Genomic DNA, 288,358 nt, shown 5'->3' with positions numbered 1-288,358 from the left:
GCTGTGCACAGTGCACTGAACACACCCAATCAATTGCCTGCTGTTTGGCGCAGCTGTCTTTTTAGGCTGTGCTCTCTGGAACAACACCCAGCCCCCTGCAGGGCTATTTGATGTCACAAAAACCCAGCCTTCAAACTCTCCTTGTCTGCTTCTATCAGAAGTTCCTTCTCTTACAGCTCCCCTGGGAGCCTCAGCTACACCCCCCAGGAGAAAAAAAAAGAAATGCAAGAGATAGAAGATCAACATCTTTATGCCTAAGTGTAGAGTTAATCCATATTGCATTCCTAAAGTCTGGAGTTTGTGAGACTGGATGGGATTTGTTACATAACTAATTGCAGTTTGTTCTGAAGTTAAGGCAATCCTGAGTCAGTGCCCAGGCTGGAATGTCCGCCTCACAGAGTTGCCCGGCTATTGTTCGGGGCTTGCTTTTGACTTCATGTACTGGAGTAAAAGGTCGTTGCAGCCTCAACACGTGAGCAGGAAGTGGGCAGGGCTTGCTGCCCTGCCTGGTGGTTCAGGAAAGAAGAAACAGAGAAGTCATAACCTCTGCGGTTTGGAGTGCGTTGCAACATGAAAACCCGGAAGCTTATCTTAGAGGAGGTTAATGGGTCGAAGTTGGCAGCGAAGTGGAGCCTTTGCTGTCAGCACCTTAGGAGGGGAGCCAGCCTTTATCCTCCCGAGAAGCACCCAGGTCCTGGCAGCTGGTAAAATCTTAAACCTTTGGAAAGAGTCACCGAAATGTAACCCTGTCCTTAGAACAGCACAGTCAGAAGAGTGTTTACAAGAATGCCATTTGATTTTTTTTTTTTTAATAATTTGCTTTTCTGTAAAAACTAAGTCCTCCCTATGGTTTGACTTGAATGAAAAGCACATGGGGCAGTGGTGATCGGAATGGAGGAAACATGGGTACCCAGCCCCTCCCAAGTGCATTTCAGGATGCAACCTGCCTGTTTAAGCCTGTGGATCAGATTGATCTTGAAAACCTGTCATGTAGTCTCACAGATGGTCGAAAATTGCCACCTGGATCCGCAACCCAAATACTTAAAAAGTACTGCTTACGGGCTAGCCAGGAAAACTCTGTTGCTGGAAAATTGCTTAAGAAGAGACCACAGAGTTTCAGTGAGGACATGCCAATTAAGGATAAAAACACTGAGGTTTGATGGAATGGGACATCGTGATGGAGACACAAGAGATATACCCTATGACAGTCATGTCGAAGGCATTCTGAGGACACGGACAGGGTGAACCTCACTGGCTTCCAAAAGCTCAGGGACCATCAAGAGGGTGAGAGAACAGCCTTCCTAGAGCCCTCTGCCTGCCACCCGCAGCACCTGGCTCAGGAGGTACAAGACTAGACAATGGAGGGTGGGAGGGTTTTACCATGCTTGTTCGAGGAAACGTCTGAGTATCATCTGTCAACCGAGTTCCTCCCAAGTTTCCCATCATGCACCTTTAACTAGTTTCCAAGCACACCCCCAAGGCAGGCTATGATGCTGGTGGTTCCCAGTGAGACGCTCTCACAGGCTGGTGTCCGTGGAGGACTGGCAGAGGCTGTGTCACCTGTCCAGACTTCTGTCCCCTAGGTGAACGGCAGAGTCACTTTGATCTTAATTAGCATTTGGGATATTAATATAAACACCCAACTCCCAGGACAAGGAGTCAGCCAGCCCACGGAAAACCCCGGGAAGTGGAGTTCTCAGGGGTTGGGAGTGGGTTGGCCTCTGAAGGCCACACAGAGCTCTTCAGTGAGCCAGGGTCACAGCTCACGTCTGCCCAGCCGCCCCAGATGTTTCCCGGAAGCCCCCTCCTGGTTTTGGCCTGCCTGGCTCTGTTTGGTTTCTGAGAACAAAGAGAAGAGGGGGTGGGGGGCAGGCCTGAGACACGCAGGAAAGCCATTGCTGGCTAGGTTAGCACATGTCAAAACACACCAGCCCCAGAGCTCCAGGAAGACAGTGCCATTTTTCATGGAGTGGAGAGAACATTCTGATACACGGGGAGGGCACTATGTCTGCAGAGACCCTAGTTCCCAAACTTCAGTTCCCATGAGTTTCCCAACTCATGTCTTAGCATGAGTGCTAAGACACTTCAGTCATACCTGACTCTGTGCGACCCTATGGACTGTAGCCTGCCAGGCTCCTCTGTCCCTGGGATTCTCCAGGCATGAACTGGAGTGGGTTGCCATGCCTTCCTCCAAAGGGTCTTTCCAACCCAGGGATTGAAACTGTGTCTCTTAGGTCTCCTGCATTGGCAGGCAGGTTCTTTACCACTAGCACCACCTGGGAAGCCCTCCCCACCTTTGGATTATGGCCAAAGGGACTTCCTTGTGGAGCGGGGAGGTTTGGGTGCAAGGGAACTGGTGAGCAAGGGGGTGTTTGCCTCAGGGGCCCTTGCTTTTCCCCTAGGAGCCCCTCTTTGGGCCTAGGCTCATGTCTGGACAGACACCAGGTCTGTCACAGCCACAGGCCCTGGTTGTTCTGTGCTTCCCTTGGAAGTGCCTCCTGCCAAGTTGTTCCCACTTGGGAAACGCCCCTTCCCATGGGCAGCATTCATCCTGTAATTAAAAGGTTGCTTTTCAAAGACACTTGTAATGATCCAAAATGTTGCCAGAAAGAAAATGATATAGTTGGCACCCCTGAGGCACTGCGTAGGGGCCCATCCACGCAGTGCCTGTCATGGTGGTCAGCTCACAACAAAGGGTACACCTGCCCCAGGACATGGAGAAGGGGCTTGGGGGTCTTGCAGAGACTCATTAAGGACAACACCCTATGCAAGGGCTGGCCGCAGGGCAGTGGGAGAGGCAGTGTGGCCCAGAGGAGGACGTCTGAGTCTGACTCAGTAAGTAGTGGGAGGACATCCTGCAAGCAGCCCCCTGAACGGAGGGGCCGGAACAGAACTTGGAAGGAGTCCTACTGGGCTTGGTGTTTAGAACAGGGAGAGGCCCCTTTCCTCTCTCCGCCCTCTCTGCTTTTCCTTCATTCCTCATCACCCCATTTCCATACCACCTCCACTGAGTCTGCCTCCGTGTTTGCATGCTAAGTTGCTTCAGTCGTGTCCAACTCCTTGCGACCCCATGGACTCCTCTGTCCATGGGATTCTCCAGGCAAGAATACTGGAGTGGGTTGCCATTTCCTCCAGGGGGACCCTCATCCCTTCCCTCCCAGGACCCAGGGTCTCCCTTGAGCTGTGGGTCATCTCCACTGACCCTCCCTTGTCTGCTGCCCTCTGGTCTGGCTCTGACCTCCCTCCTCAGATTAGGGGCTGGTCTGGACCTGAGCACACACCAGGGTGAAGCAGTAGGCAGTCACAACTGGCCAATCTGTCCTTTCCTTTCTTATCCAAGGATTCAAAACAGTACCCACAATAATGGGGCTTTGACCCAGCATTCGAAACATCAGCAGGACCTCCTCAGTGGTCTAGTGGCTAAGACTCCATACTCCCAATGCACTTCCATCTACTTCTCCATCTTCCACCTTATTGCTTTTTATTTTTTGATAGGGAGGGAAAACCCTCCACTTTTCAATACAATTAAAGAGCCACCTGTAGACCACCTCCCAGGCTGGGCTTACCAGTTGAGCTCACAGGATGAGGAAGAATCCACCCTTGTCCTTTTCGGAATCTGCCCTCTTGAGTGAGGTAAGGTGGGATGCAAGTGCCCGACTGCAGAGCATGTCCAGCTCAGGGCACAGCATACCCTTCTCACCTGGACCTGTCTCCATCCTGCCCTCGGCCCACAGGGGACTCTAGGGGAGGAGGAGCCTGCAAGAGTCCCTGCACAGCTGCTTCCCAAGCTAGAGCACCAGGCTCTGTAAGCAGGTGACTTGGGACTCTCTACCTGCCCCCTGCCTTTCCAGGAATCTCGTTACCCTTCTGGGGCCTTGCATCCGGGTTCTTCGTTGTCTATATTCTCAAGGTAGAGTATGCTTCACAATTTACAGATGAGGACAGTCAGATTCAAAGAGGTGGAGTGGCGTGCCCAAGATCACACAGTTGGAAGGCTGCAGAGCCAGGACTCAGCCCTCCTGCCTCCAGCGAACCTGGCCTTCCGGTTACACAGTACTGTCCCCGCCACTGGGAGAGGGCTCATGGGCTGGGGACATGCCAGCGGGGTGACAGGGGCAGGCGGTATTCGAGGTGGGCCTTGAGGGATTGGCAGGATTTCAGGAGGGGTAGAAAAGGTGGGAAGAGGGCAGAGGGCAGAGAGAGAGTGAGTTAGGGAGGCAGGGAGTGCAAGGCAGGCCCCAGGGAAGGCTGATGGTCCAGGAGGAGCCCAGGCATCCTAGGAGGCAGCCCTGCCTCTGACCCGCCAGCCCCCGCTTAGGCAGGACGAGCTCCTGATCCTTATTTTCATTCCTCACCATTATCCAGTGCAACTCCAGCTTTACCAGTGGCATCACCCAAGCCCTGGGCTTTACATCAGGTGAAGGTCGCAGTGGATTATATAACCTCACTCTGCAACGTCACTATGGGCAGAGGCCCTCTCTGAACTGTCTATACAATAAGAACTTTTGCAGCAAATTCCAAAAAGTAAAAAGGTGGCTTACCTACACACACACACACAAAAGGAAATTACTTTATTGGCCCCTACCAGGGAAGGGTGGAGCTTTCCCAGTAGCTCAGACTGTTGAAGAATCTGCCTGCACTGCAGGAGACCAGGGTTCAATCCCTGGGTCAGGAAAATCTGCTGGAGAAGGAAATGGCTACCCACTCCAGTACTCTTGCCTGGAAAATCCCATGGATGGAGGAGCCTGCTAGACTACAGTGCATGGGGGTCTCGAAGAGTCGGACACAACTGAGTGACTTCACTTTCTTTCAGGTAGCCTGGTCCTGTCTTATGCAGGACTTCCCAGGTGTTGCTAGTGGTAAAGAAGCTGCCTGCCAATGCAGGAAAACTAAAAGATGAGGGTTCAATCCCTGATCGTGAAGATCCCCTGGAGGAGGGCAATCCACTCCAGTAATCTTGCCTAAAGATTCCCATGGATAGAGGAGCCTGGGACATGGAGGGTTGCAAAGAGTCGAACACAACTGAAGCAACTTAAAAGCAGCAGCCGCTGTCCTGTGCAAATTCAAGAAAAAAATTAAACAAAATGAAGAACATTCCCGGAAGATGCAGCCCCCCATCGGAGTACAAGGTCTGAAGCAGGACCCACTGTGTCTGGATGTCTGTACCCACATCTCACTCCAGAGCCCTCAGACAGGCCACAACCTACCTACAGAGTTGTCCGTGGTACCTCTAGCAGGTTATAGGGAGGAGACAGTCCCCAACCTCAGCATGCCAGGACCCAGAAGGGAGGCAGAGAGAGGGGGCTGATCCCTCTGGGACCCCTCCCCCAGGTAAGAAACTCCAGTGATGGAGAGAAATGCAACTGTCGTGAAAACTAATCATCAGGGTTGGTTTTGTTTGTTTATTTGTTGCAGAAACTCAACAGCAGGTGAATAAATGACCTCTCTATTTTCATGGCACTCTAACTTACAGTCAGAGGTCACCCACGTTTCTCCTTTGATCTTCTCAAAAAAAAGACCTGCCCCACCAGTAAAGTGGCAGATATTTCTCACTTCCTTTTTACAAATAAGGAAGCTGGGATCTAAGGGGCTGGTTTGCTTATCCTGTCTCACAGCTAGCAAGAGGCAGAGCCAGAACTAGGGCCAGGCTTGTTGAAATCTAATCCCAGGCTCTTTCATACTTTTATACTCTGTGTTCAAAGAGAAACATCTCACCTGTAAGGAAATCCTGGAAGCTTTACCTCCGAAATGCTGCACACCAGAATCTGACCACCGATACCCTCCCTGCCACCATCTCTTGCCTGAATTATTGTAACAGCCTCCTAACTGGGGCCCTGCATCTGCCTTTGCCCACGGGCTGCTTTCCACACAGCCACCAACTGATTTTCTCTTCTTGAAACTTGAGGTCATGTCAATGATCTGTTTTAAACCTTCCGGTGGCTTCCCTTCTTTCACAGTGGCACACAAAGCCACCCCCACACCCTCCACTGGCCTCATCCCCTGCCACACCCGCCACGCCCACTTGGCTCCAGCCACCCTGGCCTCCTTGTTGTTGGCTTCCACCTCAGGGCCTTTGCACATGCTGCCTTTTCTGCTAGAACATTCTCCAGCACAGCCGGGCCCCTCCTTCTCTTCTTCGGGTCTTACCCCAATGTCCTCTTCCCAGTGAGGTCTCTTTGGACCACTCTGTAGAAAATGACAGTTCCCCAGCACCACACATTTCCTTTCCTTTTCTCCAGGGCCCTTTCCCCTGGTGTCACTCCTTTTACATTCATCAGCTTTTCTGGGCTGGAACTGCTCCTGCAAGGCAGGGAGTTTGTCTGTTTCCTAACCCTAGAGCAAGGATATGGCACATAACAGGTGCCCTCCAAATGCTGAATAGACTGCCCTGGGGTGGCAGGGGGGTGCAAATTGCTGCCTTTTCTTCACAAGAACAGACACGGTGGTGGTGTAACAAGATGCCCTTTGAACAGCAGGTGCGGAGAGAGTAAAGTCTCCCTCCTGGAGTAGTGTCCCTTTTGCAACCAGTCCCCTGCCACTTAGCCACCCCAACGTTGGGGAAGTTAACCTGGTGAATTTCTGGAGATCCATATCTGCAGACTCCTTTGTTAAGGCAGAACAGTATTTTGGGGGAACTTTTGTTTAAATTTTTTTTTAAAAGTTTCTAAGGACTGTGCCTGTCAGAAATCTTCAAACTCCCTTCACTTGGTCCCCACCTATCGGAGATGTTCTGGAGAGAAGAGAAGACCAAAAAAAAAAAAAATGAGACCAGGAAAGGAAACTAGAGCAGCTTAGATGGAGGGTAAACATTCTTAGTCTTCTTTGAATGGCACCTCTTGGGGATGGGGGCACCTCTTGGGAATGGGGGCACCTCTTGGGGATGGGGGCACCTCTTGGGGATGGGGCCAATGCTGGGCCTAGCGCTAGAATTGCAGCCGCCACTAGGAAGCCCTAGAGCCGGTACCTCTCGGCACCAAGAGCCCAGATCCTGTGCTGACGCTCTTACAGCATCTGCGCACTGCCTGGGCTCCCCTCTGCCTGGACTTTAGGAGAACAGGGGCTTTCAGGTGCCAGAAGGTGGAAAGTAGAGCAGTGGAATAAGACAATAAAGTCCAGTATTTGTCCTCAGGGACGAACCGGATTCAACTCCCTCACCTGAAGTTCATGATCTAGGAGTGGGGGAGGTGTGCACCTCCAGAGGGTAACTAGGGTCCTCCTTCCAGGGGAAGGATGCAGGGAAGGATGGAACAAACCAAACGCTGGTGGAGAGCCAGATGCCTGACAGGATGATCAAGGGCGGTGGTGGAGGCCAGAGGAGCCAGGGGTGACAGGGCCGCCTCCCCATCAGCTCAGCCCCTGGGATCCCCACTGGCTGGAACCCCACGAGACCTCTTTTTTCTCAGTCAGTTCAACAGAAACACACTTCTTACACCCCTGTACACAGAAGCATTATTCCCAGCAGCCAAAAGGTGGAGACAACCAGTGTCCCTGGAAGGATGGGTGGAAGTACCAAAACGGTCTATATGTACAATGGAATAGGATTCAGCCTTAAAAAGGAAGGAACTTCTGACACATGCTTCGGCATGCATGGACCTTGAGGACATCAGGCCAGGCAAAATAAGCCAGACACAAAAGGACAATTCCTGTGTGATTCCACTTACACGAGGTACCTAGTCAAGTTCATAGAGTCAGAAGGCAGAATACTGGTTGCCAGAGGCCTGGGGAGGGGAAGGGGGAGTTGTTTAGAGAGGATACAGTTTCAGTTTGAGATGAAATGTTCTGGAGATGGGTGATGATGGTTACACAACAATGTCAATAGGCTTAATGCCATTGAACTGTACACTTAAAATGGTAAATTTTATTTGTTTTACCACAATTAAAAAATGGAAAACAATTTCACAAAATATACGTTTGGCTGCATTTCCCCTGCAGAATCTATTGGCCCAAACATCGTTAGTTATTTATTTCAGGGAGTACTATAGCACAGTGGGCAAGAACATCGGTTTCAGAGACATGTTTCCTGTATTGAGACTCCCAGATCCTCACCTGGCAGGCATGTGGCCTTGGAAAAGTCCATGCCTCATTTCCTCATCTCTGAAATGGGGATAATGATAGTGCTTACCTCATATGGATTGTTATAAAGATTAAAATGGGTGATGCACTAAGCTCTTGACACAGCTCCTGACATATAGCAAATCCTCCAAACAAATGTTCACTCTCATTAACCATTATATATTGTGCACGAAAGAACACAGGACTTCATAGGAAAAGAAGTTACCCCAACCTGCCCCACATTGAGAAATGTGCCACACAGTCTAAAGTTTGGACCAAACAAAACACCCACCAGAAGTCAGCAGCGCTTCATCACACACAGGGGTGTTTCTTTATTTTAACAGTTGTTGGGAATCAGAGTCAATAATTAGATTTGGTAGCAGTTGATGGAGCACTGTCAGTTGAATCAGTATGTATTTACTTAAGATACTTCCCTGGCAGTCCAGGGGCTAAGACTCTGTGCTTCCAATGCAGGGTGCATGGGTTCACTCCTTAGTCAGGGAACAATGATCCCACATGCCATCCAGTGTGATCATAAATTATATATTTATATATCAGAGAAGGCAATGGCAAGCCACTCCAGTACTCTTGCCTAGAAAATCCCATGGATGGAGGAGCCTGGTAGGCTGCAGTCCGTGGGGTCGCTAAGGGTCGGACACGACTGAGCGACTTCACTTTCACTTTTCACTTTCACATTGGAGAGGGAAATGGCAACCCACTCCAGTGTTCTTGCCTGGAGAATCCCAGGGATGGGGGAACCTGGTAGGCTTCCATCTATGGGGTCACACAGAGTCGGACACGACTGAAGTGACTTAGCAGCAGCAGCAGCATATATCTATACACACACATATATACTGAGAACTTGTTTGGGAGATTGGAAACACAGATGGGAACAAACAGAGCACCTCTACCCTCAGGGAATGTGTGTTCTAGTGAAAGAGTGAATGACTGCCCTTCCTCTTGGTGAGTCCTAATAAAACAAAGTTGCATCATGAAAACATCTAAAGCAGGAGACCATAAAAGTACCACTGCTGCTGCTGCTAAGTCACTTCAGTCGTGTCCAACTCTGTGTGACCCCATAGACGGAAGCCCACCAGGCTCCCCCGTCCCTGGGATTCTCCAGGCAAGAACACTGGAGTGGGTTGCCATTTCCTTCTCCAATGTGTGAAAGTGAAAAGTGAAAGTGAAATCGCTCAGTCGTGTCCGACCCATAGTGACCCCACGGACTGCAGCCTACCAGGCTCCTCCATCCATGGGATTTTTTAGGCAAGAGTACTGGAGTGGCTTGCCATTGCCTTCTCCGTAAAAGGACCACAACTAAAATAAAAGTAGTCATTCTTGGCAGAGGAAGTGACAAGTCAGCTTAGGACACCCTTCTGTGCTGACCATGCCCACGGTTGGCTGGGGAGGGGTCACACTAGCAGAGCTTCCTAAGGGAGACCCCATCTGGTCATTCAGATCTTAACTGGAGTGTCATTTCCTTATCTCAGCACCTGACCTTCCAGCTGCTCTTCCAGTGCTCTCTGGGCCATTCCTGTTATTTAAACAGGATCTCACATTATGCTGCTCATTCCTGGCCTTTCCCTTCCCCGGAGTGAGAACTCCATGAGAGCAAGGACTGTTTGTCTGGCCAGCACCTGACACGGTGCTCACGTGCATGCCTGTAAGATGAGGCCCAGGCGCAAGTTCCCACAGTGCTCCAGGAGTGCGCTTGCATTAAGGACCCGGGGCCCACCAAGACCAGACTGTCGACCTCCTGACACTTCCCAAATGCGATTCAAATACTTGAGACTTGGGACTTGCCTGGCGCTCCAGTGGTTGAGAATCTGCCTGCCATTGCAGTGGACATGGGTTCCATCCCTGGTCTGGGAAGATCCCACCTGACGTGGAGAAGCAAAGCCCGTGAGCCACAACTCCTGACGCCTGTGGTCCACAACAAGAGAAACCGCCGCAAGGAGCAGCCCACACACCACAGCGAAGACTCAGTGCAGTCAAAAATAAAAGTGATCAAATAACAGAAAGGAGAAAAGCTTAGAAAAAATACAAAAAACAAATACTCATCACTCAGCCACCCTTTTGGCAGGAGTGATGGAGACACAAAGAGAGGAGCACAGCCGTGGTCCAGCACAGACCAGCTCCTCCTTTTGGTTCCCCCACACAGCCCACTCCTCCGAGGGAGGCTCGGGAAACCAGAAACACGGTGACAATTGCCGCATGGTCTTAGAGGGAACTAGGAAAGATCTTTAAGCAAAAGAGTAACCCAGTTTATTACTGTCTTTACTCAAAGGACTCAGAGTAGCCCAAATTATCTTGAAAAAGTACAAATGGGGGGGACTCATACTTTTTTATTTTAACTTACTCTTTGTAGGGACTCACAGACTTAGAGAATGAACTTATGGTTGTTGGGAGGAAAGATGGGGGAAAGGGATAGTTAGGGAGTTGGGAAAGGTCATGTATACACCACTATATTTAAAACGGATAATTCATAAGGACCTACTGTATAGCACATGGAACTCTGCTCAATATTATGTGGCAGCAGGATGGAAGTGGAGTTTTGGGGAGAATGGATACATTTATTTGGCTGAATCCCTTCCCTGTTCACTGGAAACTATCACAACATTGTTAATCAACTATACCCCAATACAAAATGAAAAGAAAAAAAAAAAAAACTTAGTCTTTGTAAGTCATCAAAACTGTGTGATAAAGAAGATAACCATGGCTGATTCATGTCGATGTATGGCAAAAACTAATACAATATTGTAAAGTAATTATCCTCCAGTTAGAATAAATTAATTAATTTTTAAAAATAAGATAGCACAAGGATAGAAATTTAGATCAGGGGAAGAAAATTAAGTCCAGAAATACACAACCACATTTACAGTCAGTTGACTTTTGACAAGAATGCCAAGACAATTCAGCAGAGAAAGAACACTCTGCAATAAATGATGCTGGGACAATTATATCTCCACATGCAGGATAATGAAGTTGAACCTCTACTTCATACTAAAAAATCAGCTCAACGTGGACTTGAAAACCCAAATGTAAGAGCTAAAACTATAAATCTTTTAGCAGAAAATAGCAGCATAAATTTTGTGACATTGGATTAGGTGATGGTTTCTTAGATATGAGACCAAAAGCACATGCAACCAAAGGGAAAACATAGCTAAATTGACATAATTCATCAAAATGAAAAACTTTTGTGTCGTTTAAAGGACATTAAAGGACACTATCAAGAAAGTGAGGGGACTTCCCTGGCTACCCAGTGGTTAAGACTTCTCGTTCCAATTTAGAGGGTGTGGGTTCAATGCCTGTTTGGGTAGCTAAGATCCCACATACCTCCTAACCAAAAAGCCAAAACATAGAACAAAAGCAATATTGTAACAAATTAAATAAAAACTTTTAAAAAATGGTCCACATCAAAAAAAAAAAAAAAGTGCAAAAACAAGCCATGGAACAGAAGAGAGTTTTGCAAATCAAATATCTGATACTGGACTCATTTTTAGAATACATAAAGACCTCTTATAATTCAATAATAAATAATCCAAATTAAAAATGGGTGAGAGATCTGAAGAGATATTTCTTACAAGAAGATATACAAATGGTCTACAAGTACATGAAAAAGGTTCTCAACGTCAGTAGACACCAGGGAAATGCAAATCAAAGCCACAATTAAATACCACTTCACAAGCACTAAGATGGATAGAGTTTAAAAAAGAGCGGGGAGGGGGGAGGGAATAACAAATGTTGGCAATCATGTGGAGAAAGTGCAATCCTCATGTCCTACTGAGAGCACTGCAGAATGGTGTAGCCACTTCGGAAAATAGTTAGGCAGTTTCAAAACTTTAAACATAGAATATGACCCCTAGGTATGCAGAGAAATGAAAACATATGTCCACACAAATTTGAATGAATTTCATAGAGGCGTTATTGGTCACAGTCAGAAGGTGGAAATAATTCTTTGCTGTTCAGTTCATCATCCAGGGAGGGACGAGCACAGAGTGCCACACCCATACCATGGAATGTTATTTGGCCATTGTATTGTATTGTACGTGTGGTCACTCAGGCGTGTCTTGAGTCTTGGCAACCCCATGAATTGTAGCCTGCCAGGCTCCTCTGTCCATGGAATTCTCCAGGCAAGAATATTGGAGTTGATTGCCATGCCCTTCTCCAGGGGATCTTCCCAACCCAGGGATCGAACCCAGGTCTCCTGAATAGCAGGTGGATTCTTTACCATCTGAGCCACCAGGGGATTTGGCTATAAAAGGGAATAGAAACCTGTTACAACATGGATGAACCTGGAAAACATCACACTAAGTGAAAGAAGCCATTCACAGAAGATCACGTATTGTATGATTCCATTCATATGTAAGGTCTGGAATAGGGAAATCTACAGGAACAGAAAACAGATTGCCTAGGGCTGGGAGTGGAAGCAGGAATTGGGAGTACTGTTAATTAGCCCAGGGTTGTTTCTTTCGGGGGTCATGAAAATGGTCTAAAATTGGTTGTGGAGATAGTTACACAACTCTGCAAATGTACTGAAAACCATTCAGATACATTTTAAATGAATGAATTATGTGGTATGTGAGATATATCTCAATAAGCCTGCTCTATATATATAACTTAAAAAAAAAAAAAAAGGATATTTCCCAACTGGACAGGAGTGGAGAGACTATGAAGCGTGAGAGAGTCTATTGCAGCAGCTCAGAGTGGAAATAATGAAGGTCTGAGTCAAGGTTGTGGCCGTGACGGTGGAACACTGGGGGGCAGGCCTGAATGTGGAGACAAGGTAGAGCCCACAGCTGCGTCGCTGGTCGTGTGTGCGTGTGTTGTTGTCGTTGAGGTAATAACAGCTGGTGTTTATTGAGTAGCATCTATGTGGCTGGCTCCCCTGGAACATTTCCTTTATTCCTCTCAGTCTGTAAGAAGGAGACTGTTTTCGTTCTGTGAAACTGAAGCACAGAAGGACTAAAGAACTTCTGTGCCAGGATAATACGGGATGTGGTGGAACTGGAATTTGCACCAAGGGCCTCAGCTGGAAGCCTTTAACTATGTCACCCCCGCACCGCGGGGCTTCTGGGTGAGTGAGCTGAAGGAGGGGGCGTCTCTGTCTGAGATAAAGAATGCCAACAGAGGGGCAAGGATTTGGCGGGAACGGGACAAGTTCAGTCTGGGATATGATGAATCTGAGATGCTTCTGGGATACCATAGATAATCCGTGGGACAATGGGTTAATGAAGCAGGAGCATGAGAGGCCAGGAAATGACAGATTTCCGCACCTTCGACGGCATCTCCACAGCAGTGGATGACAGCACATGGAAGAGTCTGTTCCTGAGAGAAGAGAACCGAGAGCAGAGATCTGAGGTCCTGGGGGCTGCGTCCTGGGAGCAGGAGAAGGGGAGGGCGGAGGTGTGAGCCCTCAGGTGCGGTGAGGTTGAGCAGCCACTGGGAGTGGGAAGAGGGACAGGTCTGATCACAGTGTGGGGGGGAGGGAGGCGGGGAGCACAGATCTCTGCGAGAACCACTGGAGACAGTCCTTCTGCAGGCACCCGGTGGTGAGAGAAGGCGAGTGTCTTACACAGAACCTCCAGTCCCAGATGCCTCCAGGCACCAGCCCAGCCTCAGTCTGTGTCCTGGTGTGGAGACTCCCGGGGGCCAAGCCCCCATGCTGGGAAGAATGCAGATGCCCGTGGAAGCCAAGAGCAGGAACCGCGGCGAGGGTTTCTGTTTCACTGCTTTGGGAGCATATTAAGGATTTCAGCAGTAAAGAACAATAAACTGAAGTTTGAGGATTTTTTGAAACTATAGAGTATATTTATTGTGATGCAAAATTAGTTGCAACAGGGTTTGACCAAAGTTTGGATTCTGCTCAGAAAGCCAGTGTCATACCTTTTTGCCTTTTGCCTGATGCTGGGAAAAAGATTGAGGGCAGAAGAAGGGGAGCGATAGAGAATGAGATGGTTGGGTGGCATCATCAACTCAGTGGACATGAGTCTGAGCAAACTCCGGGAGTTGGTGAAGGACAGGGAAGCCTGGCATGCTGAAGTCCATGGGATCACAAAGAGTCCAACATGACTGAGCGGCTGATCAACAGCACCAGAAAGCCAGCCGGTTCCACTATGCTTTCTTGTTTGTCACGCTTGAGGAAATCTGATCAAACGTAAAAGCAGCAACCACAGCCACACAGCTGGCCAGCTGCCACAAATCGTCCGCCACCGGCTCTTAACCTCTTCAAGCTCCTTTGCTATGCTGCTACCTCCAAACACCCCACATAGAACGCCTCCTCGAAGACCCTCTCACATCACCACCTCTAATTACCTGCTTGCTGAATGGCTGAATGACCCACCCACCTGGGAGCAGCTGCCCCCACTACTGCTTTCACATAGAAATGAGGGTCACCTCTTCCCTGGTGGCTCAGCTGGTAAAGAATTTGCCTGCAATGTGGGAAACCTGGGTGTGTTCCCTGCGTTGGGAAGATCCCCCTGGAGAAGGGAACAGCTCCCCACTCCAGTATTCCAGCCTGAAGAATTCCATGGACTGTGTAGTCCACGGGTTCACAAAGAGTCAGACACCACTGAGTGACTTTCACTTTCACTTTTCTCACTTCTCTTTATGACCCCAATGAGGACTCCACCCACGTTTTTTGTTTGTTTGTTTGTTTAGTTAAAGATGCAGAACCTCTCAGAGTTGAATTGCTAATCAGCATCTACAGGGTAAAAGTGACAGAAAGTATGAGTGCCCTCCCGCCAGCTGGGGTCTTTCACAGCCCTGCTGTGAACCACGGCCTCTGCAATGGCCCAGCTGGGGAGATAATTCTGCTCTTTGAGCCACTTCTCTTGAGTCCGGCTGTCTTTGAGTGTTTCTGTGGGGACAGCAAGTGGGGGCTTCCCCCACTGCCCTGAACTCACCCAGAGGGATGGACTGCCTTTGAAGGACCTGGAGGGCCGATCCCCTTCTCACATCCACTGTTCATTCCTTGTCCTTTTATGCCTGAGGGTGTTCACTGGAGTCCGGAAGGCAGGGGTGCAGCAGACATAGGCCTAGAGGGCTGCATGCAAACACATTCAACCCGAATGGACCAAAGAGAGATAAAACAAACCTTTAAAAAAATGAACTCCCTTATGAGAGTCCCCAGTGGCTCTGTAGCCCTGGCTGCTTCTCTCAAGACTGCACACTCTGCTCTGTGTGAGCAGATGGCCTGCTGGAGACTTAAGGCAAACTTCCTGCTACTCTGCTGGGACCATGTGGCCCTCCCCAGTCTCTGCCCGCTGTGCCAGTCTGGGTTGCGGAGTCTTGGGCCCACTGGGCTCTCAGTCCAGGCTAGAAGAGACCCCAAGAGCCAGAGCCAGCAGGAGGAGTCTGGGTCCCCTCCCCACTCATACCCCCACCAGGGCCCCTGCTGCCAGAAAAAGAGCACCACCTTGTTCTGCGAAGACCAGATTCGAGAAAGGCCTGGCCCCAAACCAGCCCAGACCCAGCAGGTCAGTCCAGCCCTCTGGCTCTCAACCCTTTGTCGGGAGTGCATGGGGAGGGGAAGGCGCAGCAGAGGGGCACAGCTGCAGAAATGCAGGGGGTGTCCAGCCACCCAGAGCATGAAGGGGCTTCAGATGCAGGGGACCCTCCTGCTGGCAGAGAGTGGAGGCTAAGGGGGCACAGGACCCAGTTGAGGGAAGGAAGGTCAGGGCGGCAGAGCCTGGATTACTGACCTGTGAAGTGAAGTGAAAGTCGCTCAGTCGTGTCCGACTCTTTGCAACCCCTTGGACTATACAGTCCATGGAATTCTCCAGGCCAGAATACTGGAGTGGGTAGCCTTTCCCTTCTCCAGGGGATCTTCCCAACCCAGGGATTGAACCCAGGTCTCCCGCATTGCAGGCAGATTCTTTACCAGCTGAGCCACAAGGGAAGCCCTTACTGACCTGGGACCACCTCAATCTTCCCTTGGCATCTCCTTCAGCATCCGTACAGTGGGCACATGACCCCTGCCCTGCCACCTCACGCTCCAGCCTTGACCTCAGCCTTCTCACCTCTGATCCTGCCTACCCAGCCCTCCTTCTTTCTCAGACCAGCTCCCGCTGTTCCCCCAGGCCCTGGGGTGGTGGAAAATGCTTTTCCCCCAGCTCCCACCCATGCAGAATAGGTCAATTCACCCAAAGAAACACCAGCACTGCCCAGTTCCAAATGCCCTGGGGAGAGACTGGACGGCCAGCCGGGCTCATGGGCACCTGGGCAGAGGTATCTTGTTGAACCACAGGCAGTGACCCAGGACCAATGTGGCGGAGTGGGTAAAACGGGTGGAGGCAGACAGATGGCTGTGGCTAAGGGGCTTTGGAGGATGTTCCAAAAACACGTCCAACCTGAGATGCCATCTTACATCGAGGGATGTGGGAACAGAGCCGATGAGCTGAGGTGTGGACACACCGAGTGGGAACAGCTGATGCGACTTTGAGTGTGGCGTCTGCTGAAGTCCAGAGTCTCATGCTCTGGAGAGGTCCAGCTGGAGGTGTGATTCTGGGAGCATCAGCCTCCAGGAGGTAAGTGAACCATGGGGAGGAGATGGCTCACAGTGAGAGGGTGGGGAGCAGGGGCTGGAAACGGGCAGCAAGGAATGCCAGGGATGAGACTGGCAGGAGACGGAGGAGGGGAGGCAGGAGAGGCAGGAAAAGCGAAAAATCCAAGGCAAGATGGAATCCAAAGGAAGAGAAGAAAAGGGCTGGTGTTGTTGGAGGTCAGGCAAATGAAGCGGGAAGGGTGAACAGCTGGGAGTGGGTGTGAACAGAAATGCCCAGGGAGGGGTGATGCTGAATCTGGAGGGAGAGGTGGACGATTCCCAGGTGGAGAAGGGGTGAAGCCTGGGATGAAGAATCATCTCATGCAAAGACACAGCAGGAACGCAATGCATTGGGGGTACCTGAAGCAATATGGAAATGGCAGTGAGTGGGGTGGGGGTGGCAGAGGGGTGTGGGAAGTGGAAGTGAAGAGAAAACAACCACACCTGGAGAGGTGTCTTAGGGCAGGTTGAGCTGTCTACATCTTCTGTAGATCAGGGTTGGCAAACTGCAGTCCTCGGGCCGAATCTAGCCTTCTGCCTGCTTTCGTAAATAATGTTTTATTGGAACACAGTCCCACCTAGGCTAGAATGGCGGAGTCTATCATATGGCCTTAAACTGTGTGCATTTGACCCTCTACAGAGAAAGTTTGCCGCCCTCTGCTGTAGACAATGTTTCACCACTGAGCAAGAAGAACAAGAGGATCAGAAACCTGGCCAGCACAGGGTAGGCAGAGGTGGGGTGAGTGAGACTAGAGACAGGTGGAGGGTAAGGGGCTGTGGCTTCCATCCTGCTGAGAACTAGTGCTGACCTGAGCTAAAGTGGTCAAGGTGAGGGGGCTTAGCTTTACAGGAAAGGCAAATAAAATCCTTTGAGGTAGTCTAAAGCACTGGGTTGAAAAAGATGTTGTTTAGATGCTATGTCCAACTCTTTGTGACCCCATGGACTGCAGCACACCAGGCTTCCCCATCCTGCACCATCTCCTGGAGCTTGCTCAAACTCATGTCCATTGAGTCAGTGATGCCATCCAACCATCTCATCCTCTGCCACCCACTTCTCCTGCTCTCAATCTTTCATCAGGGTTTTTTCCAGTAAGTCAGCTCTTCACATCAAGTGGCCAAAGTATTGGAGCTTCAACTTCAACATCAGTCCTTCCAATGAATATTCAGGGTTGATTTCCTTTAGACTTGACTGGCTTGATCTCCTTGCTGTCCAAGAGACTCTCAAGAGTCTTCTCCAGCACCATAATTCGAAAGCATCAATTCTTTGGTGCTCAGCCTTCTTTATGGTCCAACCCTCACATCCATATATGACCACTGGAAAAACGATAGCTTTGACTGTAAGGACCTTAACTGACAAAGTGATGTCTGTGTTTTTAACACCCTGTTTAGGTTTGTCATAGTTTTCCTTCCAAGGAGCAAGTATCTTTTGATTTCATGGCTGCATGAGAAAGATGCAAACATCCACAAGAAAGATGTCACCAAGTCACAAATATCGTGCGGAGAAGGGCAAGGAAGAAGGGAGAGGCACAAGAACCACGATATTTTGCTCCCAGATTTAAATATCTGTTTCTGTTTCATTGAAAAAAATGCTAAACTTTGGCCCCTGGAATTTCTTCTTCGCTGAAAGATGCTTTATAATAAAGAAATACTCTTGGGATCTGCTCACATCTGAAGATTCTGAACAACTGCCTTTTTTTCTCCTTCTTAATGACAGGAAGTAGGAGATTTGATGGGGTGTTTAATCAGACTTGCAAGCGCAGTCTGCATCTTGAAAGAGGAAATGACTAGAGGTGGGGTTAGGGGTGGGGAAGGGGGAAGAGTGAGGCCTGAGATGCCGGTGTTGCAGATCCCAGGAGTCAGCTCTGGGCTTTGATCGGCAGGGTCCAGAGGAGGAAACTCATGAGCCAAAGGAGAGGCACAGCCTGGGTGAGTTGGCAGAAAGCCTGGGCTACGAACAACAGGGAAAAAGGCTTGGGAGTCATCCCTGTCGCCTGCAAAAACAGTTCTGTCCCAGGGGGCAATCTGGATGTTTAATAACCTGAGAACAGACAGAAGAAGCTGTGAAGAAATGATGTGGGTTACTGGGGGTGGTTAGCCTGTGGACCTCAGTGGGACAGGAAGTGGGACCTGAGAAAGTAATGTGACAATGCCTGCTCAGCCCAAGCTGGGGAAAGGAAATATAAAGCCTCATCTTCTTCTGGGTGAGCGAAGTGGGCATAGTGGGGTCCTGCTGTCCAGTGTCAAGGCAGAGGTGCAGGCAGGGCCTCAGTGGGCTGTGGGCTGCACTGACCAAGACTCGGGCATCATCTCCCCTGAAACCTGGGGCCTCCTCTGAGACATCTGTTGACTTAAAGAAAGACACACGGTAAGAGTTGTAAATTTAAGTTTTATTCAGGGTCTTGCTGAAGACAATAACCTGGGAGACAGCCACTCAGCAGCTCAGAGGAAACTACTCAAAAGAAATTGGGGAGAAATCAGTTTCTGTATGATTTTTGGCTAGGAAATACATCTGGGCCAGCATACATCTTGGTAAAAGATCACTGCTAATCACAAAGAACAGATATCTCAAGTTCATGATTTTGGTGCTTTCCTATGAATAGGAAGATGCAAAAATACTCCTCTAAGATATGCATCTAACTATCCAGGGGCCGTTTCATCAAAGCACAGGGAGCCTAATCCTGTTTTCCATCCTGAATCTTCTGGGGGCACACTGTTGGTGGGAATGCAGTGGGTTAAGACGTTGGCCCTTGTAGAACGCAGTGGCGAGCCACACTCTGTTCTCTGTTCACATGTCTTTGGCTGCAGGTATGCAGGGTGGCTATGAAATAAACTGTCGGCACACAAGGAAGAAAATGAGAGGACCGTTCCCTTCCTCCACCCAGAGAGACAGGCAGGCTTCATGTTCCTCCGCCAGGCTCTCAGAGAGACAGAAAAGGCTGGGGAGGCAGACCGATTCTTGGTGCTTCAGGGGCGGCCCAGGCCCAAGAAATATCCACTTGGGTTGCCTAAGGCCTGGCAGGGACGGAGCCCAGGCCTTGGTCTCCTCCAGTGGGAAGGCCAGACTGCCCAGGAGACATGCCATGTGCCCTGGACGAGTCCGCAGAGCCCCCCAGGCTCAAGAGCAGGGTAGGGGGATCCCAGCGTGTGCCTGTGACCACCCAGGAAGAGCCTGTGGGGACATCTGGGAGCCCCTGGAGGCGGGTGCAGTGCTCAGGGAACTGTGGCCGAAGCCCTTTCTCCTGTTCCTGTTCCTCCCCTGAAAGCCTTTTGATTCCTGATGAGCCCATGGAGTTGGTGGGGGAGGAGGGGTCCTCAGAAATAAAAAATGAACAATCCCCCTCAGGGAGATACAAACTCAAGGTCAGACTAGTTTAGGGGAATGATGTTGGTTGTTTCTTTTTCATCCCAGTGTTAAGGATACAAGAGTAACAGATCCTTTTACCCCAAAAGGCAATTTATTGGAAAGAGGATCAGGACACAGAAGGAAACTAAAGGTGGAGGTACAACACAGTGTCTGGGCACCGGGATGCCAACAAAAATCAGCAGTGCCCCTTGGCTGGCTTCTGCTTCTTTGCCCCCAGGTGTGTAGCATGACCAGAACTAACTCCTGGTGGGCAGTTACTGTGTGCCAGGCACTTAGGGAATGGAGAACTCAATATGTGCTGTTAAATCCTCCTGACAACCCCCTAAAGGAGGTATTGATAGTATCAACCTCATTTAGCCAGTTTCACGTGGAAGCACAGAGAAGCTGAGCCACTTGCTGAAAGTCACGCAGCCAGGACGTGGAAAGCCATATCCTCTCCACAGCGCTACTGTGCCGCCGTCAAAGAAGCAAGGGTCACCAAGGACTGCAGGAACCCCCAGATGCGTCTTCTACCCTGAGCTACCCCTCTCACAGTAACCTGACAAGCCACCAGGGAAGACAGGCAGGAGGACGGCAGATGGGCTGCTGTTATGCACCGGTGTGTATCACAGTTTACACACTTTGCATGTCTTCATCTCAACCTCACAATTCCCGGAGGAAACAGAAACCCACAATGAAGTGACAGGCCTGGAGCCACAGCAGCTGATGAGGGCTGGGGCCGTCTGGGTGTGTTTCTGGCTCTCCCCATCCTTGGCAGCCGCAGGGGGCGCTCCTGGCCCGCGCGGGTGCAGCGAAGACTGTCCCTGTTTGTATCTTCCCCGGGGGCATCGGGCGCCAGATAAGCACCAACGATATGCAAGGCCTTTGGGATGCATCCATCCGAGCGCTGTGTTCAGGGTCTTTGGGTCCCGACGCTATGGGTCTGGGGCAGGAGTGAGGTCGGCCTCAGAAACGCGCAGGCACCTGCAGCGCCGGCCTGCGGGAGCCGCCCTCTCTGCGGCTAGAGCGCTTGAGCTCATTTCCTGCCTCAAGTCCTCCTCCGGGCCGGGGAGCCGGGGCAGGCGGGGGAGCGGGGCGGCCCTTGCGCGTGCTTCCGCAGAGGATGGGTGTGCCCGGGGCGGGGCGGGGCGGGATTGCGGGGGCAGGAGGTGCTGGAGGGGAGGGGGCATGGCCTGGGCAGTTCTGGCCCTTTCGCTTCCCTTCGCGGAGGCGGAGGGTGGATGCAGGTCTGGGCAGACGGGCTCGTGGGACTCTCAGAGGCGCTGGGGGCTGAAGTCCAGGTTGCCCGGGAAGAGTCAGAGGCCTGCGATTGACCGCTCAGCTTGGAGAAGTGTAAGGAGCTCTCTGGGGCCCTTGCTCTGGGGAAGGGACATTGTTCTTTCTCTGGCATGTTCTTTCAAACCAGAAAAAAGGAAGTTGAGCCCTAGCCAGAGACTCCAGTTAGACCTGCAAGCATGTCCCAAGGGGTCAGGGAACAGAACTGCTAGGTAGAGACCACCTCCCGCCTGACATGGTCAAGCTGGTGTAATGGGAAGGAAAAAAGAGGAATGAGTTTTTCTTTTCTGAGAACAAAGAAGATAAAGAGAACAATGAGCAGGCCTGATCACGCCTATGTTTTACTTTCACTGTTGCTAATCTGTTGTCTGTAACTGAGTTTGCTTTTCTGCCTCCTAGCGCAAGCCACTGCAGTACTCTTGCCTGGAAAATCCCATGGACGGAGGAGCCTGGTAGGCTGCAGTCCGTGGGGTCGCTAAGGGTCGGACACGACTGAGTGACTTCACGTTCACTTTTCACTTTCACACATTGGAGAAGGAAATGGCAACCCACTCCAGTGTTCTTGCCTGGAGAATCCCAGGGACAGGGGAGCCGGGTGGGCTTCTGTATAAGGGGTCACACAGAGTCGGACACGACTGAAGTGACTTAGCAGCAGCAGCAGCTCTGCATAAGCTTCATTCTGCATCTATTTGCCTTTGACTCTATGCTAATTACATCCTGTATCTGTTCTCACCTTTACAGCACTCTCTTCCTCTATGTTTTGTGTTTTTTTCTCTTTTTTCATTATACAAAGAAAGCCCAGTACAATTCACAAAAGACAACGGACCCAACTACCGGCTACCTGATGCCAGCCTCCGACTGTTTTTGAAACAATACAAGAATTACACAAGATCCTTATACCTTTGTTCCTCCTCACCAACCCAGACCTTTGTATCCTCATCTATATAATCCCCTAGACTCCCCCTGGAAGAGGGGCACAATTCTTGAGGCACGGGCCTGCTGCGTCTTCCCTCTGCCGGCAGAAGATTAAAACCACCTTTCGAATTCCTCCAAACTCTGTCTCCGTGTTTTTTATCTGGCTTCGGTGGGTAGAGAATGCCAAGATTTTGGTGGCATTAAAGCCAGATGTCCCATCGAGGGGGCCCAGCTGAAAAGCGATGGTCACAGCGTGAGAGTGTATGTGTGTCTGTCTGTCATGGAGGGGGTGTGTCTCCAAAATTACACACCTGCTCCCCGTACTCCTTCCAGAAACACACAGAAACGGAAGACCAGGCACTGAAGAGCCAGTTGCTCTCCTTCATCCCAGCAGGCAAGGTCTTCAGAGACCCCGGTACCCATCTCCCTCCAGAAGCAGGAGGGTTTTGCATGAGATGATCCCTGAAGGGCTCCCACTTCTGATCCCCAAGACCATGAGTTGAACTGCCTGGACTGTGTGCAGAAGGTGCAAGGAGAAGGAGGAGGAGGGAGCAAGCCAGACTCCAGGAGGGCTTGTTTAGGAGTGAGCCCTGTGTCTGCCCACAGCTTCTGATTAGAGGCAGGGTACCGGATCCGCATTTGCATCAGCTCACACTAAATTCCGAAACATACCACACTGACCTTTATGAGATTCTTAAGCCTCACCTTCCCACCCTCTGCTTCCCCTGGTCCCCCAGGTCTGTCCTGCTCTCTCTTGATTTCATTCGGGTCTCTGCCCAGATGTCCCTCAGAGAGGTCTTTCCTGACCTCTTGACCTAACAGGTAAGTAATTTTGTAGTGTAGGTATGTTCCATGCAATGTGTGGGAAATACTTGTACTTAAAAAAAAAAACTGTCATGAACCTAAGACTGAAATTGAACTGGGCATCCTGTATTTTTTATTGCTAAATCTGCAGCCCTAAGGCACGGGGACTCTGTATCCCCAACCCCCTGACAGAGGGGCCATTCGATAGCTGGAGTTGCCAGGAGCAGCAGACAGGGCTGCAGTCACCACCCCTTCCCCTTCCCTGAAAAGAAAGCACATCCTTTTCCGGGGCATCCTGCTTGGGAATTTCTGTGCTAGGAACGAAACCTAAGGGCTTTCTTCTCCTGAATTCTTTTCCTTTAGGCTTCCCAGGTGGTGTAGTGGTAAAGAATCTGCCTCCCAATGCAGGAGACGCGGGTTCAATCCCTGGGTAGGAAAGATCCCCTGGAGGAGGAAATGGCAACCCACTCCAGTATTCTTGCCTGGAGAATCCTGTGGACAGAGAAGCCTGGCGGGCTACAGACTACGGGGTTACAAAGAGTTGGACACAACTGAGTAACTGAACACACATTCTCTTCCTTTGCCCTGCTTGCTGCCCCAAATGCTCAGGTAGAGCATTCCACACTGCAATGGACAGGTATGGGTATACTGTCCTCAGGTAAATGCTCAATGCATCAGTCAGGAAGAGGGAAATTTCCCCCCTACCCCTCCTGGGTTCTTTTGGTTGCTCTAATAATTCAATTGATGTAAGACAATCATATTCATGGAGGGCTCAGTGGTAAAGAATCTGCCTGCCAATCAGGAGAGCAGGAGACGCTGGTTCAGTCCCGGGGTTGGGAAGATCCCTTGGAGGAGGAAATGGCAACCCACTCCAGTATTCTTGCCAAAGGGCCTAGTGAGCAGAGTCTAACAAGACTGAGCACCTGAGCATGCACACTCATAGAAATGGGATTCCCGAAATAACCAAAACAGAATGTTTACATATCATTTTTAAACAAATAATTATTTGGGAAGATTTAACAAAGGAGCTTGTACTTGGGGTCACAGACTAATGAAGTAACACAGTCTGTGTATGCATCTTTCTTAGCCTTGGATTCCGTAATTCTGGTGATAAGAATGCTTTTTATCCTTCCTGTACAGGAAAGAGATTTGTATGGGAGATTTATTTCCCACTTTCAGGGGGAAATAGGGGAGTCAGAGAGGGTTTTTAAATTATTTATCTGTGTACTTACTTGACTGTGTTGGGTCTTATTTCTGGCACGTGGAATCTGCGCTGAGTCGCGTGGGATCTTTTGATGCTATGCCCAGACAGACTCTCTAGTTATGGCCACGGGCTCAGTAGTTGCTCCAAGGCATGTGGGTTCCCTGACCAGGGATCCAACCCGACTTCCCTGAATTGAGGAGACTTCACTGGTAGCCCAGTGGTAAAGAATCCGCCTGGCAATTCAGGGGAGTCGTGTTCGATCCCTGGTCAGGGAACCCACATGCCTTGGAGCAACTACTGAGCCCTTGGCCAGAACTAGAGCGGAGGGAACTTTGGACCCGGATGTGTACGGAAGGAAGACTACAAGAACACACAGGGAGCAGCCAGCAGTCTAGAAGCCAAGGAGACAGATTCTCCTTCCCAGCCTGCTGACAACTTGATCTTGGACTTCGAAGCCTCCCAAAGTGTGAAATGACACTTTCAGCTGGCTAAGCGCCCCCCAGTCTGCAGCCCTTTGTTACAGCAGCCTGACAACCAATGCAGGTTGCTGGTCTCAGAGCCCACGGGCTGGCTCTGCCCTCTCTGGCTGGTGCCACCCACCCCTCAATCCACCCAGTCTGGGGGGGGGGTGGTCTCCACAAGGACAAGTTTGTGGTGAAGCCCCAGGTCACCCTGGGCTTCTTGGCTCCCTTAACTCTTGTCCAAGCAACAGGAAATTCAGACCAGCTAGAGCTGGAAAAGCCTTGTGGGCACATAAATAAAGCGGCATGGAGATGGACTTTCCGGTGTCCAGAGTTGGTCTGTGCTTGCGTGACAAACCTCAGTGAGGCAACATACTCACTCACACACAGTGGCCGAGACTGTGTTTTATTTCTCTTCGTGTTCTCAGCACCTGGTACACAGTAGGTGCTCAATAAGTGTCAGCACTTCCGACAGTAAAACACAAACACCTGCACCTGGTACACAGTAGGTGCTCAATAAGTGTCAGCACTTCCAACAGTAAAACACAAACATCCTACTTCAGGCTGCAGAGAAGGATAATTAAGCAAGCTGGAGGTAGGCAGTGTGATCTGGGGTTTTAAGTACCCGGACTGGGTGTCAGGAACGCCCCACTCTGGAGCCGGTATCTGCTGCTGGGTGACCTCAGACAACTCCCACCTCCGCACTCTGGGATTCCGTGTTTTTATAAAACGGGGAGTCTCAGTACCAGATGAGAGCCCCATGGTCTGGAGCTCTGCGCCTGTGGGAGGAGCTGGACATCGGCGGAGAGGTCCCAGGGCTCCAAGCCCAAGACTTGCCATCAGTGCTGGCATATAATAGCAAAGAGCAAACAAACACAAACTACTGGGGGCGGAGAGACCCTGAGGCAGAAGGTGAGCAGCACACTGGGCCCAGGCTCGGGGGACCTTGGGGCTGAGGTGAGTGAGGAGCTGCGGTCAGGCAATGTCTCCCTGTCCGGCCACTTTCACTCCCAGCTTGGCCTGCTGGTCACACTGAACACACGTTGTGCTTTGGCCCCTATTCGAGCCACCTTTGTCACAGGTGAGTCATGAGGAACAGGATTGCCTTAAGAAGTCAACTCCAGTCTTCTTGGGGGTCTGGGGGTCCAGACAGTTGGGGGACCGCCCCTTTTCATGGATGACTGGGAGGGCCGTGCAGCAAACCGCCCCTTCTCTGGATGAGGCTGCCCCATGGAGGACCACCCAGTGCTTGTGTGGCCTCTTGCGGGGGGCTGTGGGTTGTGGGGCACAGGCCTGGCTTCGGCCCCCACCCCTCCACTCACCCTCCATCACGGGCTGGAGTTAGGTGACGCCCAGATGGACCCCTCAGAAGGAGCTGCAAGGAGCGTGGTCAGCTGGTGGCTAACCTGAGTGATGGGATCAGCTTCAGCTTTTGAGTCACGGTCAAGGTCACCTTCCTCTCGGCCGCTTCAGCCAGTGACTAAGCCAGGTGAGGGCACCGTGGCGAGTGCCCACCCCACAGCCTCCTCTCATGGGCACTGAGACTCTGAGCATCCACGGGGCTGCTGAGACCAGAGGCAGTTTGCCAGCTCCTCCTTCCAGCCCCGCTCGCTCCCCTTTTCTCTGCGGGTGTTGCTCCCCCATAAGTCTTTTGCACCCCAACTGTGGCTCAGAGCTGGCTTCCTGGAGGCCCTCCCCTGATGCACCTCGTCCACACCCTCTGTCTGCTTCCACCTCACAGGGTAGTGTCTGAGCCTCGGGTTCACCGCTGGAGAGGGGCTGGATGGCCTGATCCTCGTTGCCCCTCGTGGCCCCCAGCACCCAGATGGCCTTAGCGTCCGCCCAACCAAGAGGCTGCCACTAGGAAACAAAATACAAACTCTAAAGAGACCCAGAGAGACTGGGCAGCCCATAAACGACTGGCAACAAAGTCTGTCTGTTCTCCCAGGAACACACCCTCCCTTCTCCCCTGCTGTGGGGCAAAAGAGGCTGCACGGGGTTCAGGGCACCCCCTTCTGATGTTTAGAATACCCTTCCTCAGTCACTGCCTGCGGTTTGGGGAGCACATCTCTAGTCCCCAGGTATAGAAGGCTCAGCCCCTCAGAGGCTGGATGTATCCTGTGCCCTAAAGGAGCCAGGCCCTGAGCAGCGTCCACCACCACCCCCTGAAACCCCCAAACCTAAAATCTGTCATGCCACAACGAGAGAAGCCCGCATACCCACAATTTCAGAAGCTGGCAGGCCACAGTGAGGACCCTGTGCAGCCAAAATTAACCTCCCACCTCGCCCCACAGAGGACAGCAGACAGCCTGGAGAGGCTGCAAGTGCCTTGAGGGTCTCTCACATTTATCCACATCCCTCCATCCCCGCTGGCAAGGGCCAGTGAGCGGTCATGTCCACCTTGTGGGCGCTTCCTTGAAAGGCTCTGGACCACAGAGATCGCCCTGCCCACCGTCCCCCCGTGGGATCCCAGGACACTCCAGTCCCTCTTCCTTTCGGGTGTGTGGCACCCTCCCCTGTTTCCTAAGCCCCTTCTCCAGGAAAAACTCCCCATGCTTTCCATTTTTCCTCATATGACTGGACTTTGAATCCTCTCATCATTTTGGCCATTCATCCTGAATGTGTTGTGATTTGCTGCTGATGGCTTTCCAAAAGTGGGGTACACAGGGCTCATCACAGCCCCCCAGGAGTGGTCAGATCTGCTGGGTCCCCAAGGAAGACCCTGTGCACACATTTTTGTGGACACACCTTAAGGTCATATTAGCTACCTTGGTCTTAACGCAGAGCCTGCAGTCAGAATGTGTGGATTCACATCCCCTCTCAGTCAGTTTCACCTTGGATAAATTACTAATTTCTCTGTATCTCAGTTTTATTACCTGTGAACGAAGTACTTCCACAGTACTTCCCAATCCCCAGGCGAAATTCAAGGGAAAGAAATAACAGCTGTCGACCGGCAGAGGGCGCTGCACACCCGCTCTCGACTGGCTGCACTGTGGCACGCGACCGCCAGGGGTAGCCCGAGCGCCGCCGCCCAGTTCCGCGGGCCTGGGAGACCCGCTGGCCCTCACCAGCAGCAGCGAACTGGCCGCCCTGGGGGCGAAGGGAAGCTGGCTAAACCTACCCAAGAGACTGGCTGCTCCGTCCCTGTGCCTCGCCTCGCCCTCCTGCAAGACTCAGTAGTTTGCTGCAACCCCCTCTCACCCTGGTGCGGACCCGAACCCCGGCCGCTATGTCCAATGAGCCGGTGTGAAGGGGAGCGCTGGGCTGATGGGAACTGTGGGGATGGGACCTGGAGTGCTGCAAAGTCTTTGAAAGAATGGAAATGCCATTGCAGAGCTGCAGCACACAGACACACTCACACAGACACACACACACAGACACACACACACAGACACACAGACACACAGACACACACAGACACACACAGACACACAGACACAGACACACACAGACACACACACCCTTCAGTTCAGTTCAGTTCAGTCGCTCAGTCGTGTCCGACTCTCCGCGACCCCATGAATCACAGCACGCCAGGCCTCCCTGTCCATCACCAACTCCCGGAGTTCACTCAAACTCATGTCCACAGAGTCGGTGATGCCATCCAGCCATCTCATTCTCTGTCGTCCCCATCTCCTCCCGCCCCCAACCTTTCCCAGCATCAGAGACTTTTCCAGTGAGTCAACTCGTCGCATGAGGTGGCCAAAGTATTGCAGTTTCAGCTTTAGCATCAGTCCTTCCAATGAACACTCAGGATCTATCTCCCTTAGAATGGACTGGTTGGATCTCCTTGCAGTACAAGGGACTCTCAAGAGTCTTCTCCAACACCACAGTTCAAAAGCATCAATTCTTCGGCGATCAGCTTTCTTCACAGTCCAACTCTCACATCCATACATGACCACGGGAAAACCATAGCCTTGACTAGATGGACCTTGGTTGGCAAAGTAATGTCTCTGCTTTTTAATATATTATCAAGGTTGGTCATAACTTTCCTTCCAAGGAGTAGGTGTCTTTTAATTTCATGGCTGCAATCAGCATCTGCAGTGATTTTGGAGCCCAAAAAAATAAAGTCTGACACTGTTTCCACTGTTTTTCCATCTATTTCCCATGAAGTGATGGGACCAGGTGCCATGATCTTTGTTTTCTGAATGTTGAGCTTCAAGCCAACCTTTTCACTCTTCTCTTTCACTTTCATCAAGAGGCTTTTGAGTTCCTCTTCACTTTCTGCCATAAGGGTGGTGTCATCTGCATATCTGAGGTTATTGATATTTCTCCCAGCAATCTTGATTCCAGCTTGTGCTTCTTCCAGCCCAGCATTCCTCATGATGTACTCTGCATAGGCCTCATCCAAAAATAGGATAAGGCTGAGGCTAGCCCAGCTTTTCAACCTACTTCCAAGGCCTGAGTGGCTTTGGGTGGTCGTCCGCTGCTCCCGACCCCCTGCCTTGTCTCCCTCTGCACTGCACGGGGTGCACTCACAATGTTTAGGTGTTGTCTCACTTTTCCCAAGAGCGCCTGTCCCTCCCACACACTCAGGAGCCTGCAAACTCCCAGAACAGGGTCTCCTTGGTGGAGAACCCCCAGGGGTCACCAAGACAGGCTGTCCCAGGAAGGTAAATTAGAAGGGTTTAGGGAATAGAATACAGAAAAAAATATTTGAATTTGACTTCTTCCTCTTGGCAATGAAATGGGGACAAAAACCCCTTTCTGGTCACAGTGGGGAAGGGTATCTCAGCTCCATTTCCTCTTAGTGGGGGAGGAAGCATTTTGATCAGGCCTAAAGTAAGACTCTACACATGGACATCACCAGATGGTCAACACTGAAATCAGATTGATTATATTCTTTGCAGCCAAAGATGGAGAAGCTCTATACAGTTAGCAAAAACAAGACCAGGAGCTGACTGTGGCTCAGATCATGAACTCCTTATTGCCAAATTCAGACTTAAATGGAAGAAAGTATGGAAAACCACTAGACCATTCAGATATGACCTAAATAAAATCCCTTATGATTATACAGTGGAAGTGAGAAATGGATTTAAGGGACTAGATCTGATAGATAGAGTGCCTGATGAACTATGGATGGAGGTTCGTGACATTGTACAAGAGACAGGGATCAAGACCATCCTCATGGAAAAGAAATGCCAAAAAGCAAAATGGCTGTCTGAGAAAGCCTTACAAACAGCTGTGAAAAGAAGAGAAGCAAAAAGCAAAGGAGAAAAGGAAAGATATTAACATCTGAATGCAGAGTTCCAAAGAATAGCAAGGAGAGATAAGAAAGCCTTCCTCAGCAATCAGTGCAAAGAAATAGAGGAAAACAACAGAACAGGAAAGACAAGAGATCTCTTCAAGAAAATTAGAGATACCAAGGGAACATTTCAGGCAAAGATGGGCTCGATAAAGGACAGAAATGGTATGGACCTAACAGAAGCAGAAGATATTAAGAAGAGGTGGCAAGAATACACAGAAGAACTGTACAAAAAAGATCTTCACGACCAAGATAATCACGATGGTGTGATCACTCACCTAGAGCCAGACATCTTGGAATGTGAAGTCAAGTGGGCCTTAGAAAGCATCACTACGAACAAAGCTAGTGGAGGTAATGGAATTCCAGTTGAGCTATTTCAAATCCTGAAAGATGATGCTGTGAAAGTGCTGCACTCAAATATGCCAGCAAATTTGGAAAACTCAGCAGTGGCCACAGGACTGGAAAAAGTCAGTCTTCATCCCAATCCCAAAGAAAGGCAATGCCAAAGAATGTTCAAACTACCGCACAATTGCACTCATCTCACATGCTAGTAAAGTCATGCTCAAAATTCTCCAAGCCAGACTTCAGCAATACATGAACCGTGAACTTCCAGATGTTCAAGCTGGTTTTAGAAAAGGCAGAGGCACCAGAGATCAAATTGCCAACATCCGCTGGATCATGGAAAAAGCAAGAGAGTTCCAGAAAAACATCTATTTCTGCTTCATTGACTATGCCAAAACCTTTGACTGTGTGGATCACAATAAACTGTGGAAAGTTCTGAAAGAGATGGGAATACCAGACCACCTGACCTACCTCTTGAGAAACCTGTATGCAGGCCAGGAAGCAACGGTTAGAACTGGACATGGAAAAACAGACTGGTTCTAAATAGGAAAAGGAGTATGTCAAGGTTGTATACTGTCACCCTGCTTATTTAACTTATATGCAGAGTACATCATGAGGAACGTTGGGCTTGAAGAAGCACAAGGTGGAATCAAGATTGCTGGGAGAAATATCAATAACCTCAGATATGCAGATGACACTACCCTTATGGCAGAAAGTGAAGAGGAACTCAAAAGCCTCTTGATGAAAGTGAAAGAGGAGAGTGAAAAAGTTGGCTTGACGCTCAACATTCAGAAAACTAAGATCATGGCACCTGGTCCCATCACTTCATGGGAAATAGATGGGAAAACAGTGGAAACAGTGTCAGACTTTATTTTCTTGGGCTCCAAAATCACTGTGGATGCTGATTGCAGCCATGAAATTAAAGATGCTTACTCCTTGGAAGGAAAGTTATGACCAACCTTGATAGCATATTAAAAAGCAGAGACATTACTTTGCCAACCAAGGTCCATCTAGTCAAGGCTATGGTTTTCCCGTGGTCATGAATGGATGTGAGAGTTGGACTGTGAAGAAAGCTGATCGCCGAAGAATTGATGCTTTTGAACTGTGGTGTTGAAGACCAGAGTCCCTTGGACTGCAAGGAATCCAACCAGTCCATTCTAAAGGAGACCAGTCCTGGGTGTTCATTGGAAGGACTGATGCTAAAGCTGAAACTGCAATACTTGGTCCACCTCATGTGAAGAGTTGACTCACTGGAAAAGACCCTGATGCTCGGAGGGATTGGGGGCAGGTAGAGAAGGGGACGACAGAGGATGAGATGGATGGATGGCATCACTGACTCCATAGACATGAGTTTGAGTGAACTCCAGGAGTTGGTGATGGACAGGGAGGCCTGGCGTGCTGTGATTCATGGGGTCGCAAAGAGTCGGACACGACAGAGCAACTGAACTGAACTGAACTGAAAAGTAGAGAGAAAGTCCTGTTTCACAAATGTCTGCTAGGCCTTTGGCAGCCAAGGGAAGATCAGGAGTACGTAGCTATGATGGTTAATTTTACATGTGGAGTAGACTGGGTCGTGGGGTGCCGAGACGTGCTCAGATAGTCTGGGTGTGTCTGTATGATGTTTTTGAATGAGATTAGCATTTGAATCAGTAGACTGAGTAAAGCAGATTGCTCTCTCCAATCTGGGTGGTCCTTACTTGATCAGCTGATGGCCTTAATAGAACAAAAATATCCTCCAGCCTGACTGCTTTCAAGCTTGGACACCAGCTTTAATTTTGTTTTTTTAATCTTTTGGGCACACCAAACAATATGTGGGATCGTGGTTCCCTGATCAGGGATTGAACCCACATCGCCTGTATTGGAAGCCCAGAGACAACCACTGTACCACCAGGGAAGTCCCTGGGATATCAGCATTTTCCTATCTTCAGACTTGACCTGAAGCATCAGCTCTTCCTGGGTCTGGAGCCTGACTGCCTTCAGACCTGAACGGTTGTATCCAGCCTTGTCCCCTTGAGCTATATTCTAAAATATCCACTGGACGCCTGAAACTGCAGGTAGTACTGAAGGGGCCCTGTGTGTGACTATGTTTTTTCCTATACATAATACCTATAATAAAGCTTAGTTAATAAATTAGGCACAGTAAGAGATTAACAACTATAATAATAAAATAGAACAATCATAGGAACTTCTCTGGCGGTCTTGTGGTTAGGACTCCGTGCTTTCACCTCTGAGGATACGGGTTCAACCTCTGGCCAGCGAACTAAGATCCCTGCAAACCACACAGCATAGGCCCTCAGAATTTACAATTGTAGAAATATATTCTGGACTTCCCTGGCAGCACAGTGGATAAGAATCCACCTGCCAGTGCAGGGGACAGGAGTTCAATCCCTGATCTGGGAAGATCCCACACGCTGGGGAGCAACTGAGCCTGTGTGCCACAATTCCTGAAGACTGCACACTCTAGAGGCAGCAAGTTGCAACTACTGAGCCCACAAGAAGCCACAGCAATGAGAAGCCCAGGCACCACGACTAGAGACTAGCCGCCGCTCTCCACAACTAGACAAAGTCTATGTGTGGCAGCGAAGATTCAGTGCAGCCGAAAACAAATAAATACAATAAAGCAGTATGTACTAGTAGTGTTGGTCGCTCAGCTGTGTCCGACTTTGCGATCCCACGGACTGTAGTCCGCCAGGCTCCTCTGTCCATGGGATTCTCCAGGCAAGAATACTGGAGTGAATTGCCATTCCCTTCTCCAGAGGATCTTCCCAACCCAGGGATCAAACCCAGGTCTCCTGCATTGCAGGCAGATTCTTTACCGTTTGAGCTACAGGGAAGACCTTAAGCAGTATGTACATGTCAAAAAACATGCATTATAACGAAAGTTAAGTAAATCTCTATCTCAAAATATTGTAGTGTATTCAGCCTTCTTGTTATGATGTGAGAAGATAAAAAGCCTACGTGATGAGCTAGAGTGAGGTGAATGGCGTGGCATTAGGCTACCATTGACCTGATACATCAGAAGAGAACCATCTGCTTCGGGTGATCTTGGATCACTGAGCCATGATGATGTCAGTGGCTGAGTAACGGGCAGACGAAGCTGATGGTTGGGGATCCCAGGAGGGACAGAGCAAGAGTCCAGAGATTTCATCATACCACTCAGAGTGCTGCACAGCTTGTGAATTGTTTCTGGAACTTCCATTTAATATTTTTGGATCCCACTTGACCATAGGTAACTGAAATCGTGGAAATTGAGACTGCCAATTGGGGGGACTACTGTACCGCATGCCTGGGTCTCCAGCCTGTTAACTGCAGACTTGGAGACTGGCCAGCTTCTGTAATCACATAGGCAATTCCACATGAATATGTGGATACGATATCTGATATTCCTTGCGATCTATACGTGCATATACACAGACCCCACTGGCAATGTTTCTCCGAGGAACTCTAATGCAGAATCCTAATCAGAAGAGCAGCACAGTATTCCCCTCCCTCCTACACTGGCAAAGACAAGTCCTTTGAGCATATGGAGGAATATCGTACACGAGCAAATCTGTTGCATCAACGTTTCCTCTTTGGAGCCCGTCCTTGGGAACCGAACCAACTGTGTGGTGAGGGTGTCTAGTGCACATAAGGGTGTTCGGGAGGACATCTCAGTTCCCCCTGCCCGGCATCCTGCTGGGCCCTGAGTGGCAGGTGTCCCTTCCCTGCCGGTCGCGTCCTTCTATGGGCAGTGGGGCTCCTCCCATTCTTAGTATCCCCAGCCCCTGCTCCCCACCTCTGCTGTTCACGCTGCTCCAGACTGCAGCCCTGTGGTGTGCAATCCTGGGCAGTGAGTACGGGCGACCCATACCTGCTCCCAGCCTTCTCTGTCCAGTGTCGCATGTGTATATTTTGGCAGTTTCCACAACCCTGGGTGTGAATCCTGCCATGCCCAGCAGGGCAAATAGGTGGTGGGTAGTTTAGCCACTAAGTCACATCTGACTCTTGTGAACCCATGGACTGTAGCCCACCAAGTTCCTCTTTCCATGGGATTTTCCAGGAAAGAATACTGGAGTGCATTGCCATTTCCTCCTCCAGGGAATCTTCCCAACCCAGGGATTGAACCCATGTCTCCTGCATTGCAGGCAGATTCTTTACCAACTGAGCCAGAATAGGAGGCAAGTACAAAACTCCTGTTAAGTTGCTTTTAAGTTAGGTGTTCTGTTACTTAAGGCTGGAAGCATTTTGTCAGATTAGCCTGGGTATCTCCAAGACACCCCATGATCCCTGGCTTGAATGTCTCACCCTTCCTCTAACAGACTCAGGAAAGTGCTGGGCTGGTGGACTCACTCTTTCCTGCATCCCAGGTCACCTCACCCGATGTCCTGGAAGCATACCCAGGAATCCAGGCAACAACATCCACATAACTGCTCCCATGCATGGTCTTCAGCAGCAGTCCCCAACCTTTTTGGAACCAGGGACCAGTTTCGTGAAAGGTGGTTTTTCCACAGACCAGGCGTTGTTGGATGGTTTCGGGATGATTCAAGTGCATGACATTTATTGTGTGCTTGATTCCTACTATTATTACATCAGCTCCACCTTAGATGGAAATGAGAAGCAGTCCACAATCTTGTCTCCTAAAAGGATCAATACTCTTTACTTTTTCTCTGAACACCTAAAGCAATTTAGGTAGAAAGCATCTCATTTTATCTTAGTTTTTGATATTTAAAAAAATTAAAGTATAGTTGATTTATAATGTTGTAATGTTTTAATTTCTGCTGTAAAACTATTCAGTTATACATTTTCATATGTTCTTTTTTTCATTCTTTTCCATTATGGTTTATTACAGGATATTGAATATAGTTCTCTGTGTGATACAGTAAGACTTTGTTGTTTATCCATTCTATATACAAAAACTTATATCTGCTAACCCCAACCACCTACTCCATCCCTCCCCTAGCCCCTTCCCTGTTGGCAACCACCAGTCTATTCAGATAGAAGGCATTTTAAATGGTTGTATTTTCCACAGAGGATCTAAACGTGTAGAAGAATGTTAACCCAAGTACCACTGTGGGCTCCATGGACAAGGACCATGTCCCCCAGTTTTACATCTTCTGCAAACACAGTCCTAGAACCTTAATGCCTTTTTATTCTTTTACACAATCAGTATCAATCCCTCTTTCTCTCGTGAGGACCTCTGAACCTCTCTGGAAACTTTGGAATCTGGTGTGGCACGGGCTGGGATCTCAGACGAAAAGTGCACAGTATCTCCAGTTCTCTCCCACTCCCTTAGACTCCACCTCTCACCACGTGCATTTCACATCCCCAGCCTCGGGGCTGGTAGAGAGTAGCGCTGCACACCCCCAAGCCCTGCTGGTTGCTCTGCTAGGAGCCCCTTCCCCACTGTCATATAACAACTGCGCCTTCTTAAAGCCCAGCTCCTCTGGATGCCAGGCGAATGGACTTCCCCACCAACCTCAAGCAACATGTATTATTTCTTCATCTGTTTCTGCATTACACATGACTTATTACTTACGCATTGTGCTTTTGGTTTCATAAACTAACTAAACCCACATAGTTCACATATCTCTCCCCACTTCCCCCCAACACAGGGCAGGGGCCTTATTTTGCTACATGCTGTGTGCTCAGTCATGCCCAACTCTTTGGGGCCCCATAGACTGTAGTCTGCCAGGCTCCTCTATCCATAGAATCTTCCAGGCAAGAATACTGGAGTGGGTTTCCATTTCCTATTCTAGGGGATCTTCCCAACCCACGGATTGAACCTGTATCTCTTACATCTCCGACATTGCAGGCACATTCTTTACCACTAGCGCCACCTGGGAAGCCCGGGGCCATACTTCAGAGGCAAAATATACTTCCTCTCCTTCTTCCCCACTTTACAGTTCTAGAGAAGAAAGGGTCAAAAGCATCCAGTCAGCCACCTCCTGAAATTGTCCCTGTGACTTGAATTACTCCCTTTCTGGGTGTTGAGGCACCTGTGTATTTGTGATGGAGTTTATTGTGAAAAGAGAACTTTAAACTGAGCCACGGTCTTGGGAAAAAATGATCTTTTCAAGCTTATTCACATTATTTACAAGGTAATTGTATCTGAGTCTTGGCTAAATTCCAATTATTAATATATCCCATCTCTCCGCACTTACAGCTGCCCTTGTCTAGACCTGAGATGCAGCTTGCAGAGGGTGGGAGTGAGGGAGACCCTGGCCCCACTGATAACAACTGCCTCGTGGAGGCAGGGCTTCAGTAGATAATGCCCCTGGTTATCCCCAGCTTTAAACTCTACCAGACAATTTTCTTGAATCTTAAGTTCTTTGGCAGCCTCCTCTTGATAGTCATGCTTTTCAAGTTTATAGACCTAATGCCACCCCTGTTGTTCAACAGCCATTCTTGTCACTTAATCCACGAGGATTTCAGAAAATAAATACCCTAAAATCCAGAAGGTCCATCCTTCTCGGTCTTTTGTTAACTTGGAGGTGGTCTGAACAGCTCTCTGAATCCTGGTGCATCACCAGGTTACAAGCAGCATCTGAGATCTCCTGCCATGAAGTGGTTGGTAAAACAAGGGACCTGCAAGGAAAAGCATCCCACTTCCGGTTCCATCCGCCACCCAAACCTTCTGGCCTTTGTTGACTAACATGTCTCAATACTAATGAGAGAATCTGATAGTTTCTCAGATGATAATAAGTGGAAAGTCTTTCCCTTATTTCTGAAAATGTAGGAAAGGAAAGGAGTTTGGAATTTTGAATAGCCCCCAGTTAAAAAAAATATTAACTCCTCATACAGGCAAAAGTATTGGCATTTACCCCTAGAGACTTGTATCTTAACATCCGCTTCATGCCCTAAATCTTTGGGCACAGAGGGTGGGATTACTTCCTCAAATCAAGCAAATTCCCCTGCCATGTGAGGAGTACAAAAGCAAAAAGAGAACAAGGGGCTTCCCCGGTGGCTCAGTGGTGAAGAACCTGCCTGCCAATGCAGGAGGCACAGGTTTGACCCCTGGTCTGGGAGGACCCCACATGCCGTGGAAAGACCAAGCCTGTGTGCCACAACTACGGGCCCGTGTTCTGGAGCCTGCGAGCTGCAACTTCTGAGCCCACGCACGGCAGCTTCTGAAGTCCGCATGCTCTGGAGCCCGTGCTCCGCAAGAAAAGCCACTGCAATGAGAAGCGCCCGCACTGCAACTAGAGAAAAGCGCTTGCAGCAACCAAGACCCAGCAAAACCAGAAATAAACAAATAAATAAATTTAAATAAAAAATAAAATTTCATATATATAAAAACACAACAAAAGGCAGCGACTTTCGAGGTTGCTGGGCGTGGACCTCTCACTTCTTTGCCTTGAGAGACCTTTTCGTAATCTGACAGTCAAGAAGAAACAATTACTCCATCCTTGGTTGGGTGGAAATTTTAAATGAAATAAAACTTAAAAACAATTCCCTCAGGTACAAACAGACTTATCAGAGGGGGGAAAAATCTTCAGAGCAAATTCCGCACAGTCAGTGTAGACATGAATAGTGTTCTTGGTAAGAGGGCACGGAAGGTGTGTGAGAAAAGTCCTTAACCCCGTGTTTCCAGGACAGCAAATCAGACTCCTGAGGAATCTCGGAGAGGCGATCTTGCTGCTTCCACTTGACGTTCCCTGTGGACGGTGGGCGGCACGATGGACATATGCACAAGTGTAACGGTGACCCATCGCTGTCAGGAGTGTCTTGAAAAGCGAGTCAGTATCTGAAATTTGCCACAGACGTGGGCTATAGCCAGCAGTTCTGTTCCCAGCTACATGCCCACGAGAAGCGGACCCCTGTGGTCACCAAAGACACACGCTGGCTGGACGTTTACAGCACCGCTAGCCCTGGGGGTCCTGAGCTGGGGGCTGCTCAAGCACGGTGAGAACCATCAGCACCACACAGGTTATAAGGGAAATTCACAATATTAAGACACAAAAAAGTGCAAATCCCTTTAAATAAAGCACAAAAACAGCCAAAATTCATCCATGGGTTAGAAGTCAGAAATATTTTCCTGGGTGTGGATGGAAGGGAATACAAGGGGGTGCTGGGGTCATGGCCATGTCTTTTCTTGAGCTGGGTGCTGGCCCCGTGGGTGTATTTACTGTGTCAAGTCAGTGCGTTATACGTGTAAGTGGACTTTCCATGTTCTTTGCCAGTGCTGAGTCACTTCAGTTGTGTCCAACTCTGTGCGCCCCCTTGGACTGTGGTTCGCCAGGCTCCTCTGTCCATGGGCTTCTCCAGGCAAGAATACTGGAGTGGGTTGCCGTTTTCTCCTCCAGAGGATCTTCCTGACCCAGGGATTGAACCTGCATCTCTTATGTCTCTTGCATCGGCAGGCAGGTTCCTTACCACTAGCGCCACCTAGGAAGCCCCTATGTGTTTTACTTCGTTTAAAAAAAAAAAAAGGAGCCAAAATGTGGTGGGGAATGACAGCAGCCTTGGTGTGGGCTTGGGTGGCCCCCAGGGCAGGAGCCCGTCTGGCCTGGGAGGCATCATCTGCTCTCACTTCAGGCATCAGGCCCCACTGCAGGGAGGCAATGCTCTTTCCGGGTTGACAGGACCAGTCTGCAGGGTCCCAGAGCTCTGCTCAATTTCATTAGCAGAAACAGGAAAGACAAAACTCCGTACTATGCATCGTTTCCGGCGTCCAGGCTGTCCATATACATTTTTGTTCTGAGTGCCTGGGACTGATGATAAACATAATCATGAAAAAAATAGAAATCACTGCCACATCCCAGGTGACTCCCATCAAAGAGCTTTGAAGACTAGATCTGCAATGTCTCCTCCCCACAGACGGCATCACAGACATTAGCAACATCAGTTCAGCATTACAATAACCCCCTCAGCCTTTGCTAGGACAGGCCCTGCGGCCCAAGAAAAATGGCAGGACAGTGGCTCTTTACACCCGGTCCACAGAGGGGCTGTGAACTTGACCTACATGACCTCCACTGGTCTGGCACAGTCAGAGGGGTTTGTTCAGTTCTTGCTACTGAATGTCACTGGCCCATCTGTGGTAGGGACCCTTGGCCATCTGCAGCCAGGCCACGAAGCTTGAGCTGGAATGGCATGGCAAAGACCCAGACACTGAACTTTCCGGCTAAGAGAGCAGAAGCATCAAGCGAAGGTTGAGGCCACTGTGAGGATGACTGCCTTCCCCTTGGCACATCTTGCTGCCACGTAACTGCTGATGCAGCATCTCAGGGTATCATCGCTCACGATAAAAAACTCCAAGAGAACATCTTACTTGCAACTAAGTTCAGTTGTCGCTCAGTCATGTCCGACTCTTTGCAACCCCATGAATCACAACACGCCAGGCCTCCCTGTCCATCACCAACTCCCAGAGTTCAAACTCATGTCCATCGAGCTGGTGATGCCATGCAGCCATCTCATTCTCTGTCGTCCCCGTCTCCTCCCGCCCCCAATCACTTCCAGCATCAGTCTTTTCCAGTGAGTCAGCTCGTCGCATGAGGTGGCCAAAGTATTGGAGTTTCAGGTTTAGCATCAGTACTTGCAACTAAGGAGGCTGGCAAATCTTTTTATCATATAGTCTCTTAGGATAACCTCTTTGCTATGTATCACGGGATTGAACCTAGAATGAACAACATCATGGTCTCCAGGAGCAAGAAAAACCAGGGATCACAGTGCACCCAACCTCCACCCCACCCCACCCCCGCTCCCCGCTCCCCTGTGAGCCTCGATGAAAAGGGGAGGAGAGGTGAAGAAATTCAGCCAGAAATGAGGCTGGTGAAAAACGAAACCACTCAAGCTGTTCCACTTCAGGCTATGAAAAGCCTTCTTTCAAGTTTCCCTGACTCCATAGTTTGGAAAAAAAATGCAGAGGTTTTAAAACGAGGCCTTTTAAATGGTCACATCATTTGCACGAATGTACCATCAAGCTCCTTACAAACCACAGGCTTGTGGATATTCTTGGCTGAAAGGTAATTGGCCTCTAGGAAATCCAGGAAGACTGGGAGGAACTTACAGCCTCAGGTGCCCTCTGCTTTCTAAACTCCAGGCACTGTGGTAGGCTACAGACGAAATACAGTTGGGCTTCCCAGGTGGCGCTAGTGGTAAAGAAACCACGTGCTAATGCAAGAGACGTTAAGAGAGGTGGGTTCAATCCCTGGGTTGGGAAGATCCCCTGGAGGGGGGCGTGGCAACCCACTCCAGTGTTCTTGCCTGGAGAATCCCATGGACAGAGGAACCTGGTGAGCTACAGTCCATGGGGTCCCAAAGGGTCAGGCACAACTAAAGTGACTTAACACACACTCACTGAAAAGTACAGGGTATTCAGTAGCCCAGAGAAAATCAGGGGGCATTTATCTGCAGCCCTGCATTTATCTGACAGGCTGCCCCACGAGTCTAGCTGGTGCTTGCGTGTCTGATCAGTCGCTTCAGTCGTGTCTCTTTGTGACCCTATGGACTGTAACCCGCCAGGTTCCTCTGTCTGTGGGATTCTCCAGGCAAGAATACTGGAGTGGGTTGCCATGCCCTCCTCCAGGGGATCTTCCTGACCCAGGGATAGAACCCACGTCTCTTCAGCCTCCTGCATAAGCAGGAGGGTACTTTACCACTAGTGTCACCTGGGAAACTCAGGTGGTGCTCAGGTGGCTCCATCAAGAACAGCGCTCTCTTCCGCAGACACGGTTAGACAGAAGTGCAGAGCAGCATTTAAGGTGAACGCAGTGCCTGACACCTTCCTTAGTGATGGGGAGACATGCAGAAGGAGGCCCAGAGAAAGCTTTTACAGCTGAGCATATTTTAAGGTCAGAATCACAGTCAAGAGAGCTGAACAAACTCTTTTTCACATATCTTTGATAAGCGCAACTGGTAAAATAAAAACAACACTCCTTTGTCTTAAGTATTTCATCTTTTTATTTCAAAACAAGAGAGGATACCAAGAAGCAGAAGAGTGAAGCAGTTAAAACCAGCAAAGCTGCAAAGTAGGAAAGGAAGTAGAAAGGGAGGAGTGGATCTGATTTCAATGACATGGTTGCTAAAAGCAAACACAGGGCTCTGATGCGGCAGACCCAAGTCACATTGCGTCCAAGGACTCCAGCAGGCTTGCTGACCCACCACTGACAGGGCTGGCCATACCCCTTTTACTGCACTTTACACATTCTAGACACATACAGGTTACATTTTATGGTTACATGAAGTTGCATGCAGTTCACACAGAGAGTCATTGTGAAGGCACTAGTGTGCAGCAGGAGCTGCGACTTTCTGGCAAGTCCTTCCTAAGTTGTCTTGCAAATGGTCCTCCTCTATTTATTTGTATTTAAAACTTTGGTGCAAAACCTAGGTGCCATATAATCCTACCAACCCTGCTCACTCTTTTGGTTTCATGTCTCACCCTCTCTTCTACTTTCCCTTCTTAAAGACAGACGCCAAGCTTGGAAGGTAATGTTTTCCTGATAATAAGATCTCCTTTTATTTGGATTTACAAATAATTGGAGTCAAGCGGCTATTGACAACCCGTTGCTTGAAAACAAAGCTGCTACCAGTTTTATTCCTGACATTCAGTGAGGCCAATAACTCAGAAATTCCTTAAGATACATGAGGTTCTGTATAACATTAATTTCTAATACCAGCTAAAATATGGCCTTAAGTATGACTTCCCTGGTGGCTCAGATGGTAAACTGTCTGCCTGCAATGCGGGAGACCTGGGTTTGATTCCTGGGTCGGGAAGATCCTCTGGAGAAGGCAATGGCAACCCACTCCAGTACTCTTGCCTGGAAAATCCCATGGATAGAAGAGCCTGGTAGGCTACAGTCCATGGGGTTGCAAAAGTCGGACAAGACTGAGCGACTTCACCTCACCTCATGTTTAAGTCAATCTTAACTTTTTTAAAGAGTTGTTTCAGTCCATACTGCCCTAAGAGGTTCAATCCCAGATTATAAAGCCCCAGATCCATGGGCTGCAAACATTCACATCCTTAGCAAATAAAACAGCTGTGTATACTCTTCAAGGACATAAATGTACATTTCTAGTTTTAAAATTGTGTAGCGAAGCAAGATAACATGGCAGACTAACCTAGTTGGACCATAATTCACTCACCTTCAAATCCTACCAACTGGGGCTCTTCTACAAGATGCTGATAGACTAACAACTGAGAAGGAATGAAAATGAAAACGTATTTAACATACTAAATCTTGTAACGGAAACGGTGTAGGTTGCAGTCCAACTGGAAAGGTTTCTTCCTGACTCCCCCACTTCTCAAAAGATAAAAAGCACCATAAAAATACTTCCTGTCACTCACGCCTATGCTCATTTCAACTCCCCAGAGGTCAGCAGAGGGCACAATGGAACTGATTTTTGTTCAGGTGAAGTAAATGGTTTTGAAAACGCCTCCCATAGGCAGTGCTGGAACTTACCTGGGGTGACCTCTGCCTGCAGTCCCGCTCCAGGGCTGCACAGATGCGGCTAGCCCCAACTCACCCACTCTCTCTACCCCAGCCACAGAGCGGAGACTGGCAATGTTGCTATAATTACAGACTGCTTCCTCACTCAGTCTTATCAAGCAAACCAAAAAAAGACGAAAATGTGTAAATACTGTAATTGAGTTTCGAATATTTTGCATCAACTGCAGATGTCTCAAGAATCTTCTTTCTAGCTCAATCACTTTTCTTAGAAACACTTTATTCCCCACCCGCAAACACATACATTATGTAAAAGCGTACCTCACTGGTAACAAAAGGTGAATTACAGAACACTCAGATGCCCAACAAGAATAGAAGTAGAAGATTGTCTGCAGAACAGGACTCATCTTTTCTAATCCCAAACCTTCCCATTCATTCAACCTCTGACTTTAAGCAACTGTCTTCTCAAGATCAAGCAAGGACTAAGAACCACCTCTACCCAAATGGCACAGGAGTCACCTGGTTGGCCAAGGAATTGCTATCAGTCTTTTGGATTCAAAACAAGCTTCTCCGCTTGTATATAATGAAAAGGGCAGAGAAGGGAGGGGAACCATTCCTCCCAAGATGACAGTGACAGAAGGAACCACAGCACAGCAGGCTCAGGGCATAGGAGAGCTGCTGGAGTACGTTCCTGCCCTAGAAACAAAGAAGCGCTGCTTCACTCCATCCAGCTCTGCAGTGTTTCCTTAACAATAGCTACTAGGTCAGAAAAAGTGAAAAGGAACTTGTCACTAATGTATGTAACTGGAGCACAGTCTCACGTCTCACATGATCCCTCCCTGGTCTGTGGGAATGACTGGATGTGTGTGCTTCCAGGCTGAGGCCAAGGCCGGGAGAATAAAGACACCCGTAACCCGGTCTGTGAAAGCTGACAAGTGAGCAGTGGACCCTGGAGTAGCAGCTACCCCAGCAATAACACTGCACTGCTGACCTTGAAATGGTCATTTCATTGACTTTCCCTTACTGTCCACACCTAGTATGCATGGATTCCAGTGAACAGGATCAAGATTTTGAAACAATGAGAAGCGGATCTTAAGACCAGACAGTAAAACTCAGGCCCCTCTTCTCTTGGATCAAAAAGGAAGCAAGCAAGCAAACCAGTGGCTGTAGTACATGCTGGATGATCACACACAGAGCTAAGTGTTAAAGGCAGGCAGAGACATGGCCCCCGGGAGGAAATGGACCACCCTGCAGTCTGACAGCTGGTCAAGTCTACTGGAGCCCAGGCTGATGGCTGGTCCACTTCCCACATACAAAGGAAGGAGCGAGACAGCAGAGCAGGAGGAAAACACACTGTCTAAGAAAGCGGCTAAGGAGTGGATTAAAGAATCTTCCAACGATGTTTACTTTCAGAAATAAGGCTGTTTTATGTGAGGACCAAACACTACCCTCTATAGCTAAATTTCCGCAACTGAAACCTACAAAGACAAGTTGTCAATCGTAAGGAAACCAAATTGTGAATTACCCTTTGGCTCAGGCCTGAAACTCCCATCTCCTTGGAAATAAATAGAACAGAAAATTAAGCCATATTTTAATACTAACAACACTCTCTTTTCTGAATATCTAAACCTTCCCAACACTTTTCTCATGGGTTATGTTTCTCCCTGGATATTTTAGTGACAAAGTCAGTGCCTACCACTGATGCTTCAAGGCACAGCACTCACTCAGGTCTACTAAGTTCATCACGTCCAGCTTCCACTTGTCTGGCCACTAGAACTGGGCACGGCCTGGCAGCACCCATTGTCACACGGGTCTTGGATGACAGTACTAAGCTGGTCCACCACTGATAACTGACAAAACTCAGGCTTGAGGATATGAGTGAGCATCTGTGAGAACTCTGAAACATTTAAAACGCCTGCTGTAGGCAGGACAAATCAAGTTTACACCTGAGTTTAACTTGTTAACGACAATAAAGATTCCAAATTGGGACTTTTTACCTAAAATGAAACAAGCTAAAAAATGTCTTTTAAAATGCCTTTCATTTTTAAAGAAGGGACTCAGACTAAGGTTCCATGGATGTGACTAACGGCATGAAACATTAGTAGAAACTGCTAAGAATCACATCTTTAAAAGCCTCTGGGGCAGATTTCTTTTGTTTGGTTAAAAGAGCTTTCATTTTAAGTGTAGGCCAAGAATCAATCTTCTCAATTTCTACAGATTTGACTGGAAACTCTGGGACCTGATAATTAAAGACCCTTCAATATAAACATCTACCAATGTGTATCTCCTCAGTATCATCAATATTTTAAGTGCCATTTCCTGTGCAATCCAAAGGACCAACTAACTACATGCTTTTTAATATGTACTATGTCTTCTTGGAAGAACCATCATCAACTAAAAACCAAATATACCCAAATAACATTATTCATTGCCTATGAGTGATTTCTTTATATATTTTTAAAATCATTATTTATTGCTAAAGAAATCATTCTTGGAGCCAAAGGGGAAAAAAGTTAAATCTAAACATGATAAACTGAGACTGTGACTTGTATACAGATTTTTAAGTTTATGGAATAAATGCAAACTTAGTCCTCTTGTGAAATATATAAGAATTTCTAATAATTTTTATCAAAATGAAAGCTGTCTTCTCTTGGAACACAGCTGAGAAAAGATCGTATCTGAGTTTTCTGCTAGATATATGCCTTTAAAAAGAGATATAGAAGAACGCGAGACGTTGCAGCTCCTCGCTCTTACTAGGAATCCGCTGACCCAATACCAGAAGTTTCCAGGGGCCCTGCTCTCTGCTCAGCATCTGAGGTACAGCTCACTGTGATTTTTTGGCTTCAACACTTAATTGAGGTTTCTGCTTTATTTATTCTATATGCTACATTCATCAGCAAGTATTTGAAGCTTACTCCATGCCTTAATTGATCCTAACATTTTAGGCTTAGGGAGTATGTGCAACAGACAAATCTATAATAACTGAAAAAAAGGTCCTTTTTAAATTTCTTGACCTTCACATATATTGATTTCATCAGATTTAACAGAAAACCAATAAATATGGCAGTAATTCTTTTAATGTCCTAAGTCATCATGACTGTCATTTAACTACTCTCTCACAGGGACTCTCAAAAAAAAAAAAAAACTATTTAGAAAGACATAAATTTACATAGTTTACACATTAGGAACTTTCAATTGTATCTCCTTACTGATTCAACTTGCCTCTTTTGTGAGTTCAGCATTGGTATCAACAAGGGAGATATCGTAGACCTCCATTTACGCTGATGCTGCATAACCCTAACCACCTTAAATTTACTGCAGTAATATTTTCTTTTCTAATCAATTTTAGACTTTTTGAAAATTTGAAGGTTTCACTTTTCCAGTATTATGAACAGATATGAAAACCTCCTGAGCCTCAAAAAGGAACTAGAGACAACATAAAGGGAACAAACCTAACCCACAGCCTACCTGGATGTTTGGAATAGAGTCTGCATTCTAGGCCCTCAGCAGTCCTTGGCTCATATAAATGTTCTTTCTTGAGAGGTTACCAAGTTTAGCTTCTTAAGCAAATGTGTTTAAGAGAAAGCTACCCTTAAGAATAAATGTTCTCCACTGTGTCTTTCTGTAGCCAAAGGTACCTGGGACAATTTTAATTGCCCAGATTGACAAAGATTCCTTACACCTACTTCAGAAGTGTCTAAGTCAAAATATGAAATGGCTTCTTAGCAAAAAGTCAGAGGTATTAAGCATCAGTAATTTCAATATACTCTTGGGATCCCTTTCTCATCCCATTGAGCTTTTAGAAAATGAACAGATATGAATTCATCTTTCTATTAAAAACAGAAACAGTACTACCAAAAACACGTTTGGAGCTTTAATGCGAATGCTGTAGTAAATGTCCTTAGGAAAGTGGATTACGTTAATAGCTTCATAAAGGAATTAAGAGCTCCTACAGAGTTCCTTCACACAGTATGTTTTATGTGATGTCATTTTTATGCTTACAATCAATAGAATTTAAAGGGTAATGGTGTTAGATATAAACTTATGATGACTACAAAAAGGAATCACAGAGAAGCTGCAGCATACCTCTGTAAACTGTGCTTCACAGGATAACGCTACTCTGTAGAACATAAAAGGGCAATTCTTTACAAGGGCACTAAAAGTATATACAAATTTAAGAGACAAAGTTGTATCTAGGCAAATTTTAAAGGTTACCACCTGGTACGTCATTCATTTTTAAATGGGAAGTGATTCTTAAGTTTGTAGACATACATTCTAATTTTTACACAAAGGGAAGCAAGAACCTGAGACGGGATACAGAGCAAAAAGCCGGTTAATATGTGTACACCTGTAGTCTGGGTAATAACTGCAAATGTCAGTGAGTGGCATGGACATGGGGGCCGTGAGAAGTGGGGAAGATGAGATAGTTACAGTCTGGTGGCAGAAAAAAGACAAAGGCTGTGGTGTTTCTAACGAAGACAGAATTTTAAAGCGAAACTCAAAATTAATACTGCATAAGAGTCAGATAAAACATACCGCTGTGTATATGCAGGTATCAAGAACTCAGTATTCTGTATAAACAAACACTACAGATACAAATTTCACTACATTTAAAATTCAGGACTCAATAAGGCCCTTGACTATACAATGTCCTTTATGCTGCAAACTATATTAGGAAAAAATTTAACTGCATCAATGAGCTTAACGTATGTCTGCTGTAGAACAAAATGGAGTTAAACCTAAACACTTATCATGCTCTTGACTGTAAGACATTGTACCAAGCTGGGCCGAGAGAAAATAAGAACAAACAGGGAACACCCAACAGTTATTTCAAGCAAAAAGTAGATACATGATCACATATTCCCTTTGTATACATTACTTAGTATTTATGACTTATGAAATTTTTAAAGAATAGTGTCGTGATATGTAAACTTTAAGTAGTGAAGTCATGGATTTTAAACAGTTGTTTACATTCAAAACAACTTACTTAGAACCAACAGATTATGTCAGATTATCTAAGTGTCACAAACAAGCAACATGTATATACTGCAATTTTATTTCAATCGCACAAACGAAGTTAGCGTGTAGGAAATTTAAATGTAACAGTATGGTAAAAATAGCAGAGAAACAAAAACTCTATAAAGGAAGTACACCTAAAGCATGAGAATTCAACATTCATTAGTGTTTCATCTTCAGTTTTGATTGACACTTGATGCTTGCAAATTCTGAAACAAACTTTGAGATCATGGTGACTATTCTGAAGAGATTTCAGCACCAACACTAAGGTTTGTACATTCAGTTGGTTTGCAATTGACTTGTTAGCCATTTACATAGTGTGTAGTACAGATTTGTCACAGGTCAGATCACAGTGTTAAAGGAAAGAAGTACCTTCCTGTATTTAGAAAGGATCCCCTAAACTGCACTCAGCTTAAGACATCCAATGTACAAGAGCACGAAAACCATCATAATAACGTGGCTCCAAGGAACATAGTTTTGATAAGGAAAATAACCTAAGCTTCTGTTTCCCATTTTAATTACTGAAATCTCTAACAATGACAAAACTGTCACACAGGACAGTAAATGTATACAGTAATTCAATCAGACTTCTTGGAAAGAACACATTTAGCAGTCTGGGATAAAGCAGAATGACAGGAAATAAAACGTGATTCAACACTGGTTCTTTTTGTCATTTTACACAGACATGTTAATATTTAGACCAAGGCACAAAACGTTTAGTGCATAAACCAGTTTCTTCTTCAAGATCTAGTATTTTTAGCGTAGTCTTTTATCTTACTTTGGACCACTTGTACCCAGTACTCTATCCTACTGTTCAACTTAATCAACAAAGTCAAAAATGATTTCTGACCAGATTTATGGGGGACATAAACATTTATATCACCAAAGTGTTTGCAAAACCAAAAGTACGGTAATAAAGATGGAAATGCCTCCTATTTCTTTAAGAAAGTAGTACTTTATAAGCTTGCTGCATCTTTAATGTCTTTACTGGTGGATAACAATGAATAGCTGATAGAAAAAGAACCGCATATTTGAATTATGATAGCTCATCCATCACAGATTAATCTAAAAATGAAGTTTCTACAGAAACAAGAACTGTTTTAATAAGGGGAAAAAATTTCCTCATTCAAACCTCTTTGAAGTGGTGATGGCTGCAAACCTGCATTTAGAAAATTATGCTATCAACAAGCTCTGTTTTATGAAGGTAGATTAAGAAATCCAGAAAGCAGACAACAGTGGATTATTTCTTCAAAATTTTAGTAAAACTACAGATAATCAAAGATTTCAAAGCAAATATGGCACATAACAACTCAAGCATAAACCAAGATGGAGAGCCTGGAGAATTTCTGATTTCCTAGATTTTCCAAAAATGCTATCATTGTAACATACAGGATTTCTCCCCTATTTTAATCTTAGAAGTTTCGAAGAAAAGGGAGTGCATTACACACACACACACACGTGAGTGCCCACACAAACACACACACGCACATGGTGGTAAGTAGAACATCTAGTTCCTTCTTCCCACCACCTAAGTCTCACTTTATTTATTCAAAGAAAATTATGCAGGACCCCTCGTCGTTTTTCCCTTTATCCGATGATTTCTGTGACCTCAATTGCTGCCATCGTTGTTACTTTTCTAGTATTTCCACATAAAAGTTCGAAAGCAGCTCTGAAGTCAGGAATGTGTACCTGAACACCTGGATAACTACAGGGCACCGGGTGGTAATAACTGCCAGATTCAGGGATCGAAAGTTTGAATTCCACAGGAAGACAGAATTCATGTGAAGCTCAGAATCATGTTTCAGACCACTGAAGTTACTGAATTAAAATACAAATAGCTGAAGACATGATGTAAAAGATTAAGTACTTGGTTCTGTTAACATTTACCAATTAAAGTCACAAAATATTCATCATTATTCATGCAGATAACTGAGAAAAAAAGATAGTGCAGAAATTAACTTTAAATAAAAAATTATTCCTTCCCCTCCTCCCACTCCCTATACTCTACAAAATGTTTTCCCTGGGACTAGGCCTTGAAAAGGCCACTACATATTAGTTTAACATGCATTACTGTCTGCAATTAAAAAAGCTAATTTTTGTGGTGGTTGTAATTACGTTATAAAAATGTCCACATGCATAAATCTAAAAAAGGTTGAAAACCTACAGTAAATCTACAATATATTGTTTTACATTTGACCACTGGTTTGTGTTATGTAGGAGTCATAGATTTGGTAAAGCATTGTAACAATTTAGGAAGGCATCTAAATCTTTAGATTCTGGATGAATTTTATGTTTGAATCTACAAAATTGCATGAAGGCTAAACTTGAGAGACCTCCTATCATTGTAAAATTCCTCACTCTGGACAAATCATTTTTAGGACACTTTCTTATAAATGTCACCTTTTGAAAGCACATACAATTCCATTTGTTCCACATTTTATGATCTTAACCTACACAGGCTGACCTCAATTATCCACGGAATATCAAATATGATAGGAAGACAAACCTGAGAGAAACATTTACAATACAATAGCATCACTTGCTAAATTCTTCATCCGCATTCTCTGGAAAAAAAAAAAAAAACTTCTCAAGCCTTTCTCCTCTTTATTTTAGCAATGGACTGTGGAAAATGTGCAATCTTCTCTCGACATGAAAATATTTTCAATGCATGGTGATCTTGCCTGACGGGTTTAGTTAATTTCTGCATAACTGATATAGGAACTCCTATACGACTCTCTTCCATCCTGTTGTAAAGGTCAGAAAAAAGCAGCAAACTGGGAGGGAAACAGCTTATCCGCTGGAGCAGTAACGTTTGAAGGCTTGCAAAGTATGTTGGTTTTTCCCTCCTTCCAACCGTGTATCTCCATTTTCTTCTTACAGCTCACAAAACGTAAGGGTTTGTTGTTGCTAACAGTTGTTCTTTGCAGGTTTTTATTTTCTTCTTTTTCCAGATTAAAGTCCTGTCTCTCCTTAGGTTGTTTCTCTACGCAGTATTTGACTTGCTCAGTTCCTGCCTGATCGCTGGTAGGAAAAGGAAAAATATTAAAAGTAAATATAATGGTAAGGTAACATAAATGGGTGATTCATTCTTAAGAAATCTTAATGACTGCATTCAAACTCACAAGTAATGCAAAGATACACTAACTGTGCATCTTTTATTGAAGAAATCTATTTCCTTACTTTTACAGTAACAACATCAATTTATATATATTTATATATTCTCTCCATTTTGTACACAAAATGAAAACACGGATTCTTTGGGCTCAAAACAAGAGTTCAGTGGGATGGGATGGATGAAAAGAGTGGTTTACTTATTTTTCCATCTAATACTACTCAATACTGGAAACTTAAGAGGAATTTTGTTTACCCTGTTTTCACAAGTAATTTCCATTATATGAGGGAGAGAGATCCTCTCTTTGGCATCCAAAGCCAAGTAAAGGGCAGGATAATATGGAAAAGTAATTGCTTTATGCCCTCAAGTAATAAACTAGGTATTTTTTTATCTTCATTTTCTTTAAAATGGGTATTATTAAACATTATAAGAGTAGCAAATTTGTTTAGACACTCACCATCAATGAGCTCTTCTTTTAGCTTAGTTAATTCTTTTCTCATTTCATCTAAAATGTCCTAAAATATTAGAGAAAAACATCAGAAATACAGAAAATAAAGATTCTTGCTCATATAAAATTTTACGAATGTATGTTAGCCCTGTCTTTTGTTTCCAGATTCATAATTTATGACTTAGAAGATCAATTTTGGTAAATTGTGTTTTAATAAGTTTTCTCTTCCCAATCTTTGCCTATTCTAGCTTAGCAAAATATGAAGCAGAATGTTTTCTAAACCTAAAATAATTACCCGGTCATGCCGTGAAAGGTATGATTCAGATAATCCCTATAAAACATAAGAGCTCTGCTTTTAATCTAGTCTTCTGGGAGCTAAGAGGCAGTCCATAAACAAGTTTCAAGGAAGAAGACACAAACTGGACAATCAGCTCTTGGGAAATTTGTCATCTGGTCTGAAGTATGGGGACTGCTTAGGAATCACCAGAGCTGTCAAACTAAGCTTCACGAATCTAGGATTCCTCTAGAAGGCACTCGGGGGTTGCTCTATTAGGTGGGGAAGTAGGAGGATGGGACCCTGCTGGACATACACAGTCTTAAGACAGAAGACCAGCCACACATAGCTACTGAGCACTTGAAACATGGCAAGTCTGAGGTGAAATACATTGTAAACGTTAGACACCAGATTTCATAGATTTACTATGAAGAAAGTAAAGTAACTAATCGTAATTTAAACATACTGATTACATACTGAAATATTACTTTGGCTACATCAGGTTAAATAAAAATATATTAAAGTGAATGTCACCTATATTTCTCTACATTTAATGCACCTCCTAAAAATTTAATGTATGTGACCCATGTTACATAGAGTTGGCCGAAAAGTTCATTTGGAAAAACCCTAGCAAACTAATCAATCTGATCATATGGACCATGGCCTTGTCTAACTCTAGAAACTATATGAGCCATGCCACGTAGGACCACCCAAGACAGACGGGTCATGGTCAAGAGTTCTGACAAAACAAGGTCCACTGGAGAAAGGAATGGCAAACCACTTCAGTATTCTAGCCTTGAGAACCCCATGAACAGTATGAAAAGGCAAAAAGGACACTGAAAGATGAACTCCCCAGGTCAGTAGGTGCCCAATATGCTAATGGAGATCAGTGGAGAAATAACTCCAGGAAGAATGAAGGGACAGAGCCGTGCAAAAACAACACCCAGTTGTGGATGTGACTGGTGATAGAAGCAAGGTCCAATGCTGTAAAGAGCAATATTGCACACGAACCTGGAGTGTTAGCTCCATGAATCAAGGCAAATTGGAAGAGGTCAAACAGGAGATGGCAAGAGTGAATATCGACATTTTAGGAATCAGTGAACTAAAATGGACTGGAACAGCTGAATTTAACTCAGATGACCATTATATTTGCTACCGTGGGCAAGAATCTCTTAGAAGAAATGGAGTAGCCATCAGTCAACAAAAAGTCCGAAATGCAGTACTTGGATGCAATCTCAAAAATGACAGAATGATGTCTGTTGGTTTCCAAGGCAAACCATTCAATATCACAGTAATCCAAGACTATGCACCAACCAGTAATGCTGAAGAAGCTGAAGTTGAACAGTTCTATAAAGACCTACAAGACCTTCTAGAACTAACACCCAAAAGAGATATCTTTTTCATTAGAGGGGACTGGAATGCAAAAGTAGGAAGTCAAGAAATACCTGGAGTAAGAAGCAAATTTGGCCTTGGAGTACAAAATGAAGAAGGTCAAAGGCTAACAGCGTTTTGCCAAGAGAACACACTGGTCATAGCAAACACCCTCTTCCAGCAACACAAGAGAAGACTCTACACATGGACATCACCAGATGATCAATACCGAAATCAGACTGACTATGTTCTTTGCAGCCAAAGATGGAGAAGCTCTATACAGTCAGCAAAAACAAGACTGGGAGCTGACTGTGGCTCAGATCATGAACTCCTTATTGCCAAATTCAGACTTTACTGGAACAAAGTAGGGAAAACCACTAGACCATTCAGGTATGACCTAAATCAAATCCCTTACGATTATACAGTGGAAATGACAAACAGATTCAAGGGATTAGACCTGATAGACAGAGTGCCTGAAGAACTATGGACATTGTACAGGAGACAATGATCAAGACCATCTCCAAGAAAAAAAAATGCAAAAAGGCAAAATGGCTGTCTGAGGAGTCCTTACAAATGGATGAGAAAAGAAGAGAAATGAAAGGCAAAGGAGAAAAGAAAAGAAATACCCATTTGAATGCAGAGCTGCAAAGAATAGCAAGGAGAGATAAGAAAGCCTTCCTCAGTGATCAATGCAAAGAAATAGAGGAAAACAACAGAACAGGAAAGACTAGAGATCTCTTCAAGAAAATCAGAGATACCAAGGGAACATTTCATGCAAAGATGGGCTCAATAAAGGACAGAAATGGTAGGGACCTAACAGAAGCAGAAGATTAAGAAGAGGTGGCAAGAATACACAGAAGAACAATACAAAAAAGATATTCATGACCCAGATAACCACAATGGTGTGATCACTCACCCAGAACCAGACATCCTTGAATGAGAAGTCAAGTGGGCCTTAGGAAGCATGACTACAAACAAAACCAGAGGAGGTGATGGAATTCCAGTTGAGCTATTTCAAACCCTAAAATATGATGCTGTGAAAGTGCTGCATTCAATATGCCAGCAAATTTGGAAAACTCAGCAGTGGCCACAGGGCTGGAAAAGGTCAGTTTTCATTCCAATCCCAAAGAGAGGCAATGCCAAAGAATGCTCAAACTACCGCACAATTGCATTCATCTCACATGCTAGCAAAGTAATGCTCAAAATTCTCCAAGCCAGGCTTCAACAGTACATGAACCATGAACTTCCAGATGTTCAAGCTGGATTCAGAAAAGGCAGAGGAACCAGAGATCAAACTGCTAACATCCGTTGGATCATCAAAAATGCAAGAGAGTTCCAGAAAAGCATCTACCTCTGCTTTATTGACTATGCCAAAGCCTTTGACTTGTGGATCACCACAAACTGTGGAAAATTCTGAAAGAGATGGGAATACCAGACCACCTGACCTGTCTCCTGAGAAATCTGTATGCATGTCAGGAAGCAACAGTTAGAACTGGACATGGAACAACAGACTGGTTCCAAATTAGGGAAGGGAGTATGTCAAGGCTGTATATTGTCACCCTGCTTATTTAACTTCTATGCAGAGTACATCATGAGAAATCCTAGGCTGGACGAAACATAAGCTGGAATCAAGATTGCTGGCAGAAATATAAATAACCTCAGATATGCAGATGACACCACCCTTATGGCATAAAGTGAAGAGGAACTAAAGAGCCTATGGATGAAGGTGAAAGAGGAGAGTGAAAAAGCTGGCTTAAAACTCAGCATTCAGAAAACTAATAAGATGATGGCATCCAGTCCCATCACTTCATGGGAAACAGATGGGGAAACAGTAGAAACAGTGTCAGATTTTATTTTGGGGGGCTCCAAAATCACTGCAGATGGTGACTGCAGCCATGAAATTAAAAGATGCTTGCTCCTTGGAAGAAAAGTTATGACCAACATAGACAGCATATTAAAAAGGAGAGGTGTTTACTTTGCCAATAAAGGTCCGTCTAGTCAAGGTTATGGTTTTTCCAGTAGTCATGTATGGATGTGAGAGTTGGACTGTAAAGGAAGCTGAGCGCCGAAGAATTGATGCTTTTGAACTGTGGTATTGGGGAAGATGCTTGAGAGTCCCATGGACTGCAAGGAGATCCATCCAGTCCATCCTAAAGAAAATCAGTCCTGAATTTTCATTGGAAGGACTGATGGTGAAGCTGATACTCCAATACTTTGGCCACCTGATGTGAAGAACTAACTCACTGGAAAAGACTGTGATGCTGGGAAAGACTGAAGGCAGAAGGGAAGGGGATGGCAGAGGGTGAGATGGTTGGATGGCATCACCAACTCAATGGACATGAGTTTGAGAAAGCACTGGGAGTTGGTGCTGGACAGGGAAGCCTGGCGTTCTGTAGTCCATACGGTCGCAAAGAGTTGGACATGTCTGAGCGACTGAACTGAACAAACTTTTTAGCCAGCCTAATATTTCTATTTAATAGTGATGCTCTAGACCCTCTTTCCTCTAAGATAACCACCGTCTTTACTTATTTTGCAAAATTTCTATTTATAAAGTTCAACTTGAAATAATGGATATACCCCACTAGTTAAAAAATAAAGATTGTGTAACATGAATGCTAAAAGGGCTAATAAGGTGATAATTTTAATGGGTGAAAAACAACTATCCTTTGGAAGGATTAATTTCAAATTCTGTGACGTTCTGTAGCACTGCGCACACCTTAGGTAAAATTAAACAGCTCTATGTTTAAGGCTCATCTTTAAAAAAAGCTTTTCATGTTTAAAATAAGGTTGGAAATTATCAATTAGTTTATTTCCTCCATTTTCCAGTGAGGAAACTGAGGCACAAAACTAATAAGATATTCTTTTTCAAATTAACTTAAAATCAGTCCTAAAATCAAATCTATTCCTCTCAAGTCCCCTACTTCAGAGAGTCGAGAACTGACCATATTTTAATTGTGTACAAGTGCTCCATTTCAAGATATTTTTCAAGAAAAGAAAGCCATGTTTAACACACAGAAAACAAGCGCTTGATTATCAATTACCACATACTTTTCAAATTGCATTACTCAACTGTTCTAACAGCGTTGTAGTATAAAAGTTAGGCTGATCTGAAACTGTTACTATTTGTTGCTTTAATTCTTATTTAACTTTTACTTTGAACTCATTATACTGCAACATTATTGGTACTCTTTTAAGCCCCACTCAAACTGCTGATATTTTAAAAAATGAGTGATGGAATGGGGAAAGTGAGCTCTGAAGATAAAGACAGGATTCTGATCCCGACTATGGGACTGAGTAAATTCAAATTCTCTGAACCTCTGATGTGCACCATTTAAGTACAGACACTATGTTATCTGAATACTACCAGGATTAGGAGACAATGTCATGCTAATAACCTAGAAAATGCATAACACTGAGGTCTGCCAGACAGTCGGTAAATGCCTATTATAGTGATCAGTACCACTGTTATCTTCACAGGCTATTCTGAAGTGCAGGATAAGAAGACAAAGATTACATTGTTCATTACAGGAGTAACTATCAGGTCTACAAAACTGATAGCTATTTCACTAAGACTTTTCCAATCTTTTAAAACACTATCATTTTAAATTATTTTACCTCTTTTAGAAGTAAAACAGCTCAAGGTTCCAAAATTACCTATTACTCCTTCCATTTTTTTCTGTGTATATAGGTATTAAACACAATGCATGCTGTATCTAAAATACGAACAATATCTTTTTCTTATTGATTTTTTCCCCAAACTGCTTCCTTTCACAGAAATATGTGAGAGTACTCATCTTCCTTACATTCTTGCTAAAACCAGACTCGGTGGGTCTGTTTTGGCCAATGCTGAGTGCAAGCCTATTTTTTTCTCTTGAACAACTGTATACCATGCACATACGTTTAACGTTTATCCTATTACATTAAACCACTGTCCCTACCCTCCACCACTGCTGGCACTTTATGCAAACTGATGAACCAAAACCTGAGCATCTGAATGAAGTAATACAGCATGAATGCTACTGTTTAATTTCTACAAAAATATCATCTATATTCTTTTCAAATACATTCACAACCTGTCAAATATACATACATGGAATTATTTTTAAAAAGAACAAGTACAAATAAAGGGAAGCTCCTGCTGGGCACCCACCTGCTTCAGCCTGTCATAGTCCAGTCCCTCCGTCTGGACTCCGTTGGCACTGGGCTGTGACGAAGGTGCAGATTTGGGTCTGGACAAATGAAATTTTCAGGACAGGTAAGTAACACTTAGCATATTTAACAAGTTCATTAGTAATTGCAAACTTACCAGCCCAACACCAGATTTCAGTACATTTCTTGAAACACATGTTAAAGAGTTAATTATCTTAATAGTTGCAGAACTGATTAGGATGTACAAAAATATTTTTCGCTTTTTACAGCATTATCAGTATTTATAGAGAAATCAAAAAAGTTGATAACGTGACAAGACTTTTCCAGTAAAGACTAGAGGACAACGCTCTTCAGGCATGAGGATGGTGACAGGGTAACAGGTGGCATCGTGGCCAGGACAGATGGGAGGCCAGCTGCAACGACCCAGCCCAAGTAACACAATCATGTTCTCTCCTTTTGAAACTGTACGCTATCTACGAAATAGCTGGCAAACCAATGAGAGCGAAATGATAAAGACCAGACTGTTTCACTCTGTATAAATCACTTTTCAAATTCTATGCCTTGGTTTCTGGGGGTGGGAACTGCTTAATGAGTATGATTTCTTTGTATGTGTTCCATTCCATATCAAGCATCAAAATAAATAAGCATCTTGGAAATATGATTATTAAGTTAAAAATAAGTTATTAAGTTTAAAAAAGTATGTTCATATCCAATTGGCTTTGTGGATGTTTCCCAATGAAGTTTTTATAAAGATGGTATCTGAATGGTCATATAACTACTTCCACAAACTTACTTTGTTTAAAAAACGGGGAGGGTAAGGAGACAGAAGCAGACTATCAATTACAATTACATTTTTAAAAGTTGAGCTTCTGTTAAAAAATTTTACATGAAGAAATAAGTCTTAAGGATTAGCCATATTTTAAGCAAAAAGTTTCAAAATCAAGTCAGTCAGTCATGACTCCCTCTCCAATTCTGGCAATAAGAGAAAATACTAAGTGGAAAAATTTAGAATTTTAACTGAATGATACTTCATTTTCAGCTTTTAGAATATATTAAGTGGCCACTTTTTAAGGGTCACAAATCAACGCAAATGAAAACTGTTAGGCCATATATTTCCACCTTTGCAGAATACCAATGTGAGAAATCTGAACCAAGACTTGACAGGCATAACTTTTTCAAACTTACAATTCTTATAAGGCATTATTATACTTCAAACCCATAGGCACCATGTGTGAAGAGGAAATCTTGAGTCATTTAGGTTCACATGAAACATATGACAGCTTAAAAGATTGTTGTGAAGCAAATCAACCAATTTTACTACATATCTGCTGCTATGTTTATATGAACAAGAAAAATAATAACTCATAAAATTTCATTCAAGAGGCACTGAGCTAGGCCCTGTGCTGGATAAGATTTATATGACATACTTCCTTTCCTCTTGAGACAATATACCTTTTCACCTTGTTGAGGAGGTGACTTAATGCTACAGTCATTTAAGATGTACTGAGATCCACAGTATGCAAGTCAAACTGCACTGCAGAATCTGGTCTATACAGTAAGTATCATAAATGTTGACTTTTATGCATTTCATTTACCCATACTGCCTGTTCCTGCTTTCCAGAAGTAAATTATTATTTATTCTGCTTTTCTTTTACATTTCACATTTAATTGGTACAAACACTGTTTTGATTAAACTTACATAATGAATATCCTTGAAATTCATGTGAATAACAATAGTCTGTTACTTAACCGGGGAGTATGTTATAAATACATCCATATTTACTAAACAATCCAGAAAATTATTGTTATATAATTAAAAAAATCGTGGAAACATGCAATTTTTAAAAAATTTAATTCATGCTAACATGCAATCCACCACCACCGCCGCCGCCACCACCGCCATCACCGTGATAATTAACTAAAGGGGGGAACTTTTCATACTTAAGGAAAGACGTAATCACCACTTTTTAAAAAAGGTTTATCAACAGTATCTCAGGGGGGTACTATGTATGAAAGCGGCAAACTGTAAAGATTTACAACAGAAAATCTCATTGTTAAATGCTATTTTTCTATGTGTTAGCAAATTTTCTAAGTAAGTCTTTGGTCAAAACAATTAAACCACCTCAAAAAAAGCAGGAAAAACTATTTCACTACTGTATTATAAACACTTTATGCAAATTTAATTGGCTAACAATGAACTTGCCAAATATTTTAATCATCAATGGCATGAAAATAACTGTAGCTAATAACAATGTGGTCGAATAGAGTCTGATTACAGAACTCCTTACTCACTACCAAAGACAACCTCCCGTATACTATTTATGCTCCCAGTAGACTTGATGTACATTCTAAAAAACAGATGCATATAGTAACATGAGTATAATATCTCAGTTATTTCTAACATTAAGGTTTTCGCCATAACTGATAACAAAAAAAGGGAGATTTTTATTACTTTATAATGAGAGTGTTGCCTCTAGATACTGCCTTTAAAATAACAATACTGCAACTATTTAAGTCCCTGTTCTGCCAAATAAATTCTAAATATAGCTTAAGCACTGAGGATCTTAAGAAACTGTCAATTTTTTTAATTAAGAAAGAAACACATGGTTCATATCTTAAGTTTTAATTAAAAAATGGTATAACAGGATTCATCCTAGAAAATAATCTGCTCAAGGATATTAGATGTTAGGTTGTTAAAGATACTCAATTTACTGCAAAGTATGTAGGAAACAGAGATTTTCCTCAAATAATAAATTATTCACAATGGCTATTCACTGTGGCTGTAATACTGTCCTGTCTTCCAGTGACAAAGAGTACAGGATCTTCTGTTCAAATTTTTAAAGCCTTGTCTTATAAAAAGAATGCCTTTTAAAATAAAATGCAAAAGCTAGAAACTCTCGATACACGTGGACTTCGATTCTCATTCTCATATTTCAGGTATGTTGACCATTTATATTTATCATAATCCAAATATAAACTGATGGCAGGGAAATAAATACTATTAATTTTTCTCACTAAAATCACTCAGAATTTTTTCTAAAGGAGTGTTTTAGATACAGCTAAGTATGAAAGATTTATGTTATCGCCATTTCTCCTTTGTGGTGATTACCAATCCATGTAGAAAAAGCTCAGCCCTATCCTGAAAATGTTATTTAAAAGTCTCAAATCACAAAGTCACATCAGGATGATACCTGTGTAATGAATCATAGGACCTGTTGTCAAAAACAATCTGATTTTTCCTTGGAGAATCCCGTCTATGAAGGGGAAAAACCATTTAAAGGGATACACAATAGAACTCTTAAAAATAATTCTCGTTTTGTTACTGTTTTACAGGTTTTAGTTATAGCAAACAGAAGAACTAAAGGAGTCCATTAACTTTAAAATAATTGTAAAAAAAAAAAAAAGATTATTTGGAGACTAAGTCAAGTTATGTGAGGACACCGTTCACGTGATAATTACAGAGAATTCTTTTAAAAAATCATTATGTAGTGGCTACTTTTACATAGTGTAAAACCTACTTATATAAAAATTCAACAAGTATCAAAACACACAACATTTCTATTAGAGTGAATATAAATAAAACTACAGACTCAAATAAAAAGCACAGTAAAAATCACTGTAGCTTGAAGTATACAAAATTAGCTCTTCTAAGGAGGTATGTAAAGAACTTTTTTTCATCTTGAATACAAGATCTGTAAGCTCCCATTTAATGCTATGGGAAGAATTCACAAACTTTCCAACGTTACTTTCCAGTCGTGATTTAGAGTTTTTTAAAAAATTTTTTTTTTAATTGAAGGATAATTGCTTTACAGAATTTTGTTGTTTCCATCAAACCTCACATGAATCAGCCATAGGTCAACATTCTTGCTTTTATTCCACTGTCTGACATCTTCACTTAATACAGCATATATATCACAGGATATTAATCCATCTTATCACTAACATAATATTGACACTGAATATTTACTTTCAGTACCGTGCAAGGATAAAGTGTGCTAAATAAAAGTAAAAAAAAAAAGGGCCAATATTCTTGTTTTCAGAAGGAATGAGGGGAGTAATTTAGGAAGAAAAGCAATAGTTCTTTAATTGGGCATTTTAGAATGTTCACTCTGGGAAAAGAGAAGAAAACCATCTACCACAGCTAGAACACGATTACAATACACTCCTGGATAATAAGAACCCACATGTGATTAATCTATACAAAACATTTTTTAAACAGGGATGCTTATAACGTTTATTAAACTTTCTTTAGAAGTCTGAAAAGTCTCTGAAAGAATATTCTTTCCGTTATTAAATGAACCCAACCATATGAAGGAACACATACATTCCACCTGGAGAAGTTTTTCCATGTCCCATCTACGATAGAACTCTTGCCATGAATTTAAGTTTAGCTTTAGGCAAGCTCACTATGGAATCCCTATCAATAAGGCAGGGATGAAAGTAGTGACAAAGAGAAGGCATTCCTCCCCGTTACAATTTGCAACTTCAAAGGACACTGCACGTCACAGGTCTGTTCTGATATGCACGGTGCTTGATAAACTGGGTGTTGTACCATGCTACTGAAGGAAATCTGTAACTACCACTGGAGATACATTAGAAGGCCACATCAATTAGGTATCTGGCAACAGAAATGCAGTTTTTCCACTCTGTTGAAGAAACATGTTCACCAAAAGCAATTCTAGTTGAATATATTCATCTTTCAGTCACGGAGAAACTCAAAGCTTCTATACATTCAAAAAGGCCCAGTTTCTTTGTGAAATTTAATTGTGTCATCACCAAATCTTTCCCACCAACAGAAAGAACCACACAAAAAACCAATCCAAATTTAGAGTGAAGTTCATGTACAGCAGACCTGTGACAATATAAGGCCTATTCTTGTATTTTTTTTAATTAGGCTTCTATAATTAGACGTTAAGTCTGCTTTTTTATGAGGCAAAAAATAAGGCAAACAGCTCAGAAACAAAAGGCAAAAAAAATTTTTCAGTCTCAAGACGCAAACTTTTTTCTAGGAAAAATATGAGTCCTTTAAACTGTCTCATAAACGAAGAAAATGTTTCATCTATGTTTAAGACCTACAATATAAAGTTAGTTATGACAGTAAAGTATGCCTGACTAAGGAATACTGAATTTGCTTGACTATGCAACACATAGCCACTTGTAGAAACATGAATTAACTAGTGTTCCTGGGTATTATCTTTCTTAACTCAACTATAATTAGAAGTTTCAACTGAAAAACAAATCTTTCTACTTTATAAATTCAAACTTTTAGGTTTTATTCTGCACTCTCTTAAACACTACAGCCTTTTCTCTCTAGCCGTTTTTCAGTTTAAAGCATTATGTTTCTTTCAAAAGTTCAATGTTATTTATTGACAGTAATAATGATATTGAGGTTATACAGGAGAATGTCCTATTTCTTAAGAAAAATGCTCAAGTATTAGGGGTGAAGCAGCACATATTTGCAAACTGCCTTTCAACTATTCAGAGAGAAAAAAGTGTGGATGTGTAGACAAGAGTTCAAGCCAATGTTGGCAAAATGTTAATAACTGGTGAATCTAGGTGATGGGTACATGGATGTTTGCTATACTATTCTTTCAATTTTTCTGTAGTTGTTTTGAATTTTTTCAAAATATAAGTACTGGGAGGAATAAAAGCTATCTAGAAATTTCAGACAACCTGGGTGATAATAATAAGCATATGATAGAATTCAGACCGATAAAAATGCAGATGTTAATTTCTTCTTAGATACAACTGTAATATAAAACTTAGAAAAAAATCGATTACCTGGAAATAACAGGTGACTTGCTGCCATTCATTGTATTTGTTCTTTCCCAAGGTTTTCTTGTCGGTTCTTTAAAAATTAAAGAACTTAAGTTAAACATCCTATATGCTCCCAGAATTAGGATTCTAATTTGTATAATTTCAGATCCCCAAATGAAAAGAAATTACTAAGCAACTAAGTGTGACAATTTTCTCTACGAAGAACTTAGACTGTTAAATTTACAATACTGTAATTCTATACACCAGATGGTAAAAAGTTTCTCTAATAAAGATAGGATAATAAGGGTAGGATAATTTTGATTAATTACAATGAAATTGTAGAAATTATTTTAAATTAATATGGATAGCTTAAATTTATTAGAATGGGAGAGTATGAACTATATACTCTTTTAAACTATTTTTAGTGCCAATGGTAAAACAAATAAAAAGAATCTTTAATGTGTTCATGTACTTCAACATTTAATCTAAATTCAAACAGCCCTCTTGGCAAAAAATTCAAGCAACTCAAAACATATTTCAGAATCATCTCATTCTACTGTTACTTCCTTGATTCTCAAACAACCAATTGTTAGGACTTAGCAGACAATTCCAGTTAAATAAAATTAGGTTTCTCTGAGCTTTCAGTTGATTGTGTTTTGAAAAATGAAGTTCTAAACTTTTTTGCTAAGCTGGGCTGTCTCGCTGATGCTGTCACTGGCCTCACTAGATGACTAGGTGAAATCCGGAGTGGAAGCCTCTCATGGAAGAACAAATTTGGGCCACAGGAGAATCAAGTCTAAGTTGTGCAGAATTTTAGCTTGAAAAACTGCTGAGTTCTACTGTGGCCCCTCAACTGGCCTATGGACATGCTTGTATGCAAAACTAAACTCTCAACTCAAGTCTGAAGCACTGCTTATGTTCCGGATTTCTGCTGCCTTTAGTCATCTAGCGAAACAAAGTCATCATTCATTTTGCTTTTCTCCTTGTCCATCAACCAGTCAATCATTACTCCTTCTGTATTCTCACAGCTAACACACTCTCTCACTGGCCACCACAGACTAAGCCAGTGGACGTCAGATAATCAGATGAGGATGTCCACGACAGACAGAATCAGAAACACATCCAAGAGATATCTCCAGTGTAGGGGGAAAGAGGGGAATCCTGAAGGACAACGGGACAGGCAGGGGACGGTCACAAGAACACTGTCCCTAAAGAAGAGACAGGCGAAGTAGTGTCTCCTAGTCTCTTCCAGCTCCAACTACCCATCTCTGCCCATGCCATACCCACTTCCTTCTGAAAAAGCACTCCTTTCTCTACTTCCAGCTAAGTGAAATACTCTTCAAGGCAAAATGTCATTTTTTCCTACAAAGATGATCCGGGTGACTCCAAACTATACAATCTCCTTCTCCTTGATACATTTTTTAATATTCAGCACGTGGTTACGAAACATTAACTTTTCACTTGTGTGTGTGTCTCAGCATCCAAGGTGAATCATGAATTTCTTGTGCTTAGGGTGACTTCATCTTTCGCTTCTTTTTGACCTGGCAGGTATCTGACATGTGGCAATTAGGGGAAAAAAACTTACTGCAACAAGTGAAGTAAAAAAAGCCTCTAGACCTTTTGAATGAATCCTTAATTTTATAAAAATGGTACACATGTGCAAACACACACAAAAAAACACATGCAAAATCCATGCTTCAGTTTTCCATGTTTTAAATAAGGGGGTATATATTAGATAAGGAGTCTGTAACCTTCAGGGAATCAGTGAATACTTTGAAATGATGATCAGTTTTGTATAAAAATATGACTTTTTCTCCCCTGGGAGAGGGCTCATAGCTCTTTTCAAATTCCCAAAACTTCTGTGACTCTAAATTATAGCTGAGTCCTAAAATATCTATGGTTTAATAATAGCATGTATACCGATTTGGGGAAGATAAAGGTAAAAATAAGTAAATCACAAACATGAGAATTTTTAATGAAGGTAACATAAACTGATTTGAGTCCTATTCAGAGGAAAAATTATTCACAGTTACAACATTAATTATAATACAGCAATCAGGCCACTACAGAGTCACTATTCAGTGAGAATGAGTGGTTGTTACAGGCATTTCCCTATAGCCGATTCCTATGGCTAACTCTAAATATTAATTCATCAAAATGATCAAACTTCATTCCAAATTAGGTAGGGAGAGAAACAGGCAGTTCAACGTTTAGTCATTTAGTCAAATATGAAGAAATGACATGTAAAATCCTTGCCTTTAAGAATCAATTACTAAAAGTATTTCTCTTTCATCTAGGTAACATATTTTTCCTTGTTTAAATGAGTACCTTCAAGTGATTAACAATACTATACATAGAATGTGTAAAAATTATGATTTTCAGAAAAAGTCGCAGAAAAAACACTTTGGATTTTAATATACCTCCCAAGAAATGAACAGCTGCTTCAGGGTCACAAAAGGTAGAGGAGAAAGTCAGTGCTTTTGTGAACCAAGAATGTTAATGTTTTAGTAGCTAAGCAGTCACTTGATCTAAACATGGGGAAAGGGAGAATTTTTAATTGAGAAGTACCAATATTTAGATAAAGTTCATAAAGATTTAAATGTATCTCCTGAACTTACCAGGTGTAGTTGTTGAAGAGGCCTTAGAAGTTACAGGCTCTGAGTCTTCCTAAATATACAGAAATACATATTGATAGCATCGTATCTTCTAGAAACCTGCTGTATACATTTGGTGCTTTATACCTTCTGCCATTTCCCATCTGCTTTCATCAGTCTTTTCTCTCTTCTACACCAAGTTTAGACTGTTATCCTATCCTAGCAGCCCCACCTCCAAACTCCTCCCTCCCCCACTGCAGCTCCTCAGGGCTTCCTTCCTCATGTCTTCTCACTGAGAACTACACACTCAATGAGAACCACACTTGCCAATGTGCTGCTGAATAGGAGAGAGGGCACAGCTAATAACCACCTGTTTTTGGTCAAATTCCTTCATTTTTAAATGCAAGGAAACTGAAACTCTCAGATATTTTAAAAACCTAGGAAAAAGTCCTTCACTCCTTTAATGGCAAGCTTAGGTACATAATTAAATATAAGGAAGAATTCCAGTACTTTTCCTCTAACTATACACATTCAACCCATTTTACTAAGAATGTCATTAAAATTATATAAAAAGTGATGCTATTTTTAATATCTGAAGAATTAAAAATAAATATTGTTAGTTGAAATTAATTAAGTTCAAACTAATCTCTGACATGAGCTATACTTGAACTTCACATTTTCAGGTGCAGCAGACTATTTTAATTTTTATTTATTTTTTGCTCACAAGACTCGGCATGTGGGATCTTTGTTCTCAGACCAGGGATCAACCCATATCCCCTGCAGTGGAAGCATGGAGTCTTAGCCATTGGACTGCCAGGGAAGTCCTCATGAAGTAGACTCTTTTTTATTAACTTACATTTTTGTCCTCTTTTTGTTCTGTTTCTATCGTTGATCCCTTTTCAGCAATTCTTCTCCTAGGAAAAAGGTACATCAGATTAAAAAAATTAAAACAAATCATGTAACAGTTTAAAACTATACCAAAAAGGAAGGCCTGCATCTAGTTAAATTATACTTAGAATAAAATTAACACAATTCTTTCAGTTCTCGACACATCCACGTAATTTCTCACTCACCTCCTGGCCAGAAGGGCACTCATTTCTTCCATTAAACCACTACCCCCTAAAGGAAGGGGTCCATTTCCACGACCTGTATCTGTTTTAGATGAGGCCGAATTCACACCAGTGGTGTTCCCTCCACTTGGGAAAGAGGCATCTTCCATCTTAATGAGAATATAAACACATAATAAACTCCTATGTGGGGTAATCCTAATATATCAATCCTTTATTAATATATTATATTCAAAACAGAAGGATATATCCACATTAATTTCAATAAAAGCATCTAGGTATTATTTTTAAACCTTAAGAACCAATGGAGTAATTTTATGTATCAGTGAAGTTTTATCAAAGCTAACATCACCAATAATGGCATAAAATGCTATCACACATCTCCTTGTATAAGGCATTGAAAAGGACGTATTACGTTGGTGGTAAAAATTGCAAAACCTGTCCCCAAAAATGCATAACCTCAATCAAATCTTAGGGAAATATCAGATCTACAAAATACTTATATTATTGTCTTCAAAAATGTCAGTATCATGAAAGAGGAAAATGAGGAATCATTACATTTTAAAGTAAATTAGAGAGATAGCCCAACAAAATGTAACAGGAATGACCCTGGAGAAGAAAAAAAAAATTGCCATAAAAGACATCATTGGACAACAGGTGAAATTTTAATAGATATGTAGATTATGTAGTACTGTATCAATTAAATTTCCTGATTTTGATAATTATACTGTGGTTATGTGGGTGAATGTTCTTCTTCTTACAAAATACACACTTCAGTATTTAGGGAAATAGGAGCATGGTGTCTCTGATTTATTCTCAATTCAGACAGAAAAAGTGTTTGAGTTTATGCAGAAGGAAACATATACAAAGAATAATTATGGTAAAACGTTTAGTGGTCAATCCGAGTAATGAATTTACAGAAACTCTCACACTACTCTTGCAACTTTTCTTAAATTATTTCAAAATTTTTTAGTCAATGAAGTTAGTAACACAGGGTTCATAGAATGAGAATACAATAAATTCAATATTTTAGATGCTGAGACAGAATGAAACACACATAAGAAATATAATGAATTAGGAAATCCATTTACCCGTGACACTTTCCTAAGTTTTGCTCCAGCAATTGCAGCTGCAAGTCCAGTTAAAGGGCGATTGTCTTCAGACATGGATCCCGAAAAAAATCCAGATGCAGGGAGGGGAGGAGCAGGAGGTGGAGGAGGAGGAGGGGGTACTTGATTGGGAAGAGGTGGTGGAGGCGGTGGGGGCGGAGGCCCTGAGGAAGGGAGTGGAGGGGGTGGAGGGGGTCCTGGGGGAGGAGGGAGTATGGCTGGTGCCTGGGCAGGACCTGGCGGGAGTGGAGGAGGGGGTGGAGGTGCAGGTGGTCCCAAGACAATGCCTGAGAGAAAGAAATGTTAAGACCGTCAATGATAAGAGCCCCGTTACACTATCTCAGGAGGAAAGGCATGTAGAGTGACATGCTAAATCAAACATTTATGACAAATTTATGAGCTCAATTTACATAACAGTTAAAATCCAAGTCAGTATTAAAAAGATACTACTACAAAAAAAAGATAGTAAAATTTAAAGCCAAATCTTAAGCTAACTACTTAAACGTAGAATGTTAGTAATAGAACTTTGAAACAGATCGTCTAATTAGGTTTGTTTTTTTTTCCCATTCATGGGGATTTGGTAAATAAAATAAATGCTTATAAAATTTGGGATGGAGGTAGCATCACTGAAAAGAGAAATATATGTATAGGTTGGCTGTTAGCGTTATTTGAAATAACGGACCCAAAATAACCTGGATAAACCTTAAGAGTTGAGATAATAAATTCTACACTAATGAAACATATAGTGTACTTGCTTTCCAAAACTGCTGAACTGCAAACATGAAAGAAGGGAGGGTCCCAGGCTTCAGTATCTCAAAAATATTCCATACTTAAATACAGTGCATAAAGAGAACTGAGAATAACCGAAGCGAAGGAACCTTTACTGCATTACAATAAAAGGAAAACCTCAAAACAACTAACAGAAATAACCAGGAGACACAGAACTTGTACAGAGTTTTAGCCTAGAAGACGGGGGTGGGAGAAGGTCCAGGTCTTGTAAAATCACAAAGTAGTAGACAAGAACAAGAATCAGGAGACTGACCCTGGAGGTCCTTCCCCCTTCCTTAAAGGCTTAAAGGGGTGTTTTAGGACAAATAAAATGCTATTTGTGTATTGGGTGGTTAAGTTTTTCAAAACTGCTAACTTTGAACAGTGACACAAGCTGAAATGACAAACTCCTGGAAGAAAAACAGTGCTGGGCTGTCAATCTTCCAACAGAACTCTGAGGATACAGGAGGTGGGCTCTCTGACCTTGTCAAACTGTGCCTCTTTTGTCCAGCACTTCTTTCACAGGGATATTGAACTGCATCTATTAGAATTGTGATGCAATGTTTAACTAAAATTCAGCAAGTCAACATGAAAAATATATATACGGAGATAACAAGCCCCCTAGAACTACGATTTTTTTTTTTAAGGAGATGTGCTTAAATCCAGACTATAAAACTGCTTCTCTGTAAGTACAAATTTGTCATATTCCTTCCTGAATTTCTCACTAATTCCTATTTTAAAAAGGGAGGTGGTTTCTAGGAATTTTTTTTTATTTACTTACAGAACCAGGTCCTTCTCTACTTAGGAATAATCCATATCCCGAAGATTACAACCCCATTCCCTGTCACCGAGACAGCAAAATTCGAGCATGGGGAGTAGGGGGATGACTGCAGAGGATGCTACCGTCTCCCAACTATCCCTACAGGCTGCTATGTCTTAAAATCCGGACCATGGAATCCTTTGGGGCACACATCACGACTGCCCTCTCCCCACTCTGTGCAAAGTTGGGATGCTCTCCATGGTTTAGGGTGGCAGCCACCCCTGGAAGTCTGACAGGAGAAGCCCAATGCATACAGAAGGGGCCAAAAAGAAACAGGGTCCAAGATAACAACTATCCCAGAGGACACTCCTGGATGACACAGATCTAATGACTACAGTTGGGCACTAAACATAATCTCTATATTTCCCAAAAATTAAAGGAAGACACATCTGATTATATATTTATTGTGTGGACTAATGTGTCTAGTAATGTTTTCCCAGTGATTATTCAGAGCAATGTACAGAGACCCTGAAACACAGAAAAACACCTCCAACACTGCAGAAGAACCCAAATCTAGCTCAGTAGGGAAATTCCTCCTACTGATCCTCCAAATGCAATCAATCCAACAGAAAGAAACCCACCTTTAACTTTTTCAAAACCATCCTCCCCATTCTTCTAGTAAGTGAAGCTGCCTGGGGTGGAACATTTTCAAGGGGTTAGCGGTTAGTCGCGATAAGGGAAGCCTTACCCTGCTGGGCTGGAGTCTCGGCCGGCTGAGAGGCTGCCTGCAAGCCTGGCTCAGGAGCAGAGGAGTCTCCCAGCACAGAGTTTAGAGGAGTCTCCACAGAGGCAGGGGCAGCTGCAGAGGGAGAAGGGAGAACACTAGGCTTGGATGAGGGAGTTGAGGCAAGAGGGGTGCTCGGAGGCGGAGGAGGAGAAGCTTGAGATCCACAGTGTGAGAGTGGTGCGAGGGAAGGCAGTGGAGGCGGCGGTGGCGGCGGCGCTGCTGGCCCTGAGGTAGGCGGCGGAGACACGGGGTGCGGGACAGTGTCAAGCAGCCCGTTGGCTGCTGTTGGTGAGGGGGGCATCGGGGGCACAGGAGAAGAAACACAAACGGGGAGGACAGGCCTTGGACCAGTGGCTTTGCCTGGGGGGCTGCTAATCATTACTGGAGGAGATGGAGGGAGGGGTGAAAAGTTGGAAGTAGGCCAGGCACAGGGCTTCGCAGCTGGAGGCTGAGGAGAGGGTGTGTTCACAGGAGAAGAAGGTCGAGAGTTTTTGTTCGGAGGACGAGGAACTGTAGCATAGTGGGGAAGAACGGGGTGGAAGGCTGAACCGAGAGATGTCGCAAAACGCGTCGCGGGGTGTCGGAGTGGTGGTGTAGGGGGTGTGGAGGAAGGTGGCAAAGCGGTCACTACAGCGTATTCAGGAGTGGCCTCTGACACTGGAGCTGAGATGACTTTAGCGTATGATGGAGGAGGTGCTGAAGGAGGCTGGCAACTGGCATACTCAGCAAGTGGAGCACTATACAGGGAGCTGTCGGAGGATGGAGCTGGACAGAGGTAGAAAGCAGCGGCGAAAGACAGGGTAAAAAAGGAGAGAGAAAAAGGGAGCTAGTAAAGCCACAAAACCAGCATTCAGACAAAATGTACAAATGTAGACTACAGTTAGTTCCAGAGAATTAAAGCACATGTGCAAATACCTGACTTCACTCAAGAACGTTTTAACTTACAAATAAATTTTGAGATCCAAAAGACGGTGTGTTTTCTTTAAATCAAGTAACAGATCAGTAAATTAAACTGATTAGCTTATTCTTACAGCAAAAAAATACAATCGTCTTAACCTTCATTATTTTATCCACTAAAAGGACATTAGCATTACATGAATAAGATCACAGAGAAGAGTAAGTTGTTTTTTAAAAATAATAGAGAAACTAGCAAAAAGTTCATCCGAGTAAGGGCTAGAAACCCCCAAATTCAATGACCATTTGTGGAAAAGTTATGTTGACTATAATCCCAGAAAATAACTAGGCAATCAAAACAAATGAATTAACTCAACAAACCAATCAATATTTAATCAATCCACACTGAGACTTTAGATATAGATCATATGGAATAGAAAAATTCTTAAATCCTATAATAAATGTTAATTTTAATGAATGTCAAAATACTTCGAATTTTTAGTCATATCTTTACCCTTACGTCCTTCAATAAAATTCCATCATATTTAGTAATTTTCACTAATTTTTCACAGTATTAAAATATGTTTACATTACTAGTCAGCTTTAGAGATGGTATTTTTTAACTTGCTGTTTAAAACTTGAGAACACAATCAAGCAAATTTCTGGAAAGCTACAGTATTCAAGAAAATTGAAGCAACCTCAAAAGGGAAATATTCCAAATTCATCTAACACAAAAAATTTCCCATGAAAATAATTTACACTTTATAGCCAATTTATAGGCAGTTAGAAGAATTAGAATGCCAGAATATAATTTTCCAAGAGCTTTAAGTCTCCAAGCAATAAAAGCAACACAGAGAGAAATTAAAAAAAAAAAAAGATAAAGTAGCAATCGCCACATATTTCTGATTTTGAATCGTACTGCTTAATCCCAAGAATCTCAAATGCTAACATTCTTCCTAATTTATGACCCACCAAACACCATCGAGCTCAGACATCAGGAACACAGAACAGTCTGTAAACTTCTTACCAGTATTTGATATTCTCCGCTCTCGCTCCCACTCCAGCTGCTCCCTCTCTAGTTGCTCCTGCCGCTCTCGTTCCTGCCTTTCCCGGTCCAGTCTCTCCAGCCGCTCCCGGTCCAGTCTCTCCCGCTCCAGGCGATCCTGACGTTCCCGCTCTTGTCTCTCTCTCTCCAGCTGCTCCTGTTCCAGCCGCTCCCTCTCCAGCCTCTCCCTTTCTAGCCTCTCCCTCTCCATCCTCTCCCTCTCCATTCTTTCTCTCTCCAGCCGTTCCCGCTCCAGCTCCTTTTGTCGTTGCTGTTCTTGTAGTTGCCTGAAATTAAGAAAGTAAAGAGTAGGCAATTATGGCTACTCACAATGAAAAACCCATTCTTTTCACAATGAACCTACAAGAACCTTATTTCTGATTTAAATACAAAGCAGTGTAGACCATGCAATCAACATCTCTCCTTCCACGTGAAGAAGGACTATGTTCAGTAGAGACAGCTTATGTTACATACAAATGAAAAAAAAGGTATCTTATTAGGATCATTTTTGCTACTTCAGCACATTAAACTAATATCACATTTTATCCCACACTTTTCCTGAATAAAGTGGTCCAAAGAAATAAATAACTGAACACACCACTTTAATGACCAAGACATTATTTCATTTAATGAAAATATTACTAATTTGTAATTACCCTCCTAAAATGACATCAAATTTTCATTGTACAAATTATACTTTATCATATCAGAAAATACAATGGCTAGTAACAGCAATAGCTCAATAAAAGTTTGGTGAGTGGGGAAAAAACAGTTAAGAGAAGAAATAAACTTTAAATCATATTAAGTCTCATATCCAGAGGTCAGTATAATTAATATTTTGGCATTCATGCTTCCAGCCTTTTCCTCATGTAAAAACACATGAGGAATATGAGGAATAAACCAAAAACAAAATAAAAGAGTATTTCTCTACCACTCTGAAATCTGTTTTCCTTTCTCCCACCTGATATATTGTAAAAGGTATTTAATGCACTGAGTAAAGTTTTGCATCTTTACTTTTCATGCCTGTGTAGTATTCCACTGTTCAGTTGTTCACAGTTTGAGCAGTCTCCTATGGTACAACATGTTAGCCTAATACTATTACTAATATGGCCATAAACATTTATCCTCACATATCTTTGAACACTTTTCTAACTGCTTCTTAAGCATCACCATCCACACAAATTTGCTAGATGAAAATATATAAACATCAAGATTTTTGATACACAGTTCCAAATTGTCTTCAGCAATAGTGGTGCCAATTAACACTTGCCAGCAGTCCAACAGTATATGAAAATACCCACTTTTCTTTCCTTTTACTAACACTGAACACTATCATTGTTTTTATTTTTTTATCATTGTTTTTAATCTTTGCTAATGATTGATATCATGCAACAGTTTTCATTTAATTACTTCTGATGTTAAATATTTTACAATTCGTTTACTGATTTTTGTATTAGTAATGACTGCATATGTTCTTTGATCAGCTTTCTCTTGGGAGAGTTACTACTCCATATTTCTTTTCTATATTAAAGGTAACAATGCTTTGTCACACGTTGGTCATAGGCATTAACTTTTATTATGGCTTTGTTCCTTTGATTTTAAAAGTGTTGTTTTGTAATATGGCTTTTAATTTTATATAGAAAATCAAATAATATTATTCCTTTATGTAACCTGTTTTCAATATCCTTCTTAGGCAGCCTTGTTCCACAAAAAGATTATATAGTTGCTAACACTTTCTTTTCATACTTTTATTTTTTACAATAAAAGCCTTAGCTCATATGAAATTTGTCTTGGGCTTAACATGTGAAGAAGTGACCTATATCACAACACCTATTATTGAATATAGCCCTGATTTAAGATGTCACCTTTACACGTGCTGACTATTACTGAACTTCCAGAACATTCTGGAGCATGGATCTGCTTGTCTGGCAAGGCACTAATATCTTTATGCTTTGATACCCAAAGTATACTTTAATATTTACTAGGATGCAGCCATTCTTATTACTCTTTGAGTTTTTCTAGATGATTCTCAGATATTTAACTCTTTCTAGGTAAATTTTAAAATCACTTTGTTAAATTTACCCTGCCAACATCTATGCTTTCAATCCTATTAATGTTTCATTAAATTAGAAAAACGGTCATGTTTTTATCTCCTTATCTAAGGAAGTATAGAATGTCTCAGTATTTATATTCAATTCGACTAAAAATCTCAACTCTAGAACTTCAAATGATGACTATAAAAATATCTGCAATTATACTAAAACCTGCAGAAGCTTCCTGCATGTGGCTCTAAAATAGCTTTTACCTTCCATACATAATATGATAGAGCAAGAAGATGTACCCAAGTATCCAGCTCAACTTAAACGATTGAACTGCTATAAAAATTAACCGGCCCTAAGATTTAAAATAAAAGGTTACATTCATCTTACACATGAAATATTTCAAAGCATTGGCAGGAAGATGAAATGAGATAGTATCACGAAAGCTCTTTAATAAGTACCTGGAGCATAAGAACACTCAATAAATGTGAGCTATAGTAATAAATGTTTGGAAATTTCAAATTGAGACTTTCCCTGGACTGACTGATAAGCTGACTGGGTTCTGACTAGAGGGAGGACTACATGATAGAAATGTGTATGCTGTCTTTTGTTCCTCCCAGCAGTATCAATAAACCAATAAAATCTTTCCATAAATCTCTACCTTTCATGTTTCCTTAACTGATTATTAAACAAAAAGAAAAGTCCAAGCACTCTCCTATTAGCACAAAAACACGAAGCTTCTTTCTGGACAGATCATCATACTCAGTAAATACAAGAGAAAAACAGAAGACACCTATGGTAGTCCTGCTTATGAGAAATAGCTGCTTAAAAATACTGAAAAATAATAAAATCTAATTTTTAGGGTACATTACTGACTTCATTCTACTATTTGATAAAATACTAGCTGCCAAAGTTTCTGAGGGATAATGTTATCACTGTAGGGATGAGGGCAAGAAATAAGGTGTATTCAGAAGAATGTTTTTAATAATAAGACAAAATTATTATTTTTGAATAACTGGCATCTAACGAATAAACTCAGCTAGGGTTTACATTGCATTTGAAATATACAACACTCATCAAAAAATAAGAGCATATTAAATGTAACACTCTAAACAACCTACTGGGTCCTGAAGACAAAAGATATACCCATATTACTCTAATCAGAATATATGTGAAAACAGAAGCTAGGGGGAAGTATTTAACTTTTAATGTAGCTGTACTAAGATCTATGATTAAAATATTCAATTTATTAGGCTCTGTTACAATCCTGTGCTACCTCTTTCATTTTATTCTATCAAAATAATACAAGCACACAGCTTTTAAAGTCTGTAAGAAAAAAATAGCAGTTCACTGCTCCAACCCTCCCATCTCAGTTTCCAACATATCAGAGATAATCACTGTCAACTCTTTTGGCTGTTTCTTTAGATATGTCAGTTCTTTTCATTATTTTAATTTTATAAAATATGTCTACTGACACAAGATGTCTCTTTCAACTCCCTCACCACACACAGGCTTTTCTCAATATAGTCATGGGAAAATACTGATTTTTGGTTATATCAATATTCATTCAGAGTTTACATTATTAATATGATAATGTAAATGCTGTTCACAGCTGAATCACATAGTACTCTAAGAGTACATTTCATTTCTCATCCAAATTCTTGGTGTTTTTTTTTTTAACCTCCCTGTTAATGGCTGCTTTTCTAGACCACTTTTAACACAAAAAATAAGCTTAAAGCACAGGTAGAAGGCCAGGTATGAGTAAAGTGAATCTGAAAGAATTATTAAATAATGGCATTAACAACCAATGTATCCTGACTTCAAAGAACAGTTCCACATGTCATAATACCTGGGTTTTCAGGCTATGAAAGAAAAGGAATATACTGACGTAAGAAAAGAGCAGAATGCCAGAAAGATCATCCAAGTTCACTGACAGAAGACCGAAGTGGGCGAGTCCTACAGCAGCGGGAGATTCTGTTATTTATTTTTTTGATTTGAAAGGAATAAAGATGCAAGAAAGAAAAGAAGTGTTTGAAGTCTCTAATTTTTAGCCTGCTCACTGAAAAGAAACACATCTAAACATATTTTCCCAAGTTGTGTGTCAAAATCTCAGGCTTACAAATCCATAGTGCAATGAATAATTCCCACCTAAATTGGATGGTATATATAAATCTACTGACTTACATGTTTTGACTCCTAAAGCAAGACATTTGTATATCTTTTTAGGGGGACCGTTTCCAAATTTATAAACTCTGCTTTTCTTAGAAATATCACTGCCAACTCACACACTAGAAATGCACAGGATTCTTCTTCCCGGAGTTCTGACTACAAATGACTGTTTCCAAGTTAAAATTTTTTCAAAGTACACAGGCCCTAATTCTGAACGATGGAAACATTCTAGAGACTGATTTTTCTTTTGGATATGCATTTTACAGCAATTTAAAAGTTTCTGAGAAAATATATTTTTTCATAAAAAAAAAAAACCAAAAAACAGTGCAAATGACTAATATTATAGCCATAGAGCATTTAAAACTATCAGGAAAAATTCTTCCCACCCGCAAATTTCTTCCTGAGAAGAGTTATCCCCAAATGTAAAGAAAAGGCACAAAGCACCAGGCAACAATAAGATCAACAGCTTTTTTATATACTTGAACACATATTTAGTTCATGTTAACTCAAAGACTTATTTTTCTTATAGCAAGCAAAATCTATATAAAAATTTGAAAATACATTTCATTCAGCCTTATGTATAACAAAAAAATAGCACTAGGTAAATGAAAAGTAATTTAAATTCCAACATAATGAAGTAGGAGGGTGGATCAGGAAAAATGTTCCAGGTTGCTAACATTCAGTAACACTAATGCTACCAACATTTGACAGAAAATAAAACCGCATAAAGAAAATGTGGGCATTTCAATTCTCTATTAGGAAACAAACAAACAATGGATATAACTAAAATATTACAAAATTCCTGAGACAGGAGACAATACTCACAGGAGAAGGCGGTCAACCCTTGGTCCATCCTGCCTCTGAAGGCTAACCGGAGGACAGTATACTCTCATCGCTGCAACTCCTACTTCTGTGCTAGAGTTATTACTCCCCTCTTATAATTTTCAGGTAGTAGTGGTGATTTGCAAACTATTTATAGGTACTAACTAAATTAAGTTCTATGCTGAGACTGACACAGGACTGACTCATGTTTCTTAGAATATGTTTTTTCATCAGTCAGCCAAAGAAGTCAAATTAATACTATGAGTAGGAATCAGAAATTGGTATTAACAAATGACACACAATATATGAATAGAAAGCTATACTATCATCATCTTACTACAGCAAAAGTATTGGACTAATAAGATTTTAACATCTAAGGTAAACATTCATTTTATCAACTCAATTTTACCCTCATGAAAAATTTTAAAAGTAAACTTGCAAAATAGTTTAAAAGGTCAAAGTGTTACAGAGTTTATAATAAAACACTAATCCAACACTCACAGAAAACTAACCAAATTGATGGCATGGATCACAGCCTTGTCTAACTCAATGACACTATGAGCCATGCTCTGTAGGGCCACCCAAGATGGACAGGTCATGGAGAGTTCTGACAAAACGTGGTCCATGGAAAAGAGAATGGCAAACCACTTCAGTATTCCTGCCTTGAGAACCGCATGAACAGTACGGAAAGGCAAAAAGATAGGACACTGAAAGATGAACTCCCCAGGTCAGTAAGTGTCCAATACGCTACTGGAGAAGAGTGGAGAAATAACTCCAGAAAGAAAGAAGAGACGGAGCCAAAACGAAAACAACTTCTAGCTGTGGATGTGACTGGTGATGGAAGTAAAGTCTGACACTGTAAAGAACAGTATTGTGTATCACAGTAATTCAAGTCTATGCTCCAACCACTAATGCCAAATAAGCTGAAGTTGAACAGTTCCATGATGATCTACAAGACCTTCTAGAACTAACACCCCAAAAAAGATGTCCTTTTCATCATAGGGGACTGGAATGCAAAAGTAGGAAGTCATGAGATACCTGGAATAACAGGCAAGTTCAGCCTTGGAGTACAAAATGAAACAGGGCAAAGGCTAACAGCGTTCTGCCAAGAGAATGCACTGGTCATAGCAAATACCCTCTTCCAACAACACAAAAGATGACTCTACACATGGACATCACCAGAAGATCAATACTGAAATCAGACTGATTATACCCTTTGCAGCCGAAGATGGAAAAGCTCTATACAGTCAGCAAAAACAAGACTGGGAACTGACTGTGACTCAGATAATAAGCTCCTTATTGCCAAATTCAGACTTAAGTTGAAGAAAGTAGGGAAAACCACTAGACCATTATAATTATACAAATCCCTTATAATTATACAGTGGAAGAGACACAAAGTCAAGGGATTAGATTTAATAGAGTGCCTGAAGAACTAAGGATGGAGGTAAGAGACATTGTACAGGAGGTGGTGATCAAGATCATCCCCAACATCCCCAAGAAAAAGAAATGCAAAAAAGGCAAAACGGTTGCCTGAGGAGGCCGTACAAATGGCTGGGAAAAGAAGAGAAGCAAAAGGCAAAGGAGAAAAGGAAAGATATAAGCATCTGAATGCAGAGTTCCAAAGAATAGCAAGGAGAGATAAGAAAGCCTTCTGCTCAGTGATCAATGCAAAGAAATAGAAGAAAACAATAGAATGGGAAAAACTAGAGATCTCTTCAAGAAAATTAGATACCAAAGGGAACATTTCATGCAAAGATGGGCTCAATAAAGGACAGAAATGGTACAGACCTAACAGAAGCAGAAGATATGAAGAAGAGGTGGCAAGAATACACAGAAGAACTGTACAAAAAAGATATTCATGACCCAGATAACCATGATGGTGTGATCACTCACCTATAGCTAGACATCCTTGAATGAGAAGTCAAGTGAGCCTTAGGAAGCATTACTACGAACAAAACTAGAGGAGGTGATGGAAATCCCATTGAGCTATTTAAAATCCAAAAAGATGATGCTGTGAAAGTGCTGCATTCAATATGCCAGCAAATTTGGAAAACTCTGCAGCGGCCACAGGACTGGAAAAGGTCAGTTTTCATTCCAACCCCAAAGAGAGGCAATGCCAAAGAATGCTCAAACAATTGCACAACTGCACTCATCTCATACAATAGCAAAGTAATGCTCAAAATTCTCCAAGCCAGGCTTCAACAGTACGTGAACCGTGAACTTCCAGATGTTCAAGCTGGATTTTAAAAAGGCAGAGGAACCAGGGATCAAATTGCTAACATCCATTGGATCATAGAAAAAGGAAGCAAGTTCCACAAAAACATTTACTTCTGCTTTCTTGACTACGCCAAACCGTTTGACTGTATGGATCACAACAAACTGGAAAATTCTTCAAGAGATGGGAATACCAGACCACCTGACCTGCCTCCTGAGAAATCTGTATGCAGGTCAAGAAGCAACAGTTAGAACCAGACATGGAGCAACAGACTGGTTCCAAACTGGGAAAGGAGTACGTTAAAGCTGTATTTTGTCACCCTGCTTATTCAACTTCTATGCCGAGTACATCATGCAAAATGCTGGACTGGATGAAGCACAAGCTGAAATCAAGATTCCCAGGAGAAATATCAATAAACTCAGATATGCAGATGACACCACCCTATGGCAGAAAGCAAAGAGGAATTAAAGAACTTCTTGATGAAAGTGAAAGAGGAGAGTGAAAAAGCGGGCTTAAAACTCAACATTCAAAAAAGGAAGATCATGGCATCCAGTTCCACCACTTTATGGCAAATAGATGGGGAAACAGTGCAAACAGTGACAGATTTTATTTTTTGGGCTCCAAAATCACTGCAGAAGGTAACTGCAGTCATGAAATTAAAAGACGCTTGGAAGGAAAGCTATGACCAAACTAGACAGCATATTAAAAAGCAGAAACGTTACTTTGTCAACAAAGGTCCGTCTAGTCAAAGCTATGGTTTTTCCAGTAGTCATGTATGGATGTGAGAGTTGGACTATAAAGAAAGCTGAGCACCGAAGAATTGATGCTTTTGAACTGTGGTGTTGGAGAAGACTCTTAATAAGAGTCCCTTGGACTGCAAGGGGGTCAAACCAGTCAATCATAAAGGAAATCAGTCCTGAATATTCACTGGAAGGACTGATGCTGAAGCTCTAATACTTTGGCCACCTGATACAAAGAGCTGATTCATTGGATAAGACCCTGATGCTGGGAAAGATTGAAGGCAGGAGGAGAAGGGGGTAACAGAGAATGAGATGGTTGGATGGCATCACCAACTTGATGGACCCGAGTTTGAGCAAGCTCTGGAAGTTGGTGATGGACAGAGAAGCCTGACATGCTGCAGTCCATGGGGCTGCAAAGAGTCAGACATGACTGAGTGACTGAACTGAATCCAATACACTAATCCTCTTCTCAACTCTTCATCACTTCTGATTTCTCTCCCCAGAAACAACTACATTCAACACTTTTGATATTTATGTTTCTAACTAATTTATTTGTTTAGAACAAATACTTCTTAGTCTTTCAGATTTAGAAGTTATCTACTGACTTAGTATTACATAAATGATTTAATTCCCAGACCCTCTAACCCTCCTAAAAATCTTATCTTCCTTATTCTCCCAATAAAGTCATGACAGCACTTTGGATACATCAGCAGCCACTTAACTTACTCATACTGACCATATTTACTTTCCAGAACAATTCCTTTTTTTTAACAGTGGTGTTAAAAAGGGCTATTTTCAGAATTTGATTCTTTTCTTCTATACCTACTCCAAACTCTCCATCAGAACTCTAGACCCTCTCGATGGGGTCAAATATATCAGGTGATCTATTTTTGTTTGTTTGCTTACTCTTTTTCTTTCCCCCAGAAAATTTTGGCCCATCCTACAAAGCTACAGGGGTAGAGATGAACTAATGCCACAGAGAACTTGTGGCCCACAAAGTCTAAGACCTTTACTGTCTGGCCCTTTTCAGAAAAAGTCAGCACCCCTGACCATGATCAAGTCACTGAATTCCAGGAAATTTCCTTATATTATTTGTTTGCAGATCCCATTTCCTCACATTTTTGTTCTTTGGTCTCCTAAAATTCCTATTATTTGGTTGGTGTGCCACCTAATCTGATCTTCTTTTATTTTTATCCCCTCATATACTATCTCATATACTATATATTCATATACTGTTTTACAGCTATTTTCAGGACAATTTTCTCAATCTTATTTCTCAAATCTCCTATTATTAAAATAAATGCTGTTTCAAAAAATTTTTCTAAGTACATTTCCTTACACTCTGATTCTTTTTAAAATATATATGTGTGAATCTATATTGCATATAGATATAAATATCTATATATGTGTGTGTATACAGATACACACATAAAGATATATACACATATAGATATATAGTATATATTTTCCTGTATCAGGTCTTGGTTTCAAATATATGGGATCTTTAAGCTCAGTCATGCAGGACCCAGTTCCCTGACCAGGGATCAAACCCGTTTCCCACCTCCTGCCACATTAGGAGAGCAATATCTCTGGAACATCAGGGAAGTCTAAAATAGCTACAGATGTTTGCTTTATGAATAAAATATATTCTTAGTTCTCTGAAGCTATTATAGCATACTATTAGGTTTTCTTCTGTTCCCTGTTATTACTTCTATTTCCTCCAATATCAATTTTCTGTTTGTTTTGATCTGTCTTCATGTTGTAGAAGTTATCCTTAGAGACATGAGGATCCCTGGCTGTCCACTCACATTTATAAGCAGTACTAAAGCTGATTCAGAACACCTTAAAAAAATGAGCTTCACTGGGAAGGACCCTGGATGTCAACATCTTTTTCTCTTGGCTGAGGAAGTTTCTCGAGGAGGACTCTTCTGAGGACTCTTCTTCCTCACCTGATTCTACAGGTCTGGCTGCCAATGACGGCAACTGAGCAAGGGAGAGAGAGAAAGTTGGCGGCTTTCACTCATCCCCCCTCCAGTATGGCCTCTCACCCACATTTTCTCTTCTCTGTCCTGGGTCAGTTTAGCTTTTGCTGGTCTACTAAGTTAGTGCCCACCTATATAGGTTTTTATGGTTACCATAATAAAGAACCACACACTAGGTGGCTTAAAACAACAGATATTCACTCCCTCAGTATGAGTTAAAGTCTGAGATCAAGGTGTTGGCAGGGCTAGTTCCTTCTAAGGGCCCCAGGGGAAGAGTCTTGTCCATGCCTTCCTCTTTCTTCTCAGAAGGCCGGTAACTGTTGGCATTCCTTGCCTTGCAGAAGCATCACTATAGTCTCTGCCTCCATCTTTACATGGTGTTTTCTGTGTCTTCACATGGTTATCTTGCTTCTGTAACTTTCTCATCTTCTTATAAGAACACCAATCACGTTGGACAAAGGGGGTCCATCTCACTTGAGTATGACCTCATCATAACTAACAACTCTATTTCCAAAAAGTTGTATTTTGAGGTAGTGGATTTCTTGGGAGACACTATTCAATTTGTAACATCACTCACCAACAAAACTGCAGAAACCAGAAAACAGATGGCCATTACTTGTCTTCATATCATACAACTGATGTCCCTAAAGAGCAACTGAAGTTCCTCAATGTCCAATGGACTGTCCCAAACAAAAGCAGATTCTTCAGAAATCAGATTCCTACTTCACTCCCTCTTCAAGGTACAGCTCAGAGAGCATCTCATCAGGAATGCCTTCCACTGGCTCTCAGAGCACAGACAGAAGAGCCCAGGCAGCATGAAAAGAGTGCATATTATCTTATTTAATGGCTATTTTCTGCCTGTTATATTCCAACACCTACATATAAATGAATTCAGTACCACTAGCTTTTTGGCTTTTTATTAAAAACTTTATTCAGGTCCCTACTCTCAAACAGCCAACAATATTCACTGTAGAGTTAAGACTCATATGTAAAATAAAAAACAAACAATAAAATATAAAAAGCATGTGGTTAAATTGTAGGAGTTCAGAAAAGGAAATCATTAAAATACCTGGAGAAGAGTCTACGGAAAAATTATAAGACAAAAAGAACAAGAAGGACAGACAGAAGAGGTAACATGCTACTCAGGGGAAGTGCAGAGGGAAAAACAGGGTATGGTGAATAGACAGTCATACAGAGGAAAGAGACACATGAAGGGGCTCTCCAGGCCAAAGAACTGAACTGGATTTAAGGAGAGCTGGCCGCCAAGAATGCAGGCAGCGAGTGACAGGAGTGCCTGGACTCTTATTCAAGTTGGTAGATTTGACCAGTCAGACTATCTTTCCCCACTTCAAAATTCTAATGGAATTAAAAATATACATAAACAAACTCATTACAAAGTAGGAAATTACACTGAGTGGTCTTTTGTAGACCAAATTTATCATTAAATTTTTGGAAGACAGAAAGGGTAGGGAGGAGTTACATGTCTAGAATTCTTTCCCAGTTTCTACAGACTAGCACATTCAACAACCTAGTCAACATCGCTACTTGAAGTGCAGCATTGTCAAAATTCATCTGCTCTCCCCCCAAAAAATCTACTCAGTCTCGCCCATTTCAGTTCATAGAAAATTCATCCTTCCCACTAGCTTACATTAAAAGCCACAACTCCTCCTCTTCTCTCACACCCACGGACAGTCTGTACACCAGATCACTGCTCCCACTACCTGGGGAAGCCACCACTATCTCCAACCTAGTTAAGGTCTCAACAGAGCGGCCAGACTAAAAGGTGAAACCGCTCAGTCCAACTCTTTGCGACCCCATGGACTGTAGTTCACCAGGCACCTCGGTCCATGGGATTTTCCAGGCAAGAATACTGGAGTGGGTTGTCATTTCCTTCTCCAGGGGATCTGCCTAACCCAGGGATCGAACACTGGTCCCCCGCATCACAGGCAGACTCTTTACCATCTGAGCCACCAGGTAATCCCATAATCAACAGACTAATTCTGTTAAAAATTTTAAGCCAGATCATTCCCATCAAAATCATCCTATGGGTCCTTCATTTCTCTCAGAATAAAAGATAAATTCTTTATAATCGCCTGCAAGGTCCTGCATGATACGACTCTCCTTTTTTGCTCCTGTTCTCTCGGCTAAAGCTGCAATATCTCCTTGTTCCTCCCTACACACGTGAGCACAGTCCTGCCTTAAGGCTCTGCAGAACCATTCCCTCTGCTGCAACGCGCTTACCCAGACATCTACTCCGTTAATTTCTTCTGTTCATTTCTAGAAGATGTACTCCAACCAGCCTCTTTAAAGTTATAACCACTTCCCCTGCCTTCCGGCAACATATACTCCCTTTATTCAGCTCTATTTCTCCCCACAGCACTGACCACCTTCTACTACACCATGCCACATTCCCTCTATTCTCTGACTAGGGTGAGACTTTTTATCCACCGCTCCTCACCTTCATGTACTGTAAGCCCTTAGAACAAAACACATAGCCTTGAACACAACTGGACTGAAGAGTGGAGGCATCCAGAGTCCAGAACACACACGGAGGATGGCTGAAGCAGACATGAGAAGAAGCTGGGGAAGACCTAACTTGAGATGAGCAGATAAGAGAGAATGGGAGTGTGAAATGCAACCATAATCAAGCTGATGAAGAAACACACACATTATCTGAAGAATGCACCAGTCATCCCTCTGCTCCCTAATCATTAAAAATAATTTTATGTTTCTTTTTACTTTTGCTAGTATGGCTACTAGAAAAATTTTAATTGAATGTGTAGCTTATATTTCTACTGAACAGTTCTGGTCTAGAACGTACAGTTAAAAATAGCACCAAGAAGGGACTTCCCTGGGGGTCCAGTGATTTAAGAATCCGCCTGCCAATGCAAGGGACAAAGGTTCGATCCCTGGTCAGGGAACTAAGATCTCATATGCCTAACAGCAACTAAGCCTGTGCACCACAAATTACAGAGCCATGCACTCCTAAGCCTGTGCACCACAGCTAAGACCTGATGTAGCCATAAATAAATAAATATCTTTAAAAATATCACTAAGAATACAGAACAAAGAAACAGAGTAAGGAAATGAGAAAACACAAGTATCATAAGGAAATAACTCAGGAGGCCCAGCATTTGATCAGCAGGAGCTCCCCAAAAAGAGAACAGAAGAAACAGAAGGAAATGGTTAAAGAAATTAAAATTTCTTTAAAATTTAGGAGTTGTGGCTAAGTCTTAAACAGAAACAGTCCACTAAGTATTGAGCTTAATAAATAGGGGAGGACCCCAAAACCTAATCTAATCACATCTTGGTGAAAACTCAGACTACTGTGGTTACTGAGAAGGTTAAATGGATTCTCGGAAGGGGGAAAAAGATCACCTACAACATAAAGACAAATTTAGTAACAGTAACAGAAAGACTGCAAATGTATAAACCTTGAAAATAATAAAAAAGATGACGTGTCTGCCAAAGCTAGGTTGAAGAATAGAAGAAAGGGGGCAGCGGGATGTGCAGAATCACTGCACCCCTCGTACAGAGTAGGAGTTAAGACATATTGTCTAAGGCTGTTGTTGTTTAGTGACTCAGTTGTATGTGACTCTTTGAGACCCCATGGACTGTAACCTGCCAGGCTCCTCTGTCCATTAAATTCTCCAGGCAAGAATACTGGAGTCAGTTGACATTTCCTTCTCCAGGGATCGAACCTGTGTCTTCTGCATAGGCAGGCAGATTCTTTACTGCTGAGCTACCAGCAAAGCCCTAGAGGAACTAAAAAGAGTAACTACTCATAATTGGCAGGGGAAGTAAAGAAATCTTCATTTTTCATAGCAAAGACTTAATAGCTACTCTCTGTAATGTGACTAATCAAAAAATAGAAACAAATTATTATGGAAGAACTCATCAAAAGTACTTAAGGTAGAAATGGTTAAAAATGTTTAACTCTGGTGATTAATATGAGGGGAAGACACAATTGTGCAGCAGATTACCCTCCCTAACTTGAGACCCTCCTGTACTGTTTGAGCAAAAAAGGTTTAATAAAAAAAAATTAATCTGGCAGTAATAAAGTAGGAATAACTGAAAGGGATCTAGGTTAAAGATAGAAAAACTAGAAAGTCAAATCTATAGTAGTATATAAGAGAATAAATACTGGAGAAAGCTACTACCAATGAGAATATTAGAACAGTAAAACCAACAGGCTTTCAGAGAAAGAAAGAACAAACTGTACTTGAATAGATATCGTGAATGAAGATAATTATAGACTTTCCAAGCAGCAATTCTGGGAGAAATATTAGAGAGAAGGAATGTAAACTACGAATGACATCATAAGGGTTTAAACTGAGGCATCAGTGGGATACTCAGGTGGATGAGCTCTACAACAGAATTCTCACTGAGGATCCATTGTTGGAATTAAAGGGGTCTGTGAGCCATGCAATTAAAAGATGCTTACTCCTTGGAAGGAAAGTTATGACCAATCTAGATAGCATATTAAAAAGAAGAGACATTACTTTGCCAACAAAGGTCCGTCTAGTCAAGGCTATGGTTTTTCCAGTGGTCATGTATGGATGTGAGAGTTGGACTGTGAAGAAAGCTGATCGCCGAAGAATTGATGCTTTTGAACTGTGGTGTTGGAGAAGGCTCTTGAGAGTCCCTTGGACTGCAAGGAGATCCAACCAGTCCATTCTAAAGGAGATCAGTCCTGGGTGTTCACTGGAAGGACTGATGCTAAAGCTGAAACTCCAATACTTTGGCCACCTCATGTGAAAAGTTGACTCATTGGAAAAGACTGATGCTGGGAGGGATTGGGGGCAGGAGGAGAAAGGGATGAGAGAGAATGAGATGGCTGGAAGGCATCACCGACTCGGTGGACATGAGTTTGAGTGAACTCTGGGAGTTGGTGATGAACAGGGAGGCCTGGCGTGCTGTGATTCATGGGGTTGCAAAGAGTATCGGACACTAAACTCTAAAGCAACTGAACTGAACTGTGATCTTCTGGACCATGTAAGGGCAGAAGTATGCACAACCACACACACACACACACATCTGAAGTGGGGGGGACAGGATAGAAGGAGGCAGTAGTTCACCACTTGCTCCTAGTTCTTAATAAGGACCCATGACACTACTCCATTTCACTGGAAATATGGGTCTAGATCTCTACTGGATAATTAGGAGCTGTAGATTTTGAAGCCATCAGCATAAAACTACAAGACCCAACCAAACCATCAATTTTTCAAAGGTTATACCGTGGTGCAGAAAGAAAAAACAAAGATAGTTTAGTGTAAAACCTTACACAAGAAAACAAAGAGGTACAAAAAGCAGAGAAAAGGAAAAGGTGCTTACCAAAAAGAAGAGATTCTAAAGTATCAAAAGGAAGAAAGAGAAGTGGTACATGTGTTCTAAGAGAAGACTAGTCTAAGTAAATGATGGAAGCAGCATGCCCAGTAGATCTGTGGAGACACAGGCAGATTTCATAAGAATAAAAAAGAAGTGTGTGGAGAATAGAGAAAAAGAATGAAGATGAAATTAATATTGAAGAGAGAAGGAAACTGGTTGGTGTCAATGTGGAAGGAGAAAGCAGTCTATGCGTGACTGTGGACAGAACATATAAAATTTATATGAACTTTTCAGAAGTTTGGATTTCATGCTTCAAAATGACTGAGTTCAAGTCTTCAACTAAACAAGGAAGTAATGTAAACATCTTCAATTTTCAAACTCTAAAGCATCTACTTATATACAAACAGAAAAACTTCAAGTTCAGATGAACACTTTGAAAAGAGAAAAAATATACATGAGGCACTGTGTTCTAGTAACAATTACTAAAAATTCACTTAAAATACTCATTTCCAACTACAACTGTATGCTGCAAGTTCTTGACAGCCCTGTGCAAAGCGGATGTCCCACCTGTGACCCTGAATGAGTCAGCAGTACTAGCAGATGGTTTCTGTCTCTATTCTCTACTGTCCTGGTCTCCAGCAACTGTATCTGGGATTGCTTGCTTGCCAACTTTGTATCACCAAAAGATTACGTACTACGTTCAGGGTTTTCTCCTGGTTCTTCCTCAGTTCAGTTCAGTTCAGTTCAGTCGCTCAGTCGTGTCCGACTCTCCGCGACCCCATGAATCACAGCACGCCAGGCCTCCCTGTCCATCACCAACTCCCGGAGTTCACTCAAACTCATGTCCACAGAGTCGGTGATGCCATCTAGCCATCTCATTCTCCGTCGTCCCCTTCTCCTCCCGCCCCCAACCTTTCCCAGCATCAGAGTCTTTTCCAGTGAGTCAACTCGTCGCATGAGGTGGCCAAAGTATTGCAGTTCCTAGCCTTCTATAAATGTACTACTCTTAATATTTAGGATGATAGTTCCCTGGCCAGGGATCAAACATGTGCCCCTGGCAGTGCAAAGACAGAGTCTTAACCACTGGACTACTAGGAAAGTCCCCTATGATCATTTTTTATTAACTACTTTTCTTTTTTTGTGTGCGAGACAGATCATTACAATTTCCGTTAGAATTATCCTAGTGTGTTTAAAACTTTCAACATAGAACTGAAATGATTATGTCCTTCTAATTTTCTTTATTTCTACAGAAACTCATTTTATTCATATCTGTCACAGCATCACTCTAAAGGGCAGACAGAGTTTCACCAAATGTGGAGGCTATTTCTGGAACTATCTGAAGATACAGACTGTCAAAAACAAAACTCATTTTGGGAGATCCTGGAGGGCATCCTTCAAGGACTAAGTGGTTACACAGCAAAGCAACCAACACAGAACCACAGCAAGAGATCCCTTGACCATCCATCATGGAAACATGGCACATATATTAAGATAACATAAAGACTATAAAGAATGTTTCAAATGTGAGGTCCAAATCAAAGACAACAATAAAAAATACTGGCTTGCCATGAAGCAAATGCCTTTCAATTGGAAAATTCCATCTACATGATGGCTATCAATTCTCCAGAACAAAACAGGGGTAATCTACTAGTAACGAAAAGAAACACCAACATCTCCAAAAAGTTTTCATCTGTTTAAGCAGGACACCTGGTTTGACTAGATCAATTTTAGTTACTGATTGTACCTGAATTTTATAAAACTGTTTTGTTATAAAGTAGCTTATAATTTAGAGGCTAGTTTGCTAATTCAGAAAAAAACAATCCCTAGATGAAGCTGTATTATAATTTCAAATGTATTTCTACACTGTACTGAAAATAATGAATATTATTGATTTCATTAAACCAGAAGTTTAATCAAAATCAGAATGACTATACACTTCATTACAAAGTCCTATCTAATGTCCAATGCCTTATACAGTTAACACTATTTCAACCTTCTAAATTAGTCACTTGACAGCCATAACGATCACAGATTAATTTATAACAGCTATAAAAATAAGATGTCTTGAAGACTTCTTAACAGTACACATTTCGTGATGAGACACAATCTACTTTCAATATCAGATGTTCACAGACTGGTCTTCTGCAGTAGACAGGGGCAAATAATGACTTGGGAATTTACCTTCTTTGAATTTCCAATTCTTCTTGTGATGGGCCATTCTGAACTTGGGCAGGTAGTTGTGAATTTTGTCTAGGCAATGTTGGCCCTAAAAAGGGAGGGAAACATTATAAATGAACATTATCTTTATACTGTGCCGGACAGAGGAGATAAAATCATGAGAATAACATAAAACCATCACATATTTACAAATGTATCTTCTTTTTGTTTAGCAAAATAAAATATAAGCTTCATATAACACACAGCAAATGAAAGACTGCAACAAAATAGTCATTATTTCCAGAAGGCTTACTTGAAACAAATGGAAAACATCAACAATAAAGGAAAAATAAACATTTATATATGAAGAGCTTGAGTAAAACAAGTGTTCAATGAGCATCTGAATAGGCACCTAAGCTTGACATTTTCTAAGACAATGAGACATTCTCTTTGGGGTACTTATTCATGAAGTGGAGAGGGAGAACTTAAATGAAAAATCAGAATTCAAAAACTCACCTAAATAGAACACTGGAAATGAAAAACAGGAGAGAGAAAGCATGAGAACCTTATTACTAGACTGATGCACGCTAATGCATTTATCAAACTTGCCCACTTTAAGTTGCCATTCTTATTTAATGGCCTGGCATTTCCAGCACTGGTGAAAACAAACATTTGCTAAACTTTCACATGTAATTAATCTACTTATCTGAACTTTTAATGTAACAGAGATAACTGCAATACTTTTTCATTTGGGGCAAAACAAAACAAAAAACCTGCATTCAAACCAACACGATTCTGTCATGAGAAACTAATGACCATTCATTCCCATGTCATATAAAATGCAGACCCATTTTTAGCATCTCATAAAGAAGGCCACTAAACAATGGGATATTCTAATGTCACTGGATATAAAAATTGTGTCACAAAATGAGATAAATAAAATACTGGACCTAATATACAATGCTTACAGTTATAATAGAACAATCTTGAATTTAATCCAGTAAAGAAGAGAATAAAGAAATAGTAGTTATCTTCCACTCTTTGGAGAGAAATATATGCATAATGATAATGCTGTACATATTTGTGAATCTCTAGTGTGCTAGCAAAGGCCCCTGGTAGATATTTTGAAAGTGTTTTTATAGACCACTAGTATAAAAGATAGTTAATAAATAAATGCTTCTAAGTGCTAGGGCAAATTCTTGTAAATCTGAGTTAACAGCACAAAGTATCTATTTTATACTAGTGGAGATTTCACAAAGAGAAGGATAAGGTTCATTAAAATATAATACAGTACTTGCTATATCCCAAGTGTAAAAAAATAATTTGATCTGAACTTACCTACTAATTTTTCCCTCATCTCTTTACATGTTTTTAATCATTTAATTTGTCCTCTGAAGACAAATTAGATGACAACTGCAATGATACTTCACTAGATTTCCTAAAAGTCTCTGCTATTTTAAGAGCCACATAAAGGAAATATAAAAATATATTAATTCCATGTAATCAGTAACAGCAAAAACAAAAAATCAAAAAGCTTCTAAAATTAAGAATGCATTTAAATGTTTGCATAAATGAAAATATATAATGTCTAGTAAACAGATTGGAATTCTCTCCTTTCTGATATCAAAATGATGATACAAAAATAGACTGCCATATTCAGCCATACACTAATGTTTAGTGTACATTACTTGTCTCTCTGGCAGAAGGAGGGAGACAAACAAGGTGGGAAGGTACTTTAGAAATATACAAACTAGTCGGGGGCAGTATTTCCAAAGTTATATCTATCAAAAAAAATTAAATATGAGTATTTAGCATGGGCAACTCATAAGACCATCATAGTTTAACTATTTTCAAAAATAATGTTTGGATATTGAAGTTAAAACCTCACGCGGCTCAAATAATTAATCAGGTGAATGTCAGATTTGTTTGGCATCAATCTCAAATTTGATCCTAACACATCTATACCAGGCACTGTAACATTAATAGATTAAATTCACCAATTAAAATCTCTCTATGTTAAGTTTCAACACAAATACATAAATTCAAGAGAAAGATGTCAACATCTCAACTCAATCCTACTGACTTCATTTAAAAGTTTTTTAAATTTAAAGAAAGTTTGACATAACTCACAAAAAAATCTGAATGTGAGAAAGGTCTCTTTTAGCAATTCATAAAAACTAATTTGGATTTTTAAGTTTAAGTTTTGAGTTTTAAGTTTCTTCAGCAAACTTGTTTTAAAAGGAGCTTTTAAAAAATGTGGGTAATATTTTCTGGCTAATATTGTTAGTTATAAAAATAGTTTACAATAAGGAAGATCCTTTTTAAATGGGAGGAACCCAAGAACAACTGAAAAACACTCTAAAATTCTTTTCTACATGGTTCTTGGTGATAATGGGTTATCTTTCCAAAAACTTTCTTTAAAAGGGGTGGGGGGTGGGAACAGAAAAGGAGAAGCCTCCTCCCCCAGCATTTTCTCACATCCATATTTAATCTGATTATTTTGTTTACTCTTTATCAATACTGTCAACTCACAATTAACAAGCACATTGAAATTTATGTGCATTTAAAAATAATATAAATGTACCGTGAGATTAAAATAAGAGTTCTAGATAAGTTATGAACTTTAGGTACACAATTACATTCTTTCTTCTTATTCAACACTCTATTGGGTTACACAGTTGGTAAATTATACCAAAGGCACCACACAACATGAAGCAGCAGTTAAGAGTACAAGCTGTCAGCTGCCACTGTACTTTCTATAATACAACTACTGGTTACTCCACACAGGTCATATGTCTACATGAGTATCTGTGTTCTCATAGAATACAAAAAAAAAAAAAGGTAGTTTTCTAACAAGTGGGTTAAGTAACAACATTTTAGGAGCATCACAGGATGGTCAACAGTTCTTTTGGAGGGAAAAGGGAGAAGAGGCAAGTGAACCTGCTTTGTCCCTACTCTAATGTCATACAGAACAGTATATGAGTTAGGTTTTTCTGTTTTATTACCAGAGCCAGAGACAATAGTTGGTCTTAATGTGTCCTGGCTAGGATTCATGTAGCAAAGTATGTAAATCATTGATTCTAATAAAGAAAATGTGTCCACGTTGCTGATACGCTAACTTACAAATGATGGAAATCAGAACAGAACATCTCTCTAAACCAGGAATGAATGGCATTTCAGTCTTGACTTCAGGACTGAGTTTTGGCTAAAGCACATTTCACTTATTGTCACGTTTTAATTTTCACATATCTTGCTTCACATTTAGCCACAGACTATTTTAAAACACAGGACTAAAAGACAAATAAGTGTTATTATACACAATACAATCAGGTTTAAACTTAGTAATGTGGTAATTATATTGTTTGCACACAGTTAAATCAATCAAAGGTAATAATGGGGGAAATTTGCTTTTTAAACACATTATTTTACAGCTTAAAAAAATTCACCTTTATGAAGGCCAAATCTTTTCTCTGCAATTGGGTAAACTCTATTATTCTGCAACTGGGTAAACTCTTATCTATTATTCTGCATGTGAAACCCCATATATTAAGTAGCAAAGTACAGAACATCAAATAGGCTTTCAAAAAGAGCTACAGAGTCCTAATAACACAAACCAGAACAATCATACTCGCAGCTAGTTCAAAAGATGGCCTGGAAGAACCCCCAGGAGGAGGCAGAAAAATCAAAAGTTATTAATTAAACACTTAATCTGCAACGATTAACTGAGGAATCTGAGACAGAGTGAAGTGTTTATACAGGGCCACATGACAGGCCCACTCGTATATTGTCACCTGGAGCAATTATAAAACCTCAGGTGATTGAGGAATGCATCAGAATTCTCATTTTGGGGGGCAATTAATAACATATTTCCTTGCCTAAACCAGCAAGTATATCAACCTTAAAACAATTATCTTTATAGGTAAAGCAACAATATTAGTAGTACTGAAGGAGCATATCAAAAACTCTGAGTCACGTGGATAAAATAAACATACACAGCTGAACTGTTCATATAAAATTTTAGTAGTATTTATCATTTTATCTCTCATAAAATAATCCGGCCAGTTAAGGTATACAGTAGTCAAAAAGGCATATCTGAGTCAAAGGTGGTGGGGTGCTGCGCCTGTAAGATTTAAAAGTCATTTTTTGAACTAGGGTTTTCAAAACCAAAATTTTAAAATCAAATTAGACTAAAAGGAATTCAGATGTCTGTCTGTGTGTGTGTGTAAATGGGAAAGAAGGATATGCACATACTGGATTAACTGCAATGTGGAAAAAAGGCTAAGTGACATAACTGATTTGCCCATGCAAACAACACATACATGTGCAAACATGTGTGTATGAGCGTGAGAGTGAAAGAAAACACAATATAAGCCTAAAGTTACTAAGCCACAGATATCTAACCTACTGAATAAAGGAGGCTGTCGAACAGAAATCAACCTATCAAAGCATGAAAGAGCTCACAGCTGCCTCACAACATGTACATTTGAAAATTAATTCAAGCTAAGCAAAAGCTCTCTTCCAGTAAATCACAATTACATTCCTGACATCACAGTAAGATGGATAAAACTTTCCCCCTAAAACTCTTAATTTAAAAGACTGCTCTCAAACAAAATAGTTAAAAACGAACAAACAAAAACCCCTCTCATTCATGTTGGAAGAAGTAAACAAGAATTAGTTCTGAGATCCTAATTAACTAAATCCTCGCTAGGAAGCCAACTCAATAGCTGACTGACCAAATCACCTACATGAACCACAACAAATATCACAACATAAAACAGTAGCTTGCTGTATATCCCAAATACCACAAACCAGACCATGGCCTAAGGAAACAAAAGTTATGGAAATGCGCAAGTAGTATGTACCACAGCTTGAAAAAGTAATGTAAACATAATGTTGCTTACCACAGAAAATACATCGCAAATTAGTGCTGTCCTGGGTAGCAGTAACCTTGCTCTGGGCTGCAACAGACACCTTGGTGTTAGAAGCTTCAAAAGACAATGGGGCCATCTGAAGAACTTCACATAAACTAAAAGGTGCTTTGAAAGGTTCAAAACGTATTATACATACGTCCTAGCTAGATCCTCATTCTGGAAACTCTGTAATTTAATACAAACGTATCCTCTGTAACATAATTTTTTCAAAAAATTTTATGTGTATTTTTTTTGTGTGGAAAAACCCTATAATAAGCCACAGATCAAATGATGCACTTACAGCTTAATTATTTCCTGAGTTACACAATCAGAAAATGCATCAATTTGCATTTTATAATTTATCTTAAAACGTAAATGGATCTGAGATACAGGGAGTCCAATCTCTGGCCATTAGTTAATTTCATGATAGTTACCCTCTTTCAGTATTGCTCATTTAAAAGAATTAGCAGCTGAAAAAAATTTAAGGGAAATGCTTATAATTAGCTTAACATGAGCTGAACTCATTTCTCCTAGTTGAAAAAGACCAAAGCCATTTTAAAACAGTCCCCAGCAATTAAACTGTTACATATTCATTGATGTAAAGTAAGAATATCTTCATTTTTCACTTTGAAAAACATCAAAACTATTGTTTTATCAAGCCACATTTTATTTTTCCTTTTTTATTCCACATGTGTATATGCATACACATGTTGAAGAAAAATCTTACTAAAAATGTGTGGCCACATCAAAAGGCCATTTAGTATTTAGGCTATCTACGCTAAAATTTACTTTGAGTATTAACGAGATAAATTCTCTTTAAGTGAAAAAATTCAATGAGGAGGAGGTGATAATTTATGAAAAGGGGAAAAGCTTTTATAAAAGCAAGATGACACTCAAAATTGGGGTGACAAAAACAAAACTAAATTTCTTTTAGTTTTACATTAATAACACTCAAAACTTTACATCAATACTTTTCTATAAAATACTAAAGAAATTATTTTCAGCTTGGGAAAGATTTTCTCTTCCAATCAGTATTAATCAAGAAACAGTGAACAAGTTAAAAATATACTGACTTAAGAAAGACTACAGAAAGGCAAAAACAGTATTTTAGATTTCCCTTAAAACTGTATTCTTTAATAATAAAATATATGCTAACTAAAAAAAGTCTGCATAGAATCAGAACCAAACCAATTTATATTTTAAGAATATACACCTGAAAACGGTAATAAATCTTAAACAATCAAGAAAATCTTTATCATTTATAGAAATTAGATTTAATACAATCCAATTAAGTTTAAACCTTGCTTTAAAGATATTAAATACAGCAGATTTTTTAAACACAAACAAATAAGACTGATGAATGTCACCTTTGCTAAGTACTTCCACCCACCCAATCAATTATTATTAAAGTAGCATGCACAATTATTTACAGTAATGACATAAAAAAAGACCACAGGCACACATATAAAATGTCTACTAGCCTAATCAGATCATGCCAAAGATGATAAACCATTTAGAAAATTTTCAGTAATTATATTTTAAGTTTAAACTTAAAAAAAAAATGTCTTACCGATGTCTGTAAATGACTACTTCTATAAAGCCTTTATTAAATAAACATGCCTAGTCTTCAGGTTTTACCTTTCAGTTCCTTTCATTTATATTTAAAAGATTAAAAAATAAAAAAAATATTAAAAACTTACAGGAAAAACCTGAGAAATTATCTCGTCTCTGACAGCAAAGAAACTGCCACATTCCGTTACCAATCATTTTGGCAAAAAGTCATCTGACAATTGTCAGAATGCAGGTAAAACATTATTACCACATAAGACACAAAACTCTCAATCTCGTGACAATTTAAACAATTATGCAATATTCTATGCAACCTGGTATCTTTAAATATCTTCTTCCTACTGACTTTTACTTCATACCATCCTGTAAAGTACTGATCTAAATTCTGATAAGCTAGATTGAGTTCTACTGCAGTGTGCATTTCCCGAAGATACTAAATTATTCATTCCATCATATGCATAAGGCTAACAGCACTTCCTGCTTAATACTGATGCTGTTGACTCTTTGCTCAACTGAGGGAGGAGCATAGAATATAGGAAAAGAAGGTTCAGTGTTCGGATTGAAGAAATTCAGTTAGAAAAAGAAAAAAAGGGACATTTCTCTTTAAATCAGCGTATTAGAATAGGCTTAGGGCTTAGAGAAATAAGGATGGACCCTAAAGGAAAACACAAACTGAGGAGGTTAAGCTGTATCAAAAAAGCAAAACTTAACCTCTATGTTAGACTTCAAGATAAGAAAAATGACCCATCTCGATTAGCTACACCGACCTTGAAACAGTCTTGTCATGGTTGTTCACACAGTTCTAATAGTTTGTAAAACAGCTATCCCTCAGGCTTTCTCCACCCTTTAACATACTTTATTGTTAGGTGTTTTGTACAAGCAGGTAAGTACAGAAACCTTGGGTGCGATACTAGGAGAAAATGACAAGATGTCACTGTTACTGCTATATAGAATTAGTGCAGCAGATTCTTAGTGTTCACATATTTAACCTGAGAGGTTTCCACTGTCAGCAATTAATCTCAAAGCAATTTGTAATGAAGATACTACCCATTCTCAGCATTTTTTCTGAGGATTAAATGAGAAAATGTTTGCTTAGAGCTGGTTTTAATTTGGTTTGTGTTCTCTGGAAAGCTGGTCTGTTGAGTGAGCACAGAACCAGCATCCAAATTAACAGTGACTCCCATGAGGGCCCCAGGTTATTATCCTCATGATTGCAAAGTGCTACTGTCACCAGTTGTGAGAGGGTATGAAAGCAGGTTAAAAAGCAAAGACATCACTTTGCCAACAAAGGTCCCTCTAGTCAAGGCTATGGTTTTTCCAGTGGCCACATATGGATATGAGAGTTGGACTATAAAGAAAGATGAGCACCAAAGAACTGATGGTTCTGAACTGTGGTGCTGGAGAAGACTCCTTAGAGTCCCTTGGACTGCAAGGATATCCAGCCAGTCCACCCTAAAGGAGATCAGTCCTGGGTGTTCATTGGAAGGACTGATGCTAAAGCTGAAACTCCAATACTTTGGCCACCTCATGTGAAGAGTTGACTCACTGGAAAAGAGTCTGATGCTGGGAGAGATTGGGGGCAGGAGGAGAAGGGGATGACAGAAGATGAGATGGCTGGATGGCATCACTGACTCGATGCATATAAGTTTGAGTAAGCTCCGGGGGTTGGTGATGGACAGGGAAGCCTGGCATGCTGCAGTCCATGGAGTCACAAAGAGTCAGACACGACTAAGCACTGAACTGAACTGACTGAAAGCAAATGTGTTTGTGTTTGTTCGAATACATCTAGAATAGAATGGAGGAAGACACTGCAGTGTGGTATGGTTGCCTTTCCTCATAAAGGAGGTACTGTGAAATATAAACTGGGGCAGCCACTATGGAAAACAATATTGAAATTTCCCCCAGAATTAACAACAGAACTACCATATAATCCAGAAATCCCACTTCTTGGTATATTCCCAAAGGAATGAAAACAGGTAACTGAAGAAATAATCTGCATTCCCATGGACAGTGCAGCAACAGTCACAAAACTTGAGATACAAAACAACCTAAGTGTTCATTAACAGATGAATGGATAAAGATGCACTATATATATTAATATATATACATTAATATACACACACTGCAATATTATTCAGCCATAGGAAAAAGGAAATCCTACTATCAGCAGCAATATGGATATATCCTGAAGGTATTATGCTAACTGTGATAAGCTGGACAAAGAGACTGCATGGAATCACCTGGATGTGGAATCTAAAAAAGCTAAATTCACAGAAACAGACAATAGAAGACTGACTGCCAGGGGCTGGGGAGTGGGGTGGATAGATAATAGGCTGGTAAAAGAGTACACATTCTTAGCTATAAAATGAATAAAGACTGAAGATCTAACGTAAAACATAGTTGATAACAGTTGTTAACGCTGTACTGTATAACTGAAATTTTCTGAGAAAAGAACAGGAATGTTCTTACCAAAACAAAACCACCCATCAACCAAACAGAAAAGATAAATATGCAATAGCTGCATTAACAAGATGGAAGAAATCCTTTCACAACTTATACATATATCAAATCATCATGATGTACACTGTAAACATCTTACAATTTTGTCAATTATACCTCAATAAAAATGGCAGGAAAAAAGTACTCTCATCTGCAGGGCACTGGTAAATGACATGAGACTTACAAATAGTAAATTTTACTCAAAGTGTGGTATTTTTAAAGTGGTATTTTAAAACATTTTCAAAAGAATTTCAAATTGTTTTAAAAAATACATGTAGTTTTTAACAAAGGAAAATCTTACATACCTCAGGAAATGAAACATCACATGTCCACAGTCACAAGTGAAAAAAATACCACCGCTCTCTTTTTCTAAATTACTGAGTCTTAGGAAAAACTGTTTGTATGACTGGGTTCCCCCATCCGTCTTCATTTCTTTAGTTCTCCCCTAAATTAGGGCCTCAAACGCATTTTATTTCTTTCTAATCAAATATGAAGATGACTGCTCACAGTTGATAAATTGCTGATAACTGATTAGGCTTTGGCAACAGCATCATTCCAACACCTGTTTTGTAAGCCCTTTTAGATGTGGAATGAGGGACTGCCTCCAGCTAAAGAAACTGAAGAGTCAAGCTGCAGGGTCTATATGACACTTACAAAGGCAAGAGTAACTCATGTCCAACCTTCATTTCTCTGCTTCTTCCTCCTGAGCATATATCAAGGCCTGTCCATCAATCACCTTACCACCTCCATCCCCCCAACTCCCACCCCTGTCCTTCTTACTAAGAAATGAGTAAGAATATGCTCAGAGAAAGCAGCACGTTCAGGTAGGATGCTTTAACAAAGATGATGAGCTCATCACCACAGCATCTGGTTAACTCTCTAATCCATCCAGGTACGCAAACCAGACATCTAGGGCTCTCTTCATCTCTTTTTTCTGTTGTGTGCTCAGTGGTGTCCTGCTCTTTGTGACCCCATGGAAGAAGCCCTCCAGGCTCCTCTGTCCATGGGATTACTCCAGCAAGAATACTGGAGTGGGTTGTCATTTCCTCCTCCAGGGGAACCTTCCCAACCCAGGGAGTGAACCCAAGTCTCCTGCGGCTCTTGCACTGGCAGGTGGATTCTTTACTACTGAGCCACCTGGGAATTCCTTTCCCTCTATTACGACTATTTAACCTATTTCCAAGTCCTACGAATACAGTCTCTCCAAACCATCTCCACTGTTACTGTTCATGTTCCATGATCTCGTCTTGATTCAGGATCTATTGGTTTGCAAAGTGGGGTTCATATCCCAGAATACTAATCATACCCTGGGATGGAAAAGACAATAGTAGTACTTCTACTTCTGCTCATTTTTTTTTCTCATTCTTTTTATATTTCTATAATTTCACATTTTATAATGTATTCAATACGTCAATACTAAACATAAACTATAAATACACATGCACTTAGGGGCATAAAATACACCAGCCTAGACTATTTTACATGGGGCTTCCCTTGTGGCTTAAAAGGTAAAGACTCCGCCTGCAATGCGGGAGACTCAGGTTCGATCCTTGGGTTGGGAAGACCCCCCTGGAGAAGGGAATGGCAACCCAATTCAGTATTTTTGCCTTGAGAATTCCATGGACAGAGGAGCCTGGTGGGCTACAGTTCATGGGGACGCAAAGAGTCGGCTAACACCATCACTATCACTAGACTATACATGGCATCACCTAATTAATCTGTTCATCCTGATTGTCATACCTCTCCCCTCCCTCACAGAAACCAGTAATACTTCCACTTAACAACTAAACCAGATCAAATCATCTCCCTTAGTAAAATCTCTTCAATAGCTTTCCACTGATCTAAAGATAAATACCAAAATCCAGTGCTTTCTCCCCATGATGTAACTGCACCCTAACGCATCCAACTCATGTTTCTCTCTACACTCTGGGTACACTGGTCTTTTAAATTCTCAAATGAGCTGTATGCTCCTCCTACGTGTACATGTCTTCTGTCTGTGATCTTCTTGGTCAACTAGTATGCTCCCTTTTTGAAAATTAGAACTTTCTGGTAGTCAACACTAGGAGTTACTATTAGTCCCCAGACAACTAAGATAATTATTTCTCCCTCCTTTACTAGACATTCTTATTTCCTATTTCAAGTTTTATTAATTACCTATGTTTTTAAAGATTATCCACTTCAAATATTTGAAAGGAGATAATAAGTATAAATATAAAATTGGGTAATACTAAATTTTCTAAGAAATGTGAAGAATCTGCCTAGACTTAAAAGTTTTAGGCAACATTAATATTAGGCAAAGTGGGCAGGAGAAGAGGGAAGGGATATATGTACAAAGGGACCCAATTCCATGGGCCAGGCTCATCTGGGGATGAGAAGGCAGCACACCTCAAATCATTCTTAAAGAAATTCATACAATTTTGTTCCCTCATCCTTAAGTAAAGAGGTGAAATTCTTTTAAGAAAACTGTTTTCACTCTAAAAGTATAATACAGAAGTTTTTCAAAGACCGTGCCTGTTCTTCCCTACTTTTGTAAGAGAAGAGAATCAAAAAAGTATGAAGTTCAAAAAAAAAAAAAAGTATGAAGTTTCTAAACTAACACTCTTGGATATGGGGGTAAAAATGAAGGCAGGACAATGCTGGGCAAGAAAAATGTGCCTGGGAGCCAAGACAATAAACCTAAGAGATTTCACAAATGGTCCAGCATTCTTCCCTACAATCAATTTGACACAGAAAACCACTACACGATTCTACTTTACACAATTTACCACATTTTTAAATGTTGGCTTTTATAAAGAATATGAGGAAGCCTTTCTGCTTTGGTTATAACCTATTTATTTTTAAAATGTTCAGAATTAATCATTACTTTCACTGTATACAACTTTAACACATGAAAATAAACTGTTAAAAATTTTGAGAAACTCAGCTGTTAAAACTTAGAAAGTATGCCTAGATACATGTATATGTGCTAATGATTTACTTTTCAAACTGCCATGCATGACACATGCTACAAAACAGATGAACTGTGAAAAAACTGCGCTAAGAAGCCAGTCACAAAAGATCACATGCTGTATGATTCCATTTATATGAAATGTACAGAACAGGCAAATATATAGAGACAGAAAATAGATTAGGGGTTGCCAGGAGCTGGGAGGGATGAAGCAATGGGGTGAGGTAAGGGTGTGTGCAAGTTCAGTTGCTTAGGCATGTCTGACTCTTTGTGACCCTATGCGCTATACCTGCCAGGCTGTTCTGTCCATGGGATTTTCCAGGCAAGAATATGGCAATGGGCTGGCAGGTGGATTCTTTACCACTGAGCCACCTGGGGAGCAGGGGGTAAGGATGGTGATAATGCTTAATGGTGGGGTGAAACTGCTCTAAAACTGATTATGGCGATAGTTGTACACTTCTATGAGGATACTAAGAATCACTGAATCGTACACTTTAAATGGGTAAACTGTATGGTATATGAAGTAAAGCTCAATAAAGCTGTTAATGGGGGAGGAAGGAAAGTGCCACGTCATGCTCGTGTTCTTCCTGGAATTGAAAGATAAAGTTGAAAAGTATCTCAATGCCTATTACTTTTCTATTGCGGATAATATTAAAAAAGTGATTACCTCTGGGTGGTAAGAGTTTAGATATTAGATATTTTTACTTTCTTCTTTATGACCTTCCATACTGCTTATACTTTATAATAAGCACGTAACTTCTTGATTAGAAAAAAAATCAGAGCAAAATGCTGTGCTGGAAATTTGAGCTCTTTGCCAAGAGCAGTTGCCATCGGTGAAACTCTAACTGGCTCTAGATTCTGACGTGAGAACTGGATGTACACAATGAGAGAAGTGACTTGATTAACAATACCAGCGTGACCCCAGGTGTCTGGAAGGACTGCAGAGCCAGCACTTGGGTATCCTTCCCAAACACTTGAGCTGGCCTGGGAAGATTCCTCTGCCATCCATCGGCTTGTCCTTCAGGAGGAATAAACAGTCAAAGGCATTTGTTAGGCCATGGCTCTGAATATATACCCATTCAGGATGGTTCATACAAAACCAGGCCTGTCCTAGTTAAGCCAGAACAGTTACCTCCTTCTCTCTGGGAATCCTACTGCCCTTCCCTTCTCATTTTCTCTGCACAATAATTCATGATACTTCATCGGTGAAACCAAGAAGCAATTTCTATCTAAAACAACTCAGGAAAGCTGACGCTTAAATGACAAAGATGTCCACATTTACTTTTTGAAACTCAAAATCAAGTAAAATTTTATTGAAAGAGTAATTTTGGTTCAATATATAATAAAATAAACTGGGTTTGTTAACCTGACAGGGGGTTTATGAAATAGAATTAAATATAAAAGTTATTGGTGTGGGCTGTCAGTAAGGACATAAAAACTTATTCTATAAACTAAACATCATTAACTTCAGTCTCTGAAATGTAAGTATATCCACAACAATATGTATCTTTATTTCACTATTCTTCAAAAAAGATAATATCTCATAATTAGTAGGCCTAAATTAGATACGACAATTCAAGCATGAGGGTATGTTATTTAGACAAAACATCAGTGTACTGAGACAAAGAAAATGAAAAAAGCCAACACTTACACTGTCAAACTTATGAAAAAATTAAGGAAACTTTAAATTAGGAGTGCCATATTCCCAGTCTTAAGAATCCATAGATGTTACTCAATAAAGAACTTCTTTTTCTGGAAAACTGTACACAAAATACTTATTATTATACTTTAAATGATATTCTTAGTTATCTTAGTTCAACCTGTAGGCCTACAGTTTGTATTTTCTTCGTCAGACATTTTTCACATTAAATCTAAGTCTTTTACTACTATTCATTCTCGAAAAATGAACTATTATACAAAAGCAGCAGCAATACATTGTTATTTAAAAATAAAACAGGGGGAAGGGAAAAAGAAAACTTCCATACCAGCCACAGCCCAGAAGGAAACACACTATGAAACATCAAAACTAGCCCAGCTTAAGGTCTTTGCAATTCACTGTGTGACTGATGTATTATCCCTTTATATCATGTACTAGAGCCAGCTGTGTGCCTCACTAGACCTCAAGATGCTCAAAGGTAATACTCATCTTCCCAATTACCAGCAACCAGCAAGGTGTTCAGCACATTGTAGGTGATCAATAAAGGATTTCCAGGTGGTGTAATGGTAAAGAATCCACCTGACAATGCAGGAGACGCAAGAGACAGAGGTTCAATCCTTGGGTAGGGAAGATCCCCTCAAGGAGGAAATGGCAAACCACTACACTATTTTTGCCTGAAAAATTCCATGGACAGAGGGGCCTGGCAGGCTACAGATCATGGGGTCACAAAGAGCTGGACATGACTGAGTGCCTAAGCACACACACATAGGTGATTGATAAACCTGTTTAACAGGAGTTTTACCAAATCAATGCAGTTTAACCAAAACTCGCTGAAGGCCTACTATGTGAGAGGTACCTTTACATACAGGAATCCATCTAAACAATGTAAATGGGAGAGAGTAAGTATGAGAATGAATGAATCTGTATAAAATTTTATAATAAAGAAGCAGGAGATTTACACAACACCAGAAATATTTAAACAAAAGTCAGAGAAAGAAAACTGTCTTCAACTGAAAAACAACCTTTATGTGTTGGGGATTTACGGAGATTCCTTTAAAGCCTTGTGCAGTATAATATAAAGAAATCCCTGAATACCCAGGAAATATATATCTGAAGTTTTTAATGAATTATAAGGTTGGGACCCCTCAAGTTTCCGGGAAAAAGAAAATCAACTCTTTAAAAAGCAAGGAAAAACCCAGTGTGAAGACATTCAGGTGAAGGCAAGTTATTTCTACAAGTTTCACGACCAAGAACCATCAGAAGGCAGGGCACAGGAGAACTATTAAAGGGAGGGCGACTCTAGGAAACAGGGAGGTAGCTTTAGATAGACAATCTGGCTGAATCTCCTCTGGCAACAACTTCATGCTGAATTTGTTTTTCAGCAAGTCAAGACTCCACAAGATGGCTGCAGGGACCACACCATCACTATTCACAGGAAGATGAAATACACAAGAAATACTCGTGGGAAGTTTTAAAAATGATACATGTTCTAATTTATACTTTAATGAATAAAATAAAAGAGTAAATACTGCCAGAGAAATAACTGCTGGACTAACTGACAATGTGGAAATACCAGAGTCCTGAAAACCTAGCTCTTGCCTGGGTTATGATAACTTGAAAATAAAACTGTACTACCCAAACTGAGGCATAAATACCTACTTTAGAAGGAAAAGATATAAATTCAAGCTGATTTCCCCAAAAGAATAGCATCCCTTTGAAGCAGAAAACTAGTTCTAGCTTTCTAAGAACAAAACTCTATAGAGACTCAAACATCTACTCATGTAAAAATACTGTTAATTACTACTACTGTATTAAATACACTTAAGATATGTTTATATATCACATCTTAGTCCAGATTTATAAGACTGTAGACTACACTTAAAAACGTATGAATGCATGTATCTTTTGGCCTTCAGCAGAAGACACTTAGAATAATTTTATCTTTATATGCAAATAAAATCCGCCAGTAAGTGTCACTGTATTAGGACTGTCTCCAAATTTATTTATATAATCCAGAAATTATCGACTTCCCTGGTGGTCCAGTGGTTAAGACTTCACCTTCCAATGCAGGGGGTGCAGGTTTGATCCCTAGTCGGGGAGTTAGCATCCTACATGCCTCTTGGCAGAAAAAAACCAAAACATAGGACAGAAGCAGAAATTATCATTTTAAAATGTTTTTGACAAAAAAATCCTTTCCCCTACGCAATTTTCAGCCCACTTGGAAAGACTGGTTTAAGTAATAAACATAAATCACCCAAAAAAAAGAAAAGTTATTGAAAACACTCACCATGGTGAAAGAAGGAAAAGAAGGTGCAAGGATCTGAACCAGGGAGCATGTTTAGTTAATGCAGAGTCAAGAGGGGCCAGTTCATGAAGGAATCCAGATTCCTGGTAAGAAGCCTATACTCTGTTCTAAGAGCAACGAAAAGCCACTGCAAGGGCATTTGGTATACACAACAGAGGTACACAAAAATCCAATCTACCTCCTATGAACATACAGTCATTCCCTAGTATATCTGCAGAAGATACTAGAGACCTGTTTCCAGGAACTGACATCAGTCATCCAGTCAGTACCTTCAAACTGGGGGTGTATGGTTCCATGACTTTAGAAAAATGTTAAATCCATGGAAACCAGTGCTGAGTTTAAGTCTGAACAAGGTAAAGTAATTCTTTGTGTTTAGTACAGTATTATCACAGTAAAGATCAGGGCAGTATTTGCATAGGAAATTCCTTAATAAAGATGCATTTCTTCTTAAATGAATGGCACTTTCACAGCCAAATTATCACTGAAAATTTCCAGAAAACAGAAGCCACTTGTTCCCTCAGGTGAATCATCTCAGAAACTGCAAAAGCTTACAGAAATAGCAGGTCTACTTCACAGGAGTTATTTCTGGTATCCTTACATGAGTAGCATGCTGTATTTGCCTATTCCACTTCCTAATTACCACTCTGCACCATTCCTGGTACTCACGCTGTCTTGCAGGTATTTATGACCATGGCTTATCTTCTCTACAGAATAGGCTCTTAAGGTCAACAATTTTGAATCATTCATTTTTGTTTCTCTAGTATCACGTAATGTAGTACCTTATCTGGAGTACAAGTAATTCAGTTTACTGTGGTTTTTCCTCTTTTATATTATGAGACCATCTACCTCTTAGGAATTTTTAATGGGTTAATGAAATAATATCACATATTATATATATTATTATATATCTATATATGTTGTCTATATATATATAAAATATTGTGACACTGTTTATATATGTATAGCAGATGTTAAGGAGATCACCATTTAATACCATCTTCAGAAGATTAGCTAGAATTAATTAAAATTTTGCTATCTCGTCTAGACCATACAAACAGGAATGCCCAATGTTAATTCAGAGGCACTGCACCAACGTGTACATGCTCTTTGCTGAGTACAAACATGGGCAACCTAACAGTATACACTATCACTTACACACTGATGAAAGTATGTCCAAAATTAAGCTGTGGTCCTAAAACTAGTACAATATTGTAAATCAATTATACTTCAAATGGAAAAACACTAAACTGTAAAGTTGTGAACAGGTTTGGCTGTGACTGTGTGTTGTAACTGGTCTCCCAAGAACAGAAGTGGTTCCTGCAATTTGAGCCTTCGCATCAGTGGACAACAAGACAGAGTCTATTCTAGCAAAGCTTCTCCCTATCTCTTATATCCATAGTTAAATATGAAAAAATCTGACAAAAAGGTATCAGAACTTTCAACTGTCTAACATCCAGCAAATGATTCTCCACCTTATGGGCAACAAATAATGATTACAATCCAGGAAGACAAGTAAAGTAACTGTATACAAATAACTATTCTCATGCAGGAAGATAATCACAAAAATAACTGTGTAAACAATCATGGATGACATCCTCAGTCTGTGCAGCCCCATTAATTAAACTTCATGTTTATTGTAAAGTAAGCCTAAAGAACTGAAGTCACCAGTTAGACCTGCATCAGACACATTAATAAGAGGTCCAAGTGACAAAGCAGCAGAGAAATAAGAATGAGAGAGAATATAGTGTCTGTTTGACAACAAACTTCAGGCTAAAATAACCTTCTATAATTATGAAACACAGATTCATCAGAAAAATCTTGTCTGTTTTAGTTATTTAATCAATTCTACAACACAAGACTGAAGCTGTGCTTAAGAAAAACGCAATATTAGACTCGAGTTACAGTCAAGCCAAAGCAGCTTTCCCAAAAAGCTAATGATCAGGAACTTAAAAGTCACAGAAATATTTTAAAATTCTTTTATTATAAATAAAAGATAATAATTCATATGTTATAATAGTCACCAAGTCATTTTGCATAAGCGCTTAACCCTCTCAGGCAACCCTTGCTAAGAAAGGTTGGGCATACGAACTAGACGCCTAACTCAGTAGTTCTCAACATTTTCAACAGCTGCTGCTGCTGCTAAGTCACTTCAGTCGTGTCCGACTCTGTGTGACCCCATAGACGGAAGCCCACCAGGCTCCCCCATCCCTGGGATTCTCCAGGCAAGAACACTGGAGTGGGTTGCCATTTCCTTCTCCAATGTGTGAAAGTGAAAAGGGAAAGTGAAGTCGCTCAGTCGTGTCCAACCCTTAGCGACCCCACGGACTGCAGCCTACCAGGCTCCTCCATCCATGGGATTTTCTAGGCAATAGTACTAGAAACCCTTTTATTTTAACTAACCCCCTTGGACTCGATACTTACAGTTAGCTTGTCCAAAGGAACTGTATTTATCATTAGTATTTGTTCTTTCTTAAGTAAGCAAAGATACATAATTGGTTGACCTCAATTCAGGTACTGGGACTATTTAATGTTGCTTATCAGCATCGTGGCACAATCACAAGATCCAGAAATTCTCCAAAGTGTCAACAATAGCTAATTAGAACTTCTGATCGGTTTCAGATAAGCATTCCTACAAAGAGCTGGCAAATTTTAGTCCCCAACAAAGAAGTTTAATATCTGACTTAGGAGGTATAACCCTATCACTGGAATGTATGATGTACATTGTTTATTTAGCTTTTCAAAATACCAAAAATTATCTCAAAAGTGTATCAGTTGTTTTGTATTAGTTCTCTAACAAGTTGAAAACCATTGTTCTAACTCAAACAGAATTATCTCCCAAAGAAAAGGACATTCATATATAACATGGATGCAAACTCTGTTAATAAATTACTAAACTGTGGGCTTAACATATTTGCTCTCTAAAAGCTATTTAAAGACAAATCTGTGTCCATGTACCATTCCTTCTAAAATTTGGACTCCGGTTCACAGTAAAAATTCAAACTCATGCTGAACAGCATTTTCATTTTTCACCTCTTTCTCCCAAACTATTGACTTTTTTCATAAGTAGAAATTGTTTTAGGTACCACACTATCAGCCAACAGATATGATACTCTCCCAGAGATTTCTATTGCTTTCATGTGAAAATCTGCGGCCAGAATTCTTTTTTAAAAGGAAAAGTTGTGTAAGGGGAGTAAGTACTCATACAGTACTGATTTCCTGTTTAAACTCACCTGATTCCACCACCATGATCCCTCTCCTACTCGAATTTTCTCCTCCACTCCTAGTATTGCTGCCTTTACTCAGCAACTTAAGGCTTCTCTCAGTTTCCAGAAGCTCCCTTTTCAAACCATTGCTGGCCTTCTGAAGTACAGCTTTGTTCACCTCATTCCATTTGCTCAAAAATGTACACTCAATCTCCACCACCCACAGCTCTCAAAAGCCCTTCTTGGTCAGACCTATCTTTCTAACTTTATTCCCTATCAGGCCAATCAAATAACTTCTGTTCTACAAACAAGCTCATTTTTCCACTTTTGTACTCCTACACTACTTCCTGGGCCGGCTGGATGTGCCTTTCCCCCTTATGTCCCTCTTTTATCTATCTTTCAAAATCAGTTTAAAAATCCATCTCATTGTTAACACTTTCCTCAATCGTTCCAGTGGAACAATTCCCCTCCTCATACTCAAAGGATTTTATCTGTACCTCACAGACAACTCTCTCTTTTGGATTAAGATTGTGTCTTATCTCTCCTGCAAGAGTAGAAGAATCCTTGAGGGCAATATTTGAGTCTAATTTCCCCCTGCCATGTATGTATCAAATGATGGATAAATTAAGTGATTTTCTATGGAGAAACATAACATGGTATATTCTTTACCAGGCAGTAAAGACAAAGAGGTTGGAGAAAACTTCAGAGTCTGTCTACTACTTTTATTCCTCTAAGAAAATTAATCCACACAGAATTTTCTGTGTATTTTTTTAAATTAGCGTTAAAAAACAACATCCTATAGTTTAAAAATACTAATCTCTTTACCTCAATTAATCCCTAGGATACACTAACACAGGTATTCTCATGATCGTTTTATAAGGATCCTTTTATATGTTTCCTCATTGAAGGGAACAGCTTTAGAGAAAGCAACCTGCCACCAGGGGAGGAGTCAAAATTGGAGTCCTTCACCTCCAACCGTAAGTTCTTTCCACTAAATAAAAAATGAAAGACCATAAAATTTTACCCCCCCAAAACAAACATAAAACAAAAGGTAAACGAAAGTTTTTCTCTTTCCGATTTTCTCACCTTAAACAGACATCCCTCAAAAGCCTTTTAAAACATGCTTTGAGGATCCTGAGCTGAAAAGCAGAGAATCATAATAAAAACAAATCTCCTGAAGGTCAGTAAAATCCAATCCCAGTTGAGCCTCCCTTTCTAGGTACATATGACCTCAGGAAAATCCCGCCTCGCTGCATCAGTCTCTTAATTAGAAACTGGGGGTGACAGTACTGACAGACTAACCTCGTGTTTTTATAGAGATTGTGAATGCATAAACGTGGAAGGGTGTGAAGAGGTACCTTAGAGAAGGAAGCACCCAGAAAAAGGCTGTCCCACCCACGCAACCTCCCAACCTCTTACTCATTCAATCCTGACGAGCAGCTACAGTTCTATTTCACAATGTTACTTCTCTGATAAGACTGTTGATTAAGGAAAGTTAGAAGCGGAATGTACTATATCCAAGATCACCTTTAGAATCCATTTTCCCTGACTGCCCAAAACGACACAATCTGGTAATTGACTTAAAACAGCATCCTTTTCTTCCTGACCTATCCATTACATCTCACAGACACAGCGGAAAAAAGGTGAATACTAAAACTAAATCAGGGTACAAATGGCCATTTATGTCACTGTCTTGTTGTGGGCTCTTGGGCCAGTCCAGAGAGCTTTTGTAAGCCCCAACCTTATGTCTAAAACAAGCTTAATACCAGCAACTCTGTAGTATTGTTATACAGATTATTGGTAATAAACATGCCCAATTAGGACTGGCCACAAAGCTGGTGCCTAAAAACAGGTTATTATTCCTGCCTCAGAACTGCTTTAAGGACTAAATGAGAACATAAGTAGAAGGCCTAAAACAAAGCCCTCACAGGCAAGGTTGGTACTAAAAGTTTGTCACCTCCTCTTCACTCTGCTCCTTTCTTTCACTTTTGATATTGTGTCATTTCAGGCCTCATCAATCTCACTGGTATTATCACAACGGCATCTGAAACTCATCTCCATGCCTACAAACACATGCTTACCAATCCATCACTTTTGTCCTAAAGTATTTATTCAGCACCCTTCAGAGACCGCATTACCGACCAGTATCCTGAACTGCACACCACCCAGCAGGGACACAAGGCCCTTCCCAGTCTCATCTCTTGCGACTTCCCTCCCAGATAGACAAAAACCCTCTGGCCCAAGCCCACCACATTGTTTGTTTGTTTCCCAACTGTGCCAGGCTCTCATGCCTCCAAGCCTGTCCAGAATGTTCTTCTATCATCTACTTATTTTTCAGAAGACAGCTCAAACATCATCATCTCTTCAAAACTTCCCTTTACCCTAGTATTTTCTTCTGCATACTTCATTCACATGTCACAAACCGTACTCTAACTTTGCTGTGAAATCCTAGAAGGCAGGGGATAGGCCTTATCATGTTAGCATCACTTCCAGTATCCAGCACAGAACCTATACTCAAAATGTGTTTGATGGTTTTTGTGACATAACCTTAATATTGGTTCCCATGAATACTGGCGTTCAGGATGTCTGAAAAATAAAAGTGCCACTATAAACATAAAAAATATTTCCAGAAACTTTTTGAGATATTTTAAATCCAGTTAATTCTGAAACATATGTCAAAAAGACTTTTAAAATGCTGAGATAAAACTCATACAAATGCACATATGAAAGATTTATCAGACCAAATTACCAATTAAAAAAGTGAATGGAATCTCAGTCTTCATAAATACTTAACTATAAGCTCTAAGGAAAATTTCCAACAGGAGGTTATCTTTGACTATATTCTTGCTTTCAATAGATATAAAATAAAATCCAGCAAAAGCAGTCTTAGACAATGGTAAAATATTTTAAGGTTTTCCTCTTAGAAAGGTATGCTTAATTTTGGTTCAGTAGAACAAAAGGAGTAGAATAATCTTACTTAAAACCAATATGATTTCCCATTTTTACAAATGGATTTTAAGAATTATATCTTTTCAAATGACTTAAACCTTTCTCAAAACGAAATAGATTGTGGAAGTTTACATCTACCTATCATGAAAAAGACTGACTTATATTTTATATAATCCATGACTATTATCTGCAAAACTGCTACAAATGTACTTGATAAATAATAAAGAAATAAAAAATACCAGGCTGGATAATACATTTTGAATGTACTTAACTGAGTCCATTTCTATTAGGCAAAGGAAACTGATAAACTAGCTTTTGGTATAAAAGAAAGCACTAAATTCAACTCTTTTTCAAAACTGTTAGAACATGTGACTTGTTTCTTAAATTCCAAATATAACTCACTGTATTTAGCACCTTCTGTACTTTCCAATATATTAGATAATTGCACACTAAGTTAAAAACAAAATAAAGGAAAACATTCCTGCCACCCACCCCTTTCATAAAAGAAATGGAAGTATTAAACATGCACACAGAGCACCTTGTAAAGGTCAGCATGACTAGCTATAGAAAAGGCTGTTTTTTCCCCTTAATTTGAACATTTTGTTTGAGGATTTAGAGACATGGAGGGGCAAAGAAAAGAGGAAGGCAGAATTGTGTGATTTTTTTTTTATTTTAGCAGAAAAGATGAGTTAGTAATTTCCAAATTCTGCTCAAGGGAACCACATGGGTGTCCCCATGGTCAGAGGTTCCCAACTCCCACGTTAATCAGAGAATCTCTGAAGGTTTCTTTTTTTTCGGGGGGGCGGGGAGAAGAGGATGGAGGGGCTTGGTCTGTTTATGCACTAAGCATCTGAAAAAGATTTTTTTTGTACAACGGTGACCATAACTTTAAAAAGCCTGAACAACACTAAAAAGGACTAGCGAATATTCAATGAATAATACATTAAACCTAATAAACAGAAAATCCAGAAGCATTCAATACGGAAAACTGGTTTTAAAAAGTAGAAAGACACTAAGTAAAAACAGACTAATAGCTACAGGTACTTTACCTTTATGAATAAGTTTGTTTCTTTTAATTCTGATCAGAGATTTACAGGGTATATTATTTACTTAGGGAGGCGACATGCAAGCTACCTGTTCCCAACTTGGTTTTGGCAGGCAGAGAATAGATGGTTTTAGCAGGCAACTGGCTATGAATCCAAAGCAAACAGCTGTGGAAGGGGCCGACGTGTTCAAGATGAGAGGTGACATTATTGGGTATGTTTGTTTATGTGGATAGCAGGGACTTACAAAATTAACACTGGGGGTGGAGTTCTTACCAATTCTACTGAGATCTACAGAAAAGTTTATATCCTTTCCTGAGGACACTTCGGATTCACAGCATCTAAATCCTCTGATGTCTCCAGTGAAACTCACTCAGTCGTGTCTGACTCTCTGCAACCCCATGACTATACATACAGTCCATGGAATTTTCCAGGCCAGAATACTGGAGTGGGTAGCCTTTTCCTTCTCCAGGGGATCTTCCCAACCCAGGGATCGAACTTAGGTCTCCCGCATTGCAGGCAGTTTCTTTACCAGCTGAGCCACCAGGGAAGTGCCTTATGCCTCCAATGCCAAGCCAATTATTGCTATCAAAAATTGGAGACAGTGTTTAACTATACTAATGTACGAAAACAGTCATTTTCTAAGTAAGTCAGACTATAAAGAACATTTCATGTGCTTTGCCTTCTCTCATGAAAAAGTCACAGAACCAAAAGCTTCTATGCCAATGACTGGGGCCATGATGCAAGGAGATGACTAGAATGGACCAACTTCTTCCACCACTCCTGCCTAAGCCCATGATATTCTAAGTTGATATTGTGACAGAGAAGAGAATAAGCTTCAAACTTATCTAAGAGGAATCTATTCAATTTTTCTGCCTTACCAAAATGCTTGCATAGCTAATAAGATGATGGGCGATCTTCCCATTTACTAAACTTTCTATAATGTGGAAATTACTTTACAGTAGACAATGTAATTGAGTCTCTCCACATTAAGACTCATTAATTTCAAAAGATCAAGATCAAAAGAAAAAATCATTAATTAGCATCTGCATTTTGAAGACAAACTATATGACTATACACTGATAAAAATCTTTTCCAATTGGTTAAAAAAACTGACGATAAGATGAATAATAATGTTAACCACTTTAAATTAGTAACATTCAATTCTTAGTATCAGTGAACAGCATGTTCAGAAATAAAAATAATGCTAGACTGTTCCAAACACGGAGAAGCTAAACATTATTGTCACATATGCTCTCTAAAAGTTTGGTTCTTCAATTATTTATTATGTAGTTGATCTATTCAATAAAATATTAAGAACAGCAATTAGAGTTGCTTCCTTATGGTAAAACTAAGTAACAGAAAAGCAATTCTATACCTACAAGAGAATGCTGATAAAATACTGATGCCTGAAAGCAAAGTACAGTGACTTAGACAATGTATATACAAGTCTGTACACACGGGCAGACTTTTCTGTGCTATTTTCTAGACTGAGTGACAGACTAGAAGAAGTTCTAGTGATTTATTTTCTCAAAATAGATAAGAGAGTTATGTACAAATTATTTATAGAAACATTAATTTCCTCAAAAGAAAATCTAATATAAACCACCTATAGGTATAGTAAGGTAGTTTTAGTAAGATTCCAAAGTGTCTTCTTGCCTTGAAATTCACATCTGAAACAGACTAACACATATGCTAGATGTTTCAATCACTTTTAGATAATTTAAATTATCTATAACAGGTTTTGAAATTCTGTACTTTCAACAAAATATTGAATTGAATTTTAATGTAACTATGGAAGTCCTTCCTCATAAAATACATAAATAAACTTTATTTATGGCATGCTTATATCAATAAGATTGCTACTAAATACACAAAGGCAAGCAAGAGTAATCATACGTGTTTGCTTTATTATAACCTTAATTTTCTGATTATTAAATCTATCTCCCCAAAGAGATAAGCACAAATTGGCATATTTTTTCCTATTTTTTAAGTCAAAATAAAAACAGCTCATCTCTGACATATACACACTTTCAAATCCTGTGTGTTTTTAAGTGAATTATTTCTACACACCTCTCTGACCACCATGCAGTGTCAGAGGACATGCAATTCACAGCTTATACCACCGGAGGGCACTCTGAAAATCTTTAAACAAGTTTTAGAATGGAATTTTTATCTAGCAGGAAGACGACCTAGTCCTAGACCTTGAAATTCACGGACTCAGTAGTGGCTTAAAAAACATGTTTCAGAAAACATGTGTTTCATCATAAAAAATAAGATGATGACAAACATGCATATTCAGTCCACAGTTTATCTCTTGAGTCTCATGTTCTTGCAATGAAAGTTGAGGTTCTAGATCAGAATAAACAAATTAAATAACTTCAAATGAGAACACCAAAAAATTACTTAACTACTAACCAGTCTCCTAAGATTATCCTCCTAGAGTAAACGTTCATCATCAACAAACAAAAGTTCACATTTTTTTTAGAAAACAAAAGAAATTCAAGAATCACTTCAAATATTAATAACATATATATACATATGATTTAAAAGTTGGTCAGAAAAGACTTTGTTTAATATATACACAGCACTTCAGTTCAAGAACACAGGTAACCAGTGGACACCCTACCTGTTTCCTGTGAATTCAACACTTCTAAGGCATGCATCATGGCACTTGCGAAGACATTGGCATCTTCTTTACTGCCAAAGTTGAGACCATACACCTGTCTAGCATCCCGCCATTGGTGGAAGGTCTGTGTAGCTTGATTGTACTTCAATCCTTTAGGAATGGCACAATTTATCACAACCTAAAAGACAGTAATTCTTTATAAAGTTAAGCTAATAATTGGCAAAACCAGAAAGTCAACATCCTGACTGGATATGCTCATTCAAACCTGCTCCTGACCAACCTTGGCAAAAAAAGGAAAAATGGTTAAAACCAGTATTTGGAGTAAAATCATTCTGCAGAAGTTAACAGCCTGATAGATGTAAGGCTGTCTGATAGTTACAAGTCTCTGGCCTTAACAGAGTAAATCAGCAAAACAAAAGAAAATCTATATCCTTCATTAAATATATTTGAACATGTTTACTGAAGTTTTATAAATTCAGAAAGCATATAAAACATAAGCATGTATCTTAGTGACTGCTTCTGTGTAGCTAAACCCTGGTCAAAAAATAGGACATTCACATCAGAACCGCAAGGAGATCCAACCAGTCCATTCTAAGGGAGATCGATCCTGGGCGTTCACTGGAGAGACTGATGCTGAAGCTGAAACTGCAATACTTTGGCCATCTCACGTGACGAGTTGACTCACTGGAAAAGACTCTGATGCTGGGAAAGGTTGGGAGCAGGAGGAGAAGGGGACGACAGAGAATGAGATGGCTGGATGGCATCACCGACTCTGTGGACATGAGTTTGAGTGAGCTCCGGGAGTTGGTGATGGACAGGGAGGCCTGGCGTGCTGTGATTCATGGGGTCACGGAGAGTCGGACACGACTGAGCGACGGAACTGAACTGAACATCAGAACCCCCCCTACCAATGGTATTAGCCATGCTTCTAACATCAACAAATAGTTTTGTACGTTTTGAGGTTTTATGTAAAAGGAGTTACACAATATATACTGTAATTTGCCCTCCTCTCAAAATTATTTATGAGAAGCATCTGTTCATTGTATGTAATTGTGGTTTACTGCACACATTTCTGTTGGGCATACACCTAGAAGTGGAATTGTCACAAGCCATACATATGCTCAATTTCAGCAGAAAATTCCAGGTAGCTTTCCAAATTGGTCCCATTAATTTTCACTTCCACAGCAGTATACAATGGCCTGCACAACCACACATACAGGGCATCGTTATAACTGGCATCATCAGTCTCAAGTTCATCAGTTCTGCTGGGTATAAACAGTACATCATTGAGGTTACAGGTAGCATTTCCCTTATTACTATTGAGGTGTAGCACTTTTTTGATTTTAATGGCTATCTGAGAGATCATCTATGAATACATGCTTAAATTAAATCCCTTGCTCGTTTTTTAACAGAGTTGCCCATCTTTTTTTTAACTGATCTATTAAGAGTCCTTCATATATTCTGGATGATCCCACTGTTGGTTGTATGTTAGAAATATCTACTCCCATTCTGTGACTTGCCTTTTCACTCTCTTAATGGTGTCTTTTGATGAACAGAAGTTCTTAACTTTTATTCAGTCCAAATACAATCTTTTCCTTTATACAGTCAATGCTTTTGAAATCCATTTAACAAATGCTTCTCATGTGTGATAAAAGTGATAAAAATATTATTCCATGTTAATTTATAGAAACTTTACTGTATTAACTTTCATATTTACATCTCCAATTCAACTGCAAATTGATTTATGCCTATGATGTGAAATAAGGTTCAGCTTTCTTTTTTGTTCCAATATGGCTGTCCAATTGATCCAGCAGTACATATCAGCCTGCTACAGGTTTACCTTTTTCATAAACTGTCTAAATGGCTCTATTTTGTTCTACTGGTCAGTATGCCTATCTTTGAGCCAACATCACAGTGACTTAATTATTATAACTTTATAAGAGGTCTGGATAGCCACGTGTGTCCTCCTACTTTGCAGCTGCTCAATATTGCTTTGGCTGTTCTCAGTCTTGAGTGTGCAGCTATAACTTTATACTTATTATCAATTTCATATTATTTATCCAATTCACCAGACTCTGTTTTTAATTGTAGTGTTTAATCCATTTACACTTAATGTAAGTTATATATAAATTTGGGTCTAAATCTATCATACCTTCTCTCAGAGTTCTTTACTATTGTCCTATTAGCTTGCGAGTTACACAATGTTTTCACTGTTGTTTCAGTGGTTGCTCCAGAGATTGAAACAGACATCTTAAACTTATCAAAGACACACAAGAACCAATACTTTTGTCTTCACCGCAACAATACACAAACTTACAATACTCTATCTCCAATAAAACTCCCTTTTTCCCAATGCCCATCCTAAGAATTCTACACTGTTTTTATCAGGTATTTTTAATTCCATTTATATTTTAAATCCCATAAAACATTATTAGTAGTATTATACAGTTGATGGTCATTTAAGATTTACCCAATATTTACACTTATTTTGTTGCTTTTTATTCCTGTCCCCTCCAAGCTTCTGTTGGGACCATTTCTGATCTTGAAGAGCACCCTTTAGAATTCCATTCAAAGCAAATCTCCTGATAATGAATTCTCCATTTTGGTTTCTCAAGATAATATATTTCACCTTCATTATTGAAGACAATTAGGTATGGGACTTAAGTGGTCATTTATTTTCTTTTATCCTTTGCCTTCTAACTTTTACTGTTTCTACCGAGAAGTCAGCTGACAGTTTATTACTGCTTTTTAAAGCTGTATTTTTCTCATAGATCAAACTAAAGAACTTCAACTTGAATTTAGTATATAGTGATTTTAATATGGTATATTTATACGTGGTTTTCTTTGTTCTTATCCACTTAGAGTTTACAGCATTTCTAAGGGGATATCCTTTCACCATTTCTGAAAATTTGTGTTCACTATTCTGTCTTCGATTACTGCTCCTGCCGCATTCCCTCCTGTCTTCTGAGACACCAATAAGGTAAGGGCTTACCTAACACTTTTTTACTGTATTTCCTGTCTCTTAAGCACTTTTTCATATGTCCATAATTTTCTCTCTCCAAACATCACAGCTTCAGAATGAATATTTCCTTCTGATCTATACTCCAGTTCACTAATTTTTTTCAGGAGCTTCTAATTTGTTATAAACTCATCACTGAGTTACTAATACCAGCTATTTTATTTTTCAATTCCAACATTTCCATTTAGCTCTTTTTCTACTGAAATTCTCAATTTAGTCTTTTATTTCCTTGAATACATTAAGCACAGTTATTTTAAAGTCAGTTTCTGATAATCCCATTAACTGGATTCCCAGTAGGTCTGTCCTCTTACTGTTCCTCTTGTCTCCTCGTATGTTGTTTATTTTGACTGAATGCCAGACAGACACTGACTATGTAACTCTATGGAAATTTTGAGGCCTAAAATGATGCTATATTTTTCCAGAGAAGATTTACATTTGTTTCTGGCAAGCAGCTAGGGAAACTAACAATTTCAAATTACCTCAATCCAAAAGTGATTAACGTGATTAGAGGCTGGGTATCAGTTATTTTAAAAGCCAGTCTACTTAGAGTCAAACTTCTTCCCCAGGGTATGGGGCTTCTGGGTCCCAAATAACAACCTGGGTGATTACCAAGACAACCTCCCCTCATTAGCAGATCTGACTTACAATTTTTGTTCTACTAGTCCCAGGAGTCTGCCAAAAGTTCTCTTCAGCTACTCAGGCTCCTCTTTCAAAACTAATATGCGCTTCTGGGTAAAAAAAACTGGTTCCAAGCTAGGCTCACTTCTCTGATTCCTTCTTCTTTTAAGTCATGGACCTATACTTCTTCACTGTCACGTAAGCTCTCCAAATAGACTTTTTTCTTTTAAATATTTCATCCAATTATTTTGGTTCACAGAGAGAGGCTTTATCTAAATTACTTCATCCACCAATATCCAAACATGACATTATTTTTAAAATATGATGACAACTTAAAGATAAGTGAAATAAGCTAGATATAAAGGAAAAATACTGTATGATTCCAATTATTTGAAATATCTAGAATAACAAAATTTGCAAAAACAACGTAGAATGCAGGTTGCCAGGGGCTATGGTGGAGGGAAATGGAAAATTATTGTTTAAAGGGTTCAGAGTTTCAGTCTGGATGAAAAAGTCCAGAGATGAATAGTAGTGATGATTGCAGCACAGCAGTGTGAATGTATTTAATGTCCCTGAATCGTACACTTAAAATGGTAAACTTTATGTTATTTTTACTACAACTTAAAAAATATGGTCATGTCTTACCATTTAATTTCTATACATATTTAGAGTGGGAAAGGGTTACAAATCCTTAGCTACTAGAAACCCAAAGCTACTAGAATTTAATACCACAAGAAAACTATAAACCAGACTTTAAGGCAATCTATATCCTGCTTGACAAATAGGTTATAAGGGCAGACAAAAAGGATAGTTATGTTTATTTTTTCAACTCTTCAGTGACAGACTATTAGAAAAAGTTGAAGAAAATATTATTAGAATCAAAATTATATTACCTAAATCATTAGCTCAGTTTTTTCAATATTGACATTTTAAACTGTGAACAAATTATTTCATTAAATTCCACCTTTCAAGGATAGACAATGCTATATAATCTTCAGTTCAGTTCAGTCGCTCAGTCATGTCCGACTCTTTGTGACCCCATGAATCATAGCACGCCAGGCCTCCCTGTCCATCACCAACTCCCGGAGTTCACTCAAACTCATGTCCATTGAGTCGGTGATGCCATCCAGCCAACTCATTCTCTGTCGTCCCCTTCTCTTCCCGCCCCCAATCCTTCCCAGCATCAGAGTCTTTTCCAGTGAGTCAACTCGTCACATGAGGTGGCCAAAGTATTGGAGTTTCAGCTTTAGCAGCAGTCCTTCCAATGAACACCCAGGATTGATCTCCTTTAGAATGGACTGGTTGGATCTCCTTGCAGTCCAAGGGATTCTCAAGAGTCTTCTCCAGCACCACAGTTCAAAAGCATCAATTCTTTGGCGATCAGCTTTCTTCACAGTCCAACTCTCAAGAGGGACACATACACCTTCATTTAACAATAACTGTTCACTAAGGATGCTATTGGGTACGAACTTCTTCAAAATCCTAGTACAGCAGACCAAAGGAGCTTGAATCTAGATTAGTGATTTCCACCCTGCATACACCCATCCATTTTTAGCCTGATCATAACAGATTAAACTGTGCAATAAACATCTATGCTTCTTTCTGACATAGCTCATCAGCTTATCTTGCCTATGAAGTCATCACAACCTTTTCCCCCATCTTCTGAACAAACTGATCATTCTTTTATGCCCCAACTACACAATGATTTATTTATCATAACTCAAACAATGAACTGTGCGTTCTTTACATGTGTGACATCCCCCATTCTTTACTGCATTGTTCTTAAACATCAGGAATTTATTACCTATATAAAACCTAAGCACAGCCCCTGGAACACAGTAAGTACTGAAGTATGAAGGAGAAAAGTGGCAGCTTTTCATATATATGTATATGATTTGTACATATTCAATTTTACAAATAAACTGTGGTTAATTTTTTAATGGCTCTTAGACATCCCAAGGACGGAGGAGCCTGGCAGGCTGCAGTCCATGGGGTCGCTAAGAGTCGGACATAACTGAGCGACTTCCCTTTCACTTTTCACTTTCATGCATTGGAGAGGGAAATGGCAACCCACTCCAGTGTTCTTGCCTGGAGAATCCCAGGGACGGGGGAGCCTGGTGGGCTGCCGTCTGTGGGGTCGCACAGAGTCAGACACGATTGAAGCGACTTTGCAGCAACAGCAGCAGACATTATTTAATAAATTATAATAATATGTTCCCACTTAAAATAGACTGATAACCATTAAGCAATGAAAAAAGGTACTCTGGAATAAAACCAATTATTTATGAGATTTATTCTTAGGTATTTTATCACTGCTGTTACTTTAAGTAGTATCTGTATAAAATTATATTTTCAATTTGTTTATTGCTGCTGCTGCTAAATCACTTCAGTCGTGTCCGACTCTGCGACCCCACAGACGGCAGCTCACCAGGCTCCCCCGTCCCTGGGATTCTCCAGGCAAGAACACTGGAGTCGGTTGCCATTTCCTTCTCCAATGCATGAAAGTGAAAAGTGAAAGTGAAGTCACTCAGCCGTGTCCGACTCTTAGCGACCCCATGGACTGCAGCCCACCAGGCCCCTCCATCCATGGGATTTTCCAGGCAAGAGTACTGGAGTGGGGTGCCACTGCCTTCTCCGGTTGTTTATTGCTAGTTATACAAAAATGCTACTTATTTTTATATATTAATCTTATATCCAACGACCGTGCTGAACAATTTTATTAGTTCTAATATTTTATCTGCAGATATTGGGATTTTTTTTTACATAGACAATTATATCATCAGTGAATAAGGTCAAGCTCTGTTTCTTCCTTTTCAATCCTTATAGTTTCTATTTACCTTTATATTACTAGATTACCACCTCTGCAATAGAAAATGAAAATGACTAAAGCTGAAATCCTCAAACTTATTCCTGAGTTTAACGGAAATCCTTCCAACACTGAACTGTCTTATAGATGTCTGCTGTATGTTTATATTATTCATCCTTATCAGCTTAAGAAAACTCATTTTTATGCCAAACATGCTGAGCATTATTCTGTATGGATTTTATCAGTGTTTTTCCTGAAAACACTGTTTTTCTTCTAGGTTTTCTCCTACCAAATTAATAGGCTACTAATGTTAAACTATCTTTAACATTACTGAGATAAAGAGAAAGAAATCCTCTTTGGTTAAGAGGTGATCTTCCCCCCACTCCCTCCTCCAATATACATTGTTACATTTGGCCTGCTAATATCTTATTGAGGACTTTCATCTCTTTATCAGTTAATAACTGAAATGTGTTTATAATTTTCCTCTCTGAAATGGTCCTGTGTCTTAGATATCAAAATTACACTAGCCTCATAAAGTACTCCTCTTCTAAGATTTCTTTTTTGACATGGATCGTTTTACAGTCTTTATTAAATGTGTTACAATATTTCTTCTGCTTTATGTTTTGGTTTTTCGACCACAAGGCATATGGTAACTTGACTCCTGGACCAAGGATTGAACCTGCACCCCTGAACTGGAAGGTGGAGTCTTAACCACTGACTGCCAGGGAAGTCCAAAATACCCTGTTAGAACAGTTTACATAGAACAGGTAATAGTTTGAAGATTTTTAATTTCGTTTATAAATGCTCTGGACGCTGTCCTTTTTAAAAAATATTTGGGGTAGATTGTTAACTACTGATATATTTTATGACTGATAAAAACATATTACTGATAAAATATAGTCTATTATGTTTCTATAATTTTTGCCACTTATGATAAATTATATTTTTCTACAAAATGGCCCACTTATTGGTGTAAAGTTGTTCATAAATATTATGATTTATTTCCTTACTATAACTACAGTGATATCTCTTTCCAACCCTAATGCTGTTTTATTTGTAACTTTTGGGGGGTTTGATTCTGTCAATTTATTCAGGGAAGCAGTTTCTGTGTTATTAATTTCTATTTATTATTTATTTTTAGTATTTCCTTCTGCTTTCTTTGGGTTTGCTTATTATATGCCATTAAGATTTGTCCATCTGCCTAGAGGGTATTATGCTAAATGAAGTAATATGCTATGGTTTCACCTTATGTGGTATGTGAAACAAAACAAATGAACAAACGTAACAAGAGAAACAGATTCACACATATAGAGAACAGACAGACAGCGGGAGAGGGACTGTCTATCTGAGGACAGCTTAGCTATCCCACAGGTTTCTATGTGTCTTATCTTGTCACTTAGATCCAGGGTTTTGCTTCTTTTTTTTGACTTTTGAATATTTTCTAATCTTCATAATGATTTCATCTTAGTGTCACAAATTATTTAGAAGTGTTTTTAAATTTCTAACATTTTAAGAAACACTCCATTTGTCAAAAACTGGAAGCCATACGATAGTTAAGTTCTCTTATGAATAAAAATGTCAGTATTTCACCTTTACATAGATTTCTTTCTAATCATCTATTTTCAACTGAGGTGTAACTGATATACAACATATTCAAGTGTACAAAATAATGATTTGATCCCATTATTTTTAAACACTCATCATCTTTTTCACCAACATTTAGATATGTTTAGGTTTGTTCATCTGGAGAAAGCAATGGCACCCCACTCCAGTACTCTTGCCTGGAAAATACCATGGACGGAGGAGCCTGGTGGGCTGCAGTCCATGGGGTCGCTAAGAGTCGGACACGACTGAGTGCCTTCACTTTCACTTTTCACTTTCATGCATTGGAGAAGGAAATGGCAACTGACTCCAGTGTTCTTGCCTGGAGAATCCCAGGGATGGGGGAGCCTCGTGGGCTGCCGTCTATGGGGTCGCACAGAGTCGGACACGACTGAAGTGACTTAGCAGCAGCAACAACAGATTTGTTCATCAGGATATCAAATGACCAATTAACTGAATTTACCAAAAATTTATTTTTACAGCTACTAGTTTGTAATGTGTTTAAAATGTTCAATAACTTTTATAAAGTTCTAGTTGTCCAGTTCCCATTTTTACTTTGCAACAGCATCTTAGGGAGTATTCAGTCAGTCTCTGGCCCAACTCACTCCTGAGACAGTCTGCTGGTGGAGAGACAGAGAGGGTTCTTGGTACAGAGACTGGGGAAACCAGAGAAAGGCTGAGCCAGCAGGTGCACAGAGCGACAGGAGAGAGGGGAGGGAGAGGAAGGAAGCAGAGCGTGGAGGTGGAGGCACAGGGGAGAGAAGGGAGCCTGAGAGGGCACAGAGCAGCAGGCTAGGGCAGTCAGCGCTAACAGGTAAGCGTGCTGCATTCAGTGAACTGCTCTTTCTGCCAACTGATTCAGGTCTTGGAAAGTTCCTCTCCTGGGGAGCAATAGATATGTTTTTGCCAGGTGCCGTAGGAGTTTCACTGGCCCACAGCCAGGACTGGTTAATTTCTCCGCTGGAGACGTGTAAATGAAGCTGGAGGCTTCCATTTTTCAGAGGATCTCCTAAACTAGCTCAGACAAACTCCTCTGCCTACCTGTGCTGGTTAGGAAGATTGTTCTTAGTCTTCTTTTTATGGTGTGCGGCCCCTTGAAAAGGTTCAGCCTTAGGCAGTTTTGAAACTTTGATACTAGTTTCAAGGCCCAGCATCTCAAAGGGCACAACCTGTACCATACAAATCCCGAATCTAAGTCCCCAGCTATTACCAGTTCATAATTTCCATCAACAAATACAGGGCTGTCACAGCATCTCACCACACACTACACCAGCCTGTCTCCCAGTGGAAATTCGGGGAACTATCTTTCTCTAATAAGAACTCAGCTGGAAATCTGTTACATTTTTTCCCCCAAATATGTTTAACACTGGCTGATTTTACCATCTTACCAGAGTCAAAAGTATTTCATAAATTTCTTCTTTATAAAAGTCCTCATTGCTATTAGTATATACTTAATGCTAGTAAAACCCTATCTCCATTTTACACTGTCTACTGGCTCCTGATCTGGAAAGGCCCCAGAAATCAAGTAATCAGATAATCCAGTCATCTTTCTAGGAAATCCAGAGCAGGGAATTAGCAAAAGCTTAGTTGTCATGCCAGACAAGAATTACAAAAGCCTAACTATTCCAGCAACCTTAATACAATTTTTCTATCATATGTGAACTTTAGAATACTTTATGAAACTATTTAAATTTTGAACTCCTTCCTATAGTCCAATACCCCGTACCTTTGGTGGGAAATGAATTCCTTAAGCACAATCTGCTAAGTAAGTGATATTTCACATTTTAGTTGTTTTAAGTTTACTTTAGATTCCCAAACCTAGCTAGTTTGAAGGCTGGAGGATTTAGTGAAGAAAAACTCAGATTTATATTCCTGAACAACTAGTTCTAAATTGTCATCTAAATTCAAGCTTTATAAAGATGGAGAGGGTGGAATGGCAAAGCTATACCCAGTTTTTCCCACAGAGACTCTTTTGGCTACAAAATATGACATTATTTTACTGAATATATATCAAGTCCTTTGGTAATACTAGGTAATTTTAAGAATTAACAAATCCTTACCTGATGGTCCTGAATCTTCCTGCCCACCACTCTGAATGTGTTGTTGCCTGTATGGTGATATATATGAACTCTGCTGAACCCAGTTGAACCACCAGCTGGCACCCACTTTTTATTGGCATCATCGTAAACCATCACAGCAGCTCTTGCCTGACAGATACTCTGTTCACTGGGAAAGGGGGAAAAAAAAAAAAAGCAAACTTTTAAGATACTTAAATATGCTAAGTTTCCCATAAGGCCATATAAAATAGTTATCTAACAAAGCGATCAGTCAACCATCAGTGCTTTACTGGGTGCCAGAAATGACGACAGTGAATAAGGCAGAGGCTTTCCTGCTCTTATAAGTAGACTCTAATGGGGAAGACAGACCAAAAAATGAAGTGTAATGAAGAAGCAGAAAGAGATCAGGATCCACAAAGGAGACTGTATATTATATAAACAATATAAAAAACATTTTCTTCTATCAATAAACCTAATATATTCATTAAACTGAATAGAAGTACAAATATGAATCAATCATCATTTCACTGTGTGTGTATATATACGTTTATACTATTGGTGAGCTGTCTGTGATTACCCATCTTTACTGGAAAAATTAGTTTTATCATCAGGCTTGCTTCAAGGTCTATATAATGGATTCTGCTAGGCTCCATCTGTTCCGGGAGATATGAAGGGGCCCGAGTGATCCTTGGATGGCGCTGTGACTGAGCCCTCCCGACTCCACTCAGATAAGATAACATCCTATGTCTCAAATTTCTGCACTTAAAAATGAAACAGTAAAATGAGATGATTTCTAAGCATTCTTCTAGATTTTCAATTCTAACCTTCACAAATAAATATTAAGGAAAAAAAGACCAACTCCATGATAGAATTTTTAAACCTCAGCTTCATTTCAATTATTCTGTTACCAAGTGAGAGTGAGATTTTGTTGCTGTTGTTGTAGAGATGATCTTCGTTACATATTAAGCAATAATTTCATATTTCAAATATTCCAAAATACTACTGGGCAAAAAAGCCTAGTTGGAATTTTACTTTATACCATATATTACTTCTTAAAAATCAAATATAAAAATTGAACAGAAGAAAACAGGTATGTTAACTCCATGATGACTATTAACCTAATTAAAATGACTCAATCGTCACAATTTTCATAGATTTATCTGACGCTTAAGTAGTTGTAAATGGAGATGGCTAAGTAGCTTATCCAACCCTATCTTTAAAGAAAGTATTGTTCATTCCCCAAATTTCAGCCTCAAAGTAAATCATGTGGGTTCTTCCCCAATATCCTGGGAAACAAAAAGTAACTTTCATCCCTCCCTTCTGGCCCATCTCTCAACAGTATATGTTTGTGCTTTGCTAGACATCTGTGATTTGATGACAGAAGGATCACAGGAGACCTAAAGAGGTCACAGCACTGAGCAATAAAATCACTCACAACAGTAGTGTTAAAACTGTTCATAATTTTCCATTAACGAAATCTCACCAAAACTAACTGGCAATATTGGTGCAGTGCAAACACTGAAATAAACCCAGTGGTACTGTCTAAATTTTTATGCTCTACTGAATTTTTTTTTTTTTTTTGGTAAAATAGTTCTGGGAGTAAAAATGAGGCAATGACTAAAGCTTGAATTATTTTTAAAAGCTTGATTAAAGAGTCTTTGTCAGCACAGCAGTTGAAATCTCTTCATCACTCACAATAAAAATACTTGTTAAGTGACAAAATTTACATAACCCTTTAGAAAGAAACAAGCTAAAGCAAAGTGCCTTTTATGGCATACAATCCAAGAAATAAATTTACTAACAGTGAACAACAATTCAATAAACCCATCTGTAAATTAATATAGAACAGTATTTTCCAGTTTTCACAAAACAGTATTTTTGGACACACAATTGCCATGCCTCAAAAAAAAAAAAAAGGTAAGAAAGATATATCAGAAATGTAGAACCAGGAAAGTTAAATATAACGTCCTAACTTTCTCCTCCACTTTTCTCTTCCCCGTTGCTCTACAATGGAATGCTGGAGACATTCCAAATATTGACGTTCATCAGTCAGTCAGTCAGTTCAGTCGCTCAGTCATGTCTGACTCTTTGCAACCCCATAGACTGCAGCACGCCAGGCCTCCCTGTCCATCACCAACTCCTGGAGCTTGCTCAAACTCAATCCATCAAGTCAATGATGCCATCCAACCATCTCATCCTCTGTCGTCCCCTTCTCCTCCCACCTTCAATCTTTCCCAGCATCAGGGTCTTTTCTAATGAGTCAGTTCTTCGCATCAGGTGGCCCAAGTATTGGAGTTTCAGCATCAGTGCTTCCAAAGAATATTCAGGATTGATTTCCTTTAGGGTGGACTGGTTGGATCTCCTTGCAGTCCAAGGGACTCTCAAGAGTCTTCTCAACACCACAGTTCTAAAGCATCAATTCTTCGGCGCTCAGCTTTCTTTATAATCCAACTCTCACATCCATACATGACTACAGGAAAAACCATAGCTTTAACTAGACGGACCTTTGTTGGCAAAGGAACATCTCTGCTTTTTAATATGCTGTCTAGGTTGCTCATAGCTTTTCTTCCAAGGAAAAACCATCTTTTGATTTCATGGCTGCAGGTTTTTGGTGCCCAAGAAAATCAAGTCTGTCACTGTTTCCATTATTTCCCCACCTATTTGCCATGAAGTGATGGGACTGGATGCCGTGATCTTAGTTTTTGGAATGTTGCGTTTTAAGCCACCTTCTTCATTCTCCTCTTTCACTTTCATCAAGAGGCTCTTTAGTTCTTCTTCACTTTCTGGCACAAGGGTGGTGGTGTAATCATACCCTCATAGTTAATTGAATAGCTATTCATCTCTAAACGAACATATCAAAGTAGCCAAGAAAAGCCCCAAAATGCAAACACTAGTTGATGTTTTATAACGAAGATGAAAAGCCATCTTCAAAATGAGATTAAGGATACAAATCTGACATTCAACAAAACAAGAAGCACAAAGAGAAATCAAGATTAAAGGGAAGAAGATAAGACATGGGTAAGAGCTGAGATGTTATTGGAGATGTAGTCAGAGCCATTCAGGTTATGTATCAAGCTGTAAAGACACAAGTTAGCCCCAGACAACCCTGGAGTTCTAGCAGGCATCCAGTCCTCAGAGAAGCCACATCAAGGCCCAGCCAGCCTGTCCAGTGGGGCCGTACTGACCACGTCAAATCTTTCCATTCCTTCCACACACCTGAAGACCTCTCCTCACTAGAGACATACATCCTACGGTATAATAAAAAATACTTGGTCTTTGGTTCCTGGAACAGAACTCCTAAACCCTTGACATCTCCCAAGCAGTATCTTTGGTATGCTAATAAGATGACTGACTCTTGGCTTCCGGATGGGGGCTGGGTACCAGAAATAGCAAGCCATGGTCAGAGGGTAGAAATTTTCAGTCCTGGTCCTTACCCACCTCTGGGGAGGGGAGAAGTGCCAAAGACTGGTCTCACTCACCAACGGCCAATGAAATAGTCATCACGCCTCCACGATGAAATCTCCATAAAAACACCCAAAGAAGCTCACATGGAGGTGCGGGTTGGATGGCATGCCTGGAGAGAGCATGGAAGAAGCCCTCTATACCTCTATACCATCTCTTTCATCAGGTCGAGTTGTGTCCTTTATGATAAATCAGGAATGGTAAGTAAAGCACTTTTCTGAGCTCTGGGAGTCATTCTAACGAATTACTGAGCCTGAAGGGGAGTCGTGGGAACCCCTGAACTTGTAGGCAGCTGGGCATAAGTAGGGGGGTAACCCAAGTACCTGACTAGCAGTGCCCACTAAAAACTGTTACCTGCCATCTGGTTCTACAAGAATGAAGCTACTAGCCACTGCAGTCGCGGACCTTCAATACACCCTGAAAGGAGTTCAGGGCGGAGATCGGGAATCAGGCACTCTGTGCTCCGGGAAAAACTGGCAGAACAGGCCTGCAGATGAGCCCGATTTCTTGCATCTTCACATATCCAGAAAAGCACTAAAATCATTAACGGAGACATCTGCTCCTCGTGACTAGCAGCAACCTTCTCGTGACTAGCAGCAAGCCTCTGAGAAAACCTGTGCTTGATCGATCCTCCTTCACCAAAATCTCGTATATACTGACCTCCCCCTTATCTCTTCACAACAGTTCCTCAGAGCTTTCTGAGAGGCTGTTTTCTGGGCTACAGTTCTCATCTGGCCCCAGTAAAACTTAACTCACTACTGTCACACTGCATTTTCTTCCCTCCAGTCAACAGCAGTTAGGTCTAAAGTAGGGCAGTCTCATGGGAATGAGCCCTTAACCTACTAATTTCAGAGAGTCAGTGTTTGTATTCAGCTGAATTGCTGGACACCCAGCTAGTATCAAAAAATAAGAGAACTCATTGTTGACCTGAGAAGAAAAGTACCCAATATATCAACTCCAATTACAGGTGTGCACAAAATAAGCTGCTGCTGCTGCTAAGTCACTTCAGTTGTGTCTGACTCTGTGCGACCCCATAGAAGGCAGCTGACCAGGCTCCCCCATCCCTGGGATTCTCCAGGCAAGAACACTGGAGTGGGTTGCCATTTCCTTCTCCAATGCATGAAAGTGAAAAGTGAAAGTGAAGTCGCTCAGTCGTGTCCGACTCTTTGCGACCCCATGAACTGCAGCCTACCCGGCTCCTCTGTCCATGGATTTTCCAGGCAAGAGTACTGGAGTGGGTTGCCATTGCCTTCTCCCAAAATAAGCTGGTGGTACCCAATTTTGGATTTCAAAGACTCAAACTTCAAAAACCAACAAGCTGAATCAATAAAGAATAGGTCGACAATATTTTGGCCTACTTGACAGGCAGGAGATTTCAGAAGACGGGAGGGAACCACCATAACTTACTAAAATGAAGATATTTTGGAACTTAAAAATCTCAAAATGAATACAATGTAATATACTGTAAGTATAATAACTAGCTTTCTATACACTTTTCTACATTGTCCACTTTTTTTTTTTCATTTCTCCCCAGCCCAGTGAAATACTTATATTATAAGCCTGCTTTACAAGTAGATTCTATGACTGGCCTAAGTGACAACAGAACGGTCTATATATACATTGGTGTATATATGTGTGTGTGTGTGTATATATATATATATATAAGCACTAGAGCAAGGACTGGTCTGCTTAGAGGTTCTTCGGGTAGGAATTTCCAAGTTTAGCTAGGAGGATTTTTAGATGAGAAAGTCAACGAGTGAATTTCTGAAATGATAAAACTTTGCAATTTCAGTATGTGCAGTTTTTCAGGGAAAAGTAATTTGGAAGGAAAAGATTTAAGAATCACAGCTACTGAAGAGTCAAAAAGGCAGGAAAAAAAATTAAAGAAAATGAAGACCTAAACAAGCACAGCAAAAAAGACAAAATGAACACCTAGTCAAAGTCTTCAACATTCTGAATCAGTAAAGGAAGTACACAAAAGATTAAATTAGTTAATTACTAAGCTGTACTTCCGTGGGGATCAGGCACTAAAATTAGTTATCAATAAAAGTTTCATTTTATGACCATATGTAATTGCCATATGTAATTGGTTATACTTCATCCTCCTGATGTTAATTCTGGCTTTAAAAAAAATTGATATATGGCCTTAGAAGGCTAGAAACAGCTCGCTTTTTTAAAGTATAAAAACCATGACACTACAATCAAATTTTGTGGCTTTGTCAAAATTTGTTTCTAAATGTACTCAAATTTCCTGAACAGGTATATATGAGGATAGGAAAAGGTTGGCCTGATTCTATGTTTATAGGTACCCATGAATGAAATGGTTCCTGGTATTTAAGCAGACTAAGGACCCCTTGGCTCTTGTGTATGCTACGTATTGAAGTTACAATAAATACAGCCAACTCTTTGAAAATAGTGACTTACTTTCAAAGTAATCATTACCTGTCAAGGCATGAATCTGCAGTGCCTAGGCACATAGAGCCTCTATTTATTTAAATTCTTATTCAGTACATAATTTCATTTAACAAAAGTCTACTCAAGACCTGGACCAAATACCATTCCTTCTGTTAAGTCTTTCTGGAACCCTCAAAGTCAGAATCAACTGCTCCCTCCTCTGAGTTCCCAGAGCATTCATTCATTTTTCCATAAGGAGGACTCTCTGAAGAGGTAATATCTGAGATGGGATCTTACTCCAAGTGCACTGGAAAGCCAGTATACGGCTTTAAGCAGAACATGACTTATAGTTTTAAAAGTTTTATAAAGAGAAGGGATTCGGGAAGGTGGCATGGAAGTCAAGAACGCAAGCATGAAGACTAGTGTGAGAAGTGTATTTATGATGAGATTTGGTCTAGATTAAAGGAGAGGGAAGGGTGTGGGATATATATGTCAGAAGCACAGGAGATAAGGTTTGCTAATAGGAAAGATGAAAGAGAGCTGACTCACTGGAAAAGACCCTCATGCTGGGAAAGACTGAAGGCAGGAGGAGAAGGGGACAACAGAGAGGATGAGATGGTTGGATGGCATCACCAACTCGACCGACGTGAGTCTGAGCAAGTTCCAAGAGCTGGTGATGGACAGGGAAGCCTGGGGTGCTGCAGTCCATGGGGGCGCGAACAGTCAGACACGACTGAGCAACTGAACTGAACTGAAGATGAAAGAGAAGGCAAAGGAAGAAGAGAAAGACAAGAGAACGATGATGTCACCCAGCATTTTACTGATATTTCCAAAGTAATGACATGCTACAAAGGATGTAGCATAGAAGTCATGACCCCAATTTATCTTTACATACATATAAAAATGTCTTCATCATCTTTGAAAAAGGAGAATGTCATTCAAATGACAGAGCCTAATCTGCAGGAAGTTATCAAGGTCTGTATCATAACCTCTATTATACTACCAACCACTTAGAGAATCTATCCTAAGAGAATTGGCATCTTGTCTGTTAAGATACTGAGTCATTCTGTGAATCAAGATGTCAGTTATTCAGAAGGTAAAACATCAAGAAAGAAACTACACAAAAAACTTGGAAATTTTTAAAGACAGTATTTCCATCTTATTCTCTGATGTCAATTTTTACTCAAGCTTGCAATTTTGTAACATTACAAGCATTAAAGAGGGTTAAACACAATGTTAAGATTTCAATTCAACTCCACAATTATTTTTCATATCTACATTCCATGGCCTCCTAGAGTTTCAAAACACTATGCACTGAAATCAGGAATAAAAAACATGTATTTTCTTCAAATAGGAAAGTAAACAATAAATATCAGGCCCTGTATTGTGTTAAGCACTAGAGGAGTCATATACAGAAAGACTTTTCCTCAGTTCACCAATCTGGACTCTAGCTTTCCTGCAAACCTAGAGGTCACGCCAGAACTGTCCCTGCCCTTGACCTCTCCAGGTGTGCTGTCACTGAGGCCTGTCAGTTCTACTTACTGAATTCAGTACTTCCCTTTGCTCACAGTGCTCACAAGCTTTAATCTGGACCCTCCCTAGCTTCTCATCTGGATTATTTCAGATACCTCCTAACTGGTATCCTTGACTGCAATTTTACTCCTTCCTCCCTCCCAATGCTTCCAGTGGGAAAATTTTTCTAAATCAGACCTCAAGACATCACTCTTCTGCTTAAGACACTCCAAAGACTCATTTCAGGATAAACTGTGGCTTCAGGGATCTAGTGTGATTTGGCTTCTTTCTCAACATTTATACTTTCTTTCAAACACTGACAGCATGAAATGTGTATAATGTAAATGTTCTAGCATCCTGCTGCTGGGGGCACACAGTATTCGTTACAGCAATAACAATGATACCGTACCAGTCCAAACGTCCACACTTTTGCACACGCCCTGTACCTAAACTACCTGCTACATAACATTTTCTCCTCCCAAACACCTCCTGCCTAATACTGACTGTTCTCCAAGATTTAGACACAAGTTAGACACAAGTGTCATATGCTCCTGAAAGTTTTTCCTCTCCTGCTCAATACAGGGCCTCCCTTTCTGTGCTCTCACAATACACTATGCACAGTATCTCTACAACATCATATTAAACTCCTGAAGGGTTGGCATTCTATCTTTTTATCTCTCCAGATGAATATTTGTTGAAGCAATGACTTGGAAAGTAGTGAGCAATAAGGTAAACATCTATAAGCTTTGAGTAAAAGCCCCAAAACATGCCAGTGAAAGCTCTTTTCTGACTTCGAGTGCCCAAATGGCCAATCTCAGACCCTCTCCTTTCCATCTGTAATACATACCATAAGCCCTCAAGACACTGAGCTCTGAGCTCAGTGTTAGACTACTCCAATACCCCTGCACTCTTCTGCTCCCAGCAGTTAGGCTGTGTACTTAGCAAGAGTCAGCTGTGTTTGTGACCAAATGTACTCATACCAATTATACTGTAATTATGCAATTTAAATACTCTATAAGTGGATACAATGTGAATATATAGAAATTCTATGAAAATTAACTTTCTATCAAGATGAGTCACTGAAAAATTGTGAGATATACATAAAAGACAAGGCAGAATGCTATATTCAGAACACTCTGCATATATCTTAAGTTCTCTCTCCACTTTAAAGAAACCGAAGCTGAAAATTTGAAGATGAAACAGAGGCATGCTTTAGCAAAGAAAAATAATGTAGACTTCTCATCACCAGGCTAAAAATTTCACAAAAACAAAGGTCATCGGTGGCCCTGATCCCTACAGGTCCTCGGGAACTATCAGCCAGGGACTGCTACACCTCTAAGCTAGGCTAAGGTCTGCAGCCCCAGGAAGACGTTTCAAAGAAGAGAGCTTCAGCCCCTTTCCCCTTCAGAATAAGGGTGTAGAGTCTCGCAGGGGGCAGTGAGACAGGCTGGGACCTGGGGTCCTTCTCTGCAATGCTGCTATGCTTGCACCTGGACAAACCTCTCCTCTAGCAACAAAATACAAGGGAACTACATGGGACTAAAAATAACTGCATGCATATGCAGCTGGCACAAATTCTGGACAAAAGATTCAAAGAGACCAAAAAACCCAACTGCCTCTTTTGAAGAGCCTGGAGCAAAAGCAGGGTACTGAGCACGCCCCTGCACTCAACACTCAACCAGAGTGGTGGGCAGAACACTGGGCCATCCCTCCAGCCCGAACCCTGCACAGCCCTACCCTCAACCCATATAGGGAACAAGTTCACCCCTAACTCAACAAGTGAGTGAGCAAGCAAGGAACTTGTTATCTGTCCTCACTCCCCCACTATAATATGGGCCCCAATAAAGCCTTTCTTGGAAAACAAAAGTGAGAGAATTAACACATACAATATAAAGGAGATTAAACGTTCAAAGGCGCATGTCATTTTTAAGGATACCAAACTTGAGGTCAATTAACCAATAGTACAGATCACACTACATACAAGGGCTTCTTACTATAGGGTACATTTATGAAATACTAACTAGCTTTTCTCCTTTCATATTCCATTCATAAATAAAACACTTGCTAAGAATGCGGGGATGCTGCTTGCTAATAACAATTAGGTGCTGCTGTCATGGCTCACTGATTGAGGGGTAAGGGAAGAACACTGAATACCACTGACAAACAGCAGATACAAATAATGGCAGCAAACAAACACTTTCTACAAGGCAAGAAAACCATCTGTGAGGCGGCAGTTCCAAAGACACAGAGAGGCAACATTTCCAGTAAAGGCCACAGAGTTGTAAACCATTCATCTTTCTAAGAGATACTAAAAGGTTTTTGTAAAAAGTGAAAATATCAATGTCACTACTTAACTCTTTCCTTCCATAACAACTATATTCATGTATCAAGTACAAATGCAATCTAACAGTAAGAGATCCACAGTCACCACAGAAAATGACCTATGTATCTAAAGCAAAATACTATGTTTTAGAAAACACTTCAGCCAACCTGTTGGGTTATCCCACAGGATGACAGAAACCTCTTAAAGGAGAAATTAATCATTAAGTTAAACAATATAAAGAAAAAGCATCTGAAAGGAGGCACTTGCATGTTCAGAAGAGTGATCTTTTCAAAAAATGTTTATGGTACTATTTGACTTTAATTATGAATACTGCTGACTCAAGCACAAAATGTACAAAATTCTGTAAATATGACTTGGCCAACAAAAACAACCTGCCTCTGCCCACAATATATCTGGAGAGAGGGGAATAACAGAACAAAAACATGACAATTTCGGTATTCTTAGAACCACAAGAGAGGAGAAAACTACGGTGAAAAAGGGAAGAAAATGAAATCACACTACTGCTGCTGCTAAATCGCTTTAGTCATGTCTGACTCTGTGCGACCCCATAGACGGCTGCCCACCAGGCTCCCCCATCCCTGGGATTCTCCAGGCAAGAACACTGGAGTGGGTTGCCATTTCCTTCTCCAATGCATGAAAGTGAAAAGTAAAAGTGAAGTCGTGTCCAACACTGGGCAGGAAGTAAAAAGAGAATTAAGAAACTAAAAGAAAATCTTGGCTAGAAAACTGCCTCTGCATGCAACTGGTGGCAGGGTATTACAGGAACTTTGGTCTACTACTGAAGAGCCCAGGTAAACCAGGCCCCTCCTGCCTTTCCTGTGATACAGAAGACGAGGCAACAACAATAAAGCAAATATTATTTTTAAAAAATCAGGTACAACTGTTTCAGGAGACTGCACTCTGCAAGAATTCACAGGTAAATATTTTTAGAATTTGTTTCAAAGTAATGCTTAACTGCAACACAAAAACCATAACAAAAATCAATGAGGGAAAATGTATTAATTTTTTTTACTATCTATAGTCTTCAGTATGGATGGACATATTCCCAGTTATACTCAAAAAGAATCCAAATCTCCTTATATTAATAAAGACCTAAAACCCAGAGACAAGTGACTGTAACTAATTACTGAGTCAATGTGATGATTAATAATGTTACTACTAGTAATAACAAATACTAATATGAACTGAACTGAACTGAACATGAACATAAAACTTAAGAAGAGCCACACACTGTTCAATGTGCTTTGTCTATACTAACTCACTCATTTATTCAACAACTTCATTTGGGAGATACTGAATATTCCCAGTCTACAGAGAGGGAACAGAGACAGAGAAGTGTGGTGTGCTTAGTCTCAGTCATGTCCAACTTTTTGCAACCCCATGGACTGCAGCCCGCCAGGCTCCTCTATCCATGGGGATTCTCCAGGCAAGAATACTGAAGTGGGTTGCCATGCTTGCATCCAGGGGATCTTCCCAACCTAGGGATTGAACCCAGGTCTCTTGCACTGCACGAGGATTCTTTATGGGTTCTTTACCATCTGAGCCACCAGTTCAGTTCACTCGCGTCCAGCTCTTTGCGACCCCATGAATCACAGCACGCCAGGCCTCCCTGTCCATCACCAACTCCCGGAGTTCACTCAAACTCATGTCCACAGAGTCGGTGATGCCATCCAGCCATCTCATTCTCTGCCGTCCCCGTCTCCTCCCACCCCCAATCCCTCCCAGCATCAGAGTCTTTTCCACTGAGTCAACTCGTCGCATGAGGTGGCCAAAGTATTGCACTTTCAGCTTTAGCATCAGTCCTTCCAATGAACACCCAGGACTGATCTCCTTTAGAATGGACTGGTTGGATCTCCTTGCAGTCCAAGGGACTCTCAAGAGTCTTCTCCAACACCACACTTCAAAAGCATCAATTCTTCGGCGATCAGCTTTCTTCACAGTCCAACTTTCACATCCATACATGACCATTGGAAAAACCATAGCCTTGACTAGACGGACCTTAGTTGGCAAAGTAATATCTCTGCTTTTTAATATGCTATCTAGGTTGGTCATAACTTTCCTTCCAAGGAGTAAGCGTCTTTTAATTTTATGGTTGCAATCAGCATCCACAGTGATTCTGGAGCCCAAAAAGTAAAGTCTGACACTGTTTCCACTGTTTCCCCATCTATTTCCCACCAGTGAAGCCCCAATTAAAGAACTTATTGCAGGAAGCAAGAGAAACGGAACTAAAAGCAGCCAGCCTGCTTCAGAGTTTGGACTTGTGACCACTCGAATAAGTCAGGTAAAGTCTACCTAACTACCGATTATATTAGCTCAACAAAGCTAACTCCTCAGAAGTTATTATTTCTGCATTATACTTCATGTTATATTTAATTTGAAGCTAAGGGGAAGGAATTTGTATATTTGCTGAAATTGATATTCCTGTAGAAATAAACAAGGATTCTTCTGAAGATTTCACTAGAGAAAACTATACCTTCAGTTCAGTTCAGCTCAGTCACTCAGTCATGTCCGACTCTCCGCGACCCCATGAATCACAGCACGCCAGGCCTCCCTGTCCATCACCAACTCCCGGAGTTCACTCAAACTCATACTATTACAAAAACATACCAGGGAGGGCGGGGCTTCCCATGTGGCTCAGTGGTAAAGAATCTGCCTGCCAATGTAAGAGACGCAGGTTTGATTCCTGGGTTGGGAAGATCCTCTGGAGAATGGAATGGTAACCCACTCCAGTATTCCTGCCAGGAGAACCCCATGAACAGAGGAACCTAGTGGGCCACAGTCCATGGGGTTACGAAGAGTCAGACACGACTCAGGAGACTGAGCACACACACATGACAATGCTTGGTTTGGAAAAGCCCTAAACAACCATCTCTGGGTTTTCTTTAAAAAAATCAAAACATATCTAAGGCTATCATACAGCTTCCCTTGCAGCTCAGTCGGTAAAGAATCTGCCTGCAATGCAGGAGACCCGAGCTTGATTCCTGAGTTGGGAAGATCCCCTGGAGAAGGAAATGGCAACCCACTCCAGTATTCTTGCCTGGAGAATCCCATGGACAGAGGAGACTGGCAGGCTATAGTCCATGGGGTCGCTAAACCACTACCACCACCAGGCTATCACAGAGATTTCAAAAGATAGCAGTACAAAACACACATGTAAAATAAATCTTTCATGGAAACTTCCCTTCAAATTGAACCTCAATGTTCTTCAAAGAATTCATGAAGACAAAAATCCGTGGGAAGCACTGTAGGCATCAAACTAGACACACACAATACACATGCACACAAATGGAAAATATAAATATAACATGATTTTTAAAAACAAATCATATGGTAGAAGAGCACCCACCATCCCATGATGTTTAACTACTCTGATTTTGTTACTATACGATGTAAGAATTTAACATTACAGGGAGCACGTGAACTTTAAAAATATACTAGCCAATGAGGAATATAACTCATTTTTCAAAAAAAAGAATAGGCAAAATGAAATAATACAAGAAATGTTAATGATTTTCATCCTAGTTAGTAAAGTACTGACTAGAAAGTTAAGATAAAACTGCAATCTAAAACTATAGAAAAAAAAGATTCTTTCAAGTAAATGAAAATAGAGGGCTGGATATGAATACAGATGGAACTAGGACTAGGGATAACACTGTAACTATTTATAAAGTCTCCCCAACTAAATTGGGGTGGTAAGGCCTTGTTTTACTAACATATTTACATTAGCTGGTATTTAGCCCCTATTTTTAGGAGCTCACTAAATTTCTGCTGAGTCAATTTCTGCTGAGAATGAAGTGATAATTTAAAAAAACAAAAGTACAGGATAAAAAAGCTCCATTTTATTTATGGCTGAGTTCTAGACAGTTAAAAGTGCCAGAAATCTCACCTTTCAATGAGTCGCTGATTTACAGTCTGACTCTCGTAAAATTGGACACACCTGAATTATAATCTAAATCCAAAATTACTGTAGAAATGTGAATGGTCAGCAGACCCAGTGATATCTGGTGTGTGGTTTATTTTCTAAAATACCATAAACATCAGCATCTTAAATTACACAAAGTGTATGCATATTGTTAACTATTCTTTAAACCAGTCATTAAAACAAGATGAAACTTTTATGAAAAGGTTTTCTTCTGGTGAGACTTTTAATGAAAACTCTGTATGAAAAGTTCAGTCTTTCACAAAAAGATATGTTAACACCACTTGTAACTAGGCAAAGTTTAATCAAACAACTACTTGGGTACCTAGTATTTGTATTTTTTAACTAGTAGAAATCTCTCTTGTATGCTACAGATGTCTTTTCAATCAAAAAAAAGCTAATTGCTCTCTGTGCCCACCTGTAGTAGGCAACTTCTGAGAGAGCCCACCCCCAAAGCAGAGACTTAGACATCTGTATACCAATATTCACAGCAGCACTCTTCAGCCGAAAGGTGGAACCATCCCAGTGTCCATCAATGGATGAATGGATAAATAAAATGTGGTATATACAAACATATTCTTCAGACGCAGAAAAAAATCCTGACACATGGATTTTACATATATATCATCCATATATACATGCAACCGCTCCAGGATTCTTGTCTGGAAAATCCCATGGACAGAGGAGCCCATAGGGTTGCATGGAGTCGCACAGAGTTGGACATGACTGTAATGCAGATGACACCACCCTTATGACAGAAAGTGAAGAGGAACTCAAAAGCCTCTTGATGAAAGTATAAGAGGAGAGTGAAAGGTTGGCTTGAAGCTCACCATTCAGAAAACAAAGATCATGGCATCTGGTCCCATCACTTCATGGGAAATAGATGGGGAAACAGTGGAAACAGTGTCAGACTTTGTTTTTTGTGGCTCCAAAATTGCTGCGGATGCTGACTGCAGCCATGAAATTAAAAGACGCTTACTCCTTGGAAGGAAAGTTATGACCAACCTAGATAGTATATTAAAAAGCAGACACATTACTTTGCCAACAAAGATCCGTCTAGTCAAGGCTATGGTTTTTCCAGTGGTCATGTATGGATGTGGAAGTTGGACTGTGAAGAAGGCTGATTGCCGAAGAATTGATGCTTTTGAACTGTGGTGCTGGAGAAGACTCTTGAGAGTCCCTTGGACTGCAAGGAGATCCAACCAGTCCATTCTGAGGGAGATCAATCCTGGGTGTTCATTGGAAGGACTGATGCTAAAGCTGAAACTCCAGTACTTTGGCGACCTCATGTGACGAGTTGACTCACTGGAAAAGACCCTGATGCTGGGAGGGATTGGGGGTGGGAGGAGAAGGGGACGACAGAGAATGAGATGGCTGGATGGCATCACCGACTCTGTGGACATGAGTTTGAGTGAACTCCGGGAGTTGGTGATGGACAGGGAGGCCTGGCGTGCTGAGCAACTGAGCACAGCACAGCACACATATCCTATATATGTAACATGATATATATCATCCATATATAGTATGGATGAACCCTGATGACATTCAGTTCAGTTCAGTTCAGTCATTCAGTCGTGTCCAACTCTCTGCGACCCCATGAATCACAGCACGCCAGGCCTCCCTGTCCATCACCAACTCCCGGAGTTCACTCAAACTCATGTCCACAGAGTCGGTGATGCCATCCAGCCATCTCATTCTCGGTCGTCCCCTTCTCCTCCCACCCCCAACCTTTCCCAGCATCAGACTCTTTTCCAGTGAGTCAACTTGTCTCATGAGGTCACCAAAGTACTGGAGTTTCAGCTTTAGCATCAGTCCTTCCAATGAACACCCAGGACTGATCTCCTTTAGAATGGACTGGTTGGATCTCCTTGCAGTCCAAGGGACTCTCAAGTAGGTTAAGTTAAATAAGCCAGACACAAAAGGATAAATACTGTATGATTCCACTTATACAGAGTACCTACAGTAGTCAAACTACTAGAGACGGAAGGTAGAATGGTGGTGTCCAGGAGCTGTGGAGAGGGAAGGACGGGGAGTAACTAATGGATAGTTTCAAAATGCTGGGAAGATCAAAAAGTTCTCGAGATAGCTGGTGGTAACGGTTACACAACAATGTCAATGTACCTAAGACCACTGAACTGTGCACATTAAAAGTGGTTAAAATACATAAAACTTTGTATTACGTATACTTTACCAAAATTAAAAATATATAACAGCTTTAAATATTAAGAAAATGTGAAAACATTTTTTTAAACAGTATTTTTGTCTTTCAATGAATAAAACTTTATTAATCCCAGTTCCAGTTGAGCTATTTCAAGTCTTGAAAGATAATGCTGTGAAAGTGCTGCACTCAATATGCCAGCAGATTTGGAAAACTCAGCAGTGGCCACAGGACTGGAAGAGGTCAGTCTTCATTCCAATCCCAAAGAAAGGCAATGCCAAAGAATGCTCAAACTACCGCACAATTGCACTCATCTCACACGCTAGTAAAGTCATGCTCAAAATTCTCCAAGCCAGGCTTCAGCAGTATATAAACCGTGAACTCCCAGATGTTCAAGCAGGTTTTAGAAAAGGCAGAGGCACCAGAGATCAAATTGCCAACATCCGCTGGATCATGGAGAAAGCAAGAGAGTTTCAGAAAAACATCTATTTCTGCTTTATTGACTATGCCAAAGCCTTTGACTGTGTGGATCACAATAAACTGTGGAACATTCTGAAAGAGATGGGAATCCCAGACCACCTGACCTGCCTCTTGAGAAACCTGTATGCAGGTCAGGAAGCAACTGTTAGAACTGGACATGGAACAACAGACTGGTTCCAAATAGGAAAAGGTGTACGTCAAGGTTGTATATTGTCACCTTGCTTATTTAACTTATATGCAGAGTACATCATGAGGAACGCTGGGCTGGAAGAAGCACAAGCTGGAATCAAGATTGCCGGGAGAAATATCAATAACCTCAGATATGCAGATGACACTACCCTTATGGCAGAAAGTGAAGAGGAACTCAAAAGCCTCTTAATGAAAGTGAAAGAGGAGAGTGAAAAGGTTGGCTTGAAGCTCAACATTCAGAAAACAAAGATCATGGCATCTGGTCCCATCACTTCATGGGAAATAGATGGAAAAACAGTGGAAACAGTGTCAGACTTTGTTTTTTGGGCTCCAAAATCACTGCAGATGCTGACTGCAGCCATGAAATTAAAAGACGCTTGCTCCTTGGAAGGAAAGTTATGACCAACCTTGATAGTATATTAAAAAGCAGAGACATTACTTTGCCAACCAAGGTCCGTCTAGTCAAGGCAATGGTTTTACCCGTGGTCATGTATGGATGTGAGAGTTGGACTGTGAAGAAGGCTGACCGCCGAAGAATCGATGCTTTTGAACTGTAGTGTTGGAGAAGACTCTTGAGAGTCCCTTATACTGCAAGGAGATCCAACCAGTCCATTCTAGAGGAGATCAATCCTGGATGTTCATTGGAGGGACTAATGCTAAAGCTGAAACTGCAATACTTTGGCCACCTCATGCGATGAGTTGACTCACTGGAAAAGACTCTGATGCTGGGAAAGGTTGGGGGCGGGAGGAGAAGGGGACGACGGAGAATGAGATGGCTGGATGGCATCACCGACTCTGTGGACATGAGTTTGAGTGAACTCCGGGAGTTGGTGATGGACAGGGAGGCCTGGCGTGCTGTGATTCATGGGGTCGCGGAGAGTCGGACACGACTGAGCGACTGAACTGACTGACTGACTGAATCCCAGTCATATTTGGTTAAGGTTGTACCTTAACACAAATCTTAAAATTTTTAATATTAATAAAGAAAACACAAATAATGATATTGTCTAGAATTAATCCAACATGTTATAATGAATATTTAATGTTTTCTTATGTCCTGTTATTTGAAATGCTTTGCTACTCATTCTTCTTTCTGTAAGACATTTCTTCGGGCTGTACTAACAACCATTAGCTTCCTAGTTATAAACTTTGGTTTATAATTTCTCCCAGCTGTATGTTTCTGGCTCCCATTACAAGTACAATTACAAGAAATAATTTGCATCTTTTTTCCTCCTCCCGACCACACAAAAAAAGATGGCTCCCAATGATCACCACCACCTGGTACTCATGCCTGAAAGCACTGAATTCAACCAGTAACTATGTGAGTGAGTATAGAAGTCCCCCTCCCCTCATGATGACTTCTGTTAAGACTACAGCCCTAGCCAACATCTTGACAGCAACTGTTGAGAAACCCTGAGCCAGGGGACCTATGTGCTGTGCTTAGTTAATCAGTCATGTCCAACTCTTTGCGACCCCATGGACTGGGGCCCGCCAAGCTCCTCTGTCCATGGGGATTCTCGAGGCAAGAATACTGGAGAGGATTGCCATGCCCTCTTCCAGGGGATCTTCCCAGCTCAGGGATCGAACCCAGGTCTCCTGCACTGCAGGTGGATTCTTTACCATCTGAGCCACCAGGGAAGCAGGGGACCTGTACTCAGTGTCTAATCCACAGAAACTGTGATACTGAATGAGTGCTGTTTTAAACTATTAAGTATTGCTGTAATTTCACTGTTGCCATAAATAACTACTATACCACCACCCCACCCACTCTTGCCTGTCCTCCAAGACACTCTTGCCTGTCCTCCAAGATCTTAAACTTCTTTTTTTCCCCACTAAGTTACAGGTACACAACGTAATGATTCAGTATTTGTATATATTGCAAAGTGATCACCACAGTAAGTCCATCACCACAGTTACAATTATTTTTCTTGTGATGAGAACTTTTAAGGTCTCTCTCAGTTCAGTTCAGTTCAGTTCAGTCGCTCAGTCGTGTCCGACTCTCCGCGACCCCATGAATCATAGCACGCCAGGCCTCCCTGTCCATCACCAACTCCCGGAGTACACTCAAACTCATGTCCACAGAGCCGGTGATGCCATCCAGCCATCTCATTCTCCGTCGTCCCCTTCTCCTCCCGCCCCCAACCTTTCCCAGCATCAGAGTCTTTTCGAGTCAACTCGTCGCATGAGGTGGCCAAAGTATTGCAGTTTCACCTTTAGCATCAGTCCCTCCAATGAACATCCAGGATCGATCTCCCTTAGAATGGACTGGTTGGATCTCCTTGCAGTATAAGGGACTCTCAAGAGTCTTCTCCAACACCACAGTTCAAAAGCATCGATTCTTCGGCGATCAGCCTTCTTCACAGTCCAACTCTCACATCCATATATGACCACGGGAAAAACCATTGCCTTGACTAGACGGACCTTGGTTGGCAAAGTAATGTCTCTGCTTTTTAATATACTATCAAGGTTGGTCATAACTTTCCTTCCAAGGAGCAAGCGTCTTTTAATTTCATGGCTCCAATCAGCATCTGCAGTGATTTTGGAGCCCAAAAAAACAAAGTCTGACACTGTTTCCACTGTTTTTCCATCTATTTCCCATGAAGTGATGGGACCAGATGCCATGATCTTTGTTTTCTGAATGTTGAGCTTCAAGCCAACCTTTTCACTCTCCTCTTTCACTTAAGGTCTCTCTCACCAACATGCAAATATACAATATAGTATTTTATGTAAACTTAAAAGTCAAGACAATCTCAGATTTCACGTGCCCCAAAGAACTTAGCACACAATATACAAACACATAGGGCTCATACACTGTATCTACCCACTCATCTGTTTTTAACTGACCTTAAGTTTTCAAACATCAATTCTCAGTGAATGAGCAAAATCTATTAAACTTTCATTAATAGTTTGATAGCTCACAAAAGTAAGTACATTTAGAAATGGTCAGCAACAGGAAGGAAAATACAGGAAAACACTTCACTTGGCAACACATACCTTCCCTATCCTAGCAAATCTTCCCATTAATAAGAATTCAAGCAACTGATTAGAAATGTCCCTGTTTCCTGAACTTTTCTGCCTCACAATGTTTTCATCAGGCTGTAAAAACTATAAAAGGTTCTATTCACCAAAAAAATACAATCATAAGTGTTCAAAACACATGAAGCAAAAACTGAAAGAATCGTGCAATGTATCAGAGCATCAAATCAACCCTTGACACTTCCACCATCTTGTATGTTGTTTATCTCAATACAGCCAAGAAAAACACTGACATAAAGACAGGACAATTTTCACAACAATTAGTTGCAAATTTTAACACCACCTCTCAGTTAACTATTAAAGCTAGACAGTAATTTATAAAGTACATTAAAAAAATACTGAACACACAGAAAATCTGAAACCTATTAACCACTATGACTTAAATGATATTTCAAAAGCATTACTGCAACAACAGAAAAATATACATTCTTTTCAAGTACATAGTGTGATCACCACAACAGATGCTATACTAGCCCATTAAAAAATTCTCAATAAATGTAAAATAACTGAAAGCATACAGAGTATAACCTCTGACCACAATGGAATTAAATTTGAAGTTAAATATACTAGTCTTCCTAATAAAACTGGGAGGGGGGATTTTTTAAATATACACGTAAGTGATTCATGAGTCAGAGAAGAAAACATAAGGATATTATAAACTATTTCAAATTAAATCATTATGAAAATATGACAAACAAAAATCATGAGATGTAGCTAAAGCAATGTTTAGTGGTTAATACTTACGAATGCTGTATTAGAAAAGAAAGGTCTCATACCAAATATCTAAGCTTCCCTAAATTAGAAAAGAGCAAAGAAAATTCAAAGGAAGTAGGACAAAGAAAATAACAAAGAAATCAGTGAAACAGAAAACAGTAAGAAAAGTAAAATTTCTAGTTAAACTTATCAAGAAAATGAGAGAAAATAAAATACCTAATAACAGGAATGAAAGAGAATTTATCACTACAGATTCTATAAATACTTCAATAATACTAAGGGAATTTGATGAACATGTCATGCCACCTAATTTGACAAATTAGATGAAATTGGAAAATTTTCTAAAAAATAAATTGACATGAGACAAAATCTAAATAGCTTTATCTACTAAAGAAACTACTGAGCTTCCCACAAATAAAACTCCAGACACAGAGGTGCTCTAGTGAACTGTATCAAATATTTAAGGAAAACGCAGCATCCATTTTACACAAACTCTCAGGAAACAGAGGAGAAATCATTTCTAGTTGGTTTGATGAGGCCAGCATGACTCTAATTCCAAAACCTGACAAAGACGTTACAAACAAAACGACGTTGCCTTTCCATAATACAGATTTGACAATGAATAAAATATTACCAAGTCAAAATTAGCAGTGTATCTAAAGAATAATTAAATATTCTTTATCCTAGGAATGTAAGGTTGACTGGCATTTGAAATCCAAAGAAATTCACACATTAACAGAAGACAGGAGAAAAACTGCAATGCAAAAGATGCAGAAAAAGCACTGAATAAAATGCAGTATCTGTCATAACAAGAACCCTCAGCAAACCAGGAACAGAAGGGAATTTCCTTGATATGATGAGCATCTACAGAAATAGCTATAACTAACATTATACTTCACTGTGGCATACTGAACTCCTTCCTCCTAAGATGAAGTACAAAGCAAGGATGGCCCTTCTCACCACTTCTATTCAACACTGTAGTGGCAATCCCAGCCTTTGCACCAAGACAAATCAGTAACAGAAAGACCAGAAAAAGTAGTGCCTTCTAACTGCAAATGACAAATATTTATATAACTAAATCCTACCAAATCCTCAACGGCAGCTACTATAACTAGTAAGTGAATTTAGCAAGGTTGCAGGATTCAAGTATTTGACTTAGTAATAAATTTAATATCAGATATGCAAGATCTCTACGCTGAACATTACAAAACACTGGTAAGAGAAATTAAAGACAACCTAGATTAAAAAATATATACTACAATCATATATTGGAAGACTCAATAATGACATAAAGGCTCCCTCAAATTAATCCATGGATTAAATGCAATTCCAGTGAAAATCTCAGGAAACATTTTTGCAGAAATTAACAAGAGTCTAAAATCTACATGGAAATACAAAGAACACAGAATATCCAAAACAACTCTGAAGAAGAATGTTAGAAAGCTAACACTATCCGATTTCAAGACATAAAGCTTTAGCAAACAAGAGTATGATATTGACTTCAAGACAGACAAATGTATCAGTGAAACAAAATTTGTTTTTTTACAAAGACTCAAACACATATTAGTGGAAAAAAGAGTCTTTTCAATTAATAAGTACTGGAACAACCAAATATGCACACAGAAAAATATAAATCTCAACCTAAACCTCCCACCATACAAAAGAATTCAAGATTATCACAGACTTTAACATAAAACCTAGACTCAAAACTTTTAGAAGAAAACAGAAGGAGACTAGTTTCATGAGTTGAGGGTAAGCAAAGGTTTCAGCAATAATCACAGAAAAAAAAAAGTAGGCAGGTTAAAATTTTCTCTTATTAGAAGCCACCTTTAAGAAAATGCATGACATATAAATTACATCTCAATAAAGCTGCTACAGAAAGGAAAGAAACTAGGGAATTTAGGCCACAAGGGAATTTCTTTATAGGACAGGCAAGGTACAGATGCGTAAAAAAAAAATATTTACAAAACATGAATCTGAAAAGCATCCAGGCTACATTTTTAAAACTCAATAAGTAAAAGACAACTAATAAAATATTGGGCAAATAATCTGAACAAACATCACAAAATGTGATACACAAATGGTCAGTAAATACATGTAAAAGCGTTGAACATCATTAACCATCAGGGAAATACAAACTGAATTCACAACGTAATGTCACTACCCATCCACCAGAAGAGGTAGAATGTGGTGCAGCTTTAACTCCCACAGTACCAATGGAAACAAAACCATCACACAACTTTCAAAGACACTCGGTACTTGAAGATACAGAACCAAACATACACTTACCCCCTGACCCTTCAATTCCAATGCTGCTGCTGCTGCTAAGTCACTCCAGTTGTGTCCTACTCCGTGCCACAGACGGCAGCCCACCAGGCTCCCCCGTCCCTGGGATTCTCCAGGCAAGAACACTGGAGTGGGTCTCCATTTCCTTCTCCAATGCATGAAAGTGAAAAGTGAAGGTGAAGTCGTTCAATCATGTCCGGGCAAGAGTACTAGAGTGGGGTGCCATTGCCTTCTCCAGATTCCAATGTTAGATATTGCCAAAAAACTAGAAAAAGCCCAGGTATCCGCCAATACAAAGGATAAACTGTATATTCACATAACAATGTATGACTGAGCAAGAAACACAAACAACAGAAACAAGCAACAACAGTGCTGAAAGCATCAGTCGCTCAGTCGTGTCCGACTCTTTGCGACCCCATGGACTGTAGCCCACCAGGTTCTTCGGTCCACGGAATCCTCCAGACAAGAATACTGGAGTGGGTAGCCATTCCCTTCCAGACCCAGGGATCGAACTCCGGTCTCCCGCACTGCAAGCAGATTCTTTACCCTCTGAGCCACCAGGGAAGCACCAACAATATAGATGAATAGCAAAAAAACATCCTGGGAGGGAAACCTTACACAAGAATGGGTATTTTATGATTCCTAATAGATGAGGTCTTGATTAGGAAATACTTCCAGTGGAAACTAAACAGTGGTTGTTTTTGGGGGGGGAGGGACAAACAGTGAAAATGAGGATGATGTGGGAAGAGGCTTCAGGGAACTCTGCCATGAGTCCCAGAATGTTTTGTATCTTGAAAAAGATTTGGGTTACACGGGTGTGTGCATCTCTCAACACTTACCGGGTGATCTGTATGAGTCACTGTATATATTTTACAACAAAAGGGAAAAAATTCTATTATAGAGCCCTAAGTAATAATATACATACAGGAAACAGTGCACTGATGACTCCACATACACACGACTAGACACATACGTGATAAAACAAGTATACTGAAGTGTTAATGGTACAATCTGGTAGATGGTGGGCAAATAAATTTTCAATGAACAATTCTTTCAATTATCCTGTGTGTTTACAATTTTTCATAATCAACTGTTAGGGGTTGGGAGGTAAATTAACTAAACGTTCATCCCGGTGTAGTCTCCTCTATAAAGAAGCTAATTATGCAGACTAAACACCTATAATAAAAATTATGATTATGTAATACAGTACATTTTTTTATTTTCAGTGATAAAAAGGAAAGACAAAAGACTGGCATGATTTACTTCTCCATGTTCATTCAAGAAAGAACTCTAAAATTTTTAATTGAATGGGTTGAGAAACAATGTGCAGATGAAAAGAATCAGCTTGGCAATTAGTGTAGTGACTAATCCCTTCCCCCCTCACTCAAAATACACATACAACCACCACCATCACCAAAGCTTAAATCAAGAGTTCACACTCACAGTTTCAAATGATACCTGCTAGAAATTGCCAGCAAAAAGTGATTTCCAGCCCATACTTCTAAGCTCTAAACCCATATAGACAGCTGCCTAGCATGTATTTCTACTTGCAAATCACAAAAACATGTCAGCATACAACCTATTTTCCTCCCTCACACATCTGCTCCTCCCTATTTCCAATTCCAAATGACGGATACAAAAGTCCTACTGTCTGGCGCCAGCTAGAAACCCAAGTGCCACTCCAGACTGCTCCTCTGCTCTCATCCCCACATCAGTCACCAAGCCTAGTCAACTCTACCACCTAAGTCTCTACCAATACCGCTCCCCCCAAATTTGTCCCACTGCCCCTGCTTTAATGCATTATTTCCTGAATTACTACAGGGCCCTCCAAAATAGCATTCCTACCTATACCCTCTCTGGGTAGAAGCCCGATAATCAGCACTTTCTGCACTACCTAGAAAATATAATGTCCCACTATTTCTCCATAAGAGGCTCCAGTTAAGAATATTTTAATTAGGACTCTTTACAAAACAGATTTACATTTCTGCTGGTTTCACTAATCTTCATTTTCCAGTAAAACTAATAAAAATAGTTTATTCATATTACCACATCACTTTAATCATTAAGACCAGATGACAGTGAAGATCTTAGATTTCACTACAGAACTGTTACTAAGCCCATATGTTACCAAAATGATTGATACACAGACTATACTTCCCTCCCTGCTCCCAGAACAACTTGTACTTCAATAAGGTTTCAAATTTCTTTCTGAGACCTTAATGTCAGTACTAGATTCTACAGGGCACAGAGGGTATCTTTAAAAATGCTAGAGCATGGGAGTTAAGAGTGGAGTTGAACCTGAATCAATTTCAGTTCCAGCTCTGTCATTCCCAATGCACACATACATGTGACCGTGAACAAGCTGCTGTTTAGACTAAGCCTCCTGATGGCTGCGACAGTAAAGAGTCCATCTGCAATACAGGAGACCCAGTTTCAATCCCTGGGTTGGGAAGATCCCCTACAGAAGGAAATGGCAACCCACTCCAGTATTCTTGCCTGGAGAATCCCGTGGACAGAGGAGCCTGGTGGGCTAAAGTCCACGCGGCCTCAGTCATACACAAATGAGCAACTAATACCTTCACTTCACTTTCCTGATTTTTAAACCAGAATGATACTAGTTCCTGTGTCACAGAACTGCTGTGAGAATAAAACCATGTACTTCCACTACTCGGCACATCACTGGCATTCAATAATGTTTTACCATTATTATTATTATTATAGCAGCATTAGCAACAGCATTTTGGTAAATGAGGAAAGCAAATAAGTGGGATTCCAGAATCACAAGTGATGGCAACACTACTAAAGAACTGAAGTGCACCCTTAACATTTGCTGACAAACAAACCTAAAGGTCCATGGCATTCACAGAGTCATCCTTCAACCAGTACAAGACTCAGAACATCCCACTCTCCCAGTCTGGTGCAATGAGAGTGAGCTTGATCAGATTTCTATCTCCAGCACGCCAACAGGGCTGTCTTCATTTCTATACATCCCTGGGTACCTATTTACTTTGGTAACTATTACAGGCTCAGATCAGTTTAGTTCAGTCACTCAGTCGTGTCCAACTCCTTGAGACCCCACGGACTGCAGCACACCAGGCCTCCCCGTCCATCACCAACTCCTGGAGCTTACTCAAACTCACGTCCATCAAGTTGGTGATACCATCCAACCATCTCATCCTCTGTCATCCCCTTCTCCTCCTGCCTTCAATCTTTCCCAGCATCAGGGTCTATTTGAATGAGTTAGTTCTTCGCATCAGGTGGCCAAAGTATTGAAGTTTCCGTTTCAGCATCAGTCGTTCCAATGAAAATTCAGGACTGGTTTCCTTTAGGATGGACTGGTTGATTCTCCTTGCAGTCCAAGGGACTCTCAAGAGTCTTCTCCAACACCACAGTGCAAAAACATCAATTCTTCGGTGCTCAGCTTTCTTTACAGGCCAACTCTCACATCCATATATGACTACTGGAAAAACCACAGCACAGGCTACAGTAGTTATTTATGGATCTGGGAATTCATAATAGCCTTGGAATATCACAAGTATACTGCTGTAAGTGGCTGTTGCTTAGCACATCTCTATGGGGCTAGAATGTAATTCTAGCTTCATGTTTCAATTCAGCTGCTTCTGCATGTGACTTAACAAGGATGACGGACTACTTAGGGGATTCTCAGGTGGCATTAGAAGTAAAGAACCCACATGCTAATGCAGGAGACATAAAGAGACGCAGGTTCAATCCCTGGGTCGGGAGGACTCCCCAGAGGAGCGCACGGCAACCCACTCCAGGATTCTTGCCTGGAAAATCCTATGGACAGAGAAGCCTGGCGGGCTACAGTCACAAAGAGTTGGACACGACTGAATCGACTTAGCGCACACAGCACATGGACTATTCAAGTCCTAAAAAGCTGCTTTTTTGTTAATTTCTAATAGATTTAAAAGTTAACTTCAAATAAGATATATATAAATATGATATTCAGGTAAATAGGGTATTTAGTCAATTAAACTAATTATAAATACACTAAATCAATTATAAACACTTCTCATGCTTAAAAACAACCACCCAAGGAAAGTCTGGTTTTTCTATTACTCTAAGGAAACCCTTAATTTCCCAAGAGTGTTTCTTGAACGTTCATGGTTCCAGACCAGATATTTATATAGTTTGGCAAATACATTCAACATCCACCAGCTGCCAAGTCTTGTTCAAAACTACTTTTTTAAGTGATGAAATTCTGCCCTGAAAAACAGTCTGTCCACTACAGCTGGGAAAACATACTTCTCTCCTCTTTCTCCATATATAGTTCTTCCACACAGACCAGGAATTCAACCCCTAAATATGACAGACCATATCATCCTTGGCACAAATTATCTAAACCAAACGTCAGCATACTTTAGTTCTGAGGACTAGACTATGATGACTACTCAAAAACAAATATTCCAGAAAAAGCATGTGAAGATTACAAGATGACACACAGCAGGCTTTCAACACACATACCCTAAAGGAGTCTAGGAGCCCTAAAGAGCCTACAACAAACAAATTTCTTGGAAGTTTCGCATTAAAATGTAGTGAAAGTGAAAATGTTAAGTCACTCAGTCGTGTCCGACTCTTTGCAACCCCATGGACTGCAGCCCACCAGGCTTTCTGTCCATGGGATTTCTCAGGCACGAATACTGGAGTGGGTAGCCACCCCACTTCCCGACCCAGGGATAAAATGTAGTTGAGTATTCTGCAGTTCACTCCATTACCCAGCCTACTTTAATATGCTGTTCTTCCCAAAAATCTTCCAGTGAAACCGATGTTACAGGTAGAGAGGCCACGTCTGTCTGACAATCTGCTTCATACACAAGCACACTGCAGCACGCCCCTAAAGTACAGACAAAGACTCCGGCAGTGTGAGAAGACCAAATACCAAGAGTGTGGTAAGCCCTACAAAAGGAAGCCTGAACTGCACAGGGAATACCAAAACTTCACGCAGGCACTGGCAAGTGGAAGAAAATCTGTATTAATAAACGGAAAGCCAGCAGTCACGTGACTGACATGGACAACACAATAAACACGATAAAAGCTGAGAGTGATTCAGGAATCACTAGCATAGGATGTTCTGTCACGCACCTTGGGGGTGTGTTCTGAAAGTAATTATAGCACTGCATGATCGAAGAGAATGGCTGACCGTAATCTGAAAAACAGCAGCCCCACTTTTATCACTCATCTTCAGCCAAATATAAACAGCTTGACATTTAAGAAAATTTTGAATTTCTTGTTCTGTACTTCTACAAAATGTTCAAACAAGATGTAATGAAAATTATTATTTTTATTTTTTTTAAGTTGCCTGACTAGAATGCCTTAATGCTGTGCTTTTCTAATCATATCAACAAAGTGGAGTTAATAACAATCAATAGCCGAGTGCAATGAAGACTGCCTGCTGGAATCTGCTGAAGTAGCCAAGCTAGTGTGCCTTGAGAATATACTAATTATTCTCACGTGGTATCAGCTGTAAAATTCTCTTTTCAGTCTACCATAAGAAGCTGAAATGAGTGTGCATGCAATAAATGTTGAGGGGAGGCTAGAAATGCAGAGATTATTTATCTTGGGAACCAACTACACTGCTTCACTGTCACGTTGCTAGATTCAGAGTCAGGGTATTTCTTCTTAAATAGCTCTGGAAAGTCATAAGCACATGCAGTATCTTTTATTTTTTCAATGAGTGAGGACATCTTCAAGCAATGCACAGTTTCTGGAATTGCTTCAGTGAAATGACGTCATCACCATCTACTAGATCTTGTTTTCCACTTGGGGCAGCAGTCTCTCTTTTCTCCATTCCTTTGATCAGGCTACTCCTGAGTGTTCAAAAGCCTTCTTTGCCTTCATCACCTTGTTAATTATGACTGCTCAATCGGCACCACTCAGTTCACATCCAAGTACTCTGGGAATGGCCCCTTCCCATACCACCCCTCAAGGAGGTCTGCACGCACCACAGAACTCCAGGAACACTCCTATCACAGTGCGATTCTTTCTGTAGTGTAACAATTCATTAGGCAGTGCACATCCTGGCACAGAGAACAGCATCACCTCTACACTGTTAATACCTGAAGCGTAATCAAGTATTTGCTGAATGTCAAGTGAGCAAACAGATCACAATGCCCAGCATGAAACGTGGACAATCACTATTTTAATCTTAAAAGTTTTTAAATTAGCAATAATCATCTCCCACAGAAATAATATGCAATTTTGTATTTGAAGTCAATGGGAAATTTTCTCTTTATAGACATCTTTGCTAAAAGCATGTCAGTGAAAGTTAGAACCTAAATTTCTAGATTCTGTACATTTATACAGTTATGCACTGAATAAATACACAAAACTGATACAACTGAGGGGAAATGGGCATATAAAAAACAACACTTACACTGGCAGATCTATTTAATTGAAGTTTAGCAGTAATTCTATCTTAAAACCATCAAATTAATCATGGCACAAAGATTCAAACTAAATATTTCTGCTAATCAATTAATTTAAATCAAATGAAATCTGTAACTCAAGTTGACTTAAATATATCTTGACATGAGTAGTTAGTTGGTCATACTTACTCTAATTCTTAACAAAATGAAGGGGAAATATTCCCAGCTTTCTAATAGAAATCCTAAAGCCAGGCTCTCAACCATGAAATGTCGTGACTACTGGGTACCTAAAACAAGGTAGGCACTATTCAAAACATTCAAAAGCATGATTTGATACCCATATTCCCATGTGTTAGCTTCATCTTTTATTTTTGTGGCAGCTATCAACAGGCATAGGACCTAAACCACGATCCTATTTCTCACAGTTATTCACATACATCACCAACAACAGCTGTGTAATTTTTATAGTACAACTAAAAATACATAGTTCAAAACATTAAATAAATTTTATCTAACATTTAGGAATGACTGAACAAAATAGTCAAACTCAATTCATGTTAAAGGAGTAATTTAGCAGAAGGGAACATTCAGAACGATGAGTAATTCAATTCACAAAAATTAAAAATGTATATGGGCTACATTTTAATTTTAGAAGTGTCCTCTTTCTTTCCCTCATGATATGTAATGCCTGTAACTATACTTCAAGTACTACTAAAGAGTATATCTCTTTGGTTAAAAATTTAGAAAGCTATAGTTTCCTCAGTCTCTTGCATAGGTCTATGCCCTCCCACAACTTTAATTGAAAAAGACTTTTCTGAAGCTGGCTTACTGTGTCTTTCCTTGACCGACCTCATAAGCCACTTAGCTGCAAAAGGCTCATGCCATCTTTTAATACGCTTTCCCAGAAGTCCCACTGCTAATGAGATATACAGCTCTGTCTAACACAAAGTACTCCTCATCGAAAAACTTGATTTTCAGATGCTTTTCTCACTTAAGCAACAATTGCAATAGAGACTTAATGTTTCACTCTGGCTAAGACTGCCAGGCAAACCCACCTGACTGATTCCTCTGCAAATCAGCCCTGAGACCTGATCAGCAGAGTCTGTGAACTCCAGTTGAGTTCAGCCCTCTTGAAGTTTTCAACCTCCTGATCTGTAAAGTAAAACGGTCCCTGGAAGGGACCCAAGCCATATTACAAAACTAGCAAGGCCACATATAGCCTTGGTAAAGCTTCGGTTGGGGTAGAGGGGAAGGCTGGCTTCAAAAAGGACTTTTTCAAAAAGTTTAACTATTCATCAAATAGCACTTATACAACCAAAAAAAAAAAGAAAGACTATAATTATTCCCCAATTATTAAGCCTTAAAGGAGGCTTAAGGATTTAGCTTAGGTATATTATTCCAATTTAGTTTTTACAGTTTCCAGGAAATTTGACTTATTTGGTCTAGGAAAACAGCTGAAAACTTGATCATACAGATAACCATTTCAAAAGTCAGTAAAATCAGGTGATACAAATCACACATGATGAAATGAGGCGATAAAATCACATCATCAAGTGATAAAGATGAAAACTGGGCAGCAAAGGGTTAAAACTTACTTTGCTCTTGAAGTTGGTTAGGCTATTCACAGTTGCTACCTTAAGACTTCAGTTTTTCTCTAAGATATTCAAACAAAAATCAAAACATTTCACCAGTAACATAAATTGTACATAAGTTGAATAAGTGGCCACAGCTGCTAGCTTCAGTGTATCTCTCATTCCGATGAGAAATCTAGGTCAGAAGACTTAAGCTCCCTTTCCCTCTCTTCCCTCCCTTCTAATATTCCCTTGAAAAATACAATAAAAGTTCTCCAGTCAACCAGTGGACACCATTCTTATATATGGGACATATGCCCAAAGTGATCAGTTATGTTTCTGTACTGCCAAGAAACCAATATTCTACCAGTGATGAAGTATAACAATTTAAACATTAAAACCATGTTAAATTACTACCCAGAGAGACTCCATGTTTTGTAATGGTAGTGCTTTGGAACAAGGTGGATACTGAAACAAAAAATTACTAAAAGTGGAAGACATTATACAAAATAAATAGTCTTTAACTCATCAAAAAGGTCAGTTAAGAAAGAGTAAAGAACATTCCACTATAAGAGACATGACAACAAAACCCAGCATGCCATCTGAACTCAACCTTGAACCAGAAAAAATACATTTTTGTTTTTTGTTATACTAAAACTGAACAAAATATTAAAAAATAAAAAAGTATAATGTCTACCAGGTATATACTAATATCACACTCTAATGAGATCGAAATCTGAAATCAACCTGTTTAACTTTTTATTTAGGTCTCTGCTTCTTAATCACTTTAAGAGTTTCCTTCTGCTTACTGTTTTATTTTTTACAATTATTAATATTATTATTAGTTGGAAACAATGGCAGATTTTATTTTCTTGGGCTCCAAAATCACTCTAGACAAGACGCTTGCTCCTTAAAAGAAAAGCTATGACAAACCTAGACAGTATATTAAAAAGCAGAGATGTCACTATGCCAACAAAGGGCCGTATAATCAAAGCTATGGTTTTTCCAGTAGTCATGTGTGGATGTGAGTAGGACCATAAAGAAGGCTGAGCACTGAAGAATTGATACTTTCGAACTGTGGTGCTGGTGAAGATTCTTAAGGGTCCCTTGGACAGTAAGGAGATCAAACTAGTCAATCTTAAAGGAATTGGAAAAGATCCTGATGCTGGGGAAGATTGATGGCAGAAAATGGGGGCAAGAGAGGATGAGATGGTTGAATAGCATCATCGACACAATGGACATGAGTTTGAACAAACTCCGGAGGGGAGTGAAGGACAGGAAGCCTGGTATGCTGCAGTCCAAAAGGTCACAAAGAGTCAGATGCAACTGAGTGCCTGAACACCACCACCACTTATAAAAGTAGGTGTAAAAAAATCCTAAACAAAATATTGATTGACCAAATCCAATAGTGTTCTTTTTAAAAAATAACATCATATTAAGACCATATTAAAGGCCAAAACATATATATTATATGATTATTTCAACAGAAGCAGAAAAGCTGAAAGAAATCAGCATCTATTCATTAATTTTTATCTTCGCAAACTAGGAATAGAAGGAAGTTTCCTTAACTGGAAAAGGTTACATATACTGAATACTATATCAAGTATAAAGAAAGTTAACATGAGCACGCTCTGGGAGTTGGTGATGGACAGGGAAGCGTAGCATGCTGCTGTTCATGGGGTCGCAGAGTCAGACATGACTGAGCAACTGAACTGAACTGAAGGTATGTGCACGAGAATAATGGCCAAACAGAACTAAATAAGAAATTACTACATGACGCAAAAAATTTAAATGATAATTTAATAAAGAATAAAAGGGCAATGGCTCTTGGCCATCCAAAATGAGGACCTTACCTTAAGAGAGTCATTTTCTCTAAGTAAAAAGCAAAAATAGAAAATTTAACAAAATGAACATTTAAAATTAGATATGAAACTTCTAAAGAATTTTAACTACATATATACCTCCTTCTTAAGAGTTCAAAGTACATGTTTAAAAGCTAGTGAAGAAAAATTGCTTAAATGAGTTGTTTATGATATGGTAATCTTTAGCTCCTACAAGATTATTTTTAATTATACATTAGTGATCATTGAAAAAAAAGAGAGTTCCAGAAAAACATCTATTTCTGCTTTACTGACTATGCCAAAGTCTTTGACTGTGTGGATCACAATAAACTGTGGAAAATTCTAAAAGAGATGGGAATACCACATCACCTGATCTGCCTCTTGAGAAACCTGTATGCAGGTCAAGCAGCAGCAGTTACAACTGGACATGGAACAACAGACTGGTTCCTAATAGGAAAAGGCTGTATACTGTCATCTTGCTTATTTAACTTATATGCAGAGTACATCACGAGGAACGCTGGGCTGGAAGAAGCACAAGCTGGAATCAAGATTGCCGGGAGAAATATCAGTAACCTCAGATATGCAGATGACGCCACCCATATGGCAGAAAGTGAAGAGGAACTCAAAAGCCTCTTGATGAAAGTGAAAGAGGAGAGTGAAAAGGTTGGCTTGAAGCTCAACATTCAGAAAACAAAGATCATGGCATCTGGTCCCATCACTTCACGGGAAATAGATGGAAAAACAGTGGAAACAGTGTCAGACTTTATTTTTTTGGGCTCCAAAATCACTGCAGATGCTGATTGCAGCCATGAAATTAAAAGACGCTTACTCCTTGGAAGGAAAGTTATGACCAACCTAGATAGAATATTAAAAAGCAGAGACATTACTTTGCCAACAAAGGTCCGTCTAGTCAAGGCTATGGTTTTTCATGTGGTCATGTATGGATGTGAGAGTTGAACTGTGAAGAAAGCTGATCGCCGAAGAATTGATGCTTTTGAATTGTGGTGCTGGAGAAGACTCTTGAGAGTCCCTTGGACTGCAAGGAGATGCAACCAGTCCATTCTAAAGGAGATCAGTCCTGGGTGTTCATTGGAAGGACTGATGCTAAGGCTGAAACTCCAATACTTTGGCCACCTCATGCGACGAGTTGACTCACTGGAAAAGACTCTGATGCTGGGAGGGATTGGGGGTGGGAGGGGAAGGGGACGACAGAGAATGAGATGGCTGGATGGCATCACCAACTCTATGGACATGAGTCTGAGTGAACTCCGGGAGTTGGTGATGGACAGGGAGGCCTGGCGTGCTGTGATTCATGGGGTCACAGAGAGTCAGATACGACTGAGCGACTGAACTGAACTGAACTGAGACAGCAAGCATATTAAAAAGCAGAGACATTACTTTGTCAACAAAGGTCCATCTAGTCAAGGCTATGGTTTTTCCAGTGGTCATGTATGGATGTGAGAGTCAGACCATAAAGAAAGCTGATCCCCAAAGAACTGATACTTCTGAACTGTGGTGTTGGAAAAGATTCTTGAGAGTCCCTTGGACTGCAAGGAGATCCAACCAATCCATCCTAAAGGAGATCAGTCCTGGGTGTTCATTGGAAGGACTGATGTTGAAGCTGAAATTCCAACACTTTGGCCAACTGACGTGAAGAACTGACTCACTGGAAAAGACTCTGATGCTGGCAAAGATTGAGGGTGGGAGGAGAAGGGGACAACAGAGGATGAGATGGTTGGATGGCATCACCGACTCAATGGACATGAGTTTGGGTAGACTCCTGGAGTTGGTGATGGAAGGGAGGCCTGGAGTGCTGCGGTTCATGGAGTCGCAAAGAGTAGGACACAACTGAACTGAACTGATTCCAAATTAAATTAAACTGGAAAAAAAACATGCCTTCAAATATAAACCTTTGCTTTCTTTCTCCAAAACTGTAATTCTATTCATCTTTAAATTTAACCCTAGGATCAAGTTCAGTTCCAAAAAAAAAGCAATTGCCTCCACAGCCTCAAAATGTACATAGAGGCATTCATTACAGGCATGCCTGGCTACCTAAGTGCTATGAGTCATGCTTATTTTCAAAGACAACACTAAGGGAATGTCAATCAAAAAAACCGTGAAAAAGCATATTAAGAAAAACATTGAAAGTGAAAGTGAAGTTGCTCAGTCGTCTCCGACTGTTTGCAACCCCATGGACCGTAGCCTACCAGGTTCCACTGTCCATGGGTTTTTCCAGGCAAAACTACTGGAGTGAGTTGCCATTTCCTTCTCCAGGAGATCTTCCTGACCCAGGGATTGAACCCGGGTCTCCCGCACTGTAGGCAGAGTTTACCGTCTGAGCCAATTTACCAAATGTAAAGTTTTAAAATTTAGATTATCAGCCAACATACAAATTGGTAAAACAAATCATTTAACATAAAATTTTGCAAATTTAAGTAGCATATGGCTATGGGTTTAAGTTAAAAATGCTCATTACTTAGGACTGTAAAGAAAAGACTGTAAAATCAGAAATGTATTATATAAAACATGGAAGTACCACCCAATAGCCTTTAAAAGATCAGGTTTTAAGGTGTCAATCTTATTCTAAATCTTATTTATTCAATTACAATGTAAAACTTTTTGTGAGTATGGTTAATCTCTGCTAGAAACTTCTAATAAACAAAACTTGTCTATAGGTCAAAAAATCTTCATTAACAGTACACATTATAAGTAAAAATAATAACACTATCATTCCACGAAATAAACATAGAAACTCAAGCTACTTTCGGTGGTAGACATAAAAACTGGAATTTCTTTTCTTGGTCCATTTTGAAAACACCCAACTCTTAGGGGATAATCCAGGCGTAATTAAAGTCCACGCGCTCTCACCATGTTTGGCCAGTGAAATTACTACTGCTTTGTTTTTCTTTGGATAATGTCAATGACTTATGAGAGGATGGGCAAATAAGAGAATAGGAAAATGAGGCTTACTACATACACAAAAGTGGGTAAATAAGTAGGTGGGAAAACATGGACTGAGTGGCCGTTACAAAGGAAGACTGCTTACCAAGTGATTTGTCCACAAGCAATGAACACCAACATTTAAAAACTGCGTGTGTTAGAAAACAAACATGGATACCAAAGGTGGAAGGGAAGGAATAAATGAGGAGTTTGGGACTAACAGACACACTACTATATACAAACTAGGTAAGTAACAAGATTTACTGCGCACAGTAAACTATATTCAGGGAACTACATTCAGCATCTTGTAATAACCTAACCTATAATGGCAAAAAATATAGCTATGTACGTGTGTAAAACTGAATCACTTTGCTGTACACTTGAAACTATCACAACTCTGTAAATCAACTAAACTTCAATAAAAAAGAAAAAGACAACCACCATCCAAAACCTAAACCATTGGAATATAGTAAAAACAGAATATAAAATACCAAACAGCGTAAACCCTGTTTCATTCTGCTAAGCAGCAAAAAAAAAGCAACAAGTACTTGGAAAAACAAAACAAGATCTGAAAATAAATATAATTCACATTATTCCGATAAACCCTAAGAGAAAAGATTACAAGCCACTGCAAGAATACTTCAATCAACATTTAACTAGATATTACAGTAGGGATTATGAAGGGTTAGGGTAAACAGTTTATACACAGTAGGGATGTCAGTATATCGTATTGATTGCTCACAGCGCGTATGAAAGAAAATCTGTACAACAGAAGAACAATTCCAAAAACATGAACCTGGAGCAATCAAATAGCTTGTTAATCTCTGAAATGCAAGCAGGAAATAAATACTAAATTAAAAATTTTAAATACACTCAACTTGTAAACAGCATAACATTACTTTGAAAAGACAGTAAGAACATTACAAAATAAAGACTGAAATGCAAAACAAAGAATGACATCTGCCCTTTAAACAGTCCTGCTATAGATAAAAAGTACTACTAATGATGGCAAAACAGTGAATATATCATAATCTAATTTTAAAAAAGACTGCACACAAACATCTAACTTTTAAACTCTACTGGGGTGGTGAGGGGGAAGTCACCATTTTATCTTAGTATTTAACCATGCAAGATCTACTAGCCTTTTGGTCAAAAGAGTTCTTGTAATAGGCAAGCCTTAACTTTCCCAATAATCAAGATACATCCAGGGTGTGCATCTACACACCGTGTGCTTTGTGTTGTAACAAAACCAGGTCCAAAGCAAAACCAGTCATAATCATGGGTCAATTACGATTGCTACTGAAAACCAACAGCAAGTTACAACAGGAATCCCTCCTAAAATATGGTGTACTATATTTTATTGTTTCATTTTTATTGAACTATAGTGGAGTTGCAATATTGTTAGTTTTATTCTATTTTTAAACTGTTATCACAAAATTAGAAAAAGCAACTAAACAGACGTATTCAAGAAATCTCGAGATTGTTTTAAGGCTAATTACAGTTAGCTGGAAACACATCCTGTCTTGAATTAAAAAATGATAAATACTATTTAAAATAAGTACTACTCTCTATTTAATGCAGATGAGGTTTCTAGTGAAAAGGCGAGGAATGCCAAAAGGGCACTGGAATCAAGGATTCTACTCCCACAACCATTAACTAATCTTATCACTCATAGCTTACATTCCACACAGTACTTACTATGCAACCTGCACTGGATAAGAGCTTTTCAACCACTATCTCAGCTAATTCTTGCATTAGTAATATGAAATAGCTACCATCTGTTGTTATTCCCATTTTTCAGGTGAAGAAATTGAGGTTTGGAAGTTAAAGAGCTTGCCTAAGATTATTAAGGTACTAAACCACAAAATCAGGATTCAAACTTGAGCTATCTGAACCTAGAATCCTTCCTTTAACCACCAAGTATGTATACATTTTGGTCTTTTTAGTTTCAGCTTCTTCAATCAGGAAATGAAAGGTTCTATTCTCTTTAGTTTAATTAACAAGTAAGAAAACAGAATTTTCAACTTTTACACAAGTAAATCTAGAAGCAATGGAAAAGATACTTTAAAAAAATAAGAACACAAATACCCCAATATAAAAATGAACAATTCACAAAACATTTAGAGAAACCTTATAAAGATATGGAAAATACTGAAGCTCACTAGACAAAGAAATGCAAGTTAAAACAAGATACTTTTTCTAACTTTGATAATGTCAGAAAGGGAAAAGGGCACTATCATATCTTGTTGATAAAGTTGAAATAAGCATTTTGAAAAGCTGTTTGTCCTTAAACATCAGAAGTCTTTGAAATGTGCACTGATCAAGCAGATTACATTTCTGTAGGTTTCACTTAAGTAAGTATTTGCATGCTCAGTCACTCGGTCCTGTCCAACTCTTTTGTGATCCCATGGATCACATGGGATCACATGGGATTTCCCAGGCAAGCATACTAGAGTGGGTTGCCATTACCTCCTCCAAAGGATCTTCCTGATCCAGGGATAAAACCCATGTCTCCTGCTTGGCAGGTAGATTCTTTACCACTAGCCACCCAAGAAACGCCAAGTAACACATTATGTATGTTTAAGAATGTTAAACCAACAACAGGAAATTTCACTGAGGGACTGGCTTAAATACATTTTTCAGTTGAACCTTATGACATTGCCAGTGTTCAAAATCACTTCTGAATACAAAAGCATATGGTAATTTTTAAAATAATATATATCTATATTTGAAATTGACATTTTTTGATATTAAATAAGTGGGGGGAATAGACAAAATACAGTATTTTAGGGGGACAAAAATCCAATAGTGAATATCTGAGAGGCAACTCTATGTCCAGGCACTTTAACATAGTCTTTAATTTCATACAACCTCCCTGTGATATACTGTTACTTTCAGATCACAGATTTGGGAGCAAGTCTCACAGAGGTTAAATCATTTAGGGAATACAAAGAGGCAAGACTAAGATTCAAGCCAGGCCTATATATCTGCCTACAAAGACCATGTGTTAGTCACTAAGTCATGTCCAACCCTTTGCGACCCCGGACCGTTGCCCACCAGGCTCCTCTGTCCATGGAATTCTCCAGGCAGGAATACTAGAGTGGGTAGCCATTCCCTTCTCCAGGGGATCTTCCCAACCCAGGGACTGAAGCCGGGTCTCTTGCATTGCAAGCAGATTCTTTACCGTCTGAGCCACAAGAGAAGCTCCACGAAGACCATACTAGTAATATTTCTATTGGGCTACACAAGTACATTCCTTTCTCAACTGTATTTGAAACAATACTGCTTTCAAAGCATAAGAGAAAATAAAAATATTTTTTAATGGCTGAATTTTATTACCCCCACTCACCCAAATTCATATGTTGAAGTCCTAACACCAAGTACTTCAGAATGTGACTGCATGTGGAGTCAGGATCTTTAAAGAGAGGCCCTAATCCAACACGTCTGATGTCCGTGTTAAGAAGAGAATGGGACACCGACTAAGGGAAGATTACGTGAGGACAGTGCGAGGTGCCACCTACAAGCCAAGGAGAGAGGCCCACAGAAAAAAACCACACCTGCCAACACCTCCATCTCCAATTCAGCCTCCAGAACTGTGAGAAAATTAATTTCTGTTGTTTAAGCCACCCAGTCAGTGGTATGTTGTCATGGCAGCCCTACCAAACTAATACTCTTAATCTAAAAATACTGAACATCTTAAAAACCTAAATCCCACATCCCCCTTGTATTAAAGAATATACTCCTTTTAGAAAGATTATCCATAAAGCACCAAAAAGAGATCTTTTAACAAATAGTTTTAATGCAATGTTAATCATTTTAAAAATACATTTTACTGAAATTTAACTTACTAGAATTACTATATCTTAATAAGTTGAAAAGCACTGATCGTCTATTCAAAATAAGTAAACTTTAATAACCTTAACCAATCACAAAACTTCTGACATTTATCCAATAAAATAAGCACACATGAAGGTCCTGAGTAATGCAGCTGACAGTCCCAACACAAAGACCAAAGGAGGCCTCACCAGAACACCTATCCTCTCCTTAGCAGAATGGAGCAATGGTGTTTAAGGCAGAGACCATACACAAGCAAAAAACTAAGACTTACATATACATACACACACATACACACACACAACTGTAGCAAACTATAATTTTGGAAGCTAGAAAGTAAATGGATGAAGACAACAGACATTGTCTAGTGAGGCTGTTGAGGGTAAGTGCCCCGAAAAGTCTAGAAAGGTTCAGAAATCAGGAGTCAGGGTAGGCTAAAAAGAACTGGTTAAAAACACTATATATAAGGAGCGAAACCCAGGAATCCCAACCAGATACCCAGCCCTTCATTTTGGAAAATTTACACTTAGGGAGACTACAAAGGCCAATTCTGAGGGAAGGTACAAGGAGGATGAAGTGCAAGTGTAAATACTGAATGATAACTACCCACCACCTACCAGCCTCCTCGCTCCCAACACAGCACAGAATCTTGGCAGTAAAGTTTACCTCTTAGGCAGGAAAATCTATGGAAAACAAATGCCTACAAGAAAAAAGACCTACCAACACTGCCAGCTGAAGGTCTCTCAAAGAAAATCAGATCAACTAGTTACTCTTCAAAGAGGAATATCACACTATAAGCTTTCCATGAAAATACACCCTACTGTTCACTTTAAAAGAAAAAAAAAAGCTTCACACGTGAATCTGGAGAGCCAAGGATCATCGAACATTTAAGACTTTAATTTGAAAACCAAGAAGAAAAAGAGAGGGAAGGAGGAAAGAAATTTTAATATAAAAACAAATACAGTAAAGCAGGGAACAGGAAAAATTTCAAGTTGTGTGAGATTAATATCCTCAGAAAAAAAGATATTCACTAGTGAAATAAAAATGTTATTAAAAGGGACATTCATAAAACAAGTCAAAAAATGTCAAAATTTAAAACAGATGCTAAAAATTTCAAATTCAATAAAAGAATTAGAACACAAAGAACAGCAATAACAAAGACAGGAAACAAGGAGAAAAAAAAGAGAAGGTTTAAAAAAAAGACAATTGGTTCAGAAGACAAAAAAAAAACCTTAACAGGCATTCTTCCTTTGCAGAGCCCATTATCAAAGAAATAATACATTTCCTAGCATTGAAGAACATATGTTTCTAGATTAAAAGGATCTAGAGTATAATGAGCTTTGGGGTTCCCCCACACACAGAATAACATTAAGACTCATCACTAAAAAGTTTCACAGCATCAGGAATAAAGTTGCGCTGTGTGCATCCTCAGTCATGTCTGGCTCTCTGCGACCCCATGGACTGTGGCCTGCCAGGTTCCTCTGTCCACGGGATTCTCCAGGCAAGGAAACTGGAGTGGGTTTCCATTTCCTCCTCCAGCGGGGGTCTTCCCAACTCAGGGATCGAACCCACATATCCTCCATCTCCTGCACTGGCAGGCGAATCCTTTTAAAGGCTCCCAGAAAGAAAAAGGTTTCTTACAAAGGACAAGGAATCAGAATGACACCAGATTTTTCACAACTCCAGAAACTAGAAGACACTTAAGAGCAATGCCTTCGAAATTCCGAGGAAAAATAATTTCCAACCTTGACTTCTAAACTAACAGCCATATTGTTGGTCAGAGGCTCTAATAAAGAGCCCCTGTAGCCTAGGTCTAAAACCATTTGCTTCTCATGCTTCAATAATGAGGCAGCTACAAGTGGTAATAAGCACACAGAAAAAGCCAAAGAGAATTCCCATGATGATGGTGAAAAAAAGCTCCACCACAAGAAGCTGGTCCAAAATGGAATAGAAGGTTAAAGGTAGCCAAGAAAAAACTGAAAAACACTGAAAGATCACTTGATGTGTCTATCTTGAAAGGAGAGTTAAACACCAGGAGAGTGTGGAGCTGAATAAACGATGAGTGTATGGAAAACTATTAAGTAAATGAACACAAAGATTCATTAAGTCTGGATAAAACAAAATGCTGTTTCAAAAGAAAATGTAATCACAGCATACACAACATGGCACAGATGTAAATATTATGTAATCATAATAATGCAAACTTGGTTAACCAAAATTTGTCATACAGCCATACCTAGAATATAGAAAGTACATATTGTGGGGAGGGACGCAATGTTTAAAAACTAAAATATCTTCCACAGTGGCAAGTTAAGAAATAAATTCTAAAATTGGAACAAGTTAAGAAATGTTGGTTTAAGCGTGTTATCTGGAAATACCAAAAAACTGTACAACAAGTAAAAGACAGCAGTCATCCCTCCACAGAGTCAGGTTGTAGAGGGAAAAAAAGAGCTACATCCCCCTCCCCCAATCCCAAGTCTTGCCAGAACTAGTTGAACTCATGTGCTTCTGCTGCTGCTGCTAAATCACTTCAGTCATGTCCGACTCTGTGCGACCCCACAGATGGCAGCCCACGAGGCTCCCCCGTCCCTGGGATTCTCCAGGCAAGAACACTGGAGTGGGTTGCCATTTCCTTCTCCAATGCATGAAAGGGAAAAGGGAAAGTGAAGTTGCTCAGTTGTGTCCGACTCTTAGCAACCCTATGGACTGCAGCCTACCAGGCTCCTCCGTCCATGGGATTTTCCAGGCAAGAGTACTGGAGTGGGGTGCCACTGCCTTCTCCGAACTCATGTGCTACTTTTATAGAAACTAGATTTTATATCATGCTTTTATTTTTTTAAAAAATGCTTCAGAATAATATTTACAGAGCAAAATATTCACAGTACGTTATTATGGGAGAAATCACATTATAGAACATTATGTTCAACATAAAACCAATATTGCATCAAAAATACAGGAAGTATACATACAAAAATAGTTTTTTTCTAGAGGTAGTGATATTACTTTCACTTTAAGAAAACTTTCCTGTATTTTTCAAATTTTCTATATCACATGTATGCTATTTCATAATTTTAAAAGAAAGTACTTCAGGAAGAAATAGAAGATTAATAGAACTCAAAGATCAAAGAATTACAGTAATATTTAAATCCTGCCTCAATAAGTCACTTAAGGTCTCAGTGTGGGGGTTAAAGATAAATGGGCGTTTTTTATAATTACTTTAAAAACACTGGCAAACACTCTTAAAATTTAATAATAAAACAATGCCAGATCCCCAGGTCAAGAAATACTCTTTATTTTCAAGTATGCTTACATTTGATCACTCTTCAGCTTCACACCAAGATTACCCGACTCAGAGAGCTGACTCTGCGTATCAAAAGCTCTAGTTGGAGTGGTCACTTTCTAAACTTACAATTAACCAGAGGGGGAAAAGAAAAAAAGGAAACCACTAAAAACTTCCTTATGTCCAAAAAAAGAACTAAAATTAAACAAATCAGCAAACAAAAAAAGTCAACCAACAAAGTAAACACACCAACTGCAACACTACAAAAATAATACTAAACCTGAAGCTAGTACAACCACTTTGGAGACTGAATATGGGCAGCACACAAATGCTCAAGCGAAAAACAAATACTAGAGTTCTCAAAACATTATAATGCCCCCAAACTAGAAACTACAAATGCAGATGTTCATCAACAGAATGGATAAACAGCTAGCATTTCACACAACGGAATAAAACGAACAATATGGATGAATGGGACCAACCGAAAGTTAAGCCAAAGAAGCCAGACACAATACATACTGAATAATTCTATTTACGAATGAACTAAAACAGGCAAAACATGTTGTCACAAGTAAGAGGGGTAACCCTCTGGGAAGACGTTTTAACTGTAGGAGGGTGAGGGGAGCTGGCTTCTGTTTCCTGATCTGGATGCTGGTCACATGGGTGTACTGAGTTAGTGAAAATTGAGTTAACTCTTAGCACAGGTATTCTTCTGAACCCGTTATACATGTTGCACGTCAATTAAAACTGAAAATTGAAAATTTTCAAGGGCCAACAAACACATGAAAAAATTATATAACATCATTAGCCATACGTGAAACAAATAAAAAATCACAATGAGATATCTCTTCACTCACAGTCAGTAGACTAGGATGGCTATAATAAAAAGCAAAAATATCAAGTGTTGGAAGACGACGTAGAGAAAGATGAACCTTCATACACTGCTAGTGGGAATGTAAAATGGCACAGCTCTGGAAACCAGTTTAGCTGGTCATTGGATTAAAAACAGAATTACCTTTTGACCCAGTAATTTCATTCCTAGGTAAATGCTCAAACTGAAAATGGGTACTCAAATATCTGTACATAAATGTACATAGCAACTCTACACACTCACAATAACTTCAAGGTAGAAATAACCCAAACGTCTATTAGCAGATGAATGGAGAGCCAAAATGTGGTATAACCAAACACATACCAAACAATGGAATAAAAAGGAAAACGGCACTTACATTTGCTGTGGCTTAATGAACCTCAAATCCTCAGCTGAATAAAGAAGCCAGACACAAAAGGCCACACATTCTATGACTTCATTTACATGAAATGACCAGAATAAGAAAATCCACAGAAACAGAAAGCCTATTAATGGCTGTCAGGAACTGGGTAGGGGGGTTGGGGGGGTGTGGAAAGTGACTGATCAGTCTCAGTGGGTACAGGGCCACCATTTGAGGTGATGAAAAAGTTCTGAAATGGCGATAATAGTTGTACAAAATGATGAATGCACTTAATGTCAATGAACTGTAACTTTAAAATGGTTACTATGGTAATTTTATGTCATATATACTTAACCACAATTTAAAAAATTTAAAAAAAAAGATAATAATATAGGCCAGGATATAGTAAGAATTCTCCATACACTGGTTACTGCAAAGTATTTTGCAGTAAGTAATACATATCTTTGGCCGAATCACATTTCTCCTTCTGAGAACAATCCTAAGCAACAAAAAAGCACTCATGTAACATTTATAATAGTGAAAGACAGAAAGAAAGAAAAGGAGGAGGAAGGGGAAGGAAAGGATGAGAGGGAGGAAGAAAAAAAACCTAAATGTCAAATTATCAGGGAACGGGTAAGAAAATCATGAAGCACTTACAAAATTAATTATGCCAGAACTAAAAATGTTTACTAAAAGCATTCATTGTGAAATGGGGGAATGTTTATATTATGAAGCAAATGTGATAAAAGCAGAATACCAATTCTATAAACACAAGCCGAACTATACACACACACAAAAAAAAAAAGACTCAAAAGGATGTTTACTGTGGGTCTGCTATGGACACTGTTCGCTTTCTGTTTTCCGCCCCTGGGAAGAGAGCAAGCTTCTTCTCTCTTAAGGCCTTCAGACCTATTGTATCTTCTGTTAGAATGCTCTTCTTGCAGATCTCCACAGGCCTGCTTCCCTCATCTTTCAAGTCAACTCAAGACTTCACTCTTCAGGAAAGGCCTTCCCTAACCATTCCACTCGAGTCAAGCCTCAGTGTAACCCCTCCCTCCACCTTTTCCCACCACCCATCTTATCTTTCTCTTTGTACTTACCACAACATGAGAATAACTGAACTTCTGAGTCATGAACATTCATCTTTCTTCTCCATCCCCTACTAGAATGTAGGCCCCCTGAATACAAAGACTCTTACCTTATTATTTTAAATGTATCATGCCACCCCAGTCTGGTCAGCAGACTGTTCTGTTGAAAAATAACTGATTAGCTGATAACCTAATAGGCATTCCCCTTTATGTTTTCAATATTTTCTCTTTGTCATTTTGATTACAATGTATCATGGAATATTCCTCTGTGGGTTTATCCTGTATGGAGCTCCATGATTCCTGGACTTATTTGAGTGTTTCCTTTCTCAGGTTAGGGAACTTTTCGGCTATTATCTCTTCAAATATTTTCTCAGGCCCTTTCTCTCTCCCTTCTCCTTCTGGGACCCCTATAATGCAAATGTTAGTGTGCTTAACGCTGTCCCAAAAGCCTCTTACACTGTCCTCATTTCTTAGCATCCTTTTTTCTGCTCCGCATTAGTGATGTCCTCTACTCTGTCTTCCAGCTCACTGACCTGTTCTCGGTCATCTCCTCTACTACTGATTCCGTCCAGTGTGTTTTTCACTTCAGTTATTTTATTGTTCAACTCTGGTCGTTCTTTGTATTTTCTCTTAGAAACTCCTAACTTATCAATCTGTGCATCCATTTTTCTCCCAAGTTTTTGGATCATCTTTACAATTATTACTCTGAACTCTTTCTCAGGTAGATTGCCTATGTCCACATCACTTAGTTCTTCTGGGGTTTTATCTTGCTCCTTCATCTGAAACACATTCCTCTGCCACCTCAGTAATTACTTGTCTCAAGTTTGGAAAAGGAGCCTTCTTAGGAGACCTCCTATGGGTCCCAAGAGTGTGCTCCTCTCTTGTCACCCAAGGGCCAGGGACCAGTAGTACCAGAGTAGTGTCTGGCCTGCGTTTGCAGACTACAGGCTGCTGGATCATAATTTTCTTCCTTCTGGATTCTGCCCCAGATGGGTGAGGCTAATCTAGAAGCTTGTGTAGGCTTTCTGGCAGAAAAGGCTGATGCCTGCCCACTGGTGGGTGGAGCCTGGTCCTGGGCCTCTATTGGGCAGATCCACACCTAAGAGCCTGTGTCTAGAGGTGGCTGTGGGATTAGGAAATCTTTACAAAATCTGTCTGCTAATGGATGGGGCTGTGTTCCCCACCCAGTTAGATGTTTCCCTGAGGGATCTGGCCTAGAAGCCTACAGGCTCTTGAGGGGGCGGTCAAGTCTTGGTGCTAACGGTCCAAGCAAGATGTCTGCCTTGAGGAGAGTTCATGCAGATAAATAATTCCCAATAAATCTGCCACCAGCTTTCAAGACCACATGAGGCACAGCTGCCCACTGCCTCCCCAGGAGACCCTCTCCAACACCAGCAGGTAGGTCTGGCCCAGACTCCTATGAAGTTACTGCTTTTGCCCTTGGTTCCGTTGCACATGAGATCTTGTGCAATCCCTTTAAGAGTTAAGTCTTTGTTTCCCTCAGTTCTGTGGAGCTCTTGTAATAAGCCCTGCTGGCCTTCAAATCCAAGTGCTCTGGGGAAGATGGGGGGTGCGATAGTCCTCTTTCCGATGCCACTCCCCTCAACTGGGAAGCCAGATGCAGGCCTCAGAACTGACTCCGTGGGACAGCCTCTGCAAGGGCACCCACGGGGTGGGGCTGGGGAACTTGATCATATTACAAGTACACACCTCCTACCATCTTGCTGTGGTTTCTTCTTTATGCCTTTAGATGCAGAAGATCTTTTTCGGTAGGTTCCAGACATTTTTTAATCATTGGTTCTTCATCAGTTAGTTGTGATTTTGGCGTGTTCACAATAGGAGGTAAACCCCAGGTCCTTCTACTCCACCATCGTGAAAGACTCCTCAGGACTCTTTATTTATCTATACATCTCCAGGCCCAGAGAACTGTACCTGGCAGTATTAATGAATATTTGTGAAGCTAATCAGTAATAGTGGTTGACTTTAACCTGTTCTTTCCATACTGTCAATTTTCTATAGTAGCACACACTATTTTTATATGTTTTAATTTTTTGTTTTCTTTTGGCCACAGAGCATGGCTTACAGGATTTCATTTTCCCAACCAGGGAATGAACCCAGGCCCTCCACAGTGAAAGCGCAGAGTACTTACCACTGGATTGCCAGGGAATTCCCTCTAATCTTATTTTTAAGTATAAAATACTTCGGTGGGCAAATATCACTTATCAAGTCAACGAATACATATACCTCTGGTGATATTCCCTAAGGACAAGGCAAGGGTCCAGTTTTCAGTCATAACAACAAAATCACTAATTATATACTCTTCCTAATAAAGGGTAAAGTTCTAGTACATTTTATAGCACATCTTATCAACTTTCAGAAATTTAGAGACCTCTCTCAAGTTTTCCATAAAGTACTTATAATAACCCTTTTCCCAACCCCAATTCTACACCCACCATCCCAATGCCCTCCCCCCATACACATACAAACCCACTGAGTAGTATTTTAATAGACTCACATCTAACACATGAGAATTATTTCAGAATTCATTGGAATCAATATGCTAATATTAAAAAAATTTAATTTTACTCATGGAAGTGAATTTCAAATTAAAATATACTAGTGACCTAACTACATTTACTCTTCTGTTGATCTATAATTAAAATGCAGTTCCACAAGAACCTAACTATATATAGTATTTGCAACTATATTTATACTGTATCCATATATAAAAATTGAAGAGAAAAATATCCTTGTTTTGAAGAGAAGAGCTAGTTGAGATGTTTAAGAATCTAAAATGAAACCACCATTCACAGGGAATAATTCCAGACTCTAATAAAATGTTAAGCATTCAAAATTTACTGTCACTAAATTTCTACTGGTGATTGGAAAACTGAGCCCACTCACTAAATTAAAGCTTGAAGGCTTAAGTGCTGAAAATCTGCTGAGCTCAGGCCAACAATGCAACTGTGGACATCAGAACGAAAAGGACACTTCCACGTCTTCTTTTAAAGTTTGATAAAATTTACCTGTCCTCTGACAACTGCACCAACAATTTTTTTTTAAAGTGAATTAACTTCTACTCACAAAGATACAACAAACTGAATATGCAAATACACCTCGAAATCCTTGTGCCTTACCCTTCCAGGATCCCAGATACCACAAAAGACTTTCCAGCTTACCAATAACTTTTAAGTGAAAGTGAAAGTCGCTCAGTCCTGTCCACTCTTTGTGACCCCATGGACTAAAAAGTCCATGGAATTCCCCAGGCCAGAATACTGGAGTGGGTAACCTAGCCCTTCTCCAGGGGATCTTCCCAACCCAGGAATCGAACCGGGGTCTCCTGCATTGCAGGCATATTCTTTACCAACTGAGCCATCAGGACCAGACCTAAGTAAATACTGGGGCATTAAGAACCTGGCTCAGGATATTCAGATATCAGATTATTATCTAATATACAGAAGTCAGCACACACCACAAATGAAGCCCCAAAAGCACCTACAGCAGGTTCTGATCTCTTCAGTATTAAAAAAAGTATTTACTCAGATTACCAAAAAGATCTTAACATATCAATGTTAAATGGGCAATGGGCAATAGGCGGGCAATGGGCAATAGGCTGGCAATAATTTAGTCTCTTCTGTAAATGTTTGACAAAATTAGTACAATGACTGGTCAGAAAACATGTATACAACTCCAACCCACTATCAAGCTTAGGATTCAACCAGCTAAGTAAATTCTACTACAAGTGCTTCTAAGGGGCTTTCCAGGTGGCACAGTGGTAAAGAATCTGCCCGCCAACACAAGAGACTGGGTTTGATCCCTGGATTGGGAAGATCCCCTGGAGTAGGAAAAAGCAACCCACTCCAGTATTCTTGCCTGGAAAATTCCATGGACAGAGGAGACTGGCGAGCTACAGTCCATAGGGTCATAAACAGTTGGACACAACTGAGCAATTGATCACACACACTGTGCTTCTAAAGGTTATTAGAATTTAAATTTCAACCCAAACTATGGGTAAACCTTGCTTGATACTGACATCCAAAGGATCAAAAGGCATCTTCCATCTCTACCATTACCAAAATGGTTAAATAATAAATAGCAAATTTTTAAATTCAAACATCCTGCTACGACCAACTTGTGATTAAATTTTGAGCAAAAACTAAAGGAAGACAGAAGCAGCATTTTTAATTGCTTCATAGTAAGTAGCTGTCAAAAACTTTATCAAAGAAGCGCCCTTAAAGAGTGCTTTCCATGTGGCTCAGCTGGTAATGAATCTGCCTGCAATGCAGGTGACCTGGGTTTGATCCCTGGGTTGGGAAGATTCCCTGGAGAAGGGAAAGGCTACCCACTCCAGTATTCTGGCCTGGAAAATTTCATGGACTGTATAGTCCATGGGCTCACAAAGAGTAGGACACGACTGAGTAACTCTCACTTCACTAAAGAGGAAGCTTATCAGTTAGAAAAATTACCAGCCAGAACTAAATGAATGTAACTGGAATAAGCAGAAAAACATTTACTCTTGAGGCAAAGAAACATAATTTCAAGAACCAGGAGGCAGATTTCAACTACATACCAACTTACACCTAATCCCCAAACAGATTGTTTAGCAGCTGTTGCCCTTGCCAAAGCAGTCCCTCCATTCTCATCCAAACATCCCCCAGGAGGAAAATGACAACTCCCTGAAAGCAATCAGCCTTCCTCACAATCAACTTTTCCAATAACTGGGGAGAAAGAAAAAGTGAACCATGGGCCAATATCCCTCAAAACTAAAACCATCACCCAGTAGCTCTCTGCATGAATGGTTTATCCATTTCTCTTCAAACAGAAAGGCCATCCAGATACAAAACTGGCCACAGGGACTGTTTTTAATCAACCAGTTGCCAATTTGGGATTCCTTTCCTCTTATCTCTCCCTTCCAAGAGCACAGTATTAAAATAAGGGAAAGATAATCACCTCTGTTCAGCTGTGCTTCATATTCACTAATAAGTAGTTCAATGATCCTAGACAAATGTTCACACTCTCCATTCACTGAGCCAGTCCACAGAGACTGACTGAGTGCCTGCTGAATGCCACTATTCTATCTTGTTTTCTTCTCAACCATAGATGAATCCTTGGTGACTTCTGTATAAAACTCAACTAAGAAGTTTTTTTGTTTGTTTTTTGGCCATGCCACAGGGGATCTTAGTCCCCTGACCAGGGATCCAACCCGCAGCCTCGGCAGTGAGAGCACTGGGTCTTCACCACTGGCCCACCAGCAAAGTCCCTTGACCAGGAAGTTTTACATTTTACTTACAACACTGAAATGAAAAAAGGAGAAACGCATCGACCTCTGTGTCTTAGGTTTTCTGTTTCTAACTGCTTTTAGACCAGCAACTACTAGGAAGCCCCTTTAAAAAAAAAAAAAGACTCCCAAAGGGTTCCACCCTCTATAAAACTATATTTCGTTATATGGCAGGTAAAGATAACCCAGGAAAAGGGAAGAAGGCCTATCACTTGGCCCACAGTAGAAACAAAGTTAACAAAATCCCAGGACCCTGCAACAGTATACCTGAAACCCAACCTACAGCAATTCATCTACCTAAACAGCATCAAATTTTTTTGAAGCCAGTGATAAATACATGGTACCTACCACGACATAGTACATACATACAAAGAGAACTGAAACAGTTTCATGGAAAAATACTTGCCGTAACAACGTGCAATGTATTCTGATATTTTCTATTCTACTCTTTCAATTTTGATAAACACTGTTTAAAAATCCAGTTTGAAGACCACCATCCTAAGACACTCCCTTCTTACCCCTTTTCCCCTCTCACTCTCTCCTCTTATTTTAGACACAAAGAAAGAGAAGATGACTACTAGAGGGAAGACCCATCAGAACCTCAAGACCAAGGAGGATCCCTTCTCCCAATCTGAGAAGGAGCAAGAGCAACATCTTCGGGAATGAGGACTCCTCGATCGTGGGCATCTCGATTTGAAACTCTGCACGGACAGTCCCAGAGAGATGTTTTAAGACATGTCGATCAGGTCAATTGTGTAGTACCAATGTTTGTCAAATAAATTATAGACATCAAAAATATCTGGTGAGAATGAAATGTACTGGGCTGAACCATATTCAATTGCTAATAACTGATGCTTTTTGACCTAAAAGTGTAATACATACTTCAAAGATATGATGCATTAAATGGCCTGTGAACTGAGGACCTAATCACCCCTCATTACAACATAGTTTCCACAGAAAGACATGTGCTAAATTCCTACCTAACAACTGATTTCAAAAGCTGAGACTATCTGAAATTAAGCTGTGATGTGATCTGGTAACACAGTTATCAAATCTGGGGTCTCAACCTCTGCTCAATGCTTCTATCAGCCCTATCTTATTTTCTTAAAGTATGTTCAGTTCAAACCAATTGATCATAAGCTCCTTAATGGTAGAGACAGTCCCTTTTAATCTTTAAAAATTCACTTCTTTGCAGTCTTGTACTATCGAAACAATCAAATGTGTCCTGAATTAAAACAGATCTTCTCCAGAAAATCTCTGCCTGATTTCAACTTGCCTAAAATCTTTTGAGAAATGACAATGATCCCACGTACTAGCAAATTCCATAACACTGGCTGTCCTTTCACACCACATGATCTTTAACTCACTGGAGTCATTATTATAGCAAAACTACTTTGTCTACCAAAAAACTTTCCAAACACTCCTTTATTTCCTACCAATAATCTAAAGCTGTACCAGCAAACATTCTCATTATACTTATTTTAAATGAGCAGGAGCCTATGGGACCTTCCCAGGACAGACCCCTCGACCACCTCATCTGCTTTTGCTCCTCTGTGAAGTACCTAGAAAATAGTAGACGAGGCACATTTCCTGAGTTGTTTTTACAGCTGCTAAAACCCCCACCAAATGAAAGATGTTAAGTTACTTGATGACCATGAGCACACAGGCCCCAGCCTAAGGCTTGATAACGTCAACCCCTCACCGCCCTGTTACCTCCCCATCAACCAATCAGAGAATGGTGTGTTAGCTGATCACATACTCTGTGATTCCTCCATCCCTCACCTGGTCTTCTTTGTTGGCCGCACCCTTTACAGGATCTTAGTCCCCAACAAGGGATCAAATTTGGGCCTACGGCAGTGAGATCACATCGCTAGACAGTTAGGGATTTCACCACCTGGCCTTTAAAAATGTCTCCGTGAAACCCACCGGGGAGCTCAGGCTATCATGAGCACTACCTGTCCTGGACTATTTGTGTGGCGCCTTACAGTAAACGCTGCACGTTTCTTCACCACAACCTGAGGTGAGGACTTCTGCAAACTGGGCATGAGTGTGGGTGGGGGGGTCCTCTTTAGAAGAGTACCTCCCCCATAGTTCTTTCCTCTGGCAATTCACCCTCTGAGTGACTTTATGGAGCACAGAGGGTCCTCCACCCTCAACCTTTTCTTATAAGCTATCTTCAAATGTTTGAGGCTTGTAGTTCTGTCATTCTGCCATAGTTTCATATTTAATACAACTTAAACATTTTAACAGCTTTATTGACACATCAGTTCAGTTCAGTTCAGTCGTGTCCGACTCTCCACGACCCCATGAATCACAGAACGCCAGGCCTCCCTGTCCATCACCAACTCCCGGAGCTCACTCAAACTCACGTCCACAGAGTCGGTGATGCCATCCAGCCATCTCATTCTCGGTCGTCCCCTTCTCCTCCCGCCCCCAACCTTTCCCAGCATCAGAGTCTTTTCCAGTGAGTCAACTCGTCACATGAGGTGGCGAAAGTATTGCAGTTTCAGCTTCAGCATCAGTCTCTCCAATGAATACCCAGGATCGATCTCCCTTAGAATGGACTGGTTGGATCTCCTTGCAGTCCAAGGGACTCTCAAGAGTCTTCTCCAACACCACAGTTCAAAAGCATCAATTCTTCGGCGATCAGCTTTCTTCACAGTCCAACTCTCACATCCATACATGACCACGGGAAAAACCATAGCCTTGACTAGACGGACCTTGGTTGGCAAAGTAATGTCTCTGCACATAACTGACATAAAATAAATGCCACTGCCAGGTGAGCAGACGCAAGTGTGAGTAAGGCCATTAAAATTATCTCTTTAAACCTACCTCTTGGCATTATGCTAAGTGTGTAAGCCAGAAAAAGACAAATATTGTATATTCTTGCTTATATGTGGAATCTAAAAAAGTCAAACATATAAAACAAAGAACAGACTGATGGGTGCCAGGGGTTGGAGATGGGAGAAATAGGAAGATGTTGGTCAGAGTACAAACTTCCAGTTACAAAATGAATAAATTCTAGGGACCTAATGTATAGCAACTATATTAACAGTATTGTACATATACAGTTGACCCTTGAACAATGTAGGGGTTAATCCAAGTATAACCTAGAGGTGGCCCTTTATACTCAAGGTTCCTCCACATCCACAGACTCACCCAACTAGGGACTGTGTGATACTGAAGTATTTACTTTTGGGAAGTTTCTGTACATAAGTGGACCCCCAAAGTTCAAACCCACTTTTTTTTTTAATCTACATTTTTCAAGGGTCAACAGTACTTGAAAGATGTTAAAGAGAACAGACCTTAAATGTTCTTACCACACACAAAAAAATTAATTATGTGAGGGGATGGAGGTGTTAATTAACCTTATTGGCATTCATTGCATCATACATACAGATACCACCTTGAATTTACATAGCTTATATGTCAATGATGTTATATGTCATCTCAATAAGGCTGGGGCAAAAAGAAATGAGCATGTGTAAATAAACAAACAAACCTACCTCTCATCAACCGTTAAGATTATTTTAGATTCACACCATAAGGATCCTGTCATTCCACCAACCAAATTTTCCCTAAATTAAATATTTTTCCCTAAATTAAATATTTCAAATTTGAACTCTTGCCATGTGCTACATGGGCCTTTAACAATTGAGTATGTCCCAGCTAGGCACTCTCATTCACCATCTGCTTCATCCCACAGTTTGTTTCATTTAGTTAGAATGCACAAGCTCTCTGCAGCATACCTGTCCCTCTCACGCCCAAGGAGATGAGTACTCACTTTGGAAGAGAAGGGACCATTTACATCCATTCTTGCTCTCATTTACTCTCTCCTTGCCTCCTCCTTCTGTATCTCTTACCCCCAAAACAGATGAAAATGTCCCTAACACGAAACATTCAGTGTACTATCAAGTCAGATGTGCAAAGAGGGTGTTTTAACATGTCATTGGTCAACTCTTTTAAATAAAGTCCTGCTACTATTAAGGCCAGGTAACAAAGGGAGAAAAGTGTTACTGATACTGTGGTAAATTAAAAAAAGACACCACAGGTCATGCAAATCTAGTGTTAGGATTTATGAGTGACTTCCCTTTTTCTCCCTATTCTCCAAATTTTTGTTGACATGCTTTTGTTTTCCTTTTAAACTGGGGGTGATAAACAGGTTCACTGATAGCTTCCCTGTTAGCTCAGTTGGTAAAGAATCTCCTGCCTGCAGTGCTTTTGCTACTGTCCTTTTCTGAGTATCATAATGCATTTCTGTTTGCCAGCATTCCTTCTCCCACGTTAGAGAAGTTCATTCCCCACTACCACTGATGCTCATCACAGCATTCCACCCCCCACTGGAGAAAAATGCATAGTGACCTAGGTAGGGCTTATTACCAATCTTCATCCAGGATTTTTTTCTACCTGAAGATCACAAGAAACATTCATTGACTTAAATTTACAAAATCTGGAAAAAGGGACTCTGGAGAAGCCATGTGAAGAAAGAGTACGGGGCAAAGAATAAAGTCTAGCAAAGAATGGGTAACTACTAGTTAACCAATACTGCCAGCGTTGAAAGCAGTCCTGGCTTCAGCCACTCTCACTGTGATGTGATGCTGTAAGCTATACTAGGGTCCTTCTTCAGCTAAGCTTTCATCAGTGTCAAAATTATCACGTATGATATACAAACATAGACAACCAGTTTAAGTACAAATAGGGGTCCAATCCCGTTACCACTTCCAGAATACCTACTGACTTTCATATTTATTTCAAATGTATTATTAACATTTCATTTCTTCTGTTTCCTCATTTTTATGACAGCACAAATAACAGTACAAAAGTAAATGTGAATAAAAATACAATAAATAAATGTATATGATAATCTACAAAGGCATTGATACTGACACAACTGAACTGTTGAGTAAGTTGTACCACCATACAATAGTTCAAATTATTGCTTGTCAGCTCACACATGAAATACTAACCTGAGGAAAAAAAGAATGATATTTAATGGTACAGGTACATAGCATATGGAAGCTCACATTAAAAAAACCCTTTAGTAAGAACCCTTCTTCGTTCAGACATTCAGAAGAAAACAGGTAAACTTCTTTCTTGCCTACCATAAGAAATCATGGATCTAAAGCTTAAGAAATGAGAGTGAAAGGCATTCCTTTCAATATTACAAGTCTTATACTGATATTATTTATAATTTAGCCCCTTATGTTATTTTTTATAGTTGAAAGTCTGAGGGAAAAATGTCATTGAAATACGTATTTATCAGTAAGTACAAATCTGTATGTTCATATCACACACTCTGATTTGGACACGTGATGTTTGAGGTGCTCATCAGTTAAGCAAATAAAGTTGTGAGCTTACGTGGAGCTCACCAGACAGAACTAGCCAGAAACTTGAATCTGGGACTCAGAAGTACACAGGTGGTCAAGTGCAGGGGCTGAGTAAGACTGGGCAGGAATGCAAGTAGAGGGGGAGAAAGAAAAGGGAGGAGAAGACTCAAGAGATGCAGCCAGTGCCATTAGGAGAGAACCAAGAGAACGTAAAGCCGCCTCAGCCCAAGTGGTCCAAGGCCAGGACAGTCAACTGCACTGAACGCTGTTATGAACCCAGAGGCAGTTTCTGCATTATCAGCCTTCAGGAATGCTTTCCCCTTGACCTTTCTCCTACTCAGGGAAAACATTCTATCAGATCTTAGTTCTTCTGAATTCTATAAAAATTTTCAGGGAAAAGCCACTTTACCTCCAGAGCTGTTTGTTATTTTCTAAGTAAAGAATAGTAACTCAGGCTACATCTGAGAAGCACCCCCTGGACAAGGTGGCCACTGAGCCTGATCTCAGATGCTCTGCTGTCCACGGAGCCCCCTGAAGGGCGAAGGAGAGCACCAAACCTATTCCTGCCCAGGATCTCAAGGGAAATGTCATCTGAAACACATACCACATTGTTCCATACCATCCAACTTATCAAAATTATTAAGGGATTGAAAGGCAGAAAAATTCAGTCATTTGCGCATGCAGAAGGGTACAGTGGTCAATGAAACTTCATCTGGGCACTGACAGCATCAAAACAGAAATCAAAAAGCAGTTGAAGGACAGAAACTAGTAGCCAGGCCTCCCTTGTCTCAAATCGAATCTCAACCACAATTATAATTCTAGTGTAATTTAGGATAAAGGTCCAGCAGAGCTGTAAGTCAATTCTTCTTAGACTTAAAGGTCAGCATCAAAACATTCTCTGCTGCTGCTGGTTGTGGTAAAATGGACACTCCATATATTTGCAGGCTGGCATGAAAACTGGTACAACACTTTAGGAAAGCATTTGGCAATATGATTCAAGAGCTTTTAAAACTGTTTCTATTTATTCAGAGATCTAATACTATTTCTGGAAATCTATCTTAAGGAATTAGTCTGCTATTAGGAGGAAAAAAAACCTTAGGGTTCATGAAAGCATTATTCATTATACAAAATCACTTTAAACCATACAAATAGCCATTTAAAAGGAAACAGGTAAATTACAGTGAAATATGCTACCAAAAATTCTGAACAGCTTTTTAAAAGCATAGAGAATGCAAAACATATCAAGTGAACAAATGAAAAAAGGAATAATCAAACATATATAGTAATGCACAAAAATAAAAAGAGGAAAAAAAATTTTTAAGATGGTGCAACTATGAAGAGAAATGAAAAGCAAACTGACTATAGAATAAATCTGAGCAGGATGAGACCATAAAAAACAGGGAAAATCAAGGTCAAGGGTTCTCAAGGCAAAAGTCTACTGGAATGGGGAGAGGGCAGTATGGGATGGGGGAAAGGTGAGTACTTCAGTTAAAGAATGAAAACAGACATAAGAGTACCTAACAGAAAGACAGCAAAATTTAAAAAAAAAATCCATCCCTTTGCATAAACTGATAGTTCACATGACAACCTGCACTGCTCTATTCCCTTTTCCCTCTTGAGCACTGTTCTTTACTGTAGATTGCCAATACTACAAATAACTCCACATTCTCCATGAAAAAGAAGAGCATGAATTTAGAAAATACTCAGAAGTAGATGATCCAATGCCAACTGGCTTTAGACATTAAATGGCATCACATTAGAATTCTTTAGTAATGCTATACCTTCCTGTATGTTTGCATCAAATGATCAGAAAATAATCTGCATATTCCACACACTCTATTGGAAAGAACAGCAAGGCAAATGACCCAGAAAAAAGCTGAAAAGGGGAATTAAATCCTTTCTATATGATTAACCAAAAGGTATATAATTTTCATACACAATTAACCATAATACAAACTACATCCTTTTTAAATATTCAGGGGGAAAAGTCTAAAATATGGCCAAATTAAATTTACTAAAAGTCCATAACACTGTTAAAGCATATTAATTCTACTTGAATAAACTACAAAAATTAAACAAACAAACAAAAAAAAGCTTTGCTCTTACCACTAAAAAGAAAGTAATTCCAAAAGAGGGCAACACAGCATAGCGGCTGACAGCACAGCAGAACAAACTGCTGGGGTGTGAATTCCAGCTCCACTCATGACTAGTGCATGTTCTTCTCTGTGCCTCGCTATTGTCACTTGGAACATAACAGAAATTCTTACCTTACTGGGTTGCTATGATGACTGAATGAGTTAATTTATCTAAAGCATTTACAAGAGGACCTGGATTAAGTTACTAAATGGATGCAAAAGGCTATCAGTTCCAGAGATGAAGAAAGGTGATAGTTCGTACAACTATGTGAATGTACTTAATGCCATGAAACCATAGACTTAAAAATGGTTAAAATCATAAAATATTATTGTAATGTTTTACCCCTTTTTTAGGAAAAGGCTTTTATCAATCACCCACTTGCTATTAAAACATTTTAATTTTCCTGGGAGAAAACAAAGTAACAGATTCTACAGGAGAGTCTATATAAGTTTAGGGTTCCTATAAAAAACATCTTTATCAACAAAGGGATGCTGATATCAACATCTGGGTCCATACTTCTCAAAACTAAAATTTAAAATAATATGTTGTGCTACTGAAAAGTTCTGATGTTCAAATTACTTAACTTGAATTTCCAAGCAAAAATTGACTCCGTGGAAGTGGCAGCACCATCCTTCTTACAGTTACAGAACAAAAATACTGCTCTAAATTGAAACTACTTGGAAACAGATCTATAAACCCTTTCTTTGAACACAAGCATTTTAGTGTGTCTTCTACACAAGAACAAAGACTTCACAGACCTTAAATGCAACCAATTACAAAAAGCAACAAAAATCTTCAAATGCCTGTTTTAAAATAAAACCTTGCAAAATAGCCTGAAACCACTTCTCTCAGATTACAAAATGAGCATGTGGTGAAAGGGACAGAGAACACCAATTTACTATACCCTGTGCTGACTGACAACGTCTGTTGCATAGCAACATGAGTCTGCAGTCTGAAAACAGCACAGAACTCTTTTTCTTGACTTGCCAAGCCTCGATTAACCCCATCAAGGCTGAGATACCAAATTTACAGAGATTACTACCAACATCGGCACAGTGGTAAAGAATCTGCCTGCCAGTGCAGGAGACTCAGGAGACATGGGTTCAATCCCTGGGTCAAGAAAATTCCCTGGAGGAGGAAATGGCAACCCATACCAGTATTCTTGCCTGGGAAATTCCATGGACAGAGGAGTCTGGCAGGCTACAGTCCACGAGGTCGCAAAGAGCTGGACACAACTGATCACGCATGCACAATACTACCATCAGAATTCCAATGATATTCTAAATTCTAAAACTATAGAATTATAAGTCTAAATTCCAGCCTGTTCACAGCTTGAATGTACTGGTATGCCTTCACTCTCAATGATTCTCCATGTACTAGCATAAAACTGCTACTTAAATTCTTTTAAAAGCATCATTTAGAAGAGTCATTTTTAAAATCCTATGTAACAGCATACCACATGCCTTTTGTTCCATAATTTAAAAGAATTTGATCCTCTCAGTTTATTTTCAAAAAATCCTAATTTACAAAACAAGGGCTATAATTTCCTAACAATTTACATTTTCTCCTACTTGAAATTTACTTGAACCATTTTAATGGATTTGCCTATATAGGTAACTAGTAACTTTTTCCCCCCAAAGTCTTCATCTAAAAAACAAAAATTTAAAGTCTGCAGTTTTTCTTGCCATATCTATAAATACTTGCATTATTTTGGTATATCCCTGTCTTTGGGAAAGTTAAATGGTTGCCAAGCCCCACCTAAAAAACAGATCAAATACAGATAAAATCAATTTACAACAGTGGTTTTCAGTCTTTTTGAAGATAAGAAGACCCTGTAAATTCATAAATTCTACTTTTAACATATTCTGACTCAGAAAAAGCAATGTAAAAGTACTTAGAATTTACTATCTTTTAGGTTAATAACTGAACTGAGGTTAATCTGTATCTTATCATAAAAGCACCTACATACTTGAAATATAACATTTACAAAGACAGGTATCTCTGGGTTACAGACAAAGCTTGGTGTACCAAGCGGTTCAAACTAACTCCTCAAAATAATCCCACAGTTGCCCCCAGTTCAGTTCAGTTGCTCAGTCGTGTCCGACTCTCCGCAACCCCATGAGTCACAGAACGCCAGGCCTCCCTGTCCATCACCAACTCCCGAGTTCACTCAAACTCATGTCCACAGAGTCGGTGATGCCATCCAGCCATCTCATTCTCAGTCGTCCCCTTCTCCTCCCGCCCCCAACCTTTCCCAACATCAGAGTCTTTTCCAGTGAGTCAATTTGTCGCATGAGGTGGCCAAAGTATTGCAGTTTCAGCTTTAGCATCAGTCCTTCCAATGAACACCCAGGATCGATCTCCCTTAGAATGGACTGGTTGGATCTCCTTGCGGTACAAGGGACTCTCAAGAGTCTTCTCCAACACCACAGTTCAAAAGCATCAATTCTTCGGCGATCAGCTTTCTTCACAGTCCAACTCTCACATCCATACATGACCACTGGAAAAACCATAACCTTGACTAGACGGACCTTGGTTGCCAAAGTAATGTCTCTGCTTTTTAATATATTATCAAGGTTGGTCATAACTTTCCTTCCAAAGAGTAAGCGTCTTTTAATTTCATGGCTGCAGTCAGCATCTGCAGTGATTTTGGAGCCCAAAAAAATAAAGTCTGACACTGTTTCCACTGTTTTTCCATCTATTTCCCATGAAGTGATGGGACCAGATGCCATGATCTTTGTTTTCTGAATGTTGAGCTTCAAGCCAACCTTTTCACTCTCCTCTTTCACTTTCATCAAGAGGCTTTTGAGTTCCTCTTCACTTTCTGCCATAAGGGTAGTGTCATCTGCATATCTGAGGTTATTAATATTTCTCCCGGCAATCTTGATTCCAGCTTGTGCTTCTTCCAGCCCAGCGTTCCTCATGATGTACTCTGCATGTAAGTTAAATAAGCAAGGTGACAATATACAGCCTTGACGTACTCCTTTTCCTATTTGGAACCAGTCTGTTGTTCCATGTACAGTTCTGACTGTTGAGAAGAGGCAGGTCAGGTGGTCTGGTATTCCCATCTCTTTCAGAATTTTCCACAGTTGCCCCCGTTCCGTTCCGTTCCGTTCCGTCGCTCAGTCGTGTCCGACTCTTTGCGACCCCGTGGACTGTAGCCTACCAGGCTTCTCCGTCCATGGGATTCTCCAGGCAAGAATACTGGAGTGGGTTACCGTTTCCTTCTCCAGGGGATCTTCCCGACCCAGGGATCGAACCCGGGTCTCCCGCATTGGAGGCAGACGCTTTAACCTCTGAGCCACCAGGGAAGCCCACAGTTGCCCCCAGCAACCACAAATTAGAAGTCACTAATCTACCAGAAAAGTTCAAACCACTTTGAGACACAGGGCTAAACACACAGTGAAACAAAGTTGGGTTTAGGGTTCTGAAACAAAGCTAGGTTCCTTCCACCCCTTATTTGCCATATACTCAAGCAAGGGTACTAATGAGGGTGATACCTACTCTAGAGAGTAGCTGTAAAGATTGGAAGAAACAGTGTATAGAAGTATGAAGCACATGAGTTTCGTTCCTTTCTTGTTATTCAAAGCCTTTATAAAACCCAGTCCAACCTGCTGCATTTGCTATACTTCCTATACAAACTCCAACAGTATTGGATTTGATCTTAAGGATGGAAAATGAAATCTGAGAAGCAGCATTTAAAAGGCAGAAAAATTAGAGTCCAAAGTAATACATTAAGAGCAAGGTCTTTGGAATGATGCAGGACTTTGATTTGAACCTCGGCTGTCATTTAGACCATGTGACTTCAGACAAGTCACTTAAGCAATCTAAGCCTTGGCTTCCCCTAATGTAAAATAGCAATGATGACACCAGTCTCATTTATTCTAATTCATTAAATGAAAAGATTCACATGAAAAGCTTAGCAATTGCCTGGCTCATTTTTAAATGTGCAACAGATGATAGCTAATATTTATAAACATCTACTTACGCTGGATAAGTGGAGGATACTAAAAGTTGTCATGTGTAATTGGCTAGCCCATGTGGCCTGTAGGAAGCATCAACAAAGGTTAGCCTCGGAGATACCACAATCTTCAGCCAAGGACTCGTGTCCTGTGCCAGGTACGTGATGGGCTTCCAGTTACTGGGCCTCTGGATCAGTGAGGAAAATTTATCAGGTTTTAGGGACATAAAAGTTAATCATGAAATTTTCTTTAAAAACAATGAGTTAAGTTTGTTTTAAACACTAACATTGAACTCATGAAGAGGTACAACAATTTCTTCCAAAGTGGTTTTTTTTTTCCCATTTCACCTATGTTAAAATTCAAAGGCTGATTTTTTTCATCTTCAGGTAGTTTCTAACTTACAGACAGACTTAAATTGACTGATTTTCAGAACACATTTTTCTGTTTTGAAACACTTTATACTCTGTGGCTGGGTTACCAGACTAAAGTTTAAGTAACCAGATATAAATCTTTGGTAATGAAAGTAGGAAACAAAACAGGAGTCACCTTTTTTCACTTAAACATAAAACATTTAAGGAAATTAATTCCTTGGTGGTCCAGTGGTTAGGACTCTGTGCTTTCACTGCAGAGGACATGGGTTTAATCCCTAGTCAGGGAACTAAGAAGATCCCACAAGCCACATGGCAGAGCAAGGGAAAAAAAAAAATTAAATGTTTTAAAATACACAGAACATATTTTTTAAATGTTTAAAAGTTATACAATAATTCCTGACATTTCAGAATTCAGAGTAGTAGTTCTCAACCGGGGTGATTTTTTCCCCATCCAAAATTTCACTAGGAGGAAATTTTCACTGGGGTGAGCTACAGGCATCTAGTGGGTAGAGGCAGGAATACTATTAGTCACCCTTCAATGCACAAGACAGCATCCACAACACAGAATTCTCTGACCCCAAATATCAATAACACGAAGGCATTCATACTGTAGAGAAAAATCCCAAACTCTTTCAAAAGAACTAAGAATATCCAGTTCTCTCAGTAACGTGTTGAAAAAGATTATCCTCTTCCCATTTAATGATCTTGGCTTCCCTGTTAATCCAGTGGCTAACACTCCATACTCCCAATGCAGGGGGCCTGGGTTTGATCCCTAGTCAGGGAACTAAGATCCCACAAGCCTCACTACACAGCCCCCTCCCAAAAAAAATTTTTTTTTAATTTTTAAAATAAAATAAAAAATCAACTGACTGGAAACATGAGTTTGCCTCTGGGCTCTCTATTCTGTTCCATAAGACTATTTTTATGACAGCACCACACTGTTTTGATTACTGTAGCTTTGGAATAAGTTTTGATATCAGGAAGTACGAGTCCTCCAAGTTTGTTCCTTTTCAAGAGTGCTTTGGCTATTCCAGGTCCCTTGAAATGCCAAACGAACCCTAGGATGAGTTTTTCTATTTCTGCAAAAATACACAACTGGGGGACTTCCCTGATGATCCAGTGGGTAAGTACCTGCCTTGCAATGCAGGGGATACAGGTTCGATACCTGGTCAGGGAACTAAGATTCTACATGCCACAAGATAACTAAGCTTAAGTGCCAAAACTACTGAAGCCCACGTTCGTGACACAACTAGAGAGTCCATGAGCCACAATGAAAGATTCCCCCATGCCACAAAGACCAGACACAGTCAAACAGATATATAAAAAAAAATTTTTTAATAGATCATTGGGGTGTTGACAGGGATTGCCTGAATCTGTAGATCATTCTGGATAGTACTATCATCTTAAAAATATTAAGTCTTTCAATCCATGAACACATAAGTTCTTTTCATTTACTTAGGTCTTAATTTCTTTCAGCAATATTTTGCTAAATTCCATCTCACTGGTTAAATGTATTCTGAGGTATTTTATTCTTTTAGATACTACTGTAAATGGAACTGTTTTCTTAATTTCCTGCTCATATTGCTCACTGATGGTATATAGAAACAACTGACTTGGGGGCATTAATCTTGTACCCTGCAATTTTACTGAATTCATTCATTACTTCTAACAGTTTCACTGTGGATATTTTGCATGTATTTATATTTACTATATGTGTACACATATCCTCCTCTGTTCAACTGACTAAAGTGAGAGATGAATGAGACCAAAGTCATGGTCCATACCCAAATGGGAGACTAAGGCAAAAGCTAATGTTGAAGTGCTAACTACCCAGTACCATAGAAGGTGATACTTGGAACCACAGAATCATGGCAGATATAATTGGTTAAGATGTGATCACATTGGAGTAATCTGGGCCCTTAATCCAGTATGACCGGTCTCCTTAAAAGAGAAAAATGCCATGTGAAGACAGACACACGCAGAAAATACAGACTTATGACAACAGAAGCAGAGAGGAGTAAGGCACCTCTAAACCAAGAAATGCCAAGGATTGCCAGCAAACACCAGAAGCTAGAAGAGGAAAGGAAGGAATTCTGCGTCAACACTGTGACATAAAAACTGAGTTTCCATACTACTGGCTTGCCCTACAAATTCCAGACTCAAGATGCAAAATCAACTCTTGTCTCAATTTCCACTGTACCAGTTTGCCTTACAAATTCCCTTCTAATCAGCCCCCAGTCATGTAAGTCAATTCCTTTAAATGAATGAATAAATAAATATTGGTTCAATTTCTCTAGAGAATCTTGACTGATACAGAAATTAAGGAAGCATTTAGAAAAATGAGGGAAAGAGGAGATCTGGCAGTCACAAAAAATAAACTGTCTACTTCATCATTGTACTCATGATCTGTATTAAAACCTTACTGAATTAGTTTCTAATTTAGTACTTTTTACAGACTCAGAAAGAAATGGAACAGTTAATCTGTTAAAGAGAAACAGGAGTGCTGATTGGGTGATAGAATACTTATTTACATAAGGTTTCCAGCTAGGGAAAACATATAGATACACATACAGATACACATACATACAACTTGTGTTGGTCCTTATAGTTTCAAGTACATATTATATTGTTTTATCCAAATACCATTACCATCACTCACCCATATCTAACTTTTTTATAAAAACACACTGTTTAATATTAAGTTGCTCAAAGTGCCCTAATACCTTTGAAAATCAGATGATTTATCTAGAGAATTAAAATGAGAAGGACTAAAACAATCAATCATCATGAGTTTAGTTTTTATATATATATTTTTTAAGTTATTGGAAGTCCCTGATTGTACCCAGCATGCTATAAAGTGCTTATAGAAATGTACCAGGAGTAAAGGGAGCCCACACTTGATTTTTGAAGGAAAATTTTAGGTCTGAAGTACCAAACAAGCTGAATGGTCAACAGATGATCTGAGTTCAATACGAGAGACTTAGCCAGGAGTGATCACTAAAAGATATAAACAGAGGAAACTGAAGCAAGAGTGACTGAGCAAGAGAAGGCAGCTTTCCAGAAGACAGAACCAAAGTAATGAGACCGAAATTCCACCAGAACCTTCAGGGAACAAAAGCAGACCACTGTGAAATGAATTCACATGATGAGCATGGACAGGCACAGCAGGAACGTTTTGCAGAGGACCCTGAATGCCAAGGTTGAGACAGCTGTGTGCTGCAGAGTGCAAGTGAAAGTTTCTTAGGAGGAAGTTAGGGAAGAATAACTGGCCCAGTATGGACCAAGCATATGGAGGGAAGGTTATAGAGTGGCCACTGGGGGAGAAATGAGGCTTGCTTCCAATGATGCAAATAACAGTTCCACAGTTCAGGGGGTTTGCTTTTTAAAAATTCATCTTAAGAAAGTTTAAAATACACACTCTCTAAGACTTTAACTAGCTCCTTGCTTTTAGAGCACCTAAAATCAGAAGTCTTTCATACTAAAAGTTAAAGGGACTTTCTTGGTGGCAGAGCAGATAATCTCCTTCCAATGTAGTGGATGTGGGTTCAACCCCGGGTCGAGAAACTAAGATCCTACCTGCCATGCCACAACTACTGAGCCAGTGCACTCTAGAGCCCACACTCTAGACCCAATGGAGCCAAACAAATAATTCTTAAAAACAGACTTCTCTGGTGGTCCAGCAGTTAAGAACCTGCCTGCCGATGCAGGGGACACAGGTTCAATCCCTGATTCAGGAAGATCCCACATGTCACAGAGCAACTAAGCTCATGTGTCACAACTATTGAGCCCATGAGCCCCAGAGCCCATGTTCTGGAACAAGAATAGAAACCACAATGAGAAACCTGAGCACAGCAACCAGAGTAGCCCCTGCTCGCTGCAACTAGAGAAAGCCCTCAGGGAGCAACAAAGACCCAGCACATGTTTACAACAGCTAGGACATGGAAGCAACCAAGATGTCCATCAGCAGACAAATGGATAAGAAAACTGTGGTACATATACACAATGGAATATTACTCAGCTATTAAAAAGACACATCTGAGTCAGTTCTAATGAGGTGGATGAAACTGCAGCCTATTATACAGAGTGAAGTAAGTTGGAAAGAAAAACACCAGTACAGTATATTAACTCATATATATGGAATTTAGAAACATGGTTAATGATGACCCTACATGCGAGAGAGCAAAAGAGACACAGATGTAAAGAACAGACTTTTGGACTCTGTGGGAGAAGGCGAGCGTGGGATCATTCGAGAGAAGAGCACTGAAACATTTATATTACGTGAAATAGATGACCAGTCCAAGTTCAGTGCATGAAACAGGGCACTAAAAGTTGGTGCACTGGGACAACCCAGAGGGATGGGATGGGGAGGGAGGTAGGGGGGTTTGGGACAAGGGACACACGTACAACTGTGGCTGATTCAAGTCAATGTATGGCAAAAACCACCATGATATTGTAAAGTAATTAGCCTCCAATCAAAACAAATTTTTTTAAATGACCCAGTGCAGTCAAAAATTAATTTTTTAAAAAAAGGTTAAAAAACGGCAAAAGAACATTCAACAGCTCAAATTTTATTTTTTAAAAAAGGTTATGGTACAACATAAAGAAAACAATACACTAAATCAAATGTACAAGAATACACTAAATCCATAAATTTTCTAAATGCACTAAGGCAAACCACAAAACAAGGCAATGGATTATTAATTCCATATGGCAGAGACAGAATTGAGATTGGGGACAGCCAAGGTCTCAAAGTCGGTAAAAAGCAAAACGTCTTTGAAGCCAATGATGATCAGACCTGCCTATCTCCTTCTAAAATGAAAACACCTTGAAAAGCTTTCATATCCAGAGAAATATAAAAAGATGACAGAGGAATTTCCCTTAAAGTAGATGCTTTGAACAAAATAATAGATGGATTTAACAAAATACTTCACTAAAGCAATACAAAATAATACTGGCAAGCTGCTATAAATAAAAGGCATACAAACTAGAGAAAAATCTTAAACATTATTTGCACATGACATTATTTAGAAAGGAATCAAACCAAAATAGATGAAAGTCTACCTTCACGATGTGTGAAGTCACTTTAGTCGTGTCCAACTCTTTGCTATTCCACGGACTATAGCTACCAGGCTCCTCTGTCCATGGGATTTTCCAGGCAAGAATACTGGAGTGGGTTATCATTTCTTTTTCGAGGGAGTTTTCCCAAACCAGGGATTCAACCCACACCTCTGAGTTATTCTGTATTGGAAGACGGGTTCTTTACCACTACTGATTAATGCCTCCACCCCCACTAAACTGTAAGCATAAGGGAATGGGTATGTCCATGTACATCTTTTACTTTTTTATAACTGGCTTTTGAGGATTTGTCTTATTGTGCCATTTTACTAACTTTGGAATCACAGAGCAAGAAGATTCACACAGGAAGTAGGCAATGAAAAGGAAGAGTTTTGTCTTAATTCTAAGAGCGACATGAAGCCACTGAAGTGTTTTAGACATGACATTGAGCTGATAAATCTAAATTTCAGAAAGATCTGACTGTTGCATAGATCACAGATTGGATGGGGTAATACACCAATGCAATAAATTAGAATATCCAGCAACATATATGTAAAAATATAATACAGGACAAAATAAGGCTTGGGGTCTTAATATGATTCATAACTTGCCAGGTTGCCCAGGGAAACAAAATCATCCTAATACATACACACCAGAAAAACGAATGAACTAACCACTTATAAAATTCATCCCTGTCAAACATTTCTCCTAAGGTAACAGTAACCGCTGCCAGTTCACTTTCTTTACGTGTCAGTCTCTCAATGACGGCAGGTATTTCAATGACAAAGCAACACAATGAGTACCACGTACAAAGTTGAAGTGCAAGCCTTCCAAGGATGCAGGACTCTTCCAAGTTACTAAAAATGATGAGAACTGTTTCCAACTACTCGCAGAGCCACTGGCAGAAATAAACACTGGAGAGGGACACTGACTTGGAAGGAATGTTAACGGCACTTAATAGGGTGATGAGTATGTTCTGTATCCTGACCTGGGTGGTAGTTATGTAGTATATGTAGTAAAAATTCATCAACCTGTAGATATAATTAACAATTTAGCTGTATGTAAATTATACCTTAAGAAAGGAGGAAAAGGAACAAAAGACAACCCTTCTTCCCATGAAGAAATCAGTGGTTCTGAACGTGAAGCCTAGAAATCCCATGCCCTGTTTGCTACCAGTGTGAAGATTAAATGGATACTCAAGATGGCAAAATGTACCTGGGTTCTCAAAGACATCTGTGAGCCACTGAGTGGAGTGGGCCTGGACCCTACTCTTTCTCTAGACTTTCAATTATATGAGATGGTATATGTTCTTAACGTTGAAGTACTCTGAGTCTGCTGCTGCTGCTACTAAGTCGCTTCAGTCGTGTCCGTACTTGCAGCTAAAAGCATTTGAACAGACACCACCAGCAAATAACTAGAGAAAGCTAATCAAGATGAGATAATAGGAGGTCAAAAACAAAAAATCTGAAAATATAAGTAAAGCCCTTGAGCTCTGCTAATAAAGCCCTTGAATATTTTCGCAAAAATGACTTTCTTTAGGATCATACCAGAAAGTCCATCATAACATGAACTATATAGTATAATTTCATACCATCTTGCAATTTTTTAAAAAAAATTATGTGAAACAAGCAACCAACACTTGATTTATTCTTCTTCCATCTTAAGAATTTAACACACAGTAGCAACCACAACATGAATGTTTCCATAATTTTGTTTCATTTTTCAAGATTAAACCCAAATAAAGCCTTTTCTCCCCACCCCTGCTATCTCTGAAATGTTCCTCCTATTCTAGGTCAATTCATTCTACATGGCCTTGTTCTTCAGAAAATAAAGAACCCTTATATGATAAAATCACAAAGAAAAATATTCACTCACACATCAACATTTAGGAAAATTCAAACACAGACCTCAGTTCATAAAAGTGAATCATTACAGAGAGACCCTAGAATACTGGTTAAAAGCACGGGCTCTGGAATCAGACTGCCTGGGGTGAAATCCCAGTTCACTGTTTACCAGCAGGTAACCCTGGGAGGCTCAGATGGTAAAGCATCTGCCTATAATGCAGAAGACCCAGGTTCTATCCCTGGGTCAGGAAGATCCCTGGCGAAGGAAATGGCAACCCACTCCAGTATTCTTGCCTGGAAAACCCCATGGATGGAGGAGACTGGTGGGCTACAGTCCATGGGATCACAAAGAGTCAGACACAACTGAGCAACTTCACTTAACCCTGGGCGAGGTTCTCAACCCTCTGAGATCCATCTTTCTCACCTACAAAAGGAGGCTAACAACTGTTTCTACCTTATAAGTTGTAAAGGGGAGTATTAAATGATTATATGGGAAGTATTTCAGGCAGTAAGTACTCAGTAACTGTTAGCTGTTACATTTCAAAATCTAAGAAAACTGAGGAATATAAATGCCAACACTGGAAATTAGTTATTAGAGAAGGAAAAACTCAAAATCAAAAGTTTTATGTTTAAATGTAACTATATATTTTAAATAAAATTAAGACAAGAAAAATGAGAACACATATATACTTACAGCAAAAATGAGCTGAAAATTTAATTTCTAAATATAGTTTTTAAAGGTACAATATCAAACCTACTAAACTATAAACTAAAGTATTGCTGCACTTTACTAAAGATAAAATTTTAAAATCTGAATACAGAGACAAAAAAGAACAAAAAATCCGTATTATAGAGGGGTCAATTCCCCCAGCCATATTAATCCATCAATTTAACACAATTCTAATTAAAACTCCAACAGGTTTGGGAGTGCAAATTTTATTTCATTTTTGCTTTTATTGATGAAATGATTCTAAAACTAAAGGAACGGATCAAATAAAATAGCAAATAAAATTTTGAAAGACAATAAATGAACAGTAACTTTCCTTTCTAGATACTAAAATATACTATAGAAACAGAGTAATTAAGACAGTGAGGTAATAGCCTAAAATTAGACAAATAACTAATGAGTCAAATAACAAGTGTTATTATGACATTAATAATAATGTTAACAAATAACAAAACAGAGCTAAGCATTTATGAGAATTCAGTATACAATGAGTATATTTCAAATAAATGGGAAAAGATGGATTATTCAACAAATGATGCTGACAACTAAATGTTTGATATTTAGTCAAGTACTAACCTCCCATCTTGCACCAAAATAAACTTCAAGTGGCTTAAATTTAAACATAAATGAAACCTAAAAGTAACAGAAGAAAATGAAGGTGAATACCTGTATCATTTTAATTTGAGAACGAATGGCCTGACACCAAAGGCAGAAAACATAAAGGTAAAGATTAACAGAACTGAAATGAAACTTTAATGCTTCTACACCAAAGCAAAATTAAAAGATAAGTGCTAAATTTCTTTATAAGATACGTACAGTTGGACTTCCCTGGTGGTCCAGACGTTAAGAATCTGCCTGCGAATGCGGGGGACACGATTTGATCCCTGGTATAGGAAGATTCCACATGCCCTGGGGCAATGAAGCCAGTGTACTGTAATTACTGAGGCCAAGCTCAAGAGCCTGTCCTCTGCAACAAGAGAAGCCTCGGCAACGAGAAGCCCACACATGACTACTACAGTGAAGCCCTTGCTTGTCACAACTCGAAAAAGCCTGCACATAGCAATGAAGACCCAGTGCAGCCATAAATAAATAAATAGATGAACTTATTTTTTAAAAAAAAGATACATACGGTTGATTTTGATTCATCTGTGTGCAGTCTCCTCCCACCCTGACTCTGGGCTTGATCTTATGCCTGACTTTGTCAAAGAAGGCATTAGGGAAGAGGATGATAAGTTTGATAAAGCAGAAGTTTAATAAGACCTTGCAACCTGGTGCATAATCTCAAAGAAGGCTGCTATTACTAAGTGAGAGACAAAAAGACATATCATAAACCTAGTTAAGAAATGAAAAGATACAAGTGAGTCCAGGTGAGCCCAGGGGAACTGACCAGCCAACCCATACATGTTTTGCTAGGTTTTGAGGCAGTTTCTAATACCACATTAGATAACTGCCATAAAATAGCTACACCACAAAGGGTTACCTTTTAAAGACGTTATAAATCATTACAAGAAAAATTAAAATCCTACTGAGGAAACAGGCAAAGGACACAGAGACAACTCTGTCAAAAGAAATGTCAAATAAACACAAGAAGAAATATTCAACTCTAATCAATGAATATAGTAAAGTTGCAGGATAAAAAATTAACACACAGAAATCCCTTGCATTCCTATACACTAATAATGAGAAAAACAGAAAGAGAAATTAAGGAGACAAAAAAAAATATTCAACTCTATTATCAAAGAAACACAAATTAAAACAATGAGATAACACCTTTTGCCTATCAAATAGGCAAAGATTAAAAACGCTGACAATGGCTTGAGTTGGTTAGAGTGAGGTGAAACTGGCACTCTCATCCGTTGTTCATTTGGTAATGTGTACCAGGGAGGCCTGGCATGCTGTGATTCATGGGGTCACAGAGAGTCGGACACGACTGAGCGACTGAACTGAACTGAACTGAACCAAAAACTAAGAAAATTCCCTTTGGTCTGGCAACTTCATTCATTAATCATTCAAACATTGCATACTCACAGAAGCCTGTGAATTCCCATTTTCTGGGAACTAGAATATAGTCAGATCATGCAGGTCCAACTAATAATTTTGGTTTTATCATAAATTTGAGTTTTATCCCAAGAACACTTTAAGATGACATTGAAGGCTTTGGGAGGCAAAGAACACTATTGGATTTCCACTTTAAGACCATTCTAACTGATGTATGGAGAATGGGGCACAAGAAGAGAAATGAGAAGATACCAACTGCTCCAGTCAGAGTAACAGTGGCCTGGGTTTCAGCAGGGTTGGTGAGATGGAGAGAAGCAAAGGGAGACGTGACAGGACCTGCTGATAGAAAAAAGTAAAAGAAAAGGGAAAAATAAATACTCTTCAATTTAATCCTATGAATTTATCCTAAAATATAAGTATCTGTGCAGATATAAAATATGACATGCACAAAGATATACATATATAGCCAAAGATGTTCACAGCAGTATTTTTTATAAAACAAGGAAAAAAATCTAAAAGTCTACCCCTTGTGGCTCAGTTGGTAAAGAATTCGCCTGTAATTCAGGAGACCTGGGTTCAATCCCTGGGTTGGGAAGATCCCCTGGAGAAGGTAAAGGCTACCCACTCCAGTATTCTGGCCAGAATTCCATGAACTGAGTAGTCCACGGGGTCACAGAGTCAGACAGGACTGAGTGACTTTCACTTTCAAGAGATTAAGTAGATTAAGGTCAGCCAACGCATAGTGAAAATACCATGCAGGCACTTAAAATTATTTTAGATCTCTATTTAGTGACAAGATGTGGAAAACGGCCAGTTACAAAACACATAATTTTGCTTCTAAATAGTATGATCTCACTTTTACTTAAAACACACTCATACCCCACAAGCACATTTATGTGCATTACGGGGGCTTCCAGGTGGCACCAGTGGTAAAGAACTCACCTGCAAATGCAGGAGGCTTAACAGAGGTGGGTCCAATCCCTAAGCTGGGATGATCCCCTGAAGATGGAAATGGCAACCCACTCCAGTACTCTTGCCTGGAAAACTCCATGGACAGAGGTGCCTGGCAGGCTACAGTCCACGGGGTCGCAAAGAGTTGGACATGACTGAGGATGCACAACATATGCCATATGCATTATGAGAAGTCTAGAAAGCTATATATCAAAATATTAAAATTCTAGATGGTTTAGATTTAAGTTATTGAAATCTTTATACTTTCCATACCTTCTAAAATCTACGTAGAATCTGTACTGCTTTATAATGAAAAGAAAAAAAGTAATTAAAACAAACACTGACCAAACCTTTGTTTCAATAATAGTAAATTGGGTTCATTTTCTTAAACCACGGCCAATAAGAGACTAAAAAGAGATGAACGTAAATGAAATGAAAACTTTTTTGATCCATAAATCTTAAATTGCTAAAAAAAAAAAAAAAGTGAACAGACACAATTTGCTTGCAATACTAGTCCAATGTGAGATGAGAATTTGGAGGAGATGAGGAGGGGACTTCTCAAAGCAAAGCAGACACTCAAATATAACCAATATTTTATATCACAACACCTGCACAGAAAGATCAGTTCACTGCACTGTAAGACAAGCAATTTGGATTCCCGTGAGATTTGACCTAAAGAGCTATTCATTTTATTTCACTTTATGGTCTGAGGTCCTTTATGAATCTTCTTCCCTACCACGCTCACACATATACCAAAAAGGATAGGAGTGAGAACCTGGGCAGCACAGTTAGTCATTCTGACTTCATTATCATTAGACATATAGGTTTGTCAAGACCAGATGTCCTAGAAGGGTAAAAATATCATCAAGGTTGATGACACCAAAGACAAAACTTTCTCTGGTATTTGTGATTACTGTAAACAGACCCAAGAAAAATCACTATCCAGATTAAACAAGTTTCTGAAGATTCTGATGGACTTGTTTCACTGATATTATCAGTGACTTCAGTCATCCTTGTTGTAACAGAGCTACCAGAGAGATGGCTGCTACCTATGCGTAAAGAACTCCAAAATTTGATCAGGCCTCTCAGAGGCACCATTAATTAACATTTCCACTTCAGCACTCCCACCTACCTGGTTCCCTAAAAAGAAAAGCCCAATGGTTCTCTATCTTCAATCTCTCTTCTGTAGAAAACATGAAGTGTTCATTTAAAATATTAGTCCAAGAAGAATTGCTGTTTTTGAACTGCGGGGATGCAGAAGACTCTTGAGAGTCCCTTGAACTGCAAGGAGATCAAACCAGTCAATCCTAAAGTATACTAATCCTGAATATTCACTGGAAGGACTGATGCTGAACCTCCAATACTTTGGCTACCCGATGCAAAGAGCTGACTCAAAAAAGATCCTGATGCTGGGAAAGACTGAGGGCAGGAGGATAAGGGGACAACAGAGGATGACATGGTTGGATGGCATTACCAACTCAATGGACAAGAGTCTGAGCAAACTTCAGGAGATGGTGATGAAAGGGAAGCCTGGTGTGCTGCAGTCCACGGGGTCACAAACAGTCGGACACAACTAAGCGACTGAACAACAAAGTATATTCACAAGGTTGAACAATGATCATCATTGTTTAATTCTAGAACATCTCCCATCATCCCAGAAGGAAACCCAATATACATTGTGATTTTTAAGATATATAGGGTCTTCCTCCACAGTTTCAGGCTCATAGCTCCCAAAACCCTTGAATTTCTGAAGTAGAGTGATAAAGGTATCTTTTGGTCATGTGAATGAAGTAACTTTCAGAAGCACCCAAGGATTGGGGCTGATGCCAGAAGGACCAACCAAGTAACTACAGGGTTGGAACTTTCAGTGCCACCCCCCTACCCACTCCATCCTATCTCCAAAGATGAGGAGAGGGGCTGGAAGTGGAATCAATCACCACTGGCCAATGGTTCAGTCAATCATGACAATGTGAAGAGGCCTCTACAAAAATCCAAAAGAATAGCTTTCAGGTTTTCTTTTTTGAGAGCTCCCACATCAGGGAACCAGAACACATCCATGCCCCAAGTTCCACAAGGACAGAAGCTCCTTTGTTCAGGAACTGTGGAGCTCTTCATCTGGCTCATCCTCTTTAATATCTTTTTTAATAATAAAGGAGGAATCTAGCGAGCAAATGAGCTTTCCAGAGTTCTGCTGCTGCCGCTAAGTCACTTCAGCAGTGCCCGACTCTGTGCAACCCCATAGACAGCAGCCCACCAGGCTCCCCCATTCCTGGGATTCTCCAGGCAAGAACACTGGAGTGGGTTGCCATTTCCTTCTCCAATGCATGAAAGCGAAAAGTGAAGTCGCTCAGTCCTGTCCGACTCCTAGCAACCCCATGGACTGCAGCCTACCAGGCTCCTCCATCAAGTTCTGGAGTGGGTTGCCATTGCCTTCTCCGCAGAGTTCTGCAAGCCATTCTAAAAAATTAATCACACCTAAGGAGGGGGCTATGGGGCCCTCTGAGTCACAGCCAGTCAATTAGAAGTACAAGTAACAACCTGGACTTGCGACTCATCTCTGAAATGGCAAGGGGCTTCCCTGGTGGCTCAGTCAGTAAAGAATCCACCTGCAATGCAGAAAACCCGGGTTCGATCCTGGGTTGGGAAGATCTCCTGGAAAAAGGAATGGCTACACACTCCAGTATTCTTGCCTCGAGAATCCTATGGACAGAGCAGCCTGGTGGGTTACAGTACATGGGCACACAGTGTCGGACATGATTGACACACTTTCTGAAACAGAAGGTGGGTCTTGTGGGACTGAGCCCTTTACACGGGGAATCTGATTCCAACTCCAGGTAGGCAGTGTCAGAATTCAGTTGAATTCTCAGACACCCTGACAGCATCCAAACACACACACACATATACACATTGGAATGGGGTCGGGGAACCCTTTTGCACATACTCACTTCTCAATCTTCCTTTGCTCTCCCAAAACCATAGCTACTGTTACTCCTCTTCCTGTCACAAAAGTGGCTTTTTGTGTCTGACTTCCATTCACTTAGCATGTTTTCAACCATGTTCCTTTTGGCTATTATGACTAATGCTGCCATGAACATCTGTATACAGTTTGTATGGACATATATTTTTATTTATCTTGCGCATATTCCCTGGAGTGGAATTACTGGGTAATCTAGTAACTCTACATTTAGTGCTTGTTTTCTAAAGCTGCTGAACCAGTTTACATCATTTTCCACATTCTTAACATAAAAAGCCTCTTTATGAAAGTGAAAGAGGAGAGTGAAAAGGTTGGCTTGAAGCTCAACATTCAGAAAACAAAGATCATGGCATCTGGTCCCATCACTTCATGGGAAATAGATGGGAAAACAGTGGAAACAGTGTCAGACTTTATTTTTGGGGGCTCCAAAATCACTATGGATGCTGATTACAGCCATGAAATTAAAAGACGCTTACTCCTTGGAAGGAAAGTTATGACCAGCCTAGATAGTATATTAAAAAGCAGAGACACTACTTTGCCAACAAAGGTCCGTCTAGTCAAGGCTATGGTTTTTCCAATGGTCATGTATGGATGTGAGAGTTGGACTGTGAAGAAAGCTGATCGCTGAAGAATTGATGCTTTTGAACTGTGGTGCTGGAGAAGACTCTTGAGAGTCCCTTGGACTGCAAGGAGATCCAACCAGTCCATTCTAAAGGAGATCAATCCTGGGTGTTCACTGGAAGGACTGATGCTAAAGCTGAAACTCCAATACTTTGGCCACCTCATGCGATGAGTTGCCTCACTGGAAAAGACTCTGATGCTGGGAAGGATTGGGGGCGGGAGGAGAAGGGGACGACAGAGAATGAGTTGGCTGGATGGCATCACCGACTCGATGGACATGAGTTTGAGTGAACTCTGGGAGTTGGTGATGGACAGGGAGGCCTGGCGTGCTGTGATTCATGGGGTCGCAGAGTCAGACACGACTGGGCGACTGAACTGAACTGAACATAAACTTAGGAGATGTCAGACTTCCACAGAAGTAGGGAATTTACTCTCACCAAGCCCATTTTACGTGCCAAATGTTATGCCAGGGTTTTAAATAATTTCTGATTTAATTTTCCTTAACTCTATAATGCAAAAGAGTATCTCCATTTTATAGAAAAAATTCGTATCTCAAAAATTGTGATCTACTCAAAGTAGGTTTACAACCTACTTTGATTTCAGGTTGACTTTAAAGCCTGTCCTTCTTACCCTCTTATATGTAACACTCTGGCCACTGGACGTGAAGAACTGACCCACTGGAAAAGATCCTGATGCTGGGAAAGATTGAAGGCGGGAGGAGAAGGGGACAACAGAGGATCAGATGGTTGGATGGCACCACCAATGCAATGGACATGAGTTTGAGTAGGCTCCCGGAGTTGGTGATAGACAGAGAAGCCTGGTGTGCTGACGTCCATGGGGTCGCAAAGAGTCGGACACGACTGAGCGACTGAACTGAACTGATGCAACCTCTGCACTGAGCCATATACATAGTTTCATACCAAAAGGATTCTTTGAAAAAATAAATGTAAGTTTATCAGTTTATAAAACAAAAACTTCCCAATGTACAGAAATTTCTAGAATGTAAGAGGTCTCTTTCATAAATCAGTTTCATCATTTTGTCGGTAAATGGTTTCTTCATGTAGAGTTCCTTAAAACCAATCAATCTAAAAATCACCTAAGCATTATACAGATTCGCTTCTTCTATCAAAGCTGTATCCACTGACCAAAAAAACTGGGCTATCTTCTGCTATGGGCTGAATTATTTGCCAGAAAAATCCATATACTGAAGCCCTATCCCCTCTTTGACTATATTCAGAGACAGGACATTAAGCAGGTAATTAAGGTTAAGTGAGGTCATAAGGGCGGGGTCCAAATCCAAAAGGATCAGTGACCTTATAAGAAAAGAGAGACCTCTGTCTCTCTGCCATATGAGGACATAACAAGAAAGTGTCCAAGAAGATGGCAGTCCTACCAGAACTGGCCATATTGGCACCCTGATCTCAAGATTTCCAGCCTCCAGAACTTTAAGAAAATAAATCTCTATGGGATTTTGTTATAGCACCTGGAGCTGACTAATACACCTTTCTTCATGAATATCACAAACTATCCAATTACTGATATTTTAAGCACTAATAAGGATCAAAACAAAGCAGTCATTAAGCAGAGTAGAAATCAGCTAAGCCAACAGACATGTATGCATTTTGAGCTTGTTGCTCAAAAATATTTGTAAGTCCCATGATCAAAAAAACTAAAAAACAGAATGATGGCCATTCTGTTAATTCAGAATTTAATGAAAAAGTCAAGAAAACCCAGTATCTTCCAAAAGGGCTTTGAGGTTAGACAAACCTGAGTCTGACTCTTTTTGGCCACTTCTGAGCTTTGTTTGGAGATGGCAATGGCAACCCACTCCAGGACTCCTGCCTGGGAAATCCCAGGAGGAACCTGGAAGGCTGCAGTCCATGAGGTCCCGAAGAGTCAGACACGACTTCACTTTCACTTTTCACTTTCATGCATTGGAGAAGGAAATGGCAACCCACTCCAGTGTTCTTGCCTGGAGAATCCCAGGGATGGGGGAGCCTGGTGGGCTGCCGTCTATGGGGTCACACGACTATGGGGTCCCACTACTATGGGGTCGCACGACTGAAGCAACTTAGCACCAGCAGCAGAGCTCTGTGTTTGAGTAAGAAACAAGTTCTCTACCTATTGTTGTGTTCAGGATGCTTGTTTTATTTGAATTTAATAGCTTTATTAACATTTATTATATGCTGAATACTATTTTACATCCTAGAATACCCAGTATAGCTACAAAACATTATAGGTGATCCAGAAATGGTGGTGCTTATTGTTAGTGAATAGACTCTGGAAAAGGACACCAACTCAAGCATTTATATAAGCACCCACCTTATGCCAAATATTTTGCTGGCACCCTGAATATATAAGCGCTGTCCTACTCTCAAGGAGCTTACAGAGAAGAGGGACAGAAAAATCCACATCACTATAAAACGGTTTAATAAACGCAATGGCAAAAGAATATGCAAAGAATATGTAACCCAGAAGAGAGCTGGGATGTAGATAAACCAAGGACTACTTCTCAGGTCTGACAAGGAATTATCTTCCTGATTTCTATTCCAGAAAACTTCATAAGCCTTTATTTGAGGAAGCATTCACTGAAGTACAGCCTCAGCTCAGATTCTCTCTTTGACTTTTATTTCCACTCAGTTCCATCCATCAATTCAGAGAAAGGGGAGACGCGCACAGGAAGAAGCATCCTTTTCCTCCCCAACAACTGCATAAAAATTGAAATCACAGTTTCCCAAACCCTTCTTACACTTATGATAAAGACTGGGTGTCAGACAAAGAGAACAGATTTATGCACAAGGGTGGGGGGCTGGGGAGGAAAGGGTGGGATGTATGGAGAGAGTAACAGGGAAACATGGATTACTATATGTAAAGTAGACAGCCATTGGGAATTTGCTGTATAACTCAGGAAACTCAATCAGAGCTGTGTAACAACCTAGAGGGGTGGGATGGCAAGGGAGGTTCAAGAGGGAGGGGACATTAAAAAACAAAAGACTGGGAGTTTCACAAGTTATACAGTCACCCCAGATTTAAGCTGGGTGTAGGACAATGGCAACCACTCCAGTGTTCTTGCTTGGAGAATCCCAGGGATGGCGGAGCCTGGTGGGCTGCCGTCTATGGGGTCGCACAGAGTCGGACACGACTGAAGCGACCTAGCAGCAGCAGGACAAGTAACCAAAGCTGTCAGTTGAGTAAGTAATTTCTTCTATACCAGCCAGAACGGGCCTGCCAGTTATTTCAGTTATTCCAACTGGACTAACTGAAAACCTTGACTGCTGTAAAAACCAGCACATTTTCTCCATCAATTCACATTCTTATTCATGATGTATTCCTTAATACCTACACGGCAAAACAATGCCTGAATACAAAGCACTGACATTCTAAAAAATGCAAATTTGGCTCCTGCCCCTAAAATTAACCTCTGTTAAGAAAGCCACACATCCAAAATCTACAAGCATAAAGCAAGATCCATGGGAATAGAGAGACTCCTATTATTATCTTTTCTTGGGCTCTCACTTGACCGTTGTCACAACAATCCTTGAAATAATAGAATAATCTCCATATTTATCAGTTTTCTCCATTAACAAGTCAGCATACAAAACCTGGATCTTCTGAACTTTAGCTATGCCACACTCTTAAAATGTGTATTAAATTTATCATTACTATAAATGAAGGTAACAAAATCACAAGAACTACTTCAACGACTAAACATACATAAGGAAACAAAGATCGGTTTCCTCACCTATAAAATAAGAAGACTGGACTAGATCTCAGATGGTTAAATATTGCCACTCTGTACAACCCTCATCCCAATCAAATATCATGGCCCTTTTCCACAAAACCCAGAAATGAAGCTATGCCCTTATCAACATGGCAGCCACTATCAACTGGAAGCAAAATATAATCTGCTGGCCATCCTTGAACTAGATGAGGTGAAGCAAACTACCCAAAAGATTTACCTAACCAGTCTGACACAGAACTAAGCCCTAAAACAAGATGAGTAATGTAACTGTATAAGGTTTACAAGTACACAATACACACTCTCTTCTAGTCAATATTATCATTTGATTTTTGAAGTGAAGTGGCTTAGTCGTGTCCGACTCTTTGCAACCCCATAGACTGTAGCCCACCAGGATCCTCGGTCCATGGGATTTTCCAGGCATGAATACTGGAGTGGGTTGCCATTTCCTTCTCCAGGGGATCTTCCCGACCCAGGGATCGAACCCAGGTCTCGCACATTGTAGGCAGACGCTTTACTGTCTGGGCTACCAGGGAAGCATCCATATTTTTAAATATAGATCAGTGAAATAAAGTGATCAGCTCAAGGTCACCCAGCTAATAAGTGACTTGGCCGAATCCTCACAACTCAACTACACCTTTTTTCCATGAGAAGGTCACAGAAGAGTGAGTGGAATCCTGGACTATTTAATACAGATCTAAGAATGTCAATCCAAAATCTTCTGACTCTTCTTAGCCACTAAGCTACATGTAACTATCTTATATCAGACAAGCTCTTCTATCAAAAACAAAAAAAAATTTTTAGTAACTAACCAACTAAGCAAAAACGTAATCATTTAAAAGGTATATACTATATTAATATTACACATAATCACCTACCTCTATCACAAATCACCTTATACTTTTCAATCATTACATAAATGAAAAAAAAGAATAGAACAAAAAGTCGGATGTTCCACTAACAAAAGTACCAGTTTTTTAGGTCTCAACCCTCTCATTGTTTTGTATAAGAAATACATGTTCTCATTTTAATTCTCATCTGTTTTTTTAAAAAGTACTAACAAGTAATTCTATACACAGCTTTTTAAATGTGTAGAATGCTATTAAAGATTGCTTCAGGAACAGGATCTCAGAAGGCTGGACATGACTGAGCAACTAAGCAAAAGGTATTATTCCATTCCCTTCTGCAAAGGAGTTATTACATTATACCACAGTGAGAGTGCCATTCCTGAAACTAAAGTCATCTGAGAGATTTTATCACAAATGCCTAAACTGCAACATATTTATCACACTCCCTCTTCAGAATTATGACCAACTTAAAGGGAAATTTCCTACCCATGCACTCCTATTTCTGGATGGCCTTTAAAGCATCAGAACTACTCGTAATTAGAGAGATTCAATTTAATAGTATAACATTTATGTCCTAGCATACTGGAAAGCATCGAGACCAAATCAATATGAATATAACCTAAAAAGCCGTTTCTTATGCACCAAAATATGCCAGAGCTCTTTGCAACCAGCACTTTTTACTTCCTTACCAGACTATCCTGCTTTTACAGCTATCTAAGGAAATGTGAATACATATGAGTCGCACAAACTACCTACCAAATAATCCAATGCCTTCCAAAGTGAAAAGCTGATCCTCTTTTCTGCTTGTAAATTATTCACAATTAGCCTACAAAGAATTACTGTAGACTACTTTAACAAACTTTTCAGACCTGTGTACCATGTTCTATATTTAAGCTACTGGAAAGCATCGGTGTGATTCCTCCCTTTCTACATTTAATAAAGAACTGAGCAGAGCAGGAAAACAGCTTAAAATTTACAAATTACTTTTTATTAGGAATTTTTATGTGAGATATAATTTACCTTTGACAGGTTGATAACTATGCATGATAGTGATCAAATTTCACTGAATACTTTTTAAGTTTTTTTTTTTCTTTTTGGGTCAGTCTTTGAATCTGACAACTTTACAATCATTTTATTTTAAAATAATTCACTTTCATTGTTTTACATTTTTCAATGTTGGGAAGTTTACCCAAAGTTTGGAAAAACTTGATAAATTCTGGTCTCCAAGACCCCTATAATAAGCATTAAAAGTTACAGCAGAAATCAACAATATATTTTATTACAAGACTTAACATTAGCAATGCTTTATTATAGTTTCAGAGTTTTCAAGGACACCAATAACTTGATTCAAAAAAAAAAAAAAAAACCTATGTTCAAAGGCATGGCTCAAGTTTTTCAAGCCATATTTTACAAAGTATGCCATAATTACATTTTGCACTGATCTATACTTGAAAATAACTTGCTTGTGAAATCACTAAGGAAAAGGGGTCACTTAAGAGACACAGCATTAAAAACAGTTTTTAAAGCCTTCAAATAAAGCTCCATAACTTGAATCAGAGATAAACAATTCAAATTCACAATAAGCTGAAAGCACAAATATATATATATATAAAAACAAAATGGGAAAGTAGCGTTCAATCTTGATAGGAAAAAAAAGTTTAATGTGGAAACTACTTAAATTGAGAAAGAATTCCGATGACATTTTCTTGCCAAAACGCAGGAATGTGTAGATTATATCATTCAAATCTCATTGTATTACATTATAAGGGTCTTGGCAATGGCTAGCCATTAATCTTTTAACACAAAGGAGATTCAAATCCAAACGAACTGTAAGACTATCTCTTCCAGTAGACAGAAATGGAGTAATTTACTTTTATCCACAATTGTTTAACCTAAAAGGAAGGCCTTAAGGATGATAACGCAGAATGGATCAGCCTTCAGTCTACCGAGTCCCATTTCTCACGAAGTCTTGCACCAATCCGAAAAGAGAAGGTTATGGACACAAAACACAGGAAAGGCTGAAAAAAAATCTCCAATGAATGACACACCACATCATGGTTTATTCTCTAACACAATTGGAGAAACAAACACGAAAAATATCACACCATATGTTTCATCGTATCAATTAAAGTAACATTTTACGACGGCACATTCAATTCTTTGGGGCTGAATAATTTAGCTTCTGTTTTATTGATTAAAGAGAAAAAAGAAAAAGGCAGATGCTGCAATGCAACACAGGCTGCTAGAGGAAGAGAAAAGGGTTTTCAAACAAATCCCTCCCCCGCCCCCGTTTACACACCCCGAACAACTTAGTTATCGCAGTCTTTCACTGTGTTCCCCCTCCCATGTTAACGTAATAAATTCTTTCCCTTCCCCCACCACCGTGAAATTTCACCTTTCTGAGCTCTTTCACCTACCACTAGCAGAGCACTTTATTCCCCACAGAAATTTCAGGTCTTTCAAACTTTTATCCGTTTTTTTTAGTTAAACACTAGAGTTTTGTTATAAAAGGGAACGAAATTTTTACATAGAGACGGAAAAATACCTGTTTCCCAGCAACAAGCACGCTTCGATTCTCGAACCCCTCCCCATCTCCCAGGTTTGTCTCGCAAGGGCCGGAGGGGAGGGAGCCAGGAGCACATTAAATTCAGGAAGGGAAATCCTGGGCGCAATAGGAGCATTTGAGGGAAAACGGGAGAACGTCGAAAGGAGGAACCCCACCCCCCGTCCCCAATAAGAGGGGCTGGGGAGGATTACAAGAAAGAAAGAGAAACGAGAAGGGACAAAGCGGGAGGGGGGAGACAGAGACCCGAGACCTGGGAGACGCGCCGGGCCGGCAGAGGGAAGGCGGGGTCGCGGCTCCCGCGGCACAATGGCCCGCCGGCCCCCGCCCCGCGCGCCCCTCACCTCATGGTGCCGGCCGCGCCGAGGCTTCCCCAGCAGCCGGGAGACGCGGGAGGCGCCGAGCCGAGCCGGGGGCAGTCTCCTCCAGGGGCGGGGACGCAGCTCGGGGCCGGCAGACAAGTGTCCAGCTCCTCCTCCGGGCGGCCGCGGGGCTACACCATCTCCTCGCACAAAGCCGAGGTGCCGGTCCGGAGCGGGAGGGGAGCGGGCGAGAGAAAAGCCGGGGAGGGGGCGGAGAGGCCGAGGCGCCGGCCGTGGGTCCCGCGGCCGCCGCAGCCCCCCACCGCCGCCGCCTCCGCCGGGAGCTTCTTCGGCCGCCCTCGGAGGGGTGCCCGCCGGGGCCGCGCGCCCGGCCGCCGCTCCGCAGGCTCGCGCCCCGCCGCGCCCGCCACCGAGGCCGTGTGCAAGCGGCAGCTGCGGCAGCCGCGGGAGGAGAGTCGGGCTCGCCGCGAGGGGCCCGGGAGGAGGCGGGGCGCGCGGCGGAGGAGCACGCAGGCGCCGCCTTCCGCCCCTCCTTCCCCCGTGGGCGAGGGGGCGGTGCGGCGGGGAGGGCAGGCGGGGGCGCCTAGCTCCCCGCGCCGCGCCGCCGGCCCGGGACCCCGCCGGCCTGCGGGGAGCCGCGAGGGGCGGGAGCGCGCTCGGCGACGGCGGGTTAGCAAAGGCTCTTTGTTGCTTTCCCACCCCGCCCCCGGCCCCCTGGGATCACGGCTGCCCACACCCCCGCCCCGGGTTGTCCTTGGCCGTCGCCCCCGCCCGGCCCCCGCCCGCAGTCTACTCCCGCCCCCCTGAGCCTGGGGGAGCTCCCGGGCCTCCCCCGCGCCGGAGCGCTGAGTACCCAGACTGGGGCTCCAGGACCTCCTGCTGCGGGACCTGCGGGCACAGGCGTGGGGAGCCGGGAGGCGGCGATCGGGATGCGTGAGACTGGGCACTGGGCCGGGTCCGGGGGGGGGGGGACTCCGGATCTGCCCGTCCGGGTGGCCTCGCGCGGGGCTTGTCCTCAGCTCGCCCTGTTGCTGTATCTCACGACCCGGACCTGCCAGTCGCTGGGCATCCCGGCCAGCCCCACGGCCCGCCCCCGCCGCGCGCGGCTCCCGGCGATTCCTCCGGGCTGGGGGGAGGGGTGGCGTATACATGTAAAATATGGTCATCATTGTTCGCTTCGCTCCTTTTCTTTCCGAGGAATCCCAGTGTGCTGTACCGATGTAACGAACTGATAGGCACACACCATGTATAGGGATGACTTCATCCCCGAAAGAACGCGGCCAACTCGCGGGGAAACGCAGTCGCCGGGAGACGCGCGAGGCATCGTGTGCAGCAGCCAGAGTGGAAGAAGAGAAACGCAGCTCGGGAAACCGCTTTCTGTCGTCATTAGCAAAAAGGGAATTCCGGCCGCAACAGGGGGATAAAGGGTGGGAGACTCGGGGTTGGGGGTGCAGGGGGGCCGGGGAGGGCTATGAATGATGGTTTTAAATTTTCCATCATTGTTTTGGTCTTGAAATCACCTTTAAAAGGTAAAATGTAAAATGCTGGCGAAGCAAACTCATTTAAAGTCAGTGGCGTTGGGGGAGGGGGGAGTCCATCCAGAAAGCCAGGATTTATAGTAGTGGGAGTTTTTAGGTATCCAGAAGCAAATCCAAAAATCAAATGAAAAATTAAACTGGACAGATTGCAGGCCTTTTGTAGTCCCAAGGAGAAGTGTGTGTTTTTTAAGATGACTGAGAAGGAAAAGGTCTGTTGCTACTGGGTCCGTATGACTGGAGAATCTAATCCAAAATGGAGGACCTGGCATGACTCCGGAAATCTAGTCGAAAGTTTTGGTGTTTTATAAGATGGAGGTACAATTCAAATTATAGTTTTGATCATTGAGATCGTGTACACTTCCAAAAGAAAAGTGAACAGGTTATAGTCATACTTGGTGAATGCCTGACTTGTCTATAATAGAACTGTGTGGCCCAGTTTTAACTATAAAAAGCTTCCCGGTTTCAGATTCAATACCAAGTTATTTTCTTTTTGGAACCTGCAGCGTCTAACCAACAGCCCTGTATACTCAGTGACCTGGAGCTATGGCACAGGACCAGGGTGGCCTCCGGTAGTAAAAAGGCACAGTGACTCTGCTTAGACGTGGTGTGCTTGAACACTAATTTCCACCCACATGTCTAATTACGTCTGAACTATCACAGTGTATTTTATTCAGGGATCTCCAAGTACTGGAAAGGAAACAGTCTTGCCCATCCAATGTCCTTGCTGCCATATTATAGGTAGAGACAGAGAAATACAGAACCCGAGAACTGGATGGGTTTGTGCAATCACAATTAAAAAACATAGCTACTAACTAGGAGGCTCATTGTCCTATCCTAAGTACTCACTGTCATTTATGTAATTAAAACACATGCACCTCAGATATTCTCCAAATTAACCAGAGAACATTTGCTGTGGAGGTTTTTTCCTTGGAAAAGTAATAATAAGACATGTTGAACCATCTTGCAAAAATATCAAGAAGAGGTATTTGACCACAAAGAATTCACACTAATTTGCCTTAGTCCATTCATAGCAATACAAGAAATCCAGCAGAGCTTACATTTCAGGCAAAACTCTCACAAAGGGCCGAAAGGGGTGGAGATGTTGCTGTAATGACTCAAGCTATCTCCTGCCAGAGACAAGAGGCAAGGATAAAAATGCCTTACAGATGACTCCATAACCTACTTCTCATTTGTGCAAGTTAATCCATCCTGCGCTAAATAAGTGATATATCACATCATCTTTATCCTTCCAGCAAGTGTTCCAATGGTATGGGCACCAAATTAAGCAATCCAAGTGGAAAATGCTGTTCTTATTTTCTATGTTTATTAAAAATGTACCAGCCAAGAATTTTGGCTGGCTACAACCATTTCCATACTTTTGAATGGCAGCCCGCCAGCTCACAAGTTGATCATACCATTGCCTTTGGATTTAGATGTTGTGATGGGTGGCCTAACCTCCAAAGGTCATTCAGTGGAAGGGCAATTTGTTGGCTGTGACAAAATATTATTACTTCTTGTTCATATTTGGTTTAACAATAAAAGAGATCAAAAGGGAAACTTGAGCTGGGAATTCACCAACTAATTCTGGTCACAAAGGAAACTTTGTGGAATGTGTTACCGTATAGAATAAAAGAATTTTAGAGATGGAAGGAATCTTAAGTCCAACCCACTCATTTTTTCAAAAAAGGAAAGTGAGGCCCAGAAAGGTTAAGTAAACTGCCCCACAGTCACGCAGTCTCTTTCTGGTAGAACTGGAACTTAAACCCAGGATTTCTAATTATTGGTCCATTGCTCCTACCACATCATACTGTCTTCTTAGGGCATAAGTAAGTGAGTTAGTAAAGTGTAAAGCTGCTTTAAAATTAGCTGATTTTATTGGCTTGGCTGAATGGTGAAAATTGCTTGCATTTTTCTCTCACAAGGGTTGCTCAGCCTGAAGCCTAATACCTGGCCCTCAGGTAGGCACCTGGATGTTTGGAAATAAACGAATAAATGAATGACTGCTCTAATCAAAGATGAAGAGGAAACTCTTCATCAAAAGAAATACGATCTCTTCTTAGCTCTGAGTTTATGGACTTAAACTTTGGCTTACAGAGCAACATCCCAGCTTAACACCACCATGGAAGGCCTGCTCCAAGCCCTAGGTATGCACAGTGATCCCCGCGATCCCAAGTTGTTCTGTGCCTCTGTTAGCAGTATGTGCCCAAGTTAAGATGAAACAAAACACACCTCTATTGAAGATGGGTTTGCTGCAGGAGTGTTGTCAGTCTGGCTCTGAGGTTCTCTCGGAACAGGCCTTGTTTAAATTCGTCTGATAGCATCAGTGTAGGCTTATCCTCCATTTATGGGCATGAGGAGGATGCATGACTAATGCTGCTCAGCAGTCAGGAAATCATTGCTCAGGATTGTAGGCACAATCTCCTCCATCACCCAAAAAAGGGATCTCCCCTGAAAAGCCAAGAGTTACATAGGGATGGGTGAGGACAAGAAGTAGTTTGGAGTGAATGTGACTGTATACTTTCACTTAGATGTAATGGGATTGGGTTTTCTTTTGTGGCAATTAATGTAATTTTTGTTTGTTTCCCCAAGAATGGGAAAAATATATATATAACATGATATTCCAGTAGGATTCAAGATATTTTTATTACTCATCTTTCAACTTTAGCTGTCCATATATAATCTTGGTTCCAAAATATTATCAGAAGACAAAGACATTAGAGCAAACTATTTGCCTCTCTGCCATTTGCATTTTTCTGCCATTTGTCATTTTTCTCCCTTCCAAATTAGGATTTATTCAGCTAATTTCATTTCCTCTTTCCCAGAGTCTCTTTCTTTTCTTATTGCCACAGTGTTTAAACTTGGCAGAAGATTTCTAAAGCCTGAATAATATTAGAGTAACAATTGGTAGAGGCCATATTCTATAAAATGGAGAGCATTGTTTCCACAAAATTCAGCCATGGTTCCCATTTAAAGAGTACAGCAGGTGGGCTTCATTTCTAGATAACAATCAAGTCATGATGCTTTGGTAATTGGATTGAAAAGAAGCATCGCCATAACCCTATTCTGAATTATCTCTTATAAAATCTGGCTGATAACTTGGCAAGAAAAATGAGTGGTTGCCCTGTCTCTTGCATTGAATTGATTTACTTGTCCCATTGACTTAATCAAATTTGAAAATACTGGTCAGTTATCCTAGGGACATTATGATTGGGTAACAACTGACCTTGGAGTATTTCCTCAAAGGAGATCAGGAGAAGAGTTAATAAAATATTGTTTTTATGGCTAATCACGGTAGAGAAGAAAGATATTCTCACTAGGATGTATGCTGAATGAGCTGTTTAAAATCACACTGCCTAATACCATGTCTTTTGTAGCTTTCAGCCCACCTTTCAGATAAATTTCAAAGCTCATTAAAAATCCCAATTATCTTTTTCTTTGAAACTGTTGCTTAGCATGGTAACCTGGCCAAATTCCAGGTTGACAGATTATTTTCTTGGGTTTAACATCAAAATTCAATCTCTAATCAAGTTTTGCTAAAGCCAAAAGATCAGCAATTATCAGAAAATAATTATTAATGTCACTAATCGTAATACTTTCATTTGGCCTCGAAACATTCTAGTACTCAAGTCATTTATCATTGCCTCCAACTTATGGTGAAATAGAATGGTGACACTATTTATTTTGTGTATGAAGAAGTTGAGTGCTTTGACCAAAGTAGCCAGTGGCTAACTATTCTAAGATTATTGTTTAGTCACTCAGTCATGCCCGACTCTTTGTGACCCCATGGTCTGTAAGTCACCAGGCCCCTCGGTCTATGAGATTTCCCAGGCAAGAATATTACAGTGGGGTGCCATTTCCTTCTCCAGGGGATCTTCCGACCCAGGGATCAAGCCTACATCTTCTTCATTGACAGGCAGATTCTTTACTGCTGAGCCACTGAGAAAGCCCATTCTAGTGGCAAATGAATTGAATTGCAAATCAAAAATTAAGGCAATTAAGGGCCAAATTTACTTTGATTCCCCTCTCCTCTCTGTACCAATTTGCTGACTTTAGATGGAAGCCAGGAAAGATTGGCTTTACATTTGAGAGAAGTGTCCACTGCGTCACAGGAATGTAAGAAATGAATGTAAGTGACTGGCTAGCCATTAATGATGTGTGCTAATCTACTAGGCACTCACATACACTCATTCAGTCCATCCTTACTGAATCAATATTCCTTGAACCTGCACACCATTACTGTCATCCTTGCCATACTTGTAGTTCATGAAGGTCAGGTACAGAAAGGTGGAGAGGTTAACCCAAAGCCACCCAACTAGGAAAGAAAAAGCCAGAAAGGCCATTTCCACGAGCCCACACTCCAGCTCTGCACCAGGTGGCTTCTATTTTACTTCACTTCTCTGATTAAAGAAAAGAAAAAAAAGACTCAAATTCCATTTAGGAAACGGAACAAACATAGTTAAAAACAAAGCAAACAAAACACAAGTCACTTCAGTCCCAATTGTGCTACAGCAGTAGCCCGTCTTGTAAATCATGACATGGACTACCCAAACTATGAATAAACCCCTCCCTGAGCCAGAGATCTGTATATCAAGGGCCTATGCTTGTACCCTGTATGACACAGGGACTCAGTACATGAGTTAACTGTGTCTCCAAATTAGGGAACTTCAATTAATTTTTTTTTCAGCATAATAATGCTACTGAGAAGGGACCAGTGATCATTCATTCATTCACCACTCCTTCCCTTATGTATCCCAGCCATACAACTAGCAGAGGTTAACAGAGCTTATAGGGGTTCAGTTCAGTTCAGTTCAGTTGCTCAGTCGTGTCCGATGTTAGTTTCCTTAAATCAATTCAGTGAAGCAAAAACTCATATAGGAATCCTTGGAGGATATTGTATTTTGTATTTTTTTCATTTTTCTTCTTGTGAAAGACTTTTTTAGGACTTAAGTACTCACTGCAAATTTATCACCAATATGTATGATTACAGTATTTTAGGGAAAGGCCTTGAATAGAACCCTGCCATCTGAGCTTCCTGTTCAGGCTTTCTTGTCTAACTGAGGTGGCATTTTATATCGTCAAGCATCTGATAAATAATTTTTCTTTAAATAGCTCCTGTTTTATGTGGTTTTTGTAGTATTACCTTCATTAAGCATCTCATTGTACTTGATTTTATTCAGTGTCTCTCACTTGCAAATATTTCCCCTCAAAAGTTCACAGTCTGGTCTTTTCCTTCTTATTTTTCATTTTATTTTCTCTCCTGTTACTAATGAGATGGTGATCTTGATTTGCTTTATTTGAGTTATTTATATCTTCAGACCTCTGTTTAATATTAAGTTGGGTTGGACGTGCCTTTCCTACTGAATGATGCCCAAATTAAGTTAAGAAACAATTCCTAAGAAAGCTGGTCTGTGATTCTTCATGTTCTTCTGGTATCCTAAACACTGGACAGTCTGTTTAATTTTGAAAGTTGATGTAACGAGCTAAGTTCATAGTTTATGTCAGGTTTGACTCAATGAATGCTTTCCAGAATAACTCTGTTCTAAAACTAGTTGGGATGAGACAAGTAGGGAAGGAAGAATTAAAGCAGTCTAAGTGATGAGCAAAAGTGCATAAAAGTTATTGACATGCAGCAGTTTGATATCTTAGCTAACTCCTACTCATTTGACATCAGCTCATAAACTATAAGGCATGTAACCGTCTCCTAATGAGCTGGAGAAGACTCTTGAGAGTCCCTTGGACTGCAAGGAGATCCAACCAGTCCATCCTAAAGGAGATCGATCCTGGGTGTTCATGGGAAGGACTGATGCTAAAGCTGAAACTCTAATACTTTGGCCACCTCATGCGACGAGTTGACTCACTGGAAAAGAGTCTGATGCTGGGAGGGATTGTGGGCAGGAGGAGAAGGGGACGACAGAGAATGAGATGGCTGGATGGCATCACCGACTCGATGGACATGAGTTTGAGTGAACTCCGGGAGTTGGTGATGGACAGGGAGGCCTGGCGTGCTGTGATTCATGGGGTCGCAGAGAGTCGGACACGACTGAGCGACTGAACTGAACTGAACTGAACTGAACTGAATGATGTGGTTTCTAGTGAGAGGACACTCAGTGGAATATAGTAACAAGGGGCCCTGATGCTGCATCTACCATATGTAATTATGTCCACTGTTACCATCAGTGTATCAAAGAACTATATTTAAAAGATAGATGACTAACAAGGACCTACTGTATAACACATGGAACTCTCCTCAGTACTCTGTAATAACCTAAATGGGAAAAGAATTCTAAAAAGAATTAAGTACATGTATATCTAAAACTGAATCACTTTGCTGTATACCTAAAACTAATATAACATTGTTAACTTACTATAAAATATTAAATAATATAAAATAAAAATCTGTCAAGGGAAAGGAGCTTTTCTCCTTTGACCTTATATTTGAGTATTTTTGTTAGGTTTCTGGTGGCAGCTGAGAGAAATCCAATTCAAAGTAGCTACCAGACCAAAATAACTGGCCAGTCAACCCACAAAATCATGAAAAAAATAATGGTTATTGTTTCAAGGCGGCTAAAGTTAAGAGATAGTTTGTTATACAACAAAGTTAGCTGATACACCAATTTTCTTCTTCAAGAAGTTCCCACATTCTTTGAGGAGAGTGGTGGCTACTGCACTGTGAGGGAAATGGTTGCCCTAGTTGAAGGATGTTCACTTTTGCCCAAGTTGTCTTGTCAAGAGATGCTCTGAAGACTTCTCAGAGTCTATGCACCTTTAGGCATCAAAAGTCCACACTAGTTGGTTGATTATTATATTGATACTTTGAAGTTCTTCCTCCAAAAGAAGACAGAACCTGCAAATGGGAAAGAATGCACAGGATAATAAAAGGTAGGATACAAAATTATAAGCAGATAAGACAGGAGGACTTGAGGTCATGAGCAAGAACCGTAACTTACAAACCAGGTAATCTAGATTCTTGTTTCTCTCTGCTTATTTTTCTTTTGTTATCCACAGATCTTTAGCAAAATCTTATTTAATGCTCCAAATTGCTCTTGGTGGGTCCACAAGGTATCTGGAATGCTCCAAATTGCTCTTGGTAGGTCCACAAGGAAAAGTATCTGTCCATGTTCAAGTTTCTATGGGGGAAAGCACCCATCTCAGGCCATCAGGTTGGTGGCAAAGCTAAGTATGAGGAAGAAGTTCCTCCCCTCATCTACCAGACTCTTAGGAATCGGCTCTTGCTCAGTTACCCTTGGCAGAGTTCTCAGTAAGGGACCATTGTCTGTATATCATGACTAAGGAGCCAGGCAGAAGCTGTGATGAAACCCATGTTTCTCTCCAACCTGAAAAAGACACTGAAGTCATTCTTCAGAAAAGTTCAAGAAGGCCATTTCTCTCCAAGGAGGGAAGAAGGAATGAAGCAGAGATTCCTGGAGGTCTCATAGCAGTATTTTGGATCTTGGCCTCCAGACTTACTAGGCAGCAGTCCAGTTAAATGACATTAGTGAAGCTAGAGTACGTAAGAGATCTGAGAAGGCTCTAAGATGGGAACTTAGAGCTCAAGACGCTTAGGTCTGATTAGAAGTGTTAATCTGGGTCAGGAAGGGAGTCAGAGAGAGGGGAGGCCCTTTAGAAATATCTGGAGTGCAGAGTTCTGGAAGCAGTCCTGAATATATCAATACACACATGCCCTTGTTGGAGGACCCCTGAATGTTTCTTTCATCAGAGCCCCCAGCCGCTTTCTGTGGCCCTAGAAAGATTAATTTCATTGTAGTCCAAGTCGGAGGACACGAGTTCCTACGTTTCTATGTTAATCACTCCTTTTAAAAGATTATCATAGACAAAAACCAACTTGAACTGAGGGAATGGTTTCTCAAGTCATAAAATCTCAGGAAAGGCAGGGATGACCAACTTGCCAAACAGTCAAGACTCTCTCTCTGTCTTGTGTCTAATTCTGAGTAATGGCTTCTTTCTCTCAGACTGGCTTTTTCACAAAGCTGTGATACAGCTGCCAGAGCTCTTGGCTCACCTCTTACTTGGCTATCAAGGAGGGACATGTTCTACCCCAACAAATTGTACGTGGGAGGAACAAAGATAAGCTCTGATTGACTTGCCTGGGTCATGTGTGCATACCTAACCAAAACACTCGCCAGGGATGAAGGACTTTGATTGGTCCAGCTTGGGTCCATGCCTCGCTTGAGAGCCCTCCTAGAACCACACCTCTGGAGAGAGGAAAACAGATTCCTGAAAAGAAGAGAGGGAATTTCCCCTGAAGATAGAGATAAAGCAGGTCTTAATCCTCTGGCTTCCTTTCCAAGTTCTTCTCCTTCCCAGGCAATCATTCCTTTAAGGAGTAACATGGAAAAGAATAGAGAAAAGTCTGAATGATGGTAGAGTTGTTATGGAACAAATTCTGTGCAATGTCTCTCTCCTTTACTTTATCTTCCTTCATATTTTACTTTTCCACAATTTCTTTTCCCCTCGATGTATAATAAAAATTGTGAAAATAAGAATAAAAATGAAAATACAAAAGAATAAAGAAATGTCTAGGATCAGCATTATTAAAGATAGCTCAACTATTTTATGGAGTTTAAGTGCATACAGAAGAGATGCATTCAAAATATAGAAAAATATAAAAATGACTTTTCAAATGGGTGAAAGTTGGTTCATGAAACCATAAAATAAATTACGTCCAATCTAGTGGAGTTTACTAATACCACATTAACATCTACTTAAGTTGCTTTTTGCTAATACGTGGAGCTGGGACTCTGTATTATACTGGCTGCTGAATTTTACTATATAACTCTCTCCTTCTGGTTGACTGAATGAAATGGAATCGGAAATCCTTTCTGTATTTGTTTCTGTCTGTGTCTTTTTGATTATTTTAAGACATCAATTTATAATTAAATAGAACCAATGGAAAAACCTAGGTGGTGCTGGTGGTAAAGAATCCTCCTGCCAATGCAGGAAACACAAGAGACACAGATTCAACCCTTGGATCAGGAAGATCCCCTGGAGTAGGAAGTGGCAACCCACTCCAGTATTCTTGCCTGGAAAATTCCATGGACAGAGTAGCCTGGCGGTCTACAGTCCATGGGGTTGCAAGGAGTAGGACATGACTGACCACATGCATATACACAATGGAAAAATTTGTAAAATCAGATCAACTGCCATGTTTTTAGTTAATTTTATTCACCAAGTTCAATTTATTATTTTTAAGTGAAATTTATTGTAACATAATTTATATATAATAAAATGCATCCACATTTACTTGAGTTTTGCCAAATTTATATACCCTATCACCACCATCACAATTAAGGTATAGGACAACTCCATCACTCCAAAACTATTCCCCTGTGACTCTTTCTAGTCCATCCTTTCCTCTGCCCCAGGCAACCATTGGTCTGCTTTGTATCATTATAGATTAGATTTGTCTCTTCTAGAGTCTCTCATAAATGTAGTTATGCAGTGTGTACTCTTGTGTTGACTTTTACTTATAATGCATTCGTGATTCCTCCATGCTCTTACAGGTATCAATAGATCAGTATTCATTTTATGCTGTTTATTCACTGATACACATTAGGGTTTCCAGTGTTTAGGTTATTGTGCTGATATATATTTACAGCTGATATGTATACAACTGATATGAACATTCATCTACAAGTCTCTGTGGACTCTGTGGATTTTGAATACTGAATGTTTTTATTTTTCTTTGGTAAAGAATTAGATTTGGAAGGGCTGGATCATGTAATTAGTGTATATTTAACCTTATAGAAATCTGCCAAGCTGTTTTCCAAAATTGTACCATTTTACATTCCTACCAGCAGTATATGAGAATTCCATATACTGAGAATTCCATATATGAGAATCCTTGCCAACACTTAGTATGGTCTGCCTTTTTAAGTTAAACCATTCTAGTATATGTAGTGTCATCTCACTGTGGTTCTAACTTCTATTTCTAATGACTAGTAAGTTGAGTATCTTTTTATTTGCTTACTGGATATTCACGTATCTTCTTTGTTCCACCACTGCCACTCTTCCACATTTAGGCTCTCATCATCTCCTGTCTAGGATGTAAATTTCTAACTCATCCCCAGTGCAAACCAAGTTCTGATCATATCCCAACCCTATTTATAAGCCTTTCACAAACCCATATTTTCTTGTAATAAAATTCACACTCAGCAGGACATTCAAAGTTTTTACCAATTTAACCAGATGAGATTCTTTAAGACCAATTTTCTGCTCTTTTTCCCCTGCCTTTTCTCCCCACACCCTTGTAACGTAGGCTGATGGTCATCCCCTAGTCCTGCCACAGATGCTCATGAGTTTGAGGCTTTGCTCATGTTGTATATTCTGCTTGGGTTCCTTTTGCTCTTCTCTACATGAACACAAGAAATGTTCATTCCTTAAGGCCCCGTTCAAAAGTCTCCTCTTCTGGGAAACCTTCCTGACTGTCTCAGGTAGAATTAACTTTTATCTTTGTGCTTTGGTAGCACTTAGCCCATGCTGCCAACAAGGTCCTGAGCACAGTCCACTGTAGTGATTAATTGTGCTGTTGCCTGCCTCTTCTTGCTGGAGTTTAAGTCCTTAAAAACAGTCTTGGTGTCTTATTACACTGTTTTTGCATTCGGAGGGCCTCACATTGACCCCTGCCTGCTAACCATGGTTGCTTGAATATGTGGATGAAGGACTGGGTAAATAAATGGAAAAAAAAAAATCTGCTTTTAGGCAAGTTGTTCGGAGAAGGCAATGGCAAGCCACTCCAGTACTATTGCCTAGAAAATCCCATGGATGGAGGAGCCTGGTTGGCTGTAGTCCGTGGGGTCGCTAGGGATCGGACACAACTGAGCGACTTCACTTTCACTTTTCACTTTCACACATTGGAGAAGGAAATGGCAACCCACTCCAGTGTTCTTGCCTGGAGAATCCCAGGGACGGGGGAGCCTGGTGGGCTTCCCTCTATGGGGTCGCACAGAGTCAGACACGACTGAAGTGACTTAGCAGCAGCAGCAGGCAAGTTGTTTATCCTCTTTGTTTCCTTCTCTTTAAATTGAGAAAGAATAATATCTTTCCAGTTCTAATGTTTTTAAAATTCTATATTTATTATTTGAAATGCAGCAAAACATTGTATTTCAACATATTTCAAACTGCATGATGGATGAAGTAGTGCTAATCACGGAACAGTGGATTATCACTGACTTTGATGCTTGAGGAGCAGAATTTATTCACTATAAAGTGACAGGAGGAAAATAGTGAGATTCTCACAATTAACTTTGCTAGCAGATGTAATCATGAAAAACTGCACCATTTTAGTCTAAATCTACAATGCAGCAGCAACAGTACATTCTCACATTTTCTCATAAATGTGTGCCTTGATTTTTCTGTTCCAAAGAATAGAAAGGAGAGATAAGAAAGCTTTCCTCAGTGATCAATGCAAAGAAATAGAGAAAAACAATAGAATGGGAAAGACTAGAGATCTCTTCAAGAAAAGTAGAGATACCAATGGAACATTTCATGCAAAGATGGGCTCAATAAAGGACAGCAATGGTAGGGACCTAACAGAAGCAGAAGATATTAAGAAGAGGTGGCAAGAATACACAGTAGAACTATACAAAAAAGATCTTCATGACCCAGATAATCACTACGGTGTGATCACTCACCTAGAGCCAGACATCTTTGAATACGAAGTGAAGTGGGCCTTAGAAAGCATCACTACGAACAAAGCTAGTGGAGGTGATGGAATTCCAGTTGAACTTTTTCAAATCTTAAAAGATGATGCTGTGAAAGTGCTGCACTCGATATGTCAGCAAATTTGGAAAACTCAGCAGTGGCCACAGGACCAGAAAAGGTCAGTTTTCATTTCAATCCCAAAGAAAGACAATGTCAAAGAATGCTCAAACTACCGCACAATTGCACTCATCTCACACACTAGAAAAGACATGCTCAAAATTCTCCAAGCCAGGCTTCAGCAATATGTGAACTATGAACTTCCAGATGTTCAAGCTGGTTTTAGAAAAGGCAGTGGAACCAGAGATCAAATTGCCAACATCCTCTGGATCATTGAAAAAGCAACAGAATTCCAGAAAAACATCTATTTCTGCTTTATTGACTATGCCAAAGGCTTTGATTATGTGGATCACAATAAACTGTGGAAAATTCTGAAAGAGATGGGAATACCAGATCACCTGACCTGCCTCTTGAGAAACCTATATGCAGGTCAGGAAGCTGCATACAGTTAGAACTGGACATAGAACAACAGACTGGTTCCAAATAGGGAAAGGGGTACATCAAGGCTGTATATTGTCACCCAGCTTATTTAACTTATATGCAGAGTACATCATGAGAAACTCTGGGCTGGAAGAAGCACAAGCTGGAATCAAGATTGCCAGGAGAAATATCAATAACCCCAGATATACAGATGATACCACCCTTATGGCAGAAAGTGAAGACCTAAAGAACCTCTTGATGAAAGTGAAAGAGGAGAGTGAAAAAGCTGGCTTAAAGCTCAACATTCAGAAAACTAAGATCATGGTATCCGGTCCCATCCCTTCATGGCAAATAGATGGGGAGACAGTGGAAACAGTGGCTGACTTTATTTTTCTGGGCTCCAAAATCACTGCAGATGGTTACTGCAGCCATGAAATTAAGACACTTACTCCTTGGAAGAAAAGTTATGACCAACCTAGACAGCATATTAAAAAGCAGAGACATTGCTTTGCCAACAAAGATCCGTCTAGTCAAGGCTATGGTTTTTCCAGTGGTCATGTATGGATGTGAGAGTTGGACTATAAAGAAAACTGAGCACCGAAGAATTGATGTTTTTGAACTGTGGTGTTAGAGAAGACTCTTGAGAGTCCCTTGGACTGCAAGGAGATCCAACCAGTCCATCATAAAGATCAATCCTGGATGTTCATTGGATGGGTGGATGTTGAAGCTGAAATTCCAATACTTTGGCCACCTGATGTGAGGGGCTGACTCATTTGAAAAGACCCTGATGCTGGGAAACATTGAGGACAGGAGGAAAAGGGGAGACAGAGGATGAGATGGTTGGATGGCATCACCAACTCAATGAACATGAGTTTGGGTAGACTCCAGGAGTTGGTGATGAACAGGGAGGCCTGGCATGCTGCAGTTCATGGGGTCACAAAGAGTTGGACACAACTGAGTGACTGGACTGAACTGAACTGAACTGATGTTTCTGATTGTATCTTTTTCTTTCTTACAGCTTAAGGGATAGAATAGAAAGAGGATGATAATACTTAGGAAAATATAGTCTACTATTTAGCTCTATAGTCACTATTAAAGCAATCTAGTAATTATTACTTAAATTATAACTTATAGATTGATAATATTTTTTAAAAGTTGTCTACTGAAGTATATCAAGTTAAAAATACATGATGAAGAATATTTTTCCATATGGGAATATGACAGTTATTGTTTTAAACAATACAAATTATCATTGTTTGACCTATAAATCTAGACATTTCTCTTCCACATAATAACCCTGGAAAAAGTTAGAAATTTAAGCAGTCTGATAGCTTCTTAACTTTTTCCCAGTATTATAGCATTTGTTAGCTGGCAGCAGCTAGAGCCAAATCTACAATTTGGATTTCGAATTTAGTAAGTGGTAAATCATTTGTAAGACCCAAAATACACAAAGCTACAGCAACGACAATATCCTTCCCAAGCATTTCAGAAGGATCACAAGCACACTGCCAACACTTATTAATTGCTCTCTAAAAAGGCACACATACATGAAAGCATGAACCCCAAAGGTCTGACAACACCAAAGCATCATTAGAATTTTTGTTAACTGTCAGTTAACTCTGAAGGAGAAGCTGCTCATGAAATTACACAGTAATCTTCAGGACGCCTTCATATTTTTTAGGAATCTTTGAGTGCCACACTGAATTGGCCCATTCTGCAGTCTGTTTCCCATATGTAACAGATCAATATTCTTACCATTTGAAAAAAATACCAGACCAGAAATACCTCTCTGGGTGTCCATCTTTCACCATCTATAAAATGGGAGTATAGTCTTAGGAAAAAGTCTACCCAGTGGGGCTCCTGTAAAAACAGGTTTGATTATTTTTTTAAAAACCCTAAAGTACACCTGAGAAAGTCCAGAACATGAATACTTCCCCAAAAGATAATAAGAGGTGACTATTTTTTAAGGATTCTTAATATACAGCTATTAAAAAGCATGTATCTGAAGCTGATTTTAAAATATGATGATATGAAAAAATGCTACAGACCACCAAATTGCAAGAATAGAATAAGGCCAGTTTAAAAGAATAATAGTGGATAAGCTACAAATCCACAAGCATATATGGGAGGATTAGAGAATAATCAACAGTCTAAGGTGCAAGTATATGAGTGTTTTGGAGGCCAGGGCAGAAAAGATAGTGAAGAAAAATGACAGGGAATATATATAAAACATTTAATATACAAAATATATATACATAATGTATACATATATACACAGACATACATATGTGTAGAGGGCAAGTGTATAGCGAAGGGAATATGAACACAAATATTAACTGAAGTTATCTCTACACAGTGGCATTATTTTCTTTTATTCCCTTTTCTATAATTTCTAAATTTTCCACAATGAATATAATTTTATAATAAAAAGTTATTTTGTAAAAAAAATCTTTAAAAATAATTGATTGGAAGCTTTTTTAAAATACCTAGCTCCTCTATACTACATTTAAAGTATGATTTTTTTTTAAGTATGATTTTTATGATCACAACTGCTGTGAGACATACCTGCCTCACTTGTTATTGCTTCATATGGTAAACACCCCACTGATCCAGAGGTCTTGAAAGCTGGTAGTTTTTCACTACATAAGGACAACTAAGAACCAATAAGTAAGCAAAAAAAGGAATTTGACAGATGATAACAAGTGTTGGCAAGGATGTGGAGAAGTTGGAACTTCTGTGCACTTTTGGTGAGATTATAAAGTGGGGCAAACAGTATGGAAAACAGTATGGCAGTTCCTCCAAAAATGAAGAAGAGAATTCCCACATGGTCCAGCAATTCCACATCTGGGAATATACCCCAAAGAACTGAAAGCAAGAAGTCAAAGAGATATTTGTACACTCATGCTCATAGCAACATTATTCACAATAGCCAAAATGAGGAAGCAATCCAAGTACCTATCAACAGATGAGTGGATGAACAAAATATAGTACACATACACAATGGAACATTATTCAGCGTTAAAAAGGAAGGGAATTCTGACTCGTGCTTCAACATACACGAACCTTGAGGATTTTATGGTAGGTAAAATAAGCCAGTCACAAAAAACCACATACTCTATGATTCCACTTATGTGAAATATTGAGAGCTGTCAAATTCATAGAGACAGAAAATAGAATAGTGGTTTCCAGGGCCTGGAGAGGAGAGGGAATAGGGTAGTTACTGTTTAATGAGTGTAGAGTCTCAGTTTTGCAAGATGAAAGATGGATGGTGGTGATGGCTGCACAACAATGTGAATGTACTTAATGCCACTAAATGATTAAGACACCAAATTTCATGTTATGTGCATTTTACTACAACTGAAATGGATAGCTGTGGACTTCCCTTATGGTCCAGTGGTTAAGAATCCACCTTGCAATGCAAGGGACTCCGGTTGATTCCTGGTTGGAGAACTAAGATCCCGCATGCCTTGGGGGCAACTGAGCCTGCCAAAACTAGAGAGTCCATGCCATGCACTGAAGATGCCCGGTGTCACAACTAAGACCCCACACAGCCAAATAAATAAATAAATATTCAAAAATAAATTTTAAAAAAGAATAACTTAAAAAAACACTTCTCTTGATTTAAAAATCAATATACAAAAGCTCAGGCAAGTACTTAATTTGTAGGGTAAAGGCTACCATCTGTTTTCAGCCTTATTTATTAACCTGTTTGAGAAGTTCTAGCTTCTGGCTCCCTGGCCCTATACAAATTAAAGAAAAGGGCCTCAAGAGGCAGCTGCGGGTGTGGCAGCATGCAAGCCAGCACCTGTATGGGGTGGGGGACAGGTGCTTGTGGGGACAGAAGAGGAGCCCCATGGACCTTAGAGGTCCTAAACGTGGAACATTAAGGGAGTCTCACGAATGAAGACCCAGAGCTGTATCCCGGTACATTAAAGGGAAGACATCTAGAAAGTTTCAAAAACACCACCAAATGTTTTCAGATTTGCAGTTGGGGTTCTTAAAGGAATAAGTTCTGGTTACCTGGAAAATTCACCATTCTCGAGTTCACTTGGCCTCCCCTGCGCAAAGCAATGGCAAGCCACTCCAGTACTCTTGCCTAGAAAATCCCATGGATGGAGGAGCCTGGTAGGCTGCAGTCCGTGGGGTCGCTAAGGGTCGGACACGACTGAGCGACTTCACTTTCACTTTTCACTTTCACACATTGGAGAAGGAAATGGCAACCCACTCCAGTGTTCTTGCCTGGAGAATCCCAGGGACGGGGGAGCCTGGTGGGCTTCCGTCTATGGGGTCACACAGAGTCGGACGCGACTGAAGTGACTTAGCAGCAGCAGCAGCAGCAGCGCTAGACAAAGAGGGGTTACGTGTTCATTTGCTTGCCATCGATTGCCATCGTGATTCAAACGATTCACCCCACACCCAGGCCAGCCTCGCGATCACCTTGGTTACAGTCTCTGGAGCAAAGCTTCATTCATTACGGCTTGCTCTTGGGGCTTCCTCTCCAGGCACGTGCCTCTGCACTCGGATCTCAGGAACTGTTGCACTCAGACTCCGCCGGCGGCAGCCAGCCCTCTCTGGGGACCGGAAGGTGCGGAGTGAGCCAAACTGAATGGGGCTTCTCTCCAGCATCGCGGGTCAGGCGGGAATGTTCAAGGACATGAGATCACGGACTCCACACGCTACTATCACTTAGTCCTTTCAGTGAAAGGGAATCCTGCCCTTTCTGCTTTCTCTCCATTTTGGCCAAGGATCATTAACCATGTTTAGTGTAGCGTAGTATTAGTCACTCAATCGTGTCTGACTCTTTGTGACCCCATGTACTGTAGCCCACCAGGCTTCTCTGTCCGGGAAATCTTCCCGGCAAGAATACTGGAGTGGGTTGCCATTCCCTTCTGCAGGGGATCTTCCCAATCCAGGGATCGAACCCAGGTCTCACGCGTTAGGCAGATTCTTTACCATCTGAGCTACAGGGAAGCCATGATTAGTACATAGTATTTTCAATACTATCCAAAGATAACTTTTGGCTGGTTCACAGCAATTGGTCAATAGATACAGAGAGCTAGAACCCCATTTAAGGTTGGGTGACTTTGTGAGAGAAATAGGTTTTGAAATATTGGAGAAATTACCAGTTTTACCTCTCAAAATGTAAGTAGTACAGTTTCATGGAGGGGTGGGTGGAGGGAGAGGGAATGAGGGAGGGAGAAGGTCCAGGTTTGGCTCAGTAAGACTTGTAAAGATTTAGAAAGTTCTGACCAATCTGATGGACAGTTTCTGGATTCCTCAGGTGACCCTGTGGACAGCACCCTCTTGGGGAGCTTCTGGACTCCTCACCCCCTTCAGAGCAGATTTGCCTTCATTAGTCTTAAATTCTGAGTACACTTTTCTTTAGAAATCCATAAACAAAAATAAAAATGTGCTTCTGCTTCAAGAATAGAGGTGAAGATTGAGGTTGGATCCCTGGGTCAGGAAGATCCCCTGAAGTGGGAAATGGCACCCCACTCCAATATTCTTGCCTGGAAAATTCCATGGACAGAGTAGCCTGGCAGGCTACAGTCCATGGGGTTACAAAGAGTTCGACACAACTGAGCGCGTGCGAGCACATGCAAAGACTTCCTAACTGCTCATCTGATCAAAATTATCTTCCTGGCTTGCTTAGTTCTGGTAAGGGTCTTCCTGCTAAGCCTTAGTGAATGTTGATTTAGAAATGTTAGTGTCATTCTAGAATCACCTACCTGATTACACCAGAGGCTGTACCTGACCAGGGCTTCTAAATACAGGGGTCAAAGAACACCTGAAACCAAGAAGAACCACTGCTGGTAGAGCTTTTCTGGCAGATGATGCTGCTGTCTGCCTGGCCTCTGGGGAAGCCACCTGGCCCTCTGCCTCCCTCTGCACAGGCCCTTGGCTGCCCACTCCCTCATCTTTCCCCGCACCTGCCTCACCTCCAATCTGTTATTCCATGTTCAGTTCTAACTGCATACAGGTTTCTCAGGAGGCAGGTAAGCCCATCACCTGCCCCCTCTCCAACTGTGTCTGACTTTCTCCAGTGCTCCAAAGATGGGAGTTGTCAGAAAATGACAAGATATGAAAAATAACAACTCAGGTGGAAGCAACCCAAGTGTCTGTTGACAGATAGATGGATAAGCAAAATACAGCATCTAGATGCAGTGAAATATTATTCAGCCTTTAAAAGGAAGGGAATTCTAACACATGCATACATATTCAGACACATATAGCATGACTGAAACTGAAAAGCATTGTGCCAAGTAAAATAAGCTAATCGCAGAAGGGCAAATATTGTACCATTCCACTTATACGAGGTATCTAGAATAGTCAAATTCACAGGCATAGAAAGCAGAATAGAGATTATTGGAGCTAGAGGAAGGAGGGAATGAGGGGTTATTGTTAATGCGTAGGGAATTTCAATTTTGCAAGATAAAAATGTTCCGCAGATGGCTGGGGGTGATAGTTGTACAACAATGTGATTGGCTGCATTATTTAATGCCACTGAACTATCACTTAAAAATGGTTTTGATGGTAAATTTTATGTATACTTTACCACAAACAAACCAACCAACCAACATTTCTCTTCAGAGAGTTTAGGAAACCCTAGTGACTTTTTTTTTTTTTCAAAAGACCTAACTCACACAACCAGTTCAAATTTCCTGACCAGAGTGTTAGAAATCAAAGACAGTGCTTATTACTTCTCAAGCGTATCCTGTTTTGTTCCATTCATTATAGGACTGGCTTAGCCAGTAAATTATATCTTTATTTCTCACTCACAAATCAACAGAAATTCTAAGCCGATAAGTAGAATTTGGGCATCTAGTGAAAGTTAATTGTCTTGTAATTTAACTCTATAAAATACTCTTTGCAATTCAGGAAATTGCTAGCTGCTTTTCCTACACCCTGTAAAATGTCTTAAGTTTTCAAAAATCTCAGATATCTTTGAACCTTTTAAAAATAAGATAGCTATTGTGCTTTACTACATGCCTGTCTCTAAATGGATTTGTCTTAATAGCAAATAACATGATGGAACCCCAAATTCAGTTATTTGAAATGTCTATACACATTGGGCTGCATAACAAGAAGTGCAGACAAATACTTGGCTTAATTATAACATTTGGTCCAACACCCCTAACCTTGTTTGAAGGAAAGATCGCCTTATTCAGGGGAATGACTTCTTTAACAATGAACCATTCAATCCCTTGTGATTGCACCAGAAGAGAATTACCAGTTATTCCAAGTAGCTTTTGAAAGCAAGAAATTAGCCTTTGGGGGTGAGGAAGGCTGGAACAGGCAGGGGGTAGGAAAATGGATCTAGATTAATTCAACCTGGGCCACCCAGGACCAGGAAGCCAGTTCCAAATTGTGGCTCAGCAATAAAGAATCCGCCTGGCAATGCAGGAGACGTGGGTTTGATCCCTGGGTCAGGAAGATCCCCTGGAGAAGGAAATGGCAACCCACTCCAGTGTTCTTTTTTTTCACTCCAGTATTCTTGCCTGGAGAATCCCACGGACAGAGGAGTCTGACGGTCTACAGTCCACAGAGTCACAAAAGAGTCGGACCCCTCTTAGGGACCAAACAACAACAGCAACAACAACAATCTGAGTTCTAAACTGCTGGCTCTATGCCTATTTTGAATGCAAAGAAATTTTCAGCACACTGAAAGCAGCTGATGCTGATAGAGACTTCATCTGATCATCTCAGCAGAAGCAGAAAAAGCTAGTGGGCCAAATGACCATCTGCCCTCTGTTTGAGACCATGGTGGAAATAGGCACAGAGGTGATGGAAGGAGAATATCTAATCACCTCTTCAGAAGACAGTTTTTCCTCTGGAATTGTCTCCACTGCCTTGTTCCTGTGGGTTGATTCTCCTTAAAATTAGGCAACTCTGTGCAGGGAAACTTAGAGTAATGAGAAATCCGTAATATTACACGGATCAACCAAACTGAAAATTAGCAATGAGTTTTAGGGTAGGAAGAAATTAGTTTTTGGATGACAGTGAGGGACAGTGCTGGCAGAGAGCCAGTTTAAATGAGGAACTGACCTTGGGAGAAAGAACACAGATGGAGAAGAGCAGCGTGAGCCTGCCCGAAAGGGAGGGAATGAGAGGACACCAGCCACTAAGTCCAGCACTTTACTCACATTTTATGCTTGAGAACTGAGACCATCTCTCCCCATTCCCATCCAGTCTGGACACAAGAACCAAAACCACCTACCCGTCTGCCTTAGTATGACTTTATTATTCAATTGTGTTTATCATAATTGAATAACTTACTATTTACATAATTTACTATTCCAGGAGACACTTTCACAGGCAAGTAGCCTTACTGTTCAATAGAGGAACTTCCAGCTCTTTCAGTAGAAAGCATCAGCTGTTCACTCTCAAAGACTCTTTGACATCCAGTGTCAAAATCCTTGCCTTGCTGTGTCCACCATTATATGCCAGTCTTTGCTAATCATACTCAAGCCTCTATACTGAAAGACCGGCCTTAGACCAAATTTCAAGTTCTCAATAAATTTCAACCTTGCCTTTTCCCCTCTAATCCCTACTGAAACTTTGTGAGGTGGTATTCTCGCTTTCAACAGTGAGTAATCAGCTCAACTTTGTCTTATCAACAGGTTGTGCTGGCATTATGTGGGGATCCAGCTCTGGCCATACTAATATACAATCTACATTACAAGGTTAGTTGATAATCACTATTGTCATTTTAATGGATGGGAAATACAATGTTTTGCATAGTTATCTAATACTTTACAATTTACCAAACACTTTCCCATGTATGAGCTTCCCTTGTGGCTCAGCTGGTAAAGAATTCACCTGCAATGCAGGAGACCTGGGTTCAATCCTTGGGTTGGGAAGATCCCCTGGAGAAGGGAAAGGCTACCTACTCCAGTATTCTGGCCTGGAGAATTCCATGGACTGTATGTATAGTCCATGGGGTCGTGAAGAGTCGGACACAGTTGAGCAACTTTCACTTTCCCATGTATTATCTCATTGGGCCCATTTGCCACTGTGAGAGGTTTAAGTAGGGTAAATGTTGTTGTCATGACTATGTCACACAAGAAAATGCAAGCCCAAAGAGGCTAAGTGATATATTTGAGGTTAAACAGCCAATTAATATGCAAAGTGGAATCTTAATTCCAAGTTTCCTGATATCACATGTTGATTGTAAACCCTCAGTGGCTTAGTCATTCAGTCGTGTCCCACTTGTGACCCCGTGGACTACAGCCCACCAGGCTCCTCTTCCATGGGATTTCTCAGGCAAGAATACTGGAGTGGGATGCCATTTCCTCCTCCAGGGGATCTTCCCAAACCACAGATGGAAACTGGGTCTCCTGCATTGCAGGCAGTCTCTTTACCAATTGAGCCACCAAGGAAGTGTAAACCTAGAATCATAATTATAATATTAAGTATTTAAATAGAATATAAAGCATTTGCCTAAATCTTAAAGATCTAAAGTGTATTAGTTTGCTAGGACTACTGTAACATACCATTACTTGATGGTTTCCGTTCCGTTCCGTCGCTTAGTCGTGTCCGACTCTTTGCAACCCCGTGGACTGTAGCCTACCAGGCTTCTCCGTCCATGGGATTCTCCAGGCAAGAATACTGGAGTGGGTTACCATTTCCTTCTCCAGGGGATCTTCCCAACCCAGGGATGGAACCCGGGTCTCCCGCATTGGAGGCAGACGCTTTAACCTCTGAACCACCAGGGAAGCCCACTTGATGGTTTAGAATGACAGAAATCATTGTCATTCTGGAGGATTGAAATCCAAAATCAAGATGTCAGCAGGGCTGAGTCCTTTTGAGGTCTGTAAGGTTGGGGGTGGGAATCTATTCCATGACTCTTGCTTAGCTTCTGGTGGTTTTCTGGAATTTTTAGTATTTCTGCATCACTCCAATTCATGCATTCATGTTCACATGGTATTCTGCCTGTGTACATGCCTGTGTCCAAAATTTCCCTTTATAAAAAGAAATTTTATATTGAACAAAGGTCCTACCAATTCCAGTATGACTTTTTCTTAACAAATTATGTCTACAGTGACTCTGTTTCCAAATAAGGTCACATTTGTGAGGCAGTAAGGAAATGGCAACCCACTCCAGTGTTCTTGCCTGGAGAATCCCAGGGATGGGGGAGCCTGGTGGGCTGCCGTCTATGGGGTCGCACAGAGTTGGACACGACTGAAGCGACTTAGCAGCAGCAGCAGCAGCAGGGTTTAGCACATACATTCTGAGGGAAACAATTCAACCTATAGCACAAAGATATGAAAATTTGTTCCACCTTTGCAAGCCCAACAGTTCATAATTGATGCCTTTGTTCCAGTAGTCCTTGGGACTAAGAATGGTTTTTAAGACAGTAAAGTTTGCCACTGTGTAGAGACACTTAATGGGCTTTCTAGGTGCAATAGTGGTAAAGAATCCACCTGCCAAAGCAGGAGATGCAAGAGACATAGGTTCAATCCCTGGGTCAGGAAGATCCCCTGGAGGAAGAAATAGCAACCCACTCCAGTATCCTTGCCTGGAGAATCCCATGGACAGAGGAGCCTGGTGGGCTACTGTCCACCATGTTGCAGAGAGTTGGACACAACTGAGTACACACACACACAGACACCTAATACCTTAGGGCAGATACATTTCCTGGGCTGCTATGTGGCTAATTTTACTTTATTCTCAGTAAGTAATCATGAGTGCTTCATGAATTATTGAGTCAAATGAGTGTGGAGAAGCCATTGTTTGTATTCAGTTTAAAGGATGCATCCATTTCAGTTGCATTTTTAGAGTGAGGGCAGCTAATGAATTGTGTCCACTGAAAAGCCTAGTCCAGATGGCACAGGCTGTCCCCTGGTAAAAAGGGGTTTGTGCAAAAATACAGTTTGAAGAAAATAATTTATTTTAGTCAAGAAAATCAGGGAATGTGGTCTGGTACTAACTTGGGGGAATTTTTTCTGGAAACCTTTTCTGCTTTAGCATTCAAAGGCTAATCCCAGGAATAAACATTCTGCTCCTCCACAGGGGTCTTGTCTGACTCATTTAGCAACCGTGAAAATTATACTACAACTCACACACACATGGGCATACACACATACATGAAACAATTTATGAAACAAAACTTCTCCTTACTACAATGTCCTCTAAGTTTTTCTACTCGATTGTATTCTTTAAAAAATATTTATTTATTTGGCTGTGCTGGATCTTAGCTGCTGTATTCAGAATCTTTGATTTTTGTTGCAGCATGTGAACTCTTAGTTGCAGCATGTGGGATCTAGTTCCCTGACCAGGAGTCAAACCCAGGTCCCCTGAATTGGGAGTGCAGAGTCTTAGCCACTGGACCACCAGGGAAGTCGCTGTATTCTATTTTGTTTATTAAAAATGTCAGTTGTATGCCACTAAAATAGGTTCATGACCCAGGAAAGGTGCAACTTTGGAGAAAACCTGATCTAGAATACGTACTCAGGAGTGAAACTACTAAGTCCTAGTTATATGAATGTTTCACTTTACAAGGAAATGCCAAATGGTTTTCCAAAGTGATTATAGCAGTTTACACTCCCACTAGGAATGTGAAAGAATTCCTGTAGCTTTACCTCTTCTCTCCCACGCTCAGTGTTGTTACAATTCTTAATTCTTGCTAATCTGGTGCGTATAACAAGGTAGCTCAGTGTGGTCTGCACTTGCAATTCCCTGAGGAATAATTAGCTTGGACTCCTTTTTGATTACATTTTCACAGTCTCGGTGAACTGCCTGTTCATGTCTTTTGCCCATATTTCCGTTGGGTTTTTTACAAGGCGCTTATTGAACAATTTGCAACACACTCTATGATATTTTGTTCATTTAATTCAGGGCTTAAATGGGAAGATTATTTTTTTAAGAATGGATTGAGATTCAAGAAACTTTATCTGGTATGAAGCAGGTGTAAGAAGAAAACTGGTACCTTATTTTTGGTTTACTACTGAGACCTCCTGTTTACCCATGTCGGGAGTAAACCTGCATCAGGAATACTCTGCTCTCTTAGATAGGTTCAGGACCTCTTCCCTGCTTTCTTCAATGTGTAATCGCCTTGCAGACATTTGGGATGGGGGTGTCATTCCTCACTGACACTGCTGGAGGACTACCAGTCCATCTCCCCCTTCCCTGCTGTGTTTCTCTTCTACCCCAACTGGATGGCTTGCATTTCTGCCAGTCTGGCGTTGGGATCTGGGGCTCCTGCACATTCTGGAAGCTTCTTTTGAGGTCATCCATAATGTAGTCCTGGTGGCTCAGATAGTAAAGAATCTGCTGGCAATGTAGGAGACCCAGGGTTTGTTCCCTGGATCGGGAAGAACCACTGGAGAAGGAAATGGCAACCCTCTCCAGTATTGCCTGGAGAATTCCATGGACAGAGGAGCCTGGTGGGCTACAGTCCATGGGGTCACAAAGAGTCAGACGCCACTGAGCAACTAACACTTTTACACTTTCATAATGTAATCCTGAGTTGAAATTCTGGATCTTCTCTTTCACACATCCCTCTCTTCCTTGATATGCATCACAAGAGGTAAGAGAATCGCTGGCCACTGGGTGCTGGTAATTATGATGCTCTGACCAGGGAGCTCATGTCCTTTGCCTGAATCTGCTCCTGCCTCTCAGTCAGGATGGGCCTTGTCCTTTGAGGGTTTTTGTGGCAGTGTAGTCCATGAAACCACTTCATCTAGCAGATGAAATTTCCCCACAGTAACCAGGTTATAGTTGGGGTTTGTGTCGTTGACTAAATCAATCGTGAATATAGCCAACTGAATATTATAAAAATTTAAAAATGCACAAGGCTCTGTAATAATAAATGAAGTGAGTCATTTTATCATAGAATAGGGGTTATGGAATGACCTTACTTAGGGAATGAGTGAAGTTCAGATTTCTCACTTTTAGGATCTGGAGCATGACTTCATTGTTACAAGGTTCAGAGTGGTCCCAGTTTGGCTTTGATGACATTATCCTTGATAGTAGCTTTGACCTACTTCTCGCAGATCAGGGATCCTCAGATTAGGTTTCTTGGAGCCTCACTGCTCTGGGGGAAAACCTTCAAGTGGACATCAAACCCCGTGGGCGTCAGCCTCTAATGTGCGAAGACAGCCAGAGCAGGTGGCCGGAATTCTGGGCCCTCTCCGCTGTTTCAGCCAGAGCAATCTTTTTGTTTTCTTATTTATAATTAGAATCCCATGTAAGAATGCATTTATAAATGCAACTTCTTTTTTAGAAGTTTGGAAACCACTGCAGCAGTTAACCTTGAAGCAAAGCTTAAATAGTGGGTTGTAGCCAAAGAGGAAAGGCAGGCTAGTATTTGCTGATGGTGTCTTTTCCTTCAAATGGACACAGAGTTCCCAAGGATAACATCTTTTTTTCTTTTCCCTTCCCGTGACATTTTTGATGGCTGGTCAAGCATCCGTAACTGCCCCCCTCACTGGCTAGTGTGGTCTTCTGGTTCCTTATTGCATCAGACTGACCTTGTCTTTCCAAATCTGTGCTTCTCTTCTCCTCTGGTAATGGAATTTCAAGCCACACACCCCCACCCAGCCAAGGGTTTCATTTCCCAGCTCCCCATGGTGCAATATGGCTCTGTGACCATGCTCTCACACTGGACTGTGAGCACCAGTGATGTGTGTAATTCCCCCATCACTTGTTTAAAAGGAAACTGCTTATCCAGGACTTTTCTTTCACTCTTCCCCTCTCCCACCAGCTGAGCACAAATGTGATGGTGACCCTGAATCCCACGTGCAGACAAGGACAACTCCAGGGGAAGATAGAACAGCAGATAGAAAGGGCCCAGGACCTAGGCCTGGGTGAAGCTCAGTGTTCCAACAGGTGGGACAGCTTGCCTCCAGACTGTGATAAGGGTCTGTAGTTAACTGCTGTGTAAGTGGTCTGCAAACTTATTCTGTAATAGAATCTCCAAATTTAAGAGCTTTGGAGTTGAGAGAAGAGTAAGAATCATTGAAACCAGTTCTAGGATTTGCATCCCTTCAGAGAGAGAAGTTACTTTTGGATTTCTGAGGTCCTGAGATCACAGGGAGTTGGGGTGTGGGGTGGGAACACGTTTTACATAGAGACTGAGAAGGCAGACTGCCTCGGAGAGAGCAACCCCCCCCCCACTCCAGGATTTGCAGCCGACAACTCTGGGTGTTGGAAGGACAGAGGGAGGACTCGGCTTGCTGGAAGCAACCATCTTAGGTCCTCACACAAGTCTTAGCTCTGTCTTGACTCTTCTGGGGGTTTCTACTTTGGGGACCCCATCTTTTTCTTTTGCCACACCTTGCAGCATGCAGGATCTTAGTTCCTCAACCAGAGATCAAACTCGTGCCCCTGGCAGTGGAAACGCTGAGTCCTAAACACCGGACTGCCAGAGAATTCCCTGGAGACCCCATTCTAGTTCAAACTCCGTGGCTTATAGAGAAGAAAACTGAGCTCAAGTGTCTTCCTCAAGGTCGCACAGTGATTTAGTGGCAAAGTCAGGACTAGAATTCAGATATCCCTGCACCATGACAAAACATTTGACCACATTCATTTTACAATAGAAATGAAGAGTTATGTCTCTTGATCTTGGCTTCTTGTCTATTCTTGTGCTGCTGTTCAGATTCCTGCTTTCCTTCTTAAGTCTCTTAGCTTGAGCCCTGTCCTTATCTGAGAGTCCACCTTCTCCATCCTTCTGCGTCTTTACAATTTCCCTCTCTTGACTGAGCAGACTCAGCTTTCTGTCCGATCCTACTCCTTGGCCTCTTTTCTCTTTTTGCTCCATTTCAGCAGAGCATAGAAACAGAGACTAGGCAGGAACCCTTTGGACGACAGTCCATGAAACATCAAGACAAACTGGACAGATTGCTTGGAAGTACAGTCTTATGATATCCAGGGATTAAATGAGTGACGAGCTAAAGGCTCCATATCTGAGAAAGACCACCCCCTCCACCGAAGGCACCTAGAGCCAGGGTCTCAAAATGAATGACTGCAGGGAAGGGACCAAAGTCTCCTAAGAAGTCACATCCTCCACTCTGCATCCATGTATCCTCTCAACACCTTTCTGATTGAAAAGAAATGGGAAAACTGCACTTGAGTTTCACACTGATCCTTTTTAAGATCCAGCAGAAATTCCACGTCCTTTCATTGCCTCCTAGATTTCAGTCTCTTCTCTCTTTGTCCTCCTCATTTTTATCTCAGATCGTTTAACAGACAAGGGTCAAAACCAAAAAAAATATCCTCATTTTCCAGAGCTACCTATGATGTCATTTACTGTATTCCTATGGACAGGGAGGCCTGGCGTGCTGTGATTCATGGGGTCGCAGAGAGTCGGACACGACTGAGCAACTGAACTGAACTGAACTGAACTGAGGCCTCTGGAGTTGACACTGCTGACACACGGGCATGTAGATACACATTTGCAAAATAAAACCTCAGCTCACAAGCAGTTTCTGGAAGCTTGTGGTATTGCTTTGGGCTGAGGACTGGACTTTTCCAGGGGTTGTTCATTCAGATTGCTCCTGTGTTCCCCATCACCTTTCATCCAGGGACCTTACCAGGGTTTCTAGCCCAGCACTGATGCTCATACCTCCCCATGGAGCCACCAGTAATTGCTTTTAACAGAAGGAAACTGAGGTCCAACAGCAACAACAAAAAAGACAATAGACTGAGTGGATAGGGAAGTTTCCAGCCAAGTTAGAAATAAAATTCATTTTGTGTAAAAACCAGGAACACATGCTTTGATCTCTTTTTCTTTTGGTTGCTACCAAAAGGGGATCAACATGCAGAGGGTTAAACATGTGGGGGAAATAAATTTAGTGGTGTTGGTTCAGGATAGAACGTATTGGGAATGAATAATAGAAAAACAGTACTCTCACTAAGTTTCATAACTCCAGCAAATTTGTGGATTGGGGTTAACCGAGGCTGGAATTCCAGAACTCAAGTTACCCAACTGTGGCAGCCCAGGGGAATTTCTGTTGGTTGGATGGGAAATCTTCAATGTCAGCATTCATGTTCAACTGTACTCAACACTTCAACCCAATATGTAAGTAACTTTCTTTCCATTCTTATGTTGATCAGGAGCCTAGAACCTGAATGGAACAGAGAAAAAAGTCTGTATTCACTTGGACTAAATGTGGCCACCGGTCATTAAGAATGCTAACTGCGGCCATTCCCAGTCAGCTCCTCATGTCTGGTGCTAAAAGACACTGGACACCTCTGGCTGCAAGGACTTCAAGCAACATCACAAACTTGTCACTTAATTCATGAGCTGCCACGAGTCCCCAGCTAGCTGGCTATGTGAAAATGTCCTACCTTCCCATTAAGCTGGAAGTCCCTTGAAGTCAGGAACTCTCTCATATTCCTCTGCAGCTCCTATGTTGTGCCATGTTGACTTTCCATCAGCCAGAGTTCAGTGGGGAGAGCAGAACCACTTTGAGTATCACAGGGTGTATTAGGCTATTGTGGGAGAAGCTGGGCAAGTGGAGATGCCTAATTGGGAGCTGGAGGACTGGTGACTAACCAGTTCTCTTGAAGCCCTGGTGTGAATGGAACAAAGTCTGCCAAAAATAGCCAGGTACATCCAGTTGCTGGAGTGGGACTGAGAACGCAAAGTTGGTAGAGAAGTCCATGGAAAACTATTGCCTTTGAATCTGGTAGTAGGCCCAGGACCACTGGACCAACCATCAGAAGAATTACTAGAGCGAGCCCAATGGTGGTTGCCTGGGGCTGGTGGCAGACTTTAGTCAAAAGGTACAAATATCACACAAAACAACAAAACTACTACTCATGTATGGATGTGAGAGTTGGACTGTGAAGAAAGCTGATCACTGAAGAACTAATGCTTTTGAACTGTGCTGGAGAAGACTCTTGAGAATCCCTTGGACTGCAAGGAGATCCAACCAGTCCATTCTAAAAGAGATCAGTCCTGGTTGTTCATTGGAAGGACTGATGCTGAAGCTGAAACTCCAATACTTTGGCCACTTCATGCGAAGAATTGACTCACTGGAAAAGACTGATGCTGGGAGGGATTGGGGGCAGGAGGCAAAGTTGATGACAGAGAATGAGATGGCTGGATGGCATCACCGACTCAATGGACATGAGTTTGAGTGAACTCCGGGAGTTGGTGATGGACAGGGAGGCCTGGCGTGCTGTGATTCATGGGGTCGCAAAGAGTCAGACACGACTGAGCAACTGAACTGAACTGAACTGATAACAATAAAGAGGGTGGGAGGAAACTTTTGGAGGGGATGGATGTGTTTATGACATCAATTATTGGGATGGTTTCACAGTTATATACTTGCTCCTACACTCATCAAGTTGTATACATTAAATATGTACAGATTTTTGTATGTTAATCATACAAAAAATCATTCAATAAAATGGTGAAAGAAAGAAGGAAAGAAAGGAAGAAAGAAAGATTTGCTGGATGTGGAATGGAAAAGACCAAGGACAAACTGGAACCCAACAGCACTTTTGCATCTGTGTGTCACCACATGAAACCACAATGACCTTCACAAAGTAGTGGCTATCGCTCTACTTCCACCTTCCAAATCTTTCCCCCATTTTTCTTTGGGTCAACTCTAACCCAGAATCATACAGAGAAGGGGATTCTGGGAAACCCCTCCAGCTGAACCAAGTTACACAATACAGTACAGAGTTATCACAGATGTGCAATAGTCTCTTTGAACTCATCTGGTCAGTTTCTGGCATCACTGGGAAAGTTCTAATCCAGAGTCAAGAGATGAGTCCAGGATGGTTCTACCTCTAAATATCTGTCCTTAGCTAGGTTGCTTAACCTCTCTGGCTGGCAGGTCCGCAGATGGGAAAAGGTGATTCATCACCTCCTAGGAGTTCCATGCAGAGGTAAGGGACTTAGAATGTTAGTGAGCTTTGATAACTTCCAGCCAAAGGTTCTAAAGGATACTAGATTCTGCAACATTATTTCTCTCAGATTTTGCTAGTGTGCATTTAAAACATGTCTATTTAGAGCTGAGTCTCCTGGCTAAAGCAAGGGTTTGAAAATAAGAAATTCCAACTATTCCAACTATTTTTTTTCTCTAACTATATTCTTGGCATGCTATGAAATTGGGAGCAAGTCGTTAAACCATTTGCTGTCAACATTTACTTATGTACAGAATGGGGATAATCACATTCCAAGAACACCAATTGCCCACTGGCTCAGTCCCTTAAATAAATGAAGACCCAGCAGAGCCATTATAAGCTTTACCAGAGCAGTGTTCTACAAAATTTCCAGGGCTTGCTCTGTTATCTCCTTCTTGGGACAATACATAAAATTGTGCCAGAATTTATGAAGCCAACAAACCTGCTCTGTTTCACCTTGAGCTAAAGCTGCAGCGTTTGCTCCCTTTGATGATACACCATCAAATACAGAAAAACTGGTTCCAGTCTGATCATCTGCAAAGCAGTAAAAAAGCTTCCTGACTTGCTGTGTCCACAGGATGTGGTGACAGGGAACCCAAGAAAGATGGCGGAGATGGATTCAAGCCAGGGTGGAAGAAGCAGGCTCTAACTTGCGGATTACCCTCTCCAGAGACCAACTGCTTCCCACAGAAGAGTTGGGACCCGTGCTAAAAACCCCCTCCCAAGACCACAACTCTGAAGAGCATAAAGTATAAGCTTCACCCCTTGGATACAGAGGGTTAACTTCATGACAAACAAAGGGTTAAGAAAAGAATTCACAATAAAATTCTACTGCCCCCCCACCACACACAGTTTTTCATGAGCAGCGGTGTCCCTTCCTAGGTCTGAGTACTTCAGTGCCTTCCCTGAATAATTACTGTCTGGGAAATTAAACGTTTCAGCTCTTTCTACCTGATATCTGTTGTGTCAGCCAGAACCCACTAACAAATGTAAACTGGTGACACTTAAACACAAAGTCATACCTCTTGCCTTCACAGGTGACAAAGCTCAGAGTAGCATTTTTCACCCTCAGCTTTCTATTGTTAGCAAGTTTGTTTAAAAAGATGAGGGCTTGGGAATCCCCTAGTGATCCAGTGGTTAGGACTCTTGAGTTTTCACTGCTGAGGGCATGGGTTCAATCTCTGGTCAGCAAATTAACATCCCACAAGCCTCACAGCACAAAATAAAATTTTGGGTTGGCCAAAAGTTTCTAACAAAACTTTCTTGTTAGGTTTGTTAGAAACTTTTGGATAATACAGTACAATAAAATAAAGGTGAAACCTTGTATTGCACCATGCGCTTTCTCCCACAGGTCTCTGTGATCCAGGGGCATGTTTCAGCAAGTTGGCTGACGGACAATAAGTGAGGTCTGAACATTTATAGAGTTGAAGATGAATACATTTTGGTACTTTAAAAGCCCAGAGTAAAAATAGCAGTAAGAATATTTCATGATAAAAAGAATCAGTTCTGAAGTCCTTTATATTCCCCTGTTTCTTAATTGGAAGACTTTGGTATGACTTACAGCGTTTGGGTCCAGTGTCATGTTGTTATATTTATATAGTAACCAAAATCTATGGATAAATATTTATGTAGTTACAAAACTTTTAACAGGCCCCAAACTTGGAATAACCCAAAAGAAACCAAAGCACTCCATTTTGGGCAGTTGTAAATCCCTGGTTGTCAACGTGACTTGGCCATTGGAAGGGAAGGAGTAAGCCCCAATGGCTCCCATATGTTTGCTGAGAGCAGCCTTTGGGGGTGGGGGTAGAAGAAAGAACAGAGGAAGAGCCGCCATGGACAGTCTGCATTGAGTGTCCCGACAGTCTGGGAACAGGCAGAGCATCGTTTTGCACTTGTCAGCTGTTGCCCGGTGGACGCCTGCATGATAAATGAATAATGGTGCCACGGGCTTCTTCTTACACTAAAAAATTCAGTGCATATGGTTCTGGCTGGTTCTCTCTCCCATCCTATCTTTTGGTCATTACGGAAGTACATTTGTTCCCAGGGCCATAAAAATAGGGTATTACAGATTTTAGAAGAGAATTGAGGCCAACAACTTAGAGATTTAGTCTTGAGGGACATGATATAAAGAACTCATATCTGAACCCTGGATGCAGGGTCATTGAGAAAAGTACTCGGGCTCAGTGGGGCAGGGTTGTTGAGAAAAATAAAAAGCCAACAAGGATTGTTCTTTAGAATCCATAAAGACCCAATTGTGCATATTTTATTTTAGAAAATGTTTATTTATTTGACTGTGTTAGGTCTTTGTTGCATCCTGTGGGCTCTCTTGTGCAGCGCACGGACTCTCTAGTTGCAGCATAGGCATAGTTGCTCTCCAGCATGTGGGCTCTCAGCTTCCCAACCAGGGATCAAACCTGCATCCCCTGCATTGCAAGGTGGATCCTTAACCACTGGACCACCGGGGAAGTCCCCACTGTGCACATTTTAAACTGGTAATCATTTGAGAAATTTTAGAAGAAAAAGTAAACTGAGGATGCTTCCAGGCATATATGCATTACAAGGAGACTGTGCGCTGACAGTAATTTGGGGCCAGTGACCAGAGTAACAATAACTGTACTGACCTCACAAGTTTGTCACGAGAAATAAATGCAGTGATATGGAAGCTGCTTAGCACAACATAAAGGGTAATCCATCAGTATTACTATTACTTAGCTTTGGAGATACTGTCTCACTACCTGCACTGCAAGGAAAGAGTACACACTAGCCATGCTTAGCTGAAACGATGGGAAAATTTGAGCAGAAAATCTTCACTGAAGGCTTAGAGTTGGAGGAGGGGATGTTTAAGTTTCTCTTCCCCGAAAGCTCTGGCCTAGGAGCATAGACAGCCTCTCCCCACCCGGGAGAGAAACCCTAACTCACTATGGCTAGGTTAGCAGAAGGCTGGCCTCCTAGGAATGGAGGCCATCGTGGCCTTTTGGTCCTTGAATAGTTCAAAGCATTTCTGGAAGCTCTGCTAGTGGGGCAAGGAACGCTTGTTGAAACCTGAAATAGCCCTGCCATGGCTGATGGCCAACAGCTGCAGCCATGGCAGTTGCTGTGTCCCACGTCACTGCACCTGACCCCAGGCACAGGGATCCCTGACAAATGGTCATGAGAGCCTCGTGGTTCTCATCTGTCTGGAAGCCAGTGAGAGGTGAAAGGGAGCCAGATTCTGGTCCCCAAAACTGGCACCCTCTGGTCACATCTGCCTCCAGTGATCTCTCTCCTTGCCATGGAATTCCAGGCTTTGGAGCTACATGAGGAATACTGTATCCGTTCACCCTGTTTTCAGGACAATTTTCTTTCACTGTGAAATTCAGGTAAATTTCTCATCAAAGTAGAATTTTATACCTGGTGCTATCTGAATATGGTTTTGAACACTGAATATGGTTTGAGCAGGAATAATGATGCAAACTGCCACTTATAAAGGATCTACTATATGCCTCCAAGTACTGCAGTGCTGCAAATATATCTCAATCTTACAAGTTTTACCTCCAATATCAAGGTAACATTGCTAATTAGTGGCTAAGGTAGAACAAACTCATCTTTCACCTCTGTAGAATGTTTTACAAGGAGTCTTTTTTCTTCTTTAATGGTTTATAAACTTCTCTGGTTATACAATAATATATGTTTATATTAGTAAATTCAGAAAATATGAGATGCATTAAAAAGTAGTAACTGTACTATCCCATATAACTACTGTTAACTTAAAATTTTTTTCTAATATGTTTTTCTGTATATATATTTACAGTATTTCCCCTTTTCCAAACTGGGATCTTCAAACTTTTTAGACTTTCCAAAAGATTTTTAAGTTTCCTTGAAATACCAGGAAGCCTGTTTCACCCAGTGAAGCAACTGTGGACTTCTGAAGTTCAAATGTAGTTCAGAAAACTGACCACACAGTTTCCAAGAGGTGACTAAAGTTGGCAAAATGCCTTTTTCCACCCTGATAGAGGCTTTATGTGCCTGGTCATTTGTTTTTCTGGCAGCAGGACCATTCTTCACTGTAACCAATGGCTACTCGTGTCATTAGAAGTTCTTCAACATTTTTAGGCCTTAATCATGCTCCAGATGTTACAGAAATTTAGTGACTGAAAATGAACATACATTCAAGTCTTCAGCTGCTTCTTCAAGGTCATCGGGATTTCAGCTTCAGTCTCTTAATTTGGAGTTTCAGCCAGACCCCTTCAGGGGGATTTCACCTTCATTATAAGCCAAGGAGACTTCCTTTTAGATATATTTGAGTATTTTGTATTTTCAGTTGGCTGCCCCAGTAGTGTTTGTGTTCCTTTAAAACATCTCTCCTTTGGCAGACAACCCATCATGAGGGGTCCTTTTGTGGCTATGAGAGGTTATACTTCGTTTTAATTCTATCTTTGTCCCCAAGAGAACAACCAGTATCACTCTTCCTATGCTGTCTGATCAAATAGAGCTGTTTTTAGAAGAGGCTGCTTTGCTTGGAAGACAGCTTATAATATTAAAAAAGCTCTTTACACTGTAGGCATATGGGTTTCTTGACAGTGTGTGTCTAGAGTGGCAACGTCCTCGGTGTCCAGAAGACTACCTTTGAATTCACCCTTTCTGCTCCTGTATGTCTGTAAAGATAAATGAATTGCTTTGGTGCTAAATATGGTAACTGTCGCATCCATCATTTGTGACAACCACTTCCTGAACTTCATCCCTGAATGCTGTACACACCATTTTTATTGGTTCTCACCCGAGCTTGATGGTGCCACAGGAAGCAATCAGCAGACAGCAGTAGCTGCCGTACCTTCCCATGACTTTTACATGCTGCTTTACAAAACTCGTCCAGTATTTTTACATATTCACTTAACAAACGGAACACACGATCTATTTGACTGGGACCTTGTTGGATAAATATGGAAAAAATGTGGGAACTATGTCATGAACCACAATGGGTTTGCGTTCTGTGTAATTTGAAGACAAGATTCCTTTGCTGTGTGTCACTTACCTCCTATATTACCACTGTCGCCCAATATTTCGTAACCATCAACTCTTTGCCAGTGCCCACATGCAAAGACGGGTTTGTATTAAAAAATAAATGAGAACAGCACATTCTGATGTGGTGTAGTATATCAGCATTTTCCACCGAAGCCTTGCTGCCTGCCCTTCCCCTTTTAAGAAACAAAGGATCCAAAGCAGAGCTACTTATCCTGTTACAGCTCCTGGTGAGAAGGGCGATGAGATGTCAGAAAGAAAAAGAAAAGCCTTTTTCGTTTGAAATATCTAAATGTCCAAAGATGGGAACAGCCACAGCGGGAAGAATACTGTGCTATGCCATTTGATCTGATTCTGTGGACCATCTGTGTCCAATTGGAAAGCTCAATTATTTTCAATTGCAAAAATCAAAAAACCAGACTCCTAGCAGCTTCAACATATAGAGCTTTATTTTTCTCACAGAACCAGGTGACCGAAAGTGGGCTGTGCAGGCCAAGTCATCCCAGACAGAGATTTTCCTTTCTGTTCCACCAAACTTACCAAATGTTGAATTTCTTCCATGTACTTGTTACCTCATAGTGGCAAAGTAGCTGCAGCACCTCTGGGACTCATTTTTAATGTAGGATGAAGTGAACAGGGCCATACTAGCTGGATGGTCTCCTTCTACCTGGAAAATCAGCAGATCTCTGCTATCTTCTCATTGGCCAGAACAGGGCCACATGGTCACTCTCAGTAGGTTTGAAAACTGAGTTTTAGCTGGGAGCATGGCTGATTTGACCTACAGTGTGATTGTGTTCGGAGAAGGCAATGGCAAGCCACTCCAGTACTCTTGCCTAGAAAATCCCATGATGGAGGAGCCTGCTGGGCTGCAGTCCATGGGGTCGCTAAGGGTCGGACACGACTGAGCGACTTCACTTTCACTTTTCACTTTCACACATTGGAGAAGGAAATGGCAACCCACTCCAGTGTTCTTGCCTGGAGAATCCCGGGGACGGGGGAGCCTGGTGGGCTTCCGTCTATGGGGTCACACACAGTCGGACACGACTGAAGTGACTTAGCAGCAGCAGCAGTGATTGTGTTAGTGCAGAAGAGGGAGGAATGGGTGCAGTTTAGTCACGTACCTTACATACCTGCTTTCCTTAAGATCTCCCTCAGAGGGTGGCATGGCTGAAGGAAGGGCCCAGAGATAGAACATACTGACCTCTTTGGAGATGTGACTGTCCCCATGTCGTGTTCTTCTAGGCAAAGGCATCACAATAACACTTGTTATATGAGAACAGCCCCAAACTTTTTGTTTATATGTGAAATTTGGTAATTTCGATTACCAAATTCAATGGTAATTCCCCACTGCAATTCTTATGAAAACTCACTGTATTTAAATTAATGGAAAAGTAAGAGTGTTCTTTTTAGGGACTTTCCTGGTGGTTCAGTGGTTGAGACTGCATGCTCCCAATGCAGAGGGCATGGGTTTGATCCCTGGGTGGGGAACTAAGATCCCAAATGGCACAGCCATAAATAGAAAAAAGAAAGAAAACTGTTCTTTTTAAAAGGTTAATCTGACCATTTTACCACCTTGCTTAAAACTGTTCTAGAGCTTTCTTCTTAGAGCTCTTAAGATAAAATGGAAAACCCACGGCTTGACCTTTAGAGACCTACAGGACACAGTCTCTCTATTTCTGCAGCCTCCTATGTCTCTCTGCCTCAGGACCGTTGCTTGTCCTTTCTTCTGCCCAGAAGCCTTTTTCCCCCACTATGAGCTTAGCATCCTCTGCTCACTGCTTTGCTCTAAGATTGAAGAGTCTTTGGAGAAACATTCCCTAACCTGTCAGGCTAGCTTGGGACACACTGATATGAACTCCAAGCATTTTAATTTTCTTCTTGGTGTTTATCTAAAAAAAACAATGAATTGGGACTTTCCTGGTGGTCCAGTGGCGAAGAATCTGCATGCCAATGCCAGGGGACACCGGTTCGGTTCCTGGTCCAGGGAGATCCCGCATGCTTCAGGGCAACGAAGTCCATGAGCCACAACAATTGCAGTCCACATGTCCTAGAGTCCATGCTCCGCAACAAGAAAAACCACTGTAATGAGAAGCCCACACACAGCAACTAGAGAGAAGCCCCTGCTCACAGCAACTAGACAAACCTTGCACGCAGTGATGAAGACCCAGTGCCGCCAAAAATAAATAAATAAAAATTAAAAGCTAATTAATTTGGAGTGAGTTGTTCCAAGCGTGCTTCCCCTGCTAGAATGTTAGCTTTGAGAAGGCCCCAATGTTCTTACTGACTTCACTTGGTTTATTTCCTGCTGTGTAGTAAGCATTTAACAAATACAACCGAATGAATGAGACGAAATTCTAAAAGCATTCAGCATTTAGAAACTGAATTCGCTGATAATATGCACTTGTGCTACCCAAAATATAGTCCTCAAACTGGTGCTAATCTGCAAGTTGTTCCTTGTTAATCTACCACAACTACAGAAATTGAAAGTCAGTGTTTAGAAACTTTTATAGCAATTTAAAAAATGTTGTCACTCAATGGTTTGAAAATTTAAAAAAAATAAAGCTTGTCCTTCAACACAGATGGTTTGAGAAGCTCTGTTATAGGTTATACTACAAACTGTCATTACACTAGTTAAAAGGCAAGCATTTCTAAAGCTGGAGGCAGACTGCATAAAATAGATAACCAACAAGGACCTACTGTCTAGCACAGGAAACTATATTCAATGCCTTGTTGTAACCTATAAGGGAAAAGAATCTGAAATAAAAAGATATATAGAGAGACTTGAATTGCTTTGCCATATACCTGAAACTTTCAGAGAAGGCAATGGCAACCCGCTCCAGTACTCTTGCCTGGAAAATCCCGTGGATGGAAGAGCCTGGTAGGCTGCAGTCTATGGGGTCGCTAAGAGTTGGACACGACTGAGTGACTTCCCTTTCAATTTTCACTTTCCACTTTCATGCATTGGAGAAGGAAATGGCAACCCACTCCAGTGTTCTTGCCTGGAGAATCCCAGGGGTGGCGGAGCCTGATGGGCTGCCGTCTATGGGGTTGCACAGAGTCGGACACAACTGAAGCGACTTAGCAGCAGCAGCAGCATACCTGAAACTAACACAGCATTGTAAATCAACTATACTTCACCTTAAAAAAAAATAAAATATAAGATGAAGGCACAGGAGCTCCACAGCCTAAGCCAGAAGCCATCCAACAGGCAGATCAGCATGACTTGCCAGCAAGAGGAAGGCCATACAGCCCCACCTCCACCTCCTAAGAGAAACCCTGTCTCCCTAACATCACAGCAAGTTGTTTAATTTGAACACAGTCTTTCATCATTTGTGCCTCAGTTTCCTCATGTGGAAATGGGGATAATGACAGAATCTACTTCACGAGGTTGCTGTGAAAGACTAAGCTGTGCAATTATATGCCAAGAATTTGGAGTCACTTTCATGAGTATCTGATATTATTATTACTTGCAATACATGAGAAAGCCATTTTGCAAAAAAAAAAAAAAAAAGAGAGATTTCTTAAAAAATAAAACCCAGTTTGGATAAAAATAACACTTGGGATATAAAAGCACACCGAACAGAGATAGATATCAAACACTGAGAACAAACAGACTGCTGGGAGGATGTGAGGCTGTGTGTGCCCGAGGCAGGCTAGGACCGGGCTCTGACCTCGGATCAAGGAAAATATTTGCACAGCGGAGCTGGCATATTCATGCGTGGTTCCTATACAGGAAAACGTGCAAATGGAACAGTCAGGGAGAAGGAATGAGTTTATGTTTTTTACTCTAATATTCTGCTCCAACTCAGGGTGGACGAACTGTATCATGAGGCTGCAGCCTCTCAGTTGAAGGCTTTAGAGTAAAATGCAAGTACAGTTGATAGGTTACATTTGAAGCTCTCATCAGTCATTTACACTTTAGTGTGAAATAAAAATCTGAATGGAGCTTGGATGGGAGCCGTTTGCTCATGTCTTACCTTAATCTGGCCCTTGCTCCCATCAGCAAAGCCTACCCATTACTCACCATGTAGCCTTGCTCAATGCTTAAATTTGAACACTGTCTTGGCCATCCAGCCTTGCTGTTCTCCCACTTTCCTGATAGGAGATACAGGCTGTGCCACAAAATTGTGCGCTTGTTTGTTTATATTCGCTGTGCACTGTTTGATGCTGTTTTAAGGCATTTATCTTAATCGAATCTCCAAGTTCGGGGACCATGTCTTACACTTTGGGTCGCCCCTCCTCCCTCAGAACAGGGCTGCACACAGAATGTGTTCTTGTTAAGTCACTTTGGTCATGTCCCACTCCTTGCTATCCCATGGACTGTAGCCCACCAGGCTCCTCTGTACATGGAATTCTCCAGGCAGGAACACTGGAGTGTATCGTCATTTCCTCCTCCAGGAGATCTTCTTGACCCAGGGATCGAACTTGTGTCTCTTACATCTCCTGCACTGGCAGGCAGATTCTTTACCACTAGCATCACCTGGATGGTCCTCCATAAACTCTTGTTGGATCACAAGGAAGGTGAAAACCTTCCACAAGGAGGTAGAAAACCTGGGACGTCTGTGTCAGTAGAGTGTAAGGTAAGCCTTGGATCTGGAGCTGCACAAGGTAGTTGTGACCTTAAAGAGCATTTTCAGTGGGAGCTGAAGTGGGGGCCTAGGAGAAAGGAGCACAAGGATGGTGAATACAAGGGAGGCAAGACGTGTAACAGAAAGTCATTTTTCTCCTGTGTCTTTTTTGCTGCCTCCTTTCTCTTTTTTACCTTTCAGTTTTATTGTGATACAATTGACATATAGCACTATACAAGTTTAATGCATACAGTATAATGACTTGAATTATAATATTGTGAAATGATTGCCACAGTTATCTGTCATCTCACATAGATACAAATTTCCCCTGGTAATTAGAACTTTTAGGATTTACTCTCTTCAGTTCAGTTCAGTTGCTCAGTCATGTCCGAATCTTTGCGACCCCATGAATCACAGCACGCCAGGCCTCCCTGTCCATCACCAACTCCCGGAGTTCACTCAAACTCACGTCCACAGAGTCGGTGATGCCATCCAGCCTCTGTCGACCCCTTCTCCTCCCGCCCGCAATCCTTCCCAGCATCAGACTCTTTTCCAGTTAGTCAACTCGTCATATGAGGTGGGCAAAGTATTGGAGCTTCAGCTTTAGCATCAGTCCCTCCAATGAACACCCAGGACTGATCTCCCTTAGAATGGACTGGTTGGATCTCCTTGCAGTCCAAGGGACTCTCAAGAATCTTCTCCAACACCACAGTTCAAAAGCATCAATTCTTCAGCGATCAGCTTTCTTCACAGTCCAACTCTCACATCCATACATGACCACTGGGAAAACCATAGCCTTGACTAGACGGACCTTTGTTGGCAAAGTAATGTCTCTGCTTTTTAATATGCTATCTAGGTTGGTCATAACTTTCCTTCCAAGGAGTAAGCATCTTTTAATTTCATGGCTGCAATCAGCATCCGCATTGATTTTGGAGCCCCAAAAAATACGGAATGATCTCTGTTCGTTTCCAAGGCAAACCATTCAATATTACAGTAATCCAAACCTATGCCCCAACCAGTAATGCTGAAGAAGCCAAAGTTGAACAGTTCTCTGAAGGCCTACAAGACCTTTTAGAACTAACACCCCAAAAAGATGTCCTTTTCACTATAGGGTACTGGAATGCAAAAGTAGGAAGTCAAGAAACACCTGGAGTAACAGGCAAATTTGGCCTTGGAGCACGGAATGAAGCAGGGCAAAGGCTAATAGAGTTTTGTCAAGAGAACGCACTGGTCATAGCAAACACCCTCTTTCAACAACACAAGAGAAGACTCTACACATGGACATCACCAGATGGTCAACACCGAAATCAGACTATCTTCTTTGCAGCCAAAGATGGAGAAGCTCTATACAGTTAGCAAAAACAAGACCAGGAGCTGACTGTGGCTCAGATCATGAACTCCTTATTGCCAAATTCAGACTTAAATTGAAGAAAGTAGGGAAACCACTCAGACATGACCTAAATCAAATCCCTTATGATTATACAGTAGAAGTGACAAGTAGATTTAAGGGACTAGATTTGATAGAGTGCCTGATGAACTATGGATGGAGGTTCATGACATTGTACAGGAGACAAGGACCAAGACCATCCCCATGGAAAAGAAATGCAATAAAGCAAAATGGCTGTCTGAGGAGGTCTTACAAATAGCTGTGAAAAGAAGAGAAGCAAAAAGCAAAGGAGAAAAGGAAAGATATAAGCATCTGAATGCAGGGTTCCAAAGAATAGCAAGGAGAGATAAGAAAGCCTTCCTCAGAGATCAATGCAAAGATATAGAGGAAAACAACAGAATAGGAAAGACTAGAGATCTCTTCTAGAAAATTAGAGATACCTAGGGAACATTTCATGCAAAGATGGGCTCGATAAAGGACAGAAATGGTATGGACCTAACAGAAGCAGAAGATATTAAGAAGAGGTGGCAAGAATACACATAAGAACTGTACAAAAAAGATCTTCATGACCAAGTTAATCACAATGGTGTGATCACTCACCTAGAGCTAGACATCTTGGAATGTGAAGTCAAGTGGGCCTTAGAGAGCATCACTACGAACAAAGCTAGTGGAGGTGATGGAATTCCAGTTGATCTATTTCAAATCCTGAAAGACGATGCTGTGAAAGGGCTCAACTCAATATGCCAGCAAATTTGGAAAACTCAGCAGTGGCCACAGGACTGGAAAAGGTCAGTCTTCATTCCAATCCCAAAGAAAGGCAATGCCAAAGAATGCTCAAACTACCGCACAATTGCACTCATCTCACACGCTAGTAAAGTCATGCTCAAAATTCTCCAAGCCAGGCTTCAGCAATACGTGAACCGTGAACTCCCAGGTATTCAAGCTGGTTTTAGAAAAGGCAGAGGAACCAGAGATCAAATTGCCAACATCTGCTGGATCTTGGAAAAAGCAAGAGAGTTCTAGAAAAACATCTATTTCTACTTTATTGACTATGCCAAAGCCTTTGACTGTGTGGATCACAATAAACTGTGGAAAATTCTGAAAGAGATGGGAATACCAGACCACCTAACCTGCCTCTTGAGAAACCTATATGCAGGTCAGGAAGCAACAGTTAGAACTGGACATGGAACAACAGACTGGTTCCAAATAGGAAAAGGAGTACATCAAGGTTGTATACTGTCACCCTGCTTATTTAACTTCTATGCAGAGCACATCATGAGGAACGCTGGGCTGGAAGAAGCACAAGCTGGAATCAAGATTGCCGGGAGAAATATCAATCACCTCAGATATGCAGATGACACCACCCTTATGGCAGAAAGTGAAGAGGAACTCAAAAGCCTCTTGATGAAAGTGAAAGAGGAAAGTGAAAAAGTTGGCTTGAAGCTCAACACTCAGGAAACTAAGATCATGGCATCTGGTCCCATCTGGGAAATAGATGGGGAAATAGTGGAAACAGTATCAGACTTACTCTCTTAGCAACTTTCAAATATGCCACATGGTAGTGTTAACTATAATCATCATGTTGTACATTACATAGTACTTATGACTGGAAGTTCCCTTTTGATCACCTTCTTCCAATTCCCTCACCTCCTGCTTCTGGTAACCACATGTGATCTCTTTTTATGAGCTTGGGTCTTTTGAAATTCCATATATAAAAAACAGCACACACTATTTGTCTTTCTCTGGCTTACTTCACCTAGCACAGTACCTTTGAGGTCTATTCATGTTGTACCTAATGTCAAGTTTTCATTCTGTTTGATGACTAAATAGTATTCCATTGTGTATATACACGGCAGCTTCTTTGTCCATTCATCCTCTGATGGGCACTTCAGTTGTTTGCCTATCCTGGCTGTTGTAAATAATGCTACAGTGAACATGAAGGTGCCAATATTTTTCCAAATTATGTTTTTATTTTCTTCAGATAAATGCCCAGAAGTGGAATTGCTGGATTATTTGATCAAAATTTGATTTTCAGTTAAAAATCAAAATTTTCACTTTTTTGAGAAACTTCCATACTGTTTTACATGGTGGCTGCCCCAATTGACATTCCCATCAACAGTGCCCAAGTGTTCCTGTTTCTCCTCACCAACACCTGTTGTTTCTTTCTGATAATAGAAAGCCCCTTTTAAAAAGAGTTCATCAGTAAAGGGGATTGGAGGAGACCAAAATCAGGGGATGTCTTCAAGAGAAAAGACAGCAGGAAGGAACGAGACCACAGAGAAGGAGCATTTGTAGGTGAAGAGAAAGGGAGAGTTGGCGAATTACAGTCCCCAAAAGGTATGGGATCAAGGGTCTCAATAGAGGGGTTCATTTTGATTAAAAGGAGCGACCCCTGTTCTTCTGAGACAGAAGGGAAGGAAACGTGGGTAAGTGAGGACGTAGAAACACCGAGAGATGGAAGAGCAAACGGATGAGGGAAGGAGCTGGCAGACTTGATCTTCTTAAAAAATAGAGGATCAACAGTTAGGACATGGAAGCAACCTAGATGTCCATCAGCAGATGAATGGATAAGGAAGTTGCAGTATTTATACACCATGGACTATTCAGTTCAGTTCAGTTCAATTCAGTTGCTCAGTTGTGTCCAACTCTCCGCGACCCCATGAATCACAGCACTCCAGGCCTCCCTGTCCATCACCAACTCCCGGAGTTCACTCAAACTCATGTCCATAGAGTCGGTGATGCCATCTAGCCATCTCATTCTCTGTTGTCCCCTTCTCCTCCCGCCCCCAACCTTTCCCAGCATCAGAGTCTTTTCCAGTGAGTCAACTCATCGCATGAGGTGGCCAAAGTATTGGAGTTTCAGTTTTAGCATCAGTCCTTCCAGTGAACACCCAGGATTGATCTCCTTTAGAATGGACTGGTTGGATCTCCTTGCAGTCCAAGGGATTCTCAAGAGTCTTCTTCAGCACCACAGTTCAAAAGCATCAATTCTTCGGCGATCAGCTTTCTTCACAGTCCAACTCTCACATCCATACATGGCCACTGGAAAAACCATAGCCTTGACTAGACGGACCTTGGTTGCCAAAGTAATGTCTCCGCTCTTTAATATGCTATCTAGGCTGGTCATAACTTTCCTTCCAAGGAGTAAGCGTCTTTTAATTTCATGGCTGCAATCAGCATCTGCAGTGATTTTGGAGCCCCAAAAAATAAAGTCTGACACTGTTTCCACTGTTTTTCCATCTATTTCCCATGAAGTGATGGGACCAGATGCCATGATCTTTGTTTTCTGAATGTTGAGCTTCAAGCCAACCTTTTCACTCTCCTCTTTCACTTTCATCAAGAGGTTTTGAGTTCCTCTTCACTTTCTGCCATAAGGGTAGTGTCATCTGCATATCTGAGGTTATTGATATTTCTCCCAGCAATCTTGATTCCAGCTTGTGCTTCTTCCAGCCCAGCGTTCCTCATGATGTACTCTGCATATAAGTTAAATAAGCAAGGTGACAATATACAGCCTTGACATACTCCTTTTCCTATTTGGAACCAGTCTGTTGTTCCATGTCCAGTTCTAACTGTTGCTTCCTGACCTGCATATAGGTTTCTCAAGAGGCAGGTTAGGTGGTCTGGTATTCCCATCTCTTTCAGAATGTTCCACAGTTTATTGTGATCGACACAGTCAAAGGCTTTGGCATAGTCAATGAAGCAGAAATAGATGTTTTTCTGGAACTCTCTTGCTTTCTCCATGATCCAGCGGATGTTGGCAATTTGATCTCTGGTTCCTCTGCCTTTTCTAAAACCTGCTTGAACATCTGGGAGTTCACGGTTCACATACTGCTGAAGCCTGGCTTGGAGAATTTTGAGCATGACTTTACTAGCGTGTGAGATGAGTGCAATTGTGCGGTAGTTTGAGCATTCTTTGGCATTGCCTTTCTTTGGGATTGGAATGAAGACTGATCTTTTCCAGTCCTGTGGCCACTGCTGAGTTTTCCAAATTACTCAGCTGTAAAAAGGAATGCATTTGAGTCAGTTCTAATGAGATGGATGAACCTAGAGACTATCATACAGAGTGAAGTAAGTCAGAAAGAGAAACAAAAATACCATATATTAATGCATATATATGGAATCTAGAAAGATGGTACCGATGATCCTACATGTGGGGCAGCAAAGGAGACACAGACGTAAAGAACAGACTTTTCGGCTCAGTGGGAGGAGAGGGTGAGACGATTTGAGAGACTAGCATTGAAACATGTATAATACCATATGCAAAATAGAAAACTAGTGCCAGTTTGAAGTATGATGCAGGGCACCCAAAACCAGTGCTCTGTGACAACCCGGAGGGAAGGGGTGGGGAGGGAGGTGGGAGGGGGGTTCAGGATGGAGGGGACACATGTATACCTATGGCCAATTCATACTGATACTGATGGTTTTTTCATAATGCAAAAATCCACCACAATATTGTAATTATCCTCCATTTAAAATAAGTAAATTTAGAAAAAAATAGAGGATCTCGGTTCCCTTCAAGGGAGAGCATCCCACCTCTTCTCACCTCTATCCTACAGTTTGGGGCTTTATAATAGTAGAAAGAATGTTGGAGCTCGTGCTGAAAGGTCAGCAAAGAGGTGTTTTAAATGTTTACTCAGCAACTCTGATGACCCTGCTTTAACTGGCTGCCAGAGGTGTGCGTTAGACCCAGTGGGTCCCTAATCCATCCGGCAGTTATGTGTCTTGTATCTATCTTCTGCTGGCCTTACTTAAATTTTTAGGGGTACAGCTGAGAGCAAGGAGATTCCACTCTCTTCTCAAGGAGTTTGTAGACTGGAGGGGAGGCAGACAAGCAAACAGGTAGTTTGTGGATACAGCGTGGGGAGTGTTACAATGGGGGTCAATGTGGAGGCTGTGTGGACATAACTCCAGTCTTAATAGAGAACTGGCGCTAGTGGGAAAGAATCCACCTGCAAATGCAGGAGATGCAAGGAATTCGGGTTCGATCCCTGTGTCAGGAAGATCCCCTGGAGAAGAAAATGGCAACCCATTCCAACATTCTTGCCTGGAAAATCCCATGGACAGAAGAGCCTGGCGGGCTACAGTCCATAGGGTTGCAAAGAGTCAGACAAAGGCAAGAAAGAGCCCCACATTTTTGGAAACTGAAAGTGGAACCAAGTGTACCTAGAGGGAAGAGCAGATGAACAGAGTAGAAAAGTCAGGGAAGTGGGAGGAGCCAGAGCACAGGGAGCCCAGACTATCCCACCAGGGTCCACCCTGCACGCTCCAGAGTCTGGTTTTATCCTGCAGGGAGGGAGGGAGTTTGGAAACAAGCCAGTTAAGAAAGTAGTGACGGTGGAAATGAAAAAAATGAATAGCTTTGAGGGATTTATAGGAGGACTAATTGACAAGGCTTGTTGATTGATTGGATAAGGGACAAATGAAGAAAGATTCTCAAGTTTCTAGCTTGGACAACTGGGTAGAGTGATGTCACTCACTCAAAGAGGAAACAGTAGGCAAAGCTCGTTTATGGGGAATGATGATAAGCTTGTTTTTGAACATATGGACTTTGAGAGGCCTATGGGAAATGCAAGTAGAGAAGGCAATGCATAGTATATGCATCTGGAGGTCTGGGCTAGAGGCACTAAATTATTGGTCCTCAGCATTGGATGATAAAGAAAGTCACAGAGTCACTGGGCTGAACCAAGGGAGAGAGAAGAATAAGAAGAGAAGCAGACTGAGACTAGAATAGGAGAGAATCTAACCATTTAGGGGAGGGCAGAGGCTGAAGGACCTGCAGAAGAGGAACTCACACAGGAGACCAACGAGGGAAAATAGGAGGAAAAGTAGGAGGCAAAGTTGAAAGACAGTGAAGTTACGGAATTCAAGGGAAGAAAAGGCATTTCAAGGAAGGGACAATCAACGGTGTTAGAAGCTGAGGAGAAATCAAGGAAGAAAAGACTCAAGATTGTCGGGTCTTGCAGCCACAGGAAGATTTTAGTGATCTTGGTAAGACTGGCTTGGAGGAGTGGTGGGTGGATTCAGAAAAAAAAGGGAGGAAGGAAAGAGTGAGAGGGAACCATTGTTTAAAGAAGGTTGAGCAGAGGAGAAAATAGGATGACAGATGGAGGGGCATGAGGGGTCAAGGAAACTTTTTAATTTCATTGTCGTTTTTAAAAATTGGGATAAGTTGAGTTTTAAAAAATGCTAATGGATAGGAGCCTGTACAAGAAACGCTGAAGAAGTAGAGACAGTGAACAACTGATCGAAAGGCAGTTCCTGAGGAGGCAGGATGGGAGAGAACTCAGAACAACGAGGAGAGCCTGGACTGGTGCTCACAATGTCAGGCCCTCTGCTGAGCCTTATGTCCATTATCTCAATTAATGCCCATAATCATCCAGCAAAATAGGAACGATCATTATCCCGATTTTTAAAGTGGGGACCAGTGTTTCACTGAGGCCCACACAATTTGCCTCAGAGCTAGTTAGCGATGGAGCCGGGACTTCAGTCTCAACAGGAGTGGAAGAGGAGAAGATGGACTCAGATGCAGGCAGATTTGGTGACAGGAATCCGTGTGCATTGTCTTTTATCTTTATGAATTGGAGGCGGGGGAAGGGCCGTGGAAGGGCCAGAGGGGAGGGAGAGGTTGCCTGCCTCTGTGAGCTCTGTGACAGATAAGCAGCTGTGACAGGACCACGTCTTCAGCAGCTCCTGAAAGCCAGGGAGCAGAAGCAGAGGCGGCGGCCACACAGGAGTGGTTCTCACTTGTCTCTCCCTGTTTTCACCTTTCATACCCGAGGGAGGACCTGCCTTGGAGGTGGACTAGCCAGACTGCCAATGTAGAGAGAAAGGGGCAGGAATCTCTGGTTACCCGCCAAGGCATGTCAGAACAATAGTCCTGCCAGGTCCTGGAAAATCGCGGTGCAACGCCCATGTCATTACCATCCCTATAATTTTTCATTGGCTTTTGGAGCAACTTTGATTTTCTTGCTCCAACTTTAATTTGGAGCAACTTTCATTTCAATTTCATTTTTGAGGTACTAAGTCTCAGTAGCATAACAGTTTTTACTTATCAGATGTTTCATTCATTTCATTGTTCATTTATTCATTCCACAAATATTGATTGAAAGTCAGGCTGTGCTTAGTTGCTCAGTCATGTCCAGCTCTTTGCCACCCCATGGACTGTAGCCCGACGGGTACCTCTGTCCATGGGGATTCTCCAGGCAAGAATACTGGGGTGGGTAGCCTATCTCTTCTCCAGGGACTCTTCCTAACCCAGGAATGAAACTGAGTCTTCTGCACTGCAGACAGATTCTCTACCAGTTGAGCAACCAGGGAAGCAGTAGTGGCCAGCACAGCCATTTTCCCTGTCCTCCAAAGCCAGGGAAACAAATCTATTTTAACCAGAGTGTAAGTGCCACAAGGTCAGGGGTTGATTATTTTGCTCACTGCTGTATTCCTACTGCTGGCAACAGTGCCTGGCATGCAATAGATAATCAACAAACAGGTGTTGGATTCAGAAGCACTTTTAATTGTGAAGTAAAAGAAGTTGAAGCTTAAGCCCCTTGCTTGCACTGGTCCCTTTCAAGGCTCTACTATGTGCTTTTGTGGTTATATGTTTTTATTAAAGTTACCAAAAAAAGATAGTTTAACTACTTAAGACCTATCTCTACTCCAACTTACCCTTCATCACCTTTCCCTCCTGTCAAGGGATATTGGAGTGGCCCCAGGCATTTGGGGATTAGGCTAAGAGGAAGCTGTGCTGGGAATACATTGAGTATGGGGTGTGGGGGACACAGTTATATGGTATGCTGTCATTTAAGTGTGGAGTTATTGCTAGCTGTCCTAGTATAGGAACAGCTTCGAGGAACACTCCCACCAACCACTTTGAAGACTTGCCCAGCATGTCACAAAGGAACAGAGTCTGACATGGTGTCACAAAAAAGACCATGCCTTAGGCTCCTGGCACTGGAAGTTGTATGTGATAGAGAAAGAAGGTCTTCCTTAACGAGGGCCTCTAAAATTGTTTCAGGCCCCTCAAAATGTGGATCTGCCCTTGGCTAGATGAAAGGGTGACTCTAAATTCTCTTGGGTTGTGAAATAACCAGCTCCTACTTTATTTGTCTTTAGTTGTTATGGACAATAGAGTTAAGTTCACACCTTATTTTTGGTCCTAGGGAAGACATTAAACTTTGCTAGTAAATGATGCTCTTGTGAGACTTCTCACCAAAGGGCAACTAGCTTCCAATCACATCTTTAGAGCTGATATAGCCATCAAATTCTAATTCCCTATACATAACGGCCAAATAAATATCGTCACTGCCAAGTTCTTTGTACCAGTTGCTTTACAAACAGAATCATTACACCTTAGCTAATGGTTTTATTATTAGATTTCTGGTGGTGGTCATTCATTTGTTTGTTCATTCATTCAATAAATGTACTGAATCTTTACTATGAGTCAGGCATTGGGGGCGTGAAACACTAAACAAGACACAGTCCCCTTCTTCAAAGGGCTTTTAGGCTCATGGAGAAGTGAGATATTTAAATAGGCAATGACAATCCAAGATTCGTACCAAGATAGGGGCGGTGATGAGCACAGCATTTTTGAAGCACTTGGGTGGAGCACCTAACTCTGGAGGCGAGTCAGGGAAAGTTCCTTGGAAAAGCTGAGTCAACCGCTCGGCAGGGATGTGGAAGCTCTGGGTGGGGGTTGGGGGAGGGTGAACTGGATCAAAAGTTCCCAAGTCAGGCTTATCATCACATCACCTGGGGCAGCTTTGAGACATCCAGGCCCACCCCAGATCTAGTGACTCAGAATTTCAGTGGGGTGAACCTCAGGAATCTGTCTTTTTAACAGCACCACAACTTGGCGGTGTTTTTGATCAGCCAGATCTGGTGAAGTGAATGACCTTTGTGATGGTAGGGAGGCATAAAGAGGCCTGCAGGGACATGGGAAGGTCCTATGGTGGAGATTGCATGAGACAGAGGAGCTGAGGATGGAGGCAGGCAGAGGGGATGTTCCAGACAAGGAAACAAAAGCCTCCTAGATGGGCTGTTTGAACAGATCACAGGCCCTTTAAGAAGTCACTCAGCATAGCTGGCAATTCCTAAGACTGCCAGCTAACTCAGACTCTGAAAGCCATTTAACAACTTGATAGAGGGCACAGAGCCAGGTGTGTTTTGCAGGGAACAGGTGTGTGAGTACCTGTGTATGAGCAGGAAAGAGAAGGCTCAGGCTGCCCTATGACCCTGCAGGGATATGCCATTCCCCAAAGTTTGGCCCTAGTCTCACCTCCAATTCTTCTAGTTTAAGAGATAGTTCCTTGTGTCATTTACCTTAAGACAAAAACAAAAACGTTCAGTTCAGTTCAGTTCAGTCGCTCAGTCGTGTCTGACTTTTTGCAACCCCATGAATCACAGCACGCCAGGCCTCCCTGTCCATCACCAACTCCCAGAGTTCACTCAAACTCATGTCCATCGAGTCGGTGATGCCATCCAGCCATCTCATTCTCTGTTGTCCCTGTCTCCTCCCACCCCCAATCCTTCCTAGCATCAGACTCTTTTCCAGTGAGTCAACTCGTCGCATGAGGTGGCCAAAGTATTGGAGTTTCAGCTTTACATCAGTCCTTCCAATGAACACCCAGGATTGATCTCCTTTCGAATGGACTGGTTGGATCTCCTTGCAGTCCAAGGGACTCTCAAGAGTCTTCTCCAACACCACAGTTCAAAAGCATCAATTCTTCGGCGATCAGCTTTCTTCACAGTCCAACTCTCACATCCATACATGACCACGGGAAAAACCATAGCCTTGACTAGACAGACCTTTGTTGGCAAAGCAATGTCTCTGCTTTTTAATATGCTATCTAGGTTGGTCATAACTTTCCTTCCAAGGAGTAAGCGTCTTTTAATTTCCTGGTTGCAATCAGCATCTGCAGTGATTTTGGAGCCCCGAAAAATAAAGTCTGACACTGTTTCCACTGTTTCCAGATCTATTTCCCATGAAGTTATGGGACCAGATGCCATGATCTTCGTTTTCTGAATGTTGAGCTTCAAGCCAGCCTTTTCACTCTCCTCTTTCACTTTCATCAAGAGGCTTTTGAGTTCCTCTTCACTTTCTGCCATAAGGGTGGTGTCATCTGCATATCTGAGGTTGTTGATATTTCTCCCGGCAGTCTTGATTCCAGCTTGTGCTTCTTCCAGCCCAGCGTTCCTCATGATGTGCTCTGCATATAAGTTAAACAAGCAGGGTGACAATATACAACCTTGACGTACTCCTTTTCCTATTTGGAACCAGTCTGTTGTTCCATGTCCAGTTCTAACTGTTGCTTCCTGACCTGCATACAGGTTTCTCAAGAGGCAGGTCAGGTGGTCTGGTATTCCCATCTGTTTCAGAATGTTCCACAGTTTATTGTGATCCACACAGTCAAAGGCTTTGGCATAGTCAATGAAGCAGAAATAGATGTTTTTCTGTAACTCTCTTGCTTTCTCCATGATCCAGCAGATGTTGGCAATTTGATCTCTTTGGCCGCTGCCTTTTCTAAAACCAGCTTGAACATCTGGAAGTTCATGGTTCACGTATTGCTGAAGCCTGGCTTGGAAAATTTTGAGCATGACTTTACCAGCGTGTGAGATGAGTGCAATTGTGCAGTAGTTTGAGCATTCTTTGGCATTGCCTTTCTTTGGGATTGGAATGAAGACTGACCTTTTCCAGTCTTGTGGCCACTGCTGAGTTTTCCAAATTTGCTGGCATATTGAGTGCAGCACTTTCACAGCATCATCTTTCAGGATTTGAAATAGCTCAACTGGAATCCCATTACCTCCACTAGCTTTGTTCGTAGTGATGCTCTCTAAGGCCCACTTGACTTCACATTCCAAGATGTCTGGTTCTAGGTGAGTGATCACACCATTGTGATTATCTTGGTCATGAAGATCTTTTTTGTACAGTTCTTCTGTGTATTCTTGCCACCTCTTCTTAATATCTTATGCTTCTGTTAGGTCCATACCATTTCTGTCCTTTATCGAGCCCATCTTTGCATGAAATGTTCCCTTGATAGCTCTAATTTTCTTGAAAAGATCTCTTGTTTTTCCTATTCTGTTTTTCCTCTATTTCTTTGCATTGATCGCTGAGGAAGGATTTCTTATCTCTCCTTGCTATTCTTTGGAACTCTTAGATCTAATTCATATTTTGGCTTGGCCAAAAATTTCCTTTGGTTTTAAAGTTAAAATAAAAGACACATTATTCATTTTCACCAAGAACCTTTATGAACAACCTGTTCACCGTTTTGTTCCACTACCCTCTGCCATTTTTCAGAAAACTTCATAATTTCGTCTTCCCAAAACTTTTTATCTCTTTGAGCAAAAAATTGTTCCAGCTGCCTTTTACAGTCTTATAGGGAATTGAAATTTTTTCTATTAAGAGAATTTTGTAAAGACTGAAATAAATGGAAATCCAAGGGTCCAATGTCTGGTGAACATGGTGGAAGAATCAGAACTTCCCAGCCAAGATATAACAGTTTTGCCTGGTCATCAAAGAAACGTGTAATCTTGTGTTCAGTTCAGTCACTCAGTTGTGTCCGACTCTTTGTGACCCCATGAATCACAGCACGCCAGGCCTCCCTGTCCATCACCAACTCCTGATGTAAAGTTATGCATTTTCTATTGACAAATTACAGATGCTTTTTGTCGAGTGCAGCTTTCAATTGGTCTAATTGGGGAGCAGTGTGAAAAGCAAAAGTAGTAGTGGTTCATTTCACTTGCCCTCCAATCTCTTCCATTCCACATTATTATACAGTATCCACTTTTCATTGCCTATCACAATTTGCTTTAAAAACAGAACATTGTCATTTCATTTCAGTAGAGAATTGCATGTGGGAAAAGGGTGAAGGTTTTTTGTGTTTAGCTTAATGTGGAACCCAAACATCGAAGCAACTAACATAACCAAGATGGTGCAAATGATTTTCATAGCTTGATTTGAATATTTTTAATACATTGGCTCTCTCTCACATGGTCTAAAGTTGACTGTTTTCAATTAATATCTTGATTTGATCTTGATCAACTTCAATTGTTCTACCTGACTATGGAGCATCATCCAGAGAAAAATCTCCATATACAACTTTGTAATCTCCATACGAAACTATGGAAACCACTTTTGACACATGCATTCAATCACAGCACCTTCTCCATACACTGCACAAATCTTTTTTTGCATTTTTACCTTTCTTCAAACAATAAAGCATAATATACCAAAAATGTTGCTTTCTTTCTTCCATCTTCTGTATTAAAACAACTACACAAAAATTCACCAATTTTGATGTTTTTTTTTTTAATGCACCCTGATATAAGAGCTGTCACAATACATTCTAACAAAATTGTTTTGAATGACGTTAAAGACAACTAAGTGCTACTAGGAGGTTGCCCAGGTGGCATGAGTGGTAAAGAATCTTCCTGCCAATGCAGTAGACCCAAGAGCGTGGGTTCGATACCTGGGTTGGGAAGATCCCTTGGAGTAGGAAATGGCACCCCACTCCAGTATTCTTGTCTGGAAAATTCCATGGGCAGAAGAGTCTGGTGGGCTATAGTCCATGGGGCTACAAAGAGCCGGACACAACTGAGCACCACCAAGTAAGCGCCACCAGAGCCTCTTACAGAAAAAAATGAATGAACATTTTGGCCAATCCAATACCATAAAATTCATTCTTTTAATATATAATTCAGTGGTTTTTAGTATATTCACAGAGCTGTGCAACCATCACCATTATCTGATTTTAGAACATTTTCATTACTCTTGAAAGAAACTTGAACCCATTAGGGGTCACTTCTCATCCCCCTCTTCCTCCTGCTGTTGCCTCTCTTCCCATCCCCTAGCCATTGCCAGTCTGGTTTCTCTCTGTGAATGTGTCTGTATATTTCATACAAGTGTAGTCATACTATATGTGGCCTTTTCATAGCATGTTTTCAAGGTTCATCCATGTTGAAGTATGTATTGGTACCTCATTCCTTTTGATGGCTCAAGAATATACCATTGGATAGGTTTTGTTTATCAATTAATCAGTTGATGGACATTTGGATTGTTTCTATCTTTTGAATGTTAGGAATAATGCAGCTATGAACATTGTATATCAGTGTTTGTGTAAACACAGGGTTTTAGTTCTCTTGGGTATATACGTAGGAGTAGAGTTTATGGGTCATGTGGTAACTATGGAGAAGGCAATGGCACCCCACTCCAGTACTCTTGCCTGGAAAATCCCATGGACGATGGAGCCTGGTAGGCTGCAGTCCATGGGGTCGTTAGGAGTCGCACATGATTGAGTGACTTCACTTTCACTTTTCACTTTCATGCACTGGAGAAGGAAATGGCAGCCCACTCCAGTGTTCTTGCCTGGAGAATCCCAGGGACAGGGGAGCCTGGTGGGCTGCCGTCTATGGGGTCGCACAGAGTTGGACACGACTGAAGCGACTTAGCAGCAGCAGTGGTGACTATATGTTTAACTTTTTGAGGAACTGCCACACTATTTTCCAAAGCAATTGCCCATTTTATATTTCCATCAGCAGTGTAGCAGTTCTGACTTCTTCAGATCCTCCCCAACACTTGTTTTTTTACCTCGTTTTCATTATAGCTTCATCCAAAGGTGGAGTGGTACCTCATTGTATTGATTTGTATCTCCATTATAACCAAAGATATTGAGCATTTTTTCATGTGCTTATCAGCCATATGTATATTTTCTTTGGAGAAATGTCTATTCAAATCCTGTGCCCATTTTTCAGTTGTCTTTTATCGTCAAGTGTAAGGCTTTCTTATATATTCTAGATATAAATCCCTTATCAGATATATGGCCCATTCTGTGGCTGTCTTTTCACTTTCTTGATGGCATCCTTTTGAAACACAAAAGTTTTTACTTTTGATGAATTTATCTATTTTTTTCTTTTGTTACTCGTGCTTGTGCATATTTAAGAAATCATTGCCTAATCCAAGAAAATGAAAACTTATTTTTATATCTGCTAAGAGTTTTATAGTTTAGCTCTTACATTTAGATTATGATCCACTTTGGATTAATTTTTATAGGGTGTGATATAGGGGGTCAACTTCATTCTTTTCATGAGGATATCCAGTTGTCCTATACCATTTGTTCAAAATACTATTTATTTCCCCCTTGAATTTTTGGCATCCATTTTGAAAATCAATTAACCATATGTGAAGGTGTATTTCTGGACTCTCAGTTCTATTCCATTGGTCTGTATCTCTGTTCTTATGCCAGTACTCCATTTTCTTGACCTTTGTAGTAAACTTTGGAAATCAGGAAGTAGGAGTCCACCAACTTTGTTCTTTTTCAAGATGGTTTTGGCTATTCTGGGTCCCTTGAATTTTCATATGAATTTTAGGACCAGCTTGTTAATTTCTGCAAAAAAGGCAGTTTCAATTTTAATAGGGATGTCACAGCAGTCATTTATCCTTGAAGTAGTTTCATGAAATCACGAAAAGGTCAGGGAGGGGCACAGGTATTTATTATCTACTTGACAGATAGGAAAACTGGAACCAAAACAGTGCATTTAAGAAACTCCTCACTTTGACCATGCTACCTTCAATAGAAGAATGGATACCACCTAAACCCCATGATGCCTATCTCCTTCTCTGTTGTTCTCTGTTAATCTTCAAATATTTACTTAGTGCCTGCTCTGTGCCAGGCACAATTCTAGGTACTCAAAAATTTAGAAGTCAAGCTTAAGATAGAACCATTTGAAGTCTGCATTCAAACCAATTGTTATTTTTGATACAGAGAGGTGATGTCCAAGCAATTTTCATGCTCTGTACCATACAGAAAATCCCAACTAAATTTTCTTTTAATCTAAAATTTTACTGTTGTTTTCCTGATTGCAAAATTAAATGTACTCATTTTAGACAAGAAAGGGAGTGGGTCTTGGAATTTCTTAAGTTTCTGGGGACCTTGCTAGTTCCCTAGGGTCTAAGTAATCTTATGACTCACAAGGTGAAACTTTATAAAAGTTAAAGAAAAACTAGCTACAGTTTTGCAAGTAAATGGATAATGATATCAGTTTGTGGCCTGGGATTATATGTGGGAGCCCCCCAGATTACTATTTAAAGTTTTACCCCATGGAGTGGACTCACTGCCTGGGACCCTTTCCCAGTTGGAACTCCAGATTGCTGTCATTTGGGACTTTCCAGTGCTGTTCAAGTCTGGATGTAAGTGTTGACCCAATTTGGTGATGTATGTACTATTACTTCTCTCTATTGTTTCTATTTCTTTTGGTGTTTCTAATGCAAAGAAAAAGAGGAAAATAATACGATGGCAAAGGTGAGAGAATTCTTCAAGAAAATTAGAGATACCAAGGGAACATTTCATACAAAGATGGGCACAATAAAGGACAGAAATAGTCTAGTCAAGGCTATGGTTTTTCCCGTGGTCATGTATGGATGTGAGAGTTGGACTGTGAAAAAAGCTGATCACCGAAGAATTGATGCTTTTGAACTGTGGTGCTGGAGAAGACTCTTGAGAATCCCTTGGACTGCAAGGAGATCCAACCAGTCCATTCTAAAGGAGATCGATCCTGGGTATTCATTGGAAGGACTGATGCTAAAGCTGAAACTGCAATACTTTGGCCACCTCATGTGAAAAGTTGACTCACTGAAAAAGACTCTGATGCTGGGAAGGATTGGGGGCAGGAAGAGAAGGGGACGACAGAGAATGAGATGGCTGGATGGCATCACCAACTCGATGGACATGGGTTTGAGTGAACTCCGGGAGTTGGTGATGGACAGGGGGGCCTGGCGTGCTGTGATTCATGGGGTCACAGGAGTTGGTCACGATTGAGTGACTGAACTGTACTGAACTGAACATTTGAAAAGACCCTGATGCTGGGAAAGATTGAGGGCAGGAGGAGAAGGGGATGACGGAGAATGAGATGGTTGGATGGCATCACCGACTCAATGGACATGAGTTTGGGTAGACTCCAGGAGTTGGTGATGGACAGGGAGGCCTGGCGTGCTGCGGTTCATGGGATCGCAAAGAGTTGGACACTTCTGAGCGACTGAACTGAACAGAAGCAGAAGATATTATGAAGAAGTGGCAAGAATACACAGAACTATACAAAAAAGATCTTCTGACACAGATAATCACGATGGTATGATCATTCACTTAGAGCCAGACGTCCTGGAATACAAAGTCAAGTGGGCCTTAGGAAGCATCACTACGAACAAAGCTAGAGGAGGTGTTGGAATTCCAGTTGAGCTATTTCAAATCCTAAAAAATGATGCTATGAAAGTGCTGCACTCAATATGCCAGCAAATTTGGAAAACTCAGCAGTGGCCACAGGACTGGAAAAGGTCAGTTTTCATTCCAGTCCCAAAGAGAGGCAATGCCAAAGAATGCTCAAACTACCGCACAATTGCACTTATCTCACACGCTAGTAAAGTAATGCTCAAAATTCTCCAAGACCAGGCTTCAACAGTACGTGAACCGAGAACTTCCAGATGTTCAAGCTGGATTTAGAAAAGGCAGAGGAACCAGAGATCAAGTTGCCAACATCTGTTGGATCATCGAAAAAGCAAGAGAGTTCCAGAAAAACATCTACTTCTACTTTTTTGACTATGCCAAAGCCTTTGACTGTGTGGATCACCACAAACTGTGGAAAATTCTGAAAGAGATGGTAATACCAGACCATCTGATCTGCCTCTTGAGAAATCTGTATGCACATCAGGAAGCAACAGTTAGAACTGGGCATGGAACAACAGACTGTTTCCAAATAGCGAAAGGAGTACATCAAGGCTGTATATTGTCACCCTGCTTATTTAACTTCTATGCAGAGTACATCATGAGAAATGCTGGGCTGGATGAAGCACAAGCTGGAATCAAGATTGCCAGGAGACATATCAATAACCTCAGATATGCAGATGATACCACCCTTATGGCAGAAAGTGAAGAGGAACTAAAAAGCCTCTTTGTGAAAGTGAAAGAGAAGAGTAAAAAACTTGGCTTAAAGCTCAACATTCATAAAACTGAGATCATGCCATCTGGTCCCATCATTTCATGGTAAATAGATGGGGAAACAGTGGAAATAGTGACAGACTATGTTTTGGGGCTCCAAAACCACTGCAGATGGTGACTGTAGCCATGAAATTAAAAGATGCTTGCTCCTTGGAAGAAAACCTATGACCAACCTAGACAATATATTAAAAAGCAGAGACATTACTTTGCCAACAAAGGTCCGTCTAGTCAAAGCTATGGTTTTTCCAGCAGTCGTGTATGGATCTGAGAGTTGGAATATAAAGAAAGCTGAGCACCAAAGAGTTGATGCTTTTGAACTGTGGTGTTGGAGAAGACTCTTGAGAGTCCCTTGGACTGCAAGGAGATCCAACCAGTCCATCCTAAAGGAGATCAGTCCTGGGTGTTCACTGGAAGAACTGATGTTGAAGCTGAAACTCCAATACTTTGGCCACCTGATGCAAAGAGCTAATTCATTGGAAAAGACCCTGATGCTGGGAAAGATTGAAGGCGGTAGGAGAAGGGGATGACAGAGGATGAGATGGTTGGATGGCATCACTGACTCAATGGACCTGAGTTTGAGTAAGCTCTGGGAGTTGGTGATGGACAGGGAACCCTGGCGTGCTGCAGTCCATGGGATCGCTAAGAGTCGGACACGATCGAGTGACTGAACTGAATGACTCTATATTGAAATTAAGTTAAATAATCTTGTATTAAAAACTGAAATTGTTTAAAAAAATTAAATGTGCTCATCTTTGAAAGTATGGGAAATACAGAAATTCTGAATAACAAATAAAAGTTACCCATTATCCTACTAGTAAGAGACAATCATGATTACCACGCTGGTCTAAGACCCTAAGCTCTATAATAGCAGGGCTTCCCTGATAGCTCAGTTGGTAAAGAATCTGCCTGCAATCCAGGATGCCCCAGTTTAATTCCTGGATAGAGAAGATCTGCTGGAGAAGGGATAGGCTACCCACTCCAGCATTCTTGGGCTTCCCTGGTGGTTCAGCTGGTAAAGAATCTACCTGCAATGTGGGTTTGATCTCTGGGTTGGAAAGATCCCCTGGAGAAGGGAAAGCTTACTATTATATACCATATAATAGTAAGTAATGTGGTGATTATTGCATGTCTGACCTGTTTAAATATTTCACATTTATTAACTCAGTTTAATCCTCGCAGTAACCGAATGAGTTAGGTATTAATTGTTCATTTGTTCAATAAATATTTTCTCAGCCCCTACCATGTGGTTTTTGGTCCTACTCTAGATGCTTGGGATGCAAGCACAGTCTATGGAGAAGTGGCATGGGTTGCCTCACTAAGTAAATAGGATAGTCAGGTCTGTTTATCTATTTGTTGTGATTATAGCTGATGTTCTGATGCTGTCCAGGTACCCCTTCAGGACAAAAGATTTTCCCCCAGCTGCTCAGAGTGTTGACAGCCTTCAGCTGGTCTTTTTTGGAAATTGCCTTGGATGAAGAAAATCATCTCACCCAAGGCTTCTGGGGCAGCCCATATCCAATGGCTGGTTAATGAGGGTGTTCAAAGACCTGCCTCCTTGTCCCTACTTGACGCTACTGCGAAGGGTCACCTCAGCTTTAACTCTTCACATGGGCCTGGCTGAGGCCTCATTCAGGCTGCACTGTGCTCCAACTTCTCCAACCTGCCTCTTCACTTCCCATCCACCGGTGCTGATATCAAGAGCACTTCTTCTCTTCTCTCTGGATGCTTGCCTCAGGATCTGCTTCCCTGGGATTATTGGTACCAGCAGTGGCTGAAGAAAGAAAGTGCTAAGATGGGATTTTGGAATTTGATCACCCATCATCCAACTGACAGTAAGGACCCTATTGATGTCAGTAGGTAGACTACAGGTAGGCCCTGTATGAGGTAACAGTGACCTTTTTAAAATTTTCACTGTTGTTAAACTGGGAAAGTATTCTGGTGGAAGGGGATGTACTCGTGGGTGTGAAAAATCAGGCATTTGAGAAATATGGGGGACATAATAGCTGCAAGGACAGTGGAATTAGAATAATTAACACTTCACAGTTTTGGGAAGGAGTAATAAGCAATTTCTTTGGCAATTCTTTTGAATTGTGGTGCTTACAAAGACTGTTGAGAGTCCCTTGGACAGCAGAGAGATCAAATTAGTCAATCCTAAAGGAAATCCATCCTGAATATTCATTGGAAAGACTGATGCTGAAGCTGAAGCTCCAGTACTTTGATGACCTGATGCAAAGAGCCTACTCATTGGAAAAGACCCTGATGCTGGGAAAGACTGAGGGCAGGAGAAGAAGAGGACAACAGAGGATGAGATGGCTGGATGGCATCACTGACTCAGTGAACATGGGTTTGAGCAAACTCGGAAACAGTGAAGGACAAGGAAGCCTGGTGTGCTGCAGTCCATGGATCACAAAGAGTCGGACACAACTTAGCAACTGAACAGCATTAATCAGGAATTTAAAACCTAGTGCAAAGGCCAGCTGGAGAAGGAAATGGCACCCCACTCCAGTACTCTTGCCTGGAAAATCCCATGGACAGAGGAGCCTGGTAGGCTGCAGCCCATGCGATCGCTAAGAGTCAGACACGACTGAGCGACTTCACTTTCACTTTTCACTTTCATGCACTGGAGAAGGAAATGGCAACCCACTCCAGTGTTCTTGCCTGGAGAATACCAGGGACGGGGGAGCCTGGTGGGTTGCCGTCTATGGGGTTGCACAGAGTCGGACACGACTGAAGCGACTTAGCAGCATCAGCATCAGTAAAGGCCAGAGGACCTTCTTGGGAGCATATGTGGAGACGCTCACCTATGCCTGGAGGACAGGGAAAGCAGAGGCCCAGGTCCAAGACTTAATCACAACAGTGGCAGAGCACTAAAGATGGTCAAGCTCCCAGCCTAGGTAGGACAGAGCTCCGACTGGGAAAGAATGGAAACTCTATACATGAAATGTGAATATCTGAGTTGATATATCCCCATAAATTAAAATTTTTAGGTTACCTGAACCCTCTGAGCTTGCAGAGATGGCCTGCCTCTCCCAATGAAGGGCTGGCCCTGCCTCCTTGCTTACAGAAGATGCAGGGGACTCTCCCTCAAAGGACACAAACCTGCTGTAGAATCTGCCACTACCTGCCCTCCTGACCACTAAGCCAATACCCAAGGTATGGTCGCAGTGGAAGCACAGAGTCTTAACCACTGGACCACCAGGGACATCCCTAGGATAGTTCTTAGAAGCATGGGAAAAATGATGGCCCACTCTAAGTGAGGTAGAAATGCCAGGATGGCCATGGCAGATGATGGGAGAAGGAAGTAAAAAGGCTCGGAGAAGATGGCACGCTAGAACTGCTATGCTATGTGCAACAGAAAAGCCTACCAGGTGGCTATGTCCCACCGGAAGGCCTGGAGCATCCCTCAAAGTGAGAAGTGCGTGGCGAGTGCAAGGAGGGTACCAGTGTCACTAAGAGTCCACAGGCCAGAGCTAACGGTAGGAGATGCCGTCACAGAACCAGGCTTACTCATGATAATGGGGATGATAGCCCCGAAACAACAGGGGCCAGACGTGGAATGTCACCCCCAGTAACCAGGTGGATGCGATGATCACAATGAGCAGCAAGGCTGGAGTTGCAGCCAGCAGACCCTGGCCCTTAGAGAGTTGTGGACCTGGTTGATAGAACACAGCAGCAGTGACTGGCCACAAGTGTTCTGCTTGTTCTGACGATCAGTAATCCAAGGACAGAAGTCCCAATAAAAAGCCATGATCCTTTACTCAGTTTCCAGAAAAGAACCAGTTTTTAGACCGAGAACTCAGAGGTTGAAAGAGAGGTCAGGTCCCCAGTAGGAAGTACCCTGTAATGCCATGATGATGTACATGGTAGGCATTTCCCAAGTCTTTCCCTAACAGGAACTGTGGCTGCTTACTTGGGTCATCAGATACTGAGGAAAATGAATACTCTTTCAAGGAAAGTTGAGTATGGGGTCCGAGTTGAGATCCTGAAGTATCATCATGAGACCCCTGTTACAGTGGGTACATATAGATACCAGTTAGTAAGTGGAGACTGGGCCAGGTCTGGCACTCGGTGTGTCCGCTGGGTGTGTGGGCCCACCAGGTGTTCATTTCCCTAGTCCCTGAATTAGAATGCTCGTATCTTGGTTTCTTGGCCTGTGGAATAAAAGTCATTTAGTGAACAAGTCTTTGAAACTCCCTTTCTTGCACCACTCCTGCCCCCAGGAACCAAGAGAGTAAATCAAAAGTAACAGCACATCCCAGGGAGGATGAGAGCAATTCACACAAAGTAATTATGAAAGTACAATAATTCAGAATCTTAAGGGCTATACGGTGGTCCCCATCACCTCTCCATTTAACTCTACACCCTGTAAAAAGTCAGACAGATCCTGGAGGATCACAAGAGATTACTGTAGTAGAGTAGATCCGTCTGCAGCTGCTGGGCCAGGTGTGCTATCTTCGCTGGAGCAAACTGTCTTATCCTCGGGTCCATAATCTGTGGTCAGTGAACCAATGAGTACACTTATTTCTACTCCTACCGGAAAGAGGATCAGAGCAGTTGGTTCACTTGAAACAGACAATATATACATTTACAATCTTGCTTCAGGGCTATGTTAATGCTCCCACTCTTGGTATAATGTGGTCCCAAAAGACCTGGACTGGTTGGATACTGATGACATCATGCTAATTGGAGCCGCTGAGCCAGAAGTGACTAGCACTTTAGAGACCTCTGTAACACATGTATTCCAGAGAGTGGGAGAAAAACCTTGTGAAGATTCAGAGGTGTGAATCTTTTTGGGGGTCCAGTGGCTTGGGGCATGCTGAAACATTCCCTCTCTCCCAAAGTAAAAGATATAATTTTGGCTCTTGCATTTCCCACCACAAAGAAGGAAATCCAATACCTGCTAAGCCTCTTTGAGTTTTATAGGCAGCATGTTCCAAACCTGGGAATATCACTTCAACCCATATACTGGGTGACACAAAGGCCTGTCAACTTTAAGTGCAGCCAAAGGCAGGAAAGGGCTCTGCAGAGAGTGTCAAGGCTGCCGTTCAGGCAGTCCTGTTGCTTGGGCCATATGATTTAGTAGACCCGGGGTTCCTAGCAGCATCAGTGCTAGAAAAAGACGTCATATGGAATTCATGACAATCCCGATGGGAGAATCACAATGCCAGTCCACAGGGTTCTGGAGCAAGGCCATGCCATCTGCAGTAGAGAATTAAATACCTTTCTAGAAAGCTTCTGGCAGGCTACTAGGCCCTGAAAGAGACAGAATACCTGACCATGGGACAAGTGGTCAGGCAGCCAGGACTGCTCAGAATGAGCTGGGTTTTGCCAGAGCCATTGCAATCATAAGGTCAGGCAGTCCCAGAAGTAGTTCATCATAAGACAGAAATGCCCCATGCAGGATCAACCATGGGCAGGATTGATGGGTATCCGTGATCTACTCAAGTTGTTGGCACACACACACGCTGCCCATCCCTGCTACATCAGCCCTTCTCTCTCAGCTCATTCCCACGGCTCCATGCAGATCTCTGGAGATGCCAGAGTCTCTAGTGATGACTGGCTAACAAAAGAGGGGAAATCCCTAGTGAGGTTCGTGGATGGATGGTTTTGATACGTGGGTGCAAGCCTGCAGTATCATTCAGGGTGATCTCCAAAGACAACGGAAGCAAAAATCCTCTTCATGGCCAGACCTTCAGGCACTGAATCTGTCATCCAATTCGTGTGGAAAAAAATGTGGCTTTGGGTTTTGGAATAAATAAGAACTCATGGGCTGTGGTGAATGGCTTGGTCACTGGCCTTGAAAGAGAAAGAGTTGAAGATTAGGACAAGGAAGTCTGTGGTGGAGACGCTTGGATGGACATTTGGGAGCTGGCATGCAGAGTAAAGGTCGTTGTGTGTGTGCTCAGTCGCTCGGTCACATCCAGCTCCCTGCGGCCCCATGGACTGTAGCCCGCCAGTCTCCTCTGTCCGTGGAATTTTCCAGGCAAGAATAGTGGAGCGGGTTGTCGTTTCTGCTCAAGGATTGGCTAGCACAATAATGCCTTCTTCTTCAAAGAAGTACTAAACAACCAGGTAAGCAAATGACTCAGCCAGCTGAGTCAACCCACATCTGTCATATGTACTGGAACGCTGGCTGCATGAGTAGAGGAAACATATGGAGGGACAGAGGCTATTACTGAGCCCAGAAGCCTGGGCTCCCCCTCACCAAAGCTGATCTAGCTACTGAGCTGCATGTCCAACAACAAAGCCAGCAACAGAGACCAACTCTGAGTCTTTTTTTTGCTCTCATCCCTTGAGGAAACCAACTAGCTACTTTGTGAGAAGTAGCAATTACATTTTTTAAGTAAAAAAACTAGCAGAAAATATGATATTTATTAAGTCTGAGCAGGATTGACAATTCTCATGGCTTTGAAGCAAGAGAAGTTATCAGTGAAGAAAAGATGAACAGATTTGAATTTTTAAAATGTAAAACTTCTATGCAAATGAGGAGACAACAGACGGGAAATTTGCATTAAATTATGACACAAAAATGATTAATATGTTATGACTTTAATATATAACTTACTCATTATATAAGAAAAGTGCTGGGACTCTAATAGATAAATGTAGAATATGACAACTACCATTTATTGAATATTTTCCTATGCGAATGTAGATTTATAAAATAAGATGGTACGGGTTGTTTTGTGTATAAAATGTTTTGTAAACAGCTTTTTTTCACATGACAGCACAGACTATGTTACTAACCAGTCTTTAGAACAGAGTTTTCAGTAGCTGCAAAGTATTTTATTGGTGAGGAAATACACTCTATTTTACTGAAAGTTTTCATTCTTCTTCTTTTTTTTCAATTAATGTTGCAAGGATTAGATTAGATTCCAGTGATGGAATATCTTTACCTTTTCTCCATGCAGAGCCAGTACTGCTACCTAGATCTTCTAGAGTATTCCAATCCACCAGCATCAGATCCCATATAACATTGTATTAGACCAAGGGGCTCACTTTATAGCAAAAGAGGTTCAAGTGTAGACCCATGACCGTATACATACATCATACTATCTAGTCAGAGAGAGTGACTGAATAGGCTGTTGGGGCATCAACTTGGAGGCGTGGTAAGGACGGGAACAAATTTTCTTAGTCTAGGAACCAAAAGGTAGAAGCAAGAATGGCTCCCTTTACCATCACCCTCAATGATCCATAAAGCACAAGAGAATTTGAAGTACAAAGAGAATTTATGCTTCCTGTCTCTGCAGTGCTGGACTCTGCAGGGTTAGAGATCTTGAATATAAAAGAAGAAATGCTTCTACTAGGGGACATAAAAAATTCTCCCTGAACTGTAAGTTATGGCTGCCATTCAGGGAGTTTGGTTTTTTGGTGCCAAATGACAAGCATGCAAGAAGAGGAGTCACTGTCTTGCAGGGGTGACAGATATTGATCAGTGGAGAAGGTTGGATGGTTATTACACATTTGGGGCAAAAAAGAAAGAACGTATGTGGCATGCAGGAGATCCATTTGGGTGACCCTTGGTACCCCCCCACCCAATTTTGATATGGACAAATCCAGAAGTTCTGCATGAGAAGGGCATGGTTACAGAGAACATATCCCTCAGAGACAAGGGTCTAGGTCACCCACCAGGTCAACCACCTAGACCAGCAGAAATGCTATTTGTGCATGACTGAAGTCTAGAATGGATAACATGGGGAAGGAGAGAAAATACATGTCAACTGTTGCCCCAAGGCTGTCTGCCATGCCAGGGGCTGTAGTTTATCCCCTTAACCTTCCTATTGTAAGTTTCCTCCTGGAAAGAAGCCCCCTGGAATTCTGGAGGAGCTGCTCCCCAAAATTCTACAAAGCAGTAGATCTAGCACAGAAGTTTTGGATTATAATGGATACTATAATGCACTGCCCATGATCCCCATCAGAGCTGATGACATTATTCGCCCTATTGGGAGTGTGGCCAGCAGACAGACCTCAGCTGTCAGTTATGCCCTGGAACTGCCTCTGCTGAGGATAGTCACTTGGTCCCTTCCCTACAGCTGCCCACCAAAGGGCAGTTCAATCCAATAACTGGTTGAATCAGGGAAAGACTATCCTAGCCCCTTATCCTAATCCAACCCAGCTCCAAAAGGCCTGCGGGCTTCAGAACTCTGCATGGGGTTGGCTGACAGCATTGCTGAGACACACAAACCCTGCTTCTTCCTCTCCTGATGTGGGAGTTGACCCAAAGGGCACTCCTTAATAAACTTGCTGCAGAGCAGTTTGTCAAGAAGCAACAGTTAGAACCACACATGGAACAGCAGACTGGTTCAAAATTGGAAAAGGAGTGCATGAAGGCTGAATATTGTCACCCTGCTTACTTAAATTGTATGCAGAGTACATTATGCAAAATGCTGAGCTGGATGAATCACAAGCTGGAATCAAGATTGCCGGGAGAAATATCAGATATGCAGATAACACCACCCTCTTGGCAGAAGCAAAGAGAAACTAAAGAAACTCTTGATGAAAGTGAAAGCAGAGAGTGAAAAAGCTGGCTTAAAACTCAACATTCAAAAAATGAAGATCATGGCATCCGGTCCCATCACTTCATGGCAAATAGATGGGGAAACGAGGGAAAACAGACTTTATTTTCTTGGGCTCCAAAATCACTGCAGATGGTGATTGCAGTCATGCAATTAAAAGACATTTGCTCCTTGGAAGAAAAGCTATGACAAACTTTGACAGCATATTCCAAAAGCAGAGACATTACTTTGCCAACAAAGGTCTGTCTAGTCAAAGCTATGATTTTTCCAGTAGTCATGTATGGATGTGAGAGTTGAACCATAAAGAAGGCTGAGCACTGAAGAACTGATGCTTTTGAACTGTGGTGTTGGAAAAGACTCTTGAGAGTCCCTTGAACTGCAAGGAGATCAAATTAGTCAATCTTAAAGGAAATCCATACTGAATATTCATTGGAAGGACTGATGCTGAAGCTGAAGCTCCAATACATTGGCCACCTGATGCAAAGAGCCAATTCATTGGATAAGCCCCTGATGTTGGGAAAGATTGAAGGCAGGAGTAGAAGGAGATGACAGAGAATGAGATGGTTTGATGATCACCGACTCAATAGACGTGAATTTGAACAAGCTCCGGGAGATATTAAAGGACGGGGAAGCCTGGAGTGCTGCAGTCCATAGGGTCACAAAGAGTCGGACAGGACTTAGCAATTGAACAACAACAATAAGACCAATCTCCAGTTCCAAGGCTGCCTCCAGGGAACCCAACCTGTGACACTGATATCTGAGCAGACTTGAAAAGAAGAAAAATGAAGATCATTCCAGGCAAAAGTGTGACTAGTTCAAAAGCCCTGAAGACAAGCCTATCTGTGGTGATGAAACAGCAAAAAGACCAGTGGCTGTGGTGGAGGGCCTGAATGGGAGGGTAGTGAAAGATGAGATCAGAGTGATCATAAGAAACCAGATCATGGAGGACCTTGAGAGCCTTCATTGGGATTTGACTTTTTACTCCAAGTGGGCACCACTGCAAGGACTTGATAAGAAAAGTGCCATACTCTAACTTAAAATGTGAAAGAATCATTCAGGCTGCTGTCTTGAGATAAGAGTGGTGGAGGGACTTCACTGGTGGTCCAGTGGCTGGGACTCTGTGTTCCCAATGCAGGAGTCGCCAGTTCGATCCTTGGTCAAGGAACCAGATCCCACATGCTGCAATGAAGATGAGAGATCCTGCAAGCAGCAATGAAGATCCGGCGCAGCCATGTAAATAAATAACAAAATTTTTTAAAAAGTGGTGGAGAGTAAGGATGGTCACAGAGCAACTAGTTAGGAGTCTATTTCAGTAACTCAGACTGGGTGGTAAAAATTGATCTGATTTCAGGTATGTTCCGTAGGTAGAGCCAACAGATTTTCTAAGATAGGATGTAGGAGGGGACAAGGAAAGAAAAAAAGTTAAGGATGACTAAAGTTTTTGTTCTGAACAACCTAAGAGCAGAATGGAGGTAGGAATGCCAGGGAGAGGAGCAAACTGGGGAGTGAAAATAAAGATGTTAATTTTATTTTATATATTCATTTTGAGATGACTATTAGACACCCAAAGATGTTGTGTCATCAGCTGGAAAAATCAGCCAGTATGTCAGGGGAGAGATCAGGAAGGGAGAAATACTTTAGAATCATCAGCACACATATATTACTGAAATTGGATGAGACCATCAGGCAAGGTGAAGGGGTGTAGGTGGAGAAGACCAAGGACAGAGTCGCAGATGCTCCATCCTTAACAGGGCAGGGAACGGGGAAAATCCAGCCAAGGAGATGGAGGAGTGACCAATGTGAAGCAGTAGGAAAATCAAGAGTGTACAGGGTCCTGGAAGCTAAGAGAAAAATGTATGTTCAAGGAGGGGCCGACTGTGTCAAATTATGCCCAAAGGGTAAATATATTGACAGCTATGAATTATTCTTTGAATTTAGTCAATGTTGGTAACTTTGACAACATCAGTTTCACTGAAGTGGCGGGGGCAAGAAATGGGTGGGAGTGAATTTCAAAGACAGTGCAGATAGTCTACTCCTTTAAGGAGTTTTGTTACCAAGAAAAGTAAAAAAATGGTGAGGAGTGGCACAGGAAATAGTTGGGAGAAGGTACGATTATTATTGTGCCCATTTTAAAGATGACGAAGCTGAGGTTGAAAGAAGTTGAGGAAATTACTTAGATTCATTCAGCGAGTAAGGTGTGATTTGGGCACAGACCTGTGTGATAGAAGCTTACTTATTCTTAATAGAGCTGATCAATATTCTTATAGATAAACATATAATCACATCTCTGATTATTCCCTTAAAATATATTTCTAGCGGTAGAAATCCTGGGTCAAAAGGTAGGTACCTGTGCATAACTTTGAATCTGCATTGCCAAAGCTCTGAAAAAAAATGTTATGGATGGTTACATTTTCATCAGCAGCCTGTGAAGTCTGTTTCCCTGTATTACTGCCGACACTGGTTCCTGTCTTTTCTCTCTCCCTCAGTGGTAGAGGTAAGAATAATAATATCTTATTTTGCATATGTATGATTACTAGTTAGAATTGACCATGTTCTACAAGCCCATTTCCCAGAATCTCCTTGGCTTCTGCTGAGGTTTATTATTCTCAGAACTGGTCACCCTCATCAGACCACTCTTATCATGAATACTCATCCTTTGTGGCAACATGTCCAGTTTAGAATGTAAACTGGACAGAGAAAATAGAATTAAAATTTAATAATAGCTTAGAAATTAACTCTTGGGTGTTTTTTAAAATATATATCTGAGAGACTCTGGAAGAGCTAAAATATTAGGAAAAGTTGGAGGGCAAGGTGGCACTGTGTGCCAACAGGACCCTATGCTTCTAAGTCGCTTCAGTTGTGTCTGACTCTGTGTGACCCCATAGACGGCAGCCCACCAGGCTCTGCTGTCCACAGGATCCTCTAGGCAAGAATACTGGAGTGGGTTGCCATTTCCTTCTCCCAACAGAACCCTATAGATGACCCTTTCTGTCATACGTGACTCTGACATGAGAATACCCAGTGCCAAAGAATCCCCTAGAGGCTGCATGGGCGGAAGAAGGGAAATCCCCTTGTAAAATACACTTTGTAGCCCATAATTTCCAAGTCAGCCACTTTTTTTTTCAATAGAGTTTTTTTTCCAAAAGCTTTTCTGTTCTTCCTTTTCTCTTCAATCCGGAAAGACAGCTGATAAACTGGCTGTTGCACGCTGAGAGAAGTATAGATATTTAGTCACGCCAGCAATACTAGTTGTAGAAAGATTAGGAAATAAACACAAGCAGAAAGAAAAATAATTAAGCCATAGAAATTCCTCCCACCGTTTTCTCAGATAATTATTAATTACATTTTCCTGATTTTTGTTTCCGATAGTTTTATTAAAATTTTACATATTTATGTAAACTGTTATTTTCAATGAATGAAACTTGAACATCTTTCTAGCTTTCTAGTTGTCGATAAATGTTGATATATTATCATTTTTAATGAGTCAATTTTTATAAAATTCTGTTATGTGGATAATTGTGATCAATTTACTTAATCTCTTATTTGGGGGCTTTTAGGTTATTTCTTAGTTTTTAAAATTTTATAACAAGCAAGATCCATAATTTTACACATACATATTTGTACACTCATCCACTATTACTTTAGTGTAAAGTCAAAGAAGGGTTACCAGGTCAAACAGCATGCACATTTTTAGGATTTTCAAAATGTATTTCTGATTGTCCACACATTTCCCAAACCACTTTATCTCCACCACAGAGTTCTAGCTCATAAATGAACATTGGTTTTCACTAAACAATGTTCCTGCTGAAATAATCAGAAGGAAGTCACAAGTTTTCTTTGGAAAGATAGTTCCCCAGGCAAGGATGTTACTTAAGAAAGATTAAGTGAAAATAAGAGATAAAGGAAGAGGGCATATATTAACCTAGAAAGTGGAGAAGGAGGTCTGTCCTCAAGGGGGAACCTGAGCTTCCAGAAGCTTCCATTTGGCCTTGACTCTGGTTAATGGCAGCAGCAGTCCCGGGGCTTTTGTTTGCACCTGTCTACATTTGCGCCTGTCTCCTTCCAACACTCTTGTTAACACTCATCCAATGCCAACTCCATGTGCAGGTGGTTCTCGTTGGCTTGTTGTTGCTTTGGGAAGGAGATAATACCTTCTAAGTTCCCTTCCAGCACACAAAATTCCTGCTGACTGACAGAAGACGTGATGACATCGGAAGAAGATGCCACATATCACACATCAAAGATGGATGTGTGTGGTTGGATGTGTGTGGACGTGTAGCTGGCACAGACACCAGGAGAACTTGGTGTCCTCTTCGGAAGACCTGAATCATAAACAGCAGAAGAATCCTCTGCAAGAATACCAATCACCACCCTCACTCCACACCCTGGTCTGTTAGCCCAACAGGCACCAAACCAAGTTCATTATTATTTCCCACACTTGTCTTCACGTACTGGCATTGCCACCATGTAGAAGCCTATGCAGGAAGCCTCATCTGTCACTCATGACTGCTCCCTCACCTTGACCTCCAGCATCTAAGCTGCCAATCGTTTGAAGTCATTCCATCCTCAGAGCATCTCTTTCCCTCCTCTCCATCCTCATAGCCCTGGGTAAAACTGCCATGCCTCTTGCCTATGAGAAGGTGGCAGTGTCCTGAATGGTCTCTCCATGAAAGTTCGAAAAGCTTGTCATGGCTCCACACAGGCTGCAGAGTAACATTTCCACTCCTGACAGCCTTTCCAAAATCTGACCCATTCCTTGCTTTGCAGCATCACCCTACCCCTTCTCTTCCTGAGTCACACATGTCTGGACCCCCACCCCCACCGCAGTAGCCTCCTCCTTGTGCTTTTGTTTCAGCGTTTTCCCCTCACTGTCCTCACTCTCTTGCTCAGTCTGCTGAAGTCCTTCTCATCCTTAAAGATCCGATGCAAGCACTATTCTCTGTAACTTTCTCCAGGCAGAATTAATTATCCTCTCTTGGTGTTCCCACGGTGTTTTGTCTGACCTGCTGAGGAAACATTCATCACGATATTAGCTACCTCTTAATGGACTAGAAGTTCACTGAGGACACAGAGTATGTCTCATTCATCTTTGGATTCCCAGGACCTAGCCTAATGCCAGGAACATCGTAGGTGCTTAGTAAATATTGGTTGAGTTGGATGCAGTCAGAAATAGACTCAGGTCACCTGACTCTTATCCAGGGCCTTTTATTACTATTCCAAAGCAAAGGTTTGCATAACTAGAATGGGCTAATCTCTCAACTCTCCAGCAGCCATTTCTATCAATATTACCTGTTAAAATTCCTCTGGAAATGAATTCTTTTGTGTATAATACTATCTCTAGTTAAATTACAATTATCCCCGAGAGAGATGCATTTTTACCAAAATTAACTCTACTAAAATTTTCACGCTGGAAGAGAACTTAGAAGTTACTAGTTTTTCTTTCCCAACAACTAGCCTACAAGAGAAACCTGCAGATTTTGGCACTAGATAAGTGCTGACAGAAACAGTAGAAGACATATTGAAAGCAGGGGCTGAAGCGGGTGGTAAAGGCCAGTCCTGCATGAGGTACTATGAAGGGAGGCACAGGGCAGTAAGAGAACATGTATGTTGTGGAGGAGATGTCCACAGGGGAAAGGAATTGTGTAGTACGAGGGTGGAGGCAGCAAAGAAAAATTCCTCCAACTTCTCAGTTTGGTCAAAGGTCTTCCCTGTATATAGTACTGATCCCTAGTTCTGATATCCAAACATCTCTGGTAAACCTTTTTTTTTTGCTAGAGTGCCAGAAAATTCTTGGGTAATTTTCCAATTTTAATTCATCTTCATCTTAAAAATAAATACGTGCCTCGTGGCATTTTAAGAGGGGTGGGTGTTTGACAAGATGAAATGAGTGACAATAGGGTGTCACAACTCCAGAAAGGTTTCATATCGCTGGTTTAGTTTCCCAGTGAGTAGGAGTTTGATGAACTGAAAAAATGAAATGGCTTCCAAATCACTCTGCCCTACTATGCTGGTTTGCAAACACATAACCTTCCTACACTGCTTGAAAAGCTTCAGCCCGGGGGTGAATGAACCTTGCAAAGTTAGCACTTGGCATTCACCTGGCACTTTGAAACAGGCCGTGAAAGGAAACATTACCAGTGAATTGATAGCTGCATGACCCTGAGGGAGGGGAAGCCCAGCCAAGGCGCTCTGGACAGGCATCCAGGTCAGAGCACAAAGCCTTCCTGGGAATTCTCAGGACTGCAGCAGGCTGGAGCCCTGGCCTCACATTTCACTCCAAAGGAGGCCATCACCTAAATGGGTTGAGATGCTCCTTTCTGCTTCTCTGTATTCAGAGGTTCAAATGCCCAGGCAAAGAGAGAAAAGGACAAATCAGTCTAATTAGCATCTGTTTACTCTTGGGCTTTACTCTGAAGCGACTCTGGGTGGTATCTGTCAGGACTGGAGGAGTCTAGAAGCTGCTTCCTATGTTCGAAGTCATTCATGATTTAATTTCACATTTTTTTAAGCTCTGGATTATGTAGGACTCTTCTATGTGATTGTTACCTCGGATTAATATTTCAAATTGTGATCTTACTATGCCTTGGAGATGGCTCAGATGCTCCAGAATCTGCCCACAATGCAGGAGACCTGAGTTCGATCCCTGGGTGGGGAAGATCCCCTGGAGGAGGGAATGGCAACCCACTCCAATATTCTTGTCTGGAGAATTCCAGGGACAGAGGCTACAGTCCATGGGGTCACAAAGAGGCAGACACGACTAAGCAACTAAAATAATAAATATGCCTCAAAAAAGAGAGTTTGAGGAGCCTATTAGGCCAGGATCCGTGTCCTTTAGAGGGAGGTGTAGAGACTCCTTCACAGGTGCCCTGCTGTGGCCCAGATGATTCTGTCACCTTTCCTCACACCCAGGGACTGAGTGTCTCTCCCTCTTTGCATTTTCCTTTTTCAAAACTCTTCATAGCTACTAAGGAATAGGGTGAGGATAATGTACATCAGGACTCTGCCAACATTTAAAAAGTTTTATTTATTTATTTTATGTTTTGGCCATGCCACATGGCATGCGGGATCTTAGTTCCCTGACCGTGGATTGAACCTGTGTCTCCTACAGTGGAAGCACAGAATCTTAGCCACTGGACCACCAGAAAAGTCCCACTATCAACATTTTAAAATACTGATCTATTTGGCTGTGCTCGGTCTTAATTGCAATGCTTGAAATCTTTGACCTTCGCTGTGGCACACAGGAACTTTAGTTGCTACATGCAAACTCTTAGTTGTGGCATGTGGGAATCTAGGTCCCTGACCAGGGATTGAACCTGGGCCCTCTGTATTGGGAGTGCAGAGTCTTAGCCACTGGACCAACCCAGGAAGTCCCCTGCCATCAATATTTTTGAAGAAAAGGAACTCTTTCAGATGAAATCTTTACTCAACCTCAGTATAGAAAACAAGAGGGTCAAGGTCCTCTGGCTAACCTGGGATGCGGGCCTGGTTTACCTCACCCTCTCTGCCCCTGGGAAGCCAACCTGTCCCAAGTTTCAGAATCCTGCCATCACCCAAATCACAATTTCTCAATCTCCAAGGGAAATGTTGTCATCTGGCACTTCCACGGCTGCTTTAAAACGTTACAAAAGACCTGGTGGCATCCCCCTGGGAGGGGCAGTCACCTGCGTCTGGACATGTAAGCCAGCGGGTGTGGTGGAAGGAAGGGACCGCTGCCTGCTCTGCTGGGGGCTCTTGTCCTCTCATCCTGCTTGCTGTCCACACCATGCAGGGCATCTTGTGGAGAAAAGACATTAGGAAGAAGCAGAGGATGCCAGAGGGCAGAAAGGGCATGACACACGCTGACTTAGGTCAGCCCTCAGGTAGTTTTCCCCTCCCAGCTGACTCAGGACGCCTCTCACCATGCTGCCTGCTTGCTGAGGCCTGTCTTGACAACTGGCATTGGATGGTTGTGACTAGTCAGTTTTCCCCCAGGAGTTAATGAACATGCAGCCGAGGCAGACCTGCCACCGCTTGGAGTCCTCCCAGAAGCTCCAGCTCGGGCAGTCTCCCTGTCTGAACACCCCTAGCGAGTGGGGCCATACCAGCAGCTTCCAGGCTGATTCAGCTTAGTAATCCACAGCAGCTGTTACTCCAGGGTTTTTTGGAGAAGCAAAAGGAAGGGGCTCTGCCTCAGTGAGCAGAGGGAGCTACTTCAGTGTTGGAATCCAAATGAAATGAGATGTGCTATCTGGAATCTGTAAGCTCTGTTACAAAGGACCAAAAAGGCATGACGTCAGGCCTGAGCTTTGGTTTCAAGTGCCCATAGGCTTCGGCAAAGAAGGAAAAGCTATTGGCCCCCTGCTCCTAATTCCCTCACTCATCAGGCCGAGTGGTTCACCACGTTCTCAGCACGGTTCCAGACAAGCTCACTAAGCCTCCTGTCCCCTGAAAACCTACCCGACCAGGAGGACGTGTGCCAGGAGTGATTCTGCTTGTGGTGCCAGTGACGGATCACGACACTGCCTGCCTTGATCGAAGGCATGAGACCCTTGGGTGAGGGGGGCAGACTGGCCCCCACTGGGAGCAGGCTAGGCCTCGTCCCTGAGGGGTACACTTCCCCGGAGCCAGAGCCCAACACTCAGCTCCACGGACTCACACTAATTCTGTCCTGAGAGGCAGCGTAAGGAAGAACAGTGGAGATTCCAGAATCAGGAGCCTGATTGTCTGAGCTCAAGGCCCAGCCTCTGTAAAGACGATAATGATCATACCTGCTTCCTAGAATCATAGCCAAGAATGAGCTAATATATGTAATGAGACAGAGCTCAGCTCACAGTAGGTGCAGCGTAAGCTCGAACTGCCTTTATCTTGACACCCAGATTTGCCTCAACCTCCTCCTTGACCCACTGGGGCCATGCTCCAGCCATGATTTCTTGCAGGTGCTGAAAACACGGGGCAGCATCTGGCTCTCTTAACCCTATCCCAGCTCCACCGCATCTCCAGGGCTCTATAGTGTGACATTTGTCCTGGAAGAGATCCCACCTCCCTGCTCCAGGACTTGCTGGCAGTCAGGTCCACTTGTGATCTAGTTGGATGAGTCATTTTTCACCTCTTGTCCTAAGCTGTGAGTGAAAACAGTCCCATATCCTAGAATTCCACATGTGCATTTTTCCTGGGATTATGAGTGGCCATCGTGAGCGGTGAATACACGGACCCCAGAGGCCCCGCCAGGCACTCACCCAGGGCTGGAGCTTGCTGAGTTAAGTAAGCAACATGCTGGAAATCTGGGAGTCATCATCTCAACTTTTGCTAATTGGTCTCATGCTCTTTAGCCTGTTACTTCTGTGTTCTGCCTTCGTCAATAGGGATAAGCTATCTCCGAGATTGTTTTAAGAGCCAGTAATGAAAATGATTACCAAGTGCCTCTCTAACCAGAAAGTTCAGGGAGCATACATGCTTTATGCAAAGGCATTCAGTCTTTTTCTCCTCCCTTTTCAACATGAACCACAGAATCAATCATGTTTTTCCAAGTGCAGTGTCGCCAGGACAAGATGTGAATCCATTCTCTGGGCACTGCCCTTGGCTGGGGAGGGGCCCCTGCCCTTTGGAGCCTGGTGTCTGGGGCTGGGGCTGCCTTTCCACCAAGGTTAACTGCCCATCCCTTGCTGGGATTCCAGCCCAGATACCAGGGTTGCATATTTCTCTAGCTTCAGAGGAAGCTTTGTTCAGGGGTTGAGTCTCTACAATGGCTTTGGTCATCTATCTCCATTCTGCTTCCTCAGATGTAAACTTAACTATCTTCTGTTGAGAACCTATTGTACTCAGCTTAGAACTTAAGTCGCTCAGTCGTGTCTGACTCTGCGACCCCATGGACTGTAGCCTACCAGGCTCCTACATCCGTGGGATTCTCCAGGCAAGAGTACTGGAGTGGGTTGCCATTTCCTTCTCCAGGAGATCTTCCCAACCCAGGGATCGAACCTGGGTTTCCCGCATTGTAGGGAGACATTTTACCATCTGAGCCACCAGGGAAGCTCAGAATTGTACTCAGGCGCTATTCTAAATGCACTCACCAGCATTATCTTGCTTACTCCTCAGAGCCCCTTGGTGAGGTAGGTGTGGCGTTACCACTCCTATCTCACCTAAGGAAATAGACATGTTGCTGCTGCTGCTGCTAAGTCACTTCAGTCGTGTCCAACTCTGTGCGACCCCATAGACGGAAGCCCACCAGGCTCCCCCGTCCCTGGGATTCTCCAGGCAAGAACACTGGAGTTGGTTGCCATTTCCTTCTCCAATGTGTGAAAGTGAAAAGTAAAAGTGAAGTCGCTCAGTCGTGTCCGACCCCTAGCAACCCCACGGACTGCAGCCTACCAGGCTCCTCCATCCATGGGATTTTCTAGGCAAGAGTACTGGAGTGGCTAACCATTGCCTTCTCCAAGTAGACATGCTGGGGGTAGTTAAACAAGTCAGCAAAGCAGTACAGAAAGCAAGGGGCAGGGCCAGGACTCCGCCCCAGTGCACATCATGACTTCCCATGTTTCCTTGACCAGTGGTCCTGCATTCAGATTGTTCCAATGTAAGAGAAAATCAAGCTGCAGTTGGAGAGCATGCTAATTAGAGAGCACAAGGTAGCAGGGCCTTCTGCCAGGTCCTGGTGTGGATGCACTAAGTGTGGCCTCTGGGAACCATCTGCCTTGGGGGATGAGGGTGGAGGGAAGTTTTCCCTCCTCCTCTTTCTTGTCCTGGAGGCCAGTGCACAGACCTGCAGGCAGTCAGAGCACTTTCTACAAGCTTCAGATCTGAAATACAAAGCATCCAGGCTGTCAACCCCAAAGCAGGGCCCCCAGTGGCCTGTGTTTCACTCAATGTTGTCGGCAATCCCTGTTTCGGCTGAGTCATCCAGGCTTGTGAGAGTTGCCCACTTGCTACAGAGCCTTTCTGCAGCTTGTTTATGGTCACCCCTTCATGGAGTCCCATCTCATAGCAAAGGCAAGCAATGGGTGCAAACAAAAACCAGAGCACAGGAGATGACCCTTTCCATGCTTCTCTTAGTTCTCTACAAAGAGATGAAAAGGTTGATTACTAGCCTCTCTAACAAAGGGAACTGAAATATAGAGCAAAGTGGAGCTGCCTATAGATCTATTGACATTTTAACTGATATTAAAGGTCGGGGGGGTGTTCTGACAGTTTTGCTTGGAGACTGGGGCAGAGGCTCCAGGTTCCTGCATACTATCTGTTCTCCTCTTCCCCCTTAATTATAAAACTCCAAGCTTATTTGCAGCAGCAATGTGCCCAGCTACAGTCCACATTTCCAAACTTTCCTGACCAATGAGATAAAAGAGGATGTTATGTGTACAATTTCCAGAAAGCCTGCTTAGACTCAGATGGGCCAGAAGTCCTTCTATTGCCCATTGGCCTTCTCCTTCTATCCTGCTACCTGGATGCAGATGTGATGGCTGACATGCCACAGTCCTCTTGGACCATGAAATGACCTTGGAAAGTGCTAAGGATGGTGATGGAGAAAGTCAGAGTATATTGGGATTCCTGATACCGTCGGGACTGAATTCCTCTGGATTTCTTTCTCAGGAGAAAATGAACACTAGTTTTCTGTTGCATAAAGTCTAACTTAATTATAACTAATGGATCCTATTTAATAGAATTTCTAGCTAGTCAAGGGCCCTGAGCCCCGTCTGCTCTATCTACCTCCTAAACACACATACCTAAGTCTACCTTATACCATGATGAATCACAGTGGCTTAGTGTGCTTCAGTTGCTTAGCTTCAGTCATGCTGACTCTGCGACCTGAAGGGAAGTAGTCCACCAGGCTCCTCTGTCCATGAGATTATCCAGGCAAGAATACTGGAGTGGGTTGCCACTTCCTTCTCCAAGGGATCTTCCCAACTCAGGAATCGAACCCACATGGCCTGCATTGCAGGCAGATTCTTTACCTCTGAGTCACCTGAGAAACCTGATAAATCACAGAGTATGTGGCTATCTA

The 288,358-nt window shown here is 41.3% G+C and overlaps 1 protein-coding gene and 1 long non-coding RNA gene across 11 annotated transcripts; one reads left to right on the top strand and one right to left on the bottom strand.

The window, feature by feature from the left end:
• The first annotated feature begins 20,752 nt into the window (after positions 1-20,752).
• On the top strand, positions 20,753-22,290 carry LOC148775185 (uncharacterized). The gene is made up of 2 exons (XR_016039644.1): positions 20,753-21,293; positions 21,978-22,290. It is a non-coding gene; the product is annotated as an uncharacterized LOC148775185 (long non-coding RNA).
• Positions 22,291-49,358: 27,068 nt separating this feature from the next.
• ENAH (ENAH actin regulator) lies at positions 49,359-208,500 on the bottom strand. Of its 10 annotated transcripts, none has more exons than XM_055419798.1 (16): positions 208,366-208,500; positions 124,986-125,151; positions 114,881-115,058; positions 94,071-94,127; positions 89,194-89,278; positions 71,700-72,004; positions 69,740-70,543; positions 67,446-67,750; positions 66,361-66,506; positions 66,144-66,201; positions 65,312-65,360; positions 62,718-62,784; positions 60,128-60,190; positions 56,938-57,016; positions 51,152-51,209; positions 49,359-50,603 (listed from the first exon to the last, which is right to left on the bottom strand). In XM_055419798.1, the coding sequence occupies exons 1-16, from the start codon at positions 208,368-208,370 to the stop codon at positions 50,566-50,568; spliced, it is 2,463 nt and encodes an 820-aa protein (XP_055275773.1). In that variant the 5' UTR covers positions 208,371-208,500; the 3' UTR covers positions 49,359-50,565. The 10 variants fall into 10 exon arrangements, with proteins under 10 accessions (XP_055275773.1, XP_055275778.1, XP_055275776.1 ...); XM_055419803.1 differs by having other exon boundaries at positions 69,740-69,850; XM_055419801.1 differs by lacking the exon at positions 60,128-60,190.
• Between the last annotated feature and the right edge of the window lie 79,858 nt (positions 208,501-288,358).

The sequence above is a fragment of the Moschus berezovskii genome, chromosome 17, assembly GCF_049115385.1.
Source record: "Moschus berezovskii isolate FMDL1 chromosome 17, NW_MosBer_1.0, whole genome shotgun sequence".
Lineage (NCBI taxonomy): Eukaryota > Metazoa > Chordata > Mammalia > Artiodactyla > Moschidae > Moschus > Moschus berezovskii.
The sequence above is the reverse complement of the archived record's forward strand: the minus strand, read 5'-3'. Positions and strand labels throughout refer to the sequence as shown.

What these genes read in the sequence shown, in the direction of transcription:
- ENAH (XM_055419798.1), bottom strand. An exon ending in CGAGACTCCAGCCCAGCAGG is followed by an intron (nt 67,751 to 69,739) that starts GTAAGGCTTCCC and finishes TCTTTCTCTCAG; the next exon opens with GCATTGTCTTGGGACCACCT. An exon ending in TCCTATGATTCATTACACAG is followed by an intron (nt 57,017 to 60,127) that starts GTATCATCCTGA and finishes TCATTTGTCCAG; the next exon opens with ACCCAAATCTGCACCTTCGT.